Source organism: Aphelocoma coerulescens, chromosome 2, assembly GCF_041296385.1.
Source record: "Aphelocoma coerulescens isolate FSJ_1873_10779 chromosome 2, UR_Acoe_1.0, whole genome shotgun sequence".
In the NCBI taxonomy this organism is placed as follows: Eukaryota; Metazoa; Chordata; class Aves; order Passeriformes; family Corvidae; genus Aphelocoma; species Aphelocoma coerulescens.
This window is the reverse complement of record NC_091015.1, coordinates 135,450,448-135,738,805: the sequence shown is the minus strand read 5'-3', so window position 1 is coordinate 135,738,805 and position 288,358 is coordinate 135,450,448. Positions and strand designations below refer to the sequence as shown.

General features: G+C 39.0%; 5 protein-coding genes and 1 long non-coding RNA gene across 16 annotated transcripts; 3 read left to right on the top strand and 3 right to left on the bottom strand.

The window, feature by feature from the left end:
- Nucleotides 1-17,950: 17,950 nt before the first annotated feature.
- LY96 (lymphocyte antigen 96) lies at nt 17,951-22,785 on the bottom strand. The gene is given in 6 exon segments (XM_069006006.1): nt 17,951-18,541; nt 19,514-19,566; nt 20,424-20,552; nt 21,467-21,556; nt 22,519-22,624; nt 22,626-22,785. Coding segments are annotated over 6 exon segments (546 nt in total). The 5' UTR covers nt 22,692-22,785; the 3' UTR covers nt 17,951-18,439.
- A 9,393-nt stretch (nt 22,786-32,178) lies between these two features.
- Nucleotides 32,179-35,312, bottom strand: TMEM70 (transmembrane protein 70). 2 transcript variants are annotated; one of them, XM_069004949.1, is made up of 3 exons: nt 35,128-35,312; nt 33,959-34,070; nt 32,179-32,853 (listed from the first exon to the last, which is right to left on the bottom strand). In XM_069004949.1, the coding sequence occupies exons 1-3, from the start codon at nt 35,287-35,289 to the stop codon at nt 32,396-32,398; spliced, it is 732 nt and encodes a 243-aa protein (XP_068861050.1). In that variant the 5' UTR covers nt 35,290-35,312; the 3' UTR covers nt 32,179-32,395. The 2 variants fall into 2 exon arrangements, with proteins under 2 accessions (XP_068861050.1, XP_068861051.1); XM_069004950.1 differs by having other exon boundaries at nt 35,131-35,310.
- Nucleotides 35,313-36,257: 945 nt separating this feature from the next.
- ELOC (elongin C) lies at nt 36,258-48,241 on the top strand. 2 transcript variants are annotated; one of them, XM_069004951.1, is made up of 4 exons: nt 36,258-36,350; nt 43,598-43,655; nt 45,109-45,252; nt 47,809-48,241. In XM_069004951.1, the coding sequence occupies exons 2-4, from the start codon at nt 43,652-43,654 to the stop codon at nt 47,997-47,999; spliced, it is 339 nt and encodes a 112-aa protein (XP_068861052.1). In that variant the 5' UTR covers nt 36,258-36,350; nt 43,598-43,651; the 3' UTR covers nt 48,000-48,241. The 2 variants fall into 2 exon arrangements, with proteins under 2 accessions (XP_068861052.1, XP_068861053.1); XM_069004952.1 differs by lacking the exon at nt 36,258-36,350 and adding an exon at nt 36,628-36,827.
- A 10,733-nt stretch (nt 48,242-58,974) lies between these two features.
- On the top strand, nt 58,975-91,566 carry UBE2W (ubiquitin conjugating enzyme E2 W). 4 transcript variants are annotated; one of them, XM_069004946.1, is made up of 6 exons: nt 58,975-59,019; nt 77,199-77,290; nt 80,270-80,372; nt 82,842-82,997; nt 84,136-84,211; nt 91,333-91,566. In XM_069004946.1, the coding sequence occupies exons 1-6, from the start codon at nt 59,005-59,007 to the stop codon at nt 91,344-91,346; spliced, it is 456 nt and encodes a 151-aa protein (XP_068861047.1). In that variant the 5' UTR covers nt 58,975-59,004; the 3' UTR covers nt 91,347-91,566. The 4 variants fall into 4 exon arrangements, with proteins under 4 accessions (XP_068861047.1, XP_068861045.1, XP_068861048.1 ...); XM_069004944.1 differs by lacking the exon at nt 91,333-91,566 and adding an exon at nt 88,448-91,331; XM_069004947.1 differs by lacking the exons at nt 58,975-59,019; nt 91,333-91,566 and adding exons at nt 59,270-59,290; nt 88,448-91,331.
- A 6,700-nt stretch (nt 91,567-98,266) lies between these two features.
- Nucleotides 98,267-103,735, bottom strand: LOC138105217 (uncharacterized). The gene is made up of 2 exons (XR_011148420.1): nt 103,622-103,735; nt 98,267-101,093 (listed from the first exon to the last, which is right to left on the bottom strand). It is a non-coding gene; the product is annotated as an uncharacterized lncRNA (long non-coding RNA).
- Nucleotides 103,736-104,513: 778 nt separating this feature from the next.
- STAU2 (staufen double-stranded RNA binding protein 2) lies at nt 104,514-275,885 on the top strand. Of its 6 annotated transcripts, XM_069004939.1 has the most exons (16): nt 104,584-104,600; nt 106,654-106,704; nt 124,533-124,740; nt 125,796-125,926; nt 130,497-130,656; nt 132,939-133,074; nt 157,892-158,051; nt 161,624-161,731; nt 167,666-167,878; nt 170,260-170,397; nt 173,617-173,748; nt 177,608-177,668; nt 190,712-191,019; nt 214,925-215,038; nt 273,836-273,924; nt 274,771-275,885. In XM_069004939.1, the coding sequence occupies exons 3-16, from the start codon at nt 124,542-124,544 to the stop codon at nt 274,862-274,864; spliced, it is 2,043 nt and encodes a 680-aa protein (XP_068861040.1). In that variant the 5' UTR covers nt 104,584-104,600; nt 106,654-106,704; nt 124,533-124,541; the 3' UTR covers nt 274,865-275,885. The 6 variants fall into 6 exon arrangements, with proteins under 6 accessions (XP_068861039.1, XP_068861042.1, XP_068861043.1 ...); XM_069004938.1 differs by lacking the exon at nt 106,654-106,704 and having other exon boundaries at nt 104,514-104,600; XM_069004941.1 differs by lacking the exons at nt 106,654-106,704; nt 274,771-275,885 and adding an exon at nt 218,205-218,277 and having other exon boundaries at nt 104,514-104,600.
- Nucleotides 275,886-288,358: the final 12,473 nt, after the last annotated feature.

The following is a 288,358-nucleotide window of genomic DNA, read 5'->3' as shown; positions in this document are numbered from 1 at the left end:
GGTTTGAATTTACTTATTCTGTGCTGGAGTAAAATAGTCATCATGTTGGTTGAGTTCATAACATTTCTCTGGCTTGATATATTCATGTATTTCTGGTCCGTAGGCTTGTTTAAGGTACTAGTGCCTTTCTGGTCCCTAGGCTTATTTGCCTATCCACAACTTGGTCCGATCTTATCCTTGATAAGGAATTTTTGCAGAGCAGGGACACGAATTCGGATTTCTATTTTGCTGTGCTCGGTGATAATGATTTATAAGAAGTTGACAGAGGTACAGGCAGCTGTTCAAAGTGTGTATGATAAATGGTTTCTCCCTCCTAACCCCAGTCCTAGCTTCAGTAGCCTGTTTTGGGAATTTATTAGTAACTGCACCCAGATTGTTAGAGGAGGAGGAGATGGGGTTTCCCTTCCCTTTAAATTTGATAGGTTTTCTTTTGAGAGTGTTCAGTTTCCCCTGGATATTAAAGAGACCACCCTCCTGGTATTTAACCTGGGAATCTTCCTCTATATGATTCACAATTTCTCTAGAATGAGAGCTCAGATTTCCCGGGTGACTGCCGAGACACCTGACCCAGAGGTGGAACATCCTGAGTGGTGTGGGGAATGGGAGGATATAGGCCAAATCCTGAAGAAATTCTCTGACCCAATGGTTTGCAATTTTTCCCCTGAACAAGTTCAGAAACCAGCTGAGGTGGCGAAATATCTGAAAGAGAAATACAATGACAATTCTAATGCGAACAAGCTCCTTGCAATATGTTGGGCTTTGGCATATGCCTATCGCACACTGCAGCCGGTAAGGGTAGAGAGGCAGGAAGATCAATCAGCAAAGCCTGCGGATACCCCAATCACTCAGGCTGCAGATAAACCAGACAGCAAGCCCAAACCAGATGGAGAGTCTAAGCCACTGACAGTGGCTCCTGTTACAAGGAAAAAGCACATAACCAAAACTGATCGCCCAGTGAAAGATGAGGATAATGGAGGGGAAGGAACCTCAAAAGATGCAGGGGAAGGAACCTCAAAACCACCAACTGACTCAGGCACAGAAACCATTACTGAGTCCATGTCCATAAAGGACCTTCACAGCCTAAGAAAGGATTACACCCGACGGTCCGATGAATCCATAATAAGTTGGATGGTCCGTATTTGGGATGCGGCAGGTGATGATGTGATGCTGGACGGTGCTGAAGCGAGGCATTTGGGATCCCTGTCACATGATCCAGTGATCGACCAAGCGATGAAAAGGGGGACTGACTCTACCAGTGTCTGGAGACGAGTTTTGACAGGCGTGATTGAAAGATATATGTGTGGAGATGATCTCTACATGCAGCAAACCCCGTGGAAGACCATAGAACAAGGGATCCAACGCCTGAGAGAACTAGGGGTGGTAGAGGTTGTCTTCGCAAATGACCCAGGATTGAGGAGTCCAGACCGGGCCAGAGTTATTCCATACATGTGGCGAAAACTCATACAACTTGGGCCACCAGAATACGCTTCTGCTTTAGCAATAATGAAACCAGACTACGGTGCAAATGAGACTGTGAAGGATATGGCAGTGAAGCTCCGAGCATATGCAGACTCTGTGCATGGCCCAACACATGCAAGAATCGCAGCTGTGGAAACACGTATGCAGAAAATAGAAGATGAAATGAAGAAGAATCACCAGGAGATTAAAGAGTGCCTTCTCCGCGGACGTTCCCCAGAGAGAAGGCACATCCCACGAAGTGAGCTGTGGGATTTCCTGTGTGACAGTGGGGAAAACACGAGGAAGTGGGGTGGACAACCCACTTCTGCTCTGGCAGCACGAGTGCGTGAATTGAAGGAGCGCAAGTCTCAGAAAGGAGGATCTACCAAAAAGGAAGTAGCACCAGTTGCCTGTAGCCAAACTGCCGGAAATGATGGAAAAGAGGATGGCATGTCCAATTCCCATGAAGGAACCTCTAAGATACAGGCCCAGGGAAAGAAGGATAACCAGGCATAGAGGGGCCCTGCCTCTAGCCAGGTAGAGGTTAGGGAAAACCGTGTTTTTTGGACTGTGTGGATTCGTTGGCCTGGTACATCAGAACCACAAAAATATGATGCCTTGGTTGACACTGGTGCGCAGTGTACAATAATTCCATCGCAGCATGTGGGGGTAGAATCTGTTTCTATTTCTGGTGTAACGGGTGGATCACAAAATTTGACCTTGGTGGAAGCTGAGGTGAGCCTGACTGGAACTGAGTGGAAGAAGCATCTCATTGTGACTGGCCCAGAGGCCCCGTGCATTTTGGGCATAGACTTCCTCCGGAACGGGTATTTTAGAGACCCAAAGGGACTCAAGTGGGCTTTTGGAATAGCTGCTGTGGAGACAGAGGGCAGTAAGCAATTGAACACTTTGCCTGGGTTATCAGAGAACCCGTCTGCAGTCGGCCTTCTGAAGGTGGAAGAACAAGAAGTACCAATTGCTACCTCGACAGTGCATCGCCGACAGTACCGGACAACTCGAGATGCTGTGATCCCCATCCACAAAATGATTCGTGAGCTGGAGAGCCAAGGGGTGGTCAGCAAGACCCACTCACCCTTCAACAGCCCCATTTGGCCTGTGCGCAAATCTGAAGGAGAATGGAGATTGACTGTGGACTATCGTGCCTTGAATGAAGTGACTCCACCACTGAGCGCTGCTGTGCCGGACATGTTGGAGCTCCAGTATGAGCTGGAGTCCAAAGCAGCGAAGTGGTATGCCACTATTGACATTGCCAATGCATTTTTCTCCATCCCTCTGGCAGCAGAGTGCAGGCCTCAGTTTGCTTTCACCTGGAGAGGTGTGCAGTACACCTGGAACCGACTGCCCCAGGGGTGGAAGCACAGTCCCACCATCTGCCATGGACTAATCCAGACTGCACTAGAAAAGGGTGAGGCTCCAGATCATCTGCAGTACATTGATGACATCATTGTGTGGGGGAACACTGCAGCAGAAGTGTTTGAGAAAGGAGAGAAAGTTATCCGGATTCTCCTGGAAGCTGGTTTCGCCATCAAGAAGAGCAAAGTCAAGGGACCTGCCCGAGAGATCCAGTTCCTGGGAGTAAAGTGGCAAGATGGACGACGTCAGATTCCTGTTGAGGTCATCAATAAGATCACTGCAATGTCTCCACCAACCAACAAGAAGGAAACACAAGCTTTCCTAGGTGCCATAGGCTTTTGGAGGATGCACATTCCTGAGTACAGCCAGATTGTGAGCCCTCTCTACCTGGTTACCCGCAAGAAGAACGATTTCCATTGGGGCCCCGAACAGCAACAAGCTTTCACCCAAATCAAGCAGGAAATCGCTCATGCGGTAGCCCTTGGCCCAGTCAGGACAGGACCCGAAGTGAAGAACGTGCTCTACTCTGCAGCTGGGAGCCATGGCCTGTCCTGGAGCCTCTGGCAGAAGGTGTCTGGTGAGACTCGTGGTCGACCACTGGGGTTTTGGAGCCGAAGCTACAGAGGGGCCGAAGCCAACTACACTCCCACAGAGAAGGAAATCCTGGCAGCCTATGAAGGAATCCAAGCCGCCTCAGAGGTAATTGGAACTGAGGCACAACTCCTCCTGGCACCCCGACTACCAGTGCTGGGGTGGATGTTCAAAGCAGAGGTTCCCTCTACCCACCACGCCACCAATGCCACATGGAGCAAATGGATTGCTCTCATCACACAGCGCGCCTGTATCGGAAAACTGAATCGCCCTGGGATTTTGGAAATAATCACAAATTGGCCTGAAGGTGAAAACTTTGGTCTCGCTGATGAAGAAGAACAAGTGACACGTGCTGAAGAAGCTCCACCGTACAACCAACTGCCATCAGAAGACACACACTACGCTCTTTTCACCGACGGTTCTTGTCGCATCGTAGGGATGAAACGAAAGTGGAAAGCAGCCGTATGGAGTCCCACACGACGGGTTGCAGAAGCTACTGAAGGAGAAGGTGGATCAAGCCAACTCGCTGAACTCAAAGCTGTTCAACTAGCCCTGGACATTGCTGAAAGAGAGAAGTGGCCAAAGCTCTACCTCTACACTGATTCATGGATGGTAGCCAATGCTCTGTGGGGATGGTTAGAGAAGTGGGAAAAAGCTAATTGGCAGCGTAGGGGAAAACCAATCTGGGCTGCTGAAGAGTGGAAAAACATCACTGCCCGAGTCAGAAAGCTGGTTGTGAAAGTCCGCCATGTAGATGCCCATGTCCCCAAGAGTAGGGCTAATGAAGAACACCAAAACAACAAGCAGGTAGATCAGGCTGCAAAGATAGAAGTGTCACAGGTAGACTTGGACTGGAAACACAAGGGAGAGTTGTTCCTAGCTCGATGGGCCCATGATGCCTCAGGCCATCAGGGCAGAGATGCCACCTATAAGTGGGCACGAGACCGAGGGGTGGATCTGACCATGGACAGTATCTCCCAGGTGATCCATGACTGTGAGACATGCGCTGCGATCAAGCAGGCCAAGCGGGTGAAGCCCCTGTGGTATGGTGGGCGGTGGTCCAAATACAAGTATGGGGAGGCCTGGCAGGTTGATTACATCACACTGCCTCAAACCCGCCGAGGCAAGCGCCATGTGCTCACAATGGTAGAAGCCACCACAGGATGGCTGGAGACCTACCCTGTGCCTCACGCCACTGCCCGGAACACCATCCTGGGCCTCGAAAAGCAAGTCCTTTGGAGGCATGGCACCCCTGAGAGAATTGAATCTGACAATGGGACTCATTTTAAGAACAGCCTTATTAACACCTGGGCTAGAGAACATGGCATTGAGTGGGTGTACCACATCCCTTACCATGCACCAGCTGCAGGCAAAGTGGAACGGTGCAATGGATTGTTGAAAACCACTTTGAAGGCACTAGGTGGGGGAACTTTCAAAAATTGGGAACAGCATCTAGCAAAGGCCACCTGGTTAGTTAACACCCGAGGTTCCACCAATAGAGCTGGTCCAGCCCAATCTGAATCCCTGCATACAACAGATGGAGATAAGGTCCCAGTAGTGCATGTCAGAGGTCTGTTAGGAAAGACTGTGTGGGTAAAATCTGCCTCGAGTACAGACAAACCCACCCGTGGGGTTGTCTTTGCTCAGGGACCTGGTTGCACATGGTGGGTAATGCAGAAAGATGGAGCAACACGTTGTGTACCACAGGGAGATCTGATTGTAGTGTGAAATGCTTGTATACCCCTGCTTGCTGATTGTCACTGTCACTGTTCACATATAGCTGTGCACATATATATATATATGTATATATATATGTATTAATGTGTGTGTAGAATTAGAATATCTCATTTTGGGCATTGAGCCAACAATATGGGATAAGGGGTGGAATGTCTTGGGGTGACGTTATGATATGTATCCCATATCGCTGCCTATGCCCAGAAATTAATTTTTGTGCCTTTCTGTGCCTCTAAACTGAGCCTGAGAGGGAGAAGAAAAAACTGAGCAAAACTTTCTCAAAGCAGTCTGCAGCTTGTTCAAGGTCACATAAAGATAGGAGGTTTTTTTTTCCCTTCCCAGCCGCGGCGGGGGAGAGAGGAAGCACCCGGCTTGCTGTGTTCCAGTCAGCTTTTGGCCAGTTTTTTTTTCAGTTTCTGGTTCTCCGGAGAGAGACTGAGAGTTGGACTTTGCTTTTTTCCTTCTCTAGAATTCCGGATTTTTCTCCCTTTGCTACTGGACTGCTTTTCAACCTCAGAGCACATCGGGAGGACTTTTCGTCGGGCACAGAGGGCCTGGCCCTGGGCCAAGCCCCGGCTCCGAGGAGACCAAAGGGAGGACACTAACGCTTTCCCAGGTTTTTCCTCCACAGCAAAAGATTTTACCATTTAACCTCATTTTCCTTTCCCGTGTGTTTGTTAAATAAATAGTTTCATCTTCTTCACTTTCCTTCGAGGAAAATTTATTTTTTTTTCCCGAACCTGGTGGGGGAGGGGTGGTTGTGCCTTCTCTCAGAGTATATATTTCTAAATTTGGCCAAACCGGAATTAAACCGGAGTTAAAAGAAACCTGTTCAGGGATTCCTTTAGAGAAGACATACATACAAAAGTCTGAAAGGACTACAAGCTACTGAAGCCTCTATGTTTAAATAAACATCCAGTCCTGTTGGGTTACCTCATAGTCTGCTGTTATGAGGAGCCTCAACCATGCATCCTTTTATCTAACTATTTGGGGGCAGAATTTAGTTTCTGTGCTTGGTCCAGTGTGGTCAGGACACTCTCCCAGCTTTCTGGTCTGCCAAACATGCTTGAGACTGGTGTTTCCCCAGTTCAGCCAGCTGGGCAATGAAATTAGGATCTCCAGGCTCTGTCTCTCTCTACAACGTGGCCAGGCTTCCAGTGAAAACCCTTTCAGGACAACATGATTGGAGACTCAGCAGCATAATTCTGCATTAATGGACACTTCAGCTCCAGCAAGAGCATCACCTTTCTGTTCTTGTGCCACCTTCTAAAGCAGGCTCACACTTGGTTGCCCCATTCTCCCAGCAGTGCAGGGTGCAAATCTGAAGGACCACTCACAGCCATAACTGACAGCAGCAGCAGAAAGTCATCACCTTTAGAAAACTGCTGTTTGAGTTTTGTGGATCTTCTTTTTTCACATTCTTTTAATGAAAATCTAGCTATTCTTGGAATTTTTGTGAAAATATGGGAGTGTTCTCATTGCATGGAGCATAACAGACACTCTACAGCTCTAATAGGAGTATTCTTGAGGTCCCATATCCACTCATTAGCAATTACATAGCCTATTAGCAAGCAGGTGAGTGTCACATTTCAAAGCTAGGCAACGAAAGGTCGTAATGCCATGGAACTGCTATTGGAATAATTTCTGCAGAAACCTAAGTTTAGATTAATTTTCAATACTTATAAAGACCTGTCCAAACTGTATTGTGTCACATGGTCTCACCATAACCATTGCAAAGACTTTCTGGCTCTGAATAAAATTAATGTGTTTGTATCAACTTTCATCATGTGCAATTTGTTGTAAACAGCTGTAAACAGTTGTAAAACAATACAAAAAGTTGTGCTTTCTTCAGTTTTGAACAGGCCATGACTGATAGAACCAGAAACAGGAGCCAATTCTTAGAACATCTAGCATGTAGGTTTAAATGAAATGTCTCACATTACCACTGGATTTTTCAGCTCTCTGAATGTTGTAATACTCTAAGCTGTGGCTGCTTAACACCTCTTAACACAAGGTATATCTTGCAAGGAGAAACAACTTGCATATATTTTCCACAGGTCAGTAGTGTTTGGTTGGTCAGTTGGTTTGGGGTTTTTTTATTTTTTGTTAATTTGTGGGAGGGTTTTGTATCTGCTTTTTATGAAGTTCAGAAAATATTCAGATGACCTTTTATCTTTATGGATGAGATCTGTATCTGTACAGAAAGGACATGGAAAGACCTAATGAAGGTCATTAGTACAGAAATGGCTTCCACCCCAATAAATTCAACATATCCATGCTGTAAGGGTATTTGCAGCCCTGACCCGAATGGGGAGAGTGAAGGGAGCACCTGCATCAGGCTGAGTAGGAGCTTGGACTGCATCAGCCAGTGCTAAAAGAAGCTCCAGACCCTTTTCTATATCTGCTGCTAAAGCTTTTATATACAGATGGATATAGTCATACACACACACACATACATTATTTCTTTAATCAGCTATTGTCTTTATTTCTGTATTTCATTATGAATAAACATTTTTAGCATCTGTTGATAAAAAAAATTATCATTTTGTGGCCATATGTATAATATAGAAAAGCTTATGAAGAATAAATTTAGTTTAGTAGTCAAATAAATTTTAAAAGATATATTTATATAGAATAGCTGGAACTTGTCTTGAAAAGAAAAACTGAAAGAATGCAGAAGAGCATGGGGCTAATATGGGGGTGGTAACTGAAGAGAACAACAGAAATAAGAAAAAATGTTTTAAATAAATACTATGCCTGTAAAAAAGAATGGCAAAGCTGCATCTAAAAATAATATTCATGAACATGTCATTGCAGGATTTGGTCAGAGTAGTATTCCAGACATTAACAACACTACCAGAAAAATAAAAAACCCCACAACACAATTAAAAAAAAAAATTAAAGAAAATGTGCAAAAGACATGTTTTCTGTTTTCACCGGAATAGTAGCTTTCTGCCAAATGCCAACACAGGAGGCGCTTTGCACTATGAAATACCTTTGTTGCAGCAGCCACCATACAACTTAATAAAAATGCTCACTTTTGCGAGACAGGATTGTTTTCTATTATCTCTTGCTTTCTCACAGCATAAGAAAACTAGGCTGGTACATAACATTAATCACAGTTTTTAATTTGGATCACTATTAGTTTCTTTAATATTCAAAGCAGTCCTGCTAGAGAGAAAAACAATAGCTCCAAGGCAACAGAAGCTGTTCACTCCTCTGGATAATATTTCCCATCCTTACTTTCAGGCTGATGCCGAATTACAGAGCTAGATCTAGCTGTTTGCTAGATCCAGATCACTCTCAGTTTCTCTTCTTTCTCCTTCAGTGCACACACGGACACGGGGAGAAGGGGGGAGGTGGAGCCCAGGCTGGAGCTGGTGGCTGCAGGAGCAGCCCAGGTGTGCCAGGGGGCCACCAGCACAGGAGGTCTCTGACCTCGGGCCAGGACACACCATTGCAGCCTACTCCTCTTCCCAGATGCTCGAGCAGCCAGGGGCAGTTTTAGCCAGAATTACCATACAAACCAAGTACCCCTCAGTGGACCAGGAATCCTTGACTGCACTCTGCTACGTGATTCTTAAGCGGCTCAGCATTTCTTACAACTGTACTTGAGTGATGTCAATCACTCTCCGAGTTAATTAGTCTGGTTTCAATTACTAGAATAATTAACACCTCATTTAAAGCAGAAAATAGTTCTCTTAATTTCAGTACTGTATGACTAAATCTGAGTTTGCCTCCAGCCCAACAGCTCCCAAAAGCCTTGACCTGATAGTGCTGATTGGGAGCATTAGCCCAAAAAAATTACAGTACTACAAAGACTTTCCAGCTCTGTCTATTCCAAGATTTGCAGGATTTTTCAGGACTTTCAACACATATGTTCCTCAAAGAATACCCAGGACATTGCAGAAGATTCCTTAAACAACCATACAGAGAAAAACTCTGCTGGCTGCAACAGTAGCAATGCAAGTGACGGGCACGTGAGATACCATCTTCATTTAGTTATTTTTTATTTTCATAAGGAGCATAGAAAGGTGCTGATTCAGCCAGTGATCAACCCTTCAACAAAACCGTATTCAAAACTTAACTTGTACATGGAGAAGGGTGAACCTGAGTCACTTGCCTAACCAAAACCCCTCTGTTTTGTGGGAGATTTTTGTGCAGCAGGTGTTATAGTAAGAGGAGGTGGGGAAGTTTGCTACTGTGTGGAGAGATCTGCAGGAAACAGAAGACCTTCAAAAGTGTATTTTCTTCAAGAAATCAAGGTAACAGAACCTGCATTTAGGAGAGATTCTTATTCAGTTTTAAAGCTGAAAGGAGTCAGATTTTCCTGTGGAAAGGCTAAACAAGCATTTAGGTCTCTTGCATTTCATTTGATGAAAGCAAACACCCCAGGAGGCAAAAGCTATTTAATCTATAACTAGCAATCACTAATATTCCTGATTATGTAAGAGACTCATTTTCACATACTTAAAACAAGTATTTCTCCTTTCTGCTTTGGTGTCTTAACTCAATCGATTTTCAGGAAAGACATTTTCAGTACAACTAAACTTTGATCATGACAGTGACTGTGAGGTACAGTGTCACTCAAACATGGGCTTATTTTTGTGTTCCTTCACTTAGACTGGGATAAGTTTACGGGGTGCTCAGAAGCTGAATAAAAATTTTTGTTCATCAAAGCAAGTATTTCTGCAGATTTGGGGGAAAAGCCTGTACCACACTGCTTGAAATGTCCTATGTGATTGAGTTATGAAAGATGGAATCATCAGGCCAGAGCCAAAAGGGGGACATTAAAAATGAATGACAGTGCTGCCTGAAATGAGTATGTAACTATACATGCAGCCTTAATATTCTTCTAGCATTGCCTGGAGTTTTTGCATAAAATTTCTTGCAGCAGGAACTTTTGGTTTTTTGACAGATTCAGACTGACAGTCTACAGGTGAAAAGCTTTCTGCCACGTTACAACTTGTTTGAGTCATTTGGGACCATAGTGACAAGGACAGATTATGTGTACACACTTACCTTATGGGGGCCAAGCTGCAAAAATCCTCCTTAAAAATGGCTTCATTGACTTAAGCACGTTTGTGTCATGCTTAAGGATGTGTAGAATCTGATTCCATGCACAGGGCTTCCTTTCAGGTTTGATTGCTCATTTTTATTCAGCAAGAAAATAGCCTGTCAGTCGTCAGCAAGGATAAGCTCTCCAGCACTTAATTCTCAAAGCAGTTGTTGATTTTACAAAGAAAGGCACTAACTTGCAGCAAACCTCCTCCTTTTATTCTGGGCTTGATACAACTTTGGAAATGTTATTAAGAACGTAAAGCCTAAACAGAGTGTATTCCATTTCTTTCCTGAACATTTAGGTATTTATCTTACCTGTTTGAAGTCAAAGACTACCTCTTTTTACCCCCAAACAGAAATGAACAGAGTAAAACTAATATAAAGCATGCAGGCAACATTGTGCAGTTTGCTTTTATGTGCATCAAGGAAAACCATCCAGTCCCAGCAAGAGACAACAGACAGAAAGATTTCCATCTGACTACAGTGCACACTAGGGCAATGCACCTCAAAATATATTGCTTTTTTCTTAGTTTCTCAGCCTCCAGATAGAACCTAAAAATAGAGAATATCACTGAAAGACTCAGTGATTTGGCCTAAAGATTGCACCAACATACTTCTTGTGTTAGGACCTTTTTGATAACACAGCCACATTCTTTATTGTGGTGAAAAATGAGATGGTCCAGTTTGCTTACCATCTCGTATTTCCCAGAACTGTGATCATTGTGTTATCCCTTGGAAACATGCTAGACCATTGCAAAAAAAGGCTGAATTTTATGGCAAACACACATGACATCAATTTAAACATCCAAACAAGGCCTATGGTCAAGACCCATCAGAGTTAGGAATCTGGCTGTTTCTAGTTTAGTTGTCCAGCAAAATCCTTGGGTTATGATATCTGCTCTACTGTGTCATGCTATATGCTTTTCAGATTGTTAATTCTTTAAAATACAAATTACAGTGGAAATTGCACTGGAAAGTAAGAATTACTTCAAGTCTGCCATTCTCTGCAGAAAATTATCTTGCATAGCACAGAACGAGTCCCCCATTGTGTAGGATTTATGGGCTGCTCTTTGGAGATGTCAATCAATCTTCACTGCAGAATTAAGGGATTCCAGGTCCCTCTCTTGGTGTTAGATCCTTAGTAGGTGCTCTGTGGCTGGCTATGATTCACATTTCAAAGAACCCTTAAAATATTATTTTACTAATTTCATAAATATTTATATGGTATGCAGTAGGGAAGCAACAATCCTGATTACAAGCTACTCACAGGAGGCACCACTGCAATCCAAGTGCTAAAAACCAGATTGTCATAATCATAATTACTGAATACCTCGAGCTTATGTGACAAGTTTTAGAACTTGTCACAGAATTGTGGTGTCTTAGTCATCCTTGTTGTATTGACAGAATGTTTGGAAAATCACCTCTTTCAAATAAAACTAATATTAATATTTGACTCATGGATATTGCAGTGTTTGTCGATCAATATTTCAAATACCTTGCTTTTGAATGTATATTTTAGGTAACTGTTTATACCATGTATATTTTCTTCCTTATTTACTTCCATGTTTTTAAAACTGAAATAATATTTATCATTCGATTCTGTAGTTTCTCCCAGAACACCGTGATTTTTGGGTGAAGAAGTGGACTATCACAGCAATTGGTGGTACCTGTCAAAGAAGCAACAGTAAAACAGTGAGCAGCTGTGTTTCCACTCCCATCACAGCAGTGACAGTGACTGTGGGCTCTGCAGTGTTGTCCCTCCAGCCAGGCCAGAAGAAGATGCTTCCTCCTGTGTTGCTCCACATTCTGCTCACACTCAGGCTCGGCATCTTGAACAAAGTAACTTTTGTATAAAATCTTTGCTGTAGAACCAATACCAGTCTGGAAGGAAATACCACTTCTTTATCTTATCACAGACTTCTCATCTACACTTAAATACTACAGTTTGCATAATGACTGTGCTCAGATTGGGATATATAAAATTACATGTGGCTGCATATTACTGTCTCTGTCCAGCTCTGTAGCTCACATGCATGCATGCACAAACACGGCTAGCTTCAGTACAAAGTCAGTGACAAAGAGATGGGAAGGGTCTTTGCGTGTGTTCCAACAGGACCATTTACTGCTTCCACGCTGTCGAAGGTCACACAGGCAAAGGCGATAACAACACGGAATTCAGAGGTTTTATCCGGGGGCGGGGAAAAGGCGGGACTAGGGAACGGGAGCAATGGGGAAGCTCTGGGGGAGTGACAAGGGGTGGAGGCTGCCAGCCAGCCGGGGGAGACAAACGGGAGCACATTAACGTAACAGAACGAGCATCCTGGGGGAAGCCTCTTTCTCTCACCATGGCTGCAAAGTCTCTGGCACCAGAGACTGTCTTACCAAGAGCTCTCCCTGTCCCTTGTGCCATAGCCAATCGGCCGCCACAACTGAACATGTCCAGCTTGCAGCTTCAAGGAGATTTGGAGACACTCAACACCTCTAGCAGAGTTTATCGGAAGTTGGCACATACGGTCCAGGATGCCATAAAAATATGCTTTAGCTTTTGAACAACACTGAATGGTCAGACGGATGAGATTATCACTGAGGTTCCTTCCAAATGAATTATTTTATTCTAAATTTTGGGTACCTATCCATATACTCTTAAAGGTGCATAAGGAGGAGGCATATGAGTCTGTCTGTTCTGTTTGTTAGAGCATGTACTTTTGATAAAACCAAAAGTACTTAAAAAAAATTATAATTTACAAAGTTGAAATACATGGTTTGATCTGCTCTCCCTGACAATTTGCTTCCTGTTGTACTCTTCACACAGTTGTAATGTTGCCCTTTTCTCATCAATTCCAAAAAAAGGCATATAAAGTCATTTAGAACTGGGCTGTGCACCTGTACCCAAAAGGACAGCTCAGGTTGTCAAGTAGATGCTAGTACGAGTACAACCATCACAGCTTGAGTCCTGGTTTGTCAGCAAAATTACAGTGATTTTGTGGCACAATGATCTTTCCTTGAATAATACCTATTTGTCATAAACAAAAGTAGAAAAATATTTATTTGCTGAAGCGTCTCAAATTTAAATGAATTGAAGCCTCCTTTTTTAAAAGTTATTTTGTCAAAATAAATACGCAACATTCTGAAGTTATCAACATTATTTATTTCCCACAACCACTTTTTTTCCCTATTACTCATCTGATAGTACTGTTTCTTTGTTTTAATATTTTGGATTGTTCTAGATAAGATAATATTTTAGATTTTTTTTTTAATGATCCCTTTTCCTCCTTAATTAGAATATTAAAATCACCAAAACTTTTACAGGTTAGAGAAACTGTATAAGTAGCAGTCAGAATCACTGGAAGGTAGCTTGGGGAATCAGGAATATTCCTGCTGACAGTCTGCTTTCTGACAGTCATCTGTGAAACTTTCATTAACGATGTTCATTGTTCTGTCTACATTACATCTGTGTCATGAAAGTATCTTTAATGCTTCATAGATATAAGGAAAATTCCACTACATGCAATATCCACTGAAATGGAGCACATCACTTCAGTGTGATATAGGATTAGAAAAGATAACTACCAGTCTGTTCAGCTGATATTCAGATGTGAAATAAAGTCATGTCATTCTAAAACAGGGTCAAATTACTTCAGGGTCAAAGTGAAAAACAGTTCACTGTCACATGCACTATGGGTTTTTTTTATTGCCTCCTTTAGACATTTTGTAAATGAAGGACAGATACTGCTGTTCTATTGCTTTCAGAGAACTATTTCTAAAATTTTGTTTTCTGTGTTTATCTTCATTTATTGTATGGCATTTGTTTTTGTTGTTGTTTTTTTTTAAAGTTGTATTACTGAAATTGTTAAACTGCACTGCTATGCTAAAAATACAAAAATTATGGGTAATATAGTGAAAAGTCTGAATGGAATGTGGCTGAACAGAATGTATTCAAGAATTAAACCAACTTCATAATCAGTATGGAGGTACTTCTTCAGTAGAGAGGCCAAACCTCTCAGAGAACAAAACACTCAGTGGATGTGTGCAGTAGGCAGAAGTTACAAGTTAAGAAAAAACTACCATCTACTCTGTAGTTCTGGAAGGTTTTGTGCGGCACAGGGAAATGGGCAGACAGGAATCTTAATACTTAAGAATGAGTGACTGTTCCCTCCTGTGAGCAAACAGCCAGGCTCACTATTAAAAGTTTTGCTTTCTTAGTTATGTCAGTAAGAAATTATTTTAGCAAGAACTTCAAATTTAAAAACACAATACTTGTAGGTAAGGCAGCTGTTTAAGCTAAAGCTCAAGGGAAAAAAAATGTAAATATTGTGGGTTTTTTCTTTCCATACAGAATCTTTGGGAAGCTGTCATACTTGGCTGAACACAAGTATGCATATATATTAATATATGCATATATATTAAATAAATATAATATATATATATGCATATATATTAAATATATGTATTTTATATACATATATTTAAGTTCTCTTTTTGCCAGTAGCAAAACGTATCTTGAAGAAAAGAGGTTATGGACATACCCATCTACAGCAGCCAAGGGATCTACAAGGATGCCTGGGATCCACAAAACAATACTTGTGCACAGTGACTATTACCCAGGATTTCCAAAGTCCAGGCATTCCTATCACCAGCTAGAAGACTTTCCAAATTTCTTTTCTCCTGTCCTCTCTCCCCTAAGCTCTGCAGGCAGGAACCCCCTCTCTTCCCTCCCTCCCTCCCTCCTATCCCTTCCCATTAGAAATGTCACTACCCCATCTGCTGCCCCCAAACTCACTCGTGCTGGCAGGGACTCACAGGCAGAACGAAGGAGCTGAAGTCATTCAGCATAATGTGCTACACAGACCCTTCCAAGGCAATTGCTAGCATTTTCCACCAAGAAAAAAAATTGTGCAGAAGGGATTAATGCTGCTATGGTTCTCTTTTGATGCCTGTAACAGATCAGGACACATCTCCTGCATCATTAAATCCAACTCCTTCTTGCTGCAGGCACCATGTAGTTTATTTGTTCCATATGAGTGTGTGTGCTTTTTGCCATCCAAACTAAGTGGTGACCGAGGGATTGCTTCCCTGGACACAAGAGATGCTATTGTAATATCTGAATTGCATGGAAGTATCTTTGTGCATCTATCTCAAATGATGTTACAATTTGGCCAGAAAATGTACATGTTATTGTGGTCAGCAAGACTTCTCTCACTTGAAATTATGTATGCTTTATTGCTTTTATCAAATAGGACTGTAATAACACAGCTCAAAAAGTGTGCACTCTTAGTGGAAACCACATTGTACAGGAACTGCTGCTTCTTATAATTACATATTTGGTGACAGAGGGTGAGGGGGTGAAGAAAAGCTATTTTCCCATCTGCAGAAAATCCTGACAGCCTCTTAAAAACAACAGTAATGAGGGAGAGAAAAAGAGGTATTTGTGAAGGCTTTAGATATTAATTTCACATAAATATGCCAAACACAAACCTTCCTTGAATTACTTTTGTGAATTACGGGAGGAGGCTTTGCACAGTTCACTGGAACTCCTGGCAAAATAACAGGATCTCAGGGCATGTAGCTCTCATAGAATATTTAAAGAAAGAAATTCTTAGTTGATGTTTTGTTTCACAGTATTCACACCATTCCAACTCTAGACAGAGGGAGAAAATGAAGAAGTAAAAAAATGGATCGAAGTTTACTGAACCAATAAAGTGAAGAAAAGGGAAACATTCAGATCAGTCTTTACAGAGCCCAGGTAGCTCACTTCATCCTAAGTAGACTCCTACTTGCTGCGGAGCCCCAAATATGGGGAAATTTGGAAAGGAAATAAGTGTCAGCTCTGGACAACAGCAGAAGGAAGGAAGGAAAGCCTTTTAAGAGCTCTGTCCCAGCAACCAGACATGCAGAGCAAAGCTCTGCCTTCAGCTCAGCCCTTCGCCCTACAGCATCACAGCAATTTCAGGGTAAGTTGTTAGCATGATCTGACACTACAAAATCTGTCTCCTCTAGTCCAGGGGAGAGCATGGTGTGGCAGTCACCAGCACTGGAATAAGTGGAAACTTCCAGTCACAGAAGGAGAAAGCTTGAGGCCTTTGAAGTCTTTGCTTTGCTTTGCTTATAAAGTGTGGCTCCTGTGCCCTGCCATGCAATCCTATCAGCTGGTATGTAAAATTATAACCCTTCAGCTGAAGATCTATATTATAAAAGTCTGCAAGGCAAGATACTGAGTGCATATGTTCATCTGTAAATGTCTCTATTCAGAGACAGAAATTCTATTTAGGCCTTTACACGTACTGTAAATTTTCTGCAACATCCATAAAGCATTAAAACATGCTTATGGGAAATAGAGCACGTGAACGTCTTTGATCTCCAGGAGCTGTTAATCTCTCCTACTTGTGGTACTTGCTGCTTAATAAACAAAACATTTCTTCTAACACCCCAAATAATCCAGGCCAGCAAAAATCTCAGGACACCTTGTCAGTAAAGATGGTTTTGAGACTTGTGGTTGCTAGATGCCGGCAAATGTACACACAGGAACATCATAAGTTAAGACTGTTCCTTAGGCCAGTAATTTGAAACAGACACTATTTGAAATAAGCTAAACAGAGGAAGAAAGGTAGATATTGCTTATCATGCCCTCTGACTGCTTTTTGATTGATATTTCAGATCAGAAATAAATTGATCACAACTGCAGTAAATCATCTCAAACATAAGCAGAAAGTGCTGCAATACTCCATCCTGGACTACTCCTGGAATGATCTGCAGTCTGAATGCAAGCACAGATGTTTTGCCACCATCACTTAGATGTAATCATGGCTTCTTGTTTCCAATCATTATGCAGTTCTACTTCTGTTTTTATTGACTCTCAATGATTTTACTTTATGTAGCCAAACTACCCATATTAAACCCAAGTTTTAAATGGAGTATCTACAAACTCGGGTATGGGCGTTTTTGTTGAGTTTTCTGATACCAAGTTTGAAAAACATCTTTCGTTACGTGTAAAGTGGGATTAAAATCTTCACGTCTCCTAATTTTCATGCTTGGTATTTAGCAGTCTAAAAGAGGGTTGGTTTGTTCTGGCTTCTAATTTTTTCCAGGCATTTGTAAGCAATCTGCTAGACACAGCACAAACTAGTAGCCAGCACAAAGCGCAGCATCAACAGTGTCCTGTTATTTGGGGAAAAGTCTCTGAACTTGTTAAGTTCACCAGCCCCACTGTCTGGAGGCTGAGGATGAAAACAGGACAGCAAGGACAGCACTTTTCCTAAGGACCAAATCTCATGCTCCACCAAAATCTTATTGAAGGTCCTGGGTGCAGAGGAGCAGCAGAGAGGGCAGGTGGATACTCAGCATCAGCTGTCCAGGGGGCAAAAGCGACAGGAAATCTTTAGACATGCTTTAGAGGAATAACTGAGAATAGATCAAACTGTTGAGTGACAACCATCCTCCTGCTTCTGAAGGACACGGCTTGTGTAGCCTCTGCTCCTCGGACTCTGAGCAAGAGCTAAAAACATTCTAAGGGATTGCAGTTGCATCTCTGGATGGCTAAATTCAGCTGTACCCTATCAGTGTAACTGGAAACGTGTTCCACTTTGGGTTTTATCCACATCAGCTACTACCACATAACAAATTGTTACTCCTCTGTTTCAGCTTGGTGTAAACAGAGCAGAAAAATATGATACATCTGAAGAAATATCAGAAAATACCAGGAGAATAAAAAACATCTCTTCAATTGGCTGTACAAACAAGTTTTATTGTTACAAGAGAAGAAAAAAAAAACCCAAGCAAACAAAAAAAAAAATCCCCACCTCCACCTCACAACAGGGTTCCCAAATTCAATTGCTGTGTTATTTTAAGTTGAATACTGATGAACTTCTGATTCTTGCACTTTAAAACTTCAAAATTTCTTGATTACTTTAGCTCAGCCTGAAGGACTCAACTTTATTGTAACTCAAGTCACAGCACCAAAATGCAGTACCAGCCTGACATCCAGTCAGGGTCATTCTGTGGATTAATCAGGATGCCTGATTCCCAGAGATTTTGTGTCCATTGGCTGAGCAACTGATTACAGCTGTGCTGCAAATGAGTAAGACTATATATCATATAGCTTTCCAGACAGCACATGATGTATTCTACCTCAGGAAATTTAGTGTGCTTATTACTTCACAGCTTGGCTTCCAGTTGCTCACAGAAGTGACCTCCGTGTTCTGGAATTATTTGGAGTTTGTTGCACTCAGAAAGCATCTTGTTTTACTATCATGGTGAAATTCAAGCATATGAGCATATTATTCTCAGAATCATCAGAGAATCCTTGCACAACAACCCTATAATTGCCCTAAAAGGAGCAAGAGAAAAAAAAGATAATTAGTGCACAATGCTGCCTGCTCTTGTCTAAGTAGCTGATTGGAACGGTTTTGGTGATTTCCATTAGAACTGAAAAAGACAGATTCCCATCAGGGACTGTTACCACGGGTATAGTCAGATACATGAGTGCATAAAAAAAAATAGTGCTCAACTTTCTTCTCATGACCAGAGTACTCAGGAAGAGCATTTTGTGATCTAGCAGAGTCCCATCAGGAAGTGTCAGGTCTGCTGTAAGTTCCTCATCTATAGGAGGACTGCTCATGGCAGAGGATGCTCCTGTCCACTACCAGCTCTGGGGCTACAAGAGGTGTTGGACTGGATGGAGTCCACTGTTGGAGGCCCATGAGCTGAAGGGAGTGCTGGAGATTTTGGACCTTAGTGACATTTTTAGGGATTAATAGGGGTGATAAGGGCCTTCAAAAAGCTCAGGCAGCTGATGAGGCAGTTGTTGGATGAGAATGGCTTAACCTGAGGACTGATTCTGCTCCTGGTTTAACGGTGGAGCACTGCTTTTAATTTTTGGATATTGTTACCCCTCATCAAATCTTTAAAAATGGTTTCATGGAGTAAGAGAGCAGCAAGTGAAGAGAATGTAAAATAAAGAATGAAATAGGCAGAAGGAATATTAATGGATTTACTCAAACAGGTAAAAGGAAAGACAATAATTTACCAAACAAAATGGAATTAGTAAGATGACTAACTAATTTCTTTGGTCTTTCCTTTCATAAAATAAAGGAGGAATGATGGAGGAATAATAACCTTAGAACATCTAGCATTTCAGAGATGCTACCATTTTAGTGTCATCACTTCTTTTACAAAAAAGTTTTCTGACATTTCCTCTTCTGTTTTCTACAGTTTAGGTGAACATCTCCCTTCAGAAAAAAATATACCAGTAACTATGTGATTTTACTATTATTTCTTTATATAAAACGTTGAAAAGTACCTTTGGAAACTTTATTCTTGAACCTTTAATGTCAAATGCTGCTACAAGTGTTTCTGTAAAACAGAGATAATTATAATACAAAAGGTTATTTAACCATAAAGCCATCAATCAGACTGCCTAAATAACTTCAAAGCAATATGGCATATCTCTCAGCAGCAGTTGCCAATGCCATTTACACTTTCACTGATAAAGCCCTCACCTGGTTCTTCTCTCAGAGCTCTGACTATTTGTTGAAACCACATTAGAAAATAGAAATTTAACCACAGTGCTCCTGCAACATCTCCTCCAGACACATCCTACTCTGATAACTCCAGTAATTTAACTTGAAAATAGTAATTTCCTCGAATGGTAACCAAAGAGAGCTGATACTGATTTTTAAAGAAAGGAAAACACAGACTTACAGGTCTTTTTGGCCTTTAGTCTGACATCCTGCCTGAATTCTCTGCATCTGAGCCTGTGTCATATTAATGTGTGTTAGCCCCTACCAAAGGATTGACTCTTCTCTATTAAAAACAAAAACAAAGCATCATACCTGGGTGTACAGAATCTCTTTTAAAAACCCATCCAGACACTTATCTAAATAAACTTTGTCCTGGATATTTGTAGTGCCTACATCACCTCTCAAGTTTCCTGTTCAGTCCAGTCAAATGCAGTCTTCCCATGTCATTTTAGAGATGTTAAAAATAAGTGTCATAATGAGATGAAGGATATTAGTAATCCTCATTTATGGAGATGAAAACTGCAGTACAAGGATGTTAAAACATAGAATTTGGACTTTTTCTACTTTAATGGGGTTCTGGCACTGGAGAGCTGCCTGCTCTGAGGTCTGCTGCCTGCCAAGCAAGGTCTAGATTGTGGAGACAAAAATCTGTTTGCATGGGTTGATTGCACCACCTATTTTTACACCAACCTCCTTTCAGCGTTCCGCACACTGAGTATTCATCGTCAGCTCCACTGCAAAGGAGTTCTTTCCAGAGGAGTGCTTTGGCATCATCATACCAGACATGGAAGACAATCTTCAAAAACTGGATGTCACTTCCTAATTAAAACATTGCAAGTAAGAAAATGGTAAAAGATGGGGAGAAAAAAATGTATATGGAGACCTGCTACTTAGATAAAAACTAGATTTTGCTGAAATACAGTATTTTTGTAAGACTCCCCCCAAAACTAAAGGAGTATAAATCTTGAAAACTGCTACTTCCAGAAAAAAATCAAAAAGCAATTGTTGTTTTCAACAACAACAACAACAAATTATTCTTAAAAAATATTTGGGAGAACAATTTCAAAATCTGTTTTCATTTCTTCAGTAAAGAAAACAGAGTTTACTCAGTTCCACAGCTAACCTAAACATGTGCTCAACTGAAGACCTTAGTTTTAAGCCAGTGTTGCAAACAAACTATTGTGAATGCCAGTAGCCATCCTAAAGATCTTTCCCAGGGAAGGAAACCTAGTCCAGAAGGTGAAGTTTATGATACAGCCATTTCCTGGACATTTCATTAGCTGAGCTTGCCAGCTTAATTATCACTGGGTCTAAAGATTACAGCCAGGTTTGCACACAAAATCCAGTACCGTTTCCAGCTTCTGGAACATGCATATTCTTCATAGAAGTCCTGCCATAGTTGGATGGCCTGATGATACTCTCTCTCCTTTGAAAGACCTGGATCTTCCGGGATCTTCTCCAGGCCAGAACAGCAAAATGCACATACAGCTAAACTGTCTCAGATTTGCTTGTACAGTGACAGTCTGTGTGCAGGGCTCTGGTTAACTGCTCCAAATGAAACACATTTTTGCAAATCATCATTTCTGTCCCTCACTACAGTTTATCCATTCCATTTTTAATTCGAGAAACTGATTTCCTAAATCATTTGGCATTTAGGATAAAGTGTCAGTTTTTCAATTTTATTTAATTTTCAGCATTTCCAGAATATAATTGTCTAGTTAAGAGAGACTCACTTGGAATCCAGGTAAGAGCAGCCTTCCAGACAGATTTGTTCATTGTGCTGCAAGGTGTCAGATGAAATGTGAAAGCATGAGGTGTAGAATCTACAGAAAAAAAGCATTTCACATTGATAGTGTGAAAAGGCTTCTCCATAAAAATAATAAGAATATACAGTTATACACGCAAAAACCACATGCATATTTTTAAATGTATTTAATATAAGGTATGTGCTATAAAATGAACCAATATATGTATTAAATGTTAAATATATATTTTAAATTATATTATTATTTTTACATTCAAAGGGCAAAACCAATATCATATTTCTTTAAGTAACAAGAGAAGTCAATGTTTGGTTGATGATCTTTTGCACACAAAAACCAGAGACCAAAGTACCTTTATTTCTCTTTTGAAGATATAAAAACTTTTTACTAGCATTGAGTCAGCATGGTCTTCTGCTGAAAATATCCCTACTTACACTAATCATGCTGACAACAGCTAAAAATGTTTTTAAGATATCAGCATATTTTCCAGGATAATGTAAATGAAACTTGAGTAGATTTGCTCTGTGAGTGACCCACCTAGAATTTTTAAAACACACAAAATATCAGCCCATGACACAGATATGGCAAGAAAGGACACACTGTGCTGTCCCAGAGCCTGACTCTGGTTTCCCAGCCTGACAAAATCTCACATTCCCTCTTTTTTTTCCACATACTTGAAACTTTTCATTGTAACATACTGGTTAATTCAATAGGCATAATTTATACAACAGAGTTTAAATCCAAGTTTAAATCCATTGTCTTCTAATATTTCCTGAACCAAAACATGTCTACTTCATTTGAGAATAAAATTCTCTCTCTCCTAGCTGCTGGAACCAGCATTGTGGTAATATTTATGTCTATGAAGTAAAATTCTTGTAACAGGGTAATTAATAACAGAAGTATATTTCTTCTCACTTTTCTGTATTCATCAAAGAAACAAATTTGAAAGAAAATTCACAATCCCTCAGAGTACAGTAATTATCATGCAGATTTAACAAAAGTCTTACCTATTTTTTACTTACCACAAAAAGTATATGACATTTCAAGATCGGATGATGTACAGAGGAATTCACTGACTCCAGGGGCAAATAAAATTAAAAAAAGGAGTCCAAACATAGTTACTTTTTTTTTGCTCAGTACTCAGTGGTATAAAACTTCGTTTAGGAGAAAGAGGAACGAAATTCAGCACAGTCATCGTCAGTCACATGTCTTCAGGGAAAGTTCTGTTATTTATCAAATTCTCTGCAATCTTAGTCCTACTGCAGCACCGTCAGTTATCATCACACTAAATTTTGTTAAGAAAAATAATTCCTGCTTTTGTTGTTACATTTTCCCCAGACAATGCAGCTCAAACCATGAGTGAAAAATGAAAGGGAAAACTGTGTGAAATGGGGAAGTGAAATGACATTATGACATTATGACTACCAGAAGCACGTAAAGAGCAAGTTTAGTTGACTCATCAGGTTTAACATTTTTAAAGGCATAATTTCAAACACAGTTTCCTGTACATATCAAAGAAGAGAAAAAACCATAATTGATGAAAACTAAATCCATTCTTTTATTTTTATGGTAGTCAATACCTCTCACAAGTTTCCATAATAAATTTCTTAAAAAGCTCACTGTGCTTTACAAATACACCTGAAATCTGGAGGAATGTAATTAGAGGATGTGTTTCAAATGGAGCTGAATGCAACCATCTGATGTTATTGAGTAGAACCACTGATGTCCTGCATGATGTCAGATACCACCTTCAAAGTTGTATCTATCACAGTTATACTTCTTAGTGGGAACAAATTCAAAAATCAATAAAATTACAGCCGATAATTCCCACATCTGCCTCCCAGAGTCTCTCTGCCACCTTCTCCCACACTCTTCCCCACAGTCTCTGCTGGAGAAGCAGCACTGCATGGTTTGCCCAGAGCACAGAGCCATGCACAGGCCTGGGGCCAGGGGGACACCAAACATGAGTCAATTACTAACACAGGCTGTCCAGTTTTGACTGGCATGTTTCTGTAAGAACACAGAATCTGTCACAGCTGAAGGTAGCTTACAACCTGATTTTATTCTGCGATGCTGACAACACCCCAGGTCACAGACTTTGATACTCAAGTTTGAAACAACAAAACAAAAACCTCTTAAAGCACTTTTGGTATTAGATACATGCCATTATTTCTGTCTGTTAGTGAATTACACTACGAATAACATATTTGCCTGTACTGCTGGTCCCAGTTATGGGAACAGATCAAATTAAGCCTAATGCCTCATTCCAGAGAGCAGAACCCCCAGCTAACTGACAGGAAACACAACTAAATTTTTTTTCTCACGATAATGAAATACGGAAATCTACCAAATTTAATGGAAGAATGACTTACAGAGATTAAGCACATTATTTTCTCACAAGTTACCTTATTGGTTCACATATATGACTGCTGACTTCTCTTAGATCAGAAACTGTTTGGGGGTTTTTTTAAGAAAAATAAGTAGTATGTAAAATAGACAGGTATTTGAGTTTGTGCTAAGCTGGAAACTCAATAAAAATTACAACAAAAACAACTTAATTGTTGTGACTCTCCCCATTCCCCATCACAGTGCCTAAAACATTTTATTCTCACAAATTCTGTGCATACCAGGGTTATATTTTGCATATTTATAAAGGTAAAGTAGCAGAAGATTAAAAAATTGTTTTATAGAAGTCTAAACATGTAACACAAAAGATAATTTAGGAATAACGATGTGCACAAAACCATGACTGATTGTGCCCAGGGATGGGGGTAGTTCCCAGATTAGTTAAGGAAGGTGAAAATTCAATTAAAAGTGCCTGAAAGTACCAACTAATGAGCTACTACATGTAATAATTCACAAAATGAGATAAAAATTTGAAAATTTAATGCCGCTAGAGAATTCTCTTCTGTATTTCCAAATCTTTCTATAGACCACAAGGAGAGTCCCACTGGCCTGACAGAGTTAAAATTTTTAAGAAATTTCTAGCATTTGGCTTTTAAGTGGGAATTCAAAATTGTATAACTTTCCTGACAGATCTCCAGAGTACATATATCACACAGAGATTTTTGCTGTTAACAGGATGCTATAAAACATATAAGCCCTTTGTGATCACAGCAATAACACAGTTCTGTTTCAAGATGGACAAATTTTTCTTAAAAATAGTAAGACATGCAGTGGAATTGAAATAAATCAGGAAGGAAAAAAGAAATGGAGTAGTGAAATATCTACAAAGGAGCAATGAAGCAGCTGCTAAAGAAGAGCTACCTTTTGCATGTACAGCCAAAAAAATATTCCTTTCAACCACAAAGCCATGACCAGTGGTGTGAAGGAGTTTAATCAGTGAGAAGACAAGCCAGGCTCTCTGCTGAGTCCTCTGTCAGTCCAAGAGGTTTAGCACAAGTCCCAGGTCAGTCTGCCGCGGGCAGGAGGTGGCACTGACCGTACCCCACTGATATACAAGATTTCCCAGCTGAACACGCATCCCTCTGTGGCCAGACTTGGTCTGGCGTTGCTGCCCAGTGCTCTGGGTGGCTGATGCACTCACGGGCAGAGTGGAAAGAGCACTGCAGATTGACAAGATTTTACATAAAAGTTCTCTTAATATAAATGAAGACAAGCTCTTTGCTGAATTGACTTTCTAGACCTGGTCCAAGCACTGGTGTTTTTTTCAGATACTTGCTGCAGTAAAGTTATAGATGAGGAATGAGTCCCCCCTGGTGGTTCGGACAGACAGACACATGCAGAAACCTCCTGCTGCTTCCTGAGTGGACTTCTATGGTACGAGTCAAGACTATTCCAATGCTCTAAAAACTCAGAATAAGAAAACTCAGTTTAAAAGGATCTGGCTGGCTAAATGGGAAAACAGGCATCACAGCTAAAAAATCCTTTATGACCGTGATTATAAAGCCTACAACCTTGACTGCTGTGTTTGGTCAAATTGTCATTAAATGAAAATAACCTAAATTACTTTTAAATATTTTCAGCAAATTCAGTTTTAGATGCTTGTGGCTTTTGATGCCAATATTGATGCAATTCATAGAAGTGACGTCTTGTGATGATCAGTCATGTCCCAGACTTGCGCACTAGTGGTGTGAAGAGTCTGTTCTGTTCCTTTCAAGTCAGCGTGAAGATCACTGCAGAAGATTATAAAGTTTTATATACTTTAATTTTACTAAATCCTCTTTCTTCACTATAATCTTTTTCTCATATATTCTGATCCAGAAGGAAGGTGAAAAGGAAAGAGAAGTGAAAAGAGCTACACATTAATGTTACTTCACTGAGGTTTTGTCACTATTTACTTCATTTATTTCAAAATCCTTTGCAAGTATATTCAGTAGGAACCAACTCTCATATCCAATTAACAGTACATAAATTTAAGTCTAAAAAATTTAGAACTTCATACCTAAGATTTTAATTTATTTACATCTGAGATGCTGAGAATAGAAGTTTATTCCAAGCTTCCTTACTGATTTGTGGTTAAAATCCTTAAAATAATTCATAGTTTTATCTTCTTTCTCAGTGCATCCAAAAAGTGCTTAACTTACTTGTGATTGCTTTTCAAAATAATCACTTTGTATTTGGATTTTTGGCTGCAGATGAGTACGCTGATCAGATAAGCACTTTTAAGTCAGTAAAATCTCCCTCGGGAAAGATTTATAATATATGTGATCATAATATCCCATGACAGAAAAATAAATAACAGTACACCAGTATAGCAGGGGAAAGTACTTCATTTCAAAGTGTTAGACAGAATTAAAGATTATGTCCTAGTTCTCAGCATGTAACATAATTTCACTTTAATGGAAAACTCTTTTAAGATGTTAACCACATTTAGTCAATAAAGAAAGAGGCAATAATAATTTTCATTGCAGGACCAATTGTGAGTTTTTGAAGTAGATAGTTTTGCATCTGGAAGCAGACGTTTATCCCTTCTGATTCTGGGTGTAGGGTTGATGCTGAAGGCACTTCAATATAAGGGGGTTCTATATAAAGCATAAGACTGCATTCACAAAATAAAAATGCACTCAACTCTCAGCATGAAGAATAGGAAACCATAGACTCTTCTCAAATCCCCTCACCCTATCTTTGACAATGTTTATAGTGCAAGTAGAAAGTCATGCCCAGGGATACAAGAAAGAGGTAGAGGATTCATTTCCTCTACATGCAACTGATAAAGTGCTTGAGTGTGCCATGGCAGTCCAATCCAAGAGCAGCGCACTGGCACATATCCAGCAGTGAATTGGTAGCATTTGAGTAAGAAACCAAAGAGCTGATAGAATATAGAAAAAGTGCTGTGCATTATTCTGAATATATTTTGTTAAATGCTGTATGAACTTTGGCTTAGTGGTTTGATTTGAATATATCACATTAAACCACTGGAGACTATTAAAATGTAGCAAATACATACCAGGTGGTATGGTTTTCCTGTGGAAACAATTATGTTGGCAATAACTCCCTGCTTCTTGCCAGTAGCCTTATGATTTATTCTTTGCAAGCCAAGTTTAGGACTAAAACATACAGTTATACTCTAAAGTATTCATTAAACTATTAAAATTGTCCAAAAAAAAAGAGAAAGCAGTGGGTGAAGGGAGAAGAAAGGGATTTGTCCTACCTGAGGCTCATGGTAAGCACACCACAGCAACACTGTCCACCCTGGAATTCTAGAAATGGAGACAGCTGGACATGTTTTGTGGCTGTTTGCTCTTGTTCTGTGTTATTCCCTGCTTAAAATAGCTGCTTGCTGAGGTCTGTATAGCTTTGGGATAATCTTACTATAGTGGATCCAACTCCTAGCTAAGCACACTTGTCCCATTTCTCAGGCAGGCTGCAGCAGGCTATGCTGTACATGGGGCATGAAGAAATCCATGGTATGAGGCATGAAGAAATTTGTGGTATGGCCACAGGACTCTAGAGCAACCAAATTGCAGAAGCTTACTGAGTTTCCATCCTATTAAGTTATACTGAGCAACTGTAATAATTCATGTCTGCTCTTAATTTTTACAACCCAAAGAGATTTTCATGAAGTTTCCATCACCTAAATTAGGCCCTCATGGTACCATGCAAAAATTTACAGATTTTCTTCATGTTTGCCAATGTGATGACTTTGGTTTGTAATAAACCAAGCTCCAGTCAAATTAGTTACCTCTTAATTCTACAGTGTGGTTAGGAGTGTGAAGTACCTCAGAGCTTTAAAGATTTCTCTTTGAAGTATCAAAAGGGGATAATTTTCTCATCAAAAAATTTTACATTTGCAAGAAAAGGATAATGGTTGTGGGATAATTTAATTTAAAAAAATAACTTTAAAGAATGACAAGGAGCTTTGTACTTTATAATTAAGAACAGATAGGGACTAATGAATAAAAATGTGGACAAAGCCAAAAACTTGAGAAAACAGAGAGGGTCACCAGCAAGAAAATAGCATGTAGTAAAAGACTAAAAGCAAAAATTTGCACATATCCTGACTGTTCTTCAAAGGGGAAAAAAAAGAAGAAAAAACCCCAGTCTTCTATGATGTTTTGTGGAAGCTTTTAAGGCTGGAAGGGGATAGGAAGAATGTGTCTAGGAAGGAGGCTACAGTCATTTCATATGGAATCACAGAATTAACTGGGTTGGAAAAGACCTCTGAAATCACTGAGTCCAACCTATGACCAAACACCACTACGTCAACTAGTCCAGGGCACTAAGTGCCACGTCCAGTCTTTCCTTGAACACCTCCAGAGACAGTGACTCCACCACTTCCCTGGGCAGCCTGTTCCAATGTCTAAACACCTTCTGTGAAGGAATTTCACCTGATGTCCAACATGAACCTCTTCTGGTCCAGCTTGAGGCCATTTCCTCTCATCCTGTCGCTGGTTGCCTGGGAGATCAGCAACCCCCATCTGGTTACAACCTCCTCTCAGGTAGCTGTAGAGAGTGATAAGGTACCCCCTTGAGCCTCCTTTTCTCCAGGCTAAACAACCCCAGCTCCCTCAGCTGCTCCTCCCAGGACTTACCCTCTAGACCCTTCACCATCTTCACTGCTCTTCTCTGGACACACTCCAGCACCTCAATGTTGTCCCTGAATTAAGGGGCCCAGAACTGAACACAGGACAAGAGGTGTGGGCTCACCAGTGCCAAGTAAAGGGGGGCAATCACTACCCTGGTCCTGCTGACCACACTGTTCCTGATAAACACTGATATGTTCCTGCTCTTCACACCAGACCAAGTGAAACTGGTACCAGGGTAAGATATGCGACCCAGCTGCTATGGATAAGTGATAGGTTGGTCCTGAAAAAGCTGCAGGAGCTGTCAGCCTTCATGGTAGGCATTGCCTTGCAAATAAGAGTTTGTACATCACTTATTTCAGAAAACTGGGCTTCTACACCAGTATTTCCTTCAGAACCTCCATGTGTACAAGCACATTCTCTAGATCTCATAAATTGTTTCTTCCACATCGTATACAAGCTACCTACACCCAAAGAAATATCAACAACTTCCAGGGACAAAGATGTTAGCAGGTAGTAATACTTCTGCAATTAGTACTGGTTTTCACCAAGTGTATAAAACTGAAGAAAAATACACTAGAAGAAAATAGTAGTTCACATAATTAATAGGGTTGTTAAACAGACATGTAACTAACAGCCTTGGAGAATTACCTGGTAGTAATTTGTTTATTGAAACACTCACACCACAGTTGATTCTCTTGCAGGATTTGTTAGCAGCAGGAGGGCCTGTTCTGGTTTACACACATTTTCTACCTTAGGACACCAAGCATTTCAGAGCTTCCCACTTGGAAATGCACACAATGCACTACAAAATATCTTTATTAAGACACACTGCTCAGAACCCAGAGCAAAGCAGAAACACATCTTGAATTTGGATTTTTGGATTAAAATTCCCTTAATTCTAATGTGAATAACTGCTCTCAACAATTCCAGGGATCTACACCAGTCACATATGTGCAAGTATACTCAAATTCTGTGTCCATTTTTGGGCCCTTCACTACACAAAGGACATTGAGGTGTTGAGTGTGTCCAGAAAAGGGCAGTGAAGCTGGTGAAGGGTCTGGAACACAAGTCTTAGGAGGAACAGCTCAGGGAACTGGGGTTGTTTAGCCTGGAGGAAAGGAGGTTCAGGGTTGACCTTACCACTCTCTACAACCTGAAAGCAGGTTGTAGCAAAGTGGGGATCTGCCTCTTCTCCCAAGTAATAAGCAATAGGACAAGAGGAAACAGCCTCAAGTTGCACCAGGGGATGTATAGCTGAGTATTAGGGAAGATTTCTTCAGTGAAAGGGTTGTCAAGCATTGGCACAGGCTCCCTGGGGAAGTGGTTGAGTCACCATGCCAGGAGATATTTAAAATATGTATAAAGGCACTTAAGGACGTGGTTTAGTGGTGGACTTAGCAATGCTGGGTTAATGGTTGGAGTTGATGATCTTGGAAGTGTTTTCCAACCTAAATGGTCCTACAGTTCCAAGTACACAATCTAAGTGTAGCAGCAAACAAAGCAGAAGCAGGTAGAATATTGAGTATCTTCAGTAAGTCTGGTCTTCTCTTTTCCTAATATGAAAGTACTATCCTATTATTTTTAAGTTGCAGATTGGAATTTTTAAATATTTTTTCTGAGACTACATCACAGCCAGAATCATCACCTATCTTCTGGCAGAATTCTGGACTCTTTAATATTATTTTTAATCATCTGTGTGTCAGAAACCACCTACTAGCTTAACTTTCTTTTCACTACCAGAACACGAGCAGAAGAAATAATATTTATCTTCCATAGACAGAAACTTAGCCACTGGCACTGAGATATCTTACTCACGCTGCTTAATTCTGAATTGGCCAAATCTCAAATTTAGAAATGAAAACGTTTTGCAGTCAGAAGAAAAAGGTGAGGATTTTGATACTGCCTATGGAGTACATAACTATAATTTTGGAGTCTTTCCTTCACCTTCTCCTGCAAACTCTATTTATGATGCTCCCTGTATTTGGCATTGGAAGATCAAGTCAACCTCATCTTTCAATGCAAGCACCAAAAGAAGTGAGTGAATGCATCAGACATGGAAAGATTACTTTTAACTACGTGTAAAACATAATTTCAATGAGGACAAGTAGTACAACCAGGTGATCAGAATTGCTCGTTCAATATAATTTGAACCTCACACGTTCAATATAATTGATGAAAATTTTATTTATATATTATTGCTACCCATGAAATGATACTGGCTTAATGAAACACAATAAGGCTTTTTAAATTATAACTGTGCCAACACAAAAGAACTGCCTCAAAAATATTGGGATAGGACGATTTGCTTTTTGATTACTCAGCAAGTTCATTGAGGGCAATCAGAAAAGCAACATTCAAAACCACTGGTTTAATATCATCTGTAGTATCATCCTACAAAAGGAAATTGAAATAATAGTACTGGAAGACATTTAGACTTTTAAATATAGTTTTTCAGCTAGAACTTAGGAAACATCTTGAAAGCTAGCTATAATAATTTTTTCTTTATTTGGAGGATCAGGATGACTAGTAGCAAGCGTATTTTCTTATTACAAAGGGCACTGCTAACATAGAAGGATTAATTTCAATTTTGGGGTTTTTTTTCAATTCAGTAGTTTTTATGACTCAAAATATTTAGGCCCTTCAGTCTTTGAAAACAAGTATCTGTCAGTTTATGTGCTTTGGGCTAAAAAATTTAAATCCAAACTCTACACACTCAAGGCAGAAGAACCAGTCTAGTACCACAAAAAGACCTGAGTCCCTTTTAAGTTCAGTGAAAGGTGGCTTTCTTTGCAGTGCTGAAAATCAAGAGGTATGTTTTTTAAAGGCACAGTTGCTTCCCCACCTTACACAAATTCTGACGGAATGCATTTTAACCACTAGCTGCTACAATGTTCTTTAAGCTGATTCAAATACAGCACCTGTTGCCACTGGGATGCTCACAGAGCAAATTTATGCCATGGTGCTTTCCTGTGCCCAAGAAGAGCCTCTTGCTCTCCACCTTTGGGAACAGGGTTGCTTGGAGTGGGACTTTAAGAAACCTCAGAGTAGCTTTGAGTAGCTAGAGATCACAGCAACACAGCCATTCTTCTCATGTTTTCCCCTCCTTCAGGAGGAGGTTGTAGCAGGAATTCACAAGAATACCTGTCTGCTTTCTAGAGACTCCTTCTGGCTACTGATGGTCTCACATGGAAGGGAAGGGAAGGGAAGGGAAGGGAAGGGAAGGGAAGGGAAGGGAAGGGAAGGGAAGGGAAGGGAAGGGAAGGGAAGGGAAGGGAAGGGAAGGGAAGGGAAGGGAAGGGAAGGGAAGGGAAGGGAAGGGAAGGGAAGGGAAGGGAAGGGAAGGGAAGGGAAGGGAAGGGAAGGGAAGGGAAGGGAAGGGAAGGGAAGGGAAGGGAAGGGAAGGGAAGGGAAGGGAAGGGAAGGGAAGGGAAGGGAAGGGCACGTTCACTCCCTTTATACCACCACCAGCAGTGACAAAAAGCCCGGTATTTTTGGATTAAGTACAATTGCTATTTAAGGCTTAACAGCCTAACTACATACTTGATAGGTAATGAGTGTTGATGATTTGTCTATTACGAATGGCTTCTTTTGACATGGAGATGGTGAGACTGCCACACAGCTAAGGCATTTTACAGTTGTCTGGAGAGCTAACAATAAGAATCAAACCAAGAATAAACAAGCACAAGACAGGTCTAAGCATCTCCTTTTTTTACTGTATTTTATGTCATTAACTCTAAAGAAATCCTCACATTGTTTGTAATATTTTTTAAGAAGCGTCTCCTTTTATACATTCCAAAATGCATACGGAAAACTCCAGCTACCTGATACTTAAGCAAGTGCAATAGATTTTTACATTCTTTCACATATATAGTACTGCACTATGGACAATGATACTGACATTATCTTCAAATTATTTCCTTTCATCAGCTTCCTTTACCTCCTCTAATTCCTCAAATTTAAAAAATGAGGATTTGTCATAGCCCATGAGATGGTTATAATCCTGAGGATTTGGGAAAAGCGTAGGATTAACAAGCATTGATTTTGTCTTAGCATAAAATGTTGTAAACATCTTTGTGATGTCTGGAATCTTTACATCTTTCTGATGGAAAACAGTTGCTTTTTCTGCCAAGATGGCATTGTAGGTAATGGCTGTATAGGTGTCCACTTCATCTTTATAATAGAGTCGGATCACGTAACCTTTTGTAAGGATATGCAAAGTAACCGGTGTTACAAACGTAAAAACCCCAATCAACCCATAAAAGGCAGCTTGGACAAGCAGACTTTCCACTCCAATACCACTCTTGAGCATGATGTAGGGCATCATGAACAGGTTGAATATGCTGGTGGAGTAAGAGAAAAACTTTACACCTACATAAAAGAAAAAAAACAGAGAAAATGAAGGTTAACACTTAGGAGCAAAATTTTCTCTACAATTACATCTATTCTTCTTCCACATAACCATGCCATTACTTGAACTGATGAAGTTACTGAAAACCCTTTTCTCTCTTTTTTTAAGCTCACAGAGAAACCGTTGAAAGCTCAACCCTGTGTCATTGCTGCTGTTCTGATTTGTTTGTATGTTCATGTTGGGTTTATCAAAGCTGGTAGCTGGCTCTATTTCTGTGATGCAGTCAGTTATTAGCTGTTATGCACACATATGAAGTTTTTACTTCACAGGCAGGAAAACTGATTTCTAATGAGACTTGACTCCATTCATGGACACATGTAATGGTACTCACTGAAGATATGGCAGACAGGGAATTTCTCTCTTCATCAACAACTAATGTTGACATTCAGTGTGCATTACAAAGAAGTCAGCTTGGTCCCTCGCCATGCATAAACCCTGGGTTACTGAATATTAACAAGTACTCCACACCCATCTTGCATGTGGTTCGAAAGACAGTAGCCAGTGCTGTGGACCATCCACAGTCCTTAAGCCACCGTGAGAACCAGGAGCCCAAGATGCTGTGACAAATAAGTGTGTTAGGACAGATTTCAAAGATGTGTATCAGAAAACATCCAGTGGCTTTATTTTTCACTAGGTCTTTGTAACATTAACTGGCCAAAGAAAGATTAGAGAAGTTTCATTACGGATGAAGCATTTCGTCATAATACCTGTCTGCCTGGGAAGCATTTCAGGAACACTTCCAAGCACACAGAATGTAAACAGCAGTTATAGCTCATCTTCACTGCTTACTGGATTGGGTAAGTCACCCCAAGGGCTGCAAGAGAAGCCAAAGAAAGCTGAGGGGTTAGAGAAATGAACAGAACTCCCTGCAAACTCAAGCAGAGAAGCAGAAACCAAGCACCACCACTACCACCTTTTTTACTTGTTTTGCTGTACAGACAATCCAGATTTCGGCAAACTTGGAAAGGAGAATGCTCACTTTTAATGTTCCATTTTAAAGTTACTAAACACTGTTGAAACAGCAACAACAAAAAAAGGCAATATAAACCACTTCAAGTCACATACCTAACACTGTCTTTGCCAAATTTCCTTTATAAACCAATCTTCCATGTTCTGGGTGATCATGAGAGGAGGATGTGCTGAGGTTGCGACCAGCCACTCCGTGAAAAGATGTAACCTGAAAGATGAAACCAGTACATGGCTAAGGAACACGAGTACTACAGCTTGTATCTACCATCCATATACACATACACACATATATGTACATATACACACCCACAGAAAGTTTCTCCTTGCCCTGAACCCACCCCCAGCGTTTTAAACTAGGGATTAAAGTTAGGTTACACTCCAAAGCATGCCACAAACTCCAACTAATATACTCCCTGTTTTAATAACTTTCCATGTAAATATACCATGTTAGCATTAAATGTCTGCAACCCCCTTACTGAGAATTGAGGCAGCAATCGACTTACACACAGCTTTGCAGGGAGACATTTATGGCACCTGTGCTCATCATGTCTCTGTTTGATCACAGAATCATAGAATGGCCTTGGTTGAACTGGGCCTTAAAGATCATTCAGTTCCAGCATCCCTGGTGTGGGTAGGGACACCTTCCACTATACCAGTTTGCTCCAAGCTCGATCCAGGCCAGCCTTGAACATCTTGAAGGTTGGGGAATCCTCAGTTTCTCTGGGCAACCTGTTCCAGTGCCCCACTACCCTCACAGCGAAGAATTTTTATCCTAATATCTTGGATTAGCTAAATAGCTTCCTTTAGATTAGCTAAATCTACTCTCAGTTTTAATCCATTCCACATCGTCCTGGCACTTCATGCCCTTGTAAAAAGTCCCTTTTCCCTAAACGACTTTCTTGTAGATTCCCTTCATGTACTGGAAGAGCACAATTAGGTCACCCGAAGCCGCCTCTTCTCCAGGCTAAACAAACCCGAGTCCCTCAATCTTTCATTGTAGGACAGATGCTACATCCTCGCAATCATCTTGGTGGCCTCCTCTGCACTCGCTCCAATAGGTCGACGGGGGCCCCAGGGCTGGACGCAGCACTCCAGGTGGGGTCTCACCTGAGCGTAACAGAGGAGGTACGCCCCGGGGAGCACCTCGCTTTCCTCCTCAAAACCCTCTAAGGGCAAAACCGCGAATCTCAGGGCCGCCGCCCTTTCCCCGAGCAGCGGGAACGCTCCTCCCGCTCCCACACACGGTCCCCACAGCCCCCACGCACAACCTGTTGGGGCCTCGCGGCGGCAGCGACCAGAACGGCCCGGTGGCGGCAGGCGGGGTGCGCGGCGCCCCGCAGCCATGCGGAGGCGGAGGCGGAGGCGCGGCGGCAGGCGGCGGGGGCGGCGGGGGCGGCGGCCACCCGGAGCAGCAGCAGCGGCAGCATGGCGGGGCCGCGGCCGCACCGGGAGCACCACGGGCGGTGCCACACCGGCAGCGCCGCCGCGCCGCCGCCACGCCGCACTTCGGTTCCGCCCGCGGGAAGGGTCCGGCCGGCTCCGCGGCGCCCCCGCCAGGCTGCCGGCAGCGCTGCGGCCCCGCGTCTGCATCTCCCGTACGCCGCTCAGCCACAGAATCCTAGAATCAATTGAGCTGGAAAATACCTCTGAGGGCATCGAATCCAACCTGTGGCCCAACACCACCACGTCAACCAGACCATGGCACTAACTGCCACATCCAATCTTTCCTTAAACACCCCCAGAGATGGTGACTCCACCACCTCTCTGGGCAGTCCATTCCAGTATCTAATCACCCCTTCTGTGAAGAAATTCCTCCTGATGTCCAACCTGAACCTCCCCTGGCGCAGCTTGAGGCCATTGCCTCGTGTCCTCTCGCCAGCTGCCTGAAAGAGGAGGCCAACCCCATCTATTAAATCTTCTTGCATGTAGTTGTAGAGAGCCATAAGGTCTTCACTGAGCCTTCTCCAGGCTAAACTTCAGCTCCCTCAGCTGCTCCTCATAAGACTCGTGCTCCAGAACCTTCACCAGCTCCGTTACCCTCCTCTGCACACCCCCCAGCACCTCGATGTCGTGCATTAATTGAGAGGCCCAGAACTGAACACAGGACTTGAGGTATCTGAACTAAACAGCGGCCTCACCAGTGCTGACCACAGAGGACGATCACTGCCCTAGGCCTGCTGGCCACACTATTCTGGATACAAGCCAGGATGCCACTGGCCTGCCGGACCACCGGGCACACGCTCGCTCATTGTTAAGCCGCTGTTGACCGACACCCCCGAGCCCTGACATGGCGGGCCTGCAGATGCCCCGGGAACTACGCGCCCCAGCATGCACCACTCCGGGCGCACGGCATGCCGGGAGCACGGGCGCCTCACGGTCGGGGCGGGGGGGGGGGCGGAAGCGGCCCTTGACCCGGGCGGAAGCGCTCGGAGGCAGCTGGGCCGACACCGCGGCCCTGCGAACGGGGCGGAGGGAGCGGCGGCCACGGGTGAGGGGCGGCCGCGGCAGGGAGACCCCGCCGGGGCTGCGAGAGACACCCCGGGGGCGGGGCGCCCCGTCGAGCGGGAGCGAGGAGCCCCCGCAGCCGGCCCCGCGGAGGGCAGCGGGTCTCGCCCCGCTCCTGGGCGGGGGGGGGGGGGAGGGGGAGGGGGAGGGGGGTGAACGGGGGCCGGGCGGAGGGGCCGGAGCGGCGCCGGGGGCCGGCGGGGGGCGCGGGGGGCGGTGCCAGGCCGGGGTTCTCCTGTCGAGGTGGTGGCGAAAGACGCGTTCCTCCACCAAAACGTTCTCCTTGGAATCCCGGCGCCGCAGGAAGAGGGGCTCTCTGGAGCAGTGCGGGGTTTGAGCATCGCCCCCAAACTCCTGCCATAAGTGACGTTTGCCCTTTTCCTACGCTAGGCCGTAGAGAGAGGGGAAAAGTTAAGGCCGAGAAAATTTATGATGCGCCCCCAGGGGTTGTTTTGCCAAGGTGAGAAGTGCTGGTTCAAGGGATTTGGCTGTAATGGTCGGCGAATGTAAGCAAAGCAAAGGGTGTTACACCTACTTGTAGCAACAGAAATGAGCTTCTGAGTGCCGTGTGTTCCTCAGAGGGAGGTTCTGCTTTAATACAAGGGAACCTGAGCATTAGTAAGTTATTGAGGGCTTCACGTTTATGAGTAAAAAGGTGATGGTGCAGCTAGCAGTTTGCTTTGACAGCCAATTTGGTTAACTTCTGTTAAATATTTCTAAGTATGTTTGGTACTGTAGATTGTAAGTTAAGCTTTGAGTTCTGAAGAGACCTAAATAGTCGCAGGCCATTTGTTTACTTGGCTTTGATGGCTTTTGGAAGCAAACCAGAAAAACAGATAAACAGGCAGGCAAGAGACCTTTACGATAAGAACCACTTTGTGCACTTATTTCTGAATAATCCCTTACATGCTCCAAATTTTCTGCTTTTATAATAAGGACCAAAATAATTGTTGGGGGAGAAACAATGTTTTATTAACTTAAGAGTTACTTTGAAGGGGAATAAGTGTTTATTAGTTTTCTTGTAGTACATTGGCCACATCTTTGCATATGGGGCACACAGCTTATGCCTTGAGATCAGTGTTTTAATGAGTTTAAGTTATATCAATAAAATGTTTATGTCAGTAAAATTTTTGCTAACATTTCCACTGGGAGCTTTAAGATAATTTTTAGGAACTTCTAGCACTTCATTACTCAATTTTTCCTTGTTGTGTCAGAGAAAAGCCATTTGAGATTTTTTCTTCTTTTTTTTTTCTGTACCAGAGCAGGTGATAAACAGATTTAGATAGTTCCACATAGTCTTAATGTGAAGACTTTTAATATTGTTAATTGTTTTAATATTATTGTAGTGAGATAAATTATTATCACACTCAAGGGTACTCAGCTTCAGATGTTTTACTGTATTTTTACAATTCTCATGTGTATTACAAAAAATCCTTAAGTTATGTCAGTATGTATGGAGTTTGTCAGATTAATTTAAGGAATTTTGGTGTATTTTTACAAGTCTCTTACCACCTAGAAAGGTTCAGGATTTAGTTATCTTCATTGTGGGGTAGTTTGCATAACAGTAGTTTTTAGTGAATGTCTATAACAAGAGGGCAGAAATACATGCCCTGTAAAATTTTGCGTTATGCCAGCAGCCTTTTCCACCTGATGGTAAGAGCTGTACAGTACAGGGCTTTTATTGTATGTTTGGAAGAAAACAGTAACACTCCCCTGCCCATGTTCTTGTGGTTTTTTTGTTAAAACTTTCTGGGGGGATTACTGAAAAGGAAAGTTTCCTTAGATAGGAAAAGAAATCTTAACTAAGGTCTTTGGTGCTCCACTCATGCTATCCTACCCCATCTCCTGTTTATCTCAACTAGCATTTACGTGTAGTATACCTTCCTGTGACATTCCACTGTGTCCCAGAAAACTTGAATTTTAGAGCCTGAGAGTACTGGAGTAGTGAATCAGCTGATTTGGAAATCATGCTGTACCAGTTTCTCCTCATGTTTTTTCTAAATATGCTTTGGTCCTTACATTAATTATTTTTTGATGCATGCTGAGCAATGAATGCTGAACTTAAGAGCGGTGTTTTTAAACAAGTTATTATACAGGATAGGGTAGAATTTAGGATTGAACAGTAGGAGGCTGTAGTTGTAACACACAGCAGCCTTTGGTAATTGATGAACTCTTACTGATATATAAATGACATCAAAAAATGTCATGTTTGGCTTTTAAACAAACCTAGGAGTTGTGAAGGCCTTTGTATTATTTGCCACTCCAGAAGTGGATACAAGTCTCAGCAGCTGAAGCATACAAAAGTTGGGCAGCTAATTAGTTGGAAGCCATTTGAATTTCCTTAAACCAGAATCTGAGTTTTTAAAGGGTTTTCCTGTGGGATCAAAGAATCTGAATGCTTGAAATGTTTGCATAGATTCAGTTTTCTTGTGCTAATGAGAAGAGAGCAGTGGGGTTCTGGAAGCCATGCAGTGGTCGAGTGTGTTCAGCTACATTAGCGTCTATTCCTCTCACTGGCATACAAGGCATACAAAGAAATGATATTCTGGAAATTCTGGCAGATTTGAGAGATGAGCATGCAGCTTTGGGAGTGAGCTGGGGTGGTTGTGGACATGCTTCAGTTTTATTCTTGCATTTGATGGTCCAGAGAAGCAGGAAAGAGATCAGACTAAACTCATTACACCATCCTATTTCTTCTTAGAGATGTAAGAAGAAGATGTTAAAGTAGGGAAACAAGAACACTTACCTTAAGTGGCTTAATTGCCATGGTTTAAAGGTTTATGATATTTCGCTATATTGTACCTGGTATGTGTAAATATTCTGGCAACTTGTGGCAACTTTTAGTTCCTAATATCTAATGACAATTTTATGTTTTGTGCAGCAGGAAATCCTTTTTAGACTGGTTGGAAAATTTAGTTTAGTTGTATTGTATCTTCCTCTGATTAAAAAGTGGCATATCCCTTTTATGTAAACTTTCTCTTAATAAATGCAGTTTTTTCCTTTTATTTAAGGAGGCAAAACAGGAAAACATTAATACCTAATATATGTGCTTTTTTGAGATTAAAGTCAGGGAGTTGAGCTACCTTATGGTAATGCCACATAAGCTTCTTGAAGGGCAGATGGAATTGTGAATGTACTTCAGCATAAATTAGTGGTTCTTTGCAGGAGTCTGAAATAGTCAAGTCAAAAATATATAAAAAGTACACGTTAACAAAACTTGGATTGTTCTCTTCCTGACTGCTGCATTGGTGAAGTCAAACAGGCAATTATAAAATGTGGAAAAGTAATTAAAATATAGGTAGTTATCAGGCATGTTCAGAAATCTCAGTCTCTTTCTTCCTATTGTCTTGTCATTTATGCTGCTTTCTTTACATATAGAAGTAAAATATAGTGATACGTTTTGTAATAAACATTACACTGGAAATACACTGAGAGAAAATAATTTCTTGGAAGACAACATACAAGGTTGCTTGACTCTCCTTGACCTATTATTTAAAACCTAAGGCCATGCCACTTTTAATTTAAAAAACTGTGCAGAAAATTTCCCTCCATATTCCTTTTTTACTTCCTGTGTGCACAAGTGAGATTTTGTGGGAGGTATTTCTATGTCCTTTTGATTTATTTTCTGTGTGCATTTTTTCTGGCTTTGACAATGTTCTGATATTCATACTATGTCATGACAGACTGAACACTTCCTGATCCAGAAGAGGAACCATTACTGGTTTTTTAGGTTTTTCAGGGTTCCTGAGTGTCATTGTTTTCCTTTCTCCTCATTTGTTGCATTGTCTCTCTGATTTTTCTGGGCTCTCTGCTGTTAGCTATTATTAAATCTATACTGTTAATAGTATTCAGAATTTTTTTTTTTAGTGACATCTTATTGCATCAGAATGGAAACTGAGTGAAACTCAGTGTGTCCCTTGCTAACCTGTCAAATGCATCATATATGGAAACATATTATGTCATTTTCTTAAAAGCAGGGTGGCTTTTCTGCAACTTTTACTTTTGGCAATAGAATGTTTGCGGTTTTCTATATTCAGAGCCAAACTTGGATTCTGGAATAGCACTATAAATTTTATCCCTTTTTGTGTTTGTGCTCATTTGTTGAACTTAAACTGAGGTGTTATGTTGGCATAGTTTTCCCGACAATGTTTATCCTTTTAATGAATTTTTATATTTATCTTCATTCCAGTTTTGCTAAGCGGAATAAGAAAGATTAATTTTTCTTTTATAAACAGGCTCTTTGGTCATATCAGTAGGTCCTCCCTGTAGTTCTTGTATTTCAAACTTCTTTTTCTTGAAAACAGGGCTTCAGAATTGTGTGTGGTATTCCAGACAAACTGTTGCTCATGTGTAACATTGTTAATATTCCCTATCTCTATTGCAAAGGAATCCTTAATGTGCATTTGCCTCTTTTTCCCTCACCCTTCTTTTTTCTTTTGCCCCCACAGAGCTGCATCAGTTTATAGTTGACCACAGAATGACTATACCCCCAAATAACAAGCCCTGACTACATGAAAGAAGATTGTAATGGTCCCTTCAAGGAATCTTGGATTTCATATGCCTTAATTTCATGTGGCTTGTAGTATGCAGTTTTTCAAGACTGGTCACTTGTCTGTGTTACGCTTTGTTCCGCTTCTGTTGCAATGCTTTCCACTTCTGTCTCATCCAAATCTGCCTATGCTTTTCTGGCAGCATTGTTTAAAAAAAAATTCGACATTTTTTTTGGAGGAACTAGTAGTTCTTTTCTAGTCCAGTTGCTCTATGTTTGCAACACCTTATTGTAGTCTTGTAGAAAGGTTCTTTCTTATTTTAAGATTACCTCTCTTCACAGATTTTTAACCCCAGATGATACACTGAGCCCAGTTTGCATCTTAATTTGAGTTTCCTTTTTTCCAAGGAAAATGACTGATGAATTTTTTAGATATTAGATTAGTTCAGCATGCCCTAAAACTACTAAGGCTTGCTGCATTTTTATCCTATTTTACTGTTTAGTACAATTGAATTCAGACCACTGAGCCTGATAATTTTTTTCTTCTTTGTTAATTACTATATTTTTTCCCTCTCTAATCATATGACAACACATTTGATTTATTAAAATGCTTATTGTATATTTTTGTGACAGCTAATTTTTTTTTGTGTAGACTTTTTTTCAGTCTCCATTTTCAATCTTTCAGTGTATGAGCCTCCTGAAGTTATGCGTTTACCTTGCAAGGTCTTATTATATCTTCATTCCCACTAACTAGCCTTTATTCCTGTGTTTAGTGGCATTATTTGTATTGTAAAGGCATATTTTATCATCACCAACACTTTCAAAGAGTGGTATCACTTCTGTGTTGCTTTTTTTTTTTTTCAAGTATTATTACTTGTAAATCATAGGCAGTTTCACTACTCTTTTGGAATGTAGCAAATGGTTTTGTGGCTAGAAAAAGAGGTAGTACAAGTGATCCTCTTCTGCAAAGTAGAAATAATAATGTGAGATATTTCTTCAGTTCCTGAGCAACAGATACTCTCCAATAAGATGCCTGATTTCCATTTACAAAAACTGCTGAAACAGGGTGAAAGATCCCATCAGTTTTGGGCCCTAACTGTTCCAGCACTTAAATGTAATTTCCTTAGATGAGTTCCTGGAATTAATGAAAATAATGAAGGCATTTAACACTCCGTGCTAGGGAATCTGTATTATAGCGTACACAAATTAACTCTCAGAGAACATTCTTCAATGTGCCTTATATTCAGGTACTTTTCACCTGCAAGAGTACAGGTTAAGCTGTTCCATATACCAGTGGTAAGGAAAATATTTTTTAAAGATAATTCTGTAAAGTCAGGATAATTTTCAAAGAAAGCAGCAATGTAAGTGGAGGATTATTTTTGCTCATTTCTCTTCAGACAACTAAAAACTATTGGTTATGTGCGTGTAGTTTCATTAGGTGTACATAACAAAGTGCCTTCTTCTGAAAGCTTCAGGAAATATTTGGACTATTTAATATTTGTAGCTATGAAAAAAGAGAGATGGAATAAACTAGCATCAAAGTGCTGTGCAGAAGTGAAGCAATCAGCAATAGCAAAGAGGTATCTGTAGTACTTCCAAATCTTGCAGGTTTCCTCAGCTTGCTAACATTTTTTTGCTAAACTTTTACTGGAAACATAGGAGGGAGCAAATGTGGGGTGTGGTCTGATCTCTTGACTGCCCTCAACCCTGAATATCAGCTGGGAGACCACCCAGAATCACTGGTGCTATTTTCCTGAATCTGTGGGCACACAGCAGTATCATTGATTTGTACTGGGTAATGTTTGCAGAGTGGCTGTTGATATGAAAGGAATTTTAGGATAGCAGGTGTGTGGGTAGAATTTATCTTCCAAAGTTTTCCTTTCCACAGCAGAGATGCAGTTTGGGGTAAAGAAATAAAAGTTGTGTCTGAACATGCCAGATTTGTTTTGTAAATAAGTACTTCCATTTTTCTAACTCTAATTTCCTTTGCATAGAGAAATACACATTCATCAAGCTGCATATCAGTATATAAGATATGAAAGCTCCTGGTTAACTTACCATGTGAATACCTGCATTATATGTCTGAAGTAGATTATCTAGGTGATATTGATGGTGGTATTGGGAACGGTCAATCTTCTGTCAAGGACAGGTTGAAGGCCAGGTATTTAGTGCATACTGATTAGACTGATCTCTGAGCCTTCTCTTCTCTGGCCTAAACAACCCCAGTTTTCTCAGCCTGACCTTGTATGACAAGAGCTTCAATCCCTCAGTCATCTTTGTGACCCTTTGCAGGATTCCGTTCAGTGTGTCATACTGAACCCAGCACTCCAGGTGTGTGTCCCAGTAGTGCTGAGTGGAGGGGCAGGATCACCTGCCTCAACATTCTCGCAATGCTTTTAAATAAAGCCCAGGATGCTGTTGGCCATCTTTGCTGCAAGGGCACGCTGCTGGGTCATGTTCAACTTGTCCACCAGCACCCCCAGGTCTATTTATGCAAAGCTGCTTTCCAGCAGGTCGGCCTCCAGACAGTACTGGAGGTGCCAAGGTCGAGGGTTTGCATTTCCCATTGATGAACTTCACAGGCTTCCTGTTTTCAAAACATACTGCTCATCAACACTGCATGTTGTGTATCATCATATTCTTTTTGGAAGAGTGTTTATGGTAACATAAAGATTAATAAGTAAAGGGGGCTTTGAGAATTGTACTGCTGACTCAAAATATTGCCACTTGTGTTTTTTCAGACTCTCCTATTGCAAAATCTGCAGTTGAAAAGAAACAATTTTTTTAATAAGAGAATGGGTAAGTTCAGAATCTTAGAGTGTTTCTTGTTTTCCTATGATTTGAAGCATTTTCTCTCTCGTATTGGTAGAGGAAGTGGATTCTAAGACTTTAAATGTTGATCTTGTCACTTTTGTTGTAGTCTCAAAAGTTAGTGGAACTTCCTGCAAATGTTTTGTAGGAGAATTTTCTCAAGTGACTGTTAATTTATTGGAAGACTTGTTCAGAGTGTATTTATTCTAACAAAAAATTTCACTTGCTTAATGTGCATAGTCCTGAAAATATACCTGCTAAAATAGGAATAAATAAATAGGAAAAGCCTACCTTTAGGCTTTTATAACACTAAACTTTTATATAGTGCACTATGTACTTTTTAAAATAATTCTTTGCTTGTTTGTTAACTAAGGTCAGCCTATTGAATTCTAGCTCAGAGATCATAATAGGAACTGATTTCTGATAAATTACACTGTGTGATATGACTACATGTCTGAAACTTGTTTCTGCCTCAACAAATGACTGGTTAATGAAACGGGATTGGACAGATTCTGATTTTATTTATACTTTTTCTGAATATATTATAGCATGTTTGGCACTGCAATACTTTATTAAAATTGGCAATAACTACATAATAATTCAATTTTAACTTAAATTCACAAAGCTACTTGATTGGGGGAGTGTTTTATTTGCTACACTGGCAACAGTAATTCAGCTTTTAAAAGTAGCACTGTTGGGATACAATAAAGGAAGGAACAAAAAGGGAAGGGGGATAAAGGCTTCAGGAGAAACAAAGTAGAGAGCAGGTATTTACTGAAACAGAAGGGAGAAGGGAAACAGAAAAAGTACAGTCAAGCTGCTGTGGGGAGAATTTTCAAACCTCTGTGGGTTTAATGCTTTGGCACTTTCCATGCTTTCTACCAAAGGCCACAACATGGGTGTGCACTGATGCTGTATGGTTCTGGGTCTGGTTGGGCAGTAAGGGAGGATGAATCTTATTTCATGTCATTTCTTCAAAGCAGGAGTATTGACTGCTTTTATTCTTACCAGTGCTTCAGAAAGCACTTTTTTCCTCGCCACCTGTATTTTTCAGTATCGGATATGTGTTTAGTTAACTTTTAGCAAGTGTTAATATGATAAATACGACTGTAGATTTAAATGAAGGAAGCAGTAGCATGTTCAATTCACTTGAGAATGTCTAAAGGAAAATTTCATTCCTGTGTAGATTTTAGAAATCATGTCAGAATGTGATGATGGAGGGATGTTAATTTTAAAAATTCCAAGTTTTGCAAAAATACTTTAAACCAGATTGCTGGTTACTTCAGAAAAGTCATCTTCAAATATGCAAAATGCTTCTGTCTCATTTCTGGTTGTATTTTCACTCTGCAAACTTAGTCATAGAAAAGACTGCAACTTGCATTTTTAGTAATGTGAATCAATATATTGTGTTCTGAAACTGTTATCGTTTTTTCCATTATAGATGGAGAAGAGAAAACATACGGTGGGTGTGAGGGCCCAGATGCTATGTATGTGAAGTTAATATCCTCTGATGGCCATGAGTTCATTGTAAAAAGAGAGCATGCATTAACATCAGGAACAATAAAAGCAATGTTGAGTGGACCGGGTAGGTACAGAAGACTTAGCACCTTTACATTCTTTGCTTTCACTTTTGGACAGTTTGAATTTTTATCATGCAGTAAGTGAAAGTTCGAATAACTGATAACTTTTCCACATCCTGCCTAATTCCTGTTTCCGGCAGAACAGCCTATCTCTGCTGGGGTATTGTGGTACCAGACTTAAAATGGGGCTCTGCTTTTGGGGAGTTAGTGATCTTACAGTATCATTGCTACTAGTTTCCCATGGTATGAGAACTTGAGGGTATTATATGAAACTTGGAGCTATCAAGTTCAGAACGAACAAGAGCCAGTAGTTCTTTATTGCCATGTCCATGGCAGGACTTCTGGTATTCCATATGGAGTTCATTTTCTTCATAGCAGGTCACATGGTCCTGTGCTTTAGATTTGTGACTAAAACAGAGTCAGTAACACACTTCTGTTTTAGCTGTTGCTGAAAAGTGTTTGCACGCTGTTCAGGCCTCCTCTGTTTCCCACTCTTTCCCCACCCCATGACCAGATGGGAGGGTGTGCAAGAGGCTGGGAGGAAACACGACTAGACACATGACCTGAACTACTGAAGGAGATATTACATACCATACAATGTCTTGCTCCAAAGTAAAAAAGGGAGAGGTGTAAGAAAGGGAGGTAAGCCATCTTTTGCTTGGGAACTGGCTGGTCATCCATCAGCCCATGGGAGGTGGTGATTACCTTTGCATCACTTGCTTTTTTTCCTTTCTCTTCTCTCAACCCACAGGTTTTCTTGCTTTTACTCTTCCTTTCCTCTTCCCTTGTCAGCAGCAGGGGTAAATGAGCAAGTGGCTTTGCTGCCTACTGGGGTTAATTCATGTGTTCACAACATCCTATGGCAAGGAGTTCCTGAGCTTAATGATGGAAGTTTAAGATTGAGACAAGGGTAGATAAACTTACAGGAGGGAAGGACCTCACGTGTTACTGAATATATGAGACTATATCTGGTTTAAGAAGCATCTGGACTAATTTTTGAAGACCAAAAAGGTGGGGAGAGAACAGAGAGAAGTTAGCACAAGTGCTTTCTCTCTTCTGTACCTTTATTCTATGCGCTTACCTTTGTCCACTTGAGTGATGGACAGAAGCTACATGGAGCTTGGAACTGGTCATTCTTATGTTCTCTTCTAGACTCTGATGAGGGGAATTACTGGAGAGATCTATTGGCTTAATATATTTTTTAATTACTTAGTAATACTTGGGCAAACTGAGCAATTAAAATTCTCAGTGCAATGTTCTGCTGTCATTTTAATGGTTGCATTTGAAAATATGTAATAAGTGTTCTGTGTCCATGTCAGCCTCCCAGACATCTAAGAAGAATAGTTACAAGACCTGCTCTGAATTTATTCAGTGTGAAGGAATAAAAGGCAAAGTAGCCTGCTTAGAGGGCTAGAAACTGCCTCTGTAAAGGACTTAGCAGTCAAGAATATTTTGTATAAATACTAAGATAAATGGGTCACAAGGAAAAGTACTGTTGCTGTCTAGTTCAGTAGGTCATAATTTCACTGATGTGTAAGTCTTCTGTTTCAGTGCTGTGACATGGCCAATATGCTAACATTTCTTCTTTTGCTTCCAACTGTTCCTGTACTAAAATTCAAGCCAGATTGGCTTTAGTGCGTGCAGATATTTCTACACAAATCTGTGTAGACATTAGTAAATTGTGCTTTGTAGCTAGAAGGAGATGCCCTCAGAAATAGTTGGAACTAAACATTGCTAGTCTCCCATAAATGTGGAGTTAATATTAGTATTTTTTATTGTCTTTCAGTTTAATGAGTTGAAAGTCCAGAGATGTGAGGGAATGAGAGATAAAAATAAAAGAAATCCTGTGGGACTAACCGTGGGATCCTAACCTTTGCATCATTCCAGGTTTCATGGTTATAGGCACTATAGAAAGCTAATTTCAAATGTACTTGTGTTTTGAGATTTGAATTCTGAATAAATTCTTCAATATCTAATAGGGATAAACTTGTACTGCATGTAAACTTCGCTCCAGTACAGCTAGAGTTTCCCTGTCCCTGCTGTCTGTTTTCACAGCTTATGAAGTTAATGCATCTTTGAGCTTTCAACCCTCTTGTCAAATCTGCCTGAAACTGAGGAATTCAAAGCTACTGAGTCATAGAAGGGACTACTGATAAGTGTGCATATGCAGATATGAAACATCTAGAAACCTTTTTTCCTTGGATAAGACAGCTAGAAATTTGGATTGATGCCTCTTAGAGCTAAACACACTGCAGTTTTAGAGCACCTATCAGCTGTATTGGAAGTAAACCTGAATTTCTGGTGTAATTGTTCAGAGTAATGTTGATAGGCTGCAGCCTAAATAAGCATTTCACAATGGTGGGTGTTCTAGTATTCTTGAGGGCTCTGAATGTGGCACACCCTGCTTTACAATCAAGAATCTAGTACACTGGAATATGGGACTTAAGCAGGTCTATTGAGAATGCATTGTGTTAATATGGTAAGTTACTTCATTTGGCAGTGAATTGAGATTTTGACTTCTGGTTTGGTGTTCTTTTATGTTGTCTTTTTTCTTTCTACAGGTCAGTTTGCAGAAAATGAAACAAATGAGGTCAATTTTAGAGAGATCCCATCCCATGTCCTATCCAAAGTATGCATGTATTTCACCTACAAGGTCCGCTATACTAACAGCTCTACGGAGATTCCTGAATTCCCAATTGCACCCGAAATTGCACTGGAACTTCTGATGGCTGCAAACTTCTTAGATTGTTAAATAAAATAAATTATAATAAAAAATGTAAAACTTTTTTCAGTATTTAATACATGTAGTTCAGTTAGTAACTTTTTTCAGATAGCATGTTGCGTGTGTGCTGTTGAGAACTGTAAAGTTCACTGCAGAGGCAATTGCCTTCAATTCTTTTGCATATAGCAATCATTCAGTTGGAGTTTGTTTTGCTGCTTACACAAATAAGGACCTTTTCACAAACTGAGACAAATAAACAAATATGCCAATTAGTAGATGGCTATGCCTTATCCTTTAGGTGTGGTAGAACTTTCTTTTAATACAATGACCGTAGCAAATACTGCAGTTTAGTCTAATAGTCTCTAAAAGATAATTATAGTTACATTCGAGTAGCTGTTTAGAGTTTCTAGCTTTCTCTTATTTTTAAAGTTTCTAAACATCTGAACTTAATCTCCTTTGTAAGATAGCTGTCCTGTAGCATAGTTACACTAACTAGATTAGAAGTGCCCTCTTTATATACTGTCAGTGATATTCCATTTAGGTTGAAAGTGGAGTGTGTAGGAGAATGCTTAAGGCTTTTAATTTAAGTCATAGTATAGACATGTGCAAAGGTGTACTTGATAACATTTTGCTTTTATAACCTCAATTTACCCCGCTAGTGATTTCAAATATTCCAGTCACTTGTCTGTACAGTAAGACTGTGATTCTACTGACAGTGACTTTTAAGGGGGAAAATAACTGTTAAAATCTGTGTATATTATCTTCTATATAACATATATGGTTGTTCTTAATATACTGTCACTTGACCTGATAAGGATTTTATATGGCTTCAGTTATGGTTTATTTCCATTGTTCTGATTGTTTATGTAAAGTCTGTATTTAATCTCTAGAGTAGTAGTCATTTAAATTTTGTAACATAACAACAGAAAAGATAGAAGTTGTCCTACCTTTTACCTCTTTCTCAACCTCTCCCTTGCACCCATAGCAAAAGACCCTGAAATGTGGAGGTCTTTTATATTTGAAGGAAAGGACATTAAGCAGATGTTTTAGGAGCTGTTTTTTAAATTTCATAGATATTTCCAATGTTTTTACAAATATTTTAGGGGAAAAAGGATTGGCAAGCCACTGACATAATACTAGAGTGGAACACATTATCTCTTGGTAGTTCTTGCTGGCAGTTGCCTGTACTATTAGTTCTTTGTTCAAAACAAGTTTCCATAAAGAAAACACACAACTTGAAACAAGAAGTTGCTTTTTTTTCAGCTGCTGCCTGAAGAACCCTTCTGGTAAAATCATCTGTAAATGAGAATAATGCATCATGAGAAATGATGCAAGAACAGTGTAATTAGCATTTCCACCAGCCGCCACTGCTTCAGCTTTGTTTTGATCAAGAAGTGATTGGGTCTATCATGGGAAAATCCTGCCAACTGATGGTGGAACCTTTTTCTTGATGTTTTAACTCACAGCTAATTTAGAGGGCTGAAACTCTCCTCTAAACCTGTTTGTCAACATAAATACGACTTGGAAGAGATTTTCCTGGATGAAAACTAGTAACTTAGATAGACTATGCAGTCAGCCCATGCAGGAGGTCAGTTCTGACAAATGAAATTTTATTTTGGGCTTGAACAATGCTGACATTTGTCAGTGTGTTGATAGATTAGCTGACATTTATTCACATCACATACTTTGGCACAATTTAATGTGTTTGATGTGGGGATGTTTATGACTAGATTGGCTTTGCACGGTAAAGCTGAAGTGCATTGTAGGGTGATTGTCTGAAATTCCATGTGTAAGCACTCTGGTCAGTGCTGTTAGTAACTCATTTTCAAGAGCACTAGAATGATAAACCAGAGATACCCTGTTATGCTGCTTTTGTTAGAGCCGCTAGGAATACCCTAAAAGGTCAAGGAATACCAACATGGATATTTTAGTCACAACTACATATCAGTCTGAGCAAGTCTTAAGTTCACTGGCCATTTTTAATAGTCTTGAGGCTAGTGACTTGAGGCTAAAAATTATTTAGTTTTAAACTAAGGCAAAAAGGATGTCATTTTTTAAAATGGTGTTTTTTTTCTTTTTTTTCTCTTCCCCTTTTTAAGCATTCTAAAACAATTTCCTTGAGTTTGTTAAAATACATGGCATTTTATGTTTCTGTACTTCAGCAGTAAGGTAAAATAGCTGGTTTAGCTCTGAATAATAATTTTGTTGGTTTTCTTTCAGCTTAATGTATTATACAGTAGCTTTGAACACTCAGGAATTGCAGTAGTGTCCTAGAGTGCACTATTTGCAAAACCACCGTCTGTTAAAATGAACCAGATTTCTAAGGGGGAGGGGGGCAGGGGGAATTAGTGCAATTTCCATGCTAGTTAAATGGGTATGCTATTATCAGACAATTGGAAACTTACCACGCTTAACCCCTGAGTTCTAAATAAATTTCAAAGTTGAAAATTTTTAACCCTGTGTTTCTGTTGATTTATGACTTCTTAGAGGAAGTGTTCATATGCAGAATCATCATTTTCATGGCTATACTATATGGTGAGCAAAATGCTAATGTAATTCATATTTGGGTAATAGGTTGTGAAGCTGCATGTATAAAATTAAAGGTGGTGGGTTTTTTCATAGTTCTGAAGAGTTTAATGGAGTTAAGTGTTTAGATATCTTTGTTCTGCTCTGAATTACAAGTATCCATAATTCTCAGCACTGAGTACTACAAAAGCATGGTCTTCCTGAACAGGCTTGAAGAGGATACTTCCAAGGGTACTTCAAGGATATCCTGCTGGGGATATTTTTAAAACTTCAAGTGTCCCATAGTACTCCTTTTACTTAGAAAGGTAGTTCTGTAATTGAGGTTCACATTTTAAGCTGAACTGCTGATTTAGCCATAAAAACTACCAGATTCTGTATTAACTGTAAGCAATGAGAACAGTCATGCTGCATTATTGTTTGTCATCATTTACACATGTATAAGCTGCTGAAGGAGTCTCTGATGGTCCCCAACGTGAAATAGTCTGTGCGTCTACAATGATTGGAAGTCCCTTCCACAAGACATGAAATTCCCTTTTGGTTTTGAACTTGAAGAAAGGAGGATTCACCATCAGGAGTCACTGTGCCATTATATTCAACATATGTTGAATACAACATCCAAAAGGCATTTCTCAATTAATGGTAGGAAGTCTGGAAAATGGGTTGCTTCTGTGTGTGTTTTATCACTGTGTATTTGATTTCACAGGCCTAAATTGCAATAGTGACTGTTTGGTTTGTTCTCCCTTTCTTGTTTTTACTTTGCCCATTGAAAGGGTGATCCCAACACTTTCCTAAATTTGTTGGTTTGTGTAATGAAGTGGACAAGGAACGTAGTGGGGCAGGAAAGGTAACTTTTTAGTCCATGTTTTGTATTCCTAGTTTTATTTTGTCAGGTCTCAAATGTTGCAGTGTAATTCAAGGGAGTAACTGCAGTTACTGCAGAGTCAACAAAAGCACAGTGAGAAGTAGCACTATTCCTACCTAAAAACTAAAGGTCAAAGCTGTGGTATAAACTTAATTTCAACAACTGAGTAAGACAAAAATAGCAGGAGTAAGAGAAAAATAGCAGGAACTCATTAAAAATTGAGTGGATTTGGAAATTAAACTAGGATGTTTGTTTTTAAAGACAGACTAAAGCTTTAGAAAAAAAGGCTTTAGGGATTTTTCCCCATAGAAAAAGTTCAACTTTTGAAGGATTTTGACAAATAATGAACTGGATTGGAGTTGGATTTCTTTTTAAGTGTAATTTATTAAGTGGTAATTTTATGGGAAGATGCCAGTGCTGTGAACTGCATGTGTGGCTCAATGTTTGGATGAGCTAGGAAAGAGCACAAAGTAGGTTCTGTGTTTATTATCAGTCACCTGTGAAGCTTGAGTGTCATCACTAGGGCAGCACAGAGAAAAGAACAGGGAGTTTTTACTGAGTTTTAACAAGTGTTATATGTCATGAAATAAAGCCTTGCATATGTTGCATCTGAAATGTAGATTGTGCAATTTCTCTTCTATGGGAGAAAGGTCACTGAGATTAAGAAAAAAAACAAACAAACAAAAAAAAAGATCTATCTCTCTTGTCATTACCATGTTACTGGTTTATGTTTACAGAATACAGGATTTTTCTCCCACGCTAAATGGGAGGAGATCAGAATTGCAAGATCATGATTGTTTTTTGACAAATGGAGTTCTTCAACATTTTATCCTTTTGAACTTTTGTAATCAGACAGTTTTCAAGATGTTAGTCATGTAATGTTTTGTAGTCTCACTTGTTGAGGGTGGAATTGGAAAATTAAATTAAAATTGCCCCTAAAATATGTACTGCATTTTAGATCAGTGAAAGTAACAACGTGAGAGCTTTTAGATAAATTAAAATCTACAGTTCAGTGCTAAAGTTACTAGTTATCAGGATAGTTTTGTGGGATTAGTTTTTTGGGATAACATGCATGGATTAATGCTATTCCTTATTTATTTGTTGTTAATTTCTTTCTTCAACCAGAAGTTACTTTTAAGTTATAAAACAAATACTGTTAATTCCATTAATGTTAATTCACGTTTAAAACTGCCCTTTCAGGTGAGAATTCATAGCAAAGGATTTTCTTCCCATGAGAAAAAATACTACTGGTATCCTATTTACGCTAATAGAAAACTTCTATCTACCAAATCACCACTACACAAAACCATAAATAATACATAACTCCTATCTTATGTTGCTATAAATTCTTCTTACTATGTCTAGCAAAACAATGGGATGCCTGTTGTGCAGAATAAAAAGTTCTCAGTTTTGGTTGGTATCACCAAGCCTGAAAAATACCTAGAATTTTAACGCATTTGGCACAAAGGATTTATTTTCTCTTTGTACACAGGGAAAAGCTTCCTCCATTACCATACTAAGCTGACATACAATGTTTTCCAGAAGTGAGACTCCATTTGAGTCAGAATTATTTGTAGTTTGCTACAAATGAAACATGAAAATGATATATCAATATTTAACATTTAAGCTGCTTTCATAATTGTCATAGATATTTGGCATGTAATAAACAACTATGCCTTAAGGAGAGAACTGTCTGAAAATACCCAGCTGAAATAGCTGAAAATTCTATTTTTATATCATGGCTCTGTTTCACGGTAATCATATCCCATATGAAGTCTTGTTTTTCCCAAGGAACATTAAATAAACCAAGAGGCTGGACCCCTGTCATCTTGGTGTACAGTCCTGTGAAATTAAATTCTGCAAGCTCCATAAGTAGTGTGCAGGGTCCAGTGAGGGCAGTGTGCAGTCTGATGTGCACAGTTGGAGGAATTGCTTCTCAGCCCTTGTGAACTGTGGTAGTTTATCACATGTCTGTAGAGGTTACCCAAGATGCCTCTTCTCCAGTAGTTTTATCTTGCTTCTTGGCAAAACCAAGCAGCTTCTTAATTTTGAAAATTCTTTATCAATATCTTTTTTGTTGGTTATGAAGTCAGAGTCACTTCTGTGCATTCCTAGCCACAACATGAACTAGCTATTCAGGTAACTCTTGGAGTCACCTGAGAAGCCTCCAGTTCACAGATTTTAGAGGTAAAATAAAATTACTAAATTATAATGAGATTTGAATGTTGGGGGTATTATCACTGAGCAGCTCCTGAACATTTGGATTTGACAGACACAGTAATCAACCTGCCCACACGGGTTGTGGATGCTTTTGATTTGGAAGAACTTTCAATAATTACATAACATTACATTTTAAATGCGTTCATCTACTTAACTGAGTATAAGTCCTACACAGTCCTCATTAAATTTTTACAGCTTTTGTCTTTATAAGCATTTATCTTTACAGCATTTAAAAGTGTTAGAGGACTACTGGTGCCTAAAACCATGGTTTGACAATTACTACAAATTAGTAATTACAGAACATGGTGCCAAACAATAGGACAAGAGGCAATGGACAGAAACTGATGCCAAGAGACTGATGACAGAAACAGAAAGTTCCACCTGAATGTGAGGAAGAACTTCTTTACTGTGCAGGTGACCAGGCACTGGAACAGGCTGCCCAGAGAGGTTGTGGAGTCTCCCTCACTGGAGATATTCAAGAACCTCCTGGATGCAACCCTGAGCAACGTGCTCTGGGATGTCCCTGCTTGAGCAGGGAGGTTGGACCAGGTGACTCACTGTGGTCTCTTCCAACCTGACCCATTCTGTGATTCTGCATATTAGTAAAGCAGCCAATTCCACTTCTTTCCCCAGCCCCATGTCCTCCTCCTTCCCCTGCAGTAATTACAACTGTATCTGTACATAATATGACAAATTCTTTTCTGATCTGATGGAAATTACTTTGGTAGTTTAGTCTTCCTGTGGGTAACATGAAAGCCACAGACAACCCAGTGGCTGCAAAATCATCAAACCCTATACAAGAGAAGAAATGGAAGCATATGTCATCTGAGAACAAGATTACCCTCTTCTGCAGGAACTGCACTTGTAGCAGATTAGGAATAAGGTGAGACTTTTCTTTTCCTTAACCTCTTTTCATGCCTTTGAAAGTCCTGGGATGGAAATGACATTTTGCCTGTTACTGTTAAGAACTAAGATGAAAATGGAATGCACTCTTGATGAAAAATCTACATAATCACTAAGGAATAAAACAACAATAAAATCTCAACAGCACAAAGTTATCTTGCAAATTTAGGCTATTTTAAATTTTAGCTACGTGTGCAATTAAGTACTTTTACATTCTTGATATAATGTCTTGGCTTCATTCTCCATCTTTAGTTGATGGTTTCTGCAGGTGCACCAAGCTTGTTTATAAGATCTTCATTCCACAGAGTTTTTAAACTCAGTGCCCTTCCTTAAATTGGCAGGTAGGAGCAGAAGAAGCAGTTGGCACAATTCCTCTGAGGGGCAGGGAGTCCTCCATCCTCAGGAGATGCAATGTCCTGGCTCTGCAGATTACGATTGTGATGCCACTTGAGTAATAAGGGCAGTTAATATGAACATACAGTTGACTTCTCTTTAAGGAGACAAGATGAAAAGCTAAAAAGTACAGTGGACATAGGAAAAAGAAATTGAGCTCTCATGTCATTTTAGTAGCAGGAATCATAGAGGAGCAGGTAGTGACAGCTCAGTGTATAGAAAAATAATACAGAAAAAAAAAGTGAGAGCAGAGGAAAAAAATGTTCAGTGACATTTGAAAACATTGTGGACAACACAGAATGGAATGTGAAATTACAGGAACCCTAATCAAGAATTATATTTGACCTTTGTGAAACTGTCTTGGTATATCAGAAAATTATCTAATAAATGTAGTTTGAACATTAGTTGCATTTTTCCTGTAAGTATAAGGGTATGCAAAGTCTGAAGAAAAGTGGATTTTTAGGTCGACTTCAAGAATATTTACCAAAACAATTTTAGTAGGAGGTACAATTTTCATTATTTGCTCCATATGTTTTTGATATGTGAGTCATAATCATGTATTTGGTCAGATCAGTGTAAGATAGCCTCTGAAATAATGAAGATTAACAGATTAAATTTCTCTTTCCCTTTAATCTTCGAATATTTGGGACCCAGGGCTCTGATCCTTGAAGTCTCTGGCAAAACTTAGGATGACTGGTGAAAGATCAGACTGCATTAGCTAAATATTAAAGTTTTCTTTTTTAGAAACTAAACAGCTATTGTGTTGTCCATCTCCATACCTGCAACAGATTAGGAAGGGTTAATTGCAGAAGTGTTTCCTTCTATGTTTTGCATAGGTAAAGTCAACACTGAAATGAAAACCAAATTACAGTAACCTACTCCTAGTGAAATTTACCCTCTCTGGGAATTAGGGCCTTTCCTTACTGGGATTACTGGATAACTTAAGAAGATACTGATATTCATATATTCTTTCTGGGAGTCTGATAATTGTGTCTGTTTTCTTACTGTGCTTATGGGACTGATTCACTAATCCCTATAGCATTATGCACTGTACAAAAACATCTCTGCAAGACAGGTTACCAAGAAATGAGGAAAGGGAAAAAACCCAATAGAACACAGGGATAATTCTCCAGATGCCCCTATTCCCATGATGATAAGGAGCTAAAAAATGTTTCACATATATATTAGGCATTGCACAACACTTTAAAAAACAAAGATGTGACAACAGTGATAAGACACCTTTGGTAGTCCTGTAAGAATAAACTCAAAGTGAATTCAGGGATGGGGGATCCTGCCCACGAGTTTCAGCGGCAGTGTAATGCTTTAGTTACTTACATACCCAGTTAAGATTGAGTAGGTAGTAATTAACTCATGCTCTATTTATATGCAGGGCAAACTGCCCCTTGGTTTTCATGCCTGCTATCCTCAGGAATAGGATTTGCAGCATAGATGAAGTTATCTTGGTAAACAATACTTCAGTAAAAAAATGTTGTAGGTGCCTTGTTTTTAATATTGAACAGCTCTGTGTGATAGGTAAAAAAGACTTCTTGAACATAAGGGCAGTTAAAAGCTATGATTTTTTTTTTTTGAAAAGTTGGCTTTTCATTCAGAGATAATTTTTTCTTTATTACAGAGTAGAAGTCATATTTGTACTGAATACAATTTGCTTAAGACCACAAAGCTGATTTTTCCATGCAAAACCAGCTTGCAGTCTATGAAGTGTTCTGGCATTCATAAGATTATGCTGTTTGATATCTTCTGACCTTCAACAGGGTTTTCTGGAAGAGGCTTAAGGAACTGAATATAATGGTTTGAAATCAGTTTTATCTCGCTGTGATTACATCAACACAGATAGTCAATATGTCCATGTTTATAACCGAACACATGTCCATTGCTTAACCTTGATGTTCTTGCTATCTTTGTGGCATATGGCATTAAGAGACATATTTTAGGATAAACATATGTTTGGATCATGCAAAACAACAACAACTAGTAAAACAGAAATGTTCCGCTTAATGCTATAACAGCCTAAGTTAGTTCTGAAGAACTGCAGGAAAGAAAAACCTCTACCAAATCTATGTGTCTACTTAATGCAACAAATCCTCTGCAACCTAAATCGTCTTGCAAAAATCATATAGTGATAAATATTGACTTCCTGGGAAAACACAGTTGAGCAATGTCAGCTGGCATGGCATCAGGAGCCCACGGTTTGTGAATGAGAATTGAATTTAGAAGACAAAGTACAGGACACAGCTTACATGACAATACTTTTCCTATCCTTACTTTTGGTAAGGCTAATCTCCTTTCCTACTCAAAAATCAACATATATTCATTCCGTCTTCAGCAAATTCCCAAAAAGCCAAGGGGCTTGTTCGCTTCTGCAACTATCTCACAGAGTAAGGATACTCCTGCTGCCTTCTTCTGCTTAAAGGGTTCTGCCTTTTAAACAAACCCCAAAGTTTGTATGCTTGCTTTAACATCGATGACACTGTTGATGCTGGATAGAAGTTGGAAGCTGATGCCATGTTGTGCTGGTTTGTTGTTTTTCTCCAAGTAGCTGTTTTCAAAGTATTAAAAGCATATGAGAAGGTAAAGCTTGTACACAGAGGTAGTACTTGCATCACACTAAATAATACGGTAGAACAAGACAGGCAGGCTTTTGGATGCAAAACTCTTCTAGAGGTCTAGAACTAAAGAAGATTTCTAAGGTAATACAAACTGCAAACAATTGTTCAATAATTTAATTGTTTGCTTATCAGGCCATCTCTGAAGAAAAAATCCAGGCTACCATTGGAGCAGAGGTGACCCAGGGATTTTTTAACATCATCAGAAAGGAGAGGGGTGAAGGGATAGAGAAAGGGGCTTCAGTGTTTTTGGAATGTGCAGCATGGCCAGTGGGGAGACGGAGATTATAATGACCTATGAAATCAGTTTCTCTGTTAAATCCTTAGTTTTACATAACCACTGGGATTATAAATTTTATAGGTTGTCTTCGGATAAACATTTTGTAGGTTTATCTTGAGGATCCGTTAAGTCTGAAATATTACAGCAGGAATAACAGCTTTATGAAGTGTGTTTCCGCAAGTTGTTTAACTTATTGATTGCACACAGTCACTCTACTGAGTGCTGCCTGTTTATATTCACCTACATAGATATGGCAAAATCATCTGGTGCGAAGGACAGGGGTTATTCCAGTCCAGGAAAGGAAAACGTAGAATCCAAAAATGCTCTGACTTAAAATACGTCCACCTTCATTTGGACTGGTACACCTCCAGACCACCAGTGCAGGGGAATCAGATGACCCGTGGCAGAGTAGCACCCAGGGAAGTCCACAGAAAGAGAGCCCCTGGCCAGGAGGGCCGCGCGCCCCGGCGGCTCGCAGCGGCCCTTCTGCAGCCGCAGGTGCCCAGCGCCCCGCGGCCCCGAGCCCGCGCAGCAGCGCCTGCCGCCGACCCCAGGCCGAACTGTGGTGGGGTCTAGTGACAAGGCACGGAGTAATGGGACAAATTGAAAGGGGAGAGATTTGGGTTAGTACCAGGAAGAAATTCTTTACTGTGAGGGTGGTGAGACACTGGAAGAGGCTGCCCAGCGAAGTTTCCGGATGCCCCATCCCTGGCAGTGATCAAAGCCAGGTTGGAATGGGGTCTGAGCAGCCTGGTCTGGTGGGAGGTGCCCCTGCGTATGGCGGGGGTGTTGGATCTAGATGATCTTCAAGGTCCCTTCCCACTCCTTAACATTCTATGGTTCTATCATTCCATGACCCTCCCGCCGGAGCACACCAGGCGTGAGGGGAGCCCGGAGGAACGCACAGTGCAACTCTAAAAACCTTCACACACAGAAGCCGGCGGGGGCGTCAACCCCTTCCCGCCCCCGAGGCTGGCGGTGACGGACATCGCACCGCTCCGTCCCCGGCCGCAGGGCGAGCAGGGCGAGCAAGACACGGCGGGCGCAGCCGGAGCCTCCCGGGCGGCGGCACGGGCGGCACGGGCACGTGACCTCCTCCGGCCCGCCAGCCTCGCGCACGCGCGGCCGCTCAACGGGAGGCCGCGGGCACGTGACCGGGGAGCGCGCGGGGCGGGGCCGTCCCGGCGGCGGCGGCGCAGAGGGGAGGGGGGAGGAGGCGGATCCATCATGGCGTCGATGCAGGTGAGGCGTCTGCGGCGGAGTCCCCGCGGCAGCGCTGGGGCCGGGCGGCGGCGGGGGGAGCCGGGAGGAGCCGGGAGGAGCCGGGAGGAGCCGTTCCGCCGGGCGCGTGCGTGCGTGCGTGCGTGTGCGCGCGGTGCGGTGCGGTGCGGTGCGAAGAGCGGCGCGGAGGGAGGAACCGCCCGGGCAGAGGTTGAGGGCGTCGAGCTCCGGGTAGCGGGGCCGGGGAGGGCAGGTGGCGGCAGGGAAGGGCTGGTCCGGCGCCGTGATGGAGGTGAGACCCGCAGGGGTGTGAGAGGCGAGGCCGGGACGGGCGGGGCGGGTGCGGGGGGAGGCACCGGGCCCGGGGCGCGGGGAAGAGGCGGCTCAGGGAGGCGTCTGGCAGCGATGCCGCTGCTCCCCGGGCAGGCGAGGGAAGGGCGAAGAGATCCCTGCCCCCCCGGGACTTGAGGGGGCCGCAGCTTCTCTGGGCGCTGTGGGAATGTGTGGCACACCGTGCGGGGTGAGCGATCAGGGAGACCCTCCCGGTGGCATCGTGGGGACCGTGACCAACAGCTCCGAGTTCCTGGGGTTGCGGTGCTGTAATTCCCCCGCACGGGGGGCTGGAGCAGGCTGCGTGTTGTCCGTGGGGTTCTCTTTCTCTCCGTAAAATGAGGCTGCGGTGTGGTATCAGCCCTGGGGACAGGTAACGTCTGGCTTTCTCGGCCGGATGGGGTTGCTGTAGGTACAGTAGCATGGAACATCATGCTGCCTGACAGGTATTTCCAGCTGAATTATTCATTCATACCTACTCCGAAGCGGTTCTAAATAGGGGCTGCAGAAATTGCTCTGGTAGAATGGATCACTTTCACTGTGTGCTGCTCTGAGTGGGTGGTGCTTTACTATGACTGGGGCAGGAGAAAAGATCTCTAGGTTTTGTGGCGGTGGCCCCTGTCTTTTCTTATTTAACCAGCAAGTTTTCCGCTTTTCCTTGGATATTTGCAGTTTTCCACTTTGTTTTTATATTAGGATCATCTAGATCTCCTCTCTTCTCTCATTTTGGTCCAGTACAGCTTACATTTTTTGTCACTAGTAGTAGAACAGCACAGAAAGAGTGTACAAAATGGATGGAATTTGTCTAATTGCCCTAATAACCTGGATTTAGTATAGCCAAAAAGAGTTAAAATGTCAAAGCATTAAACTTTATGGGATAAAAATTATTCTCCTGAAGTTCAGAAGCATACCCCCCCTCACCCATAGTGTGTCTTTCAGAGTTACTGTAATGAAACGAGATCAAGAAGTTGAACATACTGTACAGAATGTTCTTCTTTAGCAGTATCTTAGGCAGGTAGTCTGATCTGCCTTGGTTTTGTTAGCTCTATCTGGCAGATGTGGTTTTTCAGTGCTTTTCTTCTAATGTGCAGACTTCTACAAGCTCAACTGCAAAATAGAGGCTATAATTTATTAAGAAGTATCTTTCATAAAACTGTGTGAAAAGCAGGAAAATGACAGCTGTGAACCGGGAAGGAGGCAATCTGTAAAGGGACTTGGTAAAGCTGTGCTGTGTTGCTGTCTCTGGCCTAGTAAATGACCTTCTACAGCATGCCTCACCCTAATTCCTGTTGCTCCCTTTGTAAAGGGGAAAAAATGGTTACATATTAAGTGAGGTTGTTTAGGATACATGAATGACAAATGTTGCCTAAATGTGAGATGTGTGGAGGGTAGTACTCACTTCCTGAAATTACAGCCATGGTAACTCTAATGGTGTAATTGCTTTCATTTTAGAAACACCAGCTGTAAGATGATGCTTTTTGTTTTCTTCCATGATGTTCTGTTGTCTTTTGATAAGAGATTCAAGGACATTTATGAAGGTTTTTTTGTCTATATGTTCCTAATTGCAAAATGCTCTAATTACTCTTTCCTATGTTTAGTAAACTACTGATTTAATAATGTAGTTTAGCATATTGGAAAGGAGTTGTAAACAGGAAGCTTAAATGAAAATGTAGTAAGTGAACAGTAAAATTAAGTTCATCGTAGACATGCTCCCAGATGAGCAAGATTTCAAGGCTCTGAATTCTATCAATTAACATTTATGTGTTCAGTGTGAAAAAAAGTTTTACAAAGGAAACTGCTATATATAATTTTAAGTGTTTTTTTTGGTTCAGAATAATTTAATTTATTATAATTAGTGCGATCTTCTAGTATCTAAGTTGCCTGACACAAAAAAGAGATGTCCTTTTTCTGATTAAGTTTAGTGTTTTTAAATACCCAGTGTTTACCTGAAATGTTTATGCAACTCATTGTCATTTCTGACTATACCAGTGGTCTGACACTCGACTATTATGACAATATTATTTATATTATTGATAAAAAAGATACATTGGTGCACAAAGTAAGTTTTAGTTACTTCTTGAACTGCTGTAATTTTATACAACAGTATATGATGCCCTAGGTTAATTACTTTTTATTTTTACAGATCTACTGAAAAGTCTCTGATTAAGTTATGAGAGTTCTCTGATTAACCTGTTCTTTGTCAGTCCATTAGGGAAGTTTAGGAACGTGTAGCAAATTGCCTCTTTTTGCTAATGGCTCTGAGCATTGACCTGAGTAGTTACTGCAGTTCAGTGGATGCACAGTAACTTGTAAAACTTGTGACTTTGAGTCTTTGCATATATCATTAAACTTACTGTGATTTTTGTATGTGTGGAGAGTCTTTAATGGTAGTTTTCTGTAACCCTCTTTTTCTGCAATGATAGAAGCCAATGTTGATGTGATCTTGTGTTTTGTTTTCTAACGACAGTGTTGTTACTAATTTGCCACTGCTGGACTGGCTTAAACCCAGTTTGCATAACTTTAGGCAAATAATATTTTTTCTTTAAAAAAGCTAACAGACCCCCAGACAAGCCTTTAAAGAAAGAGCACTTATTTTCAAGAATTTTCCCAGAAAAAGCCCAAGCTTGTGCAACTTTCTCCTGGAAAAATAACACAGAAATATTCTGAAAAGGTGTAAGTAATGTCAGACAAGGGAATAGAATGGATTTGAATGGATAGAATGTAGAAAATTTTGATATAGCATCTTTAGTAATCTGAAGCTTTTAAAGGCAAATGCTAAAGAAATAGTAAACAGTTCTTCTCAGATCAGGTGGAAACATAGGACTTGCATTATGAATAGAAGAGCAGGTAGAAAATAGAGCCAAGGAAGTTCAGTTGAAAATATACAGAAAATATGTCATTGCTGTTCAAAGTGTTAAATAATTAGAGCTTTTCCCTCAATGTGCAGATATGAACTACTTGCATCATAAACTTGAAAGATTGACTTTATTGATAATACTGACATCTTAATTACTATGGTTTACCTTTCACCTCCTTTTAGTTTTAATGTCAGGTTACTACAAACCCTAGATTTATTTGTGAGATTGTGAAAACATTTAGAGAAATGGTTTTAGGTTTTTTTATCATCAGGCTAACTTATCATATATTCTGTAAAGTTAGGCACGTAAGACTTGTACGCGTAGGTATTTAAACCTGATTGAATGCAGAGCGAATGTAATTAATGACACAAACAACTTTACTAAAGAGTGTAGAATGTTAGCTTTCACTGTGCTTCTGTGTTACCCATTGAAACCTGCTGTGGTGGGCCACCATCAAATTACATGCACACACCAAAATAAAGTGCTACTTGAAAAATCTTGTTCCATCAATAGAATTTTTTTTTTTTCAAAATGCATGTCTAAGCAGCTGTTTAATGAACTAAGATGACATGTGTGAGATGACAATGCAGAATTCATGTCCAGTTTGAGATCCCAAGGAACTTGTATCACAGTATGCAAGCTAGTAGCAATACGAAAACTTCCCAGTATTTTCAGCCAGTGGGGTAGGGGATGAAGAAAATATTTACAGGCCACTGAAATCTCCAGAAAAAATACATATGCTCTTAATTACACTTCCTTTTATTCTTTACCTGTGCTTCTAGTGTTAGTAAAAGTTCTGTTTGCATCTGTTCTCAGAACAATTACTCATTGCTCAACCTTTGCTCAGTACTGGCAGTGTTTTTATTTAATGATTTGGCAATATTTTTTTCTTATTTAAAAGCTTTGCCCAGGAAACAGTATTAAACTATTTTTATTGTGCATTCCAAAAAAAGCTAAAACTCCAATCTTAAGTGAGGAAAGCTTTCAGTCAATTGGAACTTGGATGGTAATGCACATTGGTTCTGTACTGTTAAATGTCACAGTATGGGATGCTATTTGTGTTGTTTCAAAGAGGAAAAAAAGAAAATGAGTGGGTACTGTAGCCATATAACCAATTCTGGGATATAAACATAATGAAATTATTGGTAGTTAATAACAACGTGGAGTATTTAGTAGTTCCTTTGGTGAAATACTATTGAAGATGAAAATTTTAGTAATTATTTAAACTGAGAAATGCAAGTACCATAATTGAAACCAGGATGAGTAGAGAGTAAAAATCATTTCTTCTGTCCACTAAGAGATTGTTAGTCCTTTACTTAGCCTTTGGTAATCAGTCTGTACTGATGTTTGCTATATTAGCTTTGGCTATAACCATGCTATAGTAAAATAAGATAAATACAAAATTTTTAGTAATTTTATCAAGATGAGCTAATTTAATCTTGGGAGTTTTTAAATAAAGTTTTTACTTGAATATCAACTGAAGTTTAAAATTTATAGCCTTTATTCAGTAAAGATAAATAAAATAGAAGTTATTGCTTTAGGCCCTAAGGAGTCTCATTTGCTTGTTTGTGTATCTGCCTGTGTAAATAAAATTTTGGGAAATACTTGGCTGTGCAGCAGCTGCAGAATTTTTGAGCTAGGATGGAAGAATTCACTTCTGAGAAAGAAAGCAGCAGTAGAAAAGCTTATGGAAACCAGTGTCCCTGAGCATTATCAGCAGCTTGTCCTTACAAACAGACCAACTATGCAGCCTAAATGTAAAAAACTATGGATGCTTTCAACCTGTCACATTGAACATTGGTATCTCACCAATATGTGTATGATTTCAATCAGGAAAATAAAATAGGCAGGTATTTGTTGTAAAGAAGAGTTATTCTGGTTGATTGCCCTTATTTTTTGCTCAGTTTTATAGTATCTTGTGTTTAGGCCTAGCTATTCAAGTTCTGAGAGGAGAAAAATAGAACACAATGCATTTGCAAGAGCCAGGGAATGTTGTCTTGTTAAGCTGCTCCCTTGGAAGGCTCTGTGAGCTTGTAATTAATAAGCTAAAGCAGCTTAGCTCAAACAATGTGTGAAACTCGGTGATCAGGTACTTTCTTTAGCTGTTTGCTCCAATTCTACTGAGCTGAGACTTCTAGACTAAAGGATCTTCACTATGTATTATACAGGTGTAGGCCACACTGGCGGCTGCACCCAGAGGTTGAGATTAAATTATCCCTATTAATGTGAAAGAGAAGGCACTATTCCCATTGAACTTACACATAGTTATGGCTGTGTGCAACAAATATAAATGCCTTCAGATCATTAGCTCATGTCTCTCACACAGCCTTGGTTTACAGCTGAGAGATGAGCTTTCAAGCAGATTACAGGCTAAAATTTCCACTAGGGCAGAGGGGAGGAGGATGACGAAGGTCTTTTGCTCAGTACTTGGAGCCAAAAATTTTGTGCATCTTGCACGGCTTTGAAGTAGTGAAAGACTGTGACAGATCTGTCAGCTGGATGTATAGTTTCTGTCTTTTGAAGGGAGGAAGAGATGGTATTATCTGTTTGCTGGAGCCTATTACTACTTCATTTATTAAAAGCAAATGAAAATAAGTCAGTTAAATGTTTTAAATAAAAAGAGCCAGTAAGCAACTTTTTGTGATTGATGAAGGTCAGGTAACATGTCTTCTGCCTGCTTTTGATAGTAGAGGGCTTTCAAAAGGTATTCTGGAATTTGTTTGAGCCTTTGCAGTTGTTTGGGGTTTTTTTTAGTTTGCTTTGTTCAAAAATGTATTCTGGAATCTGTGCAAGCCTTTGCAGTTTGTTTTTTTTGTTTGCTTGTTTTTCCTCAGGTGACCTCAATTACTGCCATGAAAAATAGATATCAATCAGGGATGGCAGGGAAAGAAGGGAGGGAACAGGGAACCTTATAATTTGCCTTCCTAAGAGCAATATTAATGTATTAGTAAAGAAAGGATAGAAGTTAGTGATGGTAAGTCAGGAATTGTGAGACACCTCATTTTTGCTAATTAATGATCTCATTGAGGATGCTAGCTATTCATCCTTTCATACACAGTACTGAAAAATAATTGTTTCTCCTTGGATGATTACAAATGGAAAGCTGTTTGTCATCTTTTTTAATTCAACTTAATTAAAAGTACTGCTTAATCAGCCTCAAGAAGAAAATCTGTATATATGTCAATAATTATGATAATAGTTTACTAGAGCATAGCAAATACTGTCCCTGAAAGTCTGCTGGAATAAAATGCTTCATAGAATTTGATGCTGCTTGTTCACACTGATTTATTTATTTCTTCTTCACTAGGAATTGATGGCCAGTAATAAGAAACCTAAATCCATTCAGTTTCCTTGCCCCTTCTTAAGTTAGAAACTCTCCCCTTGTCATATTTAGGAATATGGATTGGATGAGTATTTAAATCTTATTACTGTTAGCTACTTCAAGCATTTTACCTTCTTTCTCTCCACAACGCTTTTTGTCAGAATACAACACTTTATCTTGGTTACCAACCTTTGGAATGTTTTTACAAGGATGAGAAATTCCTGGTAAACGTATTGTTGCCCTCATTGTGGCAGCCTTCACTATTGTCTTAAATTCATTTCTTTAACTGATGCGGTTCAAGTAGTGCCAGACTCTTTTCCTTAAAAGATAAAATTACCTGTGGTTGACTTTTACTACTGTGTGAGGCTTGTGCTGGGCGTTGGTACCTTTCAAGACTCCATTTACAAAGCAGATGACTCACTGTCAGTTTCATCTTATTCAGTGTTAGTGGATTCCACTTAATTTGCTTTCAAATGACAGGTTCATTGTAAAAAATTTGATTATCTGGCAAAAAGCTTTTCAGACTGTGAAGTACAGAATGTTTCCTTTGTGTGTGTATAGTTATTGTGATTTATCTTTAATTATACTGTAGTTATGATTTCAGGTTGATCTTGTCTCTTAGTGAATTTAAGTCAAGCGTATTATTATTCCCTTTTAAAGGGGACTGTTGCTTTGACCTTTCAGTCAAATATTTTAGAATATCTTGGAGTATATGAAAATAATATTCTGTTATCAAACTGAGAAATCAACAATCCTTCCTCCTGCCACCCTCAATCCATAACTGGATTTTTGAAAATTTTAAATGCTCTGAATAACAAAAAATGAGTGGTGGAAACTTATTTTAAGTAGCTCAATAAAAGATTCATGCATTGCCATTTGGTTCCTTTAAAACAAGAGAAGTGTGCTAAATGCCTGACATTCAGATCTTGAAGTCTGTATTGGTCTGAGGAAATAACATTAGAACTGGGTTGCCAGATGTTAACATGTTTTATTAGAAATGAGGAGGAGACTAATCTGCTTCTGCATTCTCAGTATAGATTGAAAACATGCTATTCAGCCAAAAATAGATAAAACTGAAAAACAATTCTTTGAGCTAAAATCCCAGTATTACTTTTTAATGGACAGAGTATTTTGTGAAGCTGTTTTGTTTTGTGTCTTGCTGAAGCTTTAATTGACCACATCCAGACAATTATCTATCTTTCCTCCTCTGGGCCTTGATTGAAGCTTACTAGAAGAACTTTGATAGGAAAAATTCATGCAGGATTGTGATAATCAAGTATCTGGGTTGTGTGTTTGAGAGTCTGGAGCAAATTATTTCACCTGAATTATGGGATATAATCTGCAGGGACTTCCTTGAATGACCTGGTTGACTGGGAAATAAAGGGGTTTTTATTTGTAGGAACTGTCATTCTCTATATTTCTAAAGTAGTGAGATGGAGTGTAGCAGGTTATTTTTTTCTTAAATGTCACCATTGTTAATCTTGATGTTGTTTCTCTTCTGTTTGAGAGCTTTTTGATATTTTCAGTTAGGTTTCTAATTAGAGAGTAATGTGTAATGAGTTCCAGGAATATTTAAACTGCTTAAAATATGTTGGATGGTTTGTTTTTTTTTTCTGTAGGGTAGTTTAGTTTGAAAAACATAACTATCTATCCAGTGTTTAGAACTTCATATTCTGTATTTGAGGCACTTTTCAGTAAGAAACCTGCGAATGGAAGAAACCGAAATACTGAAAATAGAGTTGTTAGTGGTCTTATGCTCTCAGGCTAGTAGCTTGTACTAGCAGTCAAACAACAGCTTTGCTTATGAATCAACATGGTGGTGTTATACAACACTGTCATTGCAGCCTGTTATCAGCTCCTGTTCTGGGACAAGATTGCTATTTGTCTCGACTGTCTCCTGCATGTAGAATCCTCTCCAAAACAGAAAGGATGTTTTTTTGTGAAACATTTTATAACTTGAATGGGGGAGGAGGTGGCAGGCTGTGGTTCATAAGCAAAATGTAAATTCTTTGCCAGGACTTTATCGTATTACTGGCAGTGTTTTGGTGGTTTTGGGTGTAGTTCGGAAGAAATGTTAGTTCTCCTTAGGGTGCAGCAGCTTTACCAATATAAAATAGAAGAGTGGAGCCCCTGTGGGATTAATGTTTAACTTCTAACTATTTATGAGTTAATTTTCTTCCTCTTTGATCTCTGAGTCAGATTAAGATTTGAGTTTATGTGTCCAGGAAGGCTTAGCCTTGGAAGACTATTCCTTTCTTACATTTGTAGTTTCTTGCAACAAAGAGAAGGGAATTAGAATGCATAGGAATAGAAGGTTTGTAACACAACTCAAGTGCAGATGTTTTGGTCCTGCATGCTTCCTAGTCTGTGATGTTGCGTTCTGTCTTTGTTTCTTCATATCATAATGATACCGCCTTATTGAACATGGCTAGTTGAGTTTCTACTAGTCCAGGTGAAAAGGCCACCACATTTCAGTTATATTGCCCTTCACATCTTGTTTTAATGGTGAAATAAGGTGTGGCAATGGAACATATCCTCCAGCAGAAGTGAAAGGAAGCTGTTTGCCCATTTTCCACTTTTTGCTCTGCTTGTAGGTTTCTGCCTCTCTGATATTTTTGCTTTTCCCCTAGCCATTTGCTACCAAATTCTTGTCACTTCCCTTAATATATCATGTCTTTGGCGGAATCTGCTTTGGGTTTAATCAACTCAGCTTTTCTCCTTCTTACTTTTTCTCTGTAAAAAGGAAAATCACTGTTGTTTGTAGGTAAAGTATTTGACTGTGACAGCTCATCATTTAGGTTACTCTTTTAAGATATTGCTGATTGAGGACATTGCACATTTCATGCTGCATTTCTTGAAACACCAAAAAGCGAAGTATTCAAGAATTGCAATTTAATTTTCTTTGTATCATTTACCTTTTCAGAGTTTGTAATTTCAGCTCATAGGAGATAATGAGCCAGGAGTATGGGCACGCATTCAAACTTGATCGGGTTAAGGTGTTAATATTTTACTGTTAATCAACAGAGCCAGTACACCACTGTATCTACGCTTTGCCTGCTCCAGTTATGAAGATTAAGACATTACTTGAAGCAGCATTCACTGGTTGGCCTAGGTGCTCTCAGCTCTATGTACATAAGTAGTACTAGGTAGTGACCCCTCGAACTTCACTGTACATGGATTTTTGTTTGCCCATAGCTCTGTTAAACTTTAACTCTCTGTGCTCCACTTTACCAAGGGAGGGGCAAAGCTGTTGGAAGAGTTCTGACAATGGGCTTAGAACTGAAAATAGACTCCTGATATTGTGATACTCCTTTTTAAAGGCATTGAGAAAGGTAATTTTCACATGCCTACAAGAGCTAGGTAAGTTTCCGTGGTGGGTAAGGGAAATACCTTTGCATTACTTCATTGTGAGGGATTGTGGTTAAAGTCTGTTGTCCTCTCTGTCCATGGGTGTTCCTTGTTTGTGGTAGAATCAGAAAAAAGATCCCTGGCAATGTGATGGTGATGATGCCATATATGCTTTAGGAATATAGGTTATTGACACTTGAGGTAACTAACAGGGACATGGCCAGTGAAATAATTTTGTATCTGTTAATAAGCATTTATGTGCTCTAACATCCAGCTCAGTGCTACACAGTGACCAAACTACCTGTTTCTAGGGTTGATTCTGAAATACTCCAATTGAAAACCTCTAAACTCCTGTACCATATTGCTGCCTTCTCTCCCTTTTCACATGTTGCACCTTTTACATGCTTTTGCCCTGCCTGCTTCTTTATGTGATTCACTAGGAATCAACACAAGTGAGAATTCAGCTGTGGCATTTGAGATGTTACCTCCCCAGTTCCAGAGGTGACCAAGTAAGATGTGTGCCAGTTTGGAGAAAGAAGACTGTGTATTTTTGCTAGAAGCCGTTGACTTCAGACATATATTTAACTGGAATCATGACAGACAGTGAGTGCTGTCTGTCAGGATAGAAATGATTGAGGTGGTTGTGAGCTGTCTGGGGAGCTGTCAGGAATTTTACTCCACTGGCACCAGTTAATTTTGTGTTCTTTTTTCCATATGCTTTAAGAAGTCTTACAAGTTTGATACCCTAGAAAATCTGTGGAGGATAATTGAAGCAGTTGCACAAATCCTGTTTGACAGAATTAACAACAGAATATAAACCATTACTATGTCAGTCATGTCCCAAGTACTTGAATAAACTTCTTTTGAAAGTGATGCTTGGATCAGTGTTAAGCTGTGTTCCTTGATTTCATCCCTGATTCACCCTTTCCTGTTGAGATAGGTGAGTAAGTAATCTTGGTTTCAGGAAAGACTTCCACCTTTTGGAAAATACTTCTATAAGCTACTGGTTACACTTCTCTTTGCCTTTTGCAGGTGATTATTCCTTTAGTTGAAAGATGGTGCTGTTAACCAGTCTTGGGTTTCTGATATTCTTACTCTGCTGTTCTATTTCCCTCTAAATAGTGAATGTTTTTATCAATTTGATACATTTTAGGTCTGGTTTTCTTTAAAGTTGTATTAAAAATGTTTAAGCATAAGATTCTCTCTCAAAAATAAGGAAAAGATCAAAGTTAGATTCCCTGTGTGTCGCTCATGTATTCCCCTATAAGTTTGCAGCATGTTTTCTTTCAGTCCCTTTCAATAGAAAGTGGACAAGCAGGAAAGGTCCTTCTATATGAAATCTTTTGATGGATTAGCAGAAGCATTGAAAAGAGTGTCTTATGAGAAGGACAGTAAAGCAAGCACAGCTCCCAAGGGCGTATCAATGTATGGAAAACATCCGTTTGGGGGTTATTCTAGGCATGAATAGCTGCACTAGCTTGTATGTTGACTTGAAGGAGCTGGTTGAGGGGCTGAAAGCAACTTGACTGTGTGATTAAAAAATGGTATTCCTGATCCATGGTAAGGAAAAAGCCAAAATCAGTTGTGGTATTGACTTAAGTTATGCATGTCTTAATAAAGCTGGAGTGTTGAAGGGCTACTGGTTTTTAGAAAAAAAAATACTAATGTATGGTATCAAGCCGTCTCAGTATGGAAAACAACAAGAGCAATAGTAAAAGTCAATATGGCAACATGAGGACCTGTTCAGTGACATAAAGATTGAGGAGGCTTTGTACAGAACAGAAAAATGAAACTAAGTAATTACTGTTAAAGGGACAAGCATATACGAGTGAAATCTATTCACGATTCATTGTTCTAAATTGGTGTATTTGAAAAGCATTAAAAGATGTTTTTGTAAATTATTAGAAAGATGAGGGAAGGGATGAGCCTGTAAACAGGAAAGGAAAGCAAAGCAAAGAATAGGTGACACAAATACTTGAATTGATGACAAATCATGCCAAACAAAAAGGGCAGGTTCAATATATTGTGGACACTGGATATTACGTCAGTCACTAAAATTTAGCTATGTAGGTTGGATTGCTTTTTTAAAGTGTTTAAGCAACTGAATCTGAGATTTTTGACAATTCTTTTGAGTGAGCTTCCAGATGATAAATACTATTTTTGTTTTTCTACTATCATGTGAAAGGTTGACTTTTGGAAATCACTGGACCAAATAGTGTCTGATACCTATAGCACACATTACACAGTTAGCAGGGACAATTAGCCAGATGATTTAGGAAAATAAATCACATTCAATTAACATGATTTCCTGCTCTTATTGGGCTGTAGCTGTTGTGAAAGAGGAGCAGTAGGTGTATTTTGACTGTGCAAAATTTTTCCTCATATTTTAGTATGACATTTGAATAAGCACACAAGAAATGTGGTATCAATCATGTGGACTCTATTTTTTCTGAAACTATAAAGACCACAAGTTATTAAAGTTGTAGTTGGCTGTTTAGACTGGGTGTCTGACTGAGAAGGGGTGTTTGGTTCTGTCAGAGTGAACCTGCCGAAGGGTTTTTTGAGGGCAGTCTGCATTGCCTTGGAAGTGTTTGGTTGAGATTGGGAAAGGTGAGATGTAGGTTGAAATAAATTAAAGAACGCTTTTGTGTTCATGAAGCCTAAGAGAAGTAAGCTGACAATAATTTATTCAATCCACCTAGATCTCTTACTGTAAAGAAAACTCTTCCAGTTGTAGAAGCAAGAGATAAAGTGATGTGAAAAAATGGTAAAGGCTTTTAACATAACTTCCTTATGTTTGGAAGATGGAGAGGTATCTTTTAAGTCCTAAATTTGTAACATTCTACAAGTGAGAGTTAAAATTGTCTGAAAAGTGTTAATCTGTTATATTTTGTCCTGCTATGTGTATTGTTGCTAGTTTTCTAGAATGTTTATGAAAACAAAAACAATAATTCTGTCAAATATAAGAAAGGCTTTTCCACTGCTGAAACCGTTCCTTTCAAATGTTCAATTTGAGGAATGTGCAGTTGCAGTGTGCCTTTTGTAGCTATTGTGTATGGATTTGATATACCAGAGTCACATTTTTTTAAAGTACATTCAAATCTTGAAGCTAAGAATGTGTGTTTAGACTGTGTTACTGTAAGAAAATGTCCTTTATAACCTTTTTGGTCAGCAAATCCTATTCAACACCGAAGAGAAATTAATTTCAAGTTTTTAAATTTAAATTTTAGATGTTTTCTGTATTACTGTGGTAATGAGGAACTCGGCTTCCTAATTAAACTATATGAATCTAGTCTTTAAGGGCTTTGTTTAAGTGCTTTTTTTTTAAACTAGATCTGTCTCCTGATAATCCAGTTTCTGTATTAATGAGACACAACAGGAGACAAATTATTGTATGAAAGAGAAGAAGAAAAAAATAGTCCTTCATAATATCTGTGGAAAGTATCTTCAAGTTTTCTGAATCTCTCTAGCTACATATTGGATTGTCTGTGCAAGCGTGGAGCCAGCAGCTGGAGGAAAGTGGTTCTTCCCCTCCCTCTGGTACTTGACCACATCTGGAGTGCTGTGTTTAGGGAGCCGCAGTACAGGACAGACATTGGGGTACTGGGGTGCATCCAGCAGATGACAGGCAGGATGGCTGGGGCTCAGCTGTGTGACCTCCAAGGAGACTGGGTTTCTGCAGATATAAGAAGGGAAGGCAAATGAGGTCTTGCTGATGCCTACAACAACATAATAGGAGGATATCAAGGGAAAACAGAGCCACCATGGGAAGACAAAGGGCAATAAGTACAAATTGGAACATAAGGTATGTCAATAAGATACAAAAGAAACATTTTATATCGTGGGTAATGAAACACTGGAATGCATTGACCAGAGAAGTTGATTTAAAGATTATTTTCTAAATATTACTTAGTCTCTCTCTTAAAATGTTTTTTTTTCGCTGTTTGAATGAATTCTGGTTAGTAGGCTATTTGTGCCATCTACAGTTTTGTTCCAGTTGCTATTGAGTACTCTCATGTTCTGGAAAAGGTCTGTAGGCAGCTCTTTGTTATTCTGTACAGAAATAATTTAGTTGATGTTTGATACAAAAAACCCAAATTCTGAAAATGTCTGGTGAAAGCCTGTTAAAGATACCCAGCTATGTTCATCAGATTAGGATCGATTAACTTGTGTGGTGTGGTTAATGGAATAGTAGAGTGTTTTGAAATATAGAATATATTTTATTATTCCAGCTGGGGGAAAAAAACCCCAACAAATAATGGACTTAAGCCATATCTTAACCATATCTGTTGGTCCAATAGAAGTAACTATCTTCATGTATAGACTGCCTTACTTCTATCTATAGTGGCAAGACTAATATTTAAAAAATCTTTAGAAGCATTTTTTCCACTTGAACTGTTTAACACTTTCAGAATTCCTGTCATTGAGGCCTGGAGAAATCCAGGAATTTGTTACAAGGTTCTTCTTTTGTTCTTAAATATCAAGGCAAATTATCCAGATAGTCAGTATAGCTGGAGCTAAGAAAAATGAAGATGTTCTCTGCCATTTCTAATAGCAGTTGTTGCTCTTCTGTCCTGATTGTCTGCAGTTCTAGGGTGAGAGCCTCTTTATTTGGGAGGGAGCTGAGATACATAAAATCTGTCAAGGTATAGTATAACGGCGATGATGTAATACAGGTTCTTTAGGCAGACATAGGGTTAGAGTGGTTACAGTAAGGTAGAAGGAAATAATGCCTTTTGCTGAAACTTGGTTTTGTTTGGGACATTGCTCTGAATCAAGAACAAATCCAGAAGAAGTGTGTGTTTCTTCACCTCTGCATCCCTTCCAGTGTGGAGCTGTGTCTAGGAACTTACCATTAATCAGAATTGCACTGGAATTCCCTATGCTTAATAGATAATCACAATCAGGGTTTTTTGTGGATTCCCTTATTTCAATGTGATACATTTATTTGATGTAAATTGTTTTCATTGTAACACTGACAGTGTTACAGTCTTGCTTTTCTGGGTTATTGAGTTTCTGTAACTTAATAGCACATTCATTTTCTACTGAACATGCTCTTTTCAGCTTTGTAAGGGAATGGCATAGATTTTTTTTTTTATTTATTATTGATATTTCCACTGAGAGCTGCAAATAGAGGTCAGATGGAACTGATTATAGAATGGTTTGGATTTGAAAAGATCATCTCATTCCAACCCCCCTGGATGTGTCTGTCCAACCAATTCTTTGTCCGCTGAACAGTCCACCCATTGAATCCATCTCTCTCCAACTTAGAGAGAAGGATGTTGTGGGGGACCAAGCCAAAGACTTACCAGAAGTCCAGATAAATGACATCTGTAGCCCTTCCCTTGTCCACTGATGTAGTCACTCCGTTGTAGAAGGTCACTAGGTTGGTCAGGCAGGACTTGTCCTTGGTGAAGCTGTGATCGCTGTCCTGAATCACTTCTCTGTCCTGCACGTGCCTTGGTGCAGCTTCTTGGAGGATGTGTCCCATGAACTTCCCAGGCACAGAGGTGAGGCTGACAGGTCTCAGCGTCCTCTTTTTACCCTTTTTCCAGTCAGCTGGGACTTCACCTGACTGCCATGACTTTTCAAACATGAAGAGTGGCTTGGCAACTAAATCTACCAATTCCCCTCAGGACTCTGGAATGCAGCTCATTGGGTCCCAGAGACTTCTTTATATTCAAGTTCCTCAAGTGGTCATGAACCTGACCTTTACTTACAGTGGGAGGGACTTCGTTCCCTCCTGCTGTCCATCCACTTCAGTGCTGTGGGAAGAGAGGTTGCTGTTGAAGACTGAGACAAAAAAAAAAGCTGTTGAGTACTGTAGCCTTCTCCTCATCAGTTTTTTTCAGTTGTCCAGGATTTTTTATGGGTGGGAGGGGTTATACTTTTTTTGACTTTTGTTTCCTGGCTTATGTTGGTACTTGTTTGAATTGGCTAACAGGGAAATAATAACTTCTTCTTTGTCTTTAAAAATATGATTTGTTTGATGTGACACTTTTGACCCAAAGTGTAAATATTACCTCCTGCTATTTCTCTGGGATACATTTTTTGAATTTTGTTTTGAATTGCAAATGATGAGAAGCAGTATGTTGTCTGTATGTGTTATTAATGCTGAATGGACAGGCCCTCATGCCAGTGTCAGCAAATGTTTTAGGATCAGAGGAACAGAGCACTTCAATGGTACTCTGTTGTTCAAGTATACTTTTTTTGGTTTTTTTCCTTTTGGTACTGGCTTTTTTTTTTTTTTAGAAAGGACCATAAACACAGTATGTGAGAACCAAAAACTTGTGAAACAGAGGATATTTTTGCACTAGTGAGATGGATAAAAGAATGACTGAGTCTGTGTTAGACTGAAAAGATGGTTCCTGGAGAAAGGGCCAAAGGTGCAAACTTGAAATTAGATAATATTTTAAGTGTTGGTAATTTGAAATTTTTTTTAGGACACAGAACAGACAAAATTTTCTCTCTTCAAATTACAGACACTGATAGCTTAATGTTGCTGATTTTAATTAAATTCTAAAATGGGTTTTAAGCTCCATTTTATAAAGACAAAGTTGTATAGTTGGTCTACATGTATAAGTAAATGGATCTACTGAATTATTTGCTGTTCTTTTATACATACATTCTTTGCTATTTTTTAACCAATGTTTCCAAATCTCTTCTTAGGGGAATTTGAATTTCCACTGTCATATAAGGTTCTCATTTCTGAACTTTTAAAATATTACTCTACATGACAAAGCATACGCAGGTTGATTGCCATTGATGTTTGTTTGGTGGTGGTCTGGGAGAGTGCCAGAAAGAGAATTGACTTCAAAACATCTCTGCCATTCAAATTAAGGATTTATAAAATGGTTTTGTAACTTTGCTCCTTTGCATTTTAATTCATAATAGTGGTGTTGGAAATACTATTGGTGTTTTCTTAATCTGGGCAGAAAGAAAAAGGTGAACACTAGGATTCTAACCTGTTTTTCAATGCGTGAGCAATGTATATAGCTTATGGAAATGCTAAAATTGGGTTTTCAGTCTGTTTATATTATATCTCGGTGCAAGGTAGGAATTTTGAATATAGAAGCCCAAGGAAGTTTTCAGGGCTGCTTGATAGAGACAGAAAGTTATTTCAGTATTTTCAGAATGTAAACTGTGAATGTATAAGGTCCTTTTCTTTATGAGTTGAGTGGTTGAATTTATTGTTGTTCGATTTCAAAGATATTTGATGAGATACTGAATCATTCCTGTGTTGACAAATCAACACTTTATTTTTCCTTGGGGATTTTTTTAAAGTTCTACTAAGCATTGGAAGACAGTTACGAGTGTGTGGTAAACCTGTGTTTTAAAAAATAGGATACTGAATGGAAATGAAATACTAAATCCCCAAACCATATATTTTTATTCCTTTGGAGTATAAGATCATTTTGACCAGTAGTGTGGTTGAAGTGAACTTGTAGCTGGTAAACCTTAAAATTGTTGGCAGGAAGAAGGACAGTAGAAATGAGAAAGCCTTGAACTTTTTGTCATCTAGATGGCCTGGAAATGACAAAACGTATTGTGTAACTGTTTATACGGAGAAAATAGACTCTGAGAGCAGTGCCAATGACAGCACTTCATAGAGGTTGCATTTCCCTTGCTCGATAGATTGTAAGAAACAGTTCTGGTAGGTGTTATAGAAACAGCTGGTTGCAGTTACCAGTTTATCTCTGTCAAAATAGGCAAGAATTACCTGAGCTGCTGGGATAACACTTTAATAAGTGCTATGACTCTGTAGGTTCCAAGATGCAGTTAGTGTAAAGTTTTTAGTTTGTGTTGTGCAATCCACATAGTCTTGTTTTAGTTTTCTGTTCTGTCCTCTGGGATGACTTAGAACAAGGCAAAGACTTGCACAGATGCCAAATGGAAATGTCTTAGATTACTAAGAGGAGGAAGTTGTGCTGTTAAAGTCTTGTAGATTTAATTGTAAATCTGGTGCTGCTGTGTAAATACGAAATGTTTGCTGCTAGGAGTAGAGCTCTCATAGGTGTCTTGGTAATGTGACAAAATCATTTATGCCTCCATGTAGCTTGTAATGCAACAGCTTTTCCCTTTGCAGTGTTGCAAATGTAAGCGCCATTGCATTTTACCCAAAAAGTAAGTTTAAAGCCTGTAACTTATTTTGCCTGTGTCTTTTCAGTTAAATTTTTAGGAGGGGAGTCATCATTTTCTTTCACCTTTCAATTTCACTTTGTTTTTAAATGTCAGATAAAACTCCTTTTGGCTTTCAAAAATTGATGAATTGTACTTAAGTGTGCATGTTTATTGTTGAACTTTATTTAGTATTTCAAATATTCCATACAATTTCTTTATAGAAACGATTACAAAAAGAACTATTGGCATTTCAAAATGATCCACCTCCAGGAATGACTCTAGATGAAAAGAGTGTACAAAATTCAATTACACAGTAAGTACATATATTATTTATTTCTGCTATCATGCTGAAAAGACTAAGTAACAAGAAGGCATCACCTTCACACTTCCACCACTTACTCCAAGTAACATTGCGAATTTTGGCTTTTAGTCTAGGCAATGAAACATTGTTCTGCTTAATAAGCATATTGCAGTAATGTGTTGGACACTTTCAGCAACGGGATAGTGAATTTATTAAATTTTTATTAGGCATTTTACTATCTAACAAACTGTCAGTTGGTAAAAGCTTCTGCATGTTTTAGAATAAAATAATTTAACAATCTTTCATACCTACTAACCTCTGACACCCTTCTAGATTTATTGAAATAATGGAGTAGCTGTTTTAGAGTTCTGTGATATTTGAATAGAATATATGTCATAGCTGTTAATTTCCATTATCTCTGTCTCTAAAGCAAGAGGAGAAACCTTCTTAAAAAGCAAAGTTGTCTGAGTACACGTGTTGGCACTTTTTTCCCTGCCTTGGCTTTTTCTGTGATTCATGAAACAGGAAGTGAAACATGATAAAATATTCTGTGTGTTGAAATGGACAGGGGTTGTTCTTGTTATTAATCTATTTTTTAATTGACTGAAATTCAAAAGATTCAGACTGTGTTGACATTTTTGTGTCATAATTATCTTAATTTAATTTTAGAGAAATGTAAAAAATTTAGCACATGTAAACATCGATGAGAGTATTACCTCAGGCTGTCTGTTCTGGGCTATGTTATTGGTTGATGGAGCAGCTTAAACATGGAGCTGAATTCTGATATTTTCACGTCTGCATTTTGAGTGGTGGCTCTCAGACAATGTTACATGAGGATTTTCTGAGCCTCGTATATACAGAGTTAAACACTCACTGCTTTTTAAATGGTGCTGGCCTTTGTGATACTTCATGCAGATGAATATGACTAAAATTGAAATAGCAGTTTCCAGTTTTCTGCAAAAACGGGTCAATTTAATATTGCAAGTAGTATTCACTTATTTCAACAAAAACTGTTCAATCAAAGTTTAGAGCAGATGGAAAAGGATACCTCTGTTTCCAGACTACTAGCCCACTATAATTTCTGCCCTGTACAATTTTTATACCCTCCAATACCTTGCATAGAAAAATTTCCTATTTACTGTCATGCTAGACTTTGAAATTGTCATTGTTTTAGAAGCTTCCTGTCACAAGTAAAAAGATTTTTTTTTTCTCTTTGAGGGTTTTTGGTGTCATGTAGCATGTTTTGAGATCATTAATCAAATTCACAGTTTGAACTGGTTGCATTAAAATTTGTGTAGCAATACTTGCTTGGGTTTTAAATATGTTGAATAAAATAGTTGGATCCCATGATGTAACTGGGTCATTTAAAATGTTGAGCAATCTTTTATTTTAAATATACAAAGATTAGAAATTTCAGAAGACTAAACTGTAAAGCACACAGGAAATATGGGTTCTAGTGATTCTGTGACCATAAAAGGAGCGATGTCCAGGCAAAGTTATTTTCTACTTAGTAAAGTAAACTATTTTAAAAACTTGGAAGTGGAAGTTCTGGATCACAAGAACCAATAAATCTAAAGAATATTGGTGCACTGTGTGTATAAATATAAAGGCAGAAGGCATAAGAAGAGATAAGTGGTCTGGAGTGCAGATAGATTAAGTTGAAGGCATCTTCACAATGTTAAAATATGAAACATACTTTATCAGCCCTCACTGTACAGCCATCACTGTGCTGGTGTTGAAGCTGCATTCCTCTTGGAAGAGTGTGAGAGCTAGCAGGTCATTAAACATGCAGTTTTTCTCAAAAAAGCCAAAAACCAAAACAAACAAAAACAACAGAACCAGCTAAAAAACCCCCAAAGAGTGATGGAGGGGAGAATAAAAAAATCTGTGTGGCTTAAATAGAGAGGGAGAGTATATATGACAGGAGGATGGAGTGGTTGGGAGTTGCCAGCTGGAGATACTGACTTTTCTGAGTACCCTGCTGTTCTGCAGAATCTCAGTGGCCTTTCTTGAGTTGATGTAAACCTTATCTAAATATTTCTGTGGTCTCTTTACCTTATCGTGTTGTTTAGATTTGTAAAACTCAATCAAAGGTGAAAAACCAAAAATGGGAAAGTGATGCTGCAAAGGATGGTATTAAGTGGTCAGCAGTTGAACTCCAAAATTATAGAAGTTAGATAGCAGAGTGTTGCTATACATGTTGAACAATATGCAAAGCATCTGATTTTAGGTGTATTAAAAAAACCACAACACAAACCAAACAACAATAACATGCCCACATACAATACCACCACCCTTTTCCTCAACAACTCCACCTGTCAGTTATTTTAATGTTATTATGATGGAAAACAAAGAAGCAGAGGAAAAAGAATACTGATATGTTGAGGTGTTATCTTCATTAGAAATTCACATTATCCTTTTTTTGGTTTTGTTTGTATTTGCTGGGACTTTTAAAGTTTTATGCTATTAACTTTTCTAGTTTTGGTTCCATTACCTGCCAGATACCATTTGATTTCTGAGTTTTTCCCAGAGGTAAGTACAAGATGAGCTTTGCCCTTTCTCTTGGATACAGATTTCATTTTAATAAACTGTAATGATGTTTTCCTTGACAGAAAAGTAAAACAACACAAAAGAGAATGTTTGTTTCGTTCCAAACGTGTTAAGTTTTCAAGCAGGTTTTTTATTTCAGCTTCGTTGTCTCACATTAACAGCCATTTCTTGGGAACTGATAGGTCTGTGTGTGGTTCAAGTCATAATTACATTTATAGTTTGCATTGCTGTGTCAGTGCCTGGATGCAAAACACCAAGCTTTTTTTTTTTTTCAAATACAGGCTTGATGTATTGCCCACATTCGTGATTGTTACAGTGTTAGAAGAGAAGTTAGATGGTCTGGCTGTGATTGATACTTGATTTGATGAGTCCTGTGCTCCAGGAGTAGAAGTATTAATTTGTCAGTCCACAATGCTAACAGCTTTTTCCCATGTTCCTTAGGTGGATTGTAGACATGGAAGGTGCTCCAGGAACACTCTATGAAGGGGAGAAATTTCAGCTTTTATTTAAGTTTAGTAGTCGGTATCCTTTTGATTCGCCTCAGGTAACTGCTACCTTCTTTCTCTCTTATTGGTGCCTTCAGGTTACAGCTGTATGACATGTGCTGAGTATTTTATCATCCACATAGTGATCCACATGTGAGCTTCACTTACTTTAATTTGTACTAAACACATTGTGCAGATGCCTTTTCTTTAAAAATGATTCTCCAATGAGGTATAGGGCTCTGATGTCTTCTTGTACTGATGAAAGTAGTGTAAACTGGAGGCTTCTTTGATTTAATATTCATGTCCTATGAAACACAGGGTAAAGTAGGAAGATCCTCTTTACTGTGATGTAGGAGCCAAGTAAACAATAAACTGCTGCTTCATCCCTTCTTACTTTCAGCATTTTTTTTTCTGTTTGATTTTTAAGACTCTTGCATCTTCTCTGCTGCCATTGTTAATACAGCTGAAGCAATACTGTGCTTCTGGTAGGGATTCTCATAGATACATGACATGTTTGAGAGGCCTGCAAATAGTGTTGTAACTGAGCTATGAGATACTGTGTTGGTTTCATGACAATCTAGAGCGCTGAAGGGACAGCAGCACTTAGAGACTGCAGAATGTGCTGTATACATCCACTCCTCCATTACCTGAGGGAAATGTTTCAAAATATGGCTGATAAGAGTAGTGGTCAGCTGTCACCAGAGCTTTTCTGAAAAAGGAAGGAGAAAAGCAAGAGTGCCTTAATTCTTGTCCTATTTCGGCACAGACTTCTAGAAGTGATCTCTGCAACTTCTGTCATTGGTGTTAAAACTGAAGCACAGAGCTGTGAGAGACACTTAAACCATAAAAATTAACATATTTTTAGGTACCATGATAAACACTAGGATGCTGACTTTCAGGCTTTTAAAGAACAAACTGGCCACCTGTACTTTGCACCTCATCATGTTTACAAGGTACTACTTCTAGGTCTACAAGAGAGTAGCCAGTTTAATTGGGTTCCAAGTTGTTTGTCTTCATTACCCAACCTGTGTGTGGCTCTGTGCAATTTATTGTTAAGAAACAAATTAGATCCACTAATCTACACTGATTTTTATCACAGAAAACATTTGAAAATTTAAGTACTGGATACTTGATTGTTTTAGATGGCTAGAATTTCAGTTCTTCAAACATTGCTGTGCAGTAGGGTCATCCTGTACTACAAACTTCTTGGTCATAATTACATCTCCTGCCAATCTATTTACTGCAAATTGACAGTTTTCACTTCTGCTGCTTTAATCACGTGGTTGTTTTCTGCCTTGAGATGTATGTTGTCTGTCATAGTGTGCATGCTTTTACTTACCTAGTCTGCCTAGTTCAGGTTTTCATGTAAAAATAGGATATTAGCTACAAGTGAAATGCATTACAGGATTATGAAGGTAAACCCTTCAATGCTTCAGCAATACCAGTTTAAAGACCTATGAAAGATCATTCTGCATCCAGTTTCTCTTATGCCTTAGAAACCTGTCTGCCATTTTGCAGATGAATTAAGCTCTCTAATTTCAGTTTCCTATATGATGGTGTTGCTTCTTGTTATCAGTGATGAGGTGGGTGTGTTGTGTACATGTATACATATTTATATGCATACCTATGTAGCTTAAGAAACGCTTAAGAAACTGCTGGGTATCATAGTTATGAGTGGTAGAGATTTATGTTTTTATTGCATAAAAGGAGTTGGAAAAGGACTTCAGGAGTATAATACTGATATGAAGATTTCACTTTTACTCTCTTTCCATTGGTCCTGAACCAATGATGTGTTTGACAAAAACTTGATGTAAGAGCAGTAGTTGTCAAAATTGCTTTTCTAGCCTTTTTTCAACGGTGATATTATCTTTTAATAGAGAGGAGTTAAGGTTCTAAATGCTTTTCTTCCATATTCACCTATGTCAAAAGTTTTTCCATTTGAAGTAATGTTTTAAAAATATTGCCTATTTGGTAACATACTTTGGTTTCACAAGTCCTTTATTTATAGTTAATAAGATTGATGCATTTTAATTTTTTTCTTCATGCTGGAACCTGGATGAGTTGTCCAGAATTTAATTTCTGTTATGTCCAGGATTATAGAAATACTCATTTGTGAATCTTGTGCTTCTTGGTGTATTGTGGCTTATAAAATGATTAAAATCCAGTGTTTTGGCTAGACAACTGTATTCCTTAGGACATGGAAGACTGAGGCTGCAAGATACTGAACTGTCTTTACATTGTTACCTTTGCATTTTTCTATGCTGTATAAATATTAATAGAAAATCCCCTGTATTTAACCATTTATTTAACTCCAAACCTCACTAGTTATTTAGGCTTCCGTTGTTTATTTTACATTTCACTTAATAGTTTCCAAAAGTGAATTAACCCAACGTGGTAAAGTGTGTTATTTAGTGTAAACAAAAATGGCAGACCTGCTTCTTAAATAAGATTGTATTTTTTTCCCCAAACCAATACAGTTTTATTTAAACCGTGGACTATAAATTAGTTATTTTTGTTCTTTTTTTTAGGTCATGTTTACTGGAGACAATATCCCTGTTCATCCTCATGTTTATAGCAATGGTCATATCTGTTTATCCATTCTAACAGAAGACTGGTCTCCAGCCCTCTCAGTGCAATCTGTTTGTCTTAGCATTATTAGCATGCTTTCCAGCTGCAAAGAAAAGGTATGGGCTTTTTAAGCACTGTTGAAGTAGAATAAGTAAAAGTTAGTAATTTTCTACTTTACAAAGTGAAATTTTCATTTCTCAAATTCTAAAATAGGCAAAACTACTCTGTCTACATTTCTATTACTGAGAAAATACTAAGCTAGAACTGCAAAATAAACAGTGCAGTAAGTACTTTGCCACTGTTTTCATGGTAACCTGCTTATATATCATTATTGGAAAAAAGTAGGGGGTGGAACCCTTCCAGCTGCACTAACTGTGAAGTTCAATCATGCTTTAGGACTATTCTTTGTAAAATTATCCTTCCTCTAAAGGCAGTGCGGAATGACTTGTGAAATGTCTTTAGTGCAGATGTTTCTAAGACTTTGCATCTGTACAGTTTCAGTGAATTTGATAATTTTAATTTCAGGGAAGTAAATGGTGCTGAGCTGCTTTTGTGGCACTCATACCTTAGACCTTTTTGTAAAGAGATTGCCCTTTCACTTTTGACCATTTCTTTTGCAGAAGAAACGTCTGTGGAAGTTAGATGTGTTCAGAGCTTGTCCATATGTGCTATCCAAACATGCCTATTTATTTTGCATCCTGATCAGTCCTAGTCATATATGTAGTCAAAAAACCACCCCAAAAATGGCTTTGTATTGTATTCTATCCTATGAGTTTTGCATAATGATGGCAATTATGAAGAAAACTCTAAAATGTGAAGTATTGATCAGATATAGATATTTAAATTCATTTGTTCAGCCACTCTAAGCTGAGCCTTAGAATGGGAATTGGATATAATGCGTCAGAATTAGATTCCAAACTGCAAAAGAATTTAATTTTGGGGGTTTTTTTGAACAACAGCTGTCCCTTGTGGGTTGGTTTCTTTTGTTCGTTTGTTCAGTTTTTTTCCCTTTTTTTCTTTTTTTTTTCCTCCCCTTATTTATCACCAAACTGATATTTTTTACTAATTTTTTTCTTGGAGTATCTCTAGTAAGAATTTGTTACCTGGATCTTTAAGAGATTTTTCTTGACAAAAATGCCTGTTACCTCATTTTCACCACATTCACATGGTAACCTTTCATAAGCTTATTAAATAGCTCATGTTTTACAATATGAGGATTGTTTGATTATTTGTAGGTCTTTTCTTCTGTTGCAGAGGCGACCTCCAGATAACTCATTTTATGTAAGAACATGTAACAAGAATCCAAAGAAAACAAAGTGGTGGTATCATGGTAAGTATCTAACTAGGACCAGAAATTTTTAACTTCTTTTCAGGATGAAGACAATTAAAATATAGGAAAGTAGGATAAATGTGTTGAAAGCATTAAACTATTTTTTTTTTAAATTCAAAAAGTTATTTAAATCCTGTTTCTGAGATACTCTGCTGGGACATTGTTTTCTATATCACATTTGAGTAATTCTTGGTGGAAATGTAAACATGTTTTAAATTGTAGGATTGACTTTGAATTAAGTTCTTGTAAACTGTATCAATCCATGACAAGTTTAAATTTTGGGATCGGGGAAAGTCCATTATGAAACTAGGTTTTGCTTTAAACCATTTTTTTTTGTTATGGTTATTAACACTTAAAACGTTCATGGTGTTCAAAAGATACCTATGTATTTGTAAACAGCTATGTGTTTTGATAATTTCCTTACTCTTAATCAGAATTTCCAGTATGGGACAGTTGACTGACTTTAAAGGCTACTAAGAACTAATACTCAATAATACAGTAATAAGATTCTCCATGGACACAGTAACGAAGAAAAAAAGCATATTAAAATTGCTAATGTCTGCAGTGCTAGTGTTGTGTTGGGGTATTTGTTTCTTTGTTTGCTTTTGGTTTGAGGCTTGCTTTGCTTTTTCTTTTGTGCTTTTTTCTTTTCTTTGTGTTCTCTGTCTTGCTTTACACTGTGTGGTTTCTTCCTTCTGCCTCAGCATTTGTTATCCTCTACCCAGAGCTGCAGTTGACTATATGTGCTTGTCTTATCCACTCCATTGGTGAGGAAAGAGAGAAATAGGGGGTAGAGATGGGCCGTGCTTTGTTTCTCTCTTCTCGTTAGCACTGCTTTCCTTGCTTTCCCTAGGAAAATTCTGTACAAACGGTAGTTATTGGAAGCACAAATACTTTGGGAAGGGATATGTTAGAGCAGGTAATACTGTATGCTAGTGTAGTGCAGAAGAGTTGATTCCATCACTGCCTCTCAGTGAAGGTTCCACCACAAGACATCCTCTATTTTTCATGGCCTCCTCACTCAGGATATGTTCTGTCCTTGAAGTGAAACGAGAGCAAGTATTTTGAGGCAGCGAGAGTTCATGACTGGAGAGGCAAATGCCAAAGTCTTCACCCATAAAATTCTTAAGATTCTTAAAAGCCCATGGATGGCTTAACAAGAAAAACTTGATAGTTTCATAATACTTGCTGAGGCCCATGGGATTCTGACATATGGTAATGTAACAGAATGAAACTGTTTCTCATAATACAGTAGTAGTATCTCCAAAACAAGGTGCCTTCAGGTACAGTAAGAAAAATGCTGTATGTCACGAGATTGAGATGTATTTAAGAAACTTGGGGCTATCACATGGTTGCTTTTAAAATTGACTCCAAGAATAATAATCACATTGCATACAAGGATGGATTTTTCATCCTCACCAGATTATTCAGCAGTCACCTTCCCTCTCTCTGTTTTCATGCTCTTGTAATATGTTTGGTGGTTCTTCATTTCTAGTTTTGGTTTCTCTTAAATGGCAGTTTTGGGAGAGTTTTTGTTAACTTCCTATTTTCACTTGCTAATTGTTTTTAAAGATAAACAGGTAAACTTCCATTTATTGGCTTTATCTTGTGATTAAAATATGTTCTGTCTAGTTTTAATTTGTACTCATTTTGATTTAGAACAGAAATCTGTAAATGGAGAACAGTCTGCAGATACTACTTTTATTTCTTAATCATGAAATACAATTTGTGTTAAACAGGCAAAACAGCAACTTAGTATGAAAAGAAATCTGAGTTAGTGATTTTGAAGGTTGCTGTATTATTATGACTCAAAACCATCAAGGTGCTTACGGCTCGCTGAATGAGTATTTTAGTTACTATGAAGTAACTGTGCAAGGGGTTTTTTTCTGGAAGTCTGAAAACCTTACCCCTCCTCAAATTCAAAGCAACCAAAGAACAAACCTGAGGCAAGAGAAAGAAAGTTCATTTAAATAACTCATACTGTCTTGCTTCTTGATTAAAAGTTCATTGGGCTCCCCACTGCTTTAAATTCTTACATTAAAAAGTAAAACATACCTTATGTGCACTGGACAAAAATTGCATAAACGATAGAGTGTTTTCCCTTTCCAGTTTTGTGTGCCTGTCATTTCCTTCTTTTCTCAGTTAATTTTGTTTCTCCTCTGTGGACACAGAACAAGATTGCCAAGGCATGATTTTTAAATTGTCGGTGTTTTCTAAACAGGTTTAAAGAAATGGTACATTACAGTAAAATGGGAAGTGTGAAAAAATGCTTCTGTTATGTTTATTTTCTGCTCATGCTTCAACTGAAGTGTCATATATCTAATCTTGTGGTTGAATCACTTTTGGCTGGGTAAATGAGGGAAGAAAAAACAATCCCACCCAGGAAAGAAAACCAGCCGTCCAAGGGTAACTACTGTGTGAAATTAAATGCCAGTGCTAATATGACAACAAGGAGGGAGATGCAGAGTGGTTCTGCCACTTCTGCTGCCAGCTGCCCGTCAGACTGATTTAGCTTTAATGTGACATTGGAGCTCTGTGTTTTGAAGACATAGGAAGAAGTCTGTCATATGTAATAATGCATGCATTTGAAGGAAAATATTTTTTTCCAGTACGTGCCTGGAATTTATTTACCTGGGAGCAAAATAGTCCATGGCTGGGAGCTGATGTAAAGCAAACCCATATGAGCACAGATTGATAAAGTGGCACTCTGAGACATATTCTGATATGTGTCTGCATTTAACTTAATACAGAGTTTTTAATCTCTCATATAATCCCTGCATCCCTGCCCCAACACAGCAGTTTATTCCACAAGCAGAGTTATGGAGGTTTCTTTGCTACAAAATGTCCTCACAAGCCCTGTTTTAGAGCTCCTGATCTTTGATAACTGAAAATATTTCTAGATTGTCTGCCTTACCCAATGTCTGTTTCAACTGTGCATTTACTTTCCTGCTGAATTTCAAGAGAGAGTTGCTCATGTTGTGTTAAAGACAGAGGAGGATCCTCCAGATACAGTTTACTTGGGTATCCAGAGTGAAATTGGTTTCCTAAAGCTGTTTTCTTCCTTTGTTGTTCTCAGGAGGTAGATTTCTTTTTTTGGGGGGGAGAGGGGGTGACACGTGGGGAGAAGGGGAAAGGCAATGGTGTTTGCTTTCAACCAGCACTTCCTTGTTGCTTTTGGATTTGGAGGTTGGTTTGCTTTTATTTTTTTTTCTAAAGTAGAAAGTGCTTTCTCTGATATTTGGCCTAAATTTTAGTACACCATTTAAATATCCCTTCTCTCTCCTTCTCTTGCATCCTTGTCCATTATTTTTATCTGTACAGTAGCCTACTATAAAATTGAAGAGTTTTTTTACAAGTAATAGCATTGATACAGTGTTTTCCCATGAGGATGTAGAATGTTTCTGAGACAACATTTTTTAGGTGTGGGAGGTTACAAGTCCTATAAAAATAAGCAGACAGTAAGTTTGCTTTCTGTTAACAACTCAGTGTTTACTGCCAGCAGGTGCAGATATACTGCAGGTTGATGTGTGAAGGAGAACGTTTAAAAGGGAAAGCATTAATATGGAGCATAGTGCAGAAAAGATAGACATAGAACATGCATCTTTGTAGTATGCTGTGTCCAATCACAGTGTCTAAAATGTAGTATATGTAATTTGCTTTCAGGATTAAGATTTTAGAATTTTAGTAGTAACCTATTATTTTTGCATAATTCTGTCACCTATAGTTTTGTGTTAAATCTTGAGAATATAGATGAATATAAAAATATGTATATACATATATATATATATATACACACATATAAATGTATAAAGGGTTGAGAATGCATCAGAAGCAGCCCACTGCCAGGTCTTATCCCTATATATTCCTTATAACAGGATGTCTTAATTCGATAATGTTGTGGACCTGCTGTACTTCAAGGGTGCAAAATGTTGAGCATATTTGATTTTTCATTTTCCTGGCTTTCTAAATATCAAGCATGGAAATTACTGTTGTTTTAATGGAGTACTTGCTAATACTAGTATCTTTGAGGGTGTATGTGTATTTTGGAAGTTTAATTTTTGATACTCTCTTTTCTCCCTGAGTCATTATTGAACAAAACCCCAGAATTATTCAATCAGGATATTTCCTCTGCATGTTACTGTCTATGCTAGGAATTATTTCTGCCTATAGCACCTTGCTAATTTGGAATTAGAATGTTTATATGTTTTCCATAAATGCTCTTCTTTTATTTTAAAGATGACACATGTTGATGCCACCATTTTGTGATCCTCGTAGCAGAAGATAGTCCTACTGAGAAAATGAGCACTTTGATCATTCAGTCTTTGAACTTTAACCTTTGACTGGAAGTGACCTATAGGCAATGAAGACTACTTCCTTTGACTGCATTTTTACTAGTGTGCATTCTGGGCGCATGTTGATCGCTGGTTCAGTCCATGCAACTGACATGCTTTTATTAGTCATACAGTATTAATGCAGGTGTCCAGAAATGTCAGAATAATTCCATTATTTTTATTTTAAGCTTTGGAAGAATTCCAGGTCTTCATATATTGTGCAATAACACTGAGCTCCTTGGCGGTTTTGGTGCATCCATTGCCGGCAATGGACGTTGTACCAGGGAAAGGTTTTGCTCCTGCCACAAAAAAGATTGACGCATGACAGAGTTTATGAAAGTTTTGGCTATATTTGGATTATAAGCAAGGGATTGACAATTACCTTAAATCCAGCCCATTCTTTTATATTTGGATTCTATGCACTGTGACCACAAAACTAGCAGCATGAGTTAACATGCCTAGCTGAAGGACTGTAATAAGATCATTATGTATTTATTAAATTGTTTATCTGCTGTCAAATTGTTTTGACATGGGCAGTTTTTCAAGTGACATTGGCAGAGAGGTACAATGTTATCCCTATGGTGAAATAAAACTACTTTTTGTATATAGTTATTCATATCTCTGAAGCAAAGGTATGAGTAATTTAGGGTATGAGTGATTTAAACAAGAATTTATTTTGGAGATAGAGGATGGCAGTGATACAACTGAACTTGCTGCAGTCCGTAATTGGGCTTGTAATTTGTACTTTAGAGCTTTTTCCAAATAGATTGCACACTGTTATTTCCTGCTAGCCATCAGCATGAGCCCTACTGCCTACACCAATATTTCATTTATTTATATGTTCGAAAGCAATCCATATAACATTTTTTTGTTTGCATTCACTGTTTCTTTTGTGTTGTATGTCATGTTTGAATGTTACAAAACAATATTTTGATTGAAAAGCTTTGTCAGAAGATATTTTCATGTAAATTATTTCTTTATCTTGTAAGCATCATCTTGTCTTTTAATCCTGTATTATAAAAAGAAAAAAAATACATTTTTGACAGAGGCTTAAAGTTTTCACAAAAAAGTGTGGACCTTCTTATTTAAGTTTAGACTAAAGTATATTTTCTTAACTTGCTTGTCCCACGTAGCCATGCCAATTTTTCCAGGCTTTTCTTCACCAAAAAAACTGGGGAAAAGCCTAAAATCAGACATTTTTCTGTGGAGCAACATTTATTGAAATGATAGTTGTTCTCAGCACTCTGTAATATTTTGATACTGCAATTAGGTTGTCTTTTTAGGAAGCACTTTTATAAACTTAATACCTTTACACATATGCAAAATTTCTATAATTTATTTTTACTGTTGCCTTATTGTTGCACTCAAGAAAAAATTCAAGCAATTAATGCATGAATGTCTAAATCAAGTAACAGCTTGATGTAAAAACAAACAAAAGCAAAAAAAAAAATCCCTAAACCCAATCAAGAATGAGTAACTACAATAACAAACAGAAAATTGGCTGAAAAGACTGATTTTTTTTTTTTAATCTGCTGTATGATAACTGATATTTTATAGCCTTGTACATACTTCTCTGTTACCTATTGTTTAAAACGTTTAAAAAAAAGTATAGATGCTTAACTCAGGGTGGATAGAGTTTAGATGGATTTGCTTCAGAGAAGTATTTTGTACAGCATCAGAACTGTAGATACTGGCATTGAAGTGAGGCTACAATATACTTCAGGAACTGCTTGTTTTTTTCTACTGTACTGAAAATATCTCTTGGCCTTTAAAACTCAATGGTTAAATCTAGCTTTGGATATGAATTTGATGAGTGTATATATTTTCACAATGAGCCTTTGAAACAGAATTCATTTTCTTTTAAGAGACAAAAAAAAGTCATTTTAAACGAAAGAGATACTTATGCTCTAAACTTTTTGTTTAGCAAAATCTTACTGTTGTGAGTTCATCAAACTGGTTATTTTTGGAAATGGTTCATATGAAAGAGAGGTGATCTGATACTTAATCTATATAGTCTTGTTAATTGCTCTATATTAGTTGAAACAATTGAGAAGTTAATGTATGAATGGTTCACATAATGGATCCTATCAAAATAGTCCACAGGAAAGAGACCTTAATGTGACCAGGTAATGTCTGAAGAAATGGCTTAAGTACATCTCAGATTCAGTTATCTTTTCATATAGTGGCTTCTGAAACTACAATACATGGTTTCAGAGAAGCTTTAGGACGTACCATATGTATTTTGTTGAAGTTGGGTGTTGTGCAAATGTGCAAAGCATTATACATTTATTGACCTGTGCTATAACATGGACTATAGTGAAGTTAAATAACCAAATTTATGCTGCTGTTTAATAAACTCCCACGACCTATAATATACTTAGATCAAGAAAATGCAAGGTAGATTAGAAGAGAATGTACCTCAGGTCTTTTAGTTTACAGTAGAAATGCCTCATTGGTTCTCTTGTAGATCTGTGGGTAAGTTCACCTATATAGAGAGGGCCAAGACAAAGCTTATATACCACTCAAGCCCTCAAAATAATGCAACTATTCTGACAGTGCTATGATGTCCTGAAAAAGGGCTTGAATTAGATGAAGGTGGTGCCATCCTTTCCCTAGGGTGACCCTGTGTATGTAACTTCCTTTCACTTGGAATTTATCACATGGAATGGTTACAGAATTGGCTTGAAACTATCTTGCTTTTATTTTGTGTCAATATTCATGTTGTTAAACACTTTGTTTTGTGTTTAGTGTCTTTATACTATAACACAATAAATTCTTGTTTTAAAATAGATTACTACCCTTGAATGGAAATACGTGTGGACCTTTTCATGGTGGAGTGCAGAAGCACAGTTCCTTACATTCAGCCACTCTTGAGACAAAGCTGCCAGTAATTCTAAAGTGTTGTGATGCATATCGGAGAGGAATTTGCGTAACAGCAAGGTGTTTCCTCTTTCTCCAGAGGGTATCTGTTGTAACAGCTGAAGGAAATAGCTGATTTAAATAATAAAAATCACTAAGATGTAATGCTTTCATTTCTCACAGGTGATCAAATACTTCTTAATCATGGGGGATTTTTTGCCATTTGACAAGCACTTAAAATACTTAATGAGAAGTTTCAGATGCAGGATTCTTGTTTGCCTGCAGTGGTGGGAAAAGAGTTTTCTGTTATTTTGCCAGCATGTGTCAGGACTGTTTAATTAAATCTCTGCCTCATACCAATAATTGCTTTCAGTTTTGTACATTTTTTTTTGGTTCAAGAGATGATGTCTGCTGCTTTGTGAAAGGCAAGGCACTGCATACCTGAAACATGTATTTTTATGAAAAATTAAGTTTTTAAAATTCATATATTTTGTGTTGTGAAGATTATTCTGAATGTTTATTTTTTATTTGCTACTTTTTTTTGACAGTCTGACAAAAGTCTAAGATGTGAACTATATTTAAAGGTATGATTTAAGGAGACCATAAAGTTTCCAGGTCAGTAATTAATGATGTTTTAAAAAGAAAGGGGGGAAATTCCTAATTAAGCCCTAATTAAATTAAAATATTTGGAAAAGTGCAGCTATAGAATTCCAAGGTTTGGAGGAAGTCAGTATGGTTTTTGCTTCCTCTGGTAGAGCAACTGAGCATTATGTTGTGTTTGCATGCTCACAAATCCTGATCATTCTAAAGAACAGGTTTGAATGAATTTTCTTTTGAAACCAGTTGCTTTTAATCAATATCACCCAATCCAATCTAATAAACCAATCCACTCTAATACACAGCGGTACCTGAATAGTTGGGTGTTGAACTGAATAAGGGGAATTAAGCTGTCTGTGATATTCTATCTTCAGCTGCAGTCACACAGCAGCATGGGAAGAGAGACTTTGGATTTGGTTTGTGTGCCATGCACTTGTTGGCCTGTTGTTTCTAGGACTAATAATAAATTTCCAAACCTCCAGGCCTTAAAATACCTTTATAAAATTGAAAGAGTAGAAATATCATGAGCCACCTTTTACTATAAAATATAGTTCAGAAATACAAATTTGAAGATACTTAGACTCTGTTTTTATTTCATTTTACTGATAATAGCAGTGTGGGAAAATCTGTTCCTTGCCATTTCTTTTTCCTGCAGATTTTATGTACTTTTTAAAATAGTGTCATGGGAGTTTTGATCAGCTGATTCAATGTAGCAAATTATCTCTGGAGCTACTTAAAGTGATTTTTTTTAAATTACACAGTAAGAGCATTTCAGTACCATTGTAGTTCCAAAGTAATTTCTATCCTGAAACATGTAGGAAAAGCTTGTAGGTTTCATTCAGATAATTATTTTGTATTTAAAAACCAAAAATCAAATGCAAAATCAATTGACTGTGCAGTGTGTATCAGTGCAGAGATTGGATTTATAAGCCTGTGTCCATAGTCTCTAATATAATACCTCATGTGTGAGTCAGTAGGAGTAGGTTAGATTGTAGTTAACTCCCTCTACTTCACATATGTGCTTTGTGCAGTGTAACTTAGTCTTTTGAAGTGACGTTTTTCTCTTGACCTCTGCTGTTGAAGGGGCTGCTTGCAAGAGACTCTTCTGAATAGGAATCCAGTGAAGAATTGAAAACCATAATGATGGCCTCAAAGAAAGATGTTACAATCTGAAATCCTGTAACACTGATCTCAGTTCTTCCCTCATGCTGGCCTGTTTTTTGTTATTTAAAATCTCCACGATAAGACCTTAAAACTTCTGTCTTGCCTTCAGCAATTGGGAACCTGTTTTCTTCAAGCCCTTTGAAGTGGTTTGTGCCAAGTAAGTCTGGGTTAAATCTGTTCCGATGAACATTCTGGACCCTTTCTCTTCCCAGGACTACAATATTATCTGGATTCTGCTAATGCAGTTCTCCAGGGCATTTAACCCTTAAAGATAAAATCAAGCATGGTTCCTGCTATTACCAGAGAAGGAGGAATTTGTACTCCTTCCTTTCCAGTCTAATGATTTACATTCCTACCTTGCATCTAACTTTATTCTTGAGTCTACACTGAGATATTTATCATGGTAAACCAGTAGAAACTGACTTAAAAAAAAGTGAAAATCTGTCTTCTCAATTAGCATATTAGATCAACTTGATGCATAATCAATAGTTTCAGAGCTAGTGCAAGAAATGGAAAGCATTGTGTAGCTGGAGTTTGGAAGGTGGGGGCTAAAACATGATTTGTATCTTTAGAATTTTCTGCATAATGTAATGTATTAGCAACCTTGTGTTATGCAGAAGCTATGTGCTATGAGATGCCTGAGAGCTGGAGGTCTGGACTGCTTATAACAGTCTGTGGCAGGGGACTCTCCTACCTTTTTTGACTCTGTTTTCTAGTAAAAGAAATCTGAAGTTGTTCCAAAACCTTCAAGTGATCTGTTACCTGTCCATTTAGATGCCTTGAATTTTAGTGCTCAGGAAGAGGTTGGCTTTTTGTGTTCTGTTCTGGGTTTTTTTGGGTTTTTTGGGGGTTTTTTTTAAGTATCAAGTCTGTAGTCAATGTTCTGTGAGGATATTTTTAGTTAACTTTTTATCAGATCAGTGTTGTCAAACCTTAAATATAGTTACAGGTGCGGTGAAACTGTTCAGAAAATGCCAGGTATTTTCCAGAAGGAAGGCAATACTGTTAAAAATCAGTTGTTCTTGAGATTAGATAAAAAGCCACATGTGTTTACAGTCATCTAACACAGAAAACACTTGTGTCCCACGTCTGAGAGATCTCATTTGTCTATTGTATATTTCAAGAACAGGACTCTTGCACTCTGGTAGGAGGTTTTCAAGACAAAACCACACTGGTCATCATCTCATCCCTTCCTCTGAAGGCCTTGTTCAAGGAATGGATGAAACCTGGTGCCTTTGATCTGTATTTATTTGTGCTGGGTCAATGAAGAATGTGTGACAGCTGTTACTCTGACTGATGATGAAGTATGAATAGCTCTTGAGTCTCATTCTCTAAACTGTCCATAGGTCTGCAGAAAACATTGTTAGCTATGTTTCACACGCACAGAATAAAGTACATCTTTATCTACTTGGTGTAGACAATTTATTGAAGATCAGAACTCTGGAAAATGCAGTATAGGATATATATGTAACTAAACAAATGACGAAGATAAGTCGTTGAATCTCCAGATGACTTAGAGTATATCAAGCCTAAAGTCTTGATTTGCATAAGGTTTTAAATTTGTGGGGTTTGAGGTGAGGGGAGAAATTGGGGGCATCATCTTGCACCAGTATCTTCTGTATCACACTTGGTCTTGGAATATAACTCTTTTAATCTCCTAGATATCTGTGTGTTGTCATCTGTCCCAGGCAGTAACTACTGTCTTAAGCATTGTGCTGGAGTAACAGGTGGCTTCATGTTCCTTGAATAATAATAATCCAGACAGTCCTGTATTGGGACTGATTTTTCAAAATCTCCTTCAAATTGTGTTGACCAATACAATGAGGATACCACATGGAGATAGGCTATGCTCACAAAGTAGGGTGGGAGGGAAAACAACCAGTTCTTGAAGTTTTATGTTTGATAGCATCCAGAAGAGTCTCTAAAAATCAGTGGCTGGTAGCATGATGTTTTGGGTTTCTGTGTTTTTGGGATTTTGGGTGGGGGTTTGTTTTTTTGGTGTGGTTTTTTTGTGTTTTGTTTTTTTGTTGTTATGGGGTTTTTTAAGAGGACATCAGTAATTGCACCAATCTATAATTCTTATGTTACGAAACTGGGAAAGGGCAAGTGCAATGCAACTATGGTCATGATGCAACTGAAGGATCAAGGTCCTTCCTGTATGAAAACCAGTAGCAGTTGTGATGTGCTGTATTAAGGAAAAGAGAAAGGGTAGCTCTCTCCATGAACTGGGGTAATAGGTTTCTTTTTGTCTTTGCAATAGTTTTTCCAGAAACCATAATAAACTGAGCAAAGTAGATTTCATACTGTGTCTGACAAGAGATTTTGAAGTCTTACAGGTGGAAAATAGACTGAATGCAGTAGTTTGCTATGTGTTTTGTAATTCTGAAAATTTCTTCTGTTAGCTTCCTTTCTTTAATCAGTAGGAATAGACTAAATCATACATAAGCACTACTTATGTCTTCCTGGTATCTTGGGTACTATTGGGAAATGCTGTATAGGAAAGCCTGTAATTCTTTTCCCTAAAAGCTTCTCTGGATTATTGTTACACTCAATTAAATAAATCATTTACTTCTATATGTTGCCCATCGGCTACTTTGTAATGTTGAGGGGTTTTAAACTCATTTCTGTGCAAATCTCTTTGAAAGTGAACATTATAAAGGCTTACCATTTGGATATTGGTATAAATTGTTATTTCATTCAGAAGGCAAGTTTCCTTACATTAGTAACTGTAGCATGCAATATAGTATGGCTTAGGTATTCCTGAATGATTTCTGAAATGTAAATCCATCTGAACTTTTTATTCAGTATTGGATGTACCTGGGTAAGTATAACAAGAATTGTCTTGTGCCAGCTAGCTCAGTCTGGAGCATCCCTGTACACTTAAGTTTAATGTCTCAGGGTTTTCTTTGGAGTAAACCAAAGATCTAACTGGAAAATTTGTGGTGATCTCTGTAAAAGTTGATTCCATACTGCTTTGTGGTGAGATGGTTTTCTGTGTATTTCAAGGCAGTTATTAATGCACCAGTGTTTGATTTTGAGAATGGATCCTGTCACTGTTGAGAGTTTGTCACATGGTAAAAAATTTACTTAATTCTTTCTGTCTTATATTTGCAAAGTATTATGGCAGGATTTGGCCTCTGGAAAGGAATCCTGCTCATGGTCTGCACCAGAGTGCTGCTTCTCTCTGTCATAGAGCTTTATTTCTTGGGTTTGGTCTCAACAATAGTTGTATGTGTGGGTACATACTAAAGATCGGTATTAACCTTGCTTAGGCCATGCATTAATTGAGTTGATTTTAGTGTATATCAATCTTTATATGTTTTACTTTATGTAGTATCAAACACCTTATTGATTGCAGCTTTTAAATGAAAATAGCAAGATTCCATCAACATTTACATTTTTATTCATTATGGTTTTTTTTAAAGCAAAGATACTGCTTTAAAAATAATGCAGATAAAAGGAAGGGAGAACTTGCTAGCTTTTGTCTGGAGGTTAAAACTTACAAATTCTTACAGTACTCCTTTCAAATTTTAATTTTTTAATCTATGGTATTTTTTCTGTTGACTTTGTTTTTCTTTTATCAAATGTGTATATAAATCAGTAATACACTGGGTTCCATAGTGAACTTAAAATGTAGCAACGAAGCAGATAAAACCGCCCCAAGATTTTCAAATCAGTCTGTAAAGATGCAGTGCCTTGTAATTTGTTTATACTTTTTCTTAATATGGCTTTGAAGAATCAAAACATTGTCAGACATGGGGATGTTTCCCTAACTTCTATGAGGGCATGTGGGCACTGTTCTTGTTTAAACTTTAAGAGAAGTTCAGAAATGTACAGACTGCCACAGACCTTACCTTTTTAAGCATTTTAATTTATTGTTCCAGGTAATAGATTGGTCCTTTTTTCTCATTAAATGAACACTGAACTTCTCAAATTATGTGGGGGTTTACTCTTGCTTAAATTGTCAAATCCAGCAACATTCAACCATCACAAAATGAATGCTTTTGGTAAATTATTCGCTGGGTGGGAAAGGTCTGGCTCAATGATGTGTTATACAGCAACATTTTAGTAAAAATATCCAGTTAGTGCATTTGTGTCAATTCTCAAAATATCTGAGGGCTCCTATAACTCCCAAACTCCTATTGTCCTGGCATAGCTAGAACATAATGGCAAACTGGTGATTGGTGATGGTGCAGGATAAGGTGGGAGAGTTTTATCATTAGTGGAAGAACGTTGCACTGACTGCTCATTAAAAAAAAAATTATGAAGTTAGAACTGCTGCAAACCTTAGTGTCTACTGTATTACAGCTTCATATAGCAGTAGAATTTAGTCCAGCTATTTTTGTCAGTTTATGTGCATGACTATATTTGTGCTTCATTACAGACTGTAATTCATAATTTTGTCATCAGACCCAAAAAAAACTTTACTGAGAGGTGGTGTCCTAATTTTGGCAGGATTGTGAAATGATGTGAAGCCAAACAACTTTAACCAATTTCATCTAATATTGACATGATTGATCTCACTCAAATACATGGTTATACTATTTGTTTGTTGCTGTCCTCTGAGAAAGTTACAGTGCTTGTTGCTATAACATGCATAATAGACAGCAAACTTATTGCAGAGTAAACTCTCTTGGAAATGGATATTTTGTAGGTGAAACCAAGGACTTCAGTTGCATTTAGTGTAGGTGTAACATGCATTGATTCTGTATTTTCAGCTAATGTAATACCTGCTGCTTACTCAATTACACTCCACCTCTTTTGAAGCTGTGTTTTGTTACAGTCCCTAGAAGTACCAGGAATCTTGCTCTACAAGCTGTCACTTAAAAATTCGGCAAACTGAGAATGAAGCTTGTGTGTGCTGGCAGGAGATAGTACTAACAGCAGATTGGAAGCATTGGTAATCCTCTAAAAATAAACATAATTTGAGTGACAATGCTGCCAGTTGCCCTTGCTTTTAGTGTTTCCATTAATGAGATTCTATACTTAGAAGCATATGTAGGCAATGCTTTATTACCATTCCTATTGAACACGATAAGCCCTTTATGTCATGTACTGAGTCATGTTTGCAGTACTGGTAACTTCTGAACCTTTTTTTTTGGGGGGGGGGGGGGCTGGGAGAGGGGGAACCCATTTTCCTGTATGAATGCTGGGTACAGAATATTTCTCTTTTCTGCTCTTGCAGTTTGGCTTCATGTAAGTCTAAGGTAGTTCTTGTTCCAAGAGAATAATAATTTAAGAAATTACTGATTTAACACAGGTTTAATTTACTGTATACATTTATAATCTTGCCCAATTTCCTTAAGTAATTTTTTAAACTTCTACAAAATGGTGGAAATACAGGTCCTTTTCAACTTGTTGCAGAATTGTTCTACTGTCCTGCAATAAAAGGTGTTTAGCAGTGTAACTTGATAGAGAAGGATAGGAAGCAAATGAACTATGCAGAATGGAAAGCCTCTTTCTACTGATTGAATTCTTTGGACTAGTTGTGTCCTTTGATCTCTCTATATGTATCAGGTAAATTTAATGTCACTACAAGAATGTGTTTAGTGATGAGTGAAATACTTAATTTTCATGTCCAACACTGGCCTTAACTTCAAGATGTAAAAGGCCTAATCCCTGCTTTCTCTAGGATCTAGTCTGTTACAGTATGCTACTTGTAAGGGTGGCAATAGCTATGATTAGGTACAGTCTCTCACAAGCATGACTGTGCAAATAAATGTAACTAGTATGGACACTGATTTACAGTCTGGATACATTACTGGTGTCACTTTGGTTATGTTTGAAGTGGTGCTATAATCTGTGCCTGCACTGAGAGGCACTAATGAGAATCCAAAGTATTTCAAGATGGGTGTGATGCTCTCATACAACACTGTCAATGGAAATAGCATCATGTTTGGGCTTGTTTGAAGGCCCTTTTATGTAGTCAGAATTCTATCAGTAAAGCCAAACCCCCAAAAACCCCAGGCTTGTAAACAGGAGTTTAATCTTATGGAATCTATTGCTTCCTTGGCCTGTAATTACACTTTGGCTTTCCCATACTTCTCTCCTGAGCAAAGCCAGTGTAGTCTCATCAGGTAGCAATGCCTACTAATGCAGAAATGGACCATTTCTAAATGTCTGTGTCCTTTGTAATGGAAAACCAATACACTATGATCTTCAGGTTGCTAGTTCTGTTATTCTTGCTGATTTATGAAACTGTAGTTGCATTTGTCTTCATTGCTGTAGTCATGAGATGTGAATCCCTGGCTGACCTGAATTATCTTGGTTTTCTTTTACCATTCTCTGTGCTTTATAGAAGTAATCCAAATTTTTTTGGTTTTGTGTTTTTGGTTTTTTTTTAAATCTGGAAAACATATAGGATATTTGACAAGTTTCCAATGTTCATAATGGGTGATGAACTTGCATTAAGTACCTGTGCATATACATACACAAAATTTATGCAGTTACTATACATATTTACTAGATAGGCATAAATAGGCAACATCACATTTTCTGTAGTTCTAAGAAGGTGGGATGGTTGTACAGAAAGTTTTCAGTACTTTGTGTCAAAAATAAATGGAAAATTATGGAAATAGCTGTCACAAATTAAATGTGCAAATTAAAACTAGAAACTTGGGGCTATCTTTGTGCCATTTTGGATACATGAACTATGATAATGAGTGATGTCAGGTTTTCTGAATGTGCAGTACAACTCCTAATATTTAAAGTAATTTACCAGTATAATTTTAAAGTTTCACTAGCGTTATTAGAAGGGTAAAGGGTTTATTCACACATGGCTTTATTATTCCCAGCACTGATGTATGAAAGCAATGGCAGCAAGTAATTGCTAGGAAGTACAATGCTACCTGCAAAGCAATCTGAATTTGGGCTGTGGGTTAACTAATAAAGAGACAGCGTTGATACTTTTATGATAGGAGACCTAGATGTAAGCTGGTAATTGCAAAATCAGCACATCATTTTGGTTGTGTTCTAAAAAAATGATACTTTTTAAAGGAGATGAGGACCTAGCGGTTTCGCAATGTCCTTATACCAGCAGTGATGGAATTCAATATATGCTGACAAGTGCAAGTTCTCGTTCACTTAATTTAGATTCTTGAAGTGATTGTGTGATTCATCTGGTTTAGGGAACTCACATTTTAGACATGAATCATCAAAGATAGCGTGTTAGTGTGAGTTGTTAAAATTCATTGCTTGTGAGTCCTTGCTGGAGCATAAAGAGTAAATGGCTTCCATTACCTGAGAAAACTCTTCACAGTATTTGCTTGTAGTTTGTTTTGTCTTGGTTTGTTCATGCCTCTCATTCCATGTACTATCTAGTGATAAATTGGTTTATTCATTTGTATACCATGCATTGTAGTCAAAAATCTACTTTTATAGTCACAGTCACCTGTAACTGGGGAGAGCAGTTGTCTGACCAGACTTAGGTTCATTAATAATACTGGGTTTTAATCAAATATAATCCCAAACTCCTGGGTTTTGCTTTTAATGATTGGAAAAATATTATTTAAAAAATTAAGTGACCCATTCTTCTGGTACTACGCTATTAGAGGCTTTTATTCAGTTGAATGACTGACTACTGTAAATAATGCATTATTCACTTCTTATTGGTATATTATGAACACTCTATTAGCTTCATTATGCTTTCAACTTCAGTATCAAATATCATCCAAGTTCTTTAACAAATAAATAGTACAGCTATGAAGAAACTTTATAAAACTATGAAACAGAATTCTGGAAGAGGCTGTAAAATATCCACTCTTGGAAAATTTCAAATGGAAAGTGAGCAACCTGCCAATTCCAAAGTCCCATCAGCTTTAAAGTTGGTCCTGCTTTGAGGAGGCAGGGAGGGTGGTGGAGCAGACCTTCAGAACTCCTTTCCAACCAGTTCCGTCAATCTTCTGCTTCTTAAATACATCATTGGGCATTTTCTGTGGGGATTCATTTTTGGTTTGCTTTGGTTTGTTACACCAAAGTGTATTGAGGGGTGGAAACTCATTTCTTGATGATTTCCTTTAAAGTTACAATTCTAATAATAAAATGTATTTGTAAAAATGAAAGTAATTTGATTTTTTGCAAGTCAGTGTGAAAGTGCGAATTTATTTTTTTCTGAATCTGAGGTTGAAAATGACAAGGCCAAGTATCTTCAAGTATCCTGCACTTGTGTGTACAGACCAAATAGAATGACTCTGTACTTTCCCCCACTCTTAGGTATTTGTGCAGGCGTTTAGGCATTAATGTGTCTTTTTGTTATTTTCAAACTGCATGTTGAATTAATCACTCCTATAAACAACTTGCATACTGAAACTAGGTTGTTGGGCAAGTCATGACACTCCTGTTGTTTAATAATGGAGTAGAGTGAAAGAGTATATACAAACTATGCATCTTGTTTTCAAAACTTGACAAGTCTTTAGGTTTTATTAAGCTGCTTTTACTGGAGGTACTGACAAGCCTTTATCCTGTATCTCAGCAGTAGCAGGGAAAAAACCCTCAAACGTAAGGGTGCAATAAATCTAAAGAAGTGACTAGTAATGCAATTTAGTTGTTCATATATGTAAAGCTCAAATCATACGGGAAACATTAAAAAAGCAAAATACACCCATGGACTTAAAATTATTATAAAATATATAAACCTTTGTTTTATAAAATATGTATCTATATATATGGTAAGGTTTGTATACTCTTTTGTATTCTGTTTTCTTCCAGCTACATTCCATTTGCACCACAAAATGTGTATCAAGATACCAGACTTGAGTTGATACATGTATCTCAAGATATGTTTTTAAACTAAGCTTTTGGCTGTTTAGTAATAGCAATGTTGTAAGAATGTTAGGTATTGAAATAATAGCACAGCTTGGAGATTTTAGAGGCTTGTTAGAATTACATCTGTCTATTGCAGAAAGTTCACAAAACCTCCCTCGTAATCTGATGCTGACGTTCATTGGATGTATTTTTCTCTGGGTACACTGATGCTAAGTATGTGCTATACTGTAGGGTTTTTCTTCAAACTACTAATAGTGAGTAAAGCAAAAATGACATGACATAAAATTATGAAGAAAAAAACCCAAGAACAAAGAAAGAAAAAAAAAACATCCCAAACTTCTATGGACAGCATCATCATGGTTCAGCATCTGAATGAACTTTACTCATACAAAAATTTGTAGTAGCCTAATGAAAAGTATTTGCAACATTATCCATTGCTACATTATATCAGAAGACCTAAGAAATTGTATTACACTGTGTATTTCTGTCCTCAGTTCTTAAATTAAATTAAGGGGTAAGGAATCTCAGAATCAGAAAACAAAACAATGGAGGAATGAGAAGGGGAGGATTAACAACTACCACTGCTCCATACAGGGTATGTATAAAACTCTCATAGCAAATGCTGAGTTCCCAACGTGTCTTTAAATAAGCTGTAAATTTTGTATTAATGTTCTGTTAGTATGAATAAAATCTTGCTATCACTTAGATACTCACAATACAGCTCTGCCACTAGGTGTCATGACATGTATTTGGTGTGTAAATTACCTGCAATATGCAAGCTTACTACCAAAATTCACCTGGGCTCTGTGCTTTTAGAGTGTTCCTACACCATGCTTGGGAACAGTGTCAGGCTACATCTTTTTTCTTTTTTGATCAGTACTGATCCACCTCTTGGTATCAAATAATCTTTTTTTTTTTTTAATTCCCGTGGAATAGCAGATACTACTGGAAATGTGACCTCTAGATTCATTCTGATTCTGACTTATAAGTTATAGCAAACGTAATTTTAAAAAACAACAGATGTTATAACTCTCATACCTATGACTAAAACTTAATTGTGTAGCAAAAAGGTGTAGATCTTTGCCCCCTCAAAAAATCTAGTTTTGTTTCTAAGCCTGAGGAATTTTGTTACCTACCGCTGTCTTGCAAATCAGGTAGGAAGATGATTGCTTCAGTTCTGATGCTTCTACCTGGCTTTTGCATAGATTTAAAAATTCTTGGTTTGTTTTACTTGAGCCAATCAAGAAAACAGATTTTTACAAAATAAATTAGATAGATTGTGGATTAAACTCAGAACTGTTTTATTAATGAACAATAAACTTTTGCTTACTTTGAGATAAAGATTTGAATGTTATCTTTTTCATGTTAAAGATGGTCAGAAATTAATTTCTTTTACTTCATCCCCTTTTATTCATCTATTAATTTCTAATTAAAGGAAGAAACACTTCAGACTTTAATCTCAATTTTACCTAAGCATTTTTCTGTGTCTGCCTTTAAAAAAATTTTTTTCTGTTTAGTCTGCCTTCTGTAAGGTATGTGCAAACCTGAAACATGGCAACAAAATCAATATTTTTATGATGGCAATACCGAAGGATGGTTGGTTTTGGTTGGAAAGGCACAGAAACAGCAATTTAGCCAGGGCTTCATGTAGCTGAGCCCTGGCACTGTGTAAGGAGGGAGGAGGATTTGTGCCCACCTGTGGAAGGTTTCAGTGATGCACTGTGGAACCTCCATGGCTGAACCTCCACAGCTGCACTCCCTGGCTTTCGTTCCTGCAGCCTCCCTCTAGGCAGCGCCCAGCATCTGCATCAGTTATCTGCCTTAATTCTAAACAGAAGAAAATTTTAACATAAATCATGTTTATGAGTTTTTGCCTTCTCTGAAAACAGCTCTCTGGGAGGCAAAAGGTGAAAGGGGAAGCACGTTGGAGAATCAGTGGTCCAAGCGAGAGTGAGACGAGTAACACCAGATAGGGGAAATAAAATCAAGCCTCTTCTCTGGAGTGCTGTGATGGCTGCCCCTCTCTCCCTGTATTTCTGCCAGCCCTTTTTTTCTTTTTCCTTGCCTGAAGTCTCGCTGCCGGCAGCCCTCTCTCTCTGGGTGCGCAAGGAACCGTGCAGACAGCGGCGCTCGGGAGCAGCCGAGAGGGGGCAGAGCACACGCGCCAAGCCCTTCTCAACCCCGCTCACGGACCGGCACAGCCCCCGCGCTGCCGCTCTCCGCGCTCCCCGGGCCGGCGTTTGCTCCTCCGCGGTGCCGAGGCCTCGCCGTGTGGCGAAGCCCGGCGCGGCCCCGGCCCGGCGGGGGAAGATGAGCGCGGGGCGCCGGGCCGCCGCTGGGGGCGCTGCGCGCCGCCGGGCCGGGGCCGGGCCGCGGACGGGGCCATTCGCGCGGCGAGCGCGGGGGGAGCGCGGCGCCGGGAGCTCTCCGGGAGCGCCCCGGGGGCGGCGGGCGCGGCGGGGGCGGCGGCGACGGCGAGGGGGGGCCGAGGGGAGCGGCGGGGAGCGACGCCCGGCGCGGGGGCGGCGGGGCGGGGCGGCGGCGCCGGCGGGAGGGCGGGGGGGGGGGGGGGGGCGCAGTGGTTGGGGCCGGCGGCGGCCGCCGCGGCGGCGGGGTCAGTTCTCTTTAGTGTTTGCCGATGTTGGAGGCGTCTCCAAAGTGTTCCTGGGAAGCAGGTAACCGGGAGGGAGGGAAGGGGGCGGCTTCAGCTGCGATGTCCCAGTCTCCGTCCCGGCTTCCCGCTCCTCCCGCCGCCGCGGCGGCTCCCGGGCGAGGGCTCCGCCGGCCCCCCGGCGCCCCCCGCCTCCTGGGGCCGTGCGGGCGCTGCTGCGCCACGGCGCTGCCGGCCCGCTCCGCTCCGCTCCGCTCCGGCGGGGGCCGGCGGCGCCGACCCCGCCATCCGCCCCGGGGCCCCCGTCCGCCGCCGGCCCCCGCCCGACGAGGGGCGCAGGAGGCGGGCGGGGGCGCAGGTGGGCAGCGCTGCCGCCCCCGGGGGCCGCGGGGAAGCCCCCTCTGGATCCTCTCCGTAGCTCCCCGCACCCGGGTCCGGGTGCCGGCGGCGGTCGCTGCGCCAAGGCCGGGCCGCGGCCGGGCCGTGCGGCGGGGCCGAGCTCGGCGGGGACCGCGCCGGGCCTGCCCTGCCCCAGAACCCGGGAAGGAGTTCTGTGCACCCCGAACTTGCTCCTCGTCCTGTGTCCCGCCCGGCCCTGTCGCGGTGCGCGGCCCCGGGGACGCGGAGTGTCCGCTCCGCCGCCGGAGAGGCGAGGGCGCCCGGCACTGCTCGCCCGGTCAGCGGCGCGGACCTCACAGCTCAGCCGCCGTGTGTTTGTACGTGTGTGTTAGTCAGCCCTCTCTGTGCACATCCTGCGCTGCCCATAAACTTCGGACCGGGCCTCAAACTTTACCATCAGTGCTGGGCTCTCCCACTTCCAAAATGGATGTCGGCATCTCTTCCAAGCGATGGGCAGCGGAGCCGTTTACCGGCCTTCGCCCAGCACGAGGGTTTGGGGGCCGTCGTTGAGGTGACCCAGAGAGACACTGCTGTGAACTTGCCTAGTCCCGGCTTCTCATGGTGTGGATGGCATTTTCCCAGTATTCGGGTCTCTGGTGGGAAAAAGTTCATCTTGATCGCAGCCAGGCCTGGAAGTCACAGCCATACCATCCCGGGGAAGTGTGGGCTGCTTGGGGTTGGCTGTGAGGGCGAATCCTGCAGCAAAGCTGTTTGGCTTGTAGTGCTCAGGGTCCCACCTGACAAGTCAGTGATACCCAAGCAAAAAATTTCCCTGCAGTGTATCTGGCTGGTGTTGCCTTACGGCCAGCAAACTGTTTCTGTGAATACCAAGACGTAGGCTTCTCGAGCCATGCTTGGAATGCTCCCTGTGCAACTACTGTCGTACTAAAAAAAAGTTTATGCTGTACAAAAGAATAGATAAAGTACTGCTGTTGTAACCCCTCTCTTTCATGAAATACTGTCTTGAGCAGTACTGAGGGATGTGTATGAGTATCTGCAGCATTGCAAGGCACAAGTAAGGCTGTTTACTCTGCCATAGCTTGGGGTAGTTGAACTGTGCTTCTGTCAGGGAGCACACATTGCTGTATCTCACTTATGTTTACCAGTGGCATCATGCTGGATGGGAGTAAGGTCTTCCTGGGTTGTGTGCTAATTCCAGGTTAGCAGTTGACACCAGTGAAGTAATACTAATGTGTTTAAGCCATTTGCTAACTACAAGGAAGTTCTGTATAGGCTTTGTTGTGACATTGCTGGTTATATAAACAGTGCCAGGCTGACAGATTTCTGAATGAAATCTTTTTTTTCTAGAAAGTCGGCAGCAGTGTAAGATTTCCAGTACTGATTTCCAGCTGCTGAACCTTAGCTTTGACCTAGAAAAACTCAGAGAGAGAGATTTCTGCTCCTGCCAGTCTCTGTGAAGATTCCTGTTGTTGCCAGTTTAGGAGTAGGATTGAGGCTGTCTGCTTGTTCATAGTTTTTGAGGGGATGTTTGACAGTTCAGGTTTTCTTTTCTTTGCAGACAACTTTTCAAAAATGTTATTCAACTTGGGTTCTGCTCAGGCTGCTCAGCCCGGAGGCCAAAGTCTTCATGTATCTTGTTACCAGCTCAACCTACCTTGTTCCCCAAGAATTACACCAAAATAATAATAAATTTGACTGATCTTAAATTCTGATTTAAGGTAGTAGATTGTAAAGAAATTTTCTAATTTTACTTGCAGAAGAACCTGATCAGAGGTATTTTAATGACTGGACCAAGTTCAAATAAGCATGTAAGTCCATCAGCCACTTCTTTGGGGGCAAAGATCAGGTTTGATTTTCCTCCACAGCTTTGTAAACTTAATCTCACTCTACCTCTGGTTTACATTGGTGTGGATGTGGGAAGTAAATTGGATACTATGTGTTTTATTTGTAAAGTGTAGTGAAAAATGACCTTGGGAAGGTTAGGCAACAAGCCACAGTGAAGCAGATCCTCTGATTCCAAGACTGGGTCTCTAGCCATTAGGAAAAGTGCACCTGTCATGCTCTATCTAGACAGTTTGTTTTGACCTACCCAAAATACGTGGCTATTGACTTGTCAGTCTTTGAAAATACTGAAAAACTCCCATCAATTATGTCCAGTCCTTCACCCCAAAATACATCTTCTTATGATATCATTCCATTGGAGAGCTGGCCTTATAAAGGAAGTGTTTAGGTTTTAGTGCCATTTTTTGGGCATATATTTGATAGATATGGACACAGATTTTTTCTGATTGGAGTGCAAAGTTATCTGTTTCCTCATGCGGGTATCACTGATGTGGTGGGGAAGGACCTAACACTGCATTTTTTCAGGACAACTGAAGCAGCATAACTTCTGTTAATGAGCCACCAGAGCTTCACTTTTCCTTCCACTGCTGACATTCATTTCTTATCACCAACAGCAAAATTTATAGGAAAAGAGGCCTGTCTTTTGCCAGAACCTATTATTTTGCATTTCTAATCTTTGGATCACACATAGCCCATATTTTTCACAATAGTTCTTGAATTCTCTCTCTCCTCTGAAAAGAAGAAAAGAAAGACAGGGGGTTCAGTTTGGTTGAGGGGCACGAAGAGCACAAGGCAGGGTCCTGCAGAAGCAGGTCATGGAGTTGGGCTGGCGGTTTTGCTCAAAAGGAAAGGACAGTGAAAGAGGGGGAATTGAATTGGTGGGAGTACATGACAAACTCTGTGAAGAGAGGAAGTGGAACCTGTGTGCAGTGCAGTTAACACACATATATAGTTAATATATGTATTAAAAGTCAAGCGCTATGCATTTAGGGGATCTGCTCATTGTCAGCACTGAGTCACAATCAGCATTATCCAAAGTATGTTTGCATTAAAAGATCAAGAGTTCAGTAAGAATCTGTCTCAGACATTGTTCTGGAAAATATTTAGAATAAAAAAATTGCCTGTCACAACTCCTAATTTAAAAATGAATTTTGAAAAGCCATCTGTGGTAGTGTAACACTAAAGTCACAGCCATGTCTGTAACTGCTAAAGTTTGTTCATACTTCATCTCAAGAGAAAGTGTTTTGTGGTTTGGGTTTTGTTTTGTGGGTCTTTTTTTGTTAAACTGGTAGTTTTTGGAATGTTTCCCAGTAATTAAATGTGTACTCCATGGGTCACAGTGTGTTTACCTGTGTCATACTCCATCCTTGCATTTGCTTTAGTCAACTACACATCTGTACAGTACATCACTAGAATGTTACAAATATATTTATATTTAACCAAATAAAATCACATTATGAAATTTACATTTTTCCCTGGTAAATAGCACTCTTTTTTTTTCATATTTAATTACTAATATTGTGACTCCACTATACTTCTGTATCCCCACAATCTTCTAATTTAGTCACCATTAAAATGATGGGAGGGGGCACTTTTTAGACTGGTTAGAACTCAGCTTTGAGCTCAGATCCCTGTTGGTGTTTGGGGAGGTCCCTGGTGATAGCCAGCAGCCAATTATGTCAAGTATGGGTTAACCTCCTCTCCTTAAATTCTGGGAGAAGTTAGCTTGCTGAGATTTTTACCATAGTAGCACATGCTCACTTGAAGGGTATATTTACAGTCTTATCTTCTGAAAACTTCCAAAGGATCACAGTGGTCCCACTTCCAGTTTCGCTGCTTGCCAGCTTTGAGGAAGCTGTTTTGCCTCCAGACTGAAGGAAACAGTTTTGAGAGTAGAAGACCAGATTTTCTTGAAAAGTTTCTTGCAATGAAAATGGTCACCTGTTGGATCAAGAAAAGAGATGAGTAACCTGATTTTTATTGCTATTGCTAGTCTTAGCTTCTTATTTTGCACCTGTTAGGTATTTGTGGTTCTCAGTTTCTCCTACAATGGCCCCAGTTTAAAAAAGCCGTGTTCTACAAATATAAGGAAATATCAGTATACTAAATGTGCAGATTGATATCAGTAACTGGAATTGTCTGGATAAGTAACTGTCTGCAAGTGATAAAGAACTTTTTCCATGTCACCCAGATGACACATCCATGCAACTGATCCATTTTGAAGGATGAAATCAAGATAATGCTATTCCCAAGGTGGAAATGCAGGCCTGGTAGAGGGCAATGTTGGGTCACTTAGAAGTGTACCCAGTTGGTCTGATACAAACAAAATAATAATGAAATAACACTCTGTAGTAGCCTTGGCTTTGTTAGACAAGGTAAAAGCAAGAAACAATCTAAAATTTCTTGTTAACTGTTAGTTGGTTTATTTGTTTTACTTTTTTCCCCTTCTGGTGGTCCTTCTTCAGTCCTGAAAACTATGTTGCTTTTTCATTTCCAGACTGTGGAAAATATTTTCTCTGCTTTTTGTTTCAGTCTTGTGTCTCTGGTAGTATTTAAACCTGCCTGCTTTGAATTGTGTTTCATCTTTGGTGGCAATGTCCATTCAAGGGGGTATTTTGCTTAAGAGTGTATACCCAAGAGGCTTTCCTTTTGTTCCTGTTTAGGGCCTGGCAATTGTAATGAATGACTCCAGAGGGAATTTCTTAAAAACCCTTCTGACCTTCTGATAATTCAGTGCAAGACACTTACTAGTCTTGTATTAAATGAGTGTCCAGCTTCTGCGTGGCAGCTAAGGCTGTCTCATCTTTGTGAAAGGGAATGAGAAGCTTGTCCTGGATCAGGAGGCAGGTAAAGCTCTCCCTAGTTTTTCAGAGTCCTCTCTCAACATTCTCTCTTAGCTGAATCCACTGGGTTAGATATGGGATTTGACCCCTTCAGAAGGGAGAGTGGCCCACATCATCTTTTCTTTGCCCCTCTTCAAGTAGCCAATTTTTACTACTTAGAGCCTTAAGCAAGTAAAAACTCGCTGAAGATGCCAGGACTGGATCCTGTTTCCACAGACTTGGTGTTGCCATTCACGAGGACATCCAGGATGTCCTGGATCTGGACTTCCAGGCAACCATAGGTATTTGCCAAGTCTCAGGAGAAGAATTTAATATTTAATTAAATTCTTCAGCCGTTAAATTACAAGGTTCTTCTGAAACTGGCCATCCCACAAATTACTGTCAGTGGCAGTTCACCAGAGGAGGTGGCTTTGGAGGCCTTTTCTCATGCGACCATTAAGCTCCCTGTAAAACTTACTCTTTCTGGTTCTCCCCAAATCTTACTGCAGTCATAGCCCCTAGATACTTTGTAATACTCACAGGTTACAGGTAGGCATGAGAGCAAACAGCTGCTGTAGCTAGTGAAACTTGTTATTAAATGTATTTAAAGTATTTAAAAAGAAATGTAAATATCAACTTGCCCATCCTAGATTGAAATTGTTTATTTTCTTAGACGCAGTAGTAATTTGAAGCTTTTCAAGGTTTTTAAACCAATCCTGGGCTCACTAGGAATTTTGACATTAGCACCAAAAAGAAGTGGTTTTATTTGCTGTCATTGCAAATACTGGTACTGTTTATCTTTGCTCAGGTATCTCATAGCTGACAGGAGCAAGGGAGACATAGGTACTGTCAGACAAATATACCTGATATATCCCCAAGATAGGGCAGGACAGAGCACTGTCTCTTAAACAGGGTCAGCTGAGGCAGTTTTAGTTCCAGGGCCTACTCTGTTATTTGGATGTCTTTGCTGTTGTGCTGGATTGCAGATCTGCTCCGCAGCTCTGGGGCCTGCACTTCTACCTGAGCTGTGTGTCACTGCAACCTGGATAGACTTGGGATTACCCTTGGGCTAAGGTCACAACCCTTCATTAACAAGGAACTTCCATTTTTGCAGGGGGTTAGATTGTATTAGGCATATGTTTGTAGCCTTACAGCATGTGTTCTTTTGGAGATCCTAGAAAGTGGGGTCCTATGACCCTTTTGAAGTATTTTTTGTTTATTTGGTTTTGATTTAGAAGGTAAAGAGCAGCAGTCTTAGTAGTGAACAAAAGTGTAAACTCCCTGCAAGTTCAAAAGCAAGTTTGTTCTTTTATGCTAATTTAGGGTGGTTCCAGAGTCCCAAAAGCTGACTTTACCCTACCGAGTCTAATGGCCCTGGAGTCCTGAAAGTACAGTACGTGGTAAGAAGGACATTCCTTTGAAGGGCAGCTCAGAGTATCATCCATCCATCCATTCTCTAGGTGGTCGTGAGTCTATGATGTTGCAGGATTGCCATTCCTAATAAATGCAAACTGCTTTTTCACTTTTGCTCAATTCCAGATAGTCTTTCCTAGTATTTTGAATCATTTCACGTTACCAGTGCATCAGCTTGCACTTTTAGCCAGACTTATCCTTTGTTTTATTTCTGGCTTTATCTGCGTAAAAATGCCTGAGAGGATTCCAAATTTTAATTCAGTTTGTTTACATTTTTTTTCCTGTAGTAGTTACACTTATAACTTCCTTTGGTCTGGGGAAACAAGTTATTCTGAATCATCAGCTGTATAGATGAAGGTCTCTTATTTGCTATTTTATGATGCATCCTACTTAGTGCTCCTAAACACTCCTAGTACATAAGTTGGAGAGAAAAGCCTGGTTTTGTTATGCTGGTTCTGTGCCCTCACAGTGTGCTCAATTTGAACCAAATGTCGTTTTACCCACTCTCTTCCTTTCTGTTGTTAGTTGTTACTTTAGTATCCTCCTTGCTGATTCAACTCCAGAAATAACCTTTTGCCATCCTGCCAGTTGTGCGTCACCTCTGTGCTGCAGCTGAAAGTGTGGCAGGTTTATGGGGTTCAGTGGATGTTTAGCATTGATCATGTATCCAGTTTTTCTTCAGTGTTTTGTGCCTTTGCTAGCTCTGAGAGGCTCTGTTAAGTATGCCACTAGGAATGTTTTTGCCACTAGGATTTCTTCTTCTTCCTGGATTGTCAAAATCTTGTATAATCTGTAGTTTCTTCCAAAGATAAGCAATTTATTTGGCTAGGCTTCATTGTGCAACTTGGTCATTTCTGTCCAAAGCAAGGGTTTGGACAAGGAATCAATAGGCTATTACTGTCCTGGTGAGCTTCTACTGGGTTGTTAATGATTCTTTTCACCCTCTGGATGTTTGAGGAGTCTTTGATAGCTGATTGCTGCATGTGACTGGATCAGTTAGCTCCTTTGGTTTTCTCTTAAACTCTCCCAGGCACATCTCTTTCCATCTTGCTTGTTGGAGTCCAATGTTAGTTTTCCCATGTCACCACAGGCTGTGTATGATCTATCCAATTCCTTAATTTTTGAACTCTGTTTCCACTGTTGTTGAGCCAGGACCATGTCATAAATTTTGCAATATTTCTAGACCTTGCCCCCCAACACAGCATCTTTCAACTTAATTTTCTCCAGCTGAAAACTTAGATTTTGTGCTTTTCTTCGGTCAGAGCACTTGGTAGGCCCAATCCAATACTCAGTAATTATTTTACCTTTATTCATTGACTGAGGAGAGCTGCACTTAAAATAGGGAGGAGGCTCTTTCAAATCATTGCAGAACTCCTGATCTCACAAGGTACTCTGTGCCTGTGAGAAGAGGCCTGATCCTGTTCCCCAGTGAGCAGGGAGCTAGTCTCTGTATAAACTGTATGTATCCAAGCAATTCAAAAACTGTCTGTGAAAGAGTTGAGAGAAGGGGGAACTCCAGGAATATTTCATGAACACAAGGTGACAATTTGACCTCAGCTGTTTCTGGGAGCTGCAAATTCTTGTAAGCTGTATGAGACTTCAGTGTGGGCATTCATCACTTTAGCTGTGAAATACAATGTTTTTGTTTAAATACACTCATGGAGAATAAAAACAGGCACACAAACCAGAATTTTATCCACTTCTAACAGTAGAGTGCAACACCTGTTGCTTTGTCCGCTGAAACTGCCTTTTCTGAGGATCTTGTAGCTTCTAATTAAAGGGAGCTGAGCAGGGTTGGTAGCAGGAGCTGTAACTTGTTTTCAAAGAAAAAGGCATGTTTCTGCTACTTCACCAAATTTGCTACTTCAAATTATAGGAGAAGTTGTTTGTCACAGGCAATCAAGGAAAACTTAGATGAATTTCTGAATAAAATGCAATTTCTGCTTAGGAATTGAAGTAAAGAAATAATTTTTGCCTGCTTCAGAATAAAATAACAGTTGGAGGAATGTTTTACTTAGAGTATTTAGTAATTTAAAATCAGTCAAAGCTTATTGTAGATCTTAGGAATGTAACTACTACTACTTGTTAGCACAAATTGGAAAAAAAGTGCAGCTTTTAGAAATATATATGAGAGAAATTTCAAAATACGAATTAAATCAGAAACTAGAGTCTTGGAAGGAGCTCCGATTAGACTCCAGTATCAAATAAGGAACCAATTACAGCTTTGATGCAAACAAGTCTGTAGCATCAGTGTGTCAAATTTGAGTTATGTTTTTTTCATTCACTTACTTAATCCCCTTCTCCACTTTTAAGCGGATGATTGATTGTTAAACTAGTGGCTTAGGCTTCCCTTCTTTTCAGCTATTTTTCTTCAGGAAAGCTGACTAACTCATTTTTGTTTAACCTAAGGCAAATGTGAGTTACCTGTATCTGGAGTAAGATGGTATGATGACCTCTCAATCTTTTAAAAAGTGTTACAGGTATGACTATGTATCACAGAGTGTCTGGGGGAGATACAAGTTTCCAGTTTTCAAGAAGTTGTAAGTAGTTTATATAGTCATGGTGAGGGAGGGAGCTGAAGAGTTGCAGTACTGAACAGCAGCTCCTGTGCTTTGGATTAGTGGTTGCTCTCAGGTGCTGTAAGAAGATACAAAAAAGGATATTACCGCTAGTGTTGGGCAGTTTGTGTGTCCTGCCTCTGATCTGTAAGGCATTATAGCCACCTGTAAGCTAGTTTTTGGGATCTACCTCAAACCATGATGAGTTTTGGATGAGGAAGGCCTCCCACAAAGTAGACTCTGGTGATCACCTTGCTGTTTCATGAAAGAGTGTCACATTTTCTTCTCTGTAGTACTTCAGGGTATCCTGGCTGGGTCAAACTGATGGCTGCGTCTGAACCAGTATTTGTCTGGATGGTTCTGAATCTTTTCTGGGCTTAGAATTTGTGGCACTGTGAGAACTGGGTTAGCTTGTATTGGCTGTTGGAAATTTCCATGGCTTTTATACTATCTCCTCTGTTTACTGGACAGGAACAATAAATTGAGAGAGATTTTCTGATGAGATTATCTTTGTAAGGTAGCAAACATTAATATAAACCAGACTGATTTTCCCCCTTGGGCTTTGGGTTATAAACAGGTTGAAATGTTTTGACATGCCAAATTGTCTTGGGTTCTGATGCAACAGATTGGCTTTCTTTATCTTTTATTTCTCTTCTGGCATTGAAATCTTCAAGCTGATAATCTGATTGATCTTCCTTACCATTTTAGTACAGAATAGCAATCCCTTTTGCCATCATGTTTCTAGATTAATATTAGTAAAGTTTCTCTACTTAGGATCTCTGTTGCATGTCTATGAAGTCTCTACTTGAGTCTTCAAGTGGCAGTCTGGTATACACAGGACCTGACTGATTTCTCTGTTAGAAGAGAGAATTAGCCACGTGTACAGTTTGGGGTCGTTAGTTTTGCTGCACACACTAAGATGCACTGTGGCCTGAGTTGCTCTTTTCTCAGCTTTTTCATGTCAGCCTCGCTGTTGCCAGGGAAGCAAGGCAAGAGTTACATTCCTGCCTGTCAGTATGCTCCACTTTCTGTTGTTTCTCTTGTTACAAGTTTTTAGACTCTTGTTCATGCAAATGTGCACAATTGCAGTCAGTGCCCTAACCCTGCATTTTCCATCATTCCTTACAAAAAGACATGTCTTAGGCAAGTATTTTAGGTGGTGAATCTCTCTGCGAGGGAGCTTATTTACTTCTGTAATTGTGTCTGTTAGTTTTAGTAACATCGTGATCACTTGTTGAAGACAAGTTTGGCAGTAGACTTTGGGTAGGATTCAGTTGCCTGTATTTTGGCATCTTGTGCAGTTTAAGACACTAAGTTACCCCGTCTGCTTCTCAGCTGCCTCTCTGCTGTGTGGTTAGCTAATCCTAAATTAGGAGCCTGCTTGTTGATCACCTTGAATAACTCCCTGGGTCTGCTGGCTGTACTGACAAGTGGTATAATACATTTCTTTAAACACATACATTATTGCCATTTCATTGCCTCTTCATGTCAGGGCTTCTCTGAACTGCCTGCCACATGCAGTGTCAGATGTGACATGGGTCTTCAGAGAGGATGTCTGCTTCCTGAAACAGCAGCTGATGGAATAGGCAGGCATCCAAATGTGGTATGTCAGGACATCTCAGCTGGCGTTGCGCATTGGATCTTTAAAAGACTGTAGTGGGTTGACACTGGTCTGACACCAGGCACCCACCAAAGCCGGTCTCTCACTTCCCTCCACAGCTGGACAGGGGAAAGGAAGTATAATGAAAGGGTCATGAGTTGAGATAAAGACCAGGAGAGATCACTCACCAAATACCATCATGGGCAAAACAGGCTCAAACTAGAGATATTAATTGAATTTATTACTAACAAGATCAGAGCAGGATAATCAGAAGTGAAATAAAACCTTAAAACACCTTCTTCTGACCCTTCCCTCCTCCCCAGCTCTACCTCCTCTGCCAGAAGCAGAGGGAGACAGGGAATGGGAGTTATGGTCTGTTCATTACCCGCCTTTTTCTTCTGCTGCTCAGGGAGAGGAGTCATTTCCCTGTTGCACCGTGGGTTCCCTCCCACAGGACACAGTTCTCCATCAGCTTCTCCAAAGTGAGTCCATCCATGGGCAACAGTCCTCCCCAGACTCCTGCAGCATGGGTCACTCTTCCATGGGGTGCAGTCCTTCAAGGACAGGCTGCTCTTGCGTGGGAACAGGGCCCCTCTCTCTACAGGTCTCCCGTGGAGTCACAGCCTCCTTTCAGGCACCCACCTGCTCCAGTGTGGGGCTCCTCCACAGGCTGCAGGTGGATCTCTGTATCCCCACGGGTCTCCATGGGCTGCAGGGACACAGCTGCCTCATCATGGTCTGCAGCTGCACCACGGGCTGCAGAGGAATGTCAGCTCTGGTGTCTGGAGCACCTCCTCCCCCTCCTTCTGCACTGACCTTGGTGTCTGCACACTCATTCCTCTCACATATTCCACCCCAGTCTTCTCTGGCTGCAGTTACAGCTGTGCAGGAACTTTTTTCTTCTTCTTCAGTATGTTGTCTCAGAGGTGTTACCACCATTTCTAATTGGCCCAGCCTTGACCAGTGGCACATCTGTCTTTGGAGCTGCCAGGGGTTGGCTCAACTGGCAAGTTGTCACAGGAGCCACCCCTGTAAACCCCTGCTGCCAAAGCTTGGCCATGCAAACCCAGTAGACTCTGGTAAACTGTGGTAATCTCATGCTGTATTTCCTTTGACTCCATTGACAGTTTAGACACCTTGCTTATATTTGTAAACCTGAATTATAGATGTCTTTAATCCTTATCTGAATCCTCATATCTCATTGTATAGCAGTGTCATATGATATGGGTAACTGTGCTGGTGTGAGAGGTACTGTGCACATATATGGCTTTGTAGGTCACCGATTTTTCATATTGGTTACTTGACTTTTGCTGTAGTGGTTTAAGCAATTTGCCACATCCTAAAGGTTTGCTTATTGTATTTACTCTGCGACATATTCTATGTATTTCAAGTTGTATAAATCCAATTTGATTGCAGGGTGAGGCTTCTGTTCTAGCCCTCTTGCTAACACATCATAATTAAATGGCAGCAAAAGTTCCCACCTTTGGCCATTTTGTTGATTGAGAAAATCTTTAGGTTTAGTCTTTGATTCCATTATTAGCTGCCTTATTTGTCTGGTTTGTTTTTTTACTTTTCTTTTCAAAATTACACAGAACAAATTTAAAGTGAGTTGTCAGAGAAGGATTGAAGCAGTGACAGATATAAATAATATGTATTCCCACATAATGTGACTCTGTGATAAAGGTAATGTGGTCATTGATTTGGAGACTTGTAAGCTCTTTCTAGCAAATTGGATCAACATCATATTGGAAATTAGGGAACCAGTATGATTTCATGATGAAAGAAGTGTGCAAGATGAAGCAGTTTCTACCTCAGTTTTCTGAGTTTTAGGTCCTTTTTTTTAATGTTGTTTTAATGCGCTTTTTCCATGTAGTAATTCAAAAGGGAGGTTGAGCTGACTTCTGTTTGAAGAAGTGGTTGAAAAATATGACTGCAGATTTTTAATCTATTTCCTACTTGATTTTTTCTTCCAAAAATACCTTCCTTCCTGTCCTCATAAGGGTTCTTACTGATTGTACATAAGATTTGGCAAAGGATAGTCCTCCATGGGTGATACTATCTGAAAGTGTGATGAGATTTTATGTTGTGACTTGGTGTTCACTGCAGCTGCTTGGCCCTTCCTTGCCTTCTTGGGGCTTTATCTACAACCTTTTTCTGCTCCAGTCCAAGAGCAGAGGAAACAAATTGTAAGGAACTGTAGTATTTAGTCTTCTAGAGCTGGATTTAACACTGAGCAAGAAGGGGAACTTTTTTGTAAACCTTGCAGCTCCTTAAATTTTGAATATTAGTCCCTAGTAATTTGTGTCACTTACTTTGGTTGTGAAATATCTTACCAAAACAATGAAAATAAAAGAGTTAGTGATTTCTCCCTCACTCATACTTCAGGAAAGTAAAATGCTTTTAAGGCATCACTTCACTTGCTGCCATGTATTACTTAGTTGTTAATTAGCTGGTAGATATGTTCATATATCCATTGAAGCTAAGATTCTCTACTGTAAGGCACAGTAAAAAAAATGAAACCAGGCCACAGGTTTCTGAAGATGTAATCATCAGGGATGAGATCACAGGCTTTGTGAGGAACAGTGTGAAGGAGATGAACTTCAGTCAGTGTATGGCTTGACAGCAAAGCTAAGCTGCTTAGCAGGAGTTGAAAGGGCTAATTCCTTGCACCCACTCCAGCTCAGGAGTTTGTGGCCCTCCTTGTACAGACACAGATGCTCCTCTGATCTTTCTCCTCACCTGCCATGTGAACTGGTTCAGTGAAGTAAATGGACAGAAAATGTTGGCTTTTTGCTGTAGGGAGGAGAGGACATGGGAGTGTCCCTTGCTATAGCAGCAAGTCATTAGATCAGTTTGGCTGTTGGCAAACCACTCCATAAGGCAAAAAGCACTGAAATTGATGGAGGAGCAAATGGGAAGGACAAACAGTGGGGACCAGCAGTAACACAGAAAAATATATATGTCTTAAAAAACAGATAAACCTTGTTTGATTTCATGCCTAGTGTTTTAATCTTTGCTATTTAAAATGTATAAATAAGATAAATTTTGATAATAAGTCTGGATGACCATCTGCTGATTATTGCTTTTAAGTCATGCCCTTGCTAAACTGCTACTGTGTGGCCATCTCGTTACTTGGTTTTAAAAGACATAAAAGTTTAAATTAAGCTACTCTGAAGGTAATGCAGAGCTGTGTGGTTTTTGTCAACCCCAAATAAGCTGCTGGATATAACACAGTAAAAAGAAATTACATAAGGCTTAGGACTTCTGTAGGACTTTTTATATTAATGTCCACAAATGTATAAATATTTGCTGTAAATGTGAGAAATGGCACCCTAGAAATATGTTTTACCTTTAGGCAGTTTTGTATGCTTCTGTATAACTGAATGAGTGAATTTATATGAGGAGAATAGAAGGAGAACAGAGCGTTTAATGGAATCTTAAGGCTAAAACTAAAACCAAACCCTTCTTAGTTAGGAAGCTGTTAACTATTAGAGTTCTGTGACTTGGGATTTTAACAGAAGAATCACATTAAAAAGCTTCTAGTCAAAATGGGGATTGGTCTGATAAAAAAACCCCTTGAGATGCTGCCTGCTTAGACACTGCCCCCAGTCTATTGGATTGATGTTCCTGTACCTTTCAATATTTTTATTAATGATGTGGATGAAACAGTACACTTATTAAATTTGTAGATGCTATAAAGCAGGCTTAGAGGAAACTTGCAAACGTTTTGGAATTAGAGTTAAAATTTGATGGGATCTTGAAAAATTTAAATGATTGTCTTTTTCTTTTTTTTTTTCTGTTTTGTTGTTTTGGTTTTTTTTAGTAAGAAAATTCAAGGATGACAAGAACAAAGTCACATTAGCTAGAGAAGAGTCAGATTCACAAAGAGCACAGGCTAGAACTTGCTGGGTAGCAGTTTGGCAGAAAAGGATCTGGGACCATTAATGTAATACTGTTGTGAAAAATGGACACTGATAGGAAAGTATAAGCAGAATTCTTGGTTATATAAAGTACTAGATATGTCAAGTAATTTTTCCAGCTCAGCAGTGGCTGGCCCTCTGTTGTTCCCTTTATAAAGCCCTTGACAAGTATGTAGTATGTGCCACGCATTACATACTTGTGTACAGATTAGGTTGGGTACTCTGGGTTGTATGATGGAGCAGTGTGAAAGTGTGGTGACTCCCTACTGCATATGTGCTTTTTCACTTTCTGCACAGGTGAAGTCCAGACTTCTGTTTTGACTGTTCAGGTCATTAGTTTCTCTATCTGTTGGTTGTTCATACAACTTGTCTTTCTAATACTGCCTTTTCAATTTTCCCACATTGTACAAGGGTGTTTGGTTTGAAAACTCATTGTCCATGCTTTCTGCCTTTTGTGGTGTTTTATTTATTTTATCAGTCTTTATTTATTCAATTACTGTGACATCACAGTATTCAAATACTGTGAATCATTTTATGTGAGCGTTTAATTCATATTTTATGTCACAAGATCTAAGGCTATAAAGTGATTCCAGAAAAATACAAAAAGCAATAATAATCAGAGAAAGTGTTAACTAATTCTTTATGCTACATGGTGCTTTTAGCATGATACAGTGTATTCACAGTTTTTAAAAGTATTCTGCATCTGTAAATGTAACTAAATATTTGTAGTGGGTTTGCATGGCCAAGTTTTGGTAACAAGGGGGCTACAGGGGTGACTTCCGTGAGAAGTTGCCAGAAGTTTCACTTGTGTCCGAAGGAGCTGATGCCAGCTGGCTCTGAGATGAACCTGTTGCCAGCCAAGGCTGAGCCCGTCAGTGTTGTTGTTAGTGTCTCTGGGATAACAGACTGAAGAAGCAGGAATAGTTGCTGCACAACAGAAAGTGCAGTGAGAGAAGAGAGGAGAGGAGTGAGAATATGTGAGAGAAACAGCTCTGCAGACACCAAGGTCAGTGCAGAAGGAGGGGGAGGTGGTGCTCCAGGCACCAGAGCTGAGACTTCTCTGCAGCCCATGGTGCAGACCATGGTGACACAGCTGTGCCCCTACAGCCCATGGAGACCCATGGGGATACAGAGATCCACCTGCAGCCTGTGGAGGAGCCCCACAAGATCTATGGCCCCATGGAGAGAGGAGTTAACACTGGAGCAGATTTACTGGCATGACTTGTAACCCTGTGGGAAGCCCATACTGGAGCATTCTGGTCCTAAAGGATGCCACCCAGGGAAAAGGATCCACACTGGAACAGTTCATGAAGAACTGCAGCTTGTGTGAAGGACTCATGTTGAAGGAGTTTGTGGAGGAGTGTTGCCTGTAGGAGGGACCCCATGCTGGAGCAGGGGAAGAATATGAGGAGTCTTCCCCTTAGCAGGATGGAGTGGCAGAGACAACATGTGATGAACTGACTGTAACCCCCATTTGCCATCCCTCTGGGTCACTTTCTGGGGAAGAGGTGGAGAATTCAGGAGTGAAGTTAAGCCTGAGAAGAAAGGATGGGTGGGAGGAAGGTGTTCTTAAGTTTTACTTTTTATTTCTTGTTTTCCTACTTTGATTTGTTTAATAATAAATTCATTTAATCTCCTCAAGTCGAGTTTGTTCTGCATGTGACAGTAACTGGTGAGTGATCTTTCCATGCCCTTGTCTTGACTCACAAGTCTTTCATTATATTTTCTTTCCCCTGTCCGGCTGAGGTGGTGAGCGATAGAGCAACTTTGGTGGGTACCTGGTATACAGACATGGTCAACCCACAACAATGCTGTGTTTCCTGATATATAAAAAAAATGAATGGAATATTTTAACAGCAATATTTTCACTTTAAAATATGAGGAGTTTTGTTTTGTTGTTTTTGTGTGAGTTTGTTTTGATTTGGTCATTTTTAGCTTGTCAGGAAAATTCACAGCTTGTACATAGTTTAATAAGAAAGTCAATACCAGCTATTAAATGAAACCTGTGTAGCTGCCTATGTACTAGGTGCTCAAAAGGGGAAGTGAAGTAAAATGCAATTCTAGTATATTTGCATCCCTTTATGTGTTTGCTGTTGCATTTCTACTGCAGCTGTGTGGGTGAGACTGTGAGGAGAAACCACTGCAGCATCTCATAAGGCACCGTAAGCCCTGGAATGCAGCCTTACAAAAATGGCAGCACTGCGACTTGCGGGCTCCAACTGGATAGATGTGTGTGATTAAAACGTTAAGGAAGATAATTTCTGTTGTGTCTTGACGTGACAGCTGAGGAAAGGCACAAAGCTGGGAGGCACAGCTGTGCAGTCCAGCTTCATCTGAGAGGTGCAAGTGTCTGTAACCACTGCTGAACTTGAAGAGAAGCTTCTCTGGAGACACTTGGGTGTAGGAAGTTCCTAGGTATGAGTTGAGTTAGCCACCTGATATGGGGTGTGAGGACTTTTCTAATTGTAATCTTAGTATCCTAAATGAACCATCCCTTTTGTATATGCCAGATTTTTCAAAAATAACTCATAGAAGATTTAAAAATATTTTGATTATGTAACTGCACTTCATCTCTGACCAGCTTAGTGAAATCTCTCTCCCCCAAGTCCTACATTTTATGTAGCAGTGTATTTTATTATGTTTGTGCTTGTGGCTGGAAGGGCCCAAAATATTTTTGCTTCACTGTTTATTAAATAGTACACCACTGGTGTATATTTGTAAAAAATGTAAAGAAAAGGTGCAATATAGAGTTTTTGTTGCCTTTTGTCATGACATCAAAGATTGGCTGCCTGGTAGTGTGCAAGTGACACACCATCACTATCAACTGTATGCTTTCTGTTGTCTCTCTCTACTAGTGGAACCGATTACTACTGATTTTTAGAACTAATTAAAATTCATTATCTCCATATCTCATCTTCTTACGAGTTAGTCCATACAATTATATTACTGCCTGGCCATCTTTGCTTATACAGATTAATTTACAAAATAGTTGCAGTTCTGCAGCTTTAGATATATAAAAAACCCCAGCACCCAATATGTTATGATGAATTCTGATTTCAGAATTGAATTTTCTATGTACTTTACTTTTAGTGTCATTTTTTTCCCCCTAAACCTTACCTTGTTCATTTTTACAGTTCCTCAATACTATTCTTAAACTGATTTTTCTTTTTTTATCCTTATTAGGGAAGGATTCATCCCACAATTTCTCCCATTAGAACATCATTACTGTAGAACATAATATTTTATTTGGTTTTTAGTAAGTTCTGCTTTTGTCAAGAATAAACATTTAAAATACTGGAAGCTGAAGTGGTAATTCACAACTGGCGGGGCTCAATACTGGGTGTTCAGTAGTATTTCATGCAGTACCATATGAGTGATGCCTTTCTCATACTGATGTTTGTAAGCTAAAATGCTGTAAATACTGTGAGTTTCTTAAACTGCAATTGTTGTGATGATATTTCGTCTTATGTTGGTTTCATTTTAAATATGTTTAAAACATATGGCCCGATTCTGCCATCATTGACTTTGATGTTTACAATTAAGAAACTTTTTCAATTAATTCCTGTCTATACTAATGTGTTTGAAATCAGAAGTAGACATGTTATATACCAAAGACTTCTATAGCTCTACATCTTCTCAGTCTTTAAGTCAGGCCTTTCTAACAATACTGCTGTATTGTTTGGCATTTGCTGTGAAGTAATAGTAGGATTTTTACAGTATGAATCCAGTCCATTTTTTTTTTAACACATGAGGTATTTGAATATATCTCAGCTAACTGCATACGTTATTTTAAATCTGCTGCTATTAGTATTTCACTGAAGATACTTATGAAGATACTCGTGGAAAGGGCAGGTGACTGCATCTCAACTTCATTTTAAATTTTTTTCTACTTTTGTCTTCCCAGAGATTTAAATCAGTTATCTGTCTTTCCTCAGTAATAAAAATGGCATTCCAGTCTGAACCTTTTCTCCAAAGCACAGAGTCACAGTAATAGGATTTATTATTTTCATTATGCTAGTGCAACTGTGCTAAAGTACTTTTAGTCTATGGTGTAATGAGTGATTTGGGATCTTAATCCAACAATATTGTCCCTCTGAGTAAAGATACTTGGATATTTTTCAATGGATTGGTGGGGGAGGGAATATGGCTAATAATTAAAATTTTTTATGTAGCTTCACTCGTTTCAATAAGCCCTTCCTTAGAAAGTATTTCAGGTGTTGGATGTGTGGGTTTTTTTGATAGGGAGAGAGAATTACCCCAGCAGAAGGAGCAAAGAGCTAAGTGGTAAGGGTGCTGCCTGTGATGGATGAGAGCTGAGATCCTGCTCTGCCTTAGCCAGTGGGACCAGAGCTGCTGCTGGGAGAAGTCGCAGTTCCCCAGGCCTCTTGTTGGCTGTTGCAGGTTTTGTCTCTATCCACCCTGTACAGATCATCTTACGTGTATGAACCCTAAATAATACAGTCTGTGTCCATGCTGCTGAGCATGGACATGCTGACATATATCATCCTGCTCCTTATGGGACAGGAGGAGCCCAAACCTTTTTCCCAGATGACTGACAATGACTGGTTTCTCTCTTACTTGAGTGGATTACCTGAGATGCCTGCAGGCCTCTGATGTGCTCCTATGTGGTTTTTACAGTAGCAGGAGTTTTCAGCCAGTAGCCAAAATTTTGCCAAGGAGCGTCCTCTCAGTGAGTAGTATGAAGGAGTGGTGCCCTGACCCTGGTTTGTTTATGCATGTAGACCTAGCCTGAGAACAGGTATTGGCAATAAAGAAACTAATTTGGGCAGATGAAAAGAGATAATTAGTACCTGGCATATTCCAGGTAAATGTTTTAGCCATTGGGTTAAAGGCTAGTTTAGGAAATCCTGGTACTTCTGTGAGTAGTTTATACAAGGATTGAAGTATTCCACCTGTTGACTGAATAAGCAGTGATTTTTTTAAAGAACTTGCATCTTTGGTGGTGTTTTTTTGTTTGTTTGTATTTTCTTCCCTTTTTTCTATTTTCTGGTTTGGTAACAGGCCAAAAAAAATAGGGATTTTCTCTTGGGGCCTTATTTGGTACTTCAGGTACTCCAGGTACTTTACTGGAAAAACTGTGGCAAAAGTTTGCTATGACAGTTTGTTGCAAAGACATTCTCTCTTGAATATATTGGTGGGTGTTTATCTCATCTGCAGGATAATTGTGTGGAATTTTATTCTAGAATAGTAATCCTTCCAGCTATATTTCAGGCAGGGTGACCCCACGACTGAAAAACAGAACCTGGAGCCAGGGTGTGCAAGTTCTTCTCCAGTGATGTTCTTTGGCTCTGAGCTCTGTTTCTCTGTGCATCCATTTGGAAGTAATGTTTGCAGAGGCATGACTTTTGTGGGCAGTTTTGTGACCCAGATCCAGGAGCAAAAAAGGAGTGTTGCTAATACCACTGTAGTCATTCGACACTCAAAATGCAAAGTGCTCTGCTGATAATGTGTTTATTGCAGTGACAGGCAATGGCACAAGTTAAAATGCAGACTACAGCAAACCTGTCTGGACCCACCATGGCCCCTATGGTGCTACCCCTGCCAGTTACAGCTACAAATACACTGAGTCTGCCATCCTCAATGAACGGATCCATTTCGGAATCAGCAGCCAGCTGTAGCAGTCCTACTGCCGGCCTTGTGGATCCTGCATCTTCAAACAACTCACCAGGTAAGTTGGTCCAGGTATATTTTCTTTGGTGTTCAAATTAATCTTTTTGATGACTTGTTAATTTAAAAAGATAATAATTAGGCCTTAAAGAGGATTAAAATAAAGGAGAAAGCACATGTAGAAAAGTGGTTTTGGCTAAATAAACTGTTTACTAAGTTTAGTTTCTTTAACTGAGCTCAGATTTGCAGTGAAGTTTTGATCAATGATATAAAAGCTCAGAAAAGAACATGCCTATTTTGTCAAATTCTGAGTGTATCTTTTATAGAGAAGTTTTAGTGGGGCAGGAAAGTCTCCAAGTTTATTTCTCTTCTCTAGAACAGAATGTCTTCTGACTACTTGGCAGTATTTGGTGTTTCCTTTGTAGCCTAATAAATGCTGTAGTTCCTATGCTGAACTGGGTATGAAATGCAGAAGTGTTGTCCTAATAATTTAAGCAAGAAATGACAGTGTGTGTGTGTTAGGGATAGATACAAATAAATTGCAAAAAACCTGCAGAAAGTGAAATAGTCTAAAAAAAACAGAACAAAATCCTTAAAGGGGAAGGTGTACTTTGGGAGTGTTCTGAGAGTGACTTCATTATTGTGAGAAAGGTCTAAAACACTGGGAAGAAGCTGGCAGGAACAAGTGGGGACCACAGGGTTTCATCTACTGTATTTGTCTCATAACTCTTATGCTATCCACTTCTCCTTCAAAGTGTGGAGAAACCATTCTGAAAGAGTAGTCAATTCCAGGAACCAGTATACTGACAAACTTTGGTGACACAGAAAATATAGAATATGCATATGCTCCCCTGCACTGTCATCTTTCATAAAGACACTTCGGAAAGAAACAGTTTCTGGGTTTTTTTAATTGCATGTAATCAAAATTGTTATTGTAAAATACATATGCTCATATGATTAATATTTAAATGGTATTTAAACTTTGTATTTAGCATATATGCAAAAGTTGTTTTAGCCAAAGTATTTTCTTTTCTAAGCATGCTGCTTTTGCAAAGCTTTGTGAAGTTGTGAAGAATACATTTCTCCACAAAAACTTTACAGACTCTTTATTTACAGCTCCTCTCCAAGATAACATGGCAAACCCCAAAGAGAAAACTCCAATGTGTCTGGTAAATGAGTTAGCCCGTTTCAATAGAATTCAACCCCAGTATAAGCTTCTGAATGAAAGAGGGCCTGCTCATGCCAAGGTAAGGTCACAGTTCCAGGTGATGAGCCATACCTTACATGCTGAACAGATAATGTCATGGTTTGGACAAGTGTGCTTGTCAAACCCAGCTACATTTCTAGTGTAAGGGCTTTCTTACTGTTCTTTATTTTGCTGCTTTTTTTCCCCACACTTTTGGAAAGTACGCCTGTATTTCTGTTGAAGCCCTGTAGATCATTTTGTACCTTACTTTGTCTTGCATCTTTGAGTTTATATTTGCTGGTCTTTATATAGACCTTGTGAAGGTCTTTTCAGGGTATCACCACCCTTTCTTAATCTTCCCGGAGCACTTGCTTTTTAGGCTGCATGAATCTTTCTCTGCAGTCAGCATGCCTCTGATAACTACCTCTGCATTTGTTTCACGGTAATGCAGGTGATGACAAATTTGTGACATTTTTAAAAGTGCTTATTGGTGCAATTCTTTGCCCATGAAGTTGATACTCTATCTTCGAATCTTGCATTCTAGGGCACAAACTTTATTACTGTGCAACTTTACTATGTAGGGTTATACTGAGACTCCTAATATGATTACAGCATAGAAGTTTCTAGTGAACTGATGGCTCATTCTGGCCAGTTCATGTATCAATTTGGATGTCCAACTTAATAAGTCAAAATTAGGATGCTTTCAGATGATGGGGAATACAGAGGAATAGCCTCAGGGTAATTTTCAGTTATAATTTTGAATTTCCTCCCTAGTTAGGAGCAAACTGGGGGAGGAAAAAATCCTGGAAAAGTCTGAGACACTGGCATAATTAGTAACTGCTTTGTACCTAGTATTTCTGGAGTGGCAAAATCACATAAGGCAGGGTGCAGACAAGTAACAGTTTCAGCTCTTCAAGGGCTGCCTCTGCCCTTGCCCCTTGTTTCTGAGTAGCACATTATGTTGCCAGCTAGTGATATAAATCACTGATCTTCTGGTGTGGCTGGCATTGCTGAATGTGTTACAGTGGTGGAAATGATGTCAGCAGGTGCAAGGCTGCTTTTAGCATCCCTCATCACAAATGGAAATTGAAGTGCTCTTCCTCTTCCTGGAGGTGTTTGGCACCACAGAGTACACTGGTTGGTTGGTTTTAGGTTGCAGCATGTTAAAATTATTGGGTTTTCTGTAACTTTTCACTATTGTGTTATGTATTTATTTTGTTACCTTTCTATTTCATTTCAGTGAAAAAAGAATTGCTTTGGTTGTGGTGTGGTTTTGGCTGTTTACATTTCTCAGCAGTAAAGAGAGTTGAGTTATATTACATTTATATTATACTTAAAATTTTAGTAGGATAAGAAATAGTTCACATATGGAAGGGGGGGGGCTGCTCCCAAGCAATTGGCAACAGGATAAGAGGACATAACCTCAAGCTGTGCCAGGGGAGGTTCAGTTTGGATGTAATGAAAAATTTTTTGACTGAGAGGGTGTTTAAGCATTAGAATGGACTGCCCAGGGGTGGTGGAATAGCCATCCCTGGAAGTTTTCAAGAAATGACTGGACGTGGCACTTAGTGGTATGGTTTGTTTGGTGTGGTGGTGTTTGGGCAAAGTTTGGACTTTATGATCTTAGAGGTCTTTTCCAACTTTAATGATACTATGATATATTTGTTATTACTTTTAAAGGAACTAATATCTTTGAAGTGACTTAAGTCTGCATTACCTGAACTTCTGAAAGCCAGATTTTCAATTAATTCCTTAATTTTTCATTTTTTCAATTTACCTCACTATTTTAGGTAATAGTGGTGCTCAGTGGTAAAAAAAATAAAGTTATGTGCTCTATAGACTCAGAAGGGTATTAAGTCTAATTTTCATCTGTGCAATGAGATAAACAGAAGAGAAATAGATGAAGAACAAGGGTGATATTAATAAGATTATTCAGGTTTTGACCTATGAAATGCGAAGAAAGAAATAGAATTTATTATGACTCTCTTAGCAGTTTAGTATACTGTCTTTCTAGTAATATGACGATATACTTGACAGAATATGTGAAACAGACCTGAGTTTGTCCTGGGAAGCATGAACTGAAGGATGTAATGCTGCTGTTGCTCTTTCCCATTCAAAGAGCTTCTCACATTGCTTTGCTCCTACATATACTCTGTTCCTGACCACTGGTGGTTTTCACAATTTTCAGACATGCTCTACAAGATAGCTGACCACAAATGCTAGTAAATTTTTATACCCTTTTTTTCTAATTGTCTCTGGAAAGTAAGTTTTGACAATTGGGGTGAAATGGGAGACTAGAAACAGTGCAGCTGGGAGAGAAGTGGCTCTTCCTGACGATGCAGTTAGGGTTTCTAGGAGTTTGCCCTCCAGGTGGATTCTTCATCATAAGAAAAATCAGGAAGTCTTTGTTAGCATAAATGATGTTTTTGAGTATATTAGTCAGATTGATCATGTCTTCTGGCCTTCTATGTCAGTGTCATTTCAGGACACATTTAAAAGGAACAGTGGCAAAAGAAAGTGGATGGTGGTACAGAGAAGAGGGAAAGGGGTAAGGGTTGTAGGACTTCAAAAGCTGGGAAGAGGAGAGAAAGTTTTACACAGAAGAAGTGAGGAGTAAAGAGTTCTCAGAGCTTAGAGAGACTGACCTTACAAATGCAGCAGAGTGAAAACAAGCACAAGCATGGTGGCCTTTGCATTTCTGCTTTCTGGACATCAGGTAAATTATGTTGGGTGTAAGGAATAGAAATTTCCTCAGGTCAAAAATTTCTCTCAGTCAATAGCAGAACTGTTAGCTCTGGTATTCCAGGACTTCAGTGTTCCATTGACTGGTCCAGAATTTGGATTTAGGCAGTTTTATTCCTTTAATAAAGGAGTAAACCTCCTGTGTGTGGGTTTTTGCAGGAGTTTTTTTGGCAGATATGTTAGTGAGAAGGAGCTCTGACTGGCAGAAATTTACTGAGCAAGCCCTTCATCATCCTGAATTCCTATTTATTGCTCTAAGCACTAAGAGTTATAGGTAGATAAGTAGACATTATTCATTGTATTTTCATTTAAATTCAAGGTTTTCTTCATCCTATAAAAATACTACACTGATACTTTCTTGCAAAATATAAAATATATAAACTACTCTTTTGGTAATAAGGATGTATGTTTGTAGGTAATTTATATAATTATGGGTATTTAGCTCTAATACCCAGCTTAGCTTTCAGGTGGGGGGTAGGATTTGGCAGAATATAAAATTAAGAGACTATTTCTCTCTTTCTTCCATGACGAAATTGTTGTGACTGCTATGGAAAAAACAACATGGCAATAGGAGCTGTGATACAGGGACTTTCATTGTGCTTCTGAAAATTACAGCAGGCCAAAACTCAAGGCTGTAATTAAGACACAAGTATGTATTTATAGCATTGCACTGTGTGCATGTGCACAGGGCTGTGTTGGGAGGCACTTACATACTTGTGTTCAAATGCTTTTTTGCAAGTACGTGCTGAATGAGTGTACATGTAAAGGCAGATTTAAAGGCTGCCCACCATGTTCATCTCTAAACACCTGGTCCTGGATCTAGCAAGTTTAAATAAACAAAAAATTATAGAGCTGTCAAAATGAGAATTTTACTTTATATACTGCTCATACTAATATGTAGGGTTTTTTTCTGTTGCCTCAAGTAAGTTAGACTGTTTTCTGAGGTAGGTGCTTCTTAGTTTACTGTGTGTATCTGACTGTTAAGTCCTGCCTTTTATCTAGGGATTATATGGCAAATATATTGAGTTCTTAGCCTTTCTCCCCGTGTTCTCAGATACTCAAATTTAAACAGAACATTTATGTATCATACAGAAGATAGACTCTATCTAATATCTTAAAAATGCGTTGAGTTTTATCTGCACAGTTTGCACAGCATGGATACTACTTGAAATAGCCCTCTGTCACAGATTTTGAAATATATGGTTTTTATCAGTTAGTCCATTTCTGAACTCTGGATGTTTACAGTTCCTGTCCTCACTATAGATTTTTCATCAAGAACTGCAGTTTCATTGAAAAAGATAATATTTATTTTCTTTCTTACTTTATCTTTTTGAACATATTTGAGTTGTGACTCTGCCCTAACAAAATATGTTATTTTTAGAAATCTGGGTATGTGAGAAATTAATTCACTGTGTAAAACTATCTGGCCCAAATTCTCTGCTGCCTTGAGAAGTGTGTAGTCATTTATATTCATTCATAATTATTGCAAAATTATTTTTTTTTCTCAGTAATGTGTTTAGGATTTGTTTTCTACAAGTAAAGTGACTAAACACATTCAAATGTATGAAGAAATGTGTTCTTAGCTGGCCTGTATATAGTCTTCCAAGAGCAGAGGATCAGTTTGAAGTTATTCTTACTTGGTTTAAATATTATTCTGTTCTTTGATAATTGACATTACCATTACACTAATTTGCTTTGTGATTTGAAAGGCCAAATGTTGCCCACTGATAAGGTCTCACTGATCTGTGGAAGAATCAGATGCGTTATCTGGGAGTTGAATACAATGAAAAGAGAGCATGGTTTCTCTTCAGTCCTGGAAGCTTTTATACATATTGTTCTAATCCACAGTGATAATCTTTCCAGTGTTTACCTGTTCTTTGTCTTTGAAGATGTTCACAGTGCAGCTGACTCTTGGAGAACAGACATGGGAAGCTGAAGGAAGCAGTATTAAAAAGGCCCAACATGCTGCTGCTAGCAAAGCATTGAATGAAACTACCCTTCCCAAACCAACGCCTAGACCACCCAAAAACAATGTAAACAATAATCCAGGTATGACATTTTCCTCTGGGTGTTAGATCTTGTTGAAGTGTTGGCATATTATAGCACCAAATAAGTAATTTTAACAAGATACTTAAATTTGTAGGATGAAAATCAACATAGCTATAGTATGACTGGATAATGGAGAACCTCTAGTGAGCTTTCACAGAATTTTTAATGCACATACCTAAAATGGTTGAACTGTAAGGGAATATATTATTTAGGTAATGCTTTGATGTGAACAAAGTGATTGTATGTGATTAACAGTAAGCAGACAGGAGAAAACTGAGTTGGCTAAAACACATTTCCCAATGAGTTATTTGAGCTAACTTTCCAATGAAATTGGAAATTTTATGCAGTCCAATCCTGTGAAATTGCATCTCTGGGATAAACAAAAGGCTGAGATTTGGCATGAGAACTTTGACAGGTAATTTCCTGCTTGGTGAGTTTTCCTTCAGAGCAATGTGTGTTTTCAAAAAGATTTCAGGTGGCTTTAGAAACTTGTTTCAATAATAGAAAGAATGTATACTGGTGTCTTGCATCATTCATTTTGGGTTGTTATCTGCAAGTTGCCTTCAGTGCATGCAAAACCTTCTAAGGTACATGTCTCATGCACATGTTCAGTGATCTGTTCTGTCTTGATCAATAAAATAAAGAAAAAAAAAACTTCCTTTCAGACTATTGTAAAAGAAATCAAGTCATGAGAATATTTTCTTTTTTATATTTTTTAACAATCTGTTCCACCCTGCCTCTTTTCTGTTTTCCTTTATTCCCTTTCAATTTCTGCCTCCCCTTCCCCCCCTTTTAAAAATGCATTCTTCAGCCACTTCCTTAAAATGAAGTAATTTTCCAGTTAATTTTCTCTGTGTTGGGAAGAGAAAAGCAGAAGTAAATTTCCTTTAGCACTTGTATTATCCTGAGCGTTAGCCATGAAGGATTGTTTGAGAGTGGTGTGGTAGCATTCTCTCACTCCTTTGGAGATCAGTACGTTGCCTCTCCAGACCCAGGACACTGTTTTTTCTCTGTTCCCTTCACAGCCACTGTGACTTTGGCTACTTAGAAAGCAGGAGGCTCAGTCCTCTATGAAAAGGGGTCCTGAGCTTGGTTCTTGACATTGCAGAGTATTACTGAGTTTCTAGAGTTTTTTGGCTTTGAGCATATTCTTAGAGGGAAAATCTGTTAACAAGAGAAATAGGCTGTAAGAGAATTCATTAAAAATTGTATCACTTAACACTGTAAATTCCCTTCAAGAAAGGTGCATTGATATGCACCAGTATCTTCTCATCAAAATGACATTTTGTATTTTTATAAAAAAATTCAATTCATAATAACGTCTTGCTCCAGAAAATATAAGAATTGTTGTTGATATGTTTTTGAGTAAGTGTTGCATAAACATTTTCATCATTTGTCATATAAAACTTCAATTTCAGACTGGAAAATTAATCATAGCTGTTTTAAGGGTAAATTTATTTGAATCTCTCATAAATATTTTCAGAATGCATTAACTCCTTTTTATTGGAATGCACGTTTAGCTCATTTAGGATTCTCTTACAACAGTGCAAGTGGAGATTACTGTAGCTGAACATTTTAGCCAAGGAAAAAAAAAGAAAGGAATTGGATGTAACTTTTTTGTCACTTTTGAAACCGTCCAGGTGTGCAAGTACTGGCTGCCTTCTATTTTTGCATTCTGTCACCAGTAGATGGCTGTAGTTGCACTGATTTCCAGGAGCTGTGTGTTCAGCCTGTTAGATCACTCCTATGAGACCATTAGTTCTTAGACATAGCCTTAAGTTTTCAAGTCTTGCAAATAAAACATTTTTTTTTAACTTGTGAGATTCCTGAATGACTGCAATAATGCCTGTTACTTCATGCTTGTTTCAATGACTCTTTGCTCTATTCATGGTTTTGTTTAATGGTGTTCAGCAGAAAGACACATTATTCTATTATCTTTATACTTCTTTCAGAAAGTGTCATAATGTATTATAAGTAATTTGGAAAGATGAATAACCATATTGATTATTACACTGACTTTCTCATTCATATGTGAAGATTAATCCACTGAAACTGCATAGAGAATGCACTGAGAGAGATTTTTAAATGTTCTTTCTCATTGCTTGTGATTAAGTTGGCGTCTACATTGCCATCTTTTAAAGAAACGGAAATGTCTTTTTAGTTGTATCTTTTTAATTTAAGAGTAAAAAAATATCGTGTAGTTCTCTCTTTGCAGCTCTGTCCTGCTTGTGTATTTTTCAGTATTTCTGGTTTGAGCACCTTACTTTCTTTGTTTTTTGCAGGCAGTATAACACCAACTGTGGAGCTGAATGGTCTGGCGATGAAAAGAGGAGAGCCTGCCATCTACAGGCCATTAGATCCAAAGCCGATTCCCAATTACAGAGCAAATTATAATTTCCGGGGCATGTACAATCAGAGGTTTGTATTCTTTCTGTTATTTTATTTTTTTATCCTTACGTTCTAAGTCTTCATTAACTTTCTAGGTTATTTCAGAGTAAAAGAAAACTAAAAATTTTGTTAAGGAGGGTCTGCAGTCTTATTTAGAAACAGGCGTAATTACCTCCTAGAAGAGACAGGTGCCCTAAATACATCACAAGGAATAAAGTGTAAAACCCACTGCTTTTATTTTTTTAATGTGCATTAAAAAGCACGTTATACAGTCATGGTAGTGAGGAGACAGAGCATTAACTTAGAGAGAGGCTTTGCTTTTCTTTGCTGTCATGTCATGTGATTAGAATCTGTGTAATCAAAAATGAAGCACTTTTTTCTTAGAAATGGAATATAAAATTGGAAGGACTGCATTTTGAAAACTGGCTTGAAGCCATTTTCAGGTTTTTGGTTTTTTAACCATTCTTCCTGGTCAACTCTCTGAGTTCCTTAATCCTCAAAGTTTGGTTAGGAAAAATCCTTTATTTCACAGTTTAGAAACCTATATTCAGACCCATGTCAATTGTAATCTGAAGAACTTCTTTCCCTGAGATAGGCTTTTTTCCCATTTTTCCATATTTGTCCCCAGAGGAACTGTATTAGATCAGGTCTTTTGAAGCTCCAAAAGTGAGACCAAGTATGATATGTAATATGAGAAAAAAACAAACCAAAACAGGTCAGAAAGTTCTAATCACATGTTTTATCAGTGAAAAATGTTACCTTTTTAATAAAGTTTTGCTTGATGGATTTCATTTTATGCATCTCATAATTATCAAACAAAAAGAACTCTGAAGGAGTGTTTTGGTTCAAAATTACTCTTTATTAGAAATTGAATTGCAATGTTGAAAGGCAATGTTGAAAAATTAAGGAGTTTGAAAAAAAGCAGCATTTCAGAATTGTCTAAGGGAAATATTTCAATTGACTTAATTCTATTTTACTTTTCCCCAGACTTTTAAATCATGAAAACTTGGTAAGTGTAGGGTTTTAACACTTCATTCTGAGCTGGTTTTTTGTTGTTTTTCTTTTTTTAGCTGGTGAGTTGTGTTTTTTTATAGCAACAATACCTAGAACTATAGAAGACAACCCCCCCCCCCCCCAAATAACCTGAAAGAAACCCTTTAATTAGTCTATGGAACAGTGCCTGATTTTTGTACCACTTATTTTATATTTCTAGTCACTCCTGACCTGGGTCTCTGCTTACATACATCATGGTTTAAAAAGCTAATTATGGTGCTTGAAATGAGTTTAGTTAATATTTAGAAATCCTTCATTTATTTGAATTGCTTTTGTAGTGAAATTAGTTTGACTAGCAGATATAACGCTATACTGGAAAAAAAGTGAAAGCTAGTTAAAGGCACAAAATGTGGAATTCTGGAATCTGAACTTAATTGTGGAAATGTATTGGTGGAAATAGAATGTCAAAACACTCAGCATTTACTAACTCTTAATATTTTATTTCTTTTCATAGAAAATGATTAGTATGTCTAGTTCAATCTATAAGTTTGCTTCTTTGGTAACTTTCATGAGATTCATGTTTTGGTGGTAGGGTAAAATGATACATGAATGTTATTTTTCTGGGCATGTTAGGTAGCCAAGGCTACTTGATTTTTCTGATCACAGAACAAACAGGCTGGGTGGAACAGAAGGCTAGAATCTGTGCTTGCTTTTTCATTGTGCTTATTTGAGTGCAGTTACCCATGCAGAATAGCTAATAGTACTGTGGCTAGTAAATTGACTAATAACTAAAACTAAGTAGTAAATAACTGGACTTACCTGTCTCTTTGCATAAACACATACCCACTGTGCACGCACCATATATGCACATGAATGCCAGAGTAAAGAGGAAGCAGAAAAATTATCTGTATAGTACTGTGTTAGAAATAATTGTTCATTGCATTGTTTTGCATTGGGAGGTGCTGGCCTTTTATGATCACAGTAAGAAAGGCACTTAGACTTTGTCAGCCATCATTTAAATGCTGTTTATTAGAGCTGCTGATTTAAGAAGAGAATATTGCAGGTAATCTTCCATACCTTCAGTAGCGTGAGCCCTGAGTGGTGTGGCATTGAACAGTACTGCTTCTCATGGGTACCACACCATGCTGACCTCAGCTACAGCAGAGATTAACCCCTCTTGGTCGTTCACACTCTTACAGGATTTGCTTACGAGGAGACAACCTTGTCAGCAATAGTCAGGAATGATGGTCACGTGAGAATTTCCTGCTGTGCTGTCAGATAAAGGCAGGGCCATGCGGGTGGTACCAAGGGGGATCTGCCTAGGGGCCCATCTCTTGCCACAAATCTACCCTGTGGCCGAGGGATTTGAGCAGCACAGCCCCATCCTGTGAGCCATGCTGGGCACCGGCCCTGCAGCTCAGCACAGCCCATGAGGCTCAGCGTGGCTGCAGTGTGGGGCACTGGCTGTGATAGGAAGGATCCTGCACCTCTTCAGGTCAGCATCACTTGACACCTCCTACTCACCCTCATCACAGGCAAGCCTGGAGACAGATTCTGGATCTGTTACAATAGCCAGTGAAGTTTGAAATATGAAGCATATGTTCCTGTGGTATGATATGTTACATTTATTTTCTTCTACTGCCATGTTGTATTTAGCATTAGTTTCCTGATTTTTGCAAATTGGATAGTAGAATAGAGGTATTGCTGGAGTACCCAAATAAATGCAGACCATAAAGACAGTTAAAAACAAGATTTGAATATTAATGTAGATCATACGCTGCAAGAAGTATTTTTCATTTTCATTAGTTTCTGACTGTAGATTATTTTCCGTTATTAAAACAGATACAAAATATGTTAAATAAGTTGGAAGCTTTGTCTTTTATACTGTGTCTGAATTCCCTTTACTGATCTCTGTTTAAAAAAATGTGTTTTTCAAATAGGTGAAGTTACAGATTAAGATTAGGAGATTGCATTAGGGAAATTTTGATTCTGGCAAGGCTAATGGCTTGAGGAAAAAATAGAGTATTAAGATCATTCCAGGGCATATCTTTAGACCAGTTAAGTTTAGTGTTTCAAGTGGCACAAAAGACCCTTTTCAGTATCTCATGGAAATGTGGTCTGAGACTGCAATTCATATGCAAAGTTGACAGCTTGATTCCATGTCAGGCTAAGATGATTAATGTCAAAGTGGCAGTGATTCCTCCTCCTTTATTTGTCCCCAGCCTTTATGTCCCTGAATATTTCCTGGCTCCAGCACTGGAAGTTGAGCTGCTTAGAAATTAATCAGGGGGAGAGGAAAGGAGAAGTTACTCCTTGATTTACAACCATACTGAGACACCTTCTTTTCTAGTCACACAAGAGCTTTTGCCTTCACCAGAGAGGGGCAGTGTGTATTTGGAATATAAGGGCAAAGGACTACTCTCTCACATGCAGTGGAGCATATTTATATGGGCAGTGTGTTGCACAGAGGTTGTTGAAGCAGGTTTACATGTAAGGGGCAAACATCCACTTGCAAGGTCTGCAGCTGATGGTGTAAATTTATAGTGAAGGCGATAGCTACTTTCATGGAAAAAAAGGAAAGAAAACAAGTGAGAGGGAAAAAGGAGAAGGGGAAGGTTTTCCTAGCAGCCAGCATGGAAGGCAAGTGGTGAGATGTTCCAGATGAGCATCCTTCCATAGGTGTTCTCTGCAATGCAGCAAGTATTCCCTGTAACACTTTCCCATAGTAATTCTGTGGTTTTTATCAGAACATGTTCTAGCTACCTGTTGCTTACAGTACTGATAGTGCTGCACCAGAGTAGGTGTTGGATACTGGCTGTTTATAGAGCTTTGTGCATACAAAACTCAGCATGGCAGAAAGCAAGAGGTTTAAGGCAGCATGTAACACCGTGGGAAGGTCTTAGCCTTGTAAGTCTCTTCCTGTGCTATGTTAGGAGGGGCAGGGCAGGTCATCTTCCCTCTTAGGGTTGATAAAATACAGTCCAGTTTGGAATTGGATGAGGTATGGATGTTTTCATCCTGACTCTTCGCTCAAGATAGTGAATGCAGTACTGGCTAACTTGTTAACAGCATTGGGTCATTGCCATTATACTGCATATCGTGGCAGGCTGATAAAGTCTGTGTGATGCTGAGCTGAATTGTGTGAAGTTACCAGCTTAGGTCTCTGGTAGTTTGGATATCTGTATGCTGCAGATCATTTTACAGTGTAGATAAGAACTTGGAGTCCTCTCTGGATTTTCTTTATTGAACTAAAATCCATGCAAGTTTGGTAAAACAAAGTTTGATGGCCTCTGATAAGACAGAGCTTTTTAAAAAGTTGCCAACCCTGAATCCAGCCATGTTAGACAACTTCTTATTTAACAAAGGTTTCTGTATTCCTAACCGAGATTATAATAGAGGAGAATACTCTTTTGGCACTCAAAATCTGTCAGTTATATACAACCAATTTAAAGGCTCACAGGTTGGAGTTTCAAGCAATTTTGCAACAAAGGCACATGAAGACCTTTCAGTTCAAACACAGTATGTTACAGAAAAGCTAAAAATGGTGAACATTGCATTTTTTATGTCTTCTTTTATCTAAGAGTTTTACAGGCTGACTCTGGGGAAGGAGGTGCTGATGCTTTCAGGGCCAGGTTGCTAACTGATGTAGCTTGCGTGTTTGTCAGCACAACATTTGGCACGAGTGGGAGAACTGGCACGCTACTCAGCACAGGCCAAGTCTTGAGACGGCGGCTCAGGTTTGAGAAGTATTGGCAGAGCTGGGGACAAAACATGTGCACACTCTCATATCTGTAGCCAATGCTAGAACCCGTACTCCCTTGCATCTCTGGCTTAAATGCAATTGGCTTAAACCATGCAAAAAAGAATTAAAAACATGGCTGTTTAAATTAGAGCAGTTAAACAATAAAATAAGGCATCAATTCTGACTACAGGGTTGTCCAGCTTGCCTTATTATCATTGAATGCTATTTTTTTATTATTTTATTATTTTTTTCCTTCGGTTAGGATTGAAGAGAGTCATTCCTGAAGTTTAATTGTCCTGCAGTACTTTCAATTACAGAATGTCTGTAAGTGATAGAACAAATTATATCTTACAGACTTACCTAAACTAACAGTTTTCAGCCAAGAAATAAAACCACTAGCAACTCAACAGCAGCTTTTGAGGTTTTAGTTTGGAAAGTAGTGCTAAGGAGATCATAAAACCCAACCCTTGTGTTTTGGGAGAATTCAGAAGTTGTTTCCTTAATATATAAAATTCCTTAATACGTGTCTAACCACAATCTAGCGAGCTTGAAAAATCTATATTTAAAAAAAAAGAAGTTTCAAAATTAAAAACACTTGTGAAATATAGGAGCAAAGGGATTACAGAACAATGACAAGCTAAATAACGGAAATAAAGTAATTAAATCGGTTTCTTGCTTGGTTTTAAGGAATTTGGATGATGTGATAGCTCTGCAAGTATGTCACGCAAAGTGGTGGTGTTCCTAGGATAAACTACAGCTTCTGTGCACTTGGACAGTTTATGCTGCATTGAGCCTTCATCTTAGTCTTGTGTATGGTTGCTTCCTCCTGCATATATGTTGTATACTACAGGCTAAGGAGAAGACTGTTCCCTTTCTCCTTTGGCCATGGGGAAGTGCACAAACCATTCCTCCTTTTCTCCTTTTACATAGCTCTGCCTTTCTGAGCACATTTTTCTTTGATGTTAATGAATGCTTCTTTACAGTTTGCAAGACCAAACTCAGAATAATAAAGCAGCAGCATATTCTTGCCTCTTGTGGAGCCAGCTACACTGCCTGGCCACAAAGCACAGGGCATCACCCTACCTGGCCATGTAGTCCCTACTTGCCAGGTATCCTGCTCCCCTGCTGGGTACTCAGTTGCTGCATAGAACTGTCTGCTTAGACTTCTTTGCTCCTGAAGTATATCAGCCCTGTGGAGTAGTGCCTAAATACTGAACACACGCTTTAAAAGTGAGGGATAATAAAAGAAAGCCTGAGGGCTGGTCTTTGGCCAACTACATCTGCAGCTGCTAGCTTCGCATTGGACTAACATGTTATCCTATCTGATGATCAAAGAGAGAATAGAGTGTGTGATTATTGGATAAATTACTAAAATTGTCAAGTCATATTAATAAAAGATTGTACGGTGAAAGACTGGAATAAAATGAAAAGTTTGGTTTTTTTATGAATGCTGACTTAAAGATTTAATATGTGCATGAAAGGGAAAAGATTTGAGGGAAGTGTTACTTGACATGAGTGCTAGTAATGCAATCTAAATCCTCACCCAACTTCATTTTTTTCACAAAAGTTACATAGTCCTGTGAGGGGGAAAAATGGAACATCTAGCCAGAGGAACAGCTGTAGAAGCCAAATTTTGAAGTATGTGGGTTGCAATGCAGGAGACAATGTAAAAATCTATTGATATTACCATCTCCAAAACTACACCTACAGTTATACAACCCAGTTATCTAATTTAGAGAAAGAGAATGAAGTCTGAAATTTTCCTGACCTTTAGATGTTCTTCTGGGCTTCTGAGCACCCTGTTTACCTTCTAGCAGAAGACTGCACTCTGCATGGAGAGCCTCATCCATTTGAGGCACAAATATTCCAGTGCATAATATAAAAGGTTGTTGGATCTGAAAGACTTCAATCTAGTATTGATTAGATCAGCCAGCAGCCTGGAAAATGTAAAATTCAGATTACTTCATGGAGTCTTTTTGTTACTCTAGGCACACGATTAACCTAATATCTGTTGCTGAATTCCCATTATTGAAGCTTTATGTTGGGGCTTGCTGCAACAGAGGAGGATTTTATGCACAGCTGTGTGTAAAGCAGATTTTTTTCCCAAGCATAAATACTGTGGCAGATGTGGGACACTAAGTTGCCTAAACATAGACCTCTAGTGCCACTTGAGACATTGTAGGGTGTGTGAGACATCCACATGGGACCAGTGGATTTGGCAGAAGACCTAGAGGAGACCTTTACTAGAGTGGCAGCAAAAGGTCAGGCAAGATACCCTAGATTATTTCAAATGGGCCTGCATAGCTAAGTTTAGGCAATTGAAGGAATCCCTAAAAGCAATGTTCAGTCATCATACCATTTCATATAATCCACCAGGACTCCAGCTATTTGTGAGAAACTTCTCTGTTTCGTGGATCGGTCCTGTGTCACATTATGTGGATGGTTTAGGTACATGACTGCATGTCAATTGTACATGTACAATTGTGTTTGTGTTTAGGCAGCTAGGTGCAGTTCTTTTCAGTGCTGGTGGGATTTGGATCCAAGCTCAGATGCCTTTCAAATAGTCTCTGCCTGTATATTAGAAACTCAGTCTCCCTTTATAACCAGTGGAAGGATTAGTCAGAACAATTCATAGTCTAGAATGCTGTTTGTCATGCCTTAAACTAGGTTGTCTATGTTTTGTATGGATCTCTCCAGAGCTTCACTTTTATAGTGACTTTGTTTCTACACATTAACTAAATACCTAAATTTAGGCATCTGATTCTAGAGCTGAATTGTGCTCTGAGAAATAATCCTAAGAATGTTGATTTGCACTAATTTTATGAGTGCTATAGTCATTTGACTGTTGCAGTGGAAGGACTGAAAAAAAGACAAAAATGTCTCTCCAGGGAGAAGAGGGACAGAAAAATATTAAAAGAACAAACTCTTTAGGGAGATATCTGGGTAAGAGCACTTTTGAGGAGAGGCAGGCATGCAAGTACTGAAATGCTTTTGATTGAATAAAGTAGTGTTTTGCTGCAAGAAGCTGTTTGGCTGTGCAGACCAGTGCCCTTGCTCCCCAAATGAAGTGAACCCTCAGTTCTGGAACCTGTTGTGTTGAACTGATTACAGCAAACAAACCCCGTGGTTTGTGGGGGAGCAGTGTGGGCACCCAGTGGCACCACTGGGATTTTTACTTTGCTACAGTTGTCAGCTTCAGACCTGACAGGTACTACCTTCAGGGTACAACATTCCTCCCCTAAAAAGGCTGGAGTCAGAGGTGCTTTGCCTGCATTTCCAGTCAGTGTTGCAAAATTCTGTCCTTAGAATTTGCATTTTAAAGATTGAGAGGTGTGATGATAAAAAGTGTTTACTGACTGACTTTGCAAAAATTCTTTTCTGCATTCCTCTCACTGCTCCCAGTAGTTTGGGAAAAGAAACTTGGAAGATATATTAAAAACTACTTGGAAATAGAAATTAGGAGTTTGGTTAGAATAGGCTATATCTCCTATAATACACTATTATTCAATTCTGAACAACAGATATCAATTTTAAAGAATTAAAACTTAGGGGAAAAAAGAATAGTCCAAAGAATAATGCAAGTGATTGTTCAGATTAGCAATTTAATTGTTCAGCTGGAAATGTCTGATTTAGACCATTAGATGGCAGCATGAATTTGTGCAAGAATTTCTCAGCAAAAGCACTCTCAAAAAAAGTTGCCCTTTTCTATTCTGAAGCTTTTCATGACTTTAAAATGTCATAATTCTGGCATAAATCAATTAAAACCAGGTTTTCTGCAAGGCTTTGTCTCATCATTCCCTTCAAGTTTTCTTCTATAATAACTGAGGCTCTAATGCAATAGCTTCAATGGCAGTTTTCCTTTTTTATGTAAATCTAGTGCAAGTAAAGGATGCCAGTTTGCCAGCAGTATCGATTAAGTGTTTGGTTTATCTGCACAAAGCATGAATTCTGCATTTCATCAAATTAATTCATTCCTCAGGCCTGACCTAAAGACATTTCCTTAAAGATAAGGCTGCAACTTGGCCACTAAACCTGCAGTCTATTCATACTAATGAAGCTTTCCAATGATTTGAACATCTATTTGCTTGGAAGGGATTGAGATTGCTAGCTGATACTTGATTCAGTTGCGTACATTACCAGTTGAGACAAGATTCAGATCATATCTTACAGCAAAGTCTTGTACATCACCCTTTTATTTCCCCTACTAGTGTGTTGGCATTATGGTGTAATAATCCAGTCACAGACTTTTAAATTAATTCTTTCTGTTCATCTTCTGCATGCTACATTTCACTTCCCCTGGCTTATTTGTTCCCACTAGTTGCCTGCCTCCCACACAGACGTATTGTTACAAGAAAAGTGTTGAGTACAGCTGTGGTAAGATTTTTCTTTGCTAGTGTCTGTTTCTAGGAAAGGAAAAGGGAGAAAGTCAGTCCATTTCCTGTTGGTTTAAAAACCAGCAGAAACATCTGTTTGTCTTAAGATAGTTTTCCCAAAAGAACAGTGGCAAGGGAGCTTGCAGGTGATGAGCTTTACCATTGCCAGTAGCTATCAGTTTAGACAATAGTGATTAGTATGGTTGCCTTAAAACAAAATAAGATTCCTTAAATGGCAGAGGATATTTATTCCTGCAGTAAATTTTTTGATAGCTAATGTTTAATTGCTGCAGCGTTTTAAATCTTAAAAATACATAGAGTATTTGGGATCAAAAACCCCAGATTCTGCTATGGAATGTATAGATTCCACTAAATTCTGTCCAAGATTGATTTTTCTGCAGTCTCCTCACCCTGTTATCATGAATTTGCACAATGCACACCAAATGGTGTTGGTGACGTGTCCTGGGACAGCGTGCATATAATCCTTCTGGCAAATGTATCCTGTCACTACCATCCACTACATTAATGGGTACATTTAATGTGTGAGGGATCAATAACATATATACTCTTAAGTGTATTTACAGTATTACACTGACAACTGTTAAAATAATGTTATGTAGGCTAAAAATCAAGCTGACAGAATAGAGAGCAAGGTTTGAGGTTAGTATTCCAAGCACAGTATCACTTCATTCTTCAAGTCAATATACTCACCTGGTATCATTAAAATCTTTTTGGCTATAATTGTAGAGCATCTAGATGCTTCATCACTCTTCATGCCTAAAATGTGATGCATCAGGCATGACATTTTACAGTATTGCAGCATCCTAAACAGTCTTTGCTCAAGATGAAGTCGTTTTGTCGTTGACATCTTGGCCCTATTTGTGGAGGAGCTCCTAAGCCCTAATGCTTCAATCTTTTCTTAATTAATATTTTCATTCGTTTTCTTTCAGGATATAATGACCTTTCCAGACCACTTCCTTTCTTGCTCTATCTGCTAAGAGGACTGCCCTTGCCTTCTGTGGTCCTTAACTCATGTTTTGACTATTTCTCCTGAAGCTTCTTCAGTGGACAGTATTCTTTACTTTGGGTTTTTAACTTCCTCAGATCTTTCTCTGCTCTGGAGGAAGTGCATCTGGCTCCAGATGTGTCTCTCCAAGTTTCAGATGTGATTTTTTGTGTTCTTACAGAGGCTGAAAACATAAAGAGGTGTGATACAATCCTTGTCTTTGGTTTCCTAATGTCTATCTTTCAACACTGCCTTTCCACGTGAGAGACTTCCTGTAAACCTTCTGATCCAAAGACCTTCAGAGCCAACAGCCTGCCCCAGCACCTTGTGAATCGCTTCAGTCTGTTGGCTTTGCAACTCACTGGATGTTCTTTCTCTAGCCCTGCCTTTAACACAGCCAGCTTTACTTTCAGAGTATGGACAGAAGACTGGTCTTGTTGGTATGTATGAAAACAAGCACTGATTCAGAATGCTCCTCCAGGAGCAGGAATATTTTGGGTGTGTTTTGTTCTTTCCACACAGTTAGCTTTTTATTCACCCTTATCTTTTCCTGTACTTCTGCTGAACTAAGGGTATTTCTGCTGGGACACCTGTGAGATAGTGGGTTCAATGGAAACAAGCCTGTGTGGCCTCCTTTCTTATTATGGCCTTTCTGCTGTGTCCAGAACCTGAATATTGGTTACCAGTAAATGTGTTCTCTTTCCTTTGCCTGCTTGTTTTGGTAATTACAGAGGTGGATTGCTGTTGGAGCTCAAACTTTACTTTGAGAGGTTGCCATAATTTTCTTGAGGGAAGCAAGCAGAAAGAAGGTTAGTGGCTAATTTTTTTAACAGCTTATAACTCTTTAAGGATCTGACTGGAGTAGTACTCCATCCTTACAGGTCTTTGTCACTTTCGAACTGAAAGTTCTGCTACGGAATGAGAAAGTATTGAATATTCTGAAGAAAGGTTTTCGAGATTCTTTTGTAACAGAATATATGCAGTCTGAATGCAGACCTTTTCACCAGCAACCACTGTGTTATAGTTTCTCTTCACATCTTGTCTATAATACTGATTTTGGTGGGTGCTTGTGTTCTGTGAAAGAAAGTACAGTTAACATCTCTTCTGAAATGCTAATTCACAGGATCTTCCAAAAATCTGCTTGTCTTCATAGGATATTTTAAAGAAGAATGCCAGTTTGAGTTGGTTTTTACTGTCACAGAAAGAATAGTTGCATTCACAGGTACTCATCAGGTACTTTGGCACCATAATTTGTTTGGGTTATATGTTTTACTAAAATGGGGTTGAATCCTTCAGTGTTGTGATTAAAAGGGAAATCATCTCTGGACAAAAAAACAGCCCAAAAGTCTTAGCTTAGAAGTTCTGTTCCATGACAGAGGAGAATGTGGACTCTAATTACCTTATTGATTTAGATTCAAGTCTGACAAGTGTCAGGGAAACAGAAATGAGAATTCTTAAGGAGGTAGACATCAGCAGCAGCGACTTCATTCTCTTCAGTAAAGGTAATCTCTATGTTAACCTTGTTTACTTGACCTTAAGTCAAAGCTCATAATAACCATTTCAGGTATTAGGAAGAATTTCTTTACCAAAAGGGTTGTCAAGCAGTAGAAAGCCTGTCCAGGGAAGTGCTTCAGTCTCCACTACAGGAGGTATTTAAAAGACACATAGATGTGGCACTTAATGATATGGTTTAGTGGTGGACTCGTTAATGCTGGGTAAGTGGTTGGAGTCAATTTTCTTAGAGGTCTTTTCCAACCTAAATAATTCTATGATTCCATTTTAACAGTCCTTGGTATCTCTTTCCTTCAAGGCTTTTTTTGAGTCCCTGTTTTCTAGAATACAATTCCACCCCATCTTATAAACATTTCTTATATTTCCTACCTTTTAGAAAGTCTGCAACCTTGTATTTTAGTGTACTGATCTAACATGATCTAAAATTTTTTTCTTTGTTAATACTCAGTACTAAATTGTATTTGCTGGACCAACTGAGATAAGTCACTGTGGTTTGGTGACCACTACTATGGCAGTCTCATTGTATTACTTATGAGTTTTTATTAGCAATGAATGGCTATTTACTTGCCAGTCATTGGTGTAAATCCATTATGCCCATTAAAGTTTGAAAAAGAGTATTAAAGAATCAAAAAGAATATTAAGTAATATTATGTCTGCTTCCCTAGGAAATATGCTCTTTTTCTGCTTCTAAATAGAAAGGAATCAAGGCACTGAAAGGCTTCACCAATCATTTTTGACTTCTGACCTTTTGGCCCTTTACAAACTTCTCTGTGGTCAATTAACAGACACCTTCCTTTCCCCTTCCAGGTGTAGATAAAGCTTCCTTCTCAAGGCCATCCACTTTTTTGTCAGCATCCTGATACATTATGCAGGGCAACATAAAATGCTCTCACTTGCAACTGACCAAGCTCTCTCTCTCACATTTCTTTTCTTTGCAAGTCTGATGGCACAGATGAGAAGATTTCTGGATAGAAGCTTTAGCTGGCCACATGTGGCCATTTTTAGAGGTTGCAGAGCTGATAACTAGCAAGGTAGGGGAGTGTGCATCCTCAACTGCACTCATCTGCTGAGGAGTGGCTTATTAAACCAGAATTAAGTGGGATTTTTCAGCTTGTTCTTACTTTCAGTCCTTTAATTTCCAATTTTAAAGTGATAGGTTAAATTTCTTACTGATGATAATGCAATTTAATGCCTGTATGTTTACATTCCTCAAAGGGGAAAAGGAATGTTGAACAGTACACACTAATTATTTGAATTTTAGTGAATTTGAATGGTGAGAATCACTCTATGAACTTTCTTGGGCCTTCTTCCTCTGTGAACTTTCAGGTTAATTAATTCCTATGAAGTCCTAGCCCTGAGATGATTTAATTAGTAACACTTTTATTAGTATTATATTACTGGTATAAATATATGATAAAATAAAATAAGTGAGATACTTCATTCTCTCATTTACTTAGTGTCTAGTCTGGCAAGTGACATGATTTTTTTCTTTTTTTTTTGACACAGGTTTCTTATGTAAAAAGAAAATGATACTGTAGTCAGATATGCAGCATTGTTTATATTCTTTTACTGTAATGGCTATTTAGACAGCATTCTCAGTAACCATTCTGCATGCTTGTAAAGATTAGTGAGTAATACAGTTCATGGGAAATTTTATGAGCTGAAGTAGATAAGACTTTGAGATGTTTGTCTTCTGGATGTCTGCTTTAACCTCTAAAGTATACAGTGTGCATCACAGCTTCATTGTTTTCCCCTTTTATTCTTACTGTACTTGGTTTTGTGTCACAGAAAAGAACCTTTTCTTTGTATTTATCTTTTCCTTCCCCATCTCCATTCAGCTCTGTCCACTTGACATTTTCCTATGTCTTTAACTGTGGAGGCACTATTCTTGTTATGTTCCTATATTATCTATGTTCATTTTACATTCAAGAATATGTTGAAGTTTTGTGGACCATTTTCATTACTTAGTTATTCAGCTGATAGGTAAAAATACTGCTTTAGAGGCACATAACATTTTTTTCTCTGTTCTCTTCTTGATTCTGTTTGCTGTTTTTCACTTGTTTTTTCTACCTTAGTCTTTAGTACACAGTACTTTAGGAGGTTCTTTTTTCCCCTGGGTTTTTCCCTATTACTTCTCCTAAACCTTTTTTTTTTTCCTTACATATCTTTTGCACTAGTTTCTCTTTGTTTTTAAGAGAGAGTATTTGGGCTGGTTTGGAGACCCTTCTGGAACTTTCACATGTTCTTCATCTTAACTTCAAGGGTTTAGTTTGAGGGAGAGAGAGCAATAAAACTGGAACCAGAGACCTGAACTTACTGTTCATGGAAGCATCTCTCTGAAACTAGTGCTGCATAGCAAGTTCAGTATGTTTGCTATATTACTTTTGAGCTTAATCCATGATGGTTCAAAGTCCTTAACTTAAAATGTCTGTAGCTCTCTGTTGGTTTTACTTTTAGTTACTTGTGATGAGCAACAGGTTTTTTACTTCTTGTTGTATATATTTACTATAAATAGTAAACAAAGTAATAGTAAATGCAGAGAGTAAATACTGAAATATTTATTTCAGTCAAATGTCTGTATTTAGCAACTTGGAATTCAGAGAAACAGAGATGTGGCAATATTATCGTCTTGTCATTGCAAATTCTCCTGGGAAGATTCCACATTAGATAATGTTATGTTAAACTGAATCCTCCTCCCTCTTGTTTTTCACTCAGGAATGTTTCGATATTGTGATCGTGGAAACATGAGTCAATTTTTTTTTTTTTTTTTTACTTAGTTACTCATACTGCTTGAAGGAACTACATAGCCTCTAGCTCAGGAAAAGAAAAAAAAGTAGAAAAGTGAATTATCATTAGCTTCATGAAAAATTCCCAGACTCATAATAAAGTTTAAAAGAAAGTATTAATAAAAACAGACAAAAAAGTATAAAACTCAGCTTGAAATTACTGTGTACTAAAGGTAGATTGTGTATGACTAATGTGTTAACCTTACATGTTATGTGCCAACTCATTTTTTAGGTAAAGAGACTAAAGTAAATCTTATATTTGTAGGATTCAGTTAAGCATTTTATAGCATTAGATAAGGATAATGTTTTCATTAAACTGAAGGAGAAGGGGATTTGTGTAAGAAATACAGGGTGGGAAAGGAAAAGAAAAATAATCAGCAGTATTAAAAGTCAAACTAGGAGGAAGATTATTAAGTACAGTTCTTCCAGTTTTAGAATCAGCCTTTTAAGTTATTTTAGTTAAAGATGTTTGCACAAGAAGTAGGAAAATGTTCATGAGATGTAAAAGGCATCATTGATACACAGGAAGGTCAAGATAGGCAGGAAGACTTGGGTGATAGAGAGGGCTGACATATTAGAAATGCAATGAGACTAGACTTTCCAGTCTGAAATGTAAGATTAATAACATAAGCGCTAGTAGTACTAACTCTGTTGTCACCTGAGGGTAATTAAATTGGAAATCACAGAAGTGTAGTATTATTAAGTATTTGCAAGATAAACTGAGAAGAACTAATGTGGTTGAATTAGTGGAGAGACCGATGTGATTTTTAAGATGTGTTGAGCAAGATATTTATGGTGTAGATACATAAATATTGTTATTATGCAGAACACTGTTAGCCTTTTATATGGTATATTGCCTACCATTCTTGGCTTTTGTACTTAAGAACAGGAGCAAGTATGGGGAAGGGATGGAAAGATTATCAAGACCCTGGGTAGCTTTTTATACAGAAGAGTTCTGAAATACGTTAACTTGTTCCCTTTCAAAGCAATGTCTGAAAGGGAGTGCGAAAGCTCACGATGGAGGGTAAATAACAGAAAAATAGATAAGTTATATAAGTTACAGGATAATATCGACACAAACCAAAATAACGTATGTAAAAGTATAGCCAAGCTGAACATTAGGAGATTCCTAAGTATCAACTCAGCTTCTAGATCATCCTCCCAGCAGAAGCAAGTAATCTCATTTATTTTCTAATAGACCTTAACAGATAAAGAGGATTACATTATGCAGTTGCCTGCAACTCATGGATCTTGACTGCTTAATGCAGGATTTTCTTACATTCTTGCATTTGAAATAGAGAGGCTTTGGGGTTTCTATGTCTTAAAATGGGAAGCATCTTTGTTATGTTTCATGACTATTTTTTTAAAAAATGAACAGATGCTTTTGAATGTCTTTCTGTTAATATATTTCCATCACATGGTTATTCTTTACAATTCTTATGTAGTCAGTTAAACATTCTTTTGCTTAGGGATTTTCTACAACTAGGTCAAAATTGATTTATCTTTCGAATTCATCTTTCGAATGAAGAATAGTCTGGGACAAGTATACATGATTTTTCTTTTTCTATTCTCGTCTATGTAGCCGAGAGGAGGTCAGCATTCAAATAAGGGATGTCTGTGGCTAAAACTGATACACAATGTGTGCCTTGCTCCCTTTACATTAAGAATGTCTTGTTCACTTTACATTAAGAATGTTTTTGGAGGATGTGAAAGTAATCTAGAAGAGAAGAGGCAGACTGATTCATCATAGAATCATAGAATGGTTTGGGTTGGAAGGGATCTCAAAGATCATCTTGTTCCAACTCCCTGCCATGGGCAGGAACACCTTCCACTAGACCAGATTGCTCCATCCAACCTGGCCTTGAACTTCTAGGGATGGGCATCCACAGTTTCTCTGGGCAACCTGTTTCAGTGCCTCACTAACCTCACAGTAAAGAATTTCCCACTCATGTCCAGCCTCTCATCCACCAGCACCCCCATGTCCTTCTCAGCAGAGCTGCTCTCAATGTGTTCATCCCCAAGACTGTGTTGTTACTGGGCCTTGTCCCGATCCAGGTGCTGCACTTTTCACTGGGTCTTGTTAAACCTTATGAGATTCCCATGGGCCCATTTCTTGAGCTTGTCCAGGTCCCTCTGGATGGCATCCTATCCCTCAGGTGTGACAACCTCCCCACTCAGCTTGGTGTCATGCAAATTTAATAGGGGGTGCACTTGATCCCTTTGTCTATGTTATTAATGTAGATACTAAATAACACTGGTCCCAACACAGATCCCTGAGGGACACCACTTGTCACTGATGTCCATCAGGACTGAGACACTAACTGCTACATTCTGTCTGAACACTACCAACTGTCCAAACACTTTCTTGTCCATCTAACAGTCCATTAATCAAATCCAGCTCTTTCCAGTTTAGAGAGAGGCAGGTTGTGGGGGACTGTGTCAAAGGTTCTACAGAAGTCCAGATAAATGACATCTGTAGCCTTTTCCTTTGTCACTCCATTGTAGAAAGCCACTAGGTTGGTCAGGCAGGACTTGCCCTTAGTAAAGCCTTGCTGGCTGTCCCAAATGACCTCCCTATCCTCCCTGTGCCTTAGCACAGCTTCCAGGAGGATCTGTTCCATGATCTTCCCAGGCAGAGAGGTGAGGCTGACAGACAAGTTGTTCCCAGGGTCCTCCTTTCTACCCTTCTTTAAGATAGGTACTATATTTCCCTTTGCTAGTCTCCTGGGTCTTCATCTGACTGCCATTACTTTTCAACTATCATGGAGAGTGGCTTGGCAACTAAATCCACTAATTCCCCTCAGGACTCTGTGTTGCAGCCCATCAGGTCCCAGAGACTTGTTTATATTCAGGTTCCTCATGTGGTCATGAACCTGACCTTTACTTACAGTAGGAGGGACTTTGGTGGTGTGGGAAGAGGGGTTGCCATTGAAGACTGGCAAAACAGTTGTTCAGTACCTCAACCTTCTCCTCATCTTTTGTTATCAGTATTGTTTTTCAGCAGGGAACACGTTCTTTGACCTTCCTTTTCTTGTTGACATACTTGTAGATGCCCTTCTTGTTATTTTTTACATTCCTTGCCAGGTTCAGTTCCAGCTTCACCTTGGCCTTCCTCACCCCATCCCTACACAACTGTACTTCATCCCTATAGTCTTCCAAGGTTACCTGTCCTTGTTTCCATGCCTGTACATTTGCTTCTTTCCCTTTAGTTTGACTAGCAGTTCCTTACCCAGCCATGCTGGTCTCTTGTTTTCCTTGACCAGTTTCTTGCTCCTGGGAATTGCTAGCTCTTGTGCTGTGTGGAAGACTTCACTAAAGATCTGCCAGCTCTGTTCTGCTCTGTTGTCCCTGAGGGCAGTCTCCCAGGGGACCCTATTGACTATCTCCTTGAAAAGCTGAAAGTTTGCTTTCCTAAGGTTCAGAAGCCTAATTTTACTCTTTATCTGACCCATATCCCTCAGAAATGGAGCTCCACCAAGGCATGATCACTGTAACCCAGTTTGCCTCCAGTCTTATGTCCCTGATTAGCTTGCTTGCATTGGTGACCAACAGATCCAGTATCACATCCTCTCTGGTAGACCTGTCTATTACCTGGCTTGGGAATCATAGAGTAGAATCATCAAGGTTGGAAGAAACCTTTAAGATCATCAAGTACAGCTATCAGTGCAGCACTACCACTGCAATACAAACACCACTAAAGCACAACATCCAGTGCCAGACCCATGTGTCTCTCAAGCAGCTACAGGGATGGTGACTCCACCACCTCCCTGGGCAACCTATTCCAATTCCTGACCAGCCTGATCATGAAAATTTTTTTTTCCAATATCCAATCCGAATCTACCTTGTCTCAGCTTAAAGCCATTTCTTCTTCTCAAGACAAAACAAACCCAGCTCCCTTGGGCTGTTCCTCATAAGACACATTTTCTAGACCTTTCATGAGCCTTGTTGTGCTTCTCTAGACATGCTCCAGCACCTCAAAGTGAGGCACTCTGAACTGAACACAGTACTTGGGGTATGGCCTCACCAATGCTGAGTACAGGGGGCTTCCCTTTTCCTGCTGGCTATGCTATTCTTGATGCAGGCCAAGGTGCCATTGGCCTTCTTGGCCACCTGGACATACTGCTGGCTCGTATTCAGCCAGCTGTCAACCAGCACCCCCAAGGCCCTTTCTGCTGAACAGCTCCTTCCTTAGCCTGTAGTGCTGCACTGGGTTGTTGTGACCCAAGTGCAGGACTCAGCACTTTGCCTTATTGAACCTCATGCAGTCGTCCTTAGCCCACTGATTGTCTGTCCAGGTCTCTCTGCAGAGCCTTCCTACCCTTGAGCAGATCAACACCTGCACCCAACTTAGTGTCATTGGCAAGTTTACTGCACTCAATCCCTACATCCAGATCATCAGTAAAGAGGTTAAACAGGACCAGCCACAAAACAGCCTTGGGGAACACCACTAGCAACTGACTTCCAACAGGATTTAGCTCCATTCACCACAACTCTCTGGGCCCAGCCATTCAGCTAAGTTTTAACCATCGAAGAGTCCACCAATCCAAGCTGCAAGCAGCCAGTTTTTCTAGGAGGATGGTGGGGGAAATAGTGTCAAAGGCTTTACTGAAGTCCAGGTAGATGACATCCACAGCCTTTCTCTCATCTACTAAGTGAGTCACTTTGTCATAGAAAGAGATCAGGCTGGTCAAACAGGGCTTTCCTTTTGTAAATCCATTTTGGTTGGGCTTGATCCTCTAGTTGTCCTGCATGTGCCATGCAGTGGCACTCTGGATGATAACATTGCCTGGAACTGAGGTCAGGCTGACAGGCCTGTTGTTCCCCAGATCATCCTTCCGACCGTTCTTGCAGATGGATGTTACATTTGCTAATTTCCTGTCAGCTGGAACTTCATCAGTTTACCAGCACAGCTTTTAGATTATTGAGCGTGGTTTTGCAAGGTCTTTCACCAGTTCACTCATAACTCTGGGGTAGATCCCACCTGGGCCCATAGATTTGTGAGTGTTTAATTGGCATAGCAGGTCACTAACCATCTCCTCCTGACTTGCGGGGGCTTCATTCAGCTCCCTGTCACCAACTTCCAGCCCTGGACCTGGGGATTCTGAGGACAGCTGGTCTTGATATTAAAGACTGAGACAAAGAAGACATTAGGTATCCCTGCCTTTTCCTCATCCCCTGTCACTACTCTCTGCATTTAACAAATGATGAAGACCCTCCTTTTGCTGCCAATGTAGTTATAGAAACTTTTTTTGTTGTCTTAAACTCTAGTGGCTAAATCAAGTTCTAGTTGGGCTTTGGCCCCTCTAATCTTCTCACTACATGACCTTGCTGCATCCTTATAATTCTCCCAAGTTACCTGACCCTCCTTCTAGAGATGATAGCTTCTCTTCTTCACCCCAAGTTCTCTATTTAACCAGGCTGGTTAAGAAGTTATCATCCATGCATTCCAGGAATTTCCTGGATTGCCTACAGCTCGCCCTGCTACTTTCCCAGCAGATGTCAGGGGGGTTGAAGTCCCCCAGGAGGACGAAAGCCTGCAAGTGCGATTCTTCCTGGAATTGGATCAACAAGGCTTCATCTCTAGGTTCTGCTTGATCAGGCAGCCTAGCCTGTAGTAGACACACTTCAAGAATAATGGGCTGTAGTTCTCAAAAGGAGTACTTGGAAGAGAGAGCCTCTTTGTTCCCAGGTGTTGTTGTGGATCTGCTGAAAGAACCAGAAGGTTCACTATGTGAAGACAAAAGTGACTATACTGGATGTTTCCTTCTTCAAAACATAGAACTCACATCTGTAAGAAATGCACGTGGCTAATGGACTGCTTAGGAAAATAGGACATAGCCAGGGAACAGCTGCACTAAGCAACTTGCTCCCCTAGAGAAATTTCAAATGTAATGGAGAAAAAGTTGTTCACAGCAAATGCTGTTTCCTACTCCCCTGCATGGTCTGTGGCTCTCTACCCCTCCACTCAAAAAGCTCACAGCATTTTCCTGATTAAACAGTGCCAGCAGGGCTGCCAGCTTGATTGACTTCACATGGAAAAGGTCCAGACAGAAAATGACCCTTTCAGCACAGAGCTGGCATCTGCAGAATAGCTCATGTTTTAGTGGTGTTTGTCATGGCCACTAAAATATGGTCCCAGTTCCTCTTCACTTTGCATTATGAAATGGGAATATTTATATGGGAAATTGTTACTTCCTATAACACTTGTGTAGGGGGGAAGTAATTGGGTTTATTTGTTTTTTTTTTTTACTTCATTGACCATTAGAATTTAGAGAAAATCTCACTGACTTTTTAACATGAAGCTAAATCTAAATAAACTTCCTGGTTTCTGTGAGCTGCATCTTGCACTTGCTTTTTTTCCCCTTCTAAGAAGAAAGTAACAATATTTATCAAAAACATTTATGCCATTGAGGAATCCAGAGAAATGCAGGAAATGCAGTATGAACACATAACGTATGTACTAATACTTTATTTGTCTTTGTGTGTGTGGATTTGATGGCCAAAAAGGAAGAGGCCCCAAGGGCTCCTTAGTATGCAATTAATATTTTGGCTGGAAAAGCAGCAGATTGTTTCAGTATGCTTACATGTTATGACATCATATTCCAGTAAAATTATAATGAACAGAATTTTTGTTTGTCTCTGTGGCAAACCAAAATGAGTTTTCTAATTGTCAACAGACCTTGGTGATTTATTTAATTATAGTGGCGCCCACTCACACCAACTTAGTTAAAGTCTGTCAGCATTTCTGTTATGAACCCCTATTTTTAGGGGTTTATAACTAGTTGTAAATATTTACTCATTGCTGAAACTTGACATTCAAGGTCACCGTCATAGAGCAAATACCCTTTTTCAGGTTGACTGTTCTAGTGGTATTAGCTGAAAAGTAGATTTCTGTTGCTGTGAACTTAGAGGGAATAAAGGGAACCTGCTTTCCAGACCTCCTATTTGAAGGATCTTTTTAAGAATCTTAAATGTCCAGAAGAGCCAGATGAAAATGAGCTTGTTTTTATAGGTTATATGTGACTTATTGTGTATTATCTGTTATCATGCTTCATTTTCTTCCAATTGAATGTATCATTTCACATGCCCTTTTGTTGTCTTCTAGTCTTATTTAGTCATTTGGCTGTGTTGGTCAGCTTGTGTTCTGAGGAGTGTGCCAATATCACCTGAAAATCTCTTTTACGTAAGAATTTTCTCCAGGGAAAATCCTAACATTTGTAGCTGCCATGTAGAATGCAAGGAGATGCATATTTTTAAAATGAAGAAAATTTAAAAACTTTCAGAGACCTAAGGAGTCCATATGTGAGGCGTTACTGTTTGAAATCCTGCTTGTTTCAGTTCTGTGGCTGAACAGAGTGACAGACAACTGAGGAGTGTAGAGCTGACATGCAGATGTACTTGAGATGGAAAATACTGTGCTGATATGTTATTGCATACTACTAATAATAGCAAATTCTGTATAAATATTCCAAAGATTGCTAATGCTTTCAGTCCTTTCTAATAACTCATGTATAGTATACTGGGAAGGTTTGTTAATGACCAGTGGCAGATACATCATTTTACCTTTCCATGGGCTTGTTCCTTACATGAGTGTACATTTTCAGGATGCAGAATCATTCATTATTGAAACTCAGTTTAATTGTCACAGTGTACTTTCAGACTGTAATACTATGATTGCTTTTGAGACTTTCGTTAATACAGTCTCTGTCCTCACCACTGAAAAGAGGAGGATGTTGTTTCCTTTGACATGCTTCTCGTTGTAGAGAAGCCAATATCCTCACAGATTTAGTTCCTTTTCTGAGGATTTCAGGTGTTCCTTTGCACTTTCCTGGCAATGCTCATATTATCAGTGCTCTGTTACAACTCTGCTTGAGGACAAGGAGAGCAAGAAAAATTTAATCAAAACCATGTAAAAGCCTAATCATTCTGGCAATGCCAAAGAGCTGCATGAGGCTCTAGAGCCACAGGCTGAATATAATTTTTCCTTATTATCACATAAATAGCTCCCTAAACACTCTTTAAAAGAAAAGGTGGGGAGAGGAGAGGGAACAAGAGAAGGCCTGTTGTGGGATTTGAGTTTATAAAGTGGATTAAGTTCATGTGCTTTCCTCCTTTGCATGCAGTGGAGAGAAAGGTAGGTCTAGGAACTCAACAGGAAACAGGAACTTCTGATGGATATTGTATTTTCCCTAAATTTAGGTAGTTGCTAACAGCACTACCCCATTTCTTTCTATTTAAAGAGGATTGTGAAGTAATGAGGTGGGACATGCTATCAAGGTGCCTACTGCTTTTGCATGACACAGTTTGTCTTGTGCTAAGCAGCAGCCAACACATACAGCCATTTCCAGTTCTACGTCTTCTGGAATGGTGGAAAGATTCCTGGGAGCTCTTTGAGGAACTGGAGGGTACCTGTTGCTCTGGGGAAAAGATAACTACAGGAGGCTGTGGCTTCTAGCAAGCTCTAGCAGCTGCCAGTAACCTCTGTCAGCTACTCCTGGTCAAAAGCTGCACTGAGCTTTCCTTCCAGTCATCTCCTGATTAGAGAGGGTCAAGCACCTCCTCAGCAGGTACTGGGGAAAAGCACATGTAAGTGTAGGGCCTAGAGCACTGCTCCTAGAGACAACCAGCAGGCACAGCAGATTGCTCAGCAGTGGATGCAGAAGGGAGTCAGAAACTCTGCTGAGGATGGGGTGTGTGCTCAGCAGTGCTGGTGATGCACCACCTGGCACAGTTCCTAGCACCATCTGGAGCAGCTCTCCTGGTACATCAGAGACCTTGAGTCAGAGCTGGCTCCAGAGCTCTAGCTAGGCTGTAGAGATAGTGGTCTTGTCTGCAGGAGGTGTGCACTGTCAGAGGATTTGTGTTACTGAGTAAAGAAGATGCAGGAAGATGTCAGCAAACTGTGCTGACATCACTAAAACAAATGAGGAAGAGATCAATTGGATTGTCTCTAAGACCCTGCAAGTACAAGAGCATGAATTCTCAGCCATACCACAGCAGGAGCAGGAGCAGGGAGAGTCAGTGCTGATTGGGCTGGTAAGCTAGGAGGGAGTCCTGTGATGGCAAAGGCTGGAAGCTGGTCATTTTTGGCATTGGGAGGAAGACTTCTGTTCCATCTGTAAATCTGCAACAATTTCAGTGCCAAGTGTTTGAATTCCATTCGGCATTTAGGAACTTTCTAATAGTTTTCCAGAAAGTGTGGTCCAACACTGTAACAGGTCGTCCAGAGATGTTGTGGTATCTTCGTCCTGGGAGACCTCCATGATACCTTGGACAATGCCTGGACAAGACAATGTAACTTCAGATCTTGCCCATGTTCTGTGTGCTGCATTGGACCAGATAACCTCCAGAAGCCTTTCCAGCAGGAGTTATTATATAATTTAATGAAAATGTTACATAAGCAAAAGCATTTCCAGGTCTTAATAATTCTCTGTAAGTGTGTTAAACTGTGAACAAGAGAGCAAAGTAAATACCCACTTTTTGCTTGTCGTAAAGGCAACTTAGCTCACTCCTCCAAGGCCCTATAGCCAGAGGCATGTTGGAGCCAGTGTTATGTTTGGCTCATTCATATAAATTTATTTTTAGAATTAGGCACAAAGTTCAGGGACACTGAGGCCAGAGTAGTTATTCACACTTGTTTGGGTTTGAAGTGTGCTGCTCTCTGGTAAACTTTTTATTTTGTTTTACAGTTGAAACAACTGGGTTACAATTATTAATGAAAATTCAGAATGTCTTCATACAAAAAAGTCACCATCCATGTTCACAGATGAAAGTGGAGAGAGCACACTTGGAAAAGGATCCTTTAAGAGGAATAAGGAAAATGTAGTACTTTGTTTGAATGAATCTAGTACTTTGAGTAAATCTAGTTCTGTTGTCATGGACCTTGTTTTTGTCCATGCTTTTGGAATCCTGGAATCCTGGGCTTTTTTACATTGCTATAAAATATGAACAAAAGAAGTAAGGATCCATTTCTGCTAGGCATATTCTCTACCATCTGGCTTTTGTTGAGCCTTAGAGCTGAGCTATGATGACAGGTTTCACATGAGTAACCTCACAATCCTTCTTCCTCCATACCACTTGTCTGTGGGACAGTTGTCTCCCAGGCAGGGCTTCCACTGGACTTTTTGGTTCTCCTTAGGTTTCATTTCCTCAAGACTCAAACCAAGAAGAGAGAAGAGCTGGGCTGTTGGACTGATAAATAGTAGAGCTCCTTGCGGAGCTCCACAAATGTGGGTGAAGAGCTGGTTTGCACATAGGAGCTGCTGTCAGAGTTACCAACTGCCTTGCTGAGGAACAGCCCATGCATTTGAGTGCTGGGTCTTATTCTGGGAGAAAAGATAATGTTTTATCCCCATGTACTACTCTATTTTACATTAAATGGATGGGTAAAATTCCTAACTTGTATTGTTGTTTTCTTTTCATTACTTCCTTCAAGGTATCACTGCCCAGTGCCTAAAATTTTCTATGTCCAGTTAACTGTTGGCAACAGTGAGTTTTTTGGTGAAGGAAAGACTCGACAAGCTGCTAGACATAATGCTGCAATGAAGGCCCTTCAAGCTCTTCAGAATGAGCCTATTCCAGAAAAATTACCTCAGGTTTGTGCTTCAGGAAAGTTTTTTTTTTAAATAACTTGCTTTCTCTTTGCTATGTCTTTAAGTGGTATATATTGCTGCTTAAAAATTAAAATGTTGTATCATATTTTAAAAAATATTGAACAGAAAAATTATTCTCAGAATAGTCTTTCTAAATTGAAAGGAAAAATATAGTAACATTTCCTAGTCAAAGAAACCAAGTACTTGCAAGACCTCTGGGAGCAGTTGAAGACCACTTGGGATACTGTAGGTTCTCAATAGCAGATGTGTGTTGGTAGGAGACTAATTGAATCCTCAGTCAAGTAAAACTCTGTGGCTTGGTTATGCTGAGGTTAAGGGGCACTGGTTGCAGGTTAGTCATGAGAAACATCTCTGTCACTTCATGGGTTAGAGCTATAGGTGCCTGGAAAAGGCTGGAGGTATCACTTTGCTGAGATCATGATGGAAGGAGTACAAAGTGTTGCACTGTGTGGACCTGACTGTAGCTCTCCAGAGAACTGGAGGCTGGTTGAAATAGAGTTTAAGGGCTTCATGGTGCCAAGGTTCAGGCTCCTTCCTGCTGCTAGCCGTGGGAAGTGCACACAGGGCTGCTGGCACACCCTGGTGGGATGTGCTCTCACCGTGGGACACGGTCCATCTTGGTAAAACTGTTATTTCCTTCAGCAAAATTGACTAGCTTGTTTATCTATGGAAGATGATTGATTCATCGCTCCTCAAACATGGGGTGTGGATCAGAGCCAGTACACATCATATTCTGGCTGGCCTCAATTATATTGTGAGGTTGAGCTTCTTTCATCCCCAGTCACTGACACTGTGCTCCCGGGGAGCAAGGACAGACCTGCTGCTACCCGTCTAGTAATCCCAGTAGTAACTCAGTGAACTTGACTGGAATGGGATCCATGGAATATAGCACAGTAGTTACTTACATAGGTCTATCTTTTGGCCTTCATGGCCATCCTTAATGCAGCCTTCTGCATATTCTTCTTCCATTTCAAGCTATCCTTTTTTCCTTTTATTAGAAAAAACTTAGTTGAGGATAAAATCTTCTATCCGTGTTAAACCACTGAAAAGGAGTACTGCCATCTTAATACTTGATTGCACAAATGTGTAGAGGAGCATAAGGTGAGAAGAAGCAAGAAGCAATCAGCCAAAAGGGCAGGGCTGCTGGTGAATGTGAACCTGCTTTCACAAAAGAGCTATTGTGTGTCTGCCAAAGCACCTCTGCTGTCTTGTAGATGTGAGGCTAAGAAAGGCCCTACAATTAAAGTGTCAGTTGTGGGAATGAGGATCAAATTTAAATCCAAAGTGCCTGAGACACTCCTGAACATATTTTATCTTCCTTAGGGAAGTCAAATGACTAAGGCTTGAAACTTTATTGCTCAGTACTAAGGTCTAAGCCTTGATTCTCCCTTTTCTTCACTCGCAGTTAGGTTCTCTACTATGTTTGGTGGAAAAATATGCAGGGAGTTAAATTGTAAGGGCAGAAGGGACAATGAGGGGTTTTCTGGATGGATGTGTTTGTATTAATCATGAAATTTTAAACTGTAATTTCTAATTTAGACTATACAAATCTGGTTAAACTAGAGTACAGCTAGAAAACCTAAGCATTCTTGACTTGAAGGCTTGCTGACAGTCCAGTGAGCATTATATTATGTAAATTATGCCAGTGTTTAATTATTCTCCATTTCAAAAATAACTTGTGAGGTATTTCTTTTAGAATTCACTTAGCTTCATTTTCTATTTAGCTGGTATTTCCTTATCTTTGCTAAATGTAACCAACAGGTATCAAAATCTCTCCCACATATACATTTAAAGATTACTTTTAAGTATTATTGAATCTTTTTATAGAACTGATTTTCATAGTGTCTCAGTGCAAAGTTTTTTTTCTAATCAGTAGTTCATTCTTGTGGCTTTTTTTGGTCAGCTTTGTAGATTATCAGTGTCCTTTGTAAACCACGAACTTAATTGAATACAATACCAAGTAATATTCTCACTAAGGTTTTTCACAGAAGAGTATTACTCCATTCTTTATATCCCCATTTCTTTTTTACATTTAAACATTATCCTTGTAACTCTGCTGGTCTTTCTCAGTGAACCTAAGCAATGCTTTGCCTGTCCTGTAAGTAATGACCTACATTCTTGATTTCAGTGGTATATTTCATTATATGAAATGAGCTAGAGGTCCTACATAATTTCATTGTAACTACCCTTGTTATTGTTTTTCACATCACTCTTTTTTTTTTCTTTTTCTGGAGGTTCTATAAACTTTGTAACTTTTTTTGTTTTGTATTTAGCTCCATATCAATATCAGGCACATAAATGGCTCTTTTTAAACTCAAAGTTTTGCAACAATTTCATGAGACAAAAAGTGTTCCATGTCTGCATGCTGTAGCTGAGTGCTGGATTTTTGGCCCTGTGTTGTCTTAAAGATTAATATATTAGGAGTTGAAAAATGGTAGATAAAAGATTGATCAATTTCATTTTAGTGTGAAGAACCTCTGCTTTTTAAATGTTGTTTTATAACTGTGGTATCTGGATTTTGTAGCTATGCTGGTGGCTGAAGATTTAGATCAGACTTTGTTATGTAAGATGGGAGCTCTGCAGGAATCCACCTAATTCAGCCCAAGTGTCTTTGATGTTTACCTCCACTAATAAAAAATTAGGAGCCTGGCCAAAGTTACATGGTTGTTGAGAGATCCCAGTTTGAAGTATTTCAGAGCTTTGCAGTTTGAAAGTAAGTAGCTGGAAGTGAAGCCTCTGAGAATTAAGGAAATGTGGCCTGGGGTACAAACACCAAAGGCAGTGGTTGCAAAAGGCAATAACTCTGACTGCTCCCTGTGCTGATGGTTGTCTGAGAGAATTCAGATTTACCTGAAGAGTAAAGCAAAGCTGAATTTTAGGCAGAATAATGTTTCATGTGCCTTTTGTTTTTTTATCTCTTTGCCTCTCTGTTTGTTATGTTCCTATGGATAAATAAATACTGTTCTGTGTTGAGCAAGCTGTTCTCTGTCACTACCTTTTCACACTGGTCATAGCTCCCAGAGGGAAGTTGATGGAGGGGCCGTTAACCAGCTGGACCTGCTGAGGACACCTGTAACCTGGTGACCCAGTCAAAGTGTGGGGTGATTGACTGAATTTCTTCTGAGAGGAGTACAATCTTCTGTACTTTCCAAGAAGTACAGATTTCTTCCTTGCTTAGAAGGGGTACCCACAGAGAGACTGAGAAACAGGTCAAAGGATCCGTTTGATCCTCATGTTTGACACAACAAGTGTGTACTCAGACAATTGTTATCCATGTCATTAATGAGACTAACATCTATAGACATTATTTTGCCATCTATAATTAATTTATAAATTACTCTATGTGTTCCTTTTTTATGAAGCATAAGTGCAATATATATATGGCTTCAGTCAGCAGGTGTCTGACAATGGGCTGTTGAGATGGATGTACAAATGCTGATTTACAGCCTGACAGGAGAATTCAAAAGTCTTTGAGAAACTGGGGAGAAAAAAGAATATTATATTTTGTTGATCTTCTAATAATTGTAGTATGATTATGTATGCCTTATTTTCAGAATGGAGAAACAGGAAAAGAATCAGAAGAAGATAAAGATGCAAACAAATCTGAGATCAGCGTAGTGTTTGAAATTGCTTTGAAGCGCAATATACCTGTCAGTTTTGAGGTATGTGTTACATTTTTTTGTTACATATTTACCTTGCTAATAAAGTATTTTAAAAAAGTACCACTAAAACTCAATGAAGTTAATATTCATATAAGATAAATATGACTTCAATATTCATGGAAATTATAAAAAAAAATTGTCAGTGTATCAGAGTCTAAGACAATGACTTTTTACTGTTAAAGCAGATGCTCTTCCAGAACTTTTTAGAGATCTAATATTTGGTTGCAAACAGTTGGGTGGCAGAAAGACAGTTGAACCATCTTCTGTATAGGGCTGTGGGGTTAGAAGCCATAGCCACACTCAATCTGTTTGGAAATAATCTTCAAAAGAGTTAGCCAAAGTCTTTGCTTTAACTGTAGGCGTCCATATGCTAGAAAAATTCCCATTGAAACATTTTGCCTCCAGTGTGCTGTTTTCAGAAAGTCATGAGTATCTTCCACTCTGGTTCTGTTTCGCTTATCTATTTCTACTTAAGCTTTCACGAGTTTTTTTGTTTGTTTCATATGATTTTATCTATGAACCCACTTTTGACACCTTTGTTTACCTGAAGTAATAAAGAACGTTTGGAATAGCTCCAATGTTATCAGTGAAATAACTATGGGAGAATGAGTGATACTAACAGGAATTTTTTTCTGATGAGAAAGTTCTTACAAAACCTTGTTGTAAAAATCTAACGTTGTTGTGGTAAGAAGCACCAACCAGATTTTCAAGCTGGTTTTTTTTTTCTTCTTTTTTTTTTTAATGCAGAAAATTCTAATGTAAGTGGCCTTCTATTACTTTATTTTTCTGCATTTTGTTTTACATTGAAACTGAGTCTGCATGAAAGACATGGATAGCGCTTATACTGGTGATGGTTTTTTTCTCCAGTGCTTTTTCCTTTTAAAGTATAGGCATGTATTTGCATGTGAAAAGGATCAAAATCCCTAAGATGTGGCATGCCTTACAGTTTGCTGTATGCAGTTTACTGACGTGTTTGGCCCATGTCCCTGAATTGGCCAATGCCAAATAAACTGTTTTGACCTTCTTAGAAATCTGAGAAATCTCTCAGAAGGTAGGTAAGAAAGACAAAGAACATTGTTTATGACTAAGGGATTCCTCGGTGTAACAAAGGCATACATGCTTCATATATATGGTCTATGTGATATGGGCTAGTTAGAATGTTAAGAGGATGTAAAATCTAGAGGATAAAACTGGGGTGTCTGGGAGTGTTGGTGTATCAGTTTGTCACTACTTGCCTATGACCTAACTCTTAGCTAAGATCAGACATAGTGGAAACACATGCTTGTGTTTCAAAAAGGAAGCTCATAATTAACGTTTCAGTTTTCAAACATTGTTTTCTACCTTAAAAATTTAAAAATATTTGTAATAGTTCCATACAAATCAATGCACTAAAATGTAAGGAGATGTATGGTCACTGGTCACAGAGGAGCTTGGAAGTTGTAAAGAAAAGAGGGATAGTGCTTTGAATGTCTTCTTCAGTCCTGTTTGAGCTTCTTTAAGGGAGAGCATTTGGTAAGGAGAGAGTGAAGGCAGAGATACTTTATACAGGAAAACTCTAATATGTCACTTCCCAAAGGATGTTAGCAGCACTGAAAAAAGACAGTTTCTTGCTCTCCTGACAGCTTTTGTGTTATTTCCTGCCTTTAAATCTAAGTATAGGTGACATTCTCAAATAGAGTCTTGATTGAACTTGGTTCTGGCTTACTTTTCAATAAAACTGCTAAGCAATTATGGATAATCCCCAGGATGTGATGTTTCTAATAGGATTTTATTTACTAATGGTCTTGTGTTATTCCAGGCAGGCATCAAAGCTTTTTCTAGCTTTTATTTTGTGTGTGGTAGCTATAAAATGATCTGCCTTTTCTTCATCTGACAAAGCTTTAGCCAATGTTCCAACAGTGCTGGGTTATGCAACAAAGTAATGATCATAAATATATGTAGAGTTCTATGTAAACATGTCCTCAGAATTGCACGAGGGGTGAACAGTCCTGTTTTGTGTAATGTGGCTAGTTTTTAATTGTCTAGGAACTTTAGGATGAGTTTTAAGGACTTTCTATCTATTAAGTTGTTAAATAAAAACATTCAGTTCCACCAAAGAACAAGCTTTATTCTGTACTTGTCACTGGTGCATTCTTAGCTAACCTTGATTCACCAACATTTAAGTCAAAATGCAACTGCTCTAAGGCATTTGTGGGGTTCCCAATGAACAGCTTTTAAGGAGGAATACAAAAGTGATTGCTGTCGGAATTGTTGGAGTACCTGTAGAATGGTCATTTCACTTCTTATTCCTGCCTTGACAATAGGCTAAAATCTTGCTCTTTTCATTTTTTTTCAATATATATGTTTTTTATTCCTTATTTGTCAGTAAGGAATAGATGAGCCTGGAAGACATAACTGAGGTCAACAGTTTCAGATATTAGAACACGTTGGGGTGTTTCAGGTTGTCATTTTATTTTCGATATGTTTCTTTGGATTGCAGTGTTATTTCCTTAGAATAGCAAATGTAATAACATGATTTTTTCATTCTCAGTATCAGAAGTGAAGGCATAGAGTGCCTGAACAGATGAATTTTCTGCCCCTCCATCTCTGTCCAGTGTTCTGCTGGAAAGTGGTCTCATGTCCCAGTCTTATCACAGTAAGACAGAGATTCTGCATTTTGAACCAGGGACAAACCAAGCTGCTGACTCTGGGAGAGTAGTTCTCAGCAGGAAGTTTCACACCTATCTGGCTTCTGCTGTCCTGGGGATTAAGGCTTTGGATGATTGACTGCTGAGTAGCTCTCAGCTGGGTTTTGCAGAATGGTCACCCTTCGCACTGCAGTTCTATACTTCGACATTCAGACTCTTCCTTTTTTTTTTTTAACTGGGAAAATCTGATGTATCTGCCTGCACAAACTCCTGGAAATAAATTGATATTTTAAAATCTTATAAGTTATTGTGTATTCGTAGATGTAGGTGACATGGGTTATTTGATCTGATTTTTGTCTCCTCTAGGAGACAAAAAACCCTTTTCTTCGGTTTTTTTTTACTGTCCATTTTTTTACTGTCCATCTTTTGAATTTTCTACCTGGCATCTCATTAATAATTAAAGCAGTGTTACTCTTTCACTGTAATCATACTGCTGTTTTTCATTTGTCAGCATGATTCATTAAGTTGAGCCAAATTCATTTTTGATGTAACTTGACCTTAGATGTGTCTTGGCCCCATGTGTTTTCTTTTGCTGTAATTATTCTTTAAATCCATGGAACAGAAAAAGAAAAGTGTACTGAACTGTCACCCGTAATCAAATTCTCAGCTTTAAATTAGCCATGATTAGGTCCACAGGTCCTATCTTTCAACTGAGGAAATAGTTTAATGTCCTAATGTGTATAGTGTTCTTAGATAGCAAAGGTTGAATTTCTTTTCAGTGTTTTCTGTCCCAAGGCTCGTAGCACAACTGTTTGAAATCATATGGAGTAAAAAGATCTAACATCTGGGGTTAACCAAAAATGTTGTTAGGTAAATATTTTTTTGCTTAATTATCAAATTTGGATGTTTAGCTTGATCCAGATCCCATCTGAATCCTATGGGGTTCGTTTCATTGACAACACAGACTTTTTTCCATTTACACACTAGCAAAGATACAGTTTTTAATGTTTTCCAGTCAATTATTTACCTTGTGTCACATACTTAAAATTTAAAAGATGAAAACCACACCAGAATGCATTAGTTTTATATTAAGAAATATGTTTTTGTGTATATGAAAATATAACCTGCTTTGGTATTAACATTCTTTCTCTCATATATATATATATGTATACATATATATATATATATATTTGTGTGCATTTATATTAATATGAGAAAACTTATATAAAACTAATATCTTAGGAACTCAGCAATTATATTTCTTCACCAAGTTATTTTGTCCTTTTTCATCTGGTCAGTGTAGACATTCTTGTATATATTATTAATACGTTATATTGCATGTAAAGACAAACACCTATATAATAGTATTAGTAGAACCACAGAAAGATTAAGGACCTTAGTTAGGTTAATTTAGCTATGTTTTACAGCAAGCATGTTGTAATACTTGGATAGCAAAGTACAGGGATGGTTTGAGATACTGTAAAATAGAGTGGGAAACGCTGCAGTGCAGTGAAGGTGTTCAGCACGGATACGAAGCCCGACTGTGTGTGAGAGCAGGAGATCCTGGCCCTGTGCTCATCCCAGCTCTGGTGCAGGCAGTGAAGCCATCCTAGGGCTCAGCATGGGTCAGTGCATTGAAAGCTGCGTTCTCATGTGGTCAAGCATCAGTGGGCAACTTCTAAGTGAGGCAATATTGAAAACACTTCTGAAATGAATACCTGGAATCCTAAAGAGGGGGAACGCTCCTGGACTACAACAGAAAAATCCCATGCTGGCATAGATGTCATCTTATTCTGGGAAAATGGAACAAAGTTGTCTGTTAATTTTAATTTTGTGTCTTTTTATTGATATATGCTGTGGTAATTTGCTGGGTGAAGTTGCCACAAAAGAGAACTTAAAAAAGAAATACAAGCCTAAGGAGACCTCATTACAGTACAACAGCAAAACTAAATAATGCAAGGGACATGACCTTGATAAAAAGAACTTTAATACAAAACATGTTGTAATAATATTAAGATTGAACATTTGAGCATGTTAAAACTATAGTTATTATACCAAGAAGGCCCTTGTACCTTTACCTCAGTTCCCTTGCACTCAGACATTACTCTTCTACAACAAATGGTTTGATATAATTCCATCAAATGAAAAAAATTGGTATTTATATTGATTTTGAAGATATTATAAAGAGATGCCTGTCAGATGCTCTAATGTCTCCTTATACATATTACATACAACAAAGATTAAATTAGGTAGTTGCTTCCGCCCATCAAACAAAATAACTGAACCTTTTCCCAAATGAGGTCTCTTAATTCCTGATAGACATTGTCCAGACCAGTAAATGGTGCATGCATGAAGAGATGGCTGTCTTAGCACTTGCAGCACTGTGATTTGTGGGTGAATGCATTCTAGCACCAGCCTTCTAAAAGGAGATGAGTGTGTGTGTATGTGTGTGTGTGTGTGTGTGTGTGTGTGTGTAAAAAGGAAGACAGAAAAAGAGCTAAAGGAAGGTACAGCATCCAGAACTTAATTTCTTTCCATATTATTTTAACTTGTTGTAGTGGAGAAGTACTTCAAATGGGTTTTCTTATTGTCATGCTAAATACGTTTGGAAGGGAATGAATAAATGAATTTTTTTCAGAAATGATTGGCTTCTGTGTGAGTTTTAGTGGCTCCTCTGGTATTTCTTTTCAGTACAGCTGAGGGTCATGGAGGCAAGAATGTGTCAGCCTTTCAAACGTATAGGATATTGCTCTGAGCTGTGTATTCTGGCAAGGCTAGAGTTGAGAGCAGGCATACTGCCTGCACCTATTGAGACTGAAGTTTGGGGCTATGAACATCCAATGGTTTAATGATAATAGAAAAAATATTGCAAACAGGTTGAGGTAATGCCAAATAAATACAGTTTTGAATACGTTTTGTATAAAGAAATAGTCAAAGCCTGGTAGACCTTCATGGTTTTAATTTCTTTGGTATGTGAAGCACCTTGCAGAGAAAAAATCCATCAGCCTTGGTTTAAATGTGCCTAATTGTTGTATATTGCATTATTCTATAAACCTTTTTGAAATGTAGGTCTACTCTTACTTTCTGTGAAACGCTGAATATGGTGGTTAGATTTGCTTTATCTAACTAGTCTTTATTTTCTGTCCTCAAACCTCATACTGCCATTAATACTTGTCCAAGTTCTATGAAAACCCATCTAGTGCCTTCAGTTAGCAGGAAAACTGGATTAGTAATAAGTTCATTGCAGAGATAACAAACGTTATCTTCTTGTTGGGTGCTTTGACTCAATGTTACTTTCTTTTAAAAGGTGATTAAAGAAAGTGGACCTCCTCATATGAAGAGCTTTGTTACACGAGTTACAGTAGGAGAATTCACTGCAGAAGGAGAAGGCAACAGTAAGAAACTCTCAAAGAAACGTGCTGCAATGGCTGTCCTACAAGAACTTAAGAAACTTCCTCCTCTTCCTGTGATTGAAAAGCCAAAACTTTACTTTAAAAAGCGTCCAAAAACAATATTGAAGGTATGTGTCCACCTTTGACACAGTTAAGAATGTTTGCTCAAAAGTAACAGTCAGATTAAAAATCAAAAAATTTTCTGTCAATATTGTTACAATTTCAGGTTACTGTCAATATTGTTACTTGTTTTCCTGTGCTAATATGCCTGGGCTTTTTTTAAATCCTGAGAATGCTGTGGGATTCTCAAACAGAATAGCTTGTAAATAGCTCACATCACTGAAGTCTTCAAGGGTTTGGTTCACGTCTAGTGGAGGATCAAGCCCTTCAAGCAGCTCTGTACAGCCATGTGAGTTTTAGCATCATCTCCTCAGAGAGGCCCTTTTAGCATACCTGGTGGTTTTCTCCCTGGGCTCTCTCCCCTCCCCAGCTTGAAGAGGGAGAGAGATACATGAACCAGTAAATAAATGGGGTACTACTTTAGTGCTTCAGTGCTTTACTGAAGGTATGACCATTAGAAATCTGTATACTCGGGATACAAAGTGCAGAGTTCTGAAAGAGCAGCCACCAGAAAAGCCCTTCAAAATAAGCAAATACTTTGGAGAGTGCAAAACTGGATTTGGAAAGTGTACAAAGGACTTATTTATCAACTTCCTCTTTTCATTTGCCTTCAATACAGAATAAGTGATTTTTCAGGAAAACCTAGATTACATACCTGTCTCCTACTAAAATTCTGTGGATATAATTCTCAGAAACTTCTAGGAAAAAATGGGAAGGAAAATTATTTAATGGAAAACCATCAGCATTAATGCAGTTTTAAAGCTGGAAGATTGGAAAAGGCTTTTGGCTTTGGCTTTCACATCTTGGAAAGTTTTTCTCAAGAAAGACGCTAAGGCTATAATAATGAAAAAATCTGTCATATTACCATGTACCATTTGCCATTATGAACTTAAATTTATTTATACACAGTTGGCCTTGTTAGAAAGAGACATTAATTGTCAAAATAAGCTGTGTATGTAGATGGTTTTTATTTTTTGAGTAACCAAACTTCTGAAATGCTTTCAATGTGCCCATTTCTTTCAATTTAACTTGCATGTGTTTCAAGCATCAAAAAAAGTGGCAACAATATCTTCTTTTTATTTGTATATATATTTATGAGGCTGGATCTTATGGCCTGCTCTTTATTTAGCCTGCTCTGCATTTTGTCTCTGCCTGGCTTCTTGCCCACACAGCTGCCCTTGTGTATGACATTGTCTTAGCTCTTTCACCTACATCTTCTCTAACTGCTTCAGCAGTTGCACGATGTCGGGTATGCTGCACAGCTTTCTAAATATAATATCCCTCTCTGATCTTTGCCTTCAGTTGTTGATCATTTCTTCAGGTTCCTGAACACTTGTTTGTTATTTGAGAAGCTCAAGCAAGCATGAGTTTTCATCTTCTCTTAGCCTGCAAATGGTTTCATAAAAGGGAAATAGCTTAATAACATAAAAACAATTCTACATTCAAACATTACATTTGCAAGTGTGTTCTTTGTGTTATGGTATATAAATGAATTAAGTATGACTTCAGATAAATTTCTGGGGGTGTTAATTTCTTCTCAAAATCCACAAGCAAATATTTTCATAGCTATGTGCTTTGAAAGAGCATTTGCTGTGTGAGCAATAATTCATTAAAAGAATTTCAGAGCTAGAGTTTTCAAGGACTGTAGTTTTTCCCTTGTCTGTGCAATCTTGAACAGACCACTTTGTCAGTCGTATTGTTTCCCCAGCATGAGACCAATTCCTCCACCAACCATACTTTTTGACACGTTATTGTGATGATTATTGCCTGTTAAGCATTTGAAATACTTTATGGGTAGTTCACAATAAGCAACAAATCTAGCCATTCACTTCACAGAAATATTTTGAGGGTAAATTCATATGACACAAAGAGCAAACTTTCTGCACCTTTAGTTGCAAGTTGCATTGTAGAATGGAAGGCCTGGAGTGCTGAGAAGGAAAGCAGGAAGGCTGAAAGAGAAAGCTTCCTTATGTATGGCAAATGGTTTTTGTCCCTGTGTAAATCCCACCTCTTCTCAGCGTATTGCGTGTTCCAGCATTGTAGCAACCTGTTTTAGAAACAAGGCAATAAGATATAATTGACTGATGAATCTTCTCATTTTCATCCATCCTTATGAGGACCTCCATAGATAGGAGAGGGTTTTCGTGGCTTGCAGATGCAAGGTATACACACTACCTGCAACAGTAGCAGACAATTTCTTTCCACAGCTTTGAGCCTGAGGATTCTTATCTTTTGTCTCATGATCAGAAAATGGAAAGTTAGTTACTTCTTATTCTCTCAAAGGGAGTATTACAAAAGAGAGAACCCTAGTAAATGTTTTATTGAAGCAGTGTAGTAGTTATAGGGATATATACTGAAATAATGGTTCTTTCCTTTAAACCTGGTTTAGACTGGACCAGAATATGGTCAAGGAATGAATCCTATCAGTCGTTTGGCTCAGATCCAACAGGCCAAAAAGGAGAAGGAGCCAGAGTATGTTCTTCTTTCAGAGAGAGGAATGCCTCGCCGTCGAGAATTTGTTATGCAGGTATCATTTGCTGTCACGTTAGAAATAATGGCCTTGCTGTGTTTTGTTCAAACTCAAGCAGAATGGGGCATAATATGAAGTGGATATCCCTCTGTTTAGCTTTCTGCCTTGCTGTCAAGTGTACAGGAATAGTATGAAATACAGTATCAGAAAGCCTGTCTAAACTTTCTTCTTTCTCTTAGTGAAACAATTGGCAATTTAGTTATATGCCCTCTAGATTCTTTTCATGTAGCGGTGTTGCATTTTTTTATACTCTTGTTTTTATTTCACCTGATTGTTATTGTCTTTATCCCTGATAGTTCATGATTTATTTACTTTTACTTGTCTTTTTTGGAAAAGAAAAAAAAAATATTGGTGTGGTGTTGATTAGAGGATTGCAATAGTACCTAGTATTCTGAAATATGGGTATTAATATTTCCATATTACCAGGTTGACTTTAAAAAATAGTGTTGTAAATGTGTTCAGATTTCCAGTTTCTTTGTGACTTTTTTTATCTCTGAAATACAACAAAGAAAACCAAGCACATGTTTTAGACTGTCCTCTGCCTGGACTTAATACTGAAACAGTAGATGATTAATGTTCCTTTCATATTTAAATTAAGAACACATACAAAGATTTGATACAACTGTGGTATTTTTTTAGATAGCACAACAGCAGATTCAGAAAGGTTAGGAACAGGAAAGGATTCTGTATTATTATGTTTTCACTCAAGGGTAATTTTGTGCCGGAACAACTCGGAACAGCATACCTCAGCATGTTTTGACTTGTTGTCTACAAACCACACCAAAATGTCACTTCTGATCACAAGCAAAATTTATGATGTTCCAGCATGTCCTTCTCCAGAAAATTAGTTATGTTTTCACTTAAATCTCTAAGTTCCTCCTTCATGTCTATGAAGATAAGCTAGTAATCTTAATCTTCTTGGACCTCAGTGGTCTTTCTTCATGATGTATTATTTTTCTCTCTGAAGGAAAAGAAAATATTGGATTCCTTTTGTTGCAGAATCTTTTTTTGGATTTAAACTTGGATTTTTAACATTTTATGAGACCTGAAAGTATTTGAAAAAGGGTGATCCTATCACAGACAATCTCATTTCCCATGCTTAGACACCCCCATGGGACTGTCCACAGTTGGTAGTTGTTGTGTGAGGCCTCAGAAGAAGAACAGTGTAACACAGCCCAGTATTAGGAAGATGGGCTGGGATTTAGTTTTCTGCTGGAGGAGTGTCAATAATGGCAAAGTCTTCAGTTTGAATAAAAGAGGAATCTTAAAAGCAGTGAATATGTAGAAGATTCCTGTATCTAAGAAGGCTCACGAAAGAGAGTCAGAGAAACTCCACAGGGCAGTTGCTTTGTTGCAAATACTTTTTAACTCCGTTTCCACCCTTTTGTAATATTTTCACACTAAAATTATTCTGCTGTTTCTCCCACCTTCAGGAAGTCTCAGTGGATTCATTATGACATGCAAAAAACCTTATCAGAATAAAAAACCTTCATATAAACTACTTAAACCATGTTTTCATTTAATTTAATTGAATGTGGAAGTAAAATATCCAGAGATAATATGTTCATTTTTATCTGTCACACAAAGAGCAAGTTTAGATGTGATGAAATGGATCCAATTACTTGTCCTAGCTACTAGATAAACAGAAGAAAACCTCTGATGACATTAGTTGGTGTTCTGTTCCCAAAGTTAATTTCAGAAAGCTTTCTCTTTGTAGTCAGGCCTTTAATCCTTGATAGAGGTTATAATAATAGCTAAACCAGTTTTACAGGTCTGAGAAATAGCAACACATTGATTTATTGTGAGCTATGTTATAAATTATCTTTTTTGCCTTGTCCAATTAAAGTCTCTCAATTTTATTGCATGTAAACTTGTAGAAGATTGGCCAATTTCTAATTGTTATTGTCAACTGCATAGAAGATAAGGTTTATATTTCAAGATTATTAGTATTTCTGGCTTAGACAAATCCTTTTGCTTAATGATGTATATAGATGTACTTTGAAGGGATATTCATGACTACTATTTATTTACATCCTCTTCTTAATATTTAGAATTAAGAAGTATTTGAGTAAAGAAGAATTTAAACTTTTAGGAAAATATATATATGATAAGTTGAGGAAAGTGAAGAATTATTGAATGACATAACTACTAAATATCGTTTATTCTTTATTTAGCATTTGTATGCCTGTTTTTACAATTTTTTTAAAGCTCCTTCCAAACTCTTTCAGGTCTTTGACCTCTAGGGTTTTTTTTATTATTCAGATCACCTTGACTATTTTATTATTTTTGATTTTGATTTCCTTTTTTTGACATGACTTTGAAACTGGGCACTATTTTAAGAGACAATTTGGCAAGTAGAAGGGCTTAATGGACTGAGCAAAATACACCTATCAAAGAGCTATGAATATTGCCTAAATGAATAGCAATGAGAGTGCTCATGTCACAAACCAGACACATACAGCTCCTGGAGTTTTAAGAATGGTACCAAAGCCAAGGATTAAGTTGGAGCCGCACATTTTGTGGATATCCATTGCCTACAGTTTGTCCTTATTTTGGGGTTTTAATTTCTCCTAGTGTTATGAAAGGCATCATGTTTGTCAGAAACCCTTTGTGCTATACAGACCACAGGTCCACTGAGCAGCCTTCTTTTCAAGGACTGTTTGGATCAAAGCTTGTCAGGTGTAAGCAGTTCCAGCCCCTGTGTTCCTTGCAGTGCAACAAAGTGGGAGGAACGCAAATGTGGTTTTCATCCTTCTTTAGAAACCACTCTTTTTAAATCTCCAAGTTGCTCTTTGTCTCTCCATTGTTCTGGATACTGTCCTGATGATACTGGGGAGCTGCTGCAGGCAACTCTTCTTCCTAGAGGGAAGAGGAAGTACAGACGCTGGGGCAGTTCCAGCATTAGCAAAGAGTGGGGGAGAGGTTCATGAAGGAGAATGGGGTTGACACAGAGGCTGGTGGAAGAGAGAGCCAACTGTGTGTGCACTGAGATGCAGAAAAATGTAGCTCTTGGGTATGAGTTTAGTGATCTTCTGGAAAATCTAAACAAGCCCTTCTAAGTGAATACTCTAGTCCCCTCTTGCCCTACTTTAGCTTTTTCAAGATCTCATCTTCATCAGAAGAGCTGACAGCTGTTGATAAATCAGCAAGAGTATTATATGGTGATATTAAGGAGTCTTACATTTATTGTGATTATGATCAATATTTTTTTTTAAGGTAAAAGTAGGCAATGACATTACTACTGGAACAGGCCCAAACAAGAAAATAGCTAAAAGAAATGCAGCAGAAGCAATGTTGCTACAGCTTGGATACAAAGCCTCTACTCCTCTTCAAGACCAGACAGAAAAGGTGAGAACCAATTGTTATGATGCCTACACTCTACCCTTGTATATATTTTTTAGCTGTATCAGCTAATCTCTCAGTAAGAATGGAAGCTTAAGCTTGTGCACACCCTGTTTCGGGGAGTTGCTTGTCACAGATTAGCCTTTGTTTAGCTACAGCTCTACAGCTACACTTAGTGCAGCCTCTGCTCCTTTATGAGTAATTAGGAACAGAAACACAGTTCCATAGAATAGTATGTATGCAAAAGTGTACATGAGATTCATGCACCTATTTCTGCTTACAAATCAGGATGAATGTGCCTTTTGCTTTTATTCCATTTTGGGCATCCATGAGAGCCCAAAAGAATAGAAGGAACAGAAAGGAACAACTTTAATAGTTTTCATATACAAAGTAGTAGTCAATGTTTATCTTCCCATCACATGTGCACTAAAAGCATTACAGAAAAATAATGGCCTTTTCATATTTGATGACTGATAAAGAAAATGTGTGTCACTTTTTTTTAATGAAGAAGGAATTGCATTTTAAATTCATATGTCTTGCAAGTATGTATTTCCACTTCAGCTATCTGTAACTTAGCATTCCTCTCCGGTCTTCTGTTCATTGATGATGGGTTTTGTAACCAAAATTGGGTGTTAAAGTTTTGCCTTTTGTGTTCTGAAAGATGTCTGGTAAGGTATTTGACTAAGCTGTGGACCCTAAAGAGTTTCTGTATTATACAGGCTCACTGAATGTATATATTTTGGTAATTACTTATATGTTTACCGTGGCTGCACTAGGTAGCCAACAGAATTTTTTCCTAACCAGGAAAAAATAAATACTGTACTGGTTACTTGGCCCCACCTCCTTCTGTTTTGCTCTCCTTTGAGAGTAGCAGCAATATGTGTGCTGTTCACACTCACCTTCACTATGTTCTTCACTATATGTCTTAGTCATAGACAAGTGTGAAATACTCTAAACAGAGTACTTGGAAGCTGGATGATGTTCCTAGTGAGAACACACTGTGCAGACACAGCCATTTAAAAAAAAGCTTCTGACTGAGTCAAATGATAATTCATTTTCACCAGAATGCTGAGGCTTTTCTGCTGTAGAATATACATTCTATGGTATAAAACTATCAACTTTTCTTCACTGCCAATTTGGCTAAATGGCTTCAATAAAAAACAAGTCAAAACAGAAAAATATTTTTTTTTAAATTCTAATATGAAAACATAAGTTTTCATTCTTTGATTTTAAATTGAACTAATTTTACTCAGTATTTTTCAGAGATAAAGCCTGAAAAAATTCAGCTCACAACGTAGTTGCTTTGGAGAGTTCTACATAGTGGAAACTTGTAGCTACATTGAAATCTTACAAAAAAATTGAGTGGCTAAAAAGGGATGCTGCTGCTTTGTTTCCCTACATTTATTAAGCTCTTGCTTACAAGTGCATCGTCTTTAGAAAATCAGGCTTAATTGCATACTTGCAGATGTAGATATTTTAGGATTGGTAGACTAGCATACAATGGCCTAATATTATTCTGAACACAATGAACAAACATGTTACTGTATCCAAAAAATGTGAAGTACTCAACTTTTATGTAGTGGCAGTGTCATAACAAAATCATAACAAATTTTTATAGCTTTGTTGGGGGTTAAAGACATGAAATATCTAGAGCATCTGGTTTTATCTTCTGTATGTAACAGACTGGACATATTTGGAGATGCACAAGTTAGTTTGTGTAGCTGAAAGAATTTTAACTCTCAAACTAAACTGTGGTGAAGAGGGAAAATAGCCCTTAGATCTCTATAAATTTGAGCATTGCAAAATTCCTTTCATATAAATTGCACAATAAAGATATTCCATTAGAAGATACTTGTTTCAGTGTTAGAATCCAAAATGGGGCCTAGTGTAGATTAGCTGATATATCAGGTTGGCATCTAAATAGATAATTTTCACTTGTATGTTTTTTGATGATGCTAAAAAAAGGTAACTCTTTTTTCCCCTGTGCCCCCTATTCCTCAAGTCCTTTCATTCTATTCCTCCTCCCTTGAAAAATAAGCAAAACCAAATTCAGTGGGTTTTTTTTCCTTAAACGCTGGTACATAAAATGTGACTGTATTTGTTGTTTTAATGGAGACCTAAGAGTGTTATAAGAGCAATGTGTAGTGCTGATGGCAGCACAAGTAATCCAGGTAATGTAAAAAAGTAAAGGCTCTGCCCTTTTCTGTGTTAAAGTGATTCCTGAAAGAAATCTGTAATGGTTGTGCAGGGCCTTGAGGAGAGCAATCTGGAAGTACGCTGGGAGACATTTTGCAGTTGTCAGAATTTTAGCTCTATGGATGAGAATGGAGAGTTGTAATAATTCCTTCATGTTTCCATTTTATGTTTCTTCTTGCCACTTGTATTCTCTTAGAGAGAAGAAAACCAGTGTTGATTGCATTCATGAAAGGCAGCAGTACTAAGGATCACTTATTCATAGAGGAATTCTTGTTAAATTCCTTGTCATGATCAAGTTAATAAACCGTAAAAAAGAAGAATGAGGAAAGTTGGAAATCTTCTCGTATTGTAACAGTGCGCTTGTGCTGGCACCATGTTACAGATGGTCAGGGTGGATTCCTGATAAAACCATGCTGACAAAACCAGCAGTAAATACAAACATGTTTATAGATTTCATATTGCTTATTTATTTGAAGAACTGTTGTCTTCCATATTTTCCACTATTTATATTATGAATAAAACAAGTTTTATGAAGTTAAAGTGCATGGATGTAGGTGACCAGTTTGAAAGCCGAGTGTAATACTTGTCCTCCCTTTCCATCACATATCTCCCATTTTCATTGCATGTTGCCAAGGCCGTAAGCTCTTTGGGATGGACATGATGATGATGAAAAGCAGGGGAACAATCATTTCACTATGCTTTCCATAGTGTGCTTTCCAAGTAAAATATATCATCTAGTAGTCTGTATTATGACATGGTAGTAATCTAAATAGCCTTAATGAACCTTTGAGATGCAGAGGCAGATTTCAGCTGGTTGATTTTCCTTTGCATCTCTTTCACTTTCCAACCCCATCTTCCAGAGCAAATGATTACAACTTTGTCCTGGCATATAGCCTTCTTTGCTGTGAGGTTTTCTGAAATCTGAAAAGGATCATTCATTTCATGTTGATAGAGATGGTTGTCAATAGCTCCTAAGTAATGAGGAAGCTTGGGCTTATTCAGTTTTATACATAGACCTAGAACACTGCCATCTTATTTACTGTGTAAACCTCAGTAATAGCTTCATTTTGAACCTGTGTGTTAATTGTTCCTCTTTTCCATGTCAGAGTAATAGCCAGTATTAAATATAATAAAATTAATTTGAAGACAATTAGCTTTCTCAAAAAATATATTAAAATAATGGAAAATTGCAATAATTTTTGCTTCCACTTCAGTAACTAAATTGATTCCTAACAAGTAAATATTTTAAAATTACACCCAAAGTACTTTAGAGTGTTTATGCATTCCTTCATAGGCAGCTATTAGGATCTTCTTGGTTTAGAATGTAATTTCTCTGTTGTCTGTTTATGTTTTCAGTTGCAAGCTGCTTAAAACATTTAATTTTATTTAAGTCTGATTTGGTAACATATTGAGTTGAACCTAATCCTTGGGGAAACATTTATATTTCAGTGTTAGGCAATAGTTGTTAATGTTTACTCATGAAGGGTACATTACTCAAATAACCTATCTTAGGCAAAAAATAAGATGAGTTAGCAAAATTTTGTGAACAGATGTTCAATGAATCTCAAGTCATCCTTTTTAGTATCTTTCAACTAAATTTATAAACAGGAATGTTCTGTTTAGGGAGCAGTTTGTTCTTTACTTACTTGTCTTCTTCTACCTATTTCAGCTTGGAGAAAACAAAAGTTGGAATGGCCAAAATGTTGGGTTTCCTGAGCCAACAAGTAACAGTAAGTATTGCTTTATAAATTTATATTATATACTTATTTCTCCTTGTCTCTGTATGATTTGGATTATCCAAAACAATTGAAATGTTTTTTGTAAATATTTTAGGGGTTTTGTTTCAACTAGATGAATTAACCCCTTAGAGTCCTGTGTATGAATGTAGGTATGAATGAGTGCAGGAACAAGGAAATTTTTATTTATTCATTGAATCATTTAATCCTTCAGTTTGTAAGGGATTTTAGGTGGCCACCTAAGCTTCTTGCTCAGTACAAGTCAGTACAGAGTTGAGATAAGGTTGCTTATGGCATTTTAACACTTCTCCAGGGACAAAGGTTCCATAGCTTCTCTGGGCAGCCTGTTCCAATGCTTAACTGTCTTCACGTTGATTTTTTTCCTTTTATCCTTGTCAGAACATCTCGTTTGTTTATGACTATCATCTCCTGTTCTTCTGCTATATACCTCGGTAATGTGCCTGGCTCCATCTTTTCTGATCACCTCTTCTTAGGTATTGGAAGGCTGCTATTGGGTCCCAAGAGATTTCCATTATCTAGTAATTTATCTACCTGGACTCTAAAATCACGGCTTAGAGACAAGGATGCTGTGGGAGACATGATGTCAAAATCCTTGCTAAAGCCAAGGTAAATGACATCCACTGCTCTCCCTTCATAAAACCAGCCATTTTATCATGAAAGACACATTCTGTGCCCACAAATAGCTCTAAGAGGACTGCATGATTTTCCCAGGGACCAGAGTGAGGCTGACCAGCCTGCCTTTTTTGATTATAATGCATTTCTCCAGGCATTGGACATTTCTTCTGCTCTCCATTACTTTTTGAAGAGAACAGAGAGTGGCCTCACACTGATGTAAGCTGGTTGACTCAGCAGGCTAAGATATGTCCCATTTAGTCCAATGGATGCACAGGAAGTTCCACCTGAATATGAGGAAGAACTTTACTGTCCAGGTGACCAGGCACTGGAACAGGCTGCCCAGAGAGGTTGTGGAGTCTCCCTCACTGGAGATGTTCAAGAGCCTCCTGGCTGCAATCCTGTGTCATGTGTTCTGGGACGACCCTGCTTGAGCAGGGAAGTTGGACCAGATGAATTACTGTGGTGCCTCCCAACCTGACCCAATCTGCAGTTCTGAGATTTTGTGATTTATATTGGCTGACTTCTTGCTTTTCTCAAGATATCCCTGACTGATGAGGTTCTGCTACTGGTAGTTCCTCTCTTCCTTGAGGTTTGTCTATAAGACACAAAGGCCCAAGAAACCTTGTTGGTGAAAACTGAATTCAATTTCACTGCAACAGGTAAAGAATAGGACAGAACTTGGTGAGTTTGTAACTAGATTTTTGCTGTTTAAGGTGGTAAAGATAATATAAATAGTGCTTTGTTCACTTTTTCATGAGCCCTGGATTTTTCTCTAGAACTGTGTATAGTTTTGAACTTCTTAAGGGTCCCAAACATTATCTCCCTCAACTAAGGATTGTACCAGACATGGACACACACATGAGCTACCTTCTATTTTTTGCCTATATGAAAGACCTGGTCCTAAAAGCAGGTTTTAAGGAGTTGCAGTAGTGTTCCATTATATATGTGGTCTTCCCAGTCACCAGAGGGTGATGCAGAGACCTAAGGAATTATTTGTGCTTCAACTTACCTAACAGTTTGCTAGTGTTCAAAGTGATCTTGGATTCAGCACATGCCATCGTGTTTCCCTGAAAGGAAGGATTCTACAGGATCTAAGACTTCCTATTAATTGCTTCCTTACAGCCCTGTCATCAACCCTCATCAATACTTTTAGATGATTTGTGTTTGTATTGTCCAAATCTCTAAGGACAAGGCCTGTGAAATACCTTCAAATGTGAACATATTAGAGTTTGAGACAGCAGGAAAAGACCTCTAGCTTTTCTCCTGTCCTTGCAGTGTCTTGTAGCAAAGATACTTTTAGATGAAACCACAATCTTCTGTTAAACCAACAAGAAAAAACAATCTCTTTCTCAGGCTGTTCAAGACCACTTCAACATTTATACCTGTAAATCTGAATCTAGAAGGAGAACACAAAGACAAACTCATTCAACAGGAGACAAGATCAACAGAAATTATATTTTAAATCTGTGCTGACCAAATGACTTATTTTTCACAGGTTGACCTGCTCACAGACCTTTTTGCAGCCTGCAGAGCCACAGTACAGAAACAGGTTTTCATGCTGGAACACTTTAGTAATGCACAATGCCTTCATTTCCATTCTTCTGATCTACGAGTCAGAGGAGACAGAGTGAGCATGCCAATAGACATAGAGCATTTGTTCAGAGACCACTGTTCTTAATCTCTTAACCCCTTTTTTTGAGGGTTCCAATCCAGAAGGCAACATTAATAACAAGCAGATGATTAAAGTGTATAATAGAATGTTAAAGGTTTGGAATGAATCTTAAAGATTATCTAGTCCCAATGACTCCTGCCATGTGCAGGGACACCTTCCACGAGACCAGGTTGCTCAAGTCCTTATTCAGCCTGACTTCGAACACTGCCAGGGTGTTTTGAATAAACGAAATCACTTTTGTGCACCTGTAAAGTGCAGGGTTTTTAAAGGCAGTTCCAAACAAGGTCCACACTTTGAGATCAAAAATGTCACATCCTTTCAGGTATGGATATACTAGTTTATTTTTAAGAACAGCCCTTGTTTGTAGGTGAATTTACTCTTGAAGTTGAATTTACTCTTGAAGTTTTTTACAGCATTTTTTTATGTTAGGAAATTTTGAAAAAGGGAAAATGGAGCCCTTTTGTATCCTTCTTGGAAGAGAAATGTACAGTTTGCATTTCTTGTTACCATAAACCTAACTTTCAGTGGTCTTGAAAATCTGAGGCTCAGAGATTGCTACATCTACCATTTGGCAGCTTTTATTCATATTTCCAGTAATTTTATTCCAGGAAAACAATTGTGTCCTGCTAGGGCAGGGTATTGTGCATCAGTTTCCTTTTGCAGACAGATAGTCTTTCTTTGTGTGCATAAAGCACTGTGTTTCCATCTGAGTCAAATAAAACTGGAATGGTAAAGGGAATTTGTATACTTCAGCACAACAGAAAACAAAAATCATAACAGTTCTGTATTTTAGTACAGTTGAAGAACAGATTTTGTTGTGCTCTTACTATGTAGTTTGGTTTTGCTGAGGACTGCCCTACAGTCTGTATCCTCCTAATTACTAGCTCAATATATATTTAGTATTCCCTATTAAATAGTCTTGAAAATTAACTTCTCGTGCTGCCCTCTGTCATGTTACTCTTGTATTTGCCACTCATGTGGCAAACCTCACTTCTGTTCCTCCTACTCACTGGCAAAGCTTCTTCCCACAGGTTTACTTCTTTACCTTTTCTCTTCATTTCACAACTTCAAAGAAAGATGAAACACAAACCTATTTGTTTCTTAGTTTGGGATATCTTTGGTATTCTTCATGTGTGAAATGGCAAGAACGTTGACTGAGGTTTTTTCCCTTATGCTTCTGAAAGAGACTGTGAGCAGACCAGAAGCATTTGCAGCCTATTCAGAAGATGTTTGCTGTAAACAGAATCTCATTTATCTCTCTTAATTTAAGCAGTTATCAACAGAGACAAAATATGCAACAAAAAAACAATCCTATTACAAAGTGCATTTTCATGGGAACATGTTTTTGTTTTGTATTTCTGGATGGGGTAATCACAAACATCATACAGGGTGTATTCTAGGAGAAGCTGTAGCTAGCTATGAAGAACAATATAAAAATAAAAGTGAAACGCGACAGTGCTTTTAAATATTATAATTCAAACAGGGAAAAAAATTACCATAACTGTTTTTGCATGTTTCCCAACCTCAATTTTCCATCATATAGTTTTCCTTTACCTATTCCCAACAATTTTGGGAGTCACAGAGTACTGAAAAACTGATAATTAAAAAGAAATACATTCAGAGCAACCCTACCTCTCTGTAAAGGACAGACTCTTTGTTTTTCTTGCCTAACATTTTATTACTAGGGATTCGTGCATGACTTTACAGTCTTTGTTCTTCAGAGTACATCTGCTCCTGCTGTTTGTTCACCACCTGAAATCATAACCATTTGTTTGTGACATCACAATTAGTTACTGTGAAGATGATTAGATTGTCACCAACAGATGATTATGATTTCAGATGGTAAATGAGCAGCAGGAGCAGATGATCTCCTAAGGAACAAAGATACTTGATCTCACACAATTGTTCTCAGTGACAAAAACAAAAAAAGAAAAAGGAGAGAAAAAAGCAAATAGATATTCTGAAGAATTTCTTAAGTCTTTGATGAGAAAATTTGATTTTTCTGTAAATAACATTTATTTTAGTATTTTTAAAAGTCTACTTCAATATTAGATTAAGAAATATAAATTAAGAAATATAAAAAATATAAAAAGATGTGGTGTTATTGTAAGCTCTAAATGTCTGGGTACATTCAGATCCTTACTTAGATGTTTCTTCACCAGCTTTTTGGAGAAAATAAATGCAACATAAATTATGTATTTATGAAATTTTACATACTAATAATCTTCACTTTGAAGGAAACAAAATTTATGTGAACTTTGTAGTTCTGGCCCCCAATACTTTCAGAAAGACATTTTTTTATAGTCCTCTATATGGTTTTCAACTGGGGATTTTGGTGAAGACTTCCAGTAGGTAATTTAAGACTCCTGTGTTTCCTTGAGCAGGAACAGAAGTCTACAGTTCGGGAATAAAGTTTTTTTTTGTAATTTGGGAATTTTTAATTGGAATTTATGTGTGTTATATTTTGCTAAAATATGTAATCCTTTTGGGTATATTTCAAAGGTGATTTACAGTGGATTGTATGCATTTTTACTCGGTAAGTACAGCTGTTGCATTGGACTTGGCTTCTGAATTGCTTCCAAATTTACTCAATTTTTTCAATTATAATGCATTCTTGCTAGGAGTTACATTGATACCTCACTAAATGTTTGCTGAATTATTTGCCATTCTGACTAGAAACCACAGTAAGAGGGATTAACAACACCACTTATTTGGTGAAAGGCCACAGATCAGTAGTTTTCCATCTGTTCATTTTTATATTTTTGTTCTGTTTTGTGGGGATTTTTTAGCTAACACATTGTCAGGTGAGCATTATACCATCAGTGGAGCAATTTCTTCAGCTGAGCCATTTGTACCCACTTTATATGTCTCACAGCCTTGTCTAGAGCCTCTTATCACAGTTGGTTATGTTTAAATAATACCTTGCCTCTGTAACTGCTGAGTTGATTTGGTAATTTTCTAATTAAATTTTCTTTCTAACTGAAGACATGGGAAAATTAAATTTCGAAGTAGAGGAGATTTGTTCAATTTTGTTTCTTTCCTGTTTTACTGAAGCTAGGAAATCCGTGCTGTATTTGGCATTATTAATAACTGATGTGTTATTTTTCAGTTTCATCTAGCAATGAAAGTAATTTTATCTGTCATAATACTAATTAAATGCAGCTTGCATATATTTTTTAAATAGTTGAAGAAAATTCTAAAACACCTAATATTAAAAAGCATATTAAAAAAACAGGGAAGGGAGTGTTATCTTTTCCTTGCTGTTTTGAGAACCAGTGACACAAGAGCCAAATTAGCATTTTTGTGTGTGAGTGGGATTTGGGCTCAGCTCTGGAGTGTAAGATGACAACTGCAAGTGATCCTTCTCCTTTTCCCACATTTCCCCTTTTGAGATGCTCATGTAAGTGCTTAAAGTTCTGCAAACTTTGTGTCTTCAGAGGTGACGATTTCTTTGCTGAGTTTAGAGTACAATGTGTATTTATAAAGAGCCTAGTGTTTCAAGCATGTGCCCAGAGCATTGGAGACTTAGTTTCCTTCTTCAGCAGAAGGAGAATATTCATGGAGTGCAGAGTATTCTGGAAAATGGCAGCTGTCTTCTGGAGATGCCTATCTAATATGATTTGCAACCAAAAAAGGAAAAAATCAAATGCTTTTAAAATATAGGGAATTCACAGGGAAGGAGCAATCTAAAGTAATCATGACTGTAGTTTGTCTGTTGATTGAAACTCTTGTGAATGAAAGTGCAGATGTGTATTCAGGTGTTCTCTGGCTGGTTTACAGATATTCTGCCTATTTTAGACACAGGTGAAAATAAAGAGTTGCAAGAAACCTGCTCCCTGGTTCTTGAATAGTATTGATTGTGCGTATGTAAGAAATATAGACTTGGGCTGTGAGGTCTGTGATTTGGGTGCCCTCTGGCTGAGAAGGAACTTGAGTCACCTGTCTGGGAGACTGCTTAGCCATTAAGCTTTTGATGTATAAAATGTATAAAGAGGAAGCAGCCATCATGACAAGAGACAGCCAGCTCTCTGGGTAGAGATAATTTCAGATAATGTATCCTTTTGTTTTTACCTCTCCTAAAATGCTCATATGAATTACATTTATTCAAGGTTGCTAGTCTCTTCCTTTGAAAAAATCTGCACATGAAGTAGAAATGCAGAGCTCTTTTTTGATGTTAACTCTCAAATTCAAATTTAATCATGTAGTTATGCAAAGTATCTACATTTGGTTTTCTGTCTTCAGGTGAGAAAATGGAGCAGTATCACATAATTCACCTCAGTACAGTGTTACTCTAAATACTTTCACTTTTCTGGAGTCTTTTCTCCTTTTCTTACTCCCCGCTAGCCTGGAACCCACCATGTACCTCACCCTTAGTCTAGGATAATAACATCCTTTAAAAATTGAATCTCCTGAACTGAGACTTTGTTGCTGCCAGAACTAAAACTTAATTCTCCACTCTTTCCTCCATCCTCTTTCAACATCAAATACCGCTTTCTCCTCCTCTGATTTCCTCTTCACTTATACGTATGCTGTGCTTGTTGATGGCGCCCTTGCCCTTCTTAGCTTCAGCAACCTCTCCTTCGTTGTCTAGTAGATTTCCTCATGCTTTCATCTCTTCTCTGTGTGGGTCAGGCCTTTGTTTTCATCATCAGTGTTCTTATTTCCCTCCTAATCTGTTAATGAATAGTCTTGCCTGCACAAGTTGCCTCCAGTTGCACTTAGGCACTCTCCTAAATTGCTTTACCCCCACAAACATCACTTTCTTGCAGCTTTTACAAGCACCTTGGTCTGCCAGCTCACTAGCTTGATTTGTTCCTGCTCCAAATTTGCTGATCCTCTTTACTGATAAGAATGCTGACCTTCCTTCTGTATTTTTCTGAACCTGCTCAATCTTAATCTTGGTTATGTGGTACATGGACGTATTGCTGGGAAATTATGATGCAGAAATTATCGTGTAAAACTTATGCTATAGATGTTTCATATGTCTGTTGGATTATTTCATAGAATATCCTGTAGAAAGTCCCCACTGCAAACACTATGTCTTATTTTTACCAAAATCTTAGTTTTCAAGCAGGATTTAAGCTGAATTCAAAGGACTTTCCTCACATGAGTTAAATGCCAAATGCTACAGAAATGCATACAATTTAAGTCCTGCGATACTGCAGTTTCTGTTTTGGCTATACAGAAAATAGTCCAGTGAAATTAGGGATATCAAGACCTGATTTCATGAAGAACTAAATAGTATTTACTTCAGTATCACAGTTATTTTAAGGTTAAACAAACTAGTATTTTAATGAGTGGCTTTATATAACATCAGTTTGTTGAACTTCATGTAGACGAGATCTTTTGATTGAAAGACATTGTGTAATGACAAAACATTTTTTCATGTCTGAATATTGCAGTAGCTGGTGATTTAGAAATACCACGGATAGCTGTGTTAAGTAGGTAATGATTGCAGCTTGGTATTTCAAGCCAAGATTGTGTGTAGACAATTGCTGAGAACGTAATGGCCATACTATTTGCCTGTTCAATTGTTTGACTGACCTTTTCTGAGTTCCTACTGAGGTAATAAAATTTGAAAATATTCTAGTATATAAATAGCCTTTTACAGTGAGTGGAGTATAAAACCATAATTTCTTTTTATTATAATATTTACATTTTTCAGTCTTGTTATTGAAGTAGTTATTTGGTTTTGTAAATTCTCTTTTTCTTGATGTCAGTAGATTTGTAATGGGCCATATTTTAGGGTATGTTGAGAACCTGCCAGTTCTAGAGAGTAGTTGCATTTGAGTATCCCCCATGCCTCTTAGGTTCTTGTCCATTTTATTGTACAAAACGGAGAAGTCAGGATTAGATCCAGTTCTAACTTTTCCTTCTTACTGCCTTATTACAAGATTTTTCCCTGTGCTCAATGTACCACATTATAAGAAGGCTTTATTCAATGTGACTACAGATAGCATAATCTGAACGAAAGCTTTTTGATGATCATCTATCAAGTATTTTATTCAGTTCCAAAACTACTGATTATTTCTTTATGAACAGTCTTTTCTTCATCTAGCGATGGGTTATTTCAAATACCAGGGTGCTAAACTTAATTTATGAGCATGTTATATACAGAATTATACCATGGTTTACTGTGCATCATTGCACAAGACATGAAAACACTCCTTCATGCCATGTCCCATACCACTGGTTGTAGTACAGGGAAGAGCATATGCTCTTCAGCCCTGTCAGGGGAAGTCATATTGCAGCTGGCACTGCTTCTGGCACATGAACAAGCATAGCTTGGATAAGCGAGAACTTAGGGAGAAAACTGTATTCTCCAAGGAAGAATAAAGTTGTGGTTTAGACCAAGTATGAACATGAAAAGTCAGTGAGTGACCCTAAACCAGAGAAGTCATTAAGTGCAGGCAGAGGAAGAGAATCCCTACAGTACTGATCAAATATGGAAGAGAAAATTAGCACTGACATATATATATATGTATGTGCAGGTTGACAACACAAGCCTGATTCTGTAGGCCATCTTGTGGAGTTGAATGAGGAAATTGAAATCTCAACTTTTCATGTTTTCTGATCTTCCTGACAGAAACAGAAAATTGGAAATAGGACACCTGTGTAGACTCTAATACCTGTGAGTGTGTAGGCAATGCTGTCATCTCTCTCAACTTTTCTTAATTTAGTAGCTCACTGCTGTAGGGTAACTCATCACTGTTCCTGTATCAGCAAATTCCATTTTTTCAGAGTCTTATTACTTTGAGGCTTGTTCAGTAATATTGCCAGTTGTTCTTCTTCACCCCCTTCCCTATGCAGACAGTTCTTCTAATTGTTAGTTTTGTTTACCACAAACTCCAGGCAAACTCTACCTTTAGTAGAAATGTCCCCCTGTCTTCCCAGCCAAGGGGACACTGTAGAGAAAGGGTTAGGGGTAAAAATAACATCACGCAAACAGAACTTTTGGACGCTGCCTCTGTTATGGCTGCTGTGAAAAAAGGTGCAATCAAAGCACTGAGATTACATTTCCAGGGGAAGGCTTGTGAGGGATAGTCAGGCCATTTTGTATCTTATTCATACATTTGCCTTGGAGTCTAAGCTGTTTTGCAGTTATCTAGTATGTGACAGCAAAAGTAGACAATGGAAGATGAAGAAATTTATTCTTAGGTAAGAGGCGTCTTTCGTGTGTTTTCACAGACTTCAGAAGATTGTGAGAGACTGCTAACAATTACTGCCAACGATGAATAAGACATGTTTTTTAAATGTTAATGATTACATTGCATAGCTAGCCTGCATATTTTTGTAGCACATTTGCCCACAGGTTTAAATAATATAAATGGAAATTATTTTAACATGTTTCATAAATGTACCTCTAAGTTAATGTCCAGCAGAAGGTACAGTGCTGTTGGTCTATTATAGATCCTGTGACTCCTAATCATTATGATTCCTCCTGTGGAGTATGGAGAAATTAGTATGGGATAAGTATTTAGCAGACACAAAAGTCCAAGGTTTTTTTCTTAGCTGAAAAATAACAAGAGTGACAATGTTTACCTGGAGATGTTCTCCTGCAATGCATAAAGGTGTTAGAGGATAGTATTTCTTTCTCCCATGCTCTTTAATCAACTGATTATTAGGAGACTAATTAAGATAATTTCTGAAGGGTTCTTTTGTTCTTGCACTTAATCCTCTGTTGTTGTTGTATCCCTTGTCATTTGATAACTTTACTACTGTAACTAAATATATTTATACACTTTCCTATAATACAGCAGAGTTGAAGTAAGCAGTCAACAGTGAGGAATGATGTATAAAATATCCTCAGTAATACATTAAAAATAGATAATGAATTACAATTAATATATGTTTTATAGAAGATTTCAAAAAGACCAAGTTTTTATTGGCTTTTTAAAACAAGTTTGTAAGAAGCTTCATGAAACATAGGCCCTGAATATAAAAAGTTAATATCTTGCAACTATATTAATGTAATGTCTAGAATATTACATTACTTTGTTTCCAGAGATAATCAATGATGGTAATATAATATCTGCCTCTCAGAGCCAATGTATGATTTAAATTAATTATTGCTTATAAAGCACTTTGAAGTCTTTAGCAGTAAGGTGTTGCAAAGTGTAAAAGTACTATTATTAATTTAACATCACCATTAAAGTCAGTACTTTAAGAGCATTTGCTATACTCTGCTCAATATCTTTCTATTCATCATATGCTGCATATTAGTTATTTTAACATTTAGAAAGCTTAGTAATCTGGAAGTATTCCAAACCATTGTTCCAGACAGCAGTTAGATATTTGGGTGGATCATGTAAAAACAGTGAAATGGCTGAGAAAGCATGTAAAATGTTTGTTTTAAGTAATATTACATCAATGGAACAGACATCTGCAGCACTGGACTTGATTTTAAACTTCTTTAAACTTTTTTTTAAGTTAACATTGTACTGCGTTTTTCTAAAATTGATTGGGGGAGCTAATATGTTATCTCTAAACAAGTAGGCTGTTTTAACTTTTGTTCAGTTTTAATTTCTGTTTCTGAAATACGTGTGGGAAATCAGATTTACAGTGAGCAGTTCTTAGGAGGTGGCAAACACCTGCCACTCAGTATTTTTGTTGCTGTTTGGTTTTGTAACCTAACATCAGCTATCAAGATCTTTATGATCTCTTTTTTTTCAATTTTCATTAATCTTATATCTTGTATAAGACTTTAAAAATACAAGCAGAGGTAGGCCTTGGAGGTTGCAGCCCCAGGAAAAGCATATGAAGTCTCTCTTCTCATATAGTGATTATGTGCCATAAAATAATGCTGTGTATTTACACAGTTGTTTATCTATTAGATTATATTTGAAATTGTCTCTTACGGAGAAAAAGAAATTTTAGGGATCCTATCCTCCATCTTTTCCAGCAGCATTATCTTGAATTTGTGCTTAGCTCTGGAGTTCAGTCTACTGCCTTTGGAGCCAGTTCTAAGCTAGGTAAAAGCAGCCTGAATGTTCACGATCCAACCAGACTCCCCAGCCCTACGGAGGTAGGTGGGGAGAGCAATCAGGTGAATAACAGATGTGTCTTTGTGAATGATATAAGCAAACGTTCCAGATTTCTGAAAGCAATATGAATTTAAAAGCCAAATGTACGAGTAAATCAATTAAAACATTCACCTGTAAGCAGTTTGCTGAGTTGGCAGTGAGGAAGTTCCATTTTCACCGTGTAGTTGAAAATGAGGATATTAATTACAGGTAATATTTTTTGAGTCTTCTCTTTGTGGTAGACATTTTATTTAAAAGTACTACTTGCACTTCTAGGATTAGAGGAATCTTTCCTAGGTACTGGAAATTAATTTCCTCCTCTTCTTTGAATTTATTCTACATTCTGAGATTAATTTAATATGTACAGCAAATGAATTAAGCATTGAACCCTTTGATTTCTCTTGGGGTTACTAAATCAGTTAACAAACAGGTTTATTATCCATAGAATGAAATGCCATATGGCTCAGGTTCACTCATATTGTATGCTAGAAGATTAAAGTATGTTCTTAATATGAAATTACACATTTCAAGCTCATTTTCTGATGTATTAATAATAAGAAAAAGGTTTTCCTCTTGTATCAGCCAGCTGGTTACTTGTGTTTCCAAAAATGCTTCATTGTGTAAGAAAACTAGCAAACTTCAGACTTAATTCTGCACATTTCCATGCACAGGATTATCAGCAAAACTGATCGAGTATGTACTTCTGTTTCCAAGGAGGTTTAGGGTTGAGATATTTTCTAAAAATGTATCAAAAATTTTTAAATGTAGACACATTATCCCTAATTTATATGTCACTGGAAATATTTTAAAGTAATTCACATAAATAAATTTAGCTCTTTTTAATGTTTACCTTAACTCCTGTTGATATTAAGTAGGACACACACATGCTTTATTTTTTCAGTGTAAACATTTTTGAAGGCAAGTAGCTATTTGAAAGCTATAGGATGAAAACTATAGGGTATGCAGCTCAATAAATAAATAAATTCCTCTTCACTGCAGAGCAGTCAGTCACATCCGAGTCATTAGCACAGTAACACTGACTGCAGGGCAGTTCAAGGTTTTTTAACCACAGGCTTCCCTTGTAATTCAGGAAACGCTTTAAACCAGTGCTTGAGGCAGTGCTGCTACTGCAAGAAACCACACTGCCCTTCCTTTGGCTGCAACAGCTCATTCTCATGAACATCCCGACATGGTCCTACAGGTGCTGGTGCTGGCAGTAGAGCAGCTGGAGAGTTTTTTATCCCACCAGCTGTAGGTGGGAGAAAAACTAAACTACTTCTGGTGGCAACAGTGCTGATACAGACTAGTTTCAATTATTTGTGAAAAAACAGCCTAAATTACTGTGTCAGATAGGAGGCAGAAGAATATAGGGAAATAATGATTCTGCTACTGTTATGAAGTAACATCTTCTTCTTCATGGTTTGTACGTCTCCAAACATTATTTGTTCATGTTGTGTATTCTATGCTAGCCACAGTTTTAAAGTTAAGGTTTGTACTATTTTAAAAAGAGTTGGGGAAGAGGAGGGGCACTTCAGATCTGCTTTGTTTCTAAATAAATTACATTACTTCATTTACAGTTACTGAAAAAAACCTGTACTGCTTCTAAATTCTTACTTTGTTTTTGATTGTAAAATATGTTAATGAAAATTGTCTACATGTCAAACCCATTCTGAAATAATGAGAATGATCTTCGGTTTTATTTTCAGCACCAAAGGGAATACTCCATCTCTCTCCTGATGTATACCAAGAGATGGAAGCAAGCCGCAACAAATCAGCCCCTGGTACCACTGTAAGCTATTTGTCATCCAAAGAAATGAGCCAGACTTCTAGCTCTTTCTTCAGCATATCTCCTACAACAAATAGCACGGCTACGATTGCCAGGGAACTTCTCATGAATGGAACGTCGCCAACTGCCGAAGCCATAGGTCTAAAAGGAATATCTCCTGCTTCCCCCTGTTCTACAGTGCAGCCTTCAAAACAGCTGGAATATTTGGCAAGGATTCAAGGCTTTCAGGTATGGGAGGGGGAAAATGAAGCTCTTCAGCCAGAATCGTAGTGTTACCATCAAGATTTCACTCTTGCCCTCTTGAATGTGGGCGTGCATGTAACTTATCTTGTAAAATTAGCTGGTGTCTGAGGCAGTTTCTGGGTCCAGGAGACAACTTTCCACCAATATATGTATCCTTCCTTCTCTTTTTTGTTCCTTCCTTACATTCATCTTACTGCAGCCCATCTTTCCCTCCTTTGTCTCTTCTCCTTAAATAATTATAGGCTTAAATTATGCTTTTTAACTTTCACTTCTTTGAGTGTCTTCACCTCTCGGTTTCTCCCTTGAACTCTAATCAGAAGGTACCGATGCACCACCTTACCTTTGCATTTGTCTTCTAGGCCAGGTCATTAAAGTAATTTTTTTGCTTCCTGCCCTGTACCTCTTAAATGTAACCCAGTGTTGTGGTTTAGGAATGGTACTCCATTTAGTGCTCCCACTGACACTCTCCAAACCATATGCCACTCACTCACTCTCCTCTTCCCTCTCCCCCCTCCCCTCGTGGTGGGCTGGAGGGGAGAATTGGAGGCATAAAAGGTAAATATCATGGGTTGCGATAAGAATGATTTACTGGAAACAGCAATGAGATAAGAAAACAAACAGTAACAGCAACAGTGCTAATGACAGAGGATAGAAGAAATGAACAATTCCCACGGAAACCCCCCGAGAAGAGCCAATACCTGACCACTCCCTCTGCCACGCTTACTCGACTGGAAGAGACTCCCTCCCCCAAACCTGGCAATGACATCAGGCAGTGTAGAATAATGTCCAGGTCCTAGCCATGGCCCCTCCTGGCTATTGCAAAAATTAACCCTGTCCTGGCCAGAACCAGGACACTAGCCACCCCTTATTCTATACCATCTATAGCATGCCCATGTTCTACACCTTCCCACTATATATATGTATATACAAGCACAGGTATCATTTCCATAGTCAATGGCTGTTCCTCCAAGGTATCTGTTGAGTTCATTAAGTCCATGACTGTGGGTTCTATCCGTCCTAGATGTCTTCCAGGGCAGGAGGGCTGGTGTGTTGTCAGCTGGTTGCAGGCTGCATCAGGAGCTCACTACTGGTACATCTGGAGCAGTCCATACTCATTGCCCATCGTACTTACAGCATACAGTGGCAGTGTCATTCAGCAACCCGTATTATACAATTCACACTATAGACTGTTCTCACCCAAAAATCGAAACCCCTGGAGGTACACATGGCATTTCCCTGTCCCTCTGCATTACCCACCAAATGTCCTTGAGCAAAAACAATTCCATGGATGGGTTTGCCTTTTCTTGAGGCAGGACTAATCCAAGCTGTCTTCCCAAACACATTCCTCATATGCACCAGAGGGACTTACAGTGTTTTTTTCTACCACTGTAAGCACAGAGTGCTTATCTTGGCGGGTTTGTGGGAGTGTGGTCTAATCAATCTGCCAGGCCTCCCCATATTTTGACCATTAATCTCCATACTACAGGGGCTTTACCATCTTGCCCTGCTTGACTGCAGCATGTTTCACAGTTATAGAATAACCTGGAAGATAGTGTCCCTGCTTAAGTCCACCCCTCAATCACAAGCCCATCTATGTGTTGCATCTCTTCCCCGATGACCTGAGGCGTCATGGGGGATGAAACCCACTGAACCAGAAATAATTTACCCTTATGTTGCCTGTACCGATCCACTTGAGACACTTGAATCGTGGCAGCCCAATCTGCCTGTCCATTGTGGTATTCTTCAGTGGCCTGACTCTTGGATATGTGTGCATCTACATGACATACTTTTACAGTCAACTTCTCTACCCAAGCAGTGATGTCTTGCCACAGTTCAGCAGCCCAGATGGGTTTACCTCTATGCTGCCAGTTGGCCTTTCTCCATTGATCCAGCCACCCCCGTAGAGCATTTGCCACCATCCATGACTCAGTCCAGAGGCAGAGCACTGGGCATTTCTCTTGTTCAGTGATATCAAAAGCCAGCTAGATTGCTTTTAGCTCTGCAACCTGTCTTGATCCACCTTTTCCCTCAGCTTCTGTGACTAGCCATGTAGGACTCCATAGGACAGGTTTCCATTTTCGATGTATCCCTACAATACAGCAGGGATCTGTCAGTGAAGAGAGTGTACCGCTTTTCATTTCTGATAGCTGATTATATGGTGGGGCCTCCTCAGCACATCACCTTTTCTTCCTCCTCTTCTGATGAAAATACAAAATTTTCACCTTTGGGCTAGTTCATGGTGACTTCCAAGATGCCTGAGCTATTGGGGTTTCCTATTCAAGCCTTCTGTATGATCAGTGCAGTCTGCTCACTCTATGTAGCCTTAGTGGCATGATATATGGAAGAGACTTTCTCTTGGAACATACAGGCCAGCACTGGCAGTCAGGGTGCCAGAAGAAGCTGTGCTTCAGTGCCAATCACTTCTGAAGCAGTTTGAACCCTTTCACAAGATGCCAGTATCCCTTTTTCAGTTGTTGTGTAGCAGGCCTTGGATCCTTTTTTATCCCCAATTCCAGAACCCCAGGAGTCATCTTCAGGTACCCCCTGGTACTTTTTGGCAGAGACTCCAGGAAGGACCATTCTCCCCAGCTGCAATGTAGAGCACAATTTTCACATCTTGTCCTGTCCTGACTGACCCAAGAGCTATTGCATGAACAATCTCCTCTTTAATTTGTTCAGAAGCTTATGGTTCACCTCACTTAAAATAATTCATCTTCTGCATGACAAGATAGAGAAGGTTTACAGTCTGACTGAGCTCTGGAATATGCATTCTCCAGAAGCCCACAACTCCTAGGAAAAGCCTGTGTTTCCTTCTTGCTGATTGGTAGGGACATAGATGCTATTTTGTTGGCCACGTCCTGATGACGTCCATCTTACCATTTTACTCCTAAAGCCTGGATTTCCTAGTAGGTCCCTTGGCCTTACTTTGCCTTATGGCAAAACCAGCCTTCAGAAGGATTTGAATTATCTTCTCCCCGTTCTCAAAATCTTCCTCTGCTGTGTTGCCCCACACAATGATGTCATCCATATACTGCAAGAGTTCTGAAGCCTCACTCTTTTCCAGTGCAGTCTGGATCAGTCCATGACAAATGGTGGGACTGTGCATCCACCACTGGGCAGTTGGTTCCAGGTGTACTGCATGTCCTTTTGGGTCTTTGAAATACCCACTCCTGAGGTAGTCCATGGCAAGGATGCACAAGGCTTCTGGGCCAGTCACAATGGGGAGGGGTTTGCCATTCATTCCTGTAAAACCCCAGAACTCACTCAATGAGTCTTCTTTTAAAAGAACTTACAGGTTTTTTTATGTACCCTGAATTAGATGGAAGGGAGAAGTACCAACAAGATATTCCCAAGAGATCAAAACAACAAAAACTTTACTGGCAAACTTCAGAAAATCAGAGAACTTTGGCAAAAGTTTAAAGCAACATTCAATCAAAATAAAACATTTTGCAAGGCCTTAACTTAGCAAACTCTAAGCCCATTCAATTTAGCAAACTCCAACCTATCCAAGTTTAAGTTACTCAAACTTCAAAAAGGCATTAGAAGAAGGAGAAGAAAAAGAGAAAATATACAGAAAAGAACTAATACAGCTACTGCTGGGTTCCAGCGGTCTTCCAGCTGATATAAAATCCAAGGGAACGTCAAGACATGTACTTGCCTTGTGTCCTGGCTTAAGTACCCTTAGGCTTTCCTGGGCCCTTCCTCCCAGTGAGACTTCTGAGGAGACTTCTGAGCCAGCCACTGAGGAGCTAGGTTAGGGTCTTCAGAGATGGGATGAGGAGCATTGCCTCCACTGTGCCAGTGATTGGCAGCCACTTTGGGGCTGGGATACAGGCTCTAGTGGCTGGGGTGTGTGGAGCAGGGCATTGCCTCACCAGGGCAAGGCCCAACCAGCCCCTTTCCCCACACTCCCAAAGTGTTTTGAGCAAGTGATCTCTTCCAGTCTCTCACAATATCCAGTCAGTACAGTACATCTTCCGGTACAGTCAGCTGTTGGGATCCCCCTGCCACCCCAGAAACAGACATGGATTCTGCCCATACGTATCTTGATGACATCAGAGTACATTGTGCCTTAAACTCCTGTGGGTCTGGTGTGCCAAGGCATCAGATCCACACAGTCCAAGAGATCTGATTGTCCCTTTCCTCCACCTTGCTGGAGGCAGGACCCCTCCAGTTCTGGTCATGGTATTTGTTGCTCACTTGTAAATATGAACTGATGGTCCTTCAAGAGAATTGGAAGTAACATCAGCCCTCCTATTCTGCGTGAGGACTTACCCACTGGAAACTGGAGTGGCATTTATCCTTGAAGGATTTCCTGTGGTGGTTGTTCTTCCTCTCAACTCATGTACCCATGCTGCTAGGGCACAGGTGGGTTTTCCATTCCACTTCCTCATGTCCTCTCTGTGGTCTGGAGGTGAAACCACAGGTTACCTTGTGGTGTGTACCCACTCTCTCTCAAGCAGGGGGGCGCTTGCTCCCAATAGCAAGGACTCTGGTCCGTAGTGGTGGGCCATGGGACCCATGGGACGTTTTTTCTCTAGTTTGAGAGAGTCTTGCTTGAGTCTTTCAAATCTGTCTGCAGTCTTGGACAGTCTTTCCACAGCCAAGATGCAGGTTGATAGGGAGGAAAAACCATGATTTTTATATTCCAGAGTTAGGTAGTTACCTGAAACACTGTTTGTTCTCCTTCTTTCATTGACATCAATGTCAAAGGGCTGACATATGATGATGGCATGCCCTGCACAAACTTCCACCACATGGACTGTGTACATTAGACCTCATCTAGATCTACAGAGGACTGCTCTTTATTTGAATCCCTACAGATTACCTCCAGCACAGCTAATGCTCTCAGGTACTGGATACCTTTCTCCATGGCATTCCACCTGCTTGGATGCACTATTAGATCATCCTTGCGAGAATACCCTTCCCTCTGCTTGGCAGGAGTCACTTCCAGAGGCTGAGAGTTTCTGTCCTCTTCCTAATCCCCTTGTCAATACCTGCATCCTGAGAGATCCCAGTTGCTTGGCTTCACTACTGTCTAGTTTCATATTGTGAGACACGATGTTCCACCATAGGAGCAGCCAGGTCGCATGGGGCTCTCCTGGCTAGTGGCTGACATATTCTTGTATATCTCGCAGCTCACCTGGTGTAGTGCTGCCAGGCACCCACCAAAGCCGCTCTCTCACTCTCCTCTGCAGCTGGACGGGGGAGAGAAAATATGAAGAAGGGTTCATGGGTTGAGGTAAGGACCAGGAGATATTGCTCATCAAATACCATTACAGGCAAAACAGGTAATCCCCAACACATATCAACTTAAAGATATGCACTGAATTTATTACTAAAAAAAACAGAGCAGGATAATGAGAAATAAAATAAGGTCCTTAAAAACACCTTCCCTTCTCCTTCCCATCAACAGCACAGGGAGGCATGGAATGGGAGTTATGGTCTGTTCATCACCTGTGCTTTCTCCTGCTACAGGGAGAGGAATTGTTCCCCTGCTGCACTGTGGGGTCACTCCCACAGGAGATAGTTCTCCATGAACTTCTCCAGCATGAGTCCATCCCATGGGCAACAGTCCTCCCAAAACTGCTGCATGGGTCACTCTTCCACTGAGTGCAGTCCTTTAAGGACAGGCGGCTCCAGTATAGGAGCAGGGCCCATCTTTCCATGGGTCTCCCACAGCATCACAGCCTCCTCTCAGGCACCCACCTGCTCTGGTGTGGGGGTCCTCCACAGGTTGCAGGTGGATCTCTGCATCCCTGTGGATCTCCATGGGCTGCAGGGACACAGCTGCTTCACCATGGTCTGCACCACAGGCTGCAGAGGAATCTCAGCTCTGGTGACTGGAGCACCTCCTCCCCCTCCTTCTGCACTGACCTTGGTGTCTGCAGAACTGTTCTTTGTACGTGTTCTCACTCCACCCTTCTTCAGCCACAATTTCAACTACTCCACAACTTTTTGTTTATCTTTCTTCTTAAATATGTTATCTCAGAGGCATTACCACCCTTTCTAATTGGTCCAGCGTCACATCCATCTTTGGAGCTGTCAGGGATTGGCTCTGCTGGACATGGAGGAAGCTTCTGGCAGCTTCTCACAGAAGCCACCCTACCAAAAACCAGGCCATGCAAACCCAATACACCTGGGAATAAGGACTGGGTGATTATCTCTGGCCCTCCCTCTTCCTCTGTTGTGAGGGCTCTACTTCCTCTTTATCCCTCACTAAGTGAGCTGATTTGGTCTTGGATTTCTTTTCTCTGTATAGGGGCAACTACTAGTGGCACAAGTTGTTCCTCTAGTTCAACTGCAAATCAGGCCACAGTGGTTGTAGGTCTGTTTTCCTCCTCTTTCCCCTGAGGGTGCTGTCTAGTATTGAACTGTGTCCAGTAAAGAGTAGCCAGGGCCCAGCACACTGCAGTGAGTTGCCCCTCTCTGGAGTTGTCACAGCATGCTCCTTGCAATTATTCTGTCACTTTAACAGGGTCGTTTAGTTGTTCAGGGATGAAATTTCAAACCATTGGAGCAGAGAATTTAAAAAAAAAACTGGTCTGTTTTTGCCACATTTCATGCCACTCATGACTATCCACCGTTGGGGCAGATCTCTGAATGAACTTCCTAGAAATCTCTTTCTTGACTCTAAACATGGTGTGGACTGAGGAGACCAGTGAGACTTAGCTACAAGAACATGCTTTCCTTAACATCCAAGGGAAATTAAAAATTCTCAAAAGCTGTTGAAACGGCTGAAAGAAGAGAAGGAGGTGAGAGGCTGGGGAAAATCATCCTCCCCTGTTCCCCCCACAGACTCAGGATGATTATTAATAGACTTCCAAAGATAGTTCCCAAAGTAAAGGTAGGTGAGCAGCACTGAATACACATCCGAAATCACCCTCATTGCCCTTGATCAGTCATAAACTGATATCCCACAGTACAGCAACAAAGCAATTGCAATCCCTCTCCCTGCTGTGAAAAAGAACATCACAAGGACCACATATGGGAATATAGGGGGGTATGGGAATACAGGGTTAGGTGCCACAAACACATGAACAGATTGTGACCAGCAGCTCTGGAGTTAATGCAACAAATGCTTAGATTGAATTTATTTCCAAGCTGCTCTGGACACATCTGTTGTTATCTCAACCCTTTGTGCCACACACTGGGTGCCAAATAAGGCTGTCGTGATTTAGGAATGGTACTCCCCAATTTCGTGCTCCCACTGAGACTCTCCAAACCACATGCCACTCACTTGCTCCTCCCTCCCCCTCCTCCCACCCTGAAATGGGATGGAGAGGAAAATTGGAGGCACAAAAGGCAAAGATCACAAGTTGAGATGAGAACAACTTATTGAAAACAGCAGTGAGATGAGAAAATGAACAATACTAATGACAGAGACTTCAAGAAACAAAGGATTCACACAGAAACCCCCCACTCTCCCCACCACACAACTTGACCAGGAGGGACCCTTTTCTCCCCAGAAGAGACTCCCTTCCCCCTGCCCCTGGCAGTGATGTGAGGTGTTATAAAATAACCTCCTGGTCCTAGCCATGCCTCCTCCTGGCTACTGCAAAAGTTAACCCTTTCCTGGCTGGAACCAGGACACCTGAGAATGGTGTTCTGTTCAGAAGGTGCAGCCTAGAAGCCAAGCTGGTGTCAGAGCAATGCAGAATGTTTTTGCCATCACAATCAATACTAGAGAATGTAAGATGAACCACGCTGGATCAGCACATGAGTCCTTGAACATTGATAACCTGTATCCAGCAATGCCAAATACCCTACATTTCACAGTACAGTGGCAGCCTCTGTAGTACATCCAGTCATTTCTGTGGTGGAAGTTAGGAAAAGGAAGCCTCTTCCCTATCCCATTACATGCAAAATTACATGTGTATATGGATAGTGGCTCATTTTACAGTGTTGAACCATCAGAGGTTCAACCATCAGAGGTATATGTAGAAATATTTCCTGTCATAGATTTTGAGTTTTTGTATTGTCTGGAGTTTTTTCCCTTTTTAGAATTGTGAATTTGCTTCATTTGAAGAGTTGTTTTCGTATGCTTTAGCATATGAATTTGATCATGTAACTAAATTCTAGAAATGGGAGGTTTCTTTTTCATGCCTGATAATGAGTTTTTTCATCACAGCCCATGTAATTTATAAAATATGCAGTTGTTATAAGTGACTTAAAAGAGGCTGCTAGAATTCAAGAAATAGTGTGAGATGTTCTGTTGGTATAAGCAGCATAGTTAAATTACTTTTGCTTACATCAGATATCACCAGTTGTGGAATTGACCTAACACTGTTTTTGTCTAAAATATACATTCAGCTTTCTTTTGGTCTTCATTTTTGAAATGTCATTTTTGCTTCATTTGTTTGAATGTCTCTTTATGAAAGAAACAGTAACAGCCTCAGCCTCACTGTAGTAGAGTTAAGCTGCTAATAGGATTTCAGTTTTCCTGAGTTCCATTTGTTACCTGCCTGCAGTAGAAAGAGATGAATTCTGATGAAAAGAAATTCAATCCATGAAGTTTCCACTGCTCACTTTCACATCTTGTCAGATTGCTTGTGTCTCCTAGTAATGCTTTATTTTCATAGAACCAATGCACAATTTATGTTACTGTTTTGGTTCCTACTTGCCTACAGTATGTGGTTACTGTAAAATGATTAGTTGTGTTTGTCCTGGTTTTTTTCATGCTTTGATTCTAGATGCTTTTGTAGAAACTGTTTTTAAAGGGTCTTACTTTGAGCCAAAAAATATAATCCTTTTCATCCATGAACTAGACTTCTACTTTTTACTTGGCCCTAATACAAAGCAAGGAATTTGGTACAGAATCTTGATTAACATCTATCCGCTGTGTATGTAACTAATGGTTTTACATCATCTTAGTGTGCTTTTTAACACCTCACTTAAATAAGCCTGGTATTGATGTGAAACTCTGCCACTGCTGGGTGGCTGAGCCGAGGTGGGGCAGTGAACAGAATCTCTGTGGGAAATGGCTCAGTGGCCTGTCAGGTGCATATCACAGGTCTCTTCACCATTTCAGCCTAGAAAGCTCTTTGTGTTTAAGAGTTTAAAAGCTGATTTCTTTACAGGTTAACTTTCTCAGGCATATTTACTAAAGGAGAAGACTACTGCACTTCCAAACAGCTAGCTTGTTTCATGTTTCCTGAATGACCCAAAATGATTTTTAAATTGTTAGCATGTATTTGTATTCTGGTCCAGATGATAACCATAGTTTTGTCTTTCATTGAAGAACGTATACATTCTGTTCTGTTACAATGTATTTTTTGAATTTTTTAAAAAAATCAATAAATACTCATATGATGTTTCATTTGTAAATGTAAACAATGTTATTTGCTTATTTGAATGGTTTTCTTGAACTGCTTTAGCTGCAGGGGATACGTCTTTAGAACGCATTTATTTAACGTAAATTCTTCTTAGGGGTTTGTGTATGATCTCAGCCATATCCTATTGTAAGCCCTTAATATCAATTTATTGGGACCAATGTATAGTTAAGTAGTAAAAAATTGCATTTTTATTCTTTATGGTTTATTATTCAAAAGATATTTGTAATTGATAAGCAGCAGCTCAGTGTCACTGAAGAACAGGTGTTTAGCTTGGATACTTTCAAAGCTCAGGCTTCAAATTACCAGTGATAATTAAACACGAATTCTTCAAGCAAGCCTTTACAAACTCTGAATAAAGCATTTGAGTGCTTGCTTCATATTTATGAATATCTACCCCACTAATTGTTTTGCAGACTTTGGCTGGAAATGGTTTAAAGGAAAATTCAGCTTTGGTAAAACTGTTATTTTTAAGTGACTACGTGGTATTTTGGCCATTGTTTTGTAACCAGACTAGGAAAGTTACAGCTTTTTCTGCTGACCATTTAAGTTCAGTAAATTATTCAGAGAATTTATTTAAATGGAAACATTTAGAGAAGCTGTTTATACGTATGTAACTTGAGCCTTCAGTTTTTACTGAAGCAAAACACAAGTTACAGGTAGTCCAGTAGGAAATTCCACTGTGAATTTCCATGAAGCAAAATCATAAAAAATGTAAAAAGCCATGACTGAGTGCCCACAGTCAGTCTCAATGTGTGGCTGTAGGCATATTTGGCTTGCTACATTGGCAGGGCTTGGTGGTCTTTTCCTCTGTGGTGGCTCCATAACAAAACCTCTCACAGGATATAGTTTCTATGTGATGTTCTCCTTCGATTGCAATGGTTACACGATTTTCTTTTCCCCTCCACATTTGTTTACTGGTTAACTGTTCCATTTTATACATGGATATACTTAAGTGTTTTATTGTGTGGCATTCCTAAATGTTTCTCCTTTCCCCTGTGGCACACGTTTCTGAATGATTGCACACACAGGAGAGGTCCTGCTGGATGCTCTAGAGTCAGGTTTACTTGTGGCTCATACATTCCAGTGCATGGGTTTGAATTGTTGGCAGGACTAGACTGAAATTAAATTTCTACACTTGTATGAGGGTTGACACTGAACTCAAACCTTTCCCCAACAGTGGCCTTAAACAAAACAAAACACTTTGTGGAGGTTGGATTTGGAAATCAGTGTAGGGGTGCTTGGATCTCACTACTGAGGTATGCACGTGAGGAGAATTTAAGGGAAATTCAACCCTCAGTGGATTTCAAGGAAAGAGCTTTGGTCTGATCTCTGCATGATTGATGATTAATCTGAGCAGGTCAGATTTTAAAAAGCACCTAAATACCATTTTCAAAATTGACACAGGCCCTATGGATGTTAATAGGAAGTCATTTAAAGCTGCAAAGTCATCTGAAAGGGTAGAAGCTGCTTGGGACTTTTATAAACACCTGTGCAGATTAGGTACCTAACCTCCAGTTCACTTGTAAGTTTGGCCACCCTACATACTGTTTTCCAAACTTGGGCTATTTATTGGTTTTTTGGAGGGAAGGGGTTTATGCACTGAATCTATTACAATGAACATAGTTGTAGTTACAGTGTTAGTTGCCAGAGAGAGTGTATTTTCAAAGCTCCCTTCAGATGAATGAATCAAAAGGTATGTTTAAGCAAATCTCCAGATAAAGTCAATGATAGAAAGTGCAGCAAGTGCTAAAAACAAGAATGTAAATCCAGATAATACTGTTCAGTCCTTGAATGTGTTGGTTGTGGACACAGTTTGTGGCCACTGCCAGCTTGGGACTGGAATCCTGGAAAATGGACTGATGCTGGAGAATACAAAAGTCTCCTCACTTGTTCAAATTAGAAAACCCAAATAATAATTAAAGGAAGCTTTTGAAATTACGGCATCAGGCTTTTTGGCATCATTAATGTAAAACAGATTTGAAAACTATGTCAGCAAAATGTTTTTAGATAAATGGTTCTTTGAAGATACTATCTCCAAAAATCAGGGAAAATTAGGATATTAAAAAGTAAAGATGTTTGCAGGATTGTGTTAGAGAATGCTTTTGAAATAAGACTGTTAAAGAAAATATTTCTTAGCCCACATTTGGAGTCAAGATCCCCTATAATTCTGTGTATGTAACTGTACATCTAGCCCCTTCCTTCCCCACACCCCCAGAGCCATTGGAGACGTCTTTCCCAGCAGGATTGACCAGCTGCAAGTATTAGTGAAATGATTTGAAAATAGAAGTGTACAGTCAGGTCTAGAGGGAACTGATCAGCTGATTTGCTTTAGTGTTGACACTCCAAAGGGTAGTGGGAATTAATTAATTTATATTTTAAAAGATAATGATTAATATGATGACTACTCTTTAACCCCCTTCAAGTAGCTTGAGGGTGACTGTGCTGCCATATATTATCAATACTTGCTTCTGTAAAACAAGCAGTGGAATTGGGCTTTTGTTTCCTGTCCTGGTGCCTGAAGTCTTAGTCAGGTGTACTAGCACTGTTCCTGCTCATTGGTCAGATCAGCTTTTGTAAAATGTGTGGAATGATGCTGTACTCTGTCTTCACCAAAAGTATTGAAACCTGGCCTTTGGCAGAAGGGTATTATCTCCTGTGTGCTTGTACTGTGCCATGCTCAATGGCCAGTACAATAATCTCAACAGCAATGTTTGTCTCTTACCCACAGGGAGTATAAACACCTTTAGAAATGGTTGACAAAGCCCCCATTATCTCAGTTTCTGTGTCTTCTGAAAACTCTGGGTTTTTTTTCTAATGGGAAGTTTGCACTTTCACCAATTACCAAACTATTGCTTGATGTTCTGATTACTGTAGGCTTTTGTTGTGGGTTAACTCTGGTGCGCAGCTTAAGCCCCACACAGCTGCTCACTCTCTCTCCCCCCTGGTGGGATGAGGGAAAGAATCAGAAGGGCATGAGTGATAAAACTCAGGAATTGAGATGAAGACAAAAGCTGTGTGTGCAAGCAAAGCAAAACAAGGAATTCATTCACCGCTTCCTGTGGGCAGGCAGATGTTCAGCCATCTCCTGAAAGCAGGGCTCCATCATGTGTGACGGTGACTTGGGAACACAGATGCCATAATGCTGAATGTCCCCCCTCATCCTCTCCCCAGTTTTTATCACTGAGCAGGATGTCATAGGAGTGGGATATCCCTTTGGTCAGTTGGGGTGAGCTGTCCTGGCCTTATCCCCTCCCAGCTCCTTGTGCACCCCCAGACTGCTCACTGATGGGGTGGGGTGAGAAAAGGCCTTGATGCTGTGCAAACCCTGGTCAGCAACAGCTAAAATACCAGTATGTTATCACCAGTGTTTTGGTCACAAATCCAAAACTTAGCACCATACATGCTTTTATGAAGCAAATTAGCTCCATCCCAGACAAAACCAGTGTAATCTCCACCCTTTATTCCATACTATTGACATTGTGCTCAGGTCCCACGTTATCCGACAGATTGTCCCTCATTAGCCACCTCCTCTTTCCCATCCTGGGATATATACACAGATATCATTCCCTTAGTTTATGGATTACACCTTTAAAAGGCCACAAAATTTCCATTGATCCCATTTAGTCCATGTGTATTCAATCTGTTATGCTTATCACTCAGGACAGGAGAGGTGGTGTGATGTGTGGAGTTACTGGGCACCAAAGACAGCTCAGGCTGGGTCGCTGCTGGACTGTCACATCTTGTGAGGCTTGTCCTCCGTTGGTTCAGATGGTTCCTGCTGTGCTAGTTTCCATAGCATGCAACTCACATCCTGCCTTACAACAGTTTAAAGGTACTCCTGTGGCAGTCTCCACCTCTGGTTCCTTCAGGCCAGGTTATAGGTTTTAACAATAGAACATAACAATAGCATTTGCAGCGAACTCCTCCCTTTGCTCCTGGCCTGGCTAGCAACAAAGGGTTCCTGCTGTAGTAATTCCCATAGCATGCCACTCAGATCCTGGGTTACAGCAATTTAAAGGTATTTCCACTACAATGTTCAGCCCTCATCCCGTTGGACCAGACCAGAGGGTTTAACAGTGCAATGAACTCCTCCCCTTGTCCCTCCTCCAGCTTGGGATTACACACAGGCCCACAGTCCATGTGGGGCCGTGTGGACTTGTCTACAGACCACCATCCTTTAGGGATGTAGCTGCTCCAGGACAACAATATCCATAGGCCATTCTCCCTTCAGGGGAGTACCTGCTCTAGTATAGACTTCTCCATGGCCATGTTTGGTTTTGGTTGTACCATCATGAATTTAGCCACAGTCACAGTCCTGTGAACTTGAGTTCTGGCCTGTCCAGCTCAGGAATGGCAGCAGTGCCCTGGCCATCTGCCAGCCCATTCCTGTCATCTGTATGTTACCAGGCAGAGCAGAATAGGATGATAAGGAGAACAGGAAACAGCAGAAGCAAAAAGCAGTCACTTATGAGCACTAGTTACTAATCTACATCCAGGCAAGCAAGCCCCATGGCAAACACAGGAGCCTGACAATTAATAGCTAAACAGATATAAATTTGTTATAGCATACTCTGATCAAATCAGTTGTCACCTCTAACCCCTTGTGCCCCACACTGGGTGCCAGAAGGGGCTGTTACAGGTTTACCCTGGTGGGCAACTCGGCTCCATGCAGCTGCTCTCTTACTCCCCTCCAGTGGGATGAGGGAGAACAACCAGAAGGGTAAAAGTGCAAAAACTCGAGGGTTGAGATATAGACTGTTTAATAAGGAAAGCAAAAGCCACACATGCAAGTAAAGCAAAACAAACAATTCGTTCACCACTTGCCCTGGGCAGACAAGTGTTCAGCCATCTCCAGGAAAGCCAGGCTCCATCACACCTAACAATGACTTGTGAAGACAAACACCATCACTCCAAACACCCCCCACCCTCCCTCCTTGTTCCCCCAGCTTTATACACTGAGTGTGATGCCATATGGTGTGGGATGTCCCTTTGCTCAGTTGGGGTCAGCTGTCCCGGCTGTGTCCCTTTCCAACTTCTTACCCATCCCCAGCCTTCTTGCTGGTGGGGTGGTGTGAGAAGCAGAAAAGCCCTTGATGCACTGCTCAGCAATACCTAAAGTATTGGTGTGTTACCCTCACGCTGTTTTGGCCACAAAGCCAAAACATAGCACTAAACAAGCTGCTATGAAGCAAAGTAGCTCCATCCCAGTCAAAACTGGTACAGCTTTTTATGCTTCGGTAACATCTTCACAGCTGTGTGCCACTGGGCAGAAGTCAGGAAATAGGAAAGCTCCTTTTATCCATGTGAACTTACAGTCATTGTGCTTGGAAGAACACACCTTTTTATTGGGTTATTTCCTACAAAACTTCCCCATTTATTTAAGACAACTACTATTTTTCATTGTATTTAAAGGGAGAAAAATTTTCTCCAAGAATGGCAGCAAGTCAGGCGGGATTTTATTGACAATTTTAGGGACATCTCTGATTTGCACAACTCCAGGCTACCTGATAGTTGAAAGTCCTTACCTGGCTCTCAGAAACTTTCAGGTGTCCTGCTACTGAAAATTAACTGGACATCAAATGGCTGTGTTATATAGGAAAGGACTTCTAGGTCTCCAAACCTTGATTTATACATGACTAGCTAAAGGAAAGAAAATATGTTGGGAATGTGAAATAGAGGGAGAGATAAAACAGAACAAGATGATAGCAGGAGCTGGTCTTCAGAGAGAGCCTCATGTAAAAACCAAAGCACCTGGACTTCATTGCATTCTGGTTTATAGGGTTTTCTTAATCACCTAACTTCTGAGGGAAGGTAGGCAGTACCACAGTTGATGGCAGTGACCCAAGGTAGATCTCCAAGAAGTGATTTTATAGTTTCCATTTATTTCAGAAATGATTCTGTGGACTACAGACCATCTAGTTCATATTATCCTATTTTTGGCCTTAAAGGAAGTCAAAATGGTGGTAGCATTCTGCAAAAAAATAACTATAAGAATCATTCTCATATGAATTTCCATAATGAAAGGTATGCGATAGGGAAACGTAGCATTTTTGTTCACAGAGCATGCTGCAGGAGGTAGTATTTGCTTCAGGAAGAGTGTTTCTGAATTGACTCATGAGTATGCAGAATTAGGAAAACAAATGCAAATCTAGCACAAGGTCTCCAACTACCTGGCTTCTGGCCAGAATTCTATCTAAACTAGCTTTCTTCTATTCTGGCCATCGTTGCCTCTCTCCCTCTTTCAAGCCCTTTATTCAAGCACTGCTGAAAGTTTTGCTCTTCTTGTCTCTAGAGACATCCAGGTGCCTCTTTTTTTGTTTCAATTTCTGAAAGGAAACAAAGTAAACAGAGAATAATTGGATGGTGGTGTGGGGGTCCTCAGGTGTGGTGTGGATGTCACCTTGGTAACATTTTAACTTGTCTGCTTGGCATCTTGCAAATAATCATTTGAAATCCTCCCACATATCCCTGCATGTAACTTGGTCTGTGGAAAAAATGCGAGTTATATTTTGATAGCCAGTTTTAGAATCTAGGGGATTTATGTATGAGAAAGTTTAAAAGCTATCAGGATCTCTCAAAATACTGCAGCCAGCACTAAACACACCGGGCTGCATTCTCTGCCAAAATCTTTCTCAGTAAATCCTAATGTGACTTGATAACTTAGCTACGGACCTTGGCTTGGAATAGAGCCCAAACTTTGAAAGGCTGGAAGTTTCAGTTGGCAAAAATGTGAAGGTGCAGTGGTGAATTCATAGCAGACTGGGGTTTAGTTTTAATTATAGTAAGGGAATTCTGCTCTCAAGAAAAACCCTTAAAAAGAGAAGCAACAAGAAAAGGTGAAGAAGGAGAAAAGAGACAAGTTACAGTTTATTCCCCTCTCTGTGACTGAAGCTGAGGCTTTCAGAGAAGGTTTATTTGGCTATCATCTCCTTCAATCGCATTCAAAACTGAAAGCACAACGAAGCAGAGTGGTTTTCGGAAGTGAAATGGTTATTTCTTGTTTTAATTAAAGAAGGATGGTTCTTTATGCATACTGCCCTATTTCTAGGTTAGTGCACAACATCAGTGTCTGTACCAACATCAGATTTCTTAGCCAATTCAGGCAGCTGATTTTCTATTCACAGTTTCACAGTGATCCTGTTCTCCCTTCATTAACGCAGCGTTTGGGGCTTTCACACGTGGTTTGTAAACAGAGAATCATTAGTGTTTGCTTCACTCTTCACTTCAGTGACAACCTTCATCCTGAAAAAGAGTGTTCCTGAGAACATATTTCCATTCATGCTGTTGCTAGAAAGTTATTTTAAACCCAAGCACTTTTCTCTTTCCAAACTAACCAAGTTCCTCTCTCGTGTCATCAGTTGTTCAGGTTAATACGCAAGCCACAGGCTCCTCCACTAATTCTCTATACCATGCTCATCCTCTGGGTATGTTATTGGCAAAACACACCCTCTCACCTCCCTCCTACTTTCTAGGCCATGTGATGAAAACAGATCTCAGGGTTGCCAGTTTCCTTTGACTATTAATTATAAAATTAATTAAAACTCCTCTCTCTAGAAACACAGTACTTACCTGTTATATAGGTGTATGGCAGACAAGTGTTTTTTCTGCAAAAACCATGTCAGCTATAGTTTACATTATTTCGTAGGGCTTTGCACTGTGTTAATTTCTGAATAATTAATTTATTAATTTTTAGCATATTTTTATTATTCATTTGAGGGGAAGTTTGTATTCAGTGTTTAAAATCACTGTAATTAAGCTACTCTCTTCTATGTTGACAAAAACTACATATCTTATTTATCGAATAGAGGAAGTGAACAGGGTAGCCAGGTAGTTTTCAATGTAAGTGGGATTTTACTTTTTTTAATAGAAAGTCCCATCTCCTGCTATCAGCTTTCCTATCAGACAAACAGGTCTCTTTGCACCTCTCAATGCCAGCCATTGTAAACATAGTTGCTCACTTTGCATGTGCTCCACAGGGACACTGTCTTTATAAATACATACCTGGGTCAAGATTTAACAGAAGGAAGGTGAGCAATAAGCACCTTACTGCACGGATTATCCTCTGTGCTATGGTGGCAACTGATTTTCTCTTCTGTGAAACCAAACATCTCATCCAGAGGTAGGACAGAGCCGGGTCTCCCTTGCTTGACTGAGCATAATGTATGGCCAGACCTTCCAGTTCTCATGAATCACTGAAACAGGAGCTCTGAATTCAGGGGATATCTAAATAGCAGGGAAAAACACCTGTACAAGCTTCTTCGGCTCAGACTTGCTTTGCATTTAGCAGATATTTTACATATTCTCTTTGGAAACTGTATAAAATACTTTTTTTCAGTCTTATTTGTACTTTTCTGGTTTTTGTAGATGTCAAGTGTCTGCCTTACTGTAGTCAGGAGTGTGAAATACTGCCGCAGTAACCTGTGACAATGCCTTTAGTCTGCTTGTTGTTGCCTATTTATGGTGCAGTAATGGTTTATTTTGTAGTCTAAACCCTAGGACTGTATTTTAATGAAGATTTAAGGCTATGGTACAGCTGCTATTCAAACTGTGTGAGAGAGGCATGTTGGAATAGCTCAAGATTTACTGCTGAACTGTCAGTCTTTAAGCTACCAAGTGTCTTTACCCTTTGGTGCAGTAGCTATGGTGGAAACTGTACCCACTGCTGTGAAGCAGACACAGCGATTAATGAACCTGAGGCGTGCTAATCAAACATATGTTTTCTTGGCACAATGATTGTGTTATATATCACATCCGAATGTACAGGCCTTTATCTTTCCTTAATGATCTAGCAAGGGGGCTTTTTAAAATGTGGGTGTTTTTCATGTGCTCCTTAGATTTGTTCCACAGGGGGTGGCAGTTAAAAACATCTGACGGGCATGCAGTTAGCCAGCGCCCTGCTGAGATTAGTAAAATACTATATTTAGTAATCGCACTACATCAAGGAGCTCCAGCATTGCAGGAAACAGTTTGATTCAATGCCTTTTTTCTGATTTTTAATTTTATTTTTTTTTTATTGTATGTCTTATTATTTCATCTGGGATAGTTTTTTTCAACTTGGACTTGGGTTTTGTGTCTATTTTCCAACTTTTTGTAAAAGTTTTGTTTGTATAATGGGATTTTCTCCTCAATTTTTTTTTTCTGTTTTTACTGTTTTCTTTTTCTACTCTCCCCCCCCCAAAAAAAAAAGGAATTGTAAAACAGGTAGTAAGAATGAAAAGTGGTATTTGGAATCTCTCTCATACTGCACTGTGTCTGAAAAACTGGATCTATTATTTGCTAGGAAAGCTCTATGAATAATACAAGGATTTATACTTTCACGTACTAGAATACTATTAGGTGAAAGCTCCTAAAATTGTCTTTAAGAAAATGGTTGAAATGAGCAAGTATGCTAAATTTATTTTTGTGCCAGAAGTATTTCTTCACCAGTAAATAAGCATGAAACAGAGTTGGAGCCCAAACAGGTTTGTTTCATTTTTTCTTTAATAGTTGGCATGACTAGCTGTAGATGAGCAACATAAAGTGGGAGATAAAAGATCCATATGGAAAAGACAGCTTTTCACCAGGATGCTAAAGGAAGTAAACTGTTTCATGAGACTCGTGTCCAAGTCAAAATTACTATTTTAACATCTGATTTCTGAGGCCATTCTGGTTTTCTTGTTGTTGTAAATCCAAAGCAGCCTATGTAAAATCTTGGAAGCTATTCTGTAAACTCAGGACTAAATTGGGTGCTCTCCCTTTAAGGGACAGATTTAAAGGAATACCATCCTTTGTTCTAACAAAATAGTCCAGGCTTGTCAATCCAGAAGATTTGTGCATTGCTAAACATAATGGCATTTTATTACCTAGTTTATTTCTGTCTAGCATTGTAAGACTCCTGCTGATGCTTTTACTCAGAGAATTTTTCAGTTTGGAAACTTGAACTCCAGTGTCACAGATTACTTCTTTCTTTTGGTAATTTGTATTATTTTTTTAAAATTATTAAATGTCCAAGAAAGAAACTGTTTTTCCTGACAGAAGTTGCATTTCAAGCTGTGAACATCTAAGCAGCGGTGTGTCAAAAGAGTAGCCTTTATTTTTGCTCCCCTCCGACTCTTATTGGTGCAGTTAGCTCATTTCTAACAGTAGTTTGGTATATTACAGTCAAGCTTAATGATTAAGTAGTAGTACAACAGGTCTCTCACCCTCCTCAGCCGTGACTCAGTAAACCACAGCCCTTGTCCCTGCAAGAGGACAGACATTCAAATTCAGACATGCATGCTGAAGGCCAGCAGACTATACTGTTCCTGACATTGTATTTAGAGAATAATTTCTGCAGTTTAGCTATGGCCATTATCTGAAATCCATATTGATCCAGTTTTTTAAAGCAGCTTATTGCAAGATAAATCCTGAAATATTTTTTACTGTTTCTATCAGAACACTTGCAGGTAGGGAGGGGTACTATAGTAAAGGTAGATTGAAGAGACATCTTTATATAAATATGACAGAAATGGAAAATTTCCTGCTTTTGAAGCAGCATTATGACAGAAGTACCCTAAAATGTAATTTCCTATACAGTTTTATCCTGTGTAGTTTACTTTTTCCTATATAAAATAACATACAAAGTTAAGAATTCTGGCTATGCCATTCCACATTCAGTTGTTAACATTGTAAAGATTCATCTTGTATCTTCCTTTATGTGTAGCTATAAATGCCCACCAAAATATTTGCATCTCTTCAGTAATTTAAAATATTAAAGACAAGGGCCAAATTTCAACATAAGTTGTCAAATGGTTTCAGACCTTCTATATACACACTCCAGTGAATGGTACCCATCCATCCATACTCATACTATGCTGCTGTTTCCTGACTGAAGCAATCTGTAAAAAGAACATACACTTGCATGTTGTGTGAACAAGGAACATGAAAGCATACATGTGCGAGTAAATCCGTGGCATTGTGAAAAAATATACTTCTAGAATTTGTTTCTGTATTCTGATGTGCGGGATGCCCTTTGTGTTTTACACACCGAGGTTTTGTGCCCTGCCCACACAGCACCGTGGAGTGCTGTGTTTGGGATTCTCGAGTTGGCTCTACATGATTTATCTCAGGTGTATGTAGTTACCCAGGAGAAAAGCTGGCAGTGCTGTGTGCTTTTCCCAATAAATGAGCAGGCTCATTTAGAGTTATTGCCAGGATCTTGTGGTGACACCGTTTTGTGCTGTGTAGACAAACCTTGGAGGAGAATTATGTGTAAATCACTCATAATAGTCTGAGGCTGGAGTCTTGCATTTTACTCAGAAACTTGCACAACTCTTACTAGAGACATCTATATGCTGGTCATTGTTTTCTAACCAGATCCTAATTCTTTTCCATCAAATCTCTGCTTATATGTTATCTAAGTAAAACGTTCTGAATTTTAATGAGTGAAAATTCATTGTCGTTTAATCCTTAAATGCACTGAGCTAATCTGTGAGTGTCCCTTAATTATAAAAAGTGAAGCTGGGAAATTAGGTCCTGGACATAGAGAGTAATTATTTTCATAACTCTTTTGGTTTTTTTACCTCCATAACATATGGAAAGAGAGAATGACCAGTTGTGGTTAGGCCAGAGGCCTTAATGATGGGTTATAGTCCCAGCACTGCCAGTCAGTTCAGCCAGCGCCAAGTGAATTTGGATGAGTCATTTAAAGTCTGTTCACAAAGTGTCCTTACCTGCCTAACAGAGGTATGATGAGATGGGCTGTAGTTAAGCACTCCCGACTCTTTACGGCACAGAGGAACTTAGAAAAGTATTATTTTTGTCGTCATGAATCTTAATAATGACTACATAATCACCGTCAGAGCACTTGGCCAGCCTTCAGTCATCACTCCTTGATCACAGATACTGGTTCAGGTATTTGCGGTGCTCTTATGTTCCCCCGCCTTAAAGGATATTATATTCTTAAAAGAGTTTTATAGACATTCAGATTCTTCCCACACTCAGTAATAAATAGCATGGACATATAAACTGATATATTTGCAACATGCTGCTGGCCAAAACCCAAGAAGCATCTGCTGCTATTTGGGCTATTTGATAATTATTTAACTACTATTATTTCTTTCTGAGTGCCTGTTTTGGACATTCTGCTCAAATAGGTGAATAAAAAAGCCCCAAGTTTTGGTTCATAGATCAAACTTGAAGGGGAAAGGAATAACATAGTTTGAGAATGTAGCAACTGGACTGATAAATAGCAAAACAGGATTACTGGGAAATTGCACATACACATGCCAAATGTAGAAGCCTGAATGTTTCTTCTGACTGCACAAATCTGTAGACTGGGGAGATTTGATGAAAGGACAAAGTTTTATTTGTTCCTATTCAAAGTCCAGTATTTTATCTTTTATATCACTGTTCATATCATTAATATAGAAAGGGTTTATTTTGGTTCAACTGAAGAGCTTCAGCCGAGCAAGAGATAATTAGAGAACTGTTGTCTGAGAAATTACAAAATAATGGCCTTGATACATTGAGAAGAGGCCAAAAGTGCATAATGAAATCCCCTTGGGAAAGTTAAACCTAGGAAGATACCAAAAATTCTGAATTTACTGCAATTTCAATGTGGGACTCTAAAGGGGATGTGAGTCAAACCTGCTATTGCAGACAGTAGTGTCATGAAATACTAATAGTTTTTCCTCTTGATATCTCCTGTTCCTTCAGCTTGTTAGTCATTCTTTATTCCAGTGGACACTAGTGAATTGTATACTCATATTATTCTGACTAAAAATAAGTCTACAAATATGCTGTACAGTTCAGAAAGTGCCATTTACCTGTTTCTACATATGGGCTTTTCTCAGTCACCAGATTTTGCCCCTTTTGTGATGTCATATTTGCAGTACAGAGTCATCCTCTTGATCTTTTCTGCCCCATTTCTCACATCACATTCCCACAACACATACTCAGCAGAATATCTACTTTGCAACTAGTTTTGGAAGCTTGATAAGCCTTTGTCATAACAGTAGTCCCTGACATTTAAAGGACTTCAGTTTATATTTGCCAGCCAAATTTCATACCTTCATACCTCTTTCAATTAATCAAAGTTAAACCATTGTATATGTGAAGGGGCCTCTTGTGGTTTCTAAGTAAGTAGTATGGCTTTTCTGGCAGAGAGCCACAAGCAATTTAGTAGGCACATACTGTGGGGGTTGAGAGGAAGAGAGACAGGAATAATCCAGAAAGCTTTAAGAGGGGCTGAATGAAATCAGTATTTCTATACACAGTACAAGACTTTTGCTTTCTGTGTCTTACTTTTGGCCACGGCAAAACAGTTTTGGTGTGTTGTCAGTAAAATAATTCTGAAACATAGGACCAACTTGGTTTTCCTCTCACTCAGCCAGTTTTGCACTGGTTTTTACTTCAGTTGAAATATTCCCAATTTGCACCTGTGGCAGAGAAGAGTTAGGCACAGGGGATTTAATATACGGTTTACAATTGTCATATTGTCACTAAACCATTTCCACAGGAGTAAACCTAATATGGTTCCCAGTTGTCTTCAGAAATAGTAAGATTTATTTTGTAGCCTAAAAGTCAGGATGAGGCTTTACCATGTACCTTTTGCCTGAGAACTATACAGCTGTAAATAGATACTAACATAAAAGGTCTGTCTCCAGCAGAGCTGATCTCTCTTTCCAATTCTGACAGGGGTCACATAGTCAATGTAAATTACCACCATAAACTAAATTCCACCTCTCCTGTAGAACAAAGTGCTTGATCTGCCTGTCTAGAAGTCAGGAGCTATGCAGAGAACTGTAATATTTCAACAATTCAGCAGGAGTGACAACCTGTTCTTAATAATGAAACGCTAGCAACATTTAATTTCATTTTGTTTCATCATGTTAAAATCCATCCTTTCTTTAAGGGATTTAAAAACCATCTGAAGGGAACCTGAACACAAAGAGAATAATTCAAGTAGAAGCACTATCTTCCTCTGTATTTCATGCAAGTTCAGGTTCAACATGCACATCTTGGCGCCCGTAGGGAATGAGTTACTCTTAGAAAAGGATAGTCTAGACATCTCAAGAAGAATGTGAATTCTCCATTTTATCTGTAATTTTGATTTAATTGAAATATGTTTCATAATAGTAATGTCAAGAGAGTTAGTGGATTTTACTAGAAGTGAAATTACAATTGAAAAAATTGAACTATTATTGGCAAGTTTTTGGAGGTTGTAATGATTTACTTGGGTATTTTACAACTAAACTACAATATGCTGTTAAAAATGACACATAGGTTGGAAACTTTAACTTGAAACTAGATTCTTATATAGATACAACATCTTGAATTCAGTCTGAAAGATGTCAGAATCTGAAGAACTCAGCACTATAAAAGTTATGCAACAGGCATATCATGAAAAATTTGGCCCCAGTTCAGCATGTGACTATCTAGACTATTTTACACACGCTTTTTTTAGTATTAAAGATGAATTCAATGTAAATGTCTGGAATTCTTCTTACAAGCTTGTTGAAAAGGGACAGTATTTTAGCATGACTCCCTTGTGCAAACCTGGTGTTTAGCAGATTACGTATGTTATTCTGTTATAGGTACACTACAGTGATAGACAAAATGGCAAAGAGTGTATGACCTGTTTGACACTGTCTCCTGTGCAGATGACTTTCCAAGGTATCGGAAGCTCCATTGAAGCCAGCCATGACCAGGTATAATACCTTCACCCCACACTCTTGTAATTTTATTAATATCTGGTAAGCCCAGAATGTCAGCATTAGTAAATTTTAAATTTTGACACATCTTATGCTTTTTATGTGGCATGTTCTTGTCACAGGGATTTGCCTCTCTTGCCCTACTAAAATCCTGATTAGATCTAAAGAGTGACATGAAAAGGAGACAAAACTATATTGCCTTTTACATATTTTTAAGACATATTAGGAAAGCCTGAAGAGCTTGCTTTGATTTTAAAGTCAGATGTAAGGTTTCTGCAAAGGTTTGATTTGCTTTTACGTGTGTATCAGGTCTTGTCTATCCTATTTTTGTTAGAAGATTATGAGCAGTTGGAAAAGCAGAGAGATGAAGCCATCATCTCTAGCCACCGTCTGTCACAAGAAACTGGCATTTGAGAGGGGAAAGGCATTTTTAATCAGACTTCATAAAACTCCCATTTTGTTTGGCTGTAGCTAAAACATTTAATTCAAGCTTCTGGCAAAAAGCCAGAAGTAAAGAAAAGGCTCAATGTTAATCATTCATCACCCTGCTGCTTCAGACGGGAACTGAGGGGGACTCCCATTCTTGTTGTCTTGTCCTCCAACACTTGTATGTATAAAAGCAAGACAAGACTTTGATACTCTGAAAGTTTTAAAAGCAAAAAGGAAACAAGTAGAAGAAAACATTAAACCAAACATTGTACCTTTCATATCTTCAGTAGGTTAGAAAAAATTACCATGTTTACTTGCCTTTGCAGGTCATCTTTAAATGGTACTGTGTTCACATTTGCTGTACATTTTATCAGACTCTATGCAAGATTCTCTAAGAAAAGAAAGGAAAGTCACCTTAAGAATTAGCAGAATTAGTTACTTCTGGGAAAAAGTTTCAGACACTCTTAGCCGTGTTTTTGTTTGGTGGGTTTTTTGTTGAAAGTTCCTAAGTTAGTTGTTAACATAAACTAAGCCCATTAGTTATTTACATGGTAACATGAGGATACTTCCTGCTCTTAAGTGTTTGGTGTTTTACAGTAATGGAGAGCTGTGGTAAGTCAGACCATACTTTGACATTCAATTCTCATTTCATCCAGCAACTTGTTTATGCTGCTCTAAAGCTGCTCCATTTTTCTTTCAGTAAAGATAGGCTTTTAAAATATAGTTATAACACAACTACGATATTTAGACATTTCAATGAATTTAAGGTGGTCCCTGTCAATTTGGTAACAACTACATTCTGGGCTACCAGCCAGCTTGGCCTTTGTCTTAGCATTTATTTAGGCTAGAGTATGATATGTAAACAGAAAAAGACTCTGTAAGCAAAAAGCACATTTAAGCCATCTGAATAATTATATATTTAAGACGTCTAAATGAAAAAGTTGTATTGAGCCTGCAAAGTCAAGCACCTAGAAATTAGGAAATTCCAGGTTATGTGCAGCATTAGTTTGATCCCAAATGTACCCATTCAGTGGTCCAAACAGGATAGTCTTCTGAGAAGAAAAAAAATTTGCATAAAATCACATAAAGATTTTATCACAGCACCTTCACAAATAGGTAGAATTAAATTTACTTGGGCCATTATGTAGCTAGAATTTCCTCATCTTGTTTCAATTTGATGTTTAAAAAATGTTCATAATTGGTTTTAGTTACGTAATTTTCCACAGGGTTCTTAAAAGGGAAAGAAAAATGTTTTGTTATTGCATGAGGTTGTTGTGTTACTGAACCCACATCACTTGTGCAAAGATTTCATCTGAGCTGAGAGCAAAAGAAAATAATCATCTGAAAGCCAAATGCCAACCAGTGGCTCACAAAATAGATCCACTCACTGGACAGGATGTACAAATTTCTGATCATGCCTTTCCTAACTGTCAAAGGAATTTCATTTTCTGGGGAAGAGGGATGCTATTGACTGGTTCTGTTTGATAAGGGGGTAGCAGGACTGAGTTAAAGCATCATTTTTCATCACCTGAATAAACAGAGAAAAATGAATCATTAGCAAACCAAGTGCTTGTCAGGCATTGGAATTAATAAATTAATGACAAAATTAGAGCTATTAATGGACTAACTAAAAGAAAATTCTCCTCTTCTCTATTGTTCCTGTGTGGTTGGTATGTTTTTCCTTGTTTCCTACAATTGTACTCACAGTAGGTTGATTTGATACAGTTATTATAGTTTTAAAAATCGGAGACAGAATGCCACACCTTTGTCAAACTGAATTCCATTTTAAAGTGTCAAATCAAATAAGTGCAAGACAACTGTATGCTATAAAACTTGAATTTTAGAAATTCTTCTTTAACTTTTGTAATCTGTTACTTGTAAATGATCTCTGTAGTATTGTATGGCTGTTAGGATGGGCTGGTTACCTGGCAGCCTGTGATTTCAGTGGAGGGATGGTGATCTGTGCCTCAGCAGTGAGGCCCGGCATCGTTTGACTTCAGGAACTGTCTGCTTCTGTGCTTATGAAGATAGTTTGTCTCACATTTTTTCTAAAATATTGATTCTATAATTTCTAGAGGGTTTATTATGGAACACTTTAGGAATGAAACTCTGGAATATTTTGGGGGAAAAGCGGTGAAACGTATTGTGTGAGAGTATCTAATAAAAAAGCTACATACCAGATTTGTTGCTATATTGTGGCAGGAGAACCACAGTGCTGTGGTACATAGCAGCTGATCATGTACCTTGATAAAAAAAAGATAGAAATGAAAAGGGAAACAAAAACCAGTGTTGCCAATGGCATCTCCAGCACTATAGAATACCTTTTAGATCGGACTTGTCTTTTGTAACGTGTCTCCCTACTCATATCCAGGGGGAGATTTGTTACCCAGCAGATGCCAAAGTGGTTACAGTCCTACATAAGTACATTATCTGGCTTTTTCAAATATGTCAAGGCTTGACACTGCAGTTTTTCAAGTCTCTTGCTCTTTTCCTGGACTCCGTAGGGAGTTTTCATTCTTTAGATTGGTTTAGCTTGTGATTTTAATGAGTTCAAATATTTTCCCCACATACTTCATCCGAGCAATTTCAGATTAATGTAAACATATCACACTGGTACACTAATTAGTGTGTATTTCAAATGTCTGATTGACAAGGCATATCTCATTTGGTCATGAAGCAGCATTGTGGAAGCAGTTGCTGATTTTTTATTTTTTTTTTTTTTTTTTACAAAAAGAAAAAATGGGAAATATTCCTAAGAAACCTCTGCAGTCTGTCCTCCCACATATTTTGTTGGGTTTTGCATTCAGGTATGCCAACCTCTTTTATAAAAATTTAATGGGGTTCATAATTTTTTTTCCTGAATGGTTTCTTTCTATTTTTCCTGTTTCCTGTTACCTGACTATAACTATAAATTTCTCTTTCCTTAACGGCAACCCTTGGAGGGTTTTTTCAGTAAAATTTAGTTACAAGTAGCTTTTAGTTAAAATGGTTACCACTTTCTATTGATTTTCTCAATCAAACCTGAGTTTTTCCTTAATGGTAGTGTAGCCTGGTATTTTTTGTCTTGATGTGGGACTGGAGACGACCTGTTCTCAGGGCTTATGATGGAATTCAGGCATGTGGTATAAAGCTGGGGAATGAATTGAAAGTGGATGATTTAAAGTAACAGAAAGGAAGTCCAGGTAATTTTTATTTGCGTCATTGAGAAAATTCAAGATATGAAAAGTCAGAGGCAGAAAACAGAAAAATTCATAGCTAGGAGTCTATATAAGCAGAAATAGTTGGAATGAAGCAGAAAACTAAGAAAGTGTAGGGAAATGGGGCAGTGAATGTCTAAAGGCCACAGAAGTGGGATAAAGAGAGAAAGTTAGAGCTAAGCAGAAGGGGTGATCAAAAACCCCTCCAAAAAAAGGCATCTTCTTCACTGCTACATCTCAAAGTACTGAAATCTGAATTTCTTGTTACTGATACAAATAAATATCTTCCAGTTTTAGTGAACTGTGACACATAAAGAGTTCTTTGAATTCTTGAGTGCAGGCACACTAAGAACTATAAGTTAGAAGACGTAATGCGAGCAATTGAAGGAAATAGAGATTTATGTTTCCCCAGAGGACTCTAGTCAATACCTTAAAGTTGTTAGAGATGTACTTCACTCAACAAATATCACTGGATTCACTGCAATGAATAGGTTAAATTTGACGGCCTATGTCAAACAAGACAGCCTGTGACATAGTTTCAATCTAAGTGATATACTTCTGCTATGCCTTGTAGAAGACAATGTCAAACTCAGCTTCCATGTTTACAGGTATATTTTAGCAACTTGCAATGCTACCATCTTTAGTGGCTTTATAATTGTTGTCTTTCTGAATGTTAAAGCTAATGTATCTGCTTTGGGGTATCACACTCCTGTGGTTGTCATAGCTGTGAAAGAAAATACTCTTGGGTGCATTTTTAAGGCTTGCTGAACAGCAGGCAAATTGAAAGTATGAACATTCGTTTTTAAATAAAATTATTTAAAGTCAGTGCTGGTGATGAAAAAGAACAGCTTGGGCCCATTTTGAGATTTTGAATGCTTGCCATGGAGTACTCTGCCTGTACAAGTGAATTTTAAACTCCAAGCAACTTAATGTTCATTGAGGAGTGACCAGTTCTCTACTTGAATTTCAGGAGACAGATCAAAGAGAAGTACATTTTCGTAAAGTCTCATTGCTTTAATACTTTTTGATGATTTTGGAGGTTTTAACCATATGCATGTTTTTTGGAGCTGGCAATACTGTCCATTTGTTTTATTACTGACTTCAGCTGTTTACTTCACCTAATACTCCCAATGAGATATGCTGTTAAAGTGATATCAATGAATATTTCATGCCAATATTTTTATTCCTTCTTAATGTTATCCATTATATTTGTATTGTATATTAGACTGTATTTTTAAAACTCCTCAGCACTTTGCAATGCACAGAATAGAATACTTTTATTTTGCAGGGCAGATAATGATTGTTTAATGTTATATAAAATCTACCACTAATAACACTTTTATTTTCAAGTATAAAAATGGCTGGAAAGAGAATGATCGGGGACAGAAACTGTAGAAGTGGAAAAACTACTGATAAGATAGACTTGATCAGAGAGCCCAGCAGGGAGAGGGTGTACTGAAAGGGAGATGCCCCACTCAGCAGTTTCAGAAATCACTGATGGAAAGCTTGGCAGACAGCAGTGGAGAGCAAACTGAAATGTGGTCTGTAGCAAGGCATCATTGCTGGCCTGCAAACAGGCATTGCTGGGCATGTTAACAGACAGTGGGGATGCCCAGATGTGTGCAGCTCCTGATGGCACCTGAGCACAGGAAGGGCTGGAGTAGTTCTCAAGGAAAAAAAGACCTTGGAGATGTGTGACAGGCTCAAGGGAAGGTGCTTGGAGCATTGAGAAGAATTTTACATTGTAACAGCAAATGCATAACACATATGAAGGTCCACATCTCTGTTATGGTCTGAGAATTGTTTGTAGAGCATGCTCAGGAGGCAGTGTCTGGGGAATTTACAAAAGCCATAATAACTAAAGGTGTAGTCAGTGAGTATGTGGAGGCTAAGAATTTGTCCGATGCTGTAACCAGAAGAGATAAAGGGGGTTGTGTTTTTTGTTAAAATACCTTTCCAGGTCAGGAAACCAGATGAATTAAAATTATTTTTTTCTAGGGAGTAATTAATATTTTCTAGATATTCAGATTTACTTCACAGTGGGTTTTTATGTCCCAGACATGATCAAAAAAATGAAAAAATATTAAGGTTTTCTTTAAAAATACATCCTTTTCTGTCTTTTTTTTTTTTTTTCCTTAGGTGATGTTATATGATTCACTTCTCAGCACATTTCTACTTTACTTATTGTAAATGCAGTTATCATTTCTTCAGAGTGACTTCCTCAATAAAATGATAAAACTTTAGTTTTAATAAGTAAAAATCTTCTAGCAGTTTTCCCAAAGTTTGGCAATTCTATTCCAGACCCTTCAGCATCAGGACTCCTACCTGATCTTATGAAAACATCTCACACAACTAGGTCTCCTTCTCCTGCAAGGGTGTTCTCACTGGCTGCTGCCTTTTCTTGAAAGCTCTGTACCCTTCAGGGGTGGGTAAAGCATGACCACAGCTGAGTGCCCAGCGTTCCAAAAGAGCCAGTTCATGTCGGACAGAAATATAAACCACTTTTAATATACAGCACCATGCTTCAGTCTTCTGTTCTGTCTCTTAGGTTGTTGCTGCAGTAAGGAGTCATCCCATCAGGTTTTAGTTAGGCTCATTGGATTGTTGTCTGCTATTCAGTATTTTTCCTCATCTGCTGTGCTCCCCACGACTGTGTGTGGAAGTGTTGGTACATTCTCTCCAAATTCTTCATCTTCTGTTTTGCATTATGTCAGTCTGGATGTACGTGACAGAACATTTGCTTTCCCCTGGCAGCTGCTAAAGTTTTCCTTGATGAGCCCAAGATCAAATGCTTGTATTTGTTCAGGAAGTGTAATCTTTAATTTTCAAAAAGTGAGTTACTAATTAACTGCTGAATGGGAAAAAAATGCTAACCAAGGCATGGCTATCTCCTTGCCAGACTCTTTCAATCCTCTAATTCAGGGCTTCCTGAGTAGCTTCCCAATGTGACTGCTTCTTGATGAAGATGCATAATAGGATTTTTCAGAGCTCTGAAATGCATGTTTGTTTACACAGCAACGTCAGCAGGGTATGAAATGCTACTGTTGCAGTCTCGGCCTATCTTACATGCTTCGCATGCAACTTGTAACTAGTGACAAACAAACACCATGGATGTTTTTGGGACTGTCTTCCTCTGTCGGAAAAAGAGAAAAGAAGTGAAATATCCTTATGACTGCTACTGGTGAGGTTTCACAAGAATCGTGAGGTTCACAGGATCACAGAATGGCTGAGGTGGGAAGGGCCCTCTGGAAGTCACCTGCTCCAAGGCCCCTGCTCAAGCAAGGCCATCCAGAACAGGCTGCCCTGTGTCGAGGCCGCTTTTGACTATCTTCAAGATGAGGCACTCTACCTTGATTGTTCTTTCCCATTTACTTAATCTCCAGTCCTGGCTGCTTCCTAAACTGCTGAGCTAGGTGTAAACGCAAGCTTTTAGCCAGCTCAGTGAGTTGAAATGATCCACTGGGTTGCAGATGAACACCAGTGCTGATGCAAGGGAGACATCAGGACTGCCCACCCAAGAGGAGAGGAGAGGGAGCCACCCCTTTCCACAGCAGCAAGCTATTGGCTCAGCTTACTCACCTTGTAAAATGTCACTTAAAGGGGATGAGGCAAAAATTAACTGTACAGAGAAGTTAATTTCTTGTAGAAATGTTTGTCTTCCCTAGTACTCTTAAAGCTGTTCACAGTGCAGTAGCATGACCTGGCAAAAATAGGAGATCAGGAATGGAACATGGAGGGGGAAAGAGCAGGGTTGTAGCAGCCCTGACCTGCAGAACTTTAGCTGTTTTGGAACTGCACCCTTAGCAGTTACTTGCATTAAAATACCTTAGCAAGCTTTCAGTGCAGTGTAACATGTGGAAGTGGAAAGAAAAGCATTAACAACATACAATAAGCCAACCTTCCAGGGACCACAGGCCAGCTGTTCACTATCCTAAGTTTGCAATCTGTTTCTGGTTTGGTTGTTTTGCTGTTACTTTAGGCTCAGATGGACAATGGTGGAATGTAAAAATCTTGAATTTTCTTGCTGCTGTGGCTGTTAGGAAAGGGAAGAAGCTTAAAAGGGAAAGGTATTGGAGAAGTTCAGAAAAGCTAAAAATGTCAGTTTACTGCCTTGTCACGCTTCAGCAGGAGTTTCAGCCCACTTGTATTATCAAGAAATCTAACAGATTCTTCCCTGTCAGGGAAAAACACAGGGAAGACAACAGAGGTAGGTTCTTCTCCTACTCAACAGCTAAAAATGGATAGACATACACCTACTAGACAAAAGCTGGTATAGAGGCAAAAATCAAATGGAAGGAGACCCACCCCCAAGTAGCTTGTCTTGCAGTTGGGATTGACAAGGATCTAGATTTCTCATTTTAACCCCTGACAGGCAGCATTTTAATTTTAATAGCTTTGTCCATTTTAATTTCTAGGACTGGTAAAACCTTTCAAAGTTATAAATTAAAACTAACAGTCAAAGACCAGCTGCCTGTTTTGTAGACACCTCCATTTTAGACAAAGAAACTGTTAGCAATATATACACTCAATTTGTTGCCCACCCTGTGCTTGCTAGAGTTGTTCTGTGGCATTTTCCACACTCTACTCAAAGTAATGCTGTGTCTGTCTGTTGATTTGTGTTTAATCACTTGTCATTCAGTGAAGTTGCTTAACACCCTAATTATATAATTGGCATTTCAAAATACATTTCCTTAATCATTCTGCAAGACAAAATAATGATTTGCACATGTGGCATCTGAAGAACTGTGCTTTTGCCAAAATTCTGTTTGCCACCTAATTTTTCCACTTCTCTTGAAATAATATCACACGGCTGGCATTATGCATGCATCTAGCACAAATGAAATGTCATGGTTTTTGGTTTGCACGATTGTCATACAACCCCTTGATCTACACAGTGCAAGTAGAAACTAAATTTGACATCCTACACCCCTTCATTTCAAGGATTCATTTCAAGAAGCCAGGATTTCATAATAAATGCTCTGACAATAGACTTAATGGGAAATAAATGAGGTCAGGAATCATAAGTAATTAGTAATCAGTAACAGGTAATTCTGTAAGTATGAGCACGAGAAAGTTGTGGAGCTATGTTGAGGAGCACTATGATTAAACTTAGTTCTTAGACATCCATGCTTTCCTCCATGGATGTTTTTTTAAATACTCCATCAAGAAAGAGCTGAAGACTTACCCTGGCTTGGTGACTAATGGTTTACCTGAGCAATTGATTTCACTTTCCTTTTTTACATGCTTGTCATTGATGCCCTGATGGAAAGTGTCAGACATCTCCAGGGAGGAAGGTGTTTATACTCTTTCCTATAGCTCACTTAACATAAAATCCCTCTCTCTGCTTCCAGACTCATTACATGTACAGGTTTTTTGTAGTCGTTGAGTCAGAACATCCCACTGTTTGAGACAGGAAGGAGTCACCAACCAACCTTCTCTTCAAAGCATCAAATGTGCAATACCCTTACTTGATACAGGAGTTTCTGTATCCCCAGAAGCTCTGTGTGTACTTGTGTCCTCCATTTCATAGCTCTTACAGACTGTCTTTGTTCCAATCCTAATGCTTCATTCCAGCAAGATCCTTCACATATGCTAAATGTAAGACTGCTTCCAAGTAATTCACTCTCTCAAGGATCCAGGACTTGAGATAATAAACACTAGAATGGAGGTATCAAGCTAAACCAAAGCAGTGAACTCTTAGGTTAAACTTTAAATTTTATCAATATTTCTTCATATTCATTCTTTCTCTTTCCCATCACTAGAGAGACTGTGAGACCTAGTTTTCCACAGATCCTTACGGCTGTACAAATAATTGATTTTACAGTCCAAAATCTCCTCTCTCATCCTTTATCCCCTCAAAAAAACACCACTTCAAATTGGTCCAAAATAAAGAAAAAAAGCTTCCAGCCAAAAAAAATAATTAATTTTGTACGTGGGCATTTGTAGTGAAACTAAGAAAATGGCTGAAATTTAGGAAACTGGTGGGAAAAATGATTAACTATTTTACCAATAAGCTTGAGGGTTCACACACTCATGCAAGATGAAAGAAGGTGTTTTATTCTACGTTTGTCCCCACAGGACCATGAACCCTCTGTAGAAACCCTTCTTATGCTACAGAGAGGCACAGCTGGGCAGCCCCAGGAACACAAAATGGTAACCACAGAGCAGTCCTGTTTTTTGACTCTGTGAATAGTTTGCTCAATAAAGCTGCGTGAGCAGAAAAGTTTGGTGGAATTCTCATTTGATATTTACCCCTTTGTTCTGAATCATGAAAAGAAGGGTTCATATCCTCCTGGGAGTTAAAGAGGCTTAAGCTATGATTTTTCACAGTCCAGTGTTGACCATCAAGTGAATCTTCCCCTTTGGTTTTTGCCACAAGTGGACAAAGCTACACAAACTGTAACAAATAGCTTGTAATTCCTAAAGGTATTTACAGTTGAAAATGCAGAATATCCATCCTGAGTCTGGGAGCAGATTTGGCCAAAGCAGAACTGCTCTTTCCAATGTATACCTGTTTTCTGGAGGAATATGCTTTGCTCTACAGCCAACCCCATCCCTGCCTCGGGTAGGTATCCAGCTGGTGGCGGCATTGTTCAAACCTCCAGCCACGTGCTCCTCATAGCTGGAAGTTGCCACACGGACCCAGAGCTGAGACTGCCAGGTCAGGCTATGGAGGCAATTTAAGGTAGTAGGACATGTTCAGATGGAGTTACTGTGCTCCCCTGCAGTACCTGGAAGGTTGTCTTCTTCCTCCCTTGTGTATTTCTTCTAAGCATAACCTGCAGACAAACCAAGATCTTTCTGTCCTCAGCATTCAGCTCTTCAGCTGTCTGTAAAGGAGCTTTACATTTGTTTCAGGATGTTTAAAATTTGGTTGCATGGCACAGATTCTAAAGGACATTTTGGCAGCCGATGTTGCTGAATCTCTTGTACTGGCTGTAGATAAAGTAAGACAAGTGCTGAAGCCTCAAGTCCTTATGCTGATTGCAGTGGAGCTCTGAGCAGTCCCTGTACCCACCATGCCTCAGCCACTTAGATAAAAATAACATCTTTTGCTGATACTGGTTACAAGGCTTATCCCAGTAGTGGAAAGATTTTAGATGGTTTGTGAGGTCATAGAACGCCTGCTTAGACATTTCCTCAAAACATTGGGCTGTTCAGCAAGTCAGCCTTATTTCAGACTGCCTCCTAAATATTTCCTACTTCAATATTGTTTTGAATAATTGGGGTAGTTTTTTCTAGCACAGCATGCTGTATGAAATCATGAATTGAGGAGATTTTTATGTTGTCATGTTTGATTCAATACTCCATTGTCGTTTATGTGAAGTGGTATAACAATACACTGTCAGTCATTTAGTGGGGAGCTGGGCATACATGGACCTTTGTGCCTGTGAGTGGGGCTTCCCAGGGTGCCTCAGTTCATCACTGCACATAATACTGCAGAACCTGGGGCTTGATTTTGGAATGCCACAAAACAGGAGCATTCTTTCAAATTAAATAAAAAGTAAAATCTCAACGTATGGAACTTTTTTTTTTTTTGGTCATCCTATGTCTATCCATGCTTGTGAAGAAAATAATAGGAAAAAAAGGGTAAAGGAATGTTTACCATAATTTTATAAGCTATAAAATAGTGGAGCAAGAAGATGTGGGTTTGAGAGGGAGTTAAGGAAATTAAAAGGAGGCATCAAACTTTGGCTTGATCCAGAAGTGCTTAAAATCCCATTTGCCCTTACAGAACTAAAATACTAGCAAGGAAGTCTGACATGCTGGCAAAGACACAATTTAGACATGTCAAACTACTTCAAGATAATTTGAAAATTTCTTGGCCCTCATTTAAATAAACTGGATCTTGAGTTTCTTGGAACTCTCCTGATAAGTAACACTTAAACCCCTTTTGATCAAATACCCTTTCTCAGGCAATTACACATTCTTAATTTAGAGGCCAGTTCAAAAGATTGCTTGTTACCTTCATTTAGCAAAGGTTCAAGTGCTGCAGTTTTCTGATCCTTTTATAAAAGGCAAACAAGGAGAGTTTACACAATAAAAGTTCTTTTTTTATTCTCAAATTAATTATTTTGAAATATCTCACAGATTACATCAGTTTCTTCCTTGCATTCATGTTGCAAGATGGAGAGTATTGTATATTGTTAGTGATGCATTAAATTAGTTGTTTACATTATAAAAACTAAACATATTAGAATCTTTTGTGTTTGTCTTCAAAGATTCCTATTCTAATAAAGCTTTCTGAAACAAGTAAGGTTGTCTTTTTTGTTTAGTTTATGCATCAGTGGAGAACCTAAAGATTTGTAGCCTCTAGCCATCCCTGTCTGTGTTTAGTAGAGTGTAAGGAAATTGTGTTTTGGACGACATATATTTTCATATAAAAGGGAAAGTTATGCTTTTAAATAAATTATTTTGCTTTTAGAAAAGGTAACACCTGAGACAAATGTAAATGGAAAGAGTCAAAATTCATACTCGTCTCTCAAAGACTCTGTTTTTCTGCAACTTTTAACTGGAATAAAAGAGTATGTATAATGTCCTGAAAAATAAAGATTTTGGCTACATCCTTCCTATTTTGGATGGCTTTGTTCACTCTTCGTGTCAAAGTGTTTCTGAGGGTTAAGTGATACACAACCAACATTCAGCAAAGAACAGTACTCAGGATTTTAAAGGAACTTTGCTATTTGGACTCTCTGTTTTGCTCTATAACAAATGTTTTAACAGAGTTGTAATGAAATATGAAAAAGAAAAGCAAAAGCTGATAACTTTAGTATGGCTGGAGCTTCTTGGTGAAAGTAACTTTCACTTTTGAGGGAAGCTCATGACTGAAGTTTTAGAAACAAAGCAGTTTCTCAAAGAGTCAGTTGAGCAGCATGGCAGTGGATGACCACACTTACCCCTCAGCATGCTCCTTTTCAGTGCAATATGTCTTAGTTCTTCATGTAGAGAAATTACTGCTTTAAGATATATATACACTTTATATATACACTTTTTAGGTCATTCTGGTCATACTGCATCTGCCTTATGAATCTGTGTTTTAGTATGTTTAGACATACATCTTCCTATCCTAACAGTGTTGGCAAGTCGTGACTAAACAGCAGGATTTTTTTACCTGTCAAATCCCAGAATAACTTGCATTAAGCCAATGACCAAATACAATGTCACAGTTATACTTTATATCATCTGGAAGGAAGAGTAGCAAGCTAAGTGTTAACTTCAGAAGCAGATTATTTTCTGTGTACAAGATATGCCTTTTAGAATAACATGCCAAGAGAGCTTTGTATCTCAATATCCTCCAGAACATGCAACAATATAACAAGCCTGGGTTGTAGTAAAACTTGGGAAATGTGACAAAATAAGCAGTGGAGTGAAGAGAACAGTACTGAAACCAGTTGAAAAAAACAGGAGGGGTAGAACTTGATAAAATTATGGAATATCTTAAGGAACATCTAGTTTCTGATCATGACAGTGAGAAAAGCGATAAGGAGCAAACTGCTATTTTTCAATAAGCCTTCAACTTTAGACAAAAAAGCTAAGTGATTAAAAGGTACCCAAGACTTTTGATTAAATAAAAAATTAGCTTTTTAAAGCTAATTTTTGTAGCTTTTTTAAGTGATGTGTAAAATTCAAAAAAAGAGAATATATTATTTGCCTGAAAGATTTTTTTCAATGAAAGAAAGCATGAGAAGGTACAAAACAGTCTGATTTAACAGCCTGCCAGAAGTTGTTTCAAAGGTTATCACTTGCTGAGTTATTTAGGCAAGAAATGTTCCCTCAGCAGCCTAAGGACAGTGCCGTGCGTAACAATGTAGTAGCACTCCTCTGAACACTTTTAGTAGAGTTAGAGGTTAATCATGAGGCTTTAAATATAATTCAGACTGTGATCCAAAGTCTGAAGTACAAATCAAGGCCTTATGAGAAAAATTAAAGACTATGTTTCAAATATTCCCTCTAATTCTGGACTTCTGATTTGAGATACTTTATGCTACAGTATTCATAAACAAAGAGCACACACAGCTTTTAAAACACTAGTTCATTAAGAAATTCTGGCCAAATGTCCTGATTCTGTAAACATTTCCATACTCATGTAGGTTTACATATGAGGTGTTCCATTAGATTACTAGATGATTGGTCTGTGCAAGATACAGAGTCAAAAATACAAGTTCAACTGGTGTGAATGGAGGTTGATCTGTGGTGAAATAGCAAATGCAGCTACGTTGTCTGGGTTTAGGATCCCATCTTTGTTTTGGCTGGGCTCTTGTCTAAATGTGGGAGAGTAAACTAGCACGTCACTGAACACAGTCATATTAAGAACTGATGTTCCTATAGCTATTTTTTTAAAGCCCAGGGTACATGAAAGCTGTAGTTTCCAGCTATCTCATGATTTTTATTGTAGAATGAGTAGTTTGTATTTTGAACTCCCTTTTGCTCTTTCTATTTTCTTTTACAGAACATTGTAGCTGGCACTTGTGTGCCCATTGCCTCTGGCCAGACAAAAGTGACTGAAAGGGAAAATTTTGTTCATAGTTGTAGAAAAAGAGGTGGTGGGAAGCATAGAAAAGTAAAGGCTCATTGTTGAAATCACAGGAATTTGTGCCCCTTGTCCTAAACACAGATATGTCACTGGGTTGTATCTTGAAGAGCAGTGTCTTGTTTCGAGTAATGCCTCTTACTCCCCTCCCAGACCTCCCTCCTAAAACCTTGTTCCAGATCACAAATCATTCACAACTGAGAGAGCAGCAGCCCAGAGTATCAAAGACTGCTATTTGACTGATGGTTCGATCAGGAGTGCAGTTTTCAGGGGGATGGTCTTTATCAGATGGAACAAGATTCTAGGTTATATGTTATGAACTTTAGCATTTGCAGTCATGTTCTCCATTTCAATTAGAAATTAGAAGGTAAAAAAGCCAAGTTGCCAGCTAAGAGTGGTATAAGCAGGTGCCATATAGACCTGTTCTATAAAGAAGTCAGAATGTCTTTTCAGGTTGTGAATTGGAGGGTGTAGTGCATTGGCTCTGGAAACTTGCTGAAGACAGTGTTTCAGAGGTTCAGCACAAGTTTCTGTTCCACTCCTTGTCTGGCAGAAGAAAGAAAAATCTCAGCATCACTCTTACTCTTCTCTACTTTGGGGAGAAGTTGTGCACCTTTCTTCTAGTCTCATCTTCCTCTACCTTTTACAGGATCTTGGTTTTGTCTTTGATACTCTTGAGACATCTCCCTGCAAATCTCTCTTGTCATGGGTATTGCAGGTCCACTGTCAGGTTTCCCACACCTTGTCTCATAAGCAGAATAACTTAAGCTTCTTCAGTCTTGAAATACAGGGAAGATCCTCACCTTATTTTTTTTTCAGAAAACATCTAATCTGTCAATATACCTTTCAAACTTTGAAGCTTAGAGCGAAGTGTGGTCAAGTTCTAGTACATCAATACTATTTCTACTGGTAATAGCACTTTCCTGTTTCTTGACATCATTCTGACCCTGTGCCTAAGCATTTGCTGTTGTAGCCTTTGCATTTTTTGATATCAATTTTTTAATGTTGTGCTTTTTCTGGAATAAATGATCTGCATCTGAATCAGATGAAACTTGCATCATTGTGAATTACCCATTGCAAGTTCCATTTTAAAATGCTTACATGTCAACATTAAAGGTTTACTCCCTTTTTATCAATTCTTACTCTTTGCTTGGGAGAAAGCAGAGAATGCAGCAAGAATGCCTTATCTGTGTTGAAAGTAGGTCTCTATATATGAAAAATAAGAGTCAATTTCCCCTAAATTTGATTATTTCATGAATTCCTTTCCTTAAGTACTGAAAGCAAAGTTCAAAATGTTAACATGGTGGTATGATTAGGATGCTTTTGATGAATGTGGTTTGTATGAGGCTGGGCTCCGGTTCAGAATCAATCAATCAGTGCCCAGCAAGTTTCCTAAGTAAATGTCATTAAAGGTTGCATTTACAGAGAATGTATTTGTGTTCTCTAAATAATCATCTGGTGTACTCTCTGCATAATATCTTTATGTAGTGTCAAAAATTAAGGAGAAAATAAATCTTAAAAAATGCAAATTTTCCTACAAATGGGCAGGAAACAGCATACATCTGAGCAGTAATGTTGAAACCAATTTATTAATCCAGTCCTATTTCAAAATACTTATACAATGTTGAATAAAATAAAATTACAACTATGATTAGGAAAAGAGTCCTTGCAAATTGCCCCAGAGCAAAAAAAAAAAAGGAATATACTGACATGCTGTCTGTCTACATAGGAAGTAATGTATATATTTTATATTCATTCTTACAGAAATTGCAAAAATTTCTATGTCATTACAAAGCACTTACGTGAGTAGTTAAAATTAATTCACAGGAGTAACTTGTATGTAAAATCACACACTTACATAGCATTTTCAAGACCTGGCCCAGACTATAAGTATCTATCAACATACTTAAAATACCTTATCACTGTGGTGTATCCAGTATGAAGTATACATCAGATACACAATCAAATTATATTTCACATTTGAAATACATTTTAAATATTTTTCTTTGCCATAAATTTCTTCAGTACAATGGTTTTTTCTGCTGAAATCTGAGATCTCTTTAATTGTGTAGTGTTGTGTTTCAGTAATTCAAGTCATGGTGCAGGTGGTACATGCAGTTTACTGATGTTAGAGATAGTCTTTAAACAACTCCATGCTCAGAGGTAGTATATCAAAAGTTTTTAAATTGAGGGTGACAGAAACTGGTGCTGCACTTTCATGTTATCCAACAATGTGGAAGAATTTTGACATACAGCTGGAATGATCAAACTACACCTGTTTTACTGTCTAACTTCATTTGACATGCATTTCAAAGATATTTCGAAATTAAGTTCTATACAGTCTTACAGTTGGAGAGTTTACCTTCCTTATGGAACATTTTAATAAAATCTGATACAAAGGAGCTTATGATCGCAAAACATTACATAAAGCAGATATATTTTTCTTTTATGTTTAATTTTCAAGTCATGTAGAAGCTGTAGTTTCTACAGGAGCTGTTACTATAAAAGTGAAGCATGCTGCTACTAACCAGCCCACATTATTTTACAAGCACACTTCTTCCATTGATACAGGAAGAGACTGGCCTAGAAATACAGAAAATTGCTTTAGCTCATCAGCATTTGGTGTACATATCATAGGTAAAATTGGAAAACAAAGGCAGCAGTAGGAAACCCAGAGCAGTTTGGTGATACATTAAAAATTACATGATTTGTGCAAGCTTAAGATGAGTTATAGAATATTTACTGGTTTGTTGCTTTTTGATAGAAAAGCCAAGAAAATTGTCTTTAAATCTCTTTGTTGTTTTGCTTAATACTGATGTGACTCAAAGAGCATAGGGGTAAGCATAGATATAAACCTTTTTTATAGGGTAAAAACTGTATGTAATTAAAAATTTTCTGTGATTACTTGCATTTGTTCAGAATTCTGACATCTGGGACCCATAGGACTTGACTTACTTCTGTAGTTGGCTGACTGTATGTGTCCTATAAATGAAATGAGGATTTCAAAAACCTAAGAAAATTAATTTAATTACAAAAAAATGCTGTAAAGAGTCATGATTGAAAATTAGTTATGTTAAAAATATCTAATTGAAAGTGGCTTCCTGTGTTTTTAATTGAAACTTTAATTTTTAAAAAAAAAATTATTATGAAGCATTTCCCTACAATTTTAGCTAGCATAAGATATTCTATGTCAGCGATGCCTTTTCTGCCTGAGCACCAAGTGCATTTTTGCACAGGGATTCCCAAAGGGTACCTCGACATAACAGCACTTCATAATTATCTGACAAAACAGCGAGTGATGGTTCGGTGTTTGCCGTGCTTATCTGCAGCAATAACAAAGGATTAAAAGCTTCCTTGCTCCTGTGTTACAGTCCTCCTTCTTTCCCTGCTGGCTCACACAGGCGAGAGAGACATGTTTATACCAAGTACAAAGCTCAGCAGAGGCTGAAGGAGGGAGCTGCTAAGTAAGAAGTCAATATATGTCTCATATGAGGAAAAGCAGCGTCCTGTGCGAGAGCCATTTCTGTTAAACAGAAGCCTATGGGGGAAGGATTATGACGTGTGATTGAGACACCTGTTGAGAAAATAGGCAACTATTGACAAGTCTGATTCATGACTGAGTGACTGCTCTGCTAGTCTTCACATGATCCCCACCGAGAGCGAGCCTCGACCGCCTGCTAAACAAGGGCTGTTTGAAGTTTCTTTTTAACATTTCCAAGACGTTAATTCAGCAGGACATCTCCACTGGGGTTCTCAATGTCACCAAATCAGCAGCTGTTGAAATCCATTCACTTCAGCATGAAATGTTTGCATAAGTTTTTTTCTTTTTTTCTTTTATTTGTGACAACAGCAAAGTAAATAAAACCCTAAAAATCCTGCACTACTCAACTTGTAGATGTGTGAGAACAGCTTCTGGTCACAATTGTAGGTGCTAAGGCAAAATATTTATTTGTAGAGAACAATGACAATCAGAATAGTTTATTATGATACAGAAAAATTACTGATTTTAATAGACATTTCTGTGACATTTTTCTAGTGTAAACATTCAGTTAATTTTTGTGCCAGCTGTCAAACTTGTGTGAAAAGTGTTTTGAAATGGAATTGTCTTTGTTTTTCAATTCAAAAAAATCTTAAAAGTCTAAAAGCAAATGTTTCCTATTCTTTCCAGTCAGTAAATGAAACACTGTTTTTCGTGTAGGAAAACATTTCTATCTGACTCACATTTCCCTGAGAAAACAGCTTGTATCATAGAATTAGTTTAGTTTGAAGGGGAAACAGAACAAGGCAAGACATGTAAACATATTACAAAGCTTACTTTGATATTTAAATGCTTTTTTTTTTTTTTTTTCATTTCCTGGCCATCTGAAAAAAGGTGTGGTGAATGTAGTCAATTGTAAATAGAAACTCTGTATTTTCAGTCAACTTCATTGTTAAACCCGAGAACTGCTGACCACATATGAAGACTCCCGGTTTGAGCCATCCTTCCTCTGTTTATTAAATCTGTTAAGGCTTAAGTGTATTTTTACAAGTTCATTAATGTATTCCATTCTCTCTGATGTATTTTTTCCCACTATTATCAGATTTCATTATATGGGAGGAATTATCAGATCAACCCATTATACAGCCGAGCAGCGTTAAGTCTGATTGGAATTTGGGCTTCCCTCCGTTTACAGGGGGAATATTGTGTAAATCAGGCTCTCGGGTTTCAGTGGGAGGCACAGGGCTGCACAGCATCCATTTGTCAAGTTGATTGCACCTCAGCGAGGCTGCATTAGCTTGTCTTTGAACAGAAGTGAAATCCTATGCGAAGCTCCCCTTTCTGTCATTTACACTAACATCCATCCTCTTAAACCAAGGCCTCAGAGAAAAAACAAAGTGATGGCACAATGTAATCAGTCACTCAGGTTGTCTGTCATCTGTTTTCCTAAGGAAATGACTTTTAAGTTAGTGGAGCAGAAAATTGAAGAAAATTAGCAGAAGGTTGTTGTAGAGGCAGGAGGAATTTTTAAAAATTACAGATGTACAGAGAGAAGCTCTATTGCATATAGCCAAGAGAAATGCAATTGATTCTGGTTTCTGGTTTAGTGTTATTGTAATGCCAGCGTACCCAATATGCAATAATTCAACTTTTAATGAGACTTTATTCATAAACTTGAATTGGGCTGTAAACGCACAATAAAAAGTTGGTATGCACATTTTCAGCTTTTATATCAGTGACTGTGTTTTATGATGCTGCATACTCCAGTAATTCGCACTCTTTTCCATGTGTCAGGAAAGCTGCCTACATATCTCAGAAATGTTAAGCTGGAAAGGCTGCTGTAAACAGCTCTGGGAAGAGGCTTGTAAGTTTATTGAAAGTCAGAGAACTGGCTTTTTACCTGATGAAAATGGCAGTAGTAAATAACATTAATTACTCAAACCAATGCACAGTGAAACTCGTACAGCACCATTGTGACTCTTGCTACAGAGTTAGTGGTGAAAATGAAGAGAAGATAAAGAAGCACATTTTGCATAAGGTAAAAAGCACCACGTTTTAATATACTTCTTTTCCTCCCATCTTCCTGAACTCCTCTGTCCATTTTGGAGGTAAGTTTTTAATTAGGGATGCTTTGGTTTCACTTCAATCACTAAGAGAATCAGTTTTGTCTTGTGTATCTTAAGGGAACATTTTTCAGTGTGGTATTTTTTAAAGGAGGATTGTGTATGGATATTTTAAGTTAGAGCAAAATAACACATTCCTAGTCTAAAATAAAAACAGCGAGTTCTTGCAACAAACTGGTGTGAATTTTGAATTTATTTAGTTATTTTGAAGTAGATACGCCTTCTAACAGCTTATCATGTAGTAAGTAACTAGCATCTGTCAAATGTGCTTCTTTCTTTTCTCCCTTTTTCATTCTGCCCGAGGGAAAATTTCATGTGGTCTTTATTTGTTTCTATGATGAAAATATAGTAGTTTAAATCTTACAGTGCAGTAATAGAAGTATTACTGACCTTGGGTGAGAAACCTCTTTTCTAATATTTCTTTTTCCCCATTTTTTTCTTCTAGAGATAGGGGCACAAAACCACACAAAACAAGTCAGGTTACTAAATTGCTCCATCTTAACATTTCTAGGAAATGTAGAAAAAGGTTACTATTTTCAATACTATGCATAGCATGTTCCTATAACTTTCATGAACAACTGTAGATTGCAGCTGGTTAATTTTTCAGTCACTAAGATTTTATTAGATTTTGTCAAGTGTCCCTTGAAGAAAGCTTAAATTGGCTTGACAGTCTTGAATACACTTAAATTTGAATAGTTCTACTCAAGGACAGTCAGACATATAAGCATCTGCAGGATCAGAGCGTAAGTGAATCCATTTTTCTTTAAAAAAAGATCTTAAACTATTTCAGAAGGAAAGTATTTTTAAACAGAGCATGTGAAATTATATAAAAAGTTAAAGGTACAGAAATATCAAATGCACTGCTCATGCAACTTGCATTCCATTGCGATATATATTACTTGAGGATGGGATATGAAGATGATAATGGCTACATTTTGCACTACTTTTCCCTTTTATAACCTAATGTTAACATTTAGAAATTCAGGAACCTGAGAGCCCTAGAGATCAATCTTGATTAGTTTGTTTTTCTTTGTTAAGATTTTGATAGCCTGGTAATGCTTTTGTTTGAAAGAGTATTCTTTACTTCCTCTTGTAGGGCATGAAATATTGTTACACCCAGCTCTTCCTCTGAAATAGTGAAAAACAATTTAGGTAACTGAATCTTTGATGAGGAGACCTGAGATTGAAAGTTCTGGCATTTAATTGCCCTTTTACTCATAATTCTTCTATGTTTAACCTCAAAGGTGATTAAAAAACTTACATCTTAATTGCATAGCCTCATTCAATCATTAGTACTTTGCCTTGCAGCAATTTATTATAACTTTATTTCCCTGAACCATCAATGAAGATGATGCTGAATTTTATATTAGCCAAATGTCCTTTTGAGATTAATGTGGTAATATAGATTTTATGCAAGCTTTTTCCGCTTTAATATGTGTGTTATTAGTTTGGGGTTATAGGTATAGCACAACTGCTTGGGCAGTTTAGAGAATGCTGCATGTATTGCCTCAAGAACTGATGCTGGAGTTTTAGTTGAAAATGTGCATCTGCAAGAGGAAATAATAGCAGGGCATTCTCTGATGGGCTTCTCTATAGCTATTTCTACAGCTTACACACACAAGGTTTTCCCCTTTCAAGATAATAGTTGGACTCTCGTTGCGAGAAAGCACTGGAGGTGGGGATGTGGGTACTGTGCCACAAATGCCATTGTTAATGTTGGGCAAATCACTGTAAATTGCACTTATCTTTCACAGTGGTCTTTTGGAGGTTCCTACGTTCTTAAAACCTTTAAGGGTTTCAGCTGTTAGGGCTATGAAATACCAAAACTCACTCGTGTCAGTGTAGGATCAAGGTAGAACTCATCATGAGCATGTTTCCTGTTATATTCTTTAATTAATTTTATATAGATATTTATTTATTTAAGTATGACAGATAGAAAGCATTGAAATGCTTCTGGTACTCTGCATAACTGCCATAATTTAAAAATTCACAGCTTTTCCATACCATTCTCAGATTAGAACTCAGCTACTGGCATCCACTTTACAAGCATTTCTGCTTGCTCAGTGCTCAGGGAGATTTCAATGGATGAAGCTGGTTTGAGGAATGCTTCAAGCGAGGTGTGCTGACACCAGTGCCAAAAGCACCATCCTGCCTTTCCCCCACTTCTGGCTTCTCATTCCTGACCCTCTACCATGCTGTCCTTTGAGCTATCACAGCTGTTTATCCTACAAGCAGTGAGGGAGAGGAGGCTGGGGGAGGACAGGACTGCTGCCTTCACTCACTGCTCTGGTACAACCAGCAGAAATCTTGGTTTGGCTGCAGACTCTGGCTGCAGACTCTGGAGCCAGATGAGTTTGTTGCAAGCAAACCAGAAACGTCTCTACAGCATTCCAAAAATGTTAACTTGTAAAGTAGCATGGAACTTGGTGAATGTTGCATCCTTCCTCTAAGGAACAGGTAAGTTCATGCTAGCAGCATCTCAAACAGTAGCAGCCTCCACCCTAAACTCTAGCACATTTCACCTCCCAAAACAAAAGCATAAGTGAGGACACTCAGGCACTTCAACTAAGTGGAAGAAGAGTATGACTGGATGTGAAATTAATCTCAGTGGAAATTGGATATATCTGGAAGAGTAAGGCAAAAGCAAAAGAAAGAAAAGAAAAAAAAAAAAAAAAAAAAAAAAAAAAAAAAAAAAAAAGCAGGAGAAAAAGCATACCAGAAGACTCAAAGGAGGAAGAGAATGTGAAAATAAGAAAGAATTCGATAATCACTGTGGCAGTCCTACCAAGGTCTGAGTGCTGGCTGAAAAGGCTTCAAGAAGGGAAGGCAAGGATATTTTGTTGCTGTTCCATATCTCCTGCATTGAATGAAACAGGAGTAATACTGGGGGTGGGTGATTTTGGAGGTGTTTTTTTAACTAGATATGCCTAAAAGATGCTTGACTTCATAATTTTCTCCTCCTAATAGAAACAGCCCTCAGGGCCTCAAACTTTGGCTAATCATTTGGGTCAAAAGGGTAATAATAATGTAGAAGACCATGAATTAGAAATGTACCCTGGGGAAAGCTTGACCCAATGCAGAAGTAGAAAATAACCATACAAAACTCTGTAATGGGATCCTCTGAAGCTGAATGGGAAAATGAGGGCTCATACAAATATGCTCACCATCTAATATGAAACATAACTCCAGAAGTATGTATTTTTATTCCCTGTTAGGAGTGAAACCACAGTGGAATTACTGTAACACTGAGGCTGAACTAATCCCATCACAGGATCAGATCTTGGTAATAAATAGTTCCAGGTGTGATCCAAGGATTAGGACTGTTTAGATTTTTTTAAACTGAAAGGTGTAGAGTTTTTTTCAGTCTTTCCACTGAGAAGGGAGAATTGTGTGAGGTGTGAAACTCCTGTCTCTCAAAAGACAGACCTGCCTACTCCATATCCTTTTTTACTGGTGTATCTATCTCAAATACTTTACCAAGAAAGCTGATGTTATTCTGTGTATGTTGTGAATAGGAAAATGAGGGATGAGGATGCTCAGCATCTTGCTGGAAGTTAGCCACCATGGTGCTGGTAAACCTGGAAGCATAAACAGTGGCACAGCACTCTGTTTCATGGGCTCTGCTGCCTTCCAGGTCATCCTTACAATCTGCCATTTTATTTATTGTGAAACTTTGGGCTTGTGGTGGGAAATGTTTGGAGAAGAGTGGCTCTTGAATATGCCTGTCTTGTGAGTGGCATTAGACAGGAATGGAATGAGTACATATGTAAAGATTGTGCCATACTGCACATATATGAAGGACCACACTAAGGCTATGTCAGCAATCTCACAGCCAGTGCCTTCACGTTTCTCAGTCTTCATGGGCTATGTCTAACCAAGTGCTTGAAGCTCTATGAAATAGGCTAAACTTGTGTGTGAGGTTGTTAATCTCAGTTCCTTTCCACAGGCTATGTCTGTGTTGGCAGCAGATAGATGGCACAGCAGCAGATAGTGCTGATTGTATCAGACACATAATTTGGATAAGTTTGTAGCTGAAAAAGGAGCTGCCAAAAGCTGGCTCTGTGGTCACACTAAGCATTTATATCTGTTTCTGTACCACCATCCCTCCCCAGAATTTATACAATGGTATACATTGTATACATTTGGTAAACCATTTGTACCACCCCATGCAGCACTACAGGCTTGGGGAGGAGTGACTTGAGAGCAGCTCACCAGGAAGGGGCCTGGGAGTGCTGGCTGACAGACAGCTGAATGTGAGCCAGGAGTGTGCCCAGGTGGCCAAGAAAACCAATGGCGTCCTGGCCTGTATCAGGAATAGTGTGGTCAGCAGGACCAGGGCAGTGATTGGCCCCCTGTACTCAGCACTGGTGAGGCCTCAAATCCTGTGTTCAGCTTGGGGCCCCTCATTTCATAAAGGACATTGAGGTACTGGAGCAAGTCCAGAGAAGGGCAGTGAAGCTAGTGAAGGGTCTGGAGCACAAGTCCTGTGAGGAACAGATGAGAGAACTGGGATTCTTCAGTCTGAAAGAGGTTGGAAAGAGGATGGGATTGGTCTCTTCTGCCATGTCTCAAATAAAAGGATGAGAGGAAAGGACCTTAAGTTGCATCAGGGGAGGTTTAGATTGGATATTAGGAAAAAAAATTACTGAAACAGTGGTTAGGCATTGGAATAGGCTGCCCAGGGAGGTGCTGGAGTCATCCTCTCTGGAAATGTTCAAGTGGCATCTGGATGTGGCACTTGGGGATATGGTTTAGGAATGATTACGGTGGTGTTAGGATGATGGTTGGATTAGGTAAACCCTGGCAATCCTGTGATTCCTTGACTCTGTATCAGACCAACAGGTAAGTGGTCACTTCCACTCATAATTTTCCATGTGTACATTCCACTTACAGGCAGGATTAGAACAGTTTGGGACCTGGAGCCAAAATCCTTAGCCCCCTAATCCAGAGAGATCAGAATGAGAAGAAAGCATGGTGAAAGAGAAAGAGTGCCCAGATGACTGCGTTTCTGTGTCTACACTGGCACTTATGGGGAGAAAGCAAGCAGGTGCTGGAGATCTGTGCAAAGAAAAGAATCACCAACAGGCATCAATTATAGGGCCTCAGACTATGCTTTCCTTCAGTGTGTGCTACTGGGCAGAGGCCCTGAGCCAGGGACAAAGTGTTCTGGGACATGTCCTCTGTAATACTTTTAGATTTCTCGAATAATTCACAAAGCTTTTGGACACCTTTTCCCCAAACACACACAAAGCCAATTGTGCTATAGAAGAGGGTTTGAGAAACTCAGTAAGGAGTATAAGCAGCTTACTTCTTCAGCCTTTATGTAGGCATTTTAGAGCAGATTGCATTATTCCCTATTTTGAGAGAATGACAAAGCTGAACTCTTAGCACTTGCAGAGTTAATATGCTTTAGTGATTTATTTTGTATGTGTTTATGAGAGTTACTGCCTTATTTACATTATAATAGTAATAGTGATGTTCTGTATATAGGTATATTGCCTTTGATTGGGAACAATACCAATTCCAATACCAATTGAAGAAAACGGAGTACTGCATGATTTAATTACTTGTGTTCTTTGCAAGAATAATTAAAGGGTCATGCCAAAATCTTATCAGAGCATGAATATTTAGCATGCCAAGACTGAAGCTATTTAAGTGGCATACCAATGATTTATTTGCTGACAAGATTCACTTTTAGAAACTCTCTCTTCACTCTTTCACTATTGATAGTTAGAAGTGTAAAAAGTGTAGTTATCAAAAAGCATTAGTGGGAAGCAAGAATAAATTTTCAAGTGACCTGTGATTAGAGATGCTTCGGTTTAGAAAAAAAATCATCAGAGAAACTGATTTTTCAGAACTGAGCAAATATTTTCTGAAAAATCAAGGTATGGGTAGGTATTTGAAAGTCAACCAGCACTGGCACAGCTACTTATGTTAATTCTTCTCTAAATCGTCACCATAAAATTTTTGGAGTCTAGTTACTTTAATCTGTAAGTGTTAGCTTGTTTCAGAAGTGTTGCAACTGAATAGGAAAAACTGGTGGTTAAATTTTTCTGAATAATTGAACAATCTAAGACACTGTAAAATTGCTATAGTCCATATATGCTTTATAAAATAGATCCTCTATTTGCCATTAGATCTTCTTAAGCCACAAACATCTACCTAGTTATTTTTTCATACATGTTTTCTCTGTAAAATTAATTAATCCATTCCCAAGCAATAGATTACCCATTTCCAGTAAAACACGCTTTTGAATGTTGCATATACCTTGCCCTACAGAGTTAATCCACAGCTTTCCTTGAAGTATATACTCACAAACATTGGTCTTTTGCAGAAGAGAGTTTAAAGGATTTATCTGTAGATGCTTGAAGGAACAACCATTTGCTAAAGTAGTATTAAGACTTGCAGATTATGTTCAACATTTGAAATACATCAGTAGCACTAAGTCAGTTTGAGTGTCTCAGCAACTAACTAGACCCAGAAAGAAGTGGTGGTATCCCACAAAGTGCTGATCTTCAACATTTTTAGTGCTTTGCAGAATTGATTTCTCAGTCCCAAGGCAATTGTCCATATCATGCAAGTGCTGCATACTATTATAGTCAGAAGCCTCTGTTTGAGAGTAATCCAAGAAAAAATGCCAGTGTATTGTTTCCAAGTTCTTTCTGTGAAATATTTGGCTCCAATGCATAGCTAATTTTCAAAAGGCTCTTTGAAATTCTCCCTTTAGAAAAATATGTATTTTTTATATGTGCATAGTTCGTTTTTAAACCAAATCTAGCTAAAAATTGCCACATAAGCTGTTTTTCAATAGAGGGCCAATAGCCATATTTTTGTGACTCCACAGAAGGAATAAATTTATATTTTTAAAATATAAGTATTTGAGTAGCCATATAAAATAAGCAACATGAAGGTGCCATACTGAATTCATTAAGATTTCTCTCTCATATGTAATCCCAAGTATCTAGATCCTTATAATTTTGTTGGCAGAGGGAACAAGTACATGGCCTGACAGATCAGCTGGGCTATGAATAGCTAAACATTAACACACTTCCAAGCTTGTGTTTTGGTTTGGGTTTCTGCCTTCAGTGTAGGTTAAGAAGTCCCCACTGATGATACCAGCTCCAGACCATATTTAGCAGACATATTTTGCCTGTCCTGTTATTACCCCACCAAAGCCAGGAGATGGAGTATCCTTTGATCCCTGGTGCTGTTGGCCGTTCACTGCACAGCTTTCTTGCTGCTCTTCATTCACTAGGGCATAACTTCAAGCTCAGTAACACAACACACCTGCTGGACTGTGGAGCTGCCAGGTCCTAGGAAGCTGTGATTCCTATGGCTGCTGCTGTCCTGATGATCAGTGGGCTCAAGTAAACCAATAGCAAAGAACAGGTCACTGATTCAGTCTCCTTGTCCTTTGATATAAGTAATTATTAGGAAACAAAACTTAACTTTCACTTCATAACCAGAAATTAGTACCATTTTTGTTTGACATAGTGACATCTTAAGTTGTTAAACGGAGCCCTGGGTGGCTCTCAGGGATTAGTAGGGGGAAATACTTCAGTTGCAGGTCAGCTGCATGGATCTGTCCTGGGGCATGGGCGATTGGTAGCTGTTCCAATACGATGTCTGCAGGAGGCCCTGTGAAGGAGGCTGCAGGTTTCGGGCTGGGTAGGCAGGTGTCAGCACTGCAGTCCCACGCTGCCATAATTAGTAATCTCTGCCGGCAGTGCCATGACGGCCGCAGGGACCGCGTGGAAACCCAGTCTCAGGGTGAGACCTGGGGGCTTTCTGCTGCTGGGGCTGTGCTTGCTTGGGGAAACAGTGTGAAATCCACACCTTGTACAAGCTCTCTCCCGGGATAATGTTGCTCAAGTGAGGCAGGAACCTGTCCTGAACTGCTTTGTGCAGGTGTTTCTCTTTAAGCGTGAGCATTACAGCGTGGGGCAGCTCTGGAGAAAGCAAATGCCAAAGGGAAGGCTTTAATGCCCTTCCCTCTTTCTGTCCCAAATTCCTTCCCACAAACCTGCATTTCACCAGGCTTTTTCCCTTACTGCTTCATCTCCTTGCTGCACTTTCCCATGCAAGCTTTTTTTCCTTGTAAATGATGTGAAGCAAATACCTAATGTTATCTTTAGTGCTGACACAAGAAAATTAGAGGAGGTATATTACAGTCCTGTTCAGTATTCTTTCCAGAGAAAACTGCTGGTTAGGTCAATTTACTTGGCACTGTACACTGCTTTAATCTTAACTCAAGGCCTGCTATAGATGTACAGCAGCTGGGTCTAATGTCTTCACGCATGGTTGCAAGCAAGTCAGTTAATTTCTGTTTGTTGAGAGGTAGGAATCAAGCAAATTTTTCTCTGTTGAATGGAAACATTGTGGGGCTGGTAACAGGTGAATAAGCAATGCTGGATAAGAAAACAGCCTGGAATTACGGTCTGAACTTTGAAGCTCTGGATTCCATAACAGAGAAGTCACAGTTTCGTTTCGTTTAAAATGGCAGTAGTTTGTCCCCAAACCTTTGGTTAGATGAATTAAAAGGAAAACTGGCTTGGCAGACCTTGTTTGTGAGAAAACCTGTCACCAGTGAAGAAGCACTTAGCTTCAAGTCCACTTGCAGTGCTGTATGCTGCTAACTCGGGTTGTCAGTTTATGAACCTTTATTTAGGGTACAAAAGCTAAACAAATTGCTCTCCTGTCATGCTGAGGTCTGCTCAGGCTCTCAATGACCTCTCAGGTTAAATTCATCAAGCTTGGTGACATACATCCATAAACGTAGCCCTGGCTGTGCAGACCCACGGCCCAAGTTGCTGCCACATTTTGTGAAGTTGTCAAAGACTGGAGCTAAATTCACTGGATCTTTTGACTTGAAACAGGTTTTTAGTGTTATAACCAGTAAGAGTTAACTACTTAAAAATAGGTGCTAATAAAAATGTCCAGTGTTCCGATTAAATGTAAGATGTATGAGCTATGGACCTGTAGCTCATTGTATAACCAATTAGGCTTCTATCATACTACCTAATGGTAGCTTAATTCCAAATACACCTTAAAATTGCCTAAAACTGTTCATATATTTATAAAATAAAACTTTAGATAAAAAACCCCAACAAATCTAAAGAGTAGAAAATAAAATACAGGTCTTTCTTCTCACAGATGTTGTTGTGCTGTGGGCAAGGGGAGAGAGGGAGAAATAATCCTCTCAATTTACTCTAATTCATTTTGTTGTTGTTGTTCCTGTGTCTGTATTCATAGAATCATAAAATTTTGGGGGTTGAAAGGAACTTCAAAGATTGTCTAGTTCTACTTCCCCTGCCATGGGCAGGGACATCTTCCACTAAATCCAGGTACTCAGAGTAGGAGAATGTACTTCCAAGCACCATAATTGTTTATTACAAGACCTTCTTCATCTGTACAGCCTAGCTTCTCTCATTTAGTGCACAGGCATATATAAGAAGTGGGAAATCTCTGGCTAAGTGGGATGCCAAATTGGACCTTCTTACTCCATAGTTGGCATTACTGTCGAAGTCTCCATATTGTCAAATCACCAGCTGAGAGAAGCTGCATTTCAGAAACGTTTTACCAAAGAAACAGTAAAAATGCCATTAAAAATGACAACCTTCATGGGATAGAGAATAAGCAGAATTAATCACATAATTTCCATAGAGTGTATCTCTGCTGTTAGCTGACGAAACAGCTAAGATGCAAACATTAGCCTGATGTTTCCTCTCAAGCTTGACTGCTTAAAGCACTTTCCTGTAAAATTCTGTGTTTACCTAAGCCCCTAGGGGAAAAACCACCTTCCCCTCCCCTACCCCTAGTGGAGCTAATGAGCCATGCCTGTTATCCTCCCAAAACTCTTGTTTCAGCAGAAATTAATCCACTTTCTTTGCCCAGTTCTAACACACGCCACCATGTTAAGCCAGGAAAATGAACCTTCTTGCCCTTTTATGCTCACTGGAGACTGACAGATAGGTGGTACTTCTTTGTGTTTTCGTTAGTCATTATGTAGTTTGACACTAAAGCTAAACCAGCTTAATTGCTTGCTGCTACCAAAAGAGCCAGTCTCATCCCTTTCCTGCCATCTTGCTCCCAACTGCAAGTAGTTACTCCCTGTCTCCTTTGCACGGCACTTGTCCCCATGGTGACTCTGTTTAGAGTTTTAGACTTAGAAAAAATGAACCGTATAAAAATATGTTATTAATAGAATTACAGCTCCCATTGGGGGTCAAGCAGGTGCCCATGGTGGTGGAAGTCTGGGGCAGGAGCACCTTCATGGCCTGAGAAGGGAGAGTTTGGACAGCCAGGTTTAGCAGCGACATGGTGTTAGGTCAGCTTAACTGTCTTGTCAAACTAGCCTTGGCGTTCTGTAGAGGGTAGCATAATTGCACTATTCCACATTAAACCTGTGGTTCCTGGTGTGAGTCAGCCTGTATAACTGAATTAACTTTGCCAGTGAATCATGTTCCTAATGTAGTTCATTGGGCATGGTTGCACAGACCATCTGTTAGTGGTGAAACTGGTGTGTATGCCTGACACACCACCCCTTCTCTTGGTGCAACTCCTCAGGCCTGTAGGAAGAATGAGATGGGAAGACTGACCAGTATTAAACATAATTTCATTTTTCCTGCCAAATTATTTTTAGGCTGGTCATTGGTATGTCTTGAAAGACAGTTGTAGCAGCATTATTAATGGGGCATCACTGGGGAATGGTGATGGAGGAGTGGAGAGAGAAAGAGCAAGGAACTGCTAAGTAGATATTGTCACTAAAAGAAATATCACTATAACCATTGCTGTGGTAAGGATTTAGCAAAGGTTTTCCTTTATCTAAGGTGTAAGGGACAGTCACATTTGGAGCAGAAGGGCTGCATTTAGCCATATTGTCAACATGCCACACTGTGAATTGTTGTGACAATCTCAAAGATTAGCAGGGTAAGGCAACTTGCTTCTTGTCAGTCAAAGTGGGTGCGACTCTGAGCTCTGAATATAGGGGAAGATAAAGCAGCTGTCTGGCCAAAACTGGCAGTAAGTTAGTTTTAGAAGGAGCTTCTAGGATTAGATAGCATTTTCAGCATTTGCAGGTCACGCAAGATGAATGGGGGAGAAAGGGATTGAGAGCAAGAGCAGCATTTTGCAGATGTCATATCACCTGTCTGGGAACATCCACACCTCTGAAACTTCTCAGATGGAACAAACAGCCTGGGTAGATAACAGGACAAATCTGAACCTGCAAAACATTGGATTTCTATGCATAAACCTGCCTTAGCATCTAAAGGAGTTATGCTGGCATCAGTCTAACTACAGCTCTGTGTTTGCTGGTATCTTTCAATAAATGCTACTGCATAAAGGCCTGCGGAGCCAGTGCACTCAGATTCTCAGCAGGGGCTTACTGAAGCAAAAGGAGAATGACAGAAGAATCAATCCCACAGTATGACAGTGATCTTTTACAAACAGCTTTGAAGCATTTGAATGTGTAATATTTTGCGGTTGCATGTAAAGTTCTCTGATGTCTTTCAGAGAAATTTAAAATCTTGCCATATGCTTCAACCTTCTTTTTTTTGTGTCCGTGGGTTATGTGCAAATCTTTAGGGTGACTGCTAGAACAGTTGTGAGCATATTGGATGCCTGCATGATTCAGGGAGCAACTTGAAATGTGCTCAGCATCCCACGCTGACTACAGCCCATTGAACTGTGGAGCTCTCAACACCTTGCCACAGCAGGCTCTTAACAAGTGGACTGCATTATGTTAACTTCCTTGGAAGGAAATCGAGTATACTGCTCCCTTAAAATCATCTGTGCCTTTCTGCCCAAATTTATAGGGTCTGAAAGACTTTCTCTCAAGTAATTCTTTAGTGCTACTTTGCTCCACAGTGTGTGAAGGAGGAAGTTTTTCATGGAGAGTGTCCTGAGAGCCAGACCCACCTCAGGTTCTTAGGAGAAGGCTAAAAACAGTTTGTGTCAATGCTCCCCATTAGCTGCCCTAATTTTCAGATAGAAACATGACTGTCACTTCAACTTAATTGCATCGTTTCCTAACTTACAATATTGTTCAGGTTTTGTTTTCTTGTCTGTGCTCTGTGTAAAGTCTTTATAATGAGACCTGAAATGTTGGCTTCTTAGTAAATGAAAACTGATATTTCACATTCATCCTACTTCTTATGACCTTTCAAAACAGAGGCAGAGCTACCTATATACAATTTTATGTACTCCCTTAGGAAAAAAAACCCTTTTGATTTATTGCTAATTGTGAATAACTCTTTAGTCAGAACAGGATCACCTGAAGTACTTTTCATGTATGTCTACATAGTATAGCCACATGCTACATAGCATGTTACAAACTTTGAATATTTCATGTGTATAAACATGTTTTATTACTAAAAGTTTCCTTTATGTACCGTGAGCCCTGATCTTTATTTTAGGACTTTGTTTTACTCCTAACTGTCTCAGTTACTAAATTTGAGGCATACAGCTCCAATTCACAGCACAGTCACCTTCTATTTAAAAAATATGTTTCACTTGTTTCCCCTGAAAAATTCTGAATTTCTAATTATGAAAGGGAGCTGTTTATCGTTGTTTGAGGTGTTTGTTTGACAAGCAGTCATGCAGAAATAGTGCAATGTGTAGGCTCCCAGTATAAATAGAAGCAATCATGATCCAAACTGCAGATAAGTAATTGGAATAATAAGTAGAAATAAAGATGCTTTGTCAGTTTGCATTCCTTTTCCTGAAGCAGCTAAGGGCAAGTGTAGAAACTGATCCTTATCTTTAATTTTTCCCCCAAAATAAGGATAAAATTGGATTTAAGAGTAAGAGCTTACCATATGAATTTAGGTTTATGGAGGATGTATTCTAGACTATCAAAAATAGTTGTTTGCCTAAGGCAAATTTGCTTCTAAAGAGAAGAATGCAATAAAGCTTAGGGTTATACTGAAATGAACTGCAATATATTATGAAATAGCTTGGTTCAGTAATTCCTGGATTGTTGCATTCAGATTTTCAGCCACTATGATTCTTTGCTGATTAAAAAAATCCTTTGATAAATGCCAAGGACTAGTGAAATTAAGGGTCCAACTTTTTCTTCTGTCTGAACTTTCAAACTAAGAAGTAGGTAATAATTTGCGCTTACTAAAACTAGAATAGTGACCTGAAACTATTTAATACATTTTCAAGAGATGATTGAACATAACATGATGAAAGTAGCCTCAGTGAAAAGTGACCATCACACCTATGTAAGAGACAATGTCTGACTAAGAAAATTCTAAAAAATTGGTCAGTTTTCAGATGTTTTTTATTCTCTGATGCAGTATCTAGAGGATGAGGTCAAAGGACTTATGTATGGTCTGTGCAATGTCTAGCGTGACTGAATCAGTCTCAATGCTGCTCCAAATTACAGCAGAACAAATGAGTCTTCTGATTCCTCATTGTGTCATCTCGTAAACATGGAAGTCTTTTTTGGATTATTCTTTGCTACAGGTTTGTAAATATTCTGGAATTAAAGAATAAGCAGATGCAACCCATTTTTTCTTGTACTGACAGTTCTTGTTTGTAGACGAGTTGTAGAAATAACTCTAGGACATCTGACATCTTATTCATATGAAATGTGTTGGCAAAATTTGTCATGAATTGATTCCATTTCTTCAAGTTTCTTTTTGGTTCTCTTTTTGTTTTTTCTTTTCCGTGGGAGTATTTCTACTTTTTCAATCATTTTGGAATTTGGAAGTTTATTCATATCTCCTTAAGCGTATAATAGTTCAAGGAACACATAATCCCTTCCAGGCAGCAGCTTTTATAGCATGTGGTGGGTGCCTCTGAATCAGCATCAAATGTTGGCATCTCCACTTCCTCCTTCATCAGAAGTAGTGAAGTTTCATCTGAACTAGAGAGAAAAAAATATTTCAAGAGAAGATAAAAAAGTGGTGTTCCTTTCCTCAGGGGGAAAAAAAGAAAACCAGATTCAATATTAAATGAAAGAGCACAAATCCACTTTTCAAAATTATCCTGTGTAGTTCCTTCAAACTTAACACATTGGAAATTAGAAATTGTTCACTGAGGATGGACACTGTTGATAAATAATAATGAGATTTAATATGATTTTAATATGATGAGCTCCTTTCTCTGAATATTTGTAATGTGATTTGATGTTTCTTTCATGTGTGAAAACCTTGGATTCAGGATATCCTGTTTTGAAGAACAAACTTCAGAATAATGGAGTTCTTAATCTGTACGGCCAAATAAATAAAATGTCCGCCAACCTACTTTCTCTAACTTTCTGATTTATTTGATAGAACTACTGGCAAAAATATTTGAGTTAATTATTTAGAAAATCACTTTTTAGCTCCTGAGGCTGATAGACACTCTGTCTCAGCCTCACACAGGGACAAGAAGCAGGTGCCCAGCCCAAGCCTTCCTTCCAGCCTTCTTTCCACCCTGACCTTCCCTGGGTATAATCCATGTAGGTGGGCCAGGGAGGTCATTGCAGCAAAGCCCTGGAGCAGGCAGTGGGAAACTGCTTCTGTGGCATTTGGCAGGTGCTCCCCTGGAACTGCTCCGATGCAGACCCAGGAGTAGTCACCAAGGTGAGTGAAATATGCTGGGTCTGGTCCTGAAGAGGGCTGAAAGTCTGTGATCATTCTCCTGCCTGATGTTCACATCTCAAGTAATTCCACTGTATCCAAATCTTCCTCCTCCAAACTTCAAATCCCCTTGTTCAACAATCTGAACTCTGCAAGAAATCAAGAAAACGCTTCGGGCAATGGAATGTAAGAAGGTTTCTGCTTGTAATGGGATCCCAGTATCTCTTAAATTCATGGATAATCTGATTCTTTCTTCTTCTTAAACTGGATATTTATAAAATAGAAAATCCACAGTGTTTCAGCTTTCAGGAGCTTAGTGGGAAGAGCCTATTATACTATAGGTAGGTATTACCCTCATCTGTCTTGCCAACCTCCCTGGTTGAAATAACAGCCTGGGAACAGGTCACTTTATATAAAATAATAACTGTGAAGGATTCATGGCTTTGCTCTTCCCAGATTATGAGCCCAGACACAAAAGTCTGACCAAAGCAATGGAGCCTTTACAAAACCTTTCCAGAGGAAGGGCTGGATGTCTAAGCTGTTTTCCCATCCCAACTCAGAGAAAGATTTTTGTGAGATCATATATCAACAAATAAACTTTTAGCTAAGCTGTGGGAACAAAACCAAGTTGTTTTGGCCAGTAATAACATCACAGTTGAGTGAGGATGATGCAGAAACCTGAATTTTCAGATCTTAATTTTGTCTCATATTCCTAATACTCTTTGAAATTAACAGATGACATTCTACCTTAGTTTTACTTTAACGTTATTTCACAATTAAATTTTTCATCAAAGACACATAATTTCTCAATGTTGAAATCAATATTCTGTGATAACTTAATTCCATTTCTGGATGCAGCAGACCTAGATTCCTTTCTACACTAAATAGAAACAGAGTGCAGGGTATTTAATATCCTGTCATTGAGACAGTGCAGGCTGCTACTATACAGTGAGTAGTATATAAGTATATGAGCTTTGAAAATTTAAATGAGCTGGTAAGCTAATAAAAGAGTAAGATATAAGTATAGTGATTGTTTTTACATCTAAGTGAGGCCACTAAATAATTACAAGCAATTTGAATGTTTTGAACAATCTCTTTTAGGGTAAACTGTGCAACCGACTCTTCATAACATTAATACTTTGAAATAATTGATTTTCAAATACTGAAGCAGGCAGAGGATGAAGCTTAAGACTGCAAGGCAGTAAAGACAAATCAGGTTTGTGTAAAAATCTATATTTAAAAAGGCAGTACAAGTTCAGTGATGCACAACTCATCTTAAAACAGCCTTTGTCTTGTGTGGAAAAAGTTCTGTCATTTATTATATGTATAGCTTTTATTTTCATGAAAAAAACAGTATTGCTTAAAGGAGGTGGGCATTCATAGCTTTGTTAGTTATAACAAACTACAGTCTCAGGCTGTTGAATTCAGGATATAAAGCTGATTTCAACTTTATATACTATATACCCAAATAAAGTAGACACCTCCTTGGGCTAGAGCAGAGCTGTAAACAACCTGACCACTTGCTTTCATAGTCTGAATTCAGCACCTGTTATTGGTCTGTTGTTGTCCAGTAGTATACTGGGTCTGGCTGGGGTGGAGTTATTTTTCTTCCTAGCATCCTGTATGAGGCTATAGCTATGATTTGTGACATAGCCAGTGTTGGTAACACACCACTCTTTAGCCACTGCTCAGTGGTGCTCACATGGAGTCAAGGCCTTTTCTGTTTCACAATCAACCCCAGTGCAAGCAGTTTGGAGTGGGCAAGAGTTTGGGAGGGACACAGCTGGGACAGCTGACCCTGACTGGCCAAGGAGATATTCCATGCTGTATAACATTATGTTCAGCAATAAAGCAGGGGGAGAGTCCTTCCAAGATAATCATCACTTGGAAAGTGGCTGAGCATCAGTCTGCTGGTGTGAGGTGGTGACTGCCTTTACAACACATGGTTCTACCTCCTTTTTCTTCACTTATTAAGTGGTCTTTATCAACCCATTAGGTTTTTTTTCACTTTTACTGCTCCAATTCTCTCTCCCATCCTGCTGTGGGGAGAGGGAGTGAGAATCTGGGTGAGGCTTAGACACCAGCCAGATTAAAAGCACCACTAATATTGGATGCTTTCAAATATTTCAGACTGTATTGCTCTTTCTCTACGCTATACAGAAGTGAACACTTCAACATTATAGGCAGTATGTTCATCAGTGGTCTGGAAGTAAGCATAAAATCATCTCCTGGTAATGTTTGCTGATAGCACAAGGCCAGCAGTGTGTGAAATGGTGATAAGTTGTAGAATACAATGCAATAAGCCTTGCTGACTCCACAAAGTGCATTCTGACTCAGCTAACTGCACACTTATTCATCAAGGAGCAAGGGATCAAAGCCATACTGACTGCACAGAGAATTTTGGCCTGTAAATAACTGATCAGGGGTCTTGTAAGATGGGCAATCAAGTAAGAAGTCCCATTGCAAAACTTGAACATGAATGTAACAAGGAATAGAAATTATGAGTTTCAAGTTATATCCTTGTGTATGGCATTGGTCAAGCTGATGCTGGAAGAATTCATCTAGTCCTGATGTCAGCATTTTTGAAGGGATATGGAAACACTGAAGTAAGTTCAGAAAACAGCCACAAAAAAGTATTTGCTTGAGGAAGTGGGGTAAATGCCTTCTGGTGAGAGACTTGGAGGCTCATTTGGTGTAATGTCTAAAGGAAAAAACTGTGAGCTGGCTTGATTCTTTAAGGAAAAATACTTAGAGAAAATTGTTTTTTCCTAGGGGGCTCTTTAATCTACCTTAGAAGGACATAATTAGAACGACTAGCAAAAATCTGAAGGTACACCAGTTCAGATAACAAAGAATTAGTTCTGAATATAAAAATGCTTACCCATGAAAGAAGCTTCTAAATGTTCCTAACAGGATAGGATTTCTTTGGTGAACACTCAAGGACAGCAGTATTGTAAGAGGACAGACCAGACCAACTTAAGTTCCCTCCTGGCTTTATGAATTCATGAATCTATGTGCTTTATAACTACAGAAGAGAATAGAAATCTCAAAAACCTGTAACTTTCACCACTGGACCAAGTAGCACAGGCCCGGAAAATCAATGCACGTTATCAGAGAGAGGGCATGGAGCTAAACTGAAGGAAGCTGACTGGGGTGTGGTGCCAATTTGCTCTCATAGTGAGGTCTCAGGTGAAATCTGAGGAATTAATTCTTCTACCTGAAGGTGCTTCTTTTTGAAATTGATGATTCAGTATCTTTTCCACTTCTGTTTAGGGTTTTGAATAGTGAATTCACTGTGCTTACCTGATGTTTTAGGTCTGTCTCTCTGTCTCCTGCAGTTTCTAGCTATGATGACTTTCTGAAAATAGAGAGGAAGCCTGGCATCCAGCTCTGCTTAATGCAAGCACAACTCCGAAGTGCAGTTTTGCAAATGGTTTAAATCAGCACAACCAAGCTCATTATTTAGCTTGTTTGCTGTTTTCTGGGAGGAAAGCAGGACAAGTTGTTTTTTAAATTCTTGTATGTCATTTAGTCCCTATTCTTACCTTTCTTGTTCAATGCTAAATCCCACAATTCTTGTGGGATTGAAGAATAGACTTCCAAGAGACAAACACTGTCGTTCACTCTGGAGTTCTTTATCCATCTAACAAGTTACTTTTACAGTGCTGCTACTTTTTCAGCATTGGGTGGTTTTTCCTTGTTTTAGTGAAGAAAAATGATTAATACTTTCCTGTGGATATTTACCACAGCATATATTTCCTTCCACAATATTTTTCTGTTGGCAGAGTGAGCCTATTTTTCCCATGTTTTATGTCTCTATGAAAACTTGAAAACTACAGAGAAAAAGTTAAAGAGGAGCTTTCAAAAAAGTTTGGTGACTTAACTTGGGCTCCAAAGCGGTGGGTTCAAAGTCCCTATTGGAGCTTGAACTGGCAGACAGTAACACTCAGTTTAAATACTCCCCGTTGGATACGTCATTCAAGTGAAAGCACAGACACTGTCTGGTTTTTTATCTGATGGAGGAGTTCTCTTTCCGAAAGTCTCCTTGTTCTCTGCAAAAAGATATATTATTTTCTACTGCAATCTTAAAGATGTGGATTTAAGGTAGGGAGTTTGCTTGCATTGGAGGGGAATTTGTCCTTAAGCCCCAGAATACTGTAGCCTGTAGTGAAGCCTGCCCTAGTGCAGGCCTTACTTTTCTTCCCCCCTCAGTAATCAGAGCCCATTAGCAAGGCTTAGCATATCCAGATCCATCTTGCTCAAGTTGTTATGTCTGTCCAGTTCCATTAGTACAAAACAGGATTCTGCAGTGTACAAGGTGTCCTGACTCTCCCCTGCCCCAATTCTGGTTTTTTGTTTCACTTCTACTAAAGAGCCCCACAGGCTGATTTTAAGACACCTCTGGCCACTCTGCAGAAATGAGGAGAATTTTTCACCATAGAGACAGGTAATATAATTCCATATTTTATAACTACTATGATTTACAACTACTGTGATTTATAACTACTGTGCTGGAGTTACAATACTCAAAGCTTCCTCATAAACTATAGTCACTAAAGCATCTTGCATACCTTTCAGATGCCTACAATGCTTCTAGGTTGGGTTAATTTTACGAGTTTTTCTGTAGTGGAAGTACAGAGAGAAGCATTTCCAAAGGCTCATTCCTCCCATCTACTTATTTAGGAGAGGATAAATCATGCGCTAGAGATACCTCTTTATGCACACAGCAGACAATGAACTTTATGTGCTTGGTGAATTCAGGGTTAAGTGAGAATGGGTTCATCCATTGATTACTAGACTGCCATTTCTTATGCAACCAACAGTTTCTTGGAGTTTTTATTTAAAAAAAGATACTGCTGCTTATGAAACAGTTAGCTTTATAAATAGGGATGGTTCAAGGTTTTGCAAGAGCACTGGCAGCAGTGATGCATTCTGGCATCTGCAGACATATTGCAAAAAGTGTTTATAGGAAACAACACCTCCGCAGATCAGATACCTCTAGAACTGGGTAATGGTACATTGTACAAGGATCTTGCAGGATTGATTTTAAGAGTGGAGTTCTTATGGGCAATCCAGTTCCCTGTAGTTATTCCTCTCCAGTGAAAGTCAAGAGTTCTGTTAGCTTGAGGCTGGGCACAGAAATCTAGCCATATTTAGCTGAGAACATGTATTTCACTGTTAAAGGAGACAGTCATGAGGATGGCCTGAAACTAAAGGAAAAAAAAATGTTTCAAAGTGGAGGGACAATTTAAATTCTTTAAGCTCCCCTTGTATTAGCTACTTCTTGGCTTTTAGTGTATGAAAGCTTCTTGGCATGTGCCCTGCCTGGGGTCGAGTAGGACGTGGGAGAGATTGTGCTTGGATGTCTGGAGTACTACCACTTGGGGGGAAAATGTGTAGCATTCCAACAGATATAATTAATGACAAGTGTTGTTGTCTTTCTCCTGTGCCATCCACCCAATGGCTGCCTGGTGCTGACCTCTTGCTGTCCCGCTGACCTCTCCAAAGTTTATTTTAAAAAGGCATCCTTGCTTTCCCAAACTTTTCAGCTAGGCTTCCCTTGGGCTTCTTGTTCAGTGCATGCCCACAGACTATGCCTGTGTCCACTGCTCAGTGATCAGACACAAGTGTTTCCATTAGAGGGATGATTAATGGAAACTTCCTTGGGAATGGGAAAGGGAGAAGTGGGTAATACAAGTCAAGAAACGTGTTAAAGCTGAACAAAGAAACTTTGTTTCTTTGTTTCAAAAATAACTTATTTTTCAAGTGTGCTGCAAATTGTCCTTACTCACTTGGGTCCTGCCCACATCAGTAAAATGCTGCAGTTTTTTCCACAGGGGTGGGCTTGAGAGAAGTTTGTGCTTTCAACCCACTTTGTAGTGAGTGACCACATCAAATAATTCCATCGGCTGAACTGGCTTTTTTGTTGGCAGATTTAGTGGATATGGGGTTTAATGCTGCATAGTGCAGGTGCATGGAATTTTCTACATCTAAATGCAAAGTAATAAAACAATGACTGAAGAGTACAGAGGAATCCAAACTGGCTATTATGAGAGTGCAGCTGTCACGTTACTCCTTACTGGTAGCATTCTCCAAACAGAAAACTGCATGACTTAGTCCTTCATTTGCATGATGAGGATCACAGATTCTGTCTGATCTCAAGCCTTTCCTGACTCTCTGCTTACCCTTTTCCAGTTACAGGATGTTAGAGGCAAAAACCTGCTTCTTCCACTCCCCATAGGCACCATGTTTAGCTCTTTGAATATCCAGGGATAGGATCCACCCTGTCAGCCAAAGCAACCTGCAGATTGAAGCAGCGCAGCAGTGAAATGGGCACAATGACTAATTTTTCATTGCTGAGGGAACTGGTAAAAAACATTAATTAGGGACAGAGGGACTAATAAACTTGGGAGGAGACTAGAAGCTCTGTGCTGCTGATTCCCGGGGAAAGCAGAGGGCTGGAGTTTCTAGCAGTACCAGGTAGGACCTTCCACAGTGCTTTACAAGGAAGAAGCTTTGCTGTTTTTCAGGAGAAATCAGAGCTTTTGTTGCTTGCTCTTTTTAGTCTAACAGTGTATTAAGAGCTCTGAAGAGACCACAATAGAAAATGTTACCTTCCCACAAAGCAAACAGCATGGGTAGCAACTCTGCCTGCCAAACATCGCTGTTCATCAGAGACAAGCAACCCTGACTAGTTGGTAAGTTGTTATTTGGCATGTGCACATCATATTCTCTATGGAGTCAATTTTTCAAGGCTAAATCTTGTTCCTGTTGCCAAATCAGAAAAACTGGGCAGTTGCACTGTAGGGCAGAAGGGAGACTGATGCATGGGGCTGGAACTGCTGTTTTCCAGGTCTGAAGCTCCTTTGCCATCTGTACAGTAGCAAATAAATTCATTCCATGTTTACCCGCATAGGCACAATGTGCCTGTGCTGGCTGGGACCTCCACGTGCCTCTGCAAAGGGAAGGCCTGCCCCTCCCCTGCATAGCAAGGGCATTCTGCTTTTGTGACATCTGGGCCACTGCAGCTGTTATAAGGAGGGGTTTGCTCTTTTTAGAAATTATTAGCCAAGTAAGCATGTTGTTTATTAAAATATGCAGTGTATGTTGTAAACTTGTAACTCTGATATAGAAAATATCAGCAAATGATTCTAAAATTTATTGAAGACTTCTTTGTGTCCCTAGTCCAGTGAAGGGTGAGAGTTATATTTGATTGAACATGTAACCCAAAATGCACATTTTTTCACTTTTGTATTTTTTCTTTAGAATTCATAATAATTTATATTTATTTATAAACATTGTAAGTTAAAATTGCGCATAGAAAATAATATAAAAATATTGGAGGAAATTATTTGACTTTAGCTCTTCATATATGTTGAGCTTTGATGGAATCACTGCATTAGTTAAAACACGAGAGAGCTAGTGATCATGAAGAACAGATAGAATCTTTTTTCTCATGTTCCACCAAAACCACTGTTCATGTACAAGTGTGTTGGTAACTCAGTGTGCAGCTGCTGGTAACACTGATACCAGTAGAACAGCTTTTATTCAGGCATGATATTGTAAATAAGACCTGAAAAAGTTTGAAGGTTAGCAATATAGCAATATAAGAAGCATATATCACTATATGAAAGAATGAACTTTGTGTCAATTCTGCAGAACATGCTTTCTTGAAAATGAGAATTTATTAATTTTAGTACAAAATATTTTGCCATCTTCTTAATGAAGTGTTCTTTCACAGTCTGTTAAGTATAATAATTATTAGATTTTTTTTTCTCCAAGATCGTTGAGTTTTTGTTAGCTACCATTTTTCATTTCTTCTCTTTATATAGAGAATTTTGCAGCATTTGAATGATTGATATTCACTGTATTGCTAATTGTTGCACCCTTACTGGAGAAGACTAACAAGCTTTGTCAGTTCATCACTGCTTCTTTTGTTTTCTTTTGTATGATTAATGCCCATTGTTGATACCAAGTTACAGTTCAGTCAATTGTGGCTTAATAACAAGAACGAAATTAATGTTAGGGAAATATAAATTATTAACCAATTTTCAGGGGTGGCTGATTCTAATGAAGCGAGTTTCTTTGCTAAATGCATTTGAGTATCAAAGTCCTCTATGTCATAGCTAGAAAGAAAGGAGTGCCACAGCACTTGCAGATGGGCTTGCATTGTATCATTACCTCCTTATTTCGGTTAAATATTTTTTTAGCCTTGTGGAATCTAAATTGAGTAGAAACAGGGCAAAAGATGGATAGGTCATAGACCCCACCTTCAGGGCAGCTGGGTTAGTCCACTGCTTTAGCATCCTTAGTACTGTGTGTCTTGAATCTAGTGAAGCCTCACCTAAGAGGTGCACAGAGGTTTACACTTTCTAGGCCGTATCTACAGAGAGCTGGACCCTTTCACATCTATTCTAGACAGGCAAATGTTTTTTCAGGTCTAGAACAGTTTGCTTACAGATGATAGGCAAGGTGTAAAACTACAGTTCTGAGGTAGAAATAGTCTACAGAAACACTGTATTTTACTGATAGAACTGAAAGGTCTTCAGCATTGGATCTTTTCTTTTGGTGAGTAGTCCATAGGGAAAAAAAATACACTGTTTTGCATCTGTATTTCTAAAAATGAGGGTGAATGTATCCACTTAACAAATAAGGAGGACAAAATGGGGTTCATAGAGGAGCAGTTTGAAATACAAAAAGCAGTGGGGTCCATTAAGAAGCATTTTCCTTTTTGGTTAATCCCAGGTTCACTTTTGTGTAGCTGAATGTGTTTTACAGTATAGTAAAAACACACAAGAGAGTGTGTCTCTTGTATCCTCAGTGTAGGGATTAAGTTAAGTTCTTTCTCTAAGTTTTAAAAAAGTTTTCCTCATTTACGGGGAAAATTGATGGTAAGTATGAAAGTATTCCTTGCTGATGGCTCTTCCAGGGAGTTGCTTTATTTTTTGTTAGAACCACTGTAGTACTATCCTTTGCAGACTGACATTGGTTTACATCACAGTTTGGGTGATCTTCTCCAGTTGTATAATCACAGACCAGCATGGGGAGTCTGTGGGTGGTTTTAAGAGATTTTCTAGGTTTCTTTGTTTCAGGAGTTTGGTGTCCAAACATTATATGATTTGTTTATACTGATTTCATTGTGAAGGAAAGAATAAGTCTGATCTCCTCCTTACTGTAACTCGATAGCATGACAGTTATCTCAAGCATGCTTTCAGTTAGGTCTTATTCGTGCTTGAGGAATATTACTGTTTAATATGCATAACATTATGCGTGCATTTTCTCTGCTTCTGGTAGCTCCCGTAGAACTCTAGTGTTTCTTTCATTCTGATTTTATTGTTTATGTGATAGCTAAAATTATTAAATTCTTAGAGCTAACTGAGACTGGACAAAGTTTTACGCTCTACTATCATTTAACTTACATTGGTATTTTTGCTTTTATTCTGAGTGTGTTGATTTTAACTCACTCAGTTTTACTCTATGATGGTAAAATTGCTTGTATCCTGATTCTGGAAACCCTCTCAAAGGGTTTGCATATATGTGCAGGCTTATTAGATCATTTGCATAAAGAGAGCTTGAATAGTGAAGGATTATTATTATTTATCCTAATAGAATCTTTTATTAAGATAGAGCTCACATTTTATCTTTTATTAAGATAGACATTCACATGCCTTATACAGAAGACTGTTAAATGAAACAGCATCCTGAGGACTTTCCCTCTTAGCTGTGGTTGGATCATTTCTAGTGGTTTCCATGCTTTATGCAGTAACATAGATTTACTCAGGAAACATGAACTCAGACACTGCTCCTGCCACAGCTTTCAGGTATCAGTAATTACATGTCACAGGAGACTGTCTAAATGCATGTGCAGCTATTTATCTACCTTCCCAGATGAGCAGAGCCTTCACATAACAAAACCTTAAAATACTCTGGACTGCTCAGACAAAGGATGAGAAGGAATATTACTGCATTGTACCGGTTAAAGAAGCCCCCAAAAGCAGAAGTACTGAATTGCAATTCCTGCTTTCATCACTTCTGAGCTTACTGCTAAAGTATCAATCAGATAAAGAACAGAAATTATCTAGGGAGCCTGGGGTGATCCTCAGGACAGCTCAGTAACGGCTGTGATCAGCCTGCGGAGTCAGACCCCTCCTTTTCTTTGATCCATGTATGTTGACTGATTTTTTTTGCAACAGCTGAATCTTCCCTATCACTGATCCTGGAGGTTAGATTGTCACCTAGGAGGTAGGATATGTAGCTTGTTGACCTAAAGCTAAGAAATCTGAAATCTGTATGTCTCATACTCTGGACAATAGTGCTCACATCTGTGCCACGGACAAAAAGGGGAGTCTTATCTCCACCCACTTCTCTGGTGGTCACTTTCTCAATGACAACAGCAAGCTCTGCTCAGGTCTCTCAAAGAGCTGAAGAGCCAGCTGTCTGCAGGAGAGGACTGTACATTTGTAGACACCAGCTGACCAAGCTGCCAGGCCTCTGCCTGTGGTCCTGGCTTTGAAGTTGAACTCCAGAGAGGACTAGGAGTTGACCCCTAGGCTTGGAGTACTTCATTGCCTGCAGGTACTCACTGTGTAGCTTTCTCAGCTCATTCTTCAGAGAAACCTGTCTCTGATCTTAATGCTGAGTAAAAAAACTGAGTACTTAACTTTAGACCTTTGATTTTATTCCAGGGATGTGCTGTTTAAAACTTCACTCTTACAGCGCCTAATTTGTAATTATTATTATTACAGCACCTGAATTTTTTATTGAATCTAATCCTGACAGGTTATTTTGTAACTAGCAAGATTTTGAGTTAGCTCTTTTTGACAGCTGTGGTTAATGAATTCTTATAATAGATGCTAGGATGAAATGATAAAATAGCCGTTAGCAGATCTTCCGTCTAAAGCCCAGCTGCTCAGTAAAGTTTTTGGTCATATATCTGTATTTTTGACTGTAACTGTAAATGGAGAAAAAGCAGGTCCATAGATACAGAACTCAGTTAACCAGAGTAAAGGAGCATCTAATCTTCATTAGTGACTGCCAGTTGGAGAGGTTCCTGAATTTAAGAAGTTCTTGAGGAAATCTGGTTTCTGCTGTCTCTCTTGAAGCACTGTTTGAAGTACACAGTACCCAACATATACCATTCTTACCAGAAAAGCACACAGGACAGCAGTCATGGAATTGACTGAAGGTGCCTCTTACTACTCCTTTTACCTTTCTACCTGTGCAGTAGCAGACTGAAGTAGGAGTTAATGGCTAAAACAAATCCAAGTGAACAAGGCCAGTTCCTACTTAAATCAACACACAAACAGGAACAGAAGCTGAATCTGAGGGTAGATTTGGCCTTTCCATTAAAAAGAAGACCTGTAAGCAATCGAAAATATAAAAGAATCCAATAAAAAGTTCATCTACCACTTCACAAAACACACAGGAAGGAGGTTGCTGCTGATTTTAAGTGAAGGCTAATCCTTCACCTCAAGACACATTTGCTAAGAAATGCTTGAATTTGTGTGTAAAATAGCAGCACTGGACTAGCCAGGAGGAAAATATGTCTTATGAGACTTTTCTGCAATGGTGTAATTTAACTTGATCACTGGAGTGATGAGTTACTGAAGGCAGCTTAGTTTTTTATTTTACCTTAAGGAAATACCCAGGATTTTGAGGTAAAAGAAGAAGCAATGAAGTCATATTAAAGCTCCTGTATTGCAAGAAGGCAGGTCAAAATAGTCTACTTAAAAAAAAAAAAAGAGGAATATAAGCGTGAAAAGGCATAGGAGGGACAGAAACAGTATAGTGGTTTTTTTCTGCTAGAAACCCAGTTTTTTTCACTCCTGCTTGTTGTATAGTAAAGGCAAACTTTGGAACACTTAAAAAGTATTCTCATACCCGAGATAGAGACCTGAGTCAGAGCATAAGGCTCAACCTCTCCTTTTCTGTACTAAGGAGCGAGACAATGCACAGCTTTCATTCATCCACCAGATTCAGCAGCATCTTTCCATTTCTCAGATACTGCCAGAATTCTCAGACCCAAAAGGTAGGTCGGAGTTTATACATCTAATCTAAATTTCTAAAAATCTGTAGAAGACCTCTTTTTAAAACTTAACCTTTTCACTTGCCTCCTTCTGTCAGAATACATGATGCTTTCCATACGCTAGCTCTCAAAAAAACCTGGTTTTATTTTGCAGTTCACCTCTAATTCCAAGCTCTGAGAGCTGGAAATGATGGACACTATGGGCTAGTAAGGAATGTATAGGAGCTTAACAGCAGGAGCAACAGACCCAGGTTAAAAATTCAGTGACCAGGAACAAATGTGCCTTTTATTTCATCTCCCAGCTAAAATCCTAGATACAGTTTATTGGCTTTAAACTTTTCTCATTTAGTAGAATAATCTAAGCTTAGTGTTTCTTCTTAATCACATCCACTTAAAATGGGACATATATGGCTCTATAAATTAAGCTAGCACAGAAGTATTCTTTGTTTAAAAGACTTGGAAATTGCTTGACAGTTAACTATTAAATGGTATCTAAAATACCTGGAATTTTCTCTGAAGGAGGTTATGCCTCTACTGAAAATGACAAAATCAAATTTAAACCACAAGTGATGGAAATGTACTGCTTGATTATCTCAAATTCAGGAGCTAAGTGTATGTCTGAAAAACATGGAGCTAAAGTGTTTCTAGAAGGTGATACAGCAGCTTAATGGCAGGGTCACCTTCTTTTGAATAAAACAGATTTTTTTATCCCACAAAACACATCCAGAGTACAAGTATTTCCATTCATTTTTAAATAAACTAGAGACGTGTTGAATTTTTCTCATAGAGACCAATCAACAAGTGTGTGAATGGGGCACACCAAGCAGTCATTAGCCCAGTGGTTATATTTTGCACTTGTCTGTGGTATTTTGACTGAAGAGTCCATCCCAGATATAAAAAAACCTTTTTTCAGAAGTCATACATTCTCATAAAAAATGTTTTCTTGGTTTAATATTTTTCTGAGGAAGAATTTTGACCAGCTGTCCACTAGAATCCTAGTTGAATATCAGATCCAGCTGCTCACGTGTCCCCCTGAACAAATATGTGCAAGTCCCCTCTTTAAGGAGCAGCAAGACCTGCAGCATCCTTGTAATACTGATGTACTTCTCAAATTTGGGGTCCTGACATAAAAAAGGCTGGAATGAAGGATATGGTGTTGCGCATACCCAAGTGAAAGGCAGGGAGCCAACAAAATGCTGTTGTAATTACAAGTGAACATTCTTGTATCATAAAACTGTAAAGAAAAAGCTATAAATCAGAGCTGGCCTGGTGGTCCCAGGCAGCAAAGTGCAAAAGATTTGAGCTCATTCTCTGAGCTCGCCAGGAGTGGGATCCTCATGGCAGCAGCGGCTCATTCCAAGGGAAGGGCATTCCTCTTGTCTCCTGAGTGATGGTCATGAAGCAGGGATTCTGGTGGGAGTCAGATCCAGCCTTCAGCCCTGAAGGAGTGATAGTCTCAAAAGTGCTGGCCATTGTGAAAAGTAAAGCAAACTGTGAACCAGAGGAATTTTGTCCTCAAGAGAGTTTGTGTGTGTGTTTAGGAGCCTGCTGCTTTCAATGTTAGGTTTGTGCTATTGCTGAGATCCCAATATTGGATCACTTGTTGTACTTCAGGACATAAGATTGTCCTTTAATTCAGGTAGTTCGTTTCATATTTCTATACACTCACTCATGACACCAAATCATGCTAAAACCTTCATATGGACATCAGAAAAATGCAAAGAAATTAAGTAATACTATCCAAAACGTCACTGCTGATGTTCCCATCCCTAATGAACGTGGACCCAAACTTAAGCTTCAGTTAGAAACAGGCTTTTCTTCTATCCTGGAACATTCTTCCTCTTTTCTTTTCTGACGTCTCACAAACATGTAACTCTTTAAAAATCATTGATCTGTCTGGATAATTTACTAATTTCAAAAATAACTAAATAAGTAGCAGGAAGGTTGGAAAGTATGAAGGTTGTTAGCATTGGGCAGTTTTCTAGAGACATTCTTTAATACAAACTGTGTGTGTGGACATTTCCTGTCCCTCTGAAAGATGTGGCTTGATCTAAGCCTACATTTACAGTTTGTATTTGGCAAAATAAGATGATGTACAGTTGTTAAAATAAAATAATAAAAAAAAATCCTAAGGGTGTGCAAGGGATTACACCAAAACAAACCCCAAATTGACAGCTGCACAAACAGCACTTGCACAGCAGTGGTAGTCAGCCACTAGGAATGCCCAGTTTCCCATCAGACTGGTAAGAATTTATAATTAATATCACATTTGGGGAGTCTTCTGCAATAAAACCACAATTTATTATGCTAACTTGATTATGGAAGAGATAAAGGAGAGTGGACAGAAATTCAGTACTGTTTTGCAGAGTATGTTATCTCCCTGTTGATAGCAGGAAGAGAGCAAGACAGACGGTGTTTTCCAGTATCAGCCCCTACACTGGTTTAAGAGGTGCAATCCTGAAAGGTGAGGGGCTCTTTCCTGAACAGATGTGACCCCCTTCAACTCTGATAAACTTCCCAAAAAGATGAGGGAAATTTGTACCGCACAGGATGTGTTCAGCACATTGAGGGATTGAGTTAGTAATGTCCCTGATAATTGTAGATACCTCATTGTAGGAGTCAGTTTTTATTTAAATTTTTTTAATAGGAGTATACACATCTGTCTTTATACCCAGCAGCTTTCCTGGCCCACAAGAAGTCCTCTGTGAATTTCCCCAACTGAGCTCAGTGGGATCTCTGTCAGCTGCAAGATTTATGTCATCTTTTTCAGTCCTGAGAACTGTTCCTTAAGCTTTTCACATCTGGATTTAATTGGAAAGACATTAAAAGACATTAAGTGTGCTGGAAAAGCATATTTTAGAGAAGATCTTTATAGACACTTCCATTAAAGGAGCTGATGGTTGTAGGTTAAAATGGGATGAGGACAAGCCATCAACAGTTAGCAAAGACAAAATTATATTGCAAACTACTTCAGATGAGAAGTTTGTCCTGTAGCTCTTGGATCTGACTCTGCTTGCACTTAAATCAACTTCAATTAGGAAAAAAATACCAGCTAATGCAGTGAAAGAATACTCTAAGATCAGAATCAAAACTTTTTCCTTTTGGAAACACTCAAATTTCTAATTACATGCCATATATGCTAAAAATAATGCTTTTAGCTGTCAATCTAGATTTGGTACTTTGTTGGACATACAAGCACTCTTGTAAAATGAGACTTGGAGAATGAAGAGGCGGATTGGTCATTAGGGCTCTGAGGGTGGAAGTACCCTTCTCTGAATGCCAGCGTGCCGGCCACAGGAGTAGAGTTTCACAGAAGCAGAGATAGGATAGAATTTAGTACATGGGCTTCATTACAGATGTTGTAATGCAAGAATCTCCAGCCCTAAACTCCCCAATTGTTCCAGTTGCTATTCGCTGCTTGAAGAAACCAATGGCCAGTGCTTTGCATTAAGTGTAATCTGTTGCTTTTGTCTTCAAAGTTTCTAGTCATGTTTAGACTGACAAGCACTTTAAATTTAAGGTAATGGACTCAGTATGAGAGAATAAGCATTCTTTCATTCTAAAATTGCTAAAAACAAGGAATCTGATATTTAGGAAATTGCTCCCATGTCTAAAGCAAAGTGTATGGTCTTTAGACATAAAAATATGTCAAGTCTAAAGAAAAAAATAGGTAGTTCTGTTTAACATTGCAGGGGGAAAAGTACTCTTTAGATTATTTCAGCAAAAAAATTGTGAGAGGCTCTCACCAGTCATCTTCTCCTAAAAGGGAGTCTTTTTCTCCACTATGTCATAGAAAATGTTTTGCATTGTTGGGAAGATGATAGCTTGATGAGTGATAGTGATAGGAATGAGGCATTTGAATTAAATGGCTGCAGTGCAGACTTTTAAAATTTTCTATCATTAAATACCTTTATTTAGAATCTCCCTCTTTCTAGCTTGGCCTATGAAAAAATGCATGTAAACTAGTAAAACTGATTCTTACTTTTATTGCCTGACCTTGGGCCAGCTCTTTCTGTCTCATGCTCTCTCTCTTTGGTTTCCTTCTCTTTAAAAACAGCATTAAATGAACTACCTCTGTTCCTTAGTGACACTTTGTCTCATGAAAAAGAGGATATTTGCAAGGAGAGGCAAAAAGTTTCTAAACACCAGTGAGTGTTTTTTACAAGTTCAGTTTACTAAGTGAAAGAGTAACCATGTTGATGTAAGTATTGAGTAATATACTTGATAGCTTGAATCTTGTTGTATACCGATTTTGGTGTGGATATTTGGGAATTCAGAAAAATCTTTTAATATCTTTTTTTTTTTTTTTTTTGACCACTGTGCATGAGCAATTGCCTAAAAAAACCACTTAAATAACAGAATAAATGCTTATAGCTCATTAAGTTTGTTAAAAGAGTTCTAGCTATATTCACATTACTGTATGGGTCAGGTCCCATCCCCTCATCAGGAACAACATTTATGTATTGATACCTTTGTAGTGAAGGCAGTGGCAGTGATGTCAAAACCAGGATGTAGCTGTGGAGGTCAAATAAATGAAGAGGATTGTCTAATACAACATATTTTAGAAGTCACTGTAAACTCTTAGGCAGTCAAGAATCTCATTCCACTTATTTCAAATCAAGAGGTCAAAATCTTCTGCAATACATATAGGGTTAATGAGAGCAGACTTGCAAATCTATTGCAGTGATGTGGAGAAATGCCTATAAATAAATAAATAAATACACCAAATCATTCTGAGAACACAGCTGACAAGGATATTTTCCAGCCATCAGTGATGAGAGAGTGATTCATGGTCTTTCTTCAATGCTGGTGCAGGATTTTGCCTGAGAATATAAATTCTGCTGTTTTCAGTTTTACATTTGAATCTGTCTTTCTTAGAATGTCCTTTAATTTTGTCTGCATCTTCTCAATCATGCTTGAGTGTTGTCTCAGTTGCATGATTTAAACCTCTACCTACTGATACAATAATTGACCATCTAAACACTCTCATTTGGAAGTCTCTAATTACTGAAAGCACCAATATTACTTAGATGTCTACCTCCTTCTGAAAGTTAGTGTTTAGGTAGCCTTTGTATAAGGATTAAAATTAGAAGCAAGATTAATTTAAGATTAATTACCATCTAGTAAAATTCTGTTGTATAAATGTAGTGTAAACACTTGGAAATTTAATTTTAAAATATTTTCTTTCATGTTCATAAGTAAGCTGTGATAATGTATGATTCTTTATGTATTTGTTCTTGGAATTGCAGCAACCGAAGGAAAAATTTGGAGTTTTGAATTTAGAAATACTTTAAATACTTTAAAAGAACTTCCAGATTTCTAGACAAAATCTATAGCAGATACACTGAAAAGATACTGGAAATATCTGATAAAAGATTTACTTAACTTTTAATTCTATTTTAACTATCTAAGATTTATTTTAACTGCTGGTACTGGGGCCCAACTTTCACACCTCACTTCACCATTAGAGGATGTACACACACCTCAGTAGATACTGACACTGAATCTGAAAGCCCTTTTGAGATGTTCTTGAAGAAACATCAGCTTACTGGTTTCCTGCATAAATCGTCATGAAAGCAAAAGTCTTGGTAGGACTGGAGTATGTTGCTGTTTTCAGCTGGGAATATGTGTGTGGGAGGAGTCTGAGAAGAAGCATATTAAAGAACAGTCCTGTACAGTCCGAGTCCCACATAGATCCTTTAGCAATCCCTTCTTCTCTTATTCCTACCCACAAGTAAGAACACAACCTAAACTTGGCAACTAGACTAACCTCTCCATGCTGGATTAATCTCTTATATTGTGTTAACTGAGATGTGTTTGACTTTAAATATTATTCATGAAATCCTCTTCATGCAAAAGCATACCTTTTTCTAATTTTTAAACAGGTGCTTTTCAGCATGCTTTTCTCTCTTTGTGACTGGAAAGATTTGTATCACCATTAAAACAATAGAGCTGTCTCACCCCAGATGATTATGCAGCTCTTTCTTGGGCTTTGAGAGAATGCTTCACCATTCATTGTTCCTGGAATTACTGCATGGTCCCAAGAATGGTGGTAAGATTTCAAGTGTGGTGGTTCGCATGGAAAATAAGCCATGCCCAACTGATTCTCTTAACTGTTAAGCAGTCCCTTTACTTAAGTAGATGAAGTAGATGAATTTAGGTTGAGGATCAAAACCTATAGAAATAAAATTCCATGTTGAATAGTGCCTTTCACTCCATGCACTTCTCAGAATATTAGAAGATGTGTAGGAATGAGTACACGTGTCCAATAAAACTAGGTGGAAGAAGGTGATACGCATGCTGTTGTTGATAGAAGCTCTGTTTAATATATTGGAAAAATTGTTCAAGAACAGTTAATCCTTACTTTAGGATTACCCCCAGAAAGCTGGCAAGGTCAGGCTGTACATGGATTGTGTGTCATTTAAATTCTGGCTGCATGAGTTGCCTGGGGGCAGCATTAACTACTATGTGGGACTTGTTCTAAGCTACATCTGTGAATCATCACTCTGTGTTTGAAAATAGTGGACTCCTCCTATCCTCCAAGCTCCTTCTCTTGACAGGTGCCATCAGTAGCGTTAAGCCTATCAGGTGACTATGCCTTTGTGCAGAGATTAATCAGTTTGGAAAATGCTATTTCCATGTAAACTACATGAGTTAATCAGATTATAACCCTGTGTTTTTCATGCATATCATAAACCATATGAGGAAGGAGCTTAAAGTCATTTAATTAAGGTTCACTCTTTGTGCTGTGAAAAGCCTTTCTGAACTTAATATTCAAACAGATTTTAACATTGGTTCACATGAGAATTAATCAACTGGAGAGAGCAGCACATTGCAAGGAAAGCAATGAAAACTCCTAGCAGGAGCTGTTGCTTGCAATATAGTAAATTCATTTACTACAGAAGCTGTGGGGAAAAGGGATTTGTTTGCAATACTTAGTATTTGTTCAGCTTGTATGTAGCCAACCTGACAAATCCAAGAGAATTAAATAGGTATGTTAAGGAGTCAAATTTTATATACTTTGTGTGCATGTATATAAGTCTACACAAACAAATATATCTTCTCTTTGTGCATTTCTGTATGCACAAAGTATTGGGTGTGGGCAAGTTAAAGCCAGGTGGAAGCTTAGTCAAAAATTTCTTCATCTAGAGAAATCAAGAGCAATAATTTGAATACATACAAATTTAAATAGTTGGTCAGTCTTGGGACACCGAGCCTTCAAACTCAATAGCTGTAATCTCAAAGCTCAAACTTCAAACTCTATAGCTGTAATATTGTTTGGGTTTTTTCAATAGCCTTTAAATGTGAAATTAAAATCCACATATTAAAAAGTCATGAAGAGCATCTCATCACTGATGCAGACAGCTTTGCTGCAATGCTATTGCAGAGCTGACATTGCCTTTTGAAGCCTCAATAGTCAGGGAGAGGGAAAGAAATTAACTGATTTGAGGGACATTTTTTCTTTTGATTTAGAAGACAAATAAACATGGATTTGTTTGTAAATACAATTGCTTCCAGTTTTGCTCATGCGTTAACTCTGCTGTTGTCTAGGCTTTTGGCTTGCAACTAAAATCCAGGACTAGAGTTATATCTGTCTATCATGGTAACCTGGTATGCAAACATGTTCTCAAGCCTAAACTTGAGCAACAGAGACTCGTTGATGCATATGGCATGTGAGTACAAGAAATATGACAACAATGAATCACTTGACTCTGCAAACTCTGTCCTGAACTAAGACCCAGCTACTAAAGACAGTAAAATCTTGTCCTTCATGACCTTCTCTGGACCCTGACAAGTCAGTCTTGCAGTTTCTGCCTGTAATTTTATGTCTTCAGAAAACACTGATTAAGGCCAAGCTGAATATGTTTTTTAATGTACTTAGAAAACTGATGTTTGGAGGCATATCACCAGTGAACTAACAGTATGAAGCAGTGTGTTTATTAGGATTGTCTCAGACCTCCTTGGTAAAGTCAACTGGAAGGGCCACAGAGAACAAAAAATTTTACAATTTTCAGTTTCATGGAATAAGCTGAAATGTAATACAAACTTAAGAGGAAAAACACAAACCACATACTGTGTTAAAACAAACATGAAAATTTTATCGTGAGGATGTGATCTGAAATGCATATGGGCTAGTGGAGTGCCTGTCTGCTGTTCTTGCTAAGGAATGATCTAATGTTACTAGATTGTCATTGTAAGACACTTAATCCCCAGAGTGAGAAACAGGAAGAATATTTACAAGTTTCAGTGCTATTTACTAATTGCCAACTGACTTGAGGAAAGCTAAAAAATGACTGGAAACATCCATTCCCATCCTGATACACACACATACTAATAATGGAAATGGCAGCCAAGACAAACAGCTAGCAGTGCGGTGCATCCTGTTGGCATCGTATTTTTGGCACTGTTGTAGCTACACAGAAAACAAGTGATACAAGAAATGTGTAAGGACATCTGTTCTGTAACCTATGGGGCTTCACTCACAAAACAGTTGTAAAATCTTCTGGGGGAGAGAAAAATTTCTCTATATCTGTGCAGATGCTCTATTGTAAGGAAAATATCAATGGAAGGAAGTGTTGAGCCCTTAAAAGAGGAAATTGTTCACCAGATTCACTGTCAAATGTTCCATTCTTTTCTTTCCTTTTCGTTTAACCTAAGTTATCTGCCATTCATAAGTTATATTTAAGCCAAGTGGTGTAAATCTATTGGGACTAATAGAATTGAATCATGGATGAAATTAGCCTGGTGTCTGCTTGTAACTCTTCTTCACTGCAGATTACTTGAGCTCTGTGTCACTCTGCTGCCTATTCAGGTCACAGCCTCTAAGCTACCAGCTTCCTTCCTGAATCCAGCATCTTCATGTCTGTCTAGGGGCAGGACGGGGAGGGAAGAAACATTAAAGACATCTATTAAGATCCAACGTATTGTTTACTCACCTGCTTCTCTTAGCTCGCTGATCCTTCCAAATACAAGCAGGCTATGGGAGAAGGAAAAGGGGGAGGTTTTAGTACACTGCAAGGCTCTCCCTACCATTCTTCTACTCCCCTTCATCCACATCCCATGAATGGACCTTTTAAAAAGGAAATAAACTTTCCCAAAACTCAAATCTTGTTGCAAACGTTGGGATATAAGAAGTTAGGCTTCCCCCACAGGTAACTTATGGTAAGATATACTTCCATAAAAAAGAAATTGGACCTCATATAAACCTGGAACACATTAGGAAACTGGAAATTAAAGAGGGACTGTGAGGTGCAGGAGGTTGAGAGTACCTGGGGAAGAAAAACTTAACCCTGGGAGAAGCTGGAGGTCTTAGGTGGGAGAGCTTTTAGGAGCTGGAAGAAAAAGGCAGACTTCAACAGCGCTCACAAAACCACCCTGACACCTGTAGCTGGAAGATTTAGGATACAGGCACAGGACTAATGCCCTGCTGATTGGCCCCTCTGATACTTGGTGTTACAAATGCAATAGGTCTGAGATTTTATCTTTTATGTCATATTTCAGTTTGGGAAAGGCATGGCTTGAAGAAGGGTGAGATGGAGCAATGAGACTGCACCATGTTATAAGCATTAGGACTTGGAAGTTGTGTTGGTATTAAACATGCTTATCATTGAACACCTTGAATCATATTTTCATTTTATGTGTTTCCTCTAATTGTTCCATATTTACTTTATTGACACCCCTATGTTCCCATGCTCCCACTGACACCCAATGATCCATGCTTACAGGCAAATTGTCCATTATTTTATATTGTAGTACTTCTTCCCTTGATGATAGAAAAGGAGAGGGGCTCTCTTGATCTGATTCTATTAAGATAGTGGCTAATATTCATTCAGGAAGTTTCAAATCAGTTTTCCTGGAAAACAACCCTGAAAGCTGTTCTGTAATCCTGTAATTTATGTGGGAAGCCTTGCAATTACTCTGTTTTGTGAGTAAAACAGTAGTAAGTAACAGAGCTACTCAACAATTCTAGAATTAGGATGTTTGTGTTGGTCTAATTAATCTCTTGATGATTTTGCGATTTCAGTTACCCCTAATTGACACCAGGCTGTTCTGCAGATCATATGATCAGTCTGTGATTTAATCTTGAATGAAACTTTACTTGGCTCTACTTTACAAACTATGATCAGGGCCTTTTTGTCCAAGTCACTGTACAAACAAATAACCTGAACACATAGTTCGTCCACAATAAGTTTACAATTCACACATCAGACCAGGAAGCTAAGAGTGGATATGAAAAAGTAAACAAGGTGGGTTGAGAAACATATGAGGTAGCAGTTTAACTGTGTGGGAGGAGTGGATGTCTCAGCTTCCTTCTCTCCTTGCAGTGCTACCTGGTAATGGGCTTTGGCTTACCATACATAAGAAGGAAGGAAATTCTGATAGTTTTGCTAATGTGCATCAGGAATAAATGGATATGAGAAGACAGAAGATTCTTGGGTGCCAATCCCTACCCATTGGATTCTTTCTCACAGTTGCTAACCCATGAGCAATTAAAGTACAAGGAAACATAGGAGACCAAATCACTCCCCTTCCTCACGTGATGAGTAGAGCTTGCATTGTGATGACAAGGACCTCAGGGAGAGGAGGAGAAGAGAGAAATCAGGATGAAGAAATGTGTTGGGTTACTGGAATAGAAAAGTTAAGAGGAGAGTAGTTGAAAACCCTCACTACCACTGGAGGAATTATTTGTGGTGAACAGTGATTTTGCTGTGCAGTCAAGATCAAGGATGGAAAGACAGATGGTAGTTAGATCTTATAGGCATAGAAAATGCACGTGTGAAGCTTCAAGGGACACTATGAGGTGGTAGAGAAAGAACTGTTATGAAGAATGGAAATATATCAAAACATCAAGAAAAACAGAAGAAATGAGGAAAGAGAGAATTCTCTCTGGGGAACTCAGTGAGTGATAACAGTGAAAGATCCAGTAATGGGACCTCATACAGGGGGCTCAGAGAACACATGGTAAAGGTGGAGTGGATTGTAGGTAACAGTGACAATCTGAGGTTTACCAAGAGACTTTATAAAATGCTTAGCTTTTTTAGCTTTTTTTTTTTTTTTTTTTTTTTTTTTTTTTTTTTTTTTTGTCAGGGCACAAACCATATCATTTCACAGACTAGAAAGATTCTAGTTTCATACATTATGGGTATGAGTACCATGTACAGCCCTCTGAGGCTTTAGCAGCTAGTCATTACTATAGACAAATATGGGACACGTGGTCTTTTACTTTAGGGCAGCCTGGCAATTTTTGTGCTGTTATTCATCTCACCAAAATACACATTGTCTAATAATATTTAAGTTGTATAAACATTCCTTTCAAGCGAAGGAGCTGTTGAGAGAATCCAGGCAAAGGATTAGTACAAAAGCAAACCTAGTACTTCATTACAATGGCAGCTCCTGTTCCAAGCAGGGTCCCTGCTCTCTGAGGGAAGTGAAGATAGAGACACAGATTCTTTCTGTCCCAACACATAAGAAGAGAGCAACAGTTGTTGCTTCACCATGAACAGTTCTTTAGGGCCTGCAGTCAGTTCCACTGCTGGAGGTTTTACCTTAGGGCACAATGTCTGTGGAAAGTCACCTTTTCTTTCCCCTGTGATTAGTTCTGAATGCATCTCAGGAGGAAGTGATTAAAAAGCAAAATCCATTTTGCGGTTCTGCTTTACATTTCACCTTTGCAGTAGAACTGACCTCAGCTCTTTTATTGTGCTGGCTCTGTTTTCAAAGTTGGCCATGTGGTGTCAGAGAGTTTCATAATCAACCTTTGCTGAATCAATTACAAAAAAGAATTATTTTTTTTACCAAAGCAGATAGAGGGAAGAGAGGAAGTGGGGCTCATAGCAGATGAAGCCGAAGTTGGTCAGTGAAGATGCAGAGGAAAATGTTAGATAAAAACTGACCTTCTATTCCTGATTCGCCCTAATCACCCCATATTGGCTCCCTGTCTAGTACAATTCACTACCTGTGTATAAGAGATCAGGCTGTAACATTGTTCCAGATCTGACTTTGGAGTGCTGGTAATGTCCTGCTGAGCCTTTTCCCACTGCTCACACCTTCTGCAACCATCTGCAAGATAGAAGTTTGTCCATAGGATCTCTGGGAAGTGTGGGCTCTAGGAAAGCACATGGGGAAGCTGGAGAGACTTTACAGCCAAAAAGCCAAGAATCCTAAAAGTATATCCTATTCTTCATATAAGTGATGAAGCTTGCATTGACACAAAAGGGAGCCACTCATATGCCCAGGAAGAAGGAGATCTCCTTGACCCATGCACAAGCCCAGCTGTTTGTCATGGAGCTGTTGTGTACCCACTCTGTTAGCTCTGTAGCCTAAATTGCTTCAATGTACAGGAAATGAATTAAATCTAGAATATCAAAACACACACCTTCCTTCATTTGCTGCTAATACAATTGTGTCACTGGGTTTTTTGACAACTCATTTTTTCTTTAGGCAGCATTAAGTGCCTTGAAACAGTTTTCAGAACAAGGACTGGATCCAGTGGAAGGAGCTATGAAAGTTGAGAACGGATCACATGAAAAGTAAGTACCATTTAAATCCTCTGCATTTTAATGCCTGTGTGGCATGGTAGATAAGAAATGTTAATTAAGAGCTTAGTTGCCCTTTTAAACCTATGCAAAACTATTTCCTCTGGAATTTATGTACAGTTTGTGACAATTTGAGAGGATAAACATGATTTCAGGTTTGGCATTACTGATACTGTTTACTAATGAGCTATGACACAGTCATTCCTATAGAAATGCTAAAGAAAAGGATTTTCTTTCCATTGTATGGATTCTGTGTAAGTAGCATAACATTATTTTTGTCAAATGTGTTATAGCACATGATATTGCCTGTAAATAAGCATAGCTGTCTGCCAATAAGTCATTATGACTGCAAGCTGAATTTTTCCTCAGAGAATTTGAAAGTTGAAATTTTTTTCGGGTCTTAAAAAACTCTGATATGGAATATTAGCTCTAAGTAGGAGACAATAGAACCAGGATTCACACTGGATTTTAAATTATTTAAGAAAGTGGGATTGTCCATCCAGTAAACATTTTTTTTCCAGCTGCTAGTCTGTTTATGTAAGAAAGTATTCTTGTGTTACTAAATAAATTAGGAAGTAATAGAATAAAAGAAGTAAGTCTAAAAGTGGCACTTGGAATTTTCAGTAGATATATTGTAGCTATTTATAAACTAATTTAATCAGAAACATTTTTCCATATGATCTCATCAGCATACTATTTGAACATAAATATTGTTGTTTCACTTTAAAATGTTACCTTCCACAGTGACCTTTGAATCTCATGTGCCATCTGGTAATAAACATGTCTTAAAGATGTGCAACCCTGGACCTTACCACTCTTGTTAATGTATTAATCTTTCAGACAAGTCAAGCATCTGGGAGAGAAAGCAGACAATAAACAGACTAACTCAGGCACCATTGCTCAGGACTGCAAGGATTCAAAGGCTGTCGTCTAGGAGCTTCCCAGCACCCACGGCTGCCACTGCATCCTTATAAACCTGTCAACACGCAATAGGGTGTATGTGTACAAGGAAATGAATGACTAATACCATTATTTGAGTCTTATGTGAAGACAACACTATTCTAACACAAGAGATAGTATACATGGTACTGTTTATTCAACTGTGGAAAAAAATAAAATTGAACACTTCCCTTAGACCTCGAGATGAGACCATAACTCAATTGCCCAGAGGCAGAAGAAGTCTGATCGTGTTACTGGAGGTTAAAATAACAATGAATTAACAAAAAGTGTTAGGAAAAAAAAAAAAGGGAAACTTTAAAATTGATTAATATTGAAGAAAACAAGTCAGCATTGGTTCAGTTATACAATTTTTTGTAGTGTAGTTTTAAGTTCAGCTTACTGTTTTTTAAATAATGCTTGAATATTTTAAAATTAACCAATGACAGTGCTGTGAGAATTGTAGTTGTTGTCTTCATATATAGTCATACAGCTTATCTTTTTATGCAGACATTATGCATTCTTCATTCTATATGAATATGTATGACTTTAAGATGCACTACTCAGAGTTGTATGCAAACAGAAGTTTAAATCTTGACAAGTATTTGCTTAACATGAACAGATGTTAGTTATGATCATTTTCAATATACTCCAGGGAAAAAGCAGATATGGTATTTGATTTTCCTTGCCATAATCAATTAAAGAGGCGTCTTGCCTCCAAGCAACATTTTCCCCTTCAATTCTGCTCTCTGTTGTGTGAAGCACATCTACACCCCATTCTGTGTGTTGTATCAACCCACCGTTTGCATCAACTGAGTGTTTTTAATCTCTGCATTCGACCAAGAGCAAAAGGGAGGACTGCAACCTTATCAAGCCAAGGGTGGAAACTGTTGATGTAAAGATCATTCTTTTGTGAAAGGAGTGGCAGCAGAGATAAGACCTGTGGCTGCTCTGTACCAGCATATTTCTTTTAAGTGTGTGGCCAAATGCAGTAAAACCACATCAGTTCATGTGTACAATGACAGTGTCTTCTCTTTCTTTATCACTCACTAGTAGACAATCAAGAGAAAAAATGGAAAACAACTAAAAACTAACAAATGACTGGCTACCACACCAAAGCCACGTTTCAACCAAGCTTTCCCCATGCCACCACTTTCTACAAACTTACTGTGTTAGACCAGACATGCTGGTATTTAGGTAATTTCTTTATCAAAAATACAGACTATTTTATTTAATACAACAAACAGATAAAGTTTAACTGCATAACAGTCAGGACAACATTGCACAAGATTGTAGAAGCACAAAAACCAGAGATCACAACTCAGTGACTCACACAGAAAAGCGGAGGAACAACAGTGTGAGGAAATGGTGCACGGTACAGTGGCATTGATTCACCTCTGGGACGGGCTTTCAGGGGAACACGCATCCTGCTCTCACAGAACAAGAGCTTGGAATCCTTTTTTCTACTGCATGTTTCTCATGGGTATGATTCACTCTCACCCCCAGCAGATAAGGAGTCTTTGTTCTAAAAGTTTGAAGTTTTCCAGGGTCTGACTTCATAGAAGGGTCAGGAATAAGCCAAACCTTTCAGTTCCCAGAGATTTGCAGGGGCGTTTGGCACCTGGCAGACTCAAGTTATTCAGGCAGCAGCATACAAAAATAATTAGCTCTTGCACACCACCTTTCTCAGGAATATGTTAGCTGCCTAATTGGCATCTGGAGCAGAAATTCTGCTCCTTCAGTTCATCAGACAGCTCAAGGAGCTCAGAAACAGCCTGTCTGTGCCTTAGCTGTACCTGCCACTACACAAGATACCAATGGCATTACTGTCCCCTCTCATGGAGAACAAGAACAAAAGGAAGAGGCAAACCCATTCTTCTGTCCTAAGGGTAAGATGCTGTGCTTACTGGGGAGAATGAGACAAGGAGACTGGCACTATTGTCTCCCTGGCACTGACAGAACCTCCGTGGTATGTTCCCCATCCCAGTAAACTTAAGATTAGTTGCTTTGTTGCAGGTGGGCTCTGCAGTGAGCACCAGCCTTGCTCCAGTGCACGTGGAGTGCAGCAAAGTGATGCTCAACCTACTCTCAATGAGAAAATTGCAAACAAACCAGCTGTCTAGGCCCAAGAGAGCTCATTCAGCCTCTCAAATCAAGCCAACAGTAAAGAAAGAGTATCTCTGTGAAACTCTTATTTCAGATTCTCTTTCTTGTCAGAACTATGCGTGATTCTGATTCTGGCATAAAAAAAGGCAAGTAACTGAGCTGGGGGGCTCCCTTTATTCTCAAAACTGTAGAAACATGGAGCAGAATAGAGGAGGAGGGTCATATAGTAGCAGAATTTCTAACTATTTTCCAGAAGCAGGGTTGACTAATGATTGTTGTAATCACAAGTTAGAAAGTCTGTGCAGCCTGATGTCAAGTGCACACAGATGGCAGTTTCAAAGCACCTCCCAAGCCACAGGTTAAAAGCTTCATCACAGAGGCCCCAGTGAAGGCTGACAGAGTTTTTCCTGGAATAATCTGAAGAAAGAGTTCCTGCTCCCTACAGGTACCAACAGCATCACGAAGACCTCTGTATGGAGCTCATCAAGATACTGCACCTGAACACCACAGTGCCATTTTTGTGTCATTAAGGCATTCCAAGGTTCCTGTGTCAGTGGAGAGATTTCAGTCTGTTCCACCTGCAGCATTTATTTTCCCAAAGATCATCCTGCAGTATTCCCACACATATACAGAAATGCATTTTATTTTGGCACTATCATTAGCAACCTCCCAAGAGCTTGAGCAAATTCTTGCATCAGTGATGTTGCAGTAACCACTGGACTTGTCTCCAATCTTCAGTCTTGTTGGTTCACAGCTGTTCCTCTTAGTTCTTGGGCTGTCAGTGTCTGAAAGCTGCTGGGGAGGAACTAAGTCTGATAATCTAATAACTACTATATTCTTCTCCTGTAACCTGGTGTTTTTTCAATTTTTTGCTTTCTAAGATAAGAACACGTGGAACTGAACAGACTTTAGTTTTGTTTAAAAAGTAGCTAATGATGGACACTGAAAGACTATCAATTTGTTTGAATGTTACTATTAGTTCTAAAAGGGTTGTTTCTTTTTCTGACAGCAGTTAATATTTTAAATTTATTTTTATTTTTTAGATTACATGTTCTTTGAGATATAGATTTTGTTCAACTTCTGTTTGCAAAGCACCAAGTGCAGTTTTGTTCCCCGTTGCACATGCATCCCGCACGTCATCCTATGTCTCAGAGCACTTTCAAAGATGAGCAAATGCCATGTTTTCCATGTTTTCTTAGATCCGCAGAAGTGCATCTAAGGTTCAAGCCGGTCCTTAGGAATAAGGCAGGAATAAGGAACAAGGCTTAGGATAGCCAGTTTGCCTATCTAGCAGACTGCTGAGGGAACTGTTCTCAATACTTTAAGGACTCAGAATACAAATTGTCATCAGTTTTGAACCTATAGAACCCATTAATCAGGAGGAATTCTGCTAAAGAGAAAATAGGACACTCAGGCATCCTCTCAGAAAACCTTTTCAACACCTTCCAGGGGTCAGCAAACTTAAGAACCTGCACAGGAAAAGGCTCATCACTGGGAGAATGGGGTATCTGATATGGCTCAAAGGATGGGAATACACATGGTTAATCTTATATCTGAATTATCATCTTCAGTGGAACACGGTCCTGTCAACAACTCAGCACTCTGGCAGTTTCTGTTCTCGCATTGACACATGTAGCACTCATCTCCAAAGGGACGGATGTGCTGCTTCTGACAAATACAAAACACGGCAGCATTGGAGCCGTAGAGCTGCAGAACAGGGTTTAGATTTCTGTTCCCAGCCATCCCAGCATTCCCCTTCCCTTTACAGTGGAGCTGAATTTACCTGTCAGCTAGAGTCCTCACTGAATTCAAGAGGTAATTAAGCTGGCACTTAATTTCCCCCGATCAAAGTCGTAGTCATAGGATTTAAAATATTTAGCACTTATCAGCAGCATTTGTAAAGGGTCTTTGGGTAACAGCAGAGAGGAGCCTTAGGAGTAGGGGAGTAGTTGGGGATGAGTGACTGCAGGAATATGGAATCTCCTCCTCCTTGGCCTGAAGTGACAATGAAATCTAATCCTTCCTAAAGTGTATGCAAAGCCCTTGATCTCTCTGACAGTGCTTTACTACATGCATTTTATTGGTGGGTGGCTGCTTGTTATTGCTCTCATCTTTCTGTCCTTCTCCAATTCCCCATGAAATAGCAGAAGGTTTTCCATTTCCTGCAGTGAGAGTTGAGCAAAAATTTTAAGCTGGATTTGTTTTCCAGTTAATGGCAAAGGGCTGGGATTTTGTTTGCTTGTTTCAAAACACTAAGCAAAAAAAATATGCTTGGTAAAATCTTTATACCTCTCCCAGTCCAATCCAGCATGCCCCACTCTCAGTTGCATCCCATAAACAGGTATTAGTTTCTTTGCTCAAATAAGAATGGTCTTTGCAACCCCTGAGAAAACTAAGCAGAGGGTGGAAGGTGATTTTTAATGATAGCAAAGACAAGGACTCTGTCAGTGCCCTGAATACAACATGGAATGATGTTTTGTGTGCTTTGGGAAGACATGGTTCTGCAACCAGTGAGAATGGATGATGGCTATCTTCCATCATCCTTCTGGCTTAAACATGGCAAGTTATCTGCCCTGGGCAATAGTGTTCAATGTGTATATTTGGCACAGCTCCCCAAGGACACCTCTGGAAGAACTGCAAGGAGAGAAGCATGTCCTGAGTAACAGTTTGTTCTGCCTTTCCCTCCTCATGGCTGAAGAACCCCCAGCTGAAGGCGTGAGGTATCGTCAAGATGAGGCACAGGGAAATGCTGCTTCCCCTCTGGGTATTTACCTCTCCTGCAGTCCTTGCTGTTTGTAACTGCATTCCTGAGGTGTGATATGAGCTGAGCAGGTGTGTACATCGGTAGATGAGACATGAATGAAGTGTTTTGGTGGTATGATTTCTATTATTCCACATGAGTGGCACTGACTTTTGTTTTTGATCATACAGCTTGTTATTTGCTTTATGCAGTTAGTCATGGTTGGCTGTGCACTTTTGTGCTTGGTGTTTTAACTCCATAGCACTTCAGTACAAAGGAAATTTTAAAAAACAACAATGAAAATTGTTCTAATCTGTTCTTAATTAAATAGACCTCAATAATTGATTTATGAGAAGAAGGAAAGCTAAACAGAGTGGTTACTAACCTAGATTATAACTTATTTAAGGCCAAATTTTTCCTTTATTTGTGATAATGAGGACCTAGGAGAGTCTGAATACCTATGAAGTTTTATCCAACAACACACAATAAATGAGAAGAAAATTACCCTGGATGAAACAGTTTATTCTTCTCACTACAATATATTAAATATATATTCGTGCATTAAAACAGATAATCTAAACCTGCTTATGTACTTTTGTTTGTGATTATATGTGCAGCATAGATTTTCTTTTTTCTAAATCACTGGTACCTGTTAAAAATATTTGAGGACAATAATAGTAAGGTCAATATTATCTAATTCCCTGTTTTAAAGTGGCCTGTTTCCACCCCACCCCAAATTAACCATATTTGAACTGGCTGGAAATAGATTAGAATTTTTAAAATTTATTTAGGTTTAAAGATAGGAGGTCTTTACATGTGGTTCAAAACAAAGAAGACATGTTTAAATAGGATACGGGAAAAAAAATCAAAATGTGACATCTGTCTATGGTAACCCAAGCACTTAAACTGAACTTTCTTGCCTTCTATTTTTATAAAATGACAATTTATTGCAAACCAAACTTGACCTCTGCCTATATGGAGACAAACTATTAAGTAAAAAAGGTGCAGAACTTTCTTCTTGTCAGGGAAGAAGTTCCCATCCAGAGTGCAGCACAGTAACTATACTTTGACCAGCTCTTACATGCATCCTTATTAACCAAGGCCCCAGCTGTCATATTGCTGGGGTTATTGGTGAATGAAAGTTCAACCCCACTGATAATTTGTAAAATTGGGAACATGTTTACAGATGCACTAGAAATAGTGTAGTTAAATATCTGGCAAGCAGAGACTACAGCTCCCATGTACAATACATGATAGGAGTAAACAATTAAATGAGCACAGAAATGCAATAGTTCCTTGCAAAAGAAAAGTCACCCAGCCCAAGGCTGGGCAGTCAATGTATGCAGCTCACTTCAACATAACGACTCTTATTGTTGTGAAATACTTGTTGCATGTGATCAACACAGCACTGAGAAATATGTTGCTACTCTTTCAGTGTTTCTTCTAACTCATAGACAAAACAGCCCGGGGCCAGAATGTTAATAGCACTGACTTAGTTAAAATATACCAGAAAGGATGAGATTTTTCTGATGTCTTCTGAAAATGTGATCCCAACTGGTCACAATTATCTTGAATATCACCTTTGGAGTCATTTGGAAACTGCTTTTGAAACACCAACAGATCTATCAGCCTGTTGTGAATACTTACAAAAGTAAGTGGCTTGTTAAGGAGGAATGACACTGTCAAGGCCAAAGGGTAAGACTTCTGTGCCTTAAGGATTTCTGTCCCTTCCCTTAGCATCAGTTGTACTCCTAACTGCTGTGTTTGCACAACAGCTGAAGAAAAAGTTTCCACACATATTTCAAAAATATTGTGAAAACATTTTTGCGAACAAGACTTTGTGAGAAATCAGGGACTTAATAGCTTTCAGGATTTTTTTTTTTGCTATTTTCTCTTAAATTTTGGTTAACCAAAAAGCCCTTTCTTTCTGCAAACAGAAGTCCTTCATATTTTTTTTCTGTTGAAGAATGAAGACAAAATGGCCATTTTGCAAAATTTGTAAAAATGGACCAGTACTGGCTTTTTTAAATGGAGCTAAACTTTTCTTATTTATAAATATATATGGTTATTTATTTATTTATATACAGATATATAAAATTATTTGCACAGTATACTGATGCCATGATGATTTTTTGCCTTTTTTGCCTTTTCTTTTAAACCCCTCTTATACCTTTTTACAACTTCTGTATTCTTTAGTGCTTTTTGCCTACATTCTTAGACTTGTTTGTTCAGCTAGGAGATTTAACATTTTAGAAGCTTCGTAGTTAGGGATCAGTGTGCTCCAGACCCCAAGGTCCTCTCCAGAACACATTCTGTAAACCAAGATAGAACCATCCAGGGGGAGGCTCCTTGGGGAGGGGGGCCCATTCCAGCCTCTCATTGGGGAATTTTTGATAGATATGCTAATTAGTAAGACCTATAATATTATACCAGATCTTTTGAGAGGTGTGCACTGCGGTGAGCATTGAAGTGCATTCGACCTGGAAGTGGTGCACCTAAGGATCCCTAAAATAAATACCAAGGTAAAATCCCTTTTTCCCTTCTAACCATTTTTGACTCTTTATTTTAAGACCAGGAAAAGGCATCAATACACTTGCATGTTTCTGTGTGTGAATGGGTTCAAACTGCACATTTGTGCATGTGTCTATGTACATGTGAATTTACGTACACAAATTATCTGTCTGCCAAACTGAAAACAGAAGCACCTATATTCAAAATACACAAATGTTTAAGTGCCTTACTTGGTGTCAAACTTAGTATGGAAAAATCTCTGTGTATCCTAGGTCTAACACAAAACATCTTAAAGTGCACAGACAGACAACTCCTCAAAGCAGAAGATTGCCCACGTAAATCTCCATTTCTGGGCATGTTTAGAAGCACTTCGATCTTAGCCACATGAACTATTTCCTCCTTCAGTCACTTTGGGACTCTGATGCTCCCTTCCTCCCAAGGACACCCTATCCTGCAGATGTTCAGGTATTCTTACTGCTTTGGGCAAGATACAAAGTACTGGTGAAGGAGGAACTCTTGCCAACAAAAATCTGCTTTTTACTCAGTAGCTAAGACTGGAGACTATCTTCTTCCTCTGCATCTTGCTTCAGAGAATGCCCTGGTCCATCAGGATGTAGTCTCTGCTGAAGCAGGGCATCATACACCTCTCCAGCTTGTCCTCTTCCCTTTGAACAGATCTATTCAACATTTATTAAATTAGTGAGAAAGGAATACTATTCCTATTACCTGGTGCTTAGAGTACTTGCAGAGTAGGATAGAAAAAGTCTAGTGTTCCAAGTTTTTTCCTTAAAATAGTGAAACATCAGTATTAGCTGATGATGAGGCGGTCACTCGTTCACTTTTGTACTTTCTGAACCACTGAATATTAAATTATTCTGTAAAAAATTGAATGTTTTCCATGGAGATAAAAGGTAGCCCAGTGACTTCCATGTTTTGGTGGCTAAAGCATTCTTTGAAGGTGGAAAGTTATATTCTACCTGCTATTAAAAGACATTGCCAATGCAAAAAAAATTCATAGTAATCTTACCCTGTGCATCTTTACAGTTCAATCTGGTTTGCAAAAGCACGTGGAAAGTAGAGCAGCTGAATGTGAGGTAGGTATTCCCCCCCCATAAGGAAACAGAAGTCTTCTTAGTGAGGAGGAAACCACCTTCCTTCATGACTACTGCACTGGAGTGATAAACTTCTCTCTGAGCAACAGATGATGTAAGCCTGAGAAATGTATGACCATGACATAGAGCCTTTACAGAAAGGCTCATTTTCATGGATTCAGACAGGAAGAGACTATGTCCCAACAAATAACTTCAGTTTGTTTTCCTTCTTAATCATATTAATAAAGGGAGTATTTTGCTTTTCTCTTTAATCCACAAGTTGTATTGTAACATCACATAGAGCTTCGAACTTCTGTGGCCTCTCAACTCTGTTTTTACTTCTATACTTCTGTTTCCTGGTTTAATCTTTTATTTTTGTTCGATAATTTGGATCTATTCAAATTCATTTCATCATATTTCAGAGAGAAAAGAGTTCAACAAAATTTGAGAACAAAAAGGATGAGTCAATTGGAAATAAAATTAGCAGCTTATTTTATTGCTTAAGGCCTTCACCAAGGAATAATTTGTGCAACATTGCTGAAAGCCAAAGAAATCTTAAAACAAAAAGAGTCAATAGTTTGATAAAACCCAGACCTCCTGTGTTGTGCAATTAAAGGTTAGACAGGGTGATAAGAGCTTTAATTTACCTTTGGGAGATATTCATCACATTTTGAACTTAAAATATGTTTCCTGTGCATTTCTTGCCAGGTGAAGGCCCTTCAATGTTTCCTCTGGTGCAGAGGAAGAGATAACACTTTCTCAAAGTGAGGGGAACACCACAAACCCAGATATGCTATCAGGAGGCTTTCTGTAAACTCCATAATTCTGTGATTTTCCTTCTAGCAGCCAGGAAAGCTGGGGGTACAAGTTCCCATATGTGCTAGTTCGATGTGAGTTCTGTTATTATTAATTATTTATACAGCGCCGTGCGTGTGCAGGCCTCTTTATAGACCAAAGGAAATATCCCCCAAGAGCTTGCAAACCAAACGGCCCAGTGGTACAAACACTTCTTTAGCTTTCCTAGGACGTACTACCTGGAATAATCCACTGATGTCAGCGGGCTACTTAGGTGCTGGTAAGTGCTCTGCTGGGTAGGAAGTATTTGCAGGATTAGGCTGTAGTTAAACCATGAAGTGATGATGGGTGATGAGGGAAGGGAGGGCAAGCATTCCAGCAACGAGATCATGCTGTTCTTTCGCTATAGCAAAGGCGTCAAGGGGCCAGGGCATTTTTAATGCTTTATGGTTTTTGTGATCCTGTTGCCAAGAAGGAAAAACTCAGCTTCACAGGCCACACGGAAGAAATGAGCTGCTGAGGAAGAAGACTGGCTTCGAGCAGAGGACAAAAGTGGTTTTGTGAGGAAGAGGACTCCAGAGGTAAGGAGGGATGCACAGGAAGAGATGCTGACCATATGCTCAGAGAGTCTCCATCCTCTACTGCAGCTAACATGTGTCCACTTGAGAGCTTTTTATTTAACTGAGGGCATTTTCAGAAGTTTCCCAGTACATTTGCAGCTCTTGGCAAGTCCCAGGCACATCTGTGACATTTAGCTGATAGCCTCCTTAGTGAAGGGAAGGCTGCCAATGAATCCTTGTGCAACTGTTTATGCTACAAACCAAAGTATACAACTGCCAGTTTCACTCTTACAACACAGAGAGCATTTTTCCTCCTTAATTGAAAGTGTGGAACACAACAAAGCCTTCAAATACCGAGAAAACAACCAGCTGAAACAAGTAGTAAGAAAGACATCAAGGATGACAGGCAGTAGGCCCTCTGCCCAGTGAGACACACAGCCAGGGCATGCTCTATTTTTAAAAGGAACCTTCAGACTTTGGGAAGAATATAGGATATAGGGGTCAGGGGAGGGGTTGTTCTAGGATTGCAAGGCACATAAATACATCTGTGGGGAAGGGATGCTGCCTTCCAAGTGAAAGCACAGGTTGGGATGTGGCTCCAGAGACAGCCAGCAGTAGCAGAGAAGGCTGAATCGTAGGGCTGGTGTCAGTGGAAATCTCTCCTGAATGCTTTTCTAGATGAAGACTTCTGCACAGAGGTATGAGACTGTTGCTCTTCAGGCACAAGCCTGCAGCAGAAACGGTGAACATCAGCGTCTCTACCCCACGAAGAGCTTTAGGGACAGACCAAGTGGGTGGGGAAAAAGCCTACATTTCTGAGGGGTAATGTCTGTAAACTCACTGCAGTTTTGCTTTTCTGACAGCTCCAAGAGTAAAAATCTCAGAGAAAATAATTTTGATTATGAACTAACAGAATAATGGGAATTCACAGGGAAACTCAGACAGAAGGCTAGCTTTCAGTCACTTTCTGCAGCATGAATATTTTGAATTTTCTGCATTTTGTGGGAACCAAACAGGTGTCACAATGGTTAAATGAACTGAGAGACACCTCGCCCCTACACTTGGAGGGTGAGGATGGCACTTGCACAGAAACAGACGTCACCAACCCTCACTTTTCTGAATCCCCACCCCCCCACCTTAATCCCTCTGTGATTTGTGAGACTCTTCTCTTTTCTGAGTTAGTCTGTGATACGTGACTAAATTCATTTCCATACATTTTTTAAAGTTTTTAAATAATTCTGACAGATTACAAAGGGCACTTGAAGCAAACATACGTGTAGGCAGATCCATAGATTATGGAACTCAGATACTCTTTAATTTTGTCTGCCCTTTTTGGTATTTAACCTGTTCCAGACAGTATTACTGTTTTCTCTTACAAGTTTCACATTTTTTAACCTGAATTTTTATACTTTCTTGGTAATATGCTTTGAATTCTACATAAAAAAACCTGGTGATATAAACAGCCAGATCTTCCTGCCTGACAAATCTTTTACATATGACAAATACAAAACTAGCCAGGAGATGGTCTGGCTCTGAGCTCATTTTCCTTACTGTCCAGACAGCTTTTGATGTAAGAACCCCATACATATTTACTCAGAGTATCTGATACTTGAGATCAGGCTTTTATTGGTACAAGGTACTGCAGGCTGTCAGTCACAGCGCAGTGAGCCATTGTCCTCAGAGGTGATCAGCATGCCTCTCCCCTCACAAAGGCATGTTTTCAAAGCAAGAGTGGCATCACACATGCTTCAGCTGTAACACATGCAGGATACCATGAGATGCACCACCAAGCAGCTCTCTACAGCTTGCAGTCAAAGATGGGGTTGATGCTTAACAGACTTAGAGGTGGTTCCTGGTACTCACTGTCCCTCAGCAGGCAGGTCTCGGGAGGTGCTTGACGTGCTGGAATCGATGGCGTCCTGGTCTAGCATCCCATTAATTGTCACCAGGGAGGTGAAGGGTCTGGATAGATTAGAGAAGATGCAGTAGCTCTGAGTAAGGAAGGGAGTGGCCCTCCAAACTCATCAGATGACTATGGTGCGCCTGTCAAAAGCCCTGGGAGAATTTTGGCCCAGCCAAGCACACAGCCAGCAGTCAAGGGGAAAATTCACTGGAAACGACGGTCCTCACCTTCTTCCTTCTGAACCTTGAGAATAAATGTGACATGGGACATCACCTTAGGCCAGGCAAATGTAGCCTCTGAGTGCATTTCAGCCTCTCCTAACATCACTTCCAGACTGCAGCTATAGAATTTTATATTAGCTTTTGTACTGAATTGCCAACAGAAATCCCAAGAGATTCAGTCTCAAAAGTGTGCCTAAAGAGGGAATACAGTCTGGATGTAATTTAGCTGCCATTGCCCAGCAATTCCATAGATCTCTTTGACTTGTGACATTAAATATATGGAGCAAGCACATGAATGGATTAACATACATGGTCCTATAATTAGCTTTGTTATTAAATTTGCTAAGTAGTTGGGGGGAAAGGGGCTTGTTTGCCATCTGTTTAAAAAGTATCTCTCTTTCCCCTGAAATCTGGATATAAAAAACCCCAGACATGTGGGCATGACTGCCTTACATACATTACTGGGATTATTTCCCTTGAGTTAACCAAGACAAGCATGATTCATATACCAGTAGAATGTTGTGCAAAAATGTGCATAGCATTTTTTCACATAACGTTCCTTTTCCTTCCCATTATAAATTATGAATCATGTAAACATCATGAGTTACAGAGTTTTGTTGGTCTGGGTTTTTAATTTTTTCCCCATGACCCTAAAAACTACTTAATAGAAGAGTAATTATACCAGGCACTATGGTAAATTCTTCCATGAAAATTATTTCTTAATTCAACTCTTATCACTCTGTAACCACACAGTCATTTGCTTTAATTTCCCTAGAAAAATTGAAATAACCAAACTATGACTTTAGAACCCAGATACACACACACACACTCACATACACACTCACATACACACTCACACACACACACACACACACACACATACATATTTCCACTGACTCTGAATACAGAGCATGTTTGTATCGCGAGAAAGAAAAATTGGCACTGCTTAGAAAAGAGATGCATATTAAATATATAATCATTAGCCTCAGCTATGTGGAAATTGTCTGAAAGTATGAAAACAAGCTGAGCTCTAAATAGCTTAGAATAAGGCCCTGGTTCATGAACTCTTCAGTAGAGCTCTGTCACTCAATCAGGAGTCTCACGAAAGCTTGTACTGTGAGAGCACAAGAAAAAGACAGCATAAAAGAAAAAGGACAACAAAAAGCACCCAAACTGAAAGATTCCAGAGAATGGGAAGCTCTCCAAAAGTGTAACTGAGCAGTACTTTGAGCCAATATTTCTGTGTAGAGTTTTACCTTTAATGCCACATTTCTTTAGAGTGATGAGCAAGCATTTGTGATTTCCAGTGAACCATTTACATTAGCTTCTGCAACATCCAGACCAAATGTTTTATTAGCTTTTTTTTCAAACAGTGCCTATGATAGCAGTACAGAAGCACAGGTGAAAGCAAGGGAACCTGGATCTGAGCAGTTTTTCCATTTGCCTCAGGCTAGCTGGAAGGATGATCTGTTAACTCAGAGGCAGAGACACCCACTGGAATATTATGAGTTTGGGGTTTATTCACACATCTGTGACAATTTATCCGCGATAAATGTGAAAGTCAC

What these genes read in the sequence shown, in the direction of transcription:
- TMEM70 (XM_069004949.1), bottom strand. Translation starts at nt 35,289, where the DNA reads ATGCTGCCGCTGCTGCTGCTCCGGGTGGCCGCCGCCCCCGCCGCCCCC. An exon ending in CCGCGAGGCCCCAACAGGTT is followed by an intron (nt 34,071 to 35,127) that starts GTGCGTGGGGGC and finishes TTCATCTTTCAG; the next exon opens with GTTACATCTTTTCACGGAGT. An exon ending in TTTGGCAAAGACAGTGTTAG is followed by an intron (nt 32,854 to 33,958) that starts GTATGTGACTTG and finishes TCTTTTATGTAG; the next exon opens with GTGTAAAGTTTTTCTCTTAC.
- ELOC (XM_069004951.1), top strand. An exon ending in AGCAATGTTGAGTGGACCGG is followed by an intron (nt 45,253 to 47,808) that starts GTAGGTACAGAA and finishes TTCTTTCTACAG; the next exon opens with GTCAGTTTGCAGAAAATGAA.
- UBE2W (XM_069004946.1), top strand. An exon ending in GTACAAAATTCAATTACACA is followed by an intron (nt 77,291 to 80,269) that starts GTAAGTACATAT and finishes CATGTTCCTTAG; the next exon opens with GTGGATTGTAGACATGGAAG. An exon ending in TTTCCAGCTGCAAAGAAAAG is followed by an intron (nt 82,998 to 84,135) that starts GTATGGGCTTTT and finishes CTTCTGTTGCAG; the next exon opens with AGGCGACCTCCAGATAACTC.
- STAU2 (XM_069004938.1), top strand. Translation starts at nt 124,542, where the DNA reads ATGGCACAAGTTAAAATGCAGACTACAGCAAACCTGTCTGGACCCACC. An exon ending in TCCTGAGCCAACAAGTAACA is followed by an intron (nt 177,669 to 190,711) that starts GTAAGTATTGCT and finishes TTTTATTTTCAG; the next exon opens with CACCAAAGGGAATACTCCAT. An exon ending in CAAGGATTCAAGGCTTTCAG is followed by an intron (nt 191,020 to 214,924) that starts GTATGGGAGGGG and finishes ATTCTGTTATAG; the next exon opens with GTACACTACAGTGATAGACA.